Below are 288,358 nucleotides of genomic sequence, written 5' to 3'. Positions count from 1 at the left end.
TGAATTTTCACAGAAGGAGGGAAGAAGTTGACTGAGGTAAGACTGTGTGATAAATTAACGAGCGGAAAAGAGAGGGATTTCAACATATAGGGCTTAAGTTTTGGCCCTTTTCCACTACCCTTTTTCAGCTCACTTCAGCTCGCTTCAGCTCACTTCAGCCCGACACGGCTCGCGTTTCGACTACCAAAAACCAGCACGACTCAGCTCGTTTCAGCCCTGCTTAGCCCCTAAAACTCGCACCGTTTTGGAGTGGGGCTGAAGCGAGCCAAACCGTGCCGACTGAGGTTGGGGGCGTGAGCAGACACTCCCCTGTGCACTGATTGGTGAGGAGGAGTGTCCTCACATGCCCACACGCCCCGCGAGCGCGCTGGGATCTGTAAACACCGCAAACCCGGAAGAAGAAGAATTATGAATTACGAGAATTTCTGAAGCCTTATGCGCCTCGCCTCATCTATACGCTCTTGCCAGTATCTGTCCGCGTTGTCGGTGACAACAAGCCACAGCACCGAGACCAGCAACACTAACGACTCCATGTCCTCCATGTTTATTGTTTAGTATTTGGGTCGTGAGACTACCGCTTAAAAGCTCACTGAATCAGTGACATACAGAGCATCGTGCACGAGTTCGCGGAGCGCAAGGCTCGTTGTATGCCCTTCAAATAATGCGCGCAGTAGGCTATTGATGTTTTATTATGAGCCATGTACAGTATGTCGCCTAATGTTTTTTTTTGTTTCTGAGTTACATGTTCGTTTGAAGGACTTAATGTACAAAATAACATAGTTGCACCCCGTAGTGTTGAAATTGGTAAACACAGTGCATTCAGTGAGGTTTGCACCGCCCTCCTTTTATTTCTGACTCTTCATGTCACCGTTGCAACCTCTGAGCGCTCATTCGTATGCCCTTCAAATAATGTGCGCAGTATAGGCTATTGATGTTTTATTATGAGCCATGTACAGTATCCTAATGTTTTTTGTTTCTGAGTTACATGTTCGTTTGAAGGACTTGATGTACTAAATAACATAGTTGCACCCGGTAGTGTTGAAATTGGTAAACACCGCAGTTGCGGACATTTTGTAGCCTAAAATGATGTTATGATAAGCTTTAATAAAGGGCCCGGTCATTTGCCCCGCCCCCGGCCCGGCTCTGACTTGTTCCGCCACTGTCACTGATGTCACTGTTTGCGCTGCTTAACGGCATCACATGACGTCCACCCACTTTCGCTAACTCCACCCAATGTGTCCACCCACTTCCAGCCAGCACGGTTCAGCGCGGTTGTAGTCGAAATGCAACTCCAACAGCCCCGCTCAGCTCGACTCAGCTCGACTCGGCACGGCACGGCTCAGCCGCGTTTGTAGTGGAAAAGCGGCATTTGTTACCATTAAATAAGCATTGCTTGTACAGTAGCGTTATGTCGTTACAACGTTGACCCACTTTTAACGGTGTTGAGTACCGACTGTAGCCGCGAACATGCTAATTAGCTTGCTGTCAAAAGTGCAAAGACCTTAAATTGCTCTGTGTAAATTAGAAAATGGCACAACTTCCTCTGTAGCCGTCAACGGACAAGCACAGACTTGTCTTGAGTTTTGAGCCAATCACAGCAGGGCAGCACTGTGGCCTGAGGTAAAACATGATAGTTTTAGTTTGTTTAAATTACAAAAATGAGTAACCCAATGACTGTCTCATATACTCTTCATATACTCATACTGTTTAAGTAATGCAATAAAACTAATCTTTAAAAGTGGAATTTACTCAAACTGTTTGCACAGAATGAACTTTGGGGTTAACAGTGTAATAGTGTCGCAGTGTTCTGCAAATCTGCAATTTAATATTTCAGATCTTGAGACATGAAAGTGCTATTTTAAAAAAATAAAAGGTCAGAAATGTTTTCTTTGTCGTCTCTTTAGTTCATTTTATTTCCTCAATAATTTTCCTTGATTGAGAAATCGGTCTGGGCTCTTATGGGTTAATCAGTAGCCTGCATGCTAGTATATGTTCCATTTACAGTCAAACATTTTGATGAACTCCAGGCTCAATTTTGATGAATCAAAAATCTGTGTAGTAGTACAGTCTGAAGATGCTCTTGCACATTCGGTGTCAATTGAACAAAAATTATGGGAGGATATAGGTTTAATAAGTTTTACAATTTTTGAAGTGAGTGATGGATTGATAAGTTTAGATGTGTTCAATATTTTCTTATCTTCAGACATAATATTGTAGATGTTTCTTTACCTGCTTGATAGTTTTGACCGGGACTCCAATCTTCCTCAGAAGAGTCATTAGTCCTTAAATTAAATTCATTATAGACATGAACTTAAAATCATTGTTTTATTTTATGGCCTCAGTGCCCTGGCTTTTGGCCTTCGTGCCCTCGGCATCAGCAGAGAGTTTGTTTTCCACACTTCGTCGACTGAAATCATACCTCCGATCCACAATGACACAAAAGAGACTGAATGACTTGATGAACTGCCATATTCACCGTGACATTCTGGAACAAACTGACATGACAGCCATCGCAAAGGAGTTCGTGCAGGCCAGTCAGTGCATTTACATGCACATCCAAATCAAGCTACTGTCGGTAATCGAGCTAAGGGTCCCAGCAGGGGTGCCAGAGAAATCCAATCCTACATGCACACAAGGAAATCGAGCTATTGTGTGAGGTACATTGTGCACCCGAGCCACAGGTGGCGCGACATGCCCCATCGTGTTGGTACACTTCCGGTTGTCGTCATGAAGAAGAGCTATTCAAGAGTATAAACAAAGTTATCAGCAGTGTTGCCAGATACTGCTGATGTTTTCCAGCCCAAAACATGTTCAAGTCTGCCAAAATGCACTTAAAACCGCCCAATCTGGCAACACTGGCAGTTCTGTGTTCACAAGTTCCGTGCTCAAGCTGTTAGGCTTGCTCTAATAGACTGTATGGCTACAAACTGTCCTGCGCAGACCACTGTTTTGTAAGACAACTTATTTTGCACAATTGTATATTTTTCTAAAGCCCATTTTTTGCTTACAAAAATATTTTTTTTGCTTACAATTTAACTTATGTCTTAATAAAGACACAAAGTTCAATTGTTTTGTTTTTATTGACATTCTTCAGATGTTGGACATTATATATACACACACAAATACAGTGACTTGTTTATGTACACAATTCACAGCTATGCAACAGCTGTACAGATGTATTTGGTGATACAGTAACTGAGCTAAATTTTAACAGTGCAAACAATGCCACAAAAAGAAAAGATTCATGCCGTTGTCATGATTCGTTGTCATGCCGACCGAGGCTGTCGTGTTTCCCGCTTGTGATCTCGTCACTCGTCACTTCCGGAAGGGGCAGTGCTGAAGTAAGTAGCTCGACTACGTAGCTCAATAGGGTTTACATGCACTAAGTAGCTTGGCAGAAATCGCATAATCTAGGTCGTGTAGCTCGATTCCGAGAAATCAAGTTCGGTTCAATTTCAGCCGAATTAAGGTGTATACATGGCATTTTGAACTTCGATTTCAGTCGAGCAACGGCAGAAATTCTATTCTCTCTATGTGCATGTAAACGCACTGAGTGACAGACACAGGCAGGCCTTTGGGAAGTTTTAAGGGTAAGTCATTGGTTACTTCTATTAGCACCGCCGAGTGCACTGCTTCCTCTGTTTTCAATGTTTCTATACTGCATTGGTACTGATACAAGCAAGTTGTTTAAGTTGAGTTAGCCTACTACCGAGGTGCTTTTGTTGTGTGCTGTTGGCTGTTTTAGCATTTTATTCTGCGCACTTCTGTGCTGGCATATTGTGGACTAAAGTCATAACTGATGCTGGGGTTATTAGTGTTGGCTGTTTTGGCATTTTATTCTGCGCAGTTATGTGCTGGCATATTGTGGAAACGCTCACACACACACAGATGTGCACTCGCGGACACACACGCAGCTCTGACAAAACTGCAGGCATATTCCCATACTTTCCTCTGACCGAGCACCGCCGAGTGCACTTCTCTGTGTTCAGTGTTTCTCTCTATAGTGCTTTAGTACTGGTACAAGTAAGCAGTTTAAGTTGAGTTACCACCGACCACCGAGGTGCTTTTCTTGTGCATTTTAATCTTCGCAGTTCTGTGCTGGCTGTCATGACTGATAGCATTACGTGCATGTCCGTGTATAATGTAGCCTACAGTATATGCATCATGTCTAACCTAACATTTCGGTGACACCCTCTTGCGATTGTGGCCCCCCCTTGTTCAAATGCGTTCCGCGGTCTATGCCATAACGTTAGACAAAAAACAGCCACGCAACGGACTCAAAACAGTTTTTCTCACCCGACCAATCAGCAGTTGCGTGAATATAATAGCCAGTTTGCGTAGCGTGCCGAAAGCGCTCAATAATACAGTATCTGTCTGCAGAGCTGCAGAGCCAACACCAGTTTTACTGCTCCTGATTCACCGTTCCAGGTTTGACGTCGCATGCGGTGCTTACTGTGCCTGGCTCTGCAGACAGACCCTTCTCAAAGCGCTTGCGATGCCGTCGTTCAAACAGTTGTCCCAGGTACCATGCCCTAAAAGATTGTGTTAAAGGGCTGAGGACACGTTTTTGACATCTTTGGCGATGTTTTATAACATAAAAAGTAATTCCCGATGATCCATATATTAATTCACGAAGGCGCCTATTTTACAAGTTATGATAAAAAACGCGGCTATTTGGGCAAATTTGACAGGGCTGCAGCACCCAGGAGACAAATGAGGAGGAGGGGCTATATGACGTCAGCGAAAGAATCTTCCTCCTTACTTACCAGTTTGTTGTTGATGCGAGAGGTGTTCAGTTTATCATTATTAGTATTATTATTATACTATATATATATATATATATATATATATATATATATATATATATATATATATATTAGTTATTATGCCTTCACGTTGTGTTGCCGGCTTTTGCTCCAAAACCCACAAGGATGGGGTAAGTTTATTCAAGTTTCCCAGAGATCCCGAGGTGCATGCGAAGTGGATGAAGCAAGTCAGGCGCACTTGTGACAAGTGGGAGCCCTCACCAACATCCGTCCTGTGCATCCGTATTTGCTTGTGAAAGCTTGTTTCTCAAAGCAAACACTGAGGGAAAGCTAACTTAGCCAGACAAGTAGTGTAACGGCCAAAGTAGAATTCATATAGATGTGAATTACAATTTATGTTACATGGTATATATAATTTCATTTGAGTAGTTTATTTCATGATTAAGATGATGAATAATATGTGGCAAGGTTAAAAGAATTAGAATTAGAATCAGAATTCATATGTTAAGAATTAGAACTGTCTCACGCTTCTTAAGAATTCATATGTGAAGAATTAGAACAAGAATTAGAACTGTCTCACACTTCTCAAGAATTAGAATTCATTCAGCTATATAAGAACGGTCTCGCACTTCTCAGGGAGATCTCGAGAAGCCGTGGAAGCGAACAGTTTTTCTTACCTGACTCTCCGACTCTCTGTATCTTAGAACCTTTGTAATTGTTAAACGAGGATTAAAGTTCAACTTTCAAGACGTTTCAAGTGGATTTATTACAAGGCACACGGACACAGAGTGGAAACAGTTACTTTGGGACAGAGACTTCGTCAGCGTAAGCTATAGCACTTTTCTCAAGGTCTCACTATGAACGAGCCTCTACAATAGTAAGAAAAACTCGCTTGACATCGGATTACAAAACGTTGGAGAGGTTCGCTGAAACTGGAAAGAAGATTCATCGAGGGATTTACCGAGGGACTTCTGAACTAGCGCGATCACGCGCTACACTCGTCGCTGGTGACTGACAAGTGGACGTGGCTGCAACGTGCCTGTTGCAAGTGGAATCGGAACAAAAAACCGGACCGACGTTCAATGCAACCATGACAGATGAAGAAGAAAAGACGGTAAGCCTTCCGAGGGAAAAAACGTCAGCGTAAACCAACACAACGGTCATTGGAAAATAGTCTGCAGACAAGAATTGACTCCAGAAGAGCAAAGCTAGGAAAACTGACTGAGAAAAAAAACGAATTGCATGAGTTAATGGATGATGCAAACGTGGAAATTATAACAAAGGAATTGTTAACCAAGTATGAAGAGCTGATAGAAGAATTCAGTAAGATAAATGCCGATGTCAAAGACCTGTACAGTCAACTTGGATGCACAAAGAATATGAATACAGATCAAAGTAAATAGTTTCAGCCAAGATATGATGAGCAATGCAATTTTGTGCGAGAGGTTAGATCATGGATACAGGATGCAACGCATCGCATAGAAGAGTCTGAAAGAGTGAACAATGAGGTAAATCCTGAAGATAGCATTTCAGTTACATCCAGAAAGAGTAAAAAAGCCAAGTCTGTCTCTTCTGCTTCTGTAGTATCATCGGTTCGCTCTGAGCGCTTAAAAGTTGAAATGGAGAAAGCTGCTTTGTTAACCAAGACAGCCACATTGAAACAGAAAAGGGCTTTGGAAGAGCAGGAGCTATGGCTCAAAGCTAAAAAAGAAGAGTTGGAGTTACAAGCAGAGCTCGCTGCATCAGATGCAAGATTAGCTGTGTTAAGAAAATATGAAGACTCGGATGTGTCAAGTGGCTCTAAAGGCAGTAGAGTGGATTCACTGACGGCTACTCAGAGACAACATGTCAGCCACAATAGGAGCAGTGGGGCTAGTAATGTATCTCAGCATAGCCATAATAGTGGAATAGCTGCCGATGCAACGCCTGTTGTGCGACAAGAGCCTGTCACTTCGAAGGGCAATTCTGCAAACACAGACAACCTGGCTTCTGTCATGCAACGCCAAAATGAGATAACTGAGAGTCTAATAAAGCAACAAAAGCTATCTACATTGCCATCGCCGAATATTCCAGTTTTTAAAGGAGATCCAATGGAATACCATCTATTCATGAGAGCTTTCGAGCATTGCATAGAAAGCAAGACTGAACACAGCAAAGACTGGCTTTATTATTTGGAACAGCACACAAGTGGTCAGCCTAATAGCTTAGTGCGCAGCTGTCTTCATATGGACCCCGAACGGGGCTACCCTGAAGCCAAGAAATTATTAAAGGAGCGCTTTGGTGACAAATATAAGATCTCAATGGCATACCTGGACAAGGCTTTAAATTGGCCTACTATCAAGTCGGACGACACTAAGGCACTTGAAGCATATGCTCTGTTTCTGATCAACTGTAACAATGCAATGTCGGATCTAGAGTACTTGGATGAGATGGAGAATGCTGCGAACATGCTCACAGTCATCTCCAAGCTCCCATACAGGCTGAGGGAGAAATTCAGGAGCGTCGCCATTGACATTCAGAAGAAAGATCGGCGAACAAAGTTCCAAGACGTGGTGTCATTTGTAACCAAACAGGCTGAAATGGCAACACACCCTGTGTTTGGTGAAATCTCAGGTCAAACAAAGCGCCAACCTGAAAAATCAGCTGGCAAGAAAACAATCATAACGCTAGCCACTGAAGCTAAAGAGCAGAAAGTAGTGAAAGATGTTGCTGGTGCCAAGAACAAGAAAGCTAAAGAGAAGAAACCAAACATGAACATGGCTTTCATGAAACCATGCATCTTCTGTCAGGGAGAGCATACCATGGAACAGTGCAAGAAACTTCAAAAAAGGCTGCACAAAGAAAAATTGGAATTCCTTAAGAGTAAAGGACTCTGCTACAGCTGTCTTATAGGAGGACACATGAGCAGTGCCTGTGAAGAAAAGAAGAGCTGTGAGATGTGTTCAGCTAAACACCCTACACTGTTACACATAAAGCAGACCCCTAAAGACATAACAAAAGAAGACACTTCAAGGGAGGAACCAAAAAAGGAGTCTTTACAGGAAGAACAAACTGTGGTCAGTGGATTCGTGGATGCAGGGAAAACTTGCTCTCAGATGGGGGCCGGGGGTGCAGGAACCGTCCTCGCCATCGTTCCGGTGAGAGTGAAGGCAAAGACAGGCAACAAGGTGCTGACCTGTTATGCGTTCCTGGATCCAGGGAGCAACGCCTCCTTTTGCACTAACAAACTAGCCAACAACCTTAACCTGCAAGGAAAAAATGTGAACATCCTACTTACTACTATGGGAGACCAAAGGACCGTCTCGTGCAAGGTGTTGCCAGACCTAGAAGTCAGCAGTCTGGAGGGGGATGACGTTGTCGGGCTCACTGGTGTGTTTACGCAAAGGGCCATACCTGCTAGTCAGGAGAATATCCCAACCCAAGAGGATGTGGATAGGTGGCCACACTTACGAGGTGTACGAATTCCATTGATCAAGGCGGATATCGATCTTCTAATTGGGACTGATGTCGCAAAGGCTTTAGAGCCAAAAGAGGTAATCTGCAGCGTGAAAGATGGGCCGTATGCAGTACGTACAGTCTTGGGATGGACAGTGAACGGGCCGCTGCGTGAGAACATCGGAAGCTGGTCAAAGGACGGATACCCACAGATCCAAATGAATCGGATATCGGTGGCTCGACTTGAATTGTGGACCCAGCAATTCAAATATGATTTTCCCGAGAATGCTCAAGGAGAGCAGCTTGAGATGTCAAAGGAAGATCAACTGTTTATGGACAGAGTCACCACATCCACAAAACTGGTTGACGGTCACTACTCTATTGGATTGCCATTGAAGAACAAAGATGTGAAAATGCCTAACAATAGAGCAATGACGGAGCAACGAGCGCTCAACATGAAAAAGAAGCTTCAGAGAAACCAGACGTTCCGAGAGGAATACGTCAGCTTCATGAACCAGGTCATAGCCAAGGGATACGCCGTCAAGGTCCCAGACAAAGAGCTTAACAGGAGTGATGGAAAGGTGTGGTTTATTCCACATCATGCTGTCTACCACCCCAAGAAGCATAAACTTCGAGTGGTATTCGACTGCGGTGCTTCATATCAGGGAACCACACTTAATGAGCAACTACTGCAAGGGCCTGACATGACAAGCAGTCTGGTTGGAGTCTTAACACGATTTCATCAGGAGCCAATCGCAGTTATGGCAGATGTGGAGGCCATGTTCCACCAGGTCAAGGTCCCATCTGAAGACGCAGACCTTCTCAGGTTTTTATGGTGGCCTGACGGGGATATCTCAAAGGAGCTGCAGGAGTACAGAATGGAGGTACACTTGTTTGGAGCCACCTCTTCACCCAGCTGTGCGAACTATGCGCTGAGAAGATGTGCCAAGGACAACAGGAGTACCTTTGATGCAGCAGCTGTGGAGACAGTGTTGAACAATTTTTACGTCGACGATTGTCTAAAGTCAGTTAACTCAGAACAGGAAGCGATCAAGCTACTCCACGACTTGACGGCCATCTGTCAAACAGGAGGCTTTAGACTGACAAAATGGACAACCAACAGTCGAAACGTGTTGTTAACCATTCCGCTTGAGAACCAAGCAACAGAAGTCAAAGATCTTGATCTCGACCAGGACTCACTCGCCATCAAGAGAGCCTTGGGAGTACAATGGTGCATCCAGTCAGATCAGTTCAAGTTTCAGGTGAACATCAAGCAGAAGCCTCTCACCAGGAGAGGAATCCTGTCTACAATGAGCTCAGTCCATGATCCGCTAGGAATGTTGTCACCAGACATACTACCTGCCAGAAACATCTTACAAGAATTGTGTAGACTAAGAACAGCCTGGGATGACACTGTGCCAGAACACCTCGCACAACAATGGACCAAGTGGACCGAAGAACCCCAACAGCTCACTGGCTTTGGAGTAACTCGATGCTTTAAGCCACCTGAATTTGGCAAAACTTCGCCGACGAATCAGCCCCCAGAGGATCATGGCTGATGGGAAGAATCGTAAAGACTGTGGAGGACGAACATGGAGTCATCCGCAAGGTTCGAGTCAAGACGAAGATGAATGAACTTGAGCGGCCGACCACCAAACTCTGCCTGCTTCAAGAAGCAGAATGAAAAGGACTCTTAAGTACATTCAATGTTGTAATTGTTTCTAGGATAGAAAGCAATTAGGGGCCGGGTATGTAATGGCCAAAGTAGAATTCATATAGATGTGAATTACAATTACATGGTATATATAATTTCATTTGAGTAGTTTATTTCATGATTAAGATGATGAATAATATGTGGCAAGGTTAAAAGAATTAGAATTAGAATCAGAATTCATATGTTAAGAATTAGAACTGTCTCACGCTTCTTAAGAATTCATATGTGAAGAATTAGAACAAGAATTAGAACTGTCTCACACTTCTCAAGAATTAGAATTCATTCAGCTATATAAGAACGGTCTCGCACTTCTCAGGGAGATCTCGAGAAGCCATGGAAGCGAACAGTTTTTCTTACCTGACTCTCTGACTCACCGACTCTCTGTATCTTAGAACCTTTGTAATTGTTAAACGAGGATTAAAGTTCAACTTTCAAGACGTTTCAAGTGGATTTATTACAAGGAACACGGACACAGAGTGGAAACAGTTACTTTGGGACAGAGACTTCGTCAGCGTAAGCTATAGCACTTTTCTCAAGGTCTCACTATGAACGAGCCTCTACAAGTAGGCTACAGATTGTCATTTGCTTACGCTGATGTAGGTCATCAAATATTTTGCTTCATTCAAGGATAAAACTAAGAAGCCATAAACTAGAAGACGTGCCTGCCAATATTATCCTAAATGTATCACGGATCAGGCATAGTCATAAGCTTATTATGTTAGCCGTTTGCATTCTCCATTAGGAACTATGTATTCAGTGTAGCATACAGCTTACATGATATAAGCAGTGTTTACACATGCAAGACAACAATACACAATATTAAAATATTGATTCCGTAACATTTTGAACAAATACGGGTTGACCTACCAATCCTTGTTATCCAACCTTGTGGTGTTCAATGCTGGGCTGTCTGCCTGTCCGCTGTCCATCTCGGGGTTGGAGTCGCTCTCAGATTGCACAGTAACAGATTCAAACCTGTACGGTTGGATGCACCCGTGTTCGTCATCACTTGATTCTTCCGATCTATCCCACTCACAACACAATTCTAGACTCCCAGAAGAGGAAGAGCTAGAGAGTTCACCGGCGTTTTCATGCGCCATTTCCATTGAGTAGACAGCCAGTGAACCGCAGCATGTTCTTCCGCTGACGTCACAACATGGCCGCGAGCCACGGACCCAGTTTTCTTGCGCTGTGCAATTAAAAGTTGGATATTCGTGTAACAACAGCTTCTTTTCACGTAATTATAACAGAAATCTAATGTTTGCCATGTTGTATAGTTTATTTAAGAAATTACATAGAGTCATGTTTGTGTCATCAGACCTTTTAATTGAGATTTAAAGGCATTTCAAATCGAATGAATGTTCAGTAATTGTTGTACAGTAATGTTATTTGGCCATTAAGTGTTTGTTGTATGTGTAGTCTATTGCATCATTTTCAAATTTTATGCGTTAAACCTGATGTAATGCATGATGCAAACAAGTTTTGTACACGAGTTTGAATAATTAAAGACATTAAAAGCAGGAACTGCCCTGTCTTATTTGAATGCTATACTAAAGAGGTCCTTCCAGGATGCTGCGCTTCTCCAACATGAACTGATTAGCCATGCCTTCTGCTCACACAAAGTGATCCCAGTCCAAACTGTTATGCATGATGGTGTATGATCTATACACTGTGTATGACTTCTTGGGCTATGTGAAGTTTTTGGTTTTGTTTATATCAGTGTATACCAGTGTAGGCAACAATACTGACATCTCTGTTATAGAACAGTATCCTGTTACCTAGAATTATCACTCAATACTTTTTGCCTTCACTTACTGAATAATTACATAGCCCTGGCAGTAACAACACCAAAACCCAACATGATAGATCTCTGCATGAAATGCAGAACTTGGCTGGAGTCGACTGGATTTATAGGCTTTCTGCTGTCCTCCCTTTCATTTGCATCCATGGACCATGGGTATGAAAAAGTTCCATATATCGGTCATTGACAGTACGTCAGTGTACACGCCGGGCGTGTATGTATATAGCCATAAACCGATTTCTAACGATATGGCTTCCCCATTCCAGAACACCCCCACTTTTGGAAAGCTTGATACGCCCCTGCAAAGACCATCATAAAAATTGTACCTACTGCCATCTGGCAAGGCTGCAATACAGATGTGAGTGGGGAGTCAAATTCTCACGGTTACCAGAGAACCAGTCCCCCAGTGTAACCCTAGCTATATAATAAGTGAGAGGCCGAGGGCTACAGAAACGGAGATCAGCGCTGCCCAGTGCACCTCAAAAGACTGGTTAGTACTGGGACAGGAGACTGCCTGGGAAGACCAGGTCCTGGAGTGGGAGGGACTTTGACACAATTCAATGTGTCATATGCTAATATTATTATTCTACTGAGATTGATTTTGTGCCCTTGCAAATATTTTGCTCATAAACTCATCAGGAGCTCCACTTTTATGCAGCACATACATATATATATATATATATATATATATATATATATATATAAATAAAATTTTTCTCGCATATTTGCAGATATTTCATGCGACAAAAAAATTACTTCAGCATCATTGTCAACAACATGCCCTCCTCTGACTAGCTGAAAATAGGTTGGTGGTCCATCCGCTTCCACGACGTAGTCAAGATGGTGACCACTGAGGATGAGAAGTGTCCAGGGTTCCACACTCAACATTGTGACTGTTTTGAGTCCACCATCCAGGTCTCACAGCATGTTGCAGTGTGAACACACTCAAAATATCAAGTGTAAGTAGAGGAGTGTGCCAACTGAGACACCTCAGCCCTAATGTGACCAGACGTCCCGGTTTAACCGGGACAGTCCCGATTTTGAGTTGCGTGTCCCCAGTCCCGACAAAGGTCCATCAGGATGCTGAAATGTCCCGGTTTACACCAAACACGAACAAACTGTCCCGGTTACAGCGATTATATATAGCCAACAAGATGTCAATAAAGCTTCTAGCAATTCAGCATCAATGAGCGTGTGTGCGCAGTCAACTTTACAATGTATCTATTTGTACAATCTTGCAATGTAGAGGCCGCGTTATAACGGTTTCTTTCGCTAGTGGCAATGCCAAACGGATGAGCGCTGGGCGGAGATGTTCGTGCACTTCAAGAGTAGGGAGATTCCTTACAGCAATGTCAGCCAGCTTTGCCAGTTTGCCATGTACCTACCTGGCACCAATGCTCCAGTTGAGCGAATATTTTCACTCATGAGTAACACCTGGACTGATGAGAGGAATCGCATGACCGTGCCTACTCTCAAAGCCTTGCTCATTACCCGGGCCAATTTCGACGATACTTGCTCGCAGTTTCACAGCAGGCTCTCGGGCAATAAAGCGCTACTGGAGTAAATTCACTCATCATGTAAATATATGCAATAAAATGGCATCTTCTTTAGGGTGGGTGGGTTGGGTGGCTGTGTTTCTGAAACATTTTTTGTTGTCTTTCATCTGTCTTTAATCTGTATCACAGATTGTCTTGACTTATTTGATGCTGTTGTCAACTCAGGGTTCATCTCATCTCATTATCTCTAGCCGCTTTATCCTGTTCTACAGGGTCGCAGGCAAGCTGGAGCCTATCCCAGCTGACTACGGGCGAAAGGCGGGGTACACCCTGGACAAGTCGCCAGGTCATCACAGGGCTGACACATAGACACAGACAACCATTCACACTCACATTCACACCTACGGTCAATTTAGAGTCACCAGTTAACCTAACCTGCATGTCTTTGGACTGTGGGGGAAACCGGAGCACCCGGAGGAAACCCACGCGGACACGGGGAGAACATGCAAACTCCGCACAGAAAGGCCCTCGCTGGCCACGGGGCTCGAACCCAGACCTTCTTGCTGTGAGGTGACAGCGCTAACCACTACACCACCGTGCCGCCCACTCAGGGTTCACGTTTTCAAAATAGTTAATAGCCGACACTGGTTAAGATTAAACAGAGGCATTTTGGGTAAAGGTTCGGAGGTGACAATGATTAGGCTCATGCGCTTGTTCCTGTTACAATGCATAGCCTATTGTTTAAAAAAAAAAGTTCATCGCATAAAATATTGATGTTAATATGCAAGCGATGCATTTTCTTGGCGTTTTCACAAAGGTGGAATAAATCAGTTGAAATTTATGCTATTGGCCTATTCCCCATCATCACATCTGTTGTCTGATTTTCTTACTTTAACTGAATTGTGATAGAAGCACATGTAGATAACAAGAAAATACTTGCTTATTCTCTGAAATGTTGATAAAAGTGAGCTTCTACAAAATGATAAAAGCACCTGTCTGAGCCATGGTTTGAGCCGGCGCATGTTTACATCAAAACGCGTGTGCGTGCACGAGTGTCCCGGTTTTAGACTCGAGAAATATGGTCACCCTACTCAGCCCCTATACAGTTCTGTTATTTGAAACACATCAGTGAGCCGGTGTCTTGTTGGTATTCAGAACTGGAAATTCTCATCTCATCTCATTATCTGTAGCCACTTTATCCTGTTCTACAGGGTCGCAGGCAAGCTGGAGCCTATCCCAGCTGACTACGGGCGAAAGGCGGGGTACACCCTGGACAAGTCGCCAGGTCATCACAGGGCTGACACATAGACACAGACAACCATTCACACTCACATTCACACCCAGTGGTGGATTTAGCAAATTGGGGGCCCCAGGCGAAGGTATGTATGGGGCCCCCCTCATCCGATCCGAAACAAAAAAAAAAAAAAAAAAAATGTACCGACTGCATGGTGGATAGGCAGGTAAAGCTAATCTATAGGGAAGTAAAGGTTGGAGAGGAGAAAAAAAATATTCCCCTTTAAACCCTGCATACACTTCTTTACTCCAAAATGAAGATGGAAAGCAGAGAACACAAAAAGTGTAGCACTACACAAACTAATAGTCATGATGGAACCCAACAGAGAATAAGATTTCAGATAACATCTGTCTTTGCCAAAATGCCAGGAAAACCAGCACTGTTTATTTTTTTTTAAAGATCAGAACATTTCAAACATTCTATAAATAAAACTATGTACATGGTTGTGTGAGAGTGTGTGTGTGTGTGTGTGTGTGTGTGTGTGTGAGAGAGTGAGTTAGTGTTTGAGAGAGTGTGTGTGAGAGAGTGAGTTAGTGTTTGTGAGAGTGTGTGTGTGTGTGTGTGTGTGTGTGTGTGTGTGTGAGAGAGAGTTAGTGTGTGTGTGAATGTGTGAGTTAGTGTTTGTGAGAATGTGTGAGTTAGTGTTTGTGAGAGTGTGAGTGTGTGAGTGAGTTAGTGTGTGTGTAGTGTTTGTGAGTGAGTTAGTGTGTGTGTGTGTATAGTGTTTGTGAGTATGTGTGAGTGAGTTAGTGTGTGTGTGTGTATAGTGTTTGTGAGTGTATGTGTGAGTGTGTGAGTGAGTTAGTGTGTGTGTGTAGTGTTTGTGAGTGTATGAGTGAGTGAGTGAGTGAGTGAGTGAGTTAGTTAGTGTGTGTGTGTGTTTGTGAGTGTGTGTGAGTGTGTGTGTGTGTGTATAGTGTTTGTGAGTGTATGTGTGAGTGTGTGTGAGTGAGTTAGTGTGTGTGTTTGTGAGTGTATGTGTGAGTGAGTTAGTGTGTGTGTGTGTGTGTGTGTATGTGTGAGTGTGTGTGAGTGAGTTAGTGTGTGCGTGTGTATAGTGTTTGTGAGTGTATGTGTGAGTGTGTGTGAGTTAGTGTTTGTGAGTGTGTGTGTGTGAGTGAGTTCGTGTTTGTGTGAATGTGTGTGTATAGTGTTTGTGAGTGTATGTGTGAGTGTGTGTGAGTGAGTTAGTGTGTGTGTGTATAGTGTTTGTGAGTGTGAGAGACTTTTTTTGACTTTCAAACTTCATTTAATACAAATTGCTTATACAGGTCCTTCTCAAAAAATTAGCATATTGTGATAAAGTTCATTATTTTCTGTAATGTACTCATAAACATTAGACTTTAATATATTTTAGATTCATTACACACAACTGAAGTAGTTCAAGCCTTTTATTGTTTTAACATTACTTTTTTGCCAAAATCATCAAAGGAAAACCAAAAATCCCTATCTCAAAAAATTAGCATATTTCATCTGACCAATAAAAAAAGTGTTTTTAATACAAAAAAAGTCAACCTTCAAATAATTATGTTCAGTTATGCACTCAATACTTGGTCGGGAATCCTTTGGCAGAAATGACTGCTTCAATGCGACGTGGCATGGAGGCGATCAGCCTGTGGCACTGCTGAGGTGTTATGGAGGCCCAGGATGCTTCGATAGCGGCCTTAAGCTCATCCACAGTGTTGGGTCTGGTGTCTCTCAACTTCCTCTTCACAATACCCCACAGATTCTCGATGGGGTTGAGGTCAGGAGAGTTGGCAGGCCAATTGAGCACAGTAATACCATGGTCAGTAAACCATTTACCAGTGGTTTTGGCACTGTGAGCAGGTGCCAGGTCGTGCTGAAAAATGAAATCTTCATCTCCATAAAGCTTTTCAGCAGATGGAAGCATGAAGTGCTCCAAAATCTCCTGATAGCTAGCTGCATTGACCCTGCCTTTGATAAAACACAGTGGACCAACACCAGCAGCTGACATGGCACCCCAGACCATCACTGACTGTGGGTACTTGACATTGGACTTCAGGCATTTTGGCATTTCCTTCTCCCCAGTCTTCCTCCAGACTCTGGCACCTTGATTTCCGAATGACATGCAAAATTTGCTTTCATCCGAAAAAAGTACTTTGGACCACTGAGCAACAGTCCAGTGCTGCTTCTCTGTAGCCCATTTCCTGCACACGCCTGTGCACGGTGGCTCTGGATGTTTCTACTCCAGACTCAGTCCACTGCTTCCACAGGTCCCCCAAGGTCTGGAATCGGCCATTCTCCACAATCTTCCTCAGGGTCCGGTCACCTCTTCTGGTTGTGCAGCGTTTTCTGCCACACTTTTTCCTTCCCACAGACGTCCCACTGAGGTGCCTTGATACAGCACTCTGGGAACAGCCTATTCGCTCAGAGATTTCTTTCTGTGTCTTACCCTCTTGCTTGAGGGTGTCAATGATGACCTTCTGGACAGCAGTCAGGTCGGCAGTCTTACCCATGATTGCGGTTTTGAGTAATGACCCAGACTGGGAGTTTTTAAAAGCCTCAGGAATCTTTTGCAGGTGTTTAGAGTTAAGTCGTTGATTCAGATGATTAGGTTAATAGCTCGTTTAGAGTACCTTTTCATGATATGCTAATTTTTTGAGATAGGAATTTTGGGTTTTCATGAGCTGTATGCCAAAATAATCAGTATTAAAACAATAAAAGACCTGAAATATTTCAGTTGGTGTGCAATGAATCTAAAATATATGAAAGTTTAATTTTTATCATTACATTATGGAAAATAATGAACTTTATCACAATATGCTAATTTTTTGAGAAGGACCTGTACATGCATACCATGTCCTTAAAACAAAGTCTTTACCAGTATTTAAAAGTCATTTAAAAAATAAAAGAGTAAAAATGCAGCCTAAAATAAATAAATAAATAAATGCACAACTCTGATAAAATTAACACAGTTAATCAGGCTGCAAGTCCTCTAACAGGCTGTTAAAATTAAGCGCATCATCCTCCAGATAACACACAGCATCTTTATAACACCATATCCTCTCAAAAGCCCCAAGATCATTCATTTCACTGTAAAAACGAAAATCAATTAAAATTCTTGATTTCACCAACATCATAAAAACCATTAAAATATTGTAACCTGAGTCAAACTCTATTTTATTTCGCCTACTCACATAAATAGCCATTTTGGATTGTCCAATTAAAAAGTTTAATAATTGACATTTAAACATGCGCTTCTGGCAATATTTGAACCCTAAAATAAAAGTTTCCATTAAAAAGTTTTCATTAAAACCACCAAATAACCTTTCTAAAAGGGTAAAAAGAGGTTTCAGTCTCACACGTTGCATGAAAGCATGAAAAATGGTTTCCTTCATTGTGCAAAAGGGACACTGTTCACTTACACTAGGATTTAAAACTGAAATAAAAGCATTAACCGCCACTGCCCCATGTAAAATCCTCCATTGTAAGTCCCCGCATTTCTTAGGTAATGGTGACTTGTGAAAGACCCTCCATTGTGGTTTAACCTCCTCAGTGATTTGTAAAACAGCACGCCACGGAGTGTCAATTCTTTTATCTAGGTGTTTTTTGTTCATAGCCAGAACACATAGTTTATACAATACCTTACCAGAGGCAAGGTTACAACCAAGAAAAAATATGGGCTCGTATTTAAGTAAAACACCTGAGGAGTCATCCCAATTTGCAGTTACAGTAAAGTTAGGAAATACATCAGTCTCATTTGGAGACAACAAGCCCACAGAAAAATCGGTCAACAACTTATTTTCGTCTTCTGTAAAGAACCCCTTCCACTTTCCAAGAAGATGCTTTATCATTCGTAATGACCTTACTCCTAATTGGTTAGCCACTGGATTCGCATTTTGAAACAAAGGACCTGCTAAATTGATCAAGTCATTCAGGGTGAGAACTTTAGCCTCACAGAGAACTCCATTGAGGGCAGGAAAAGACTGATCATGTGAGAGGTCTAATATGGAGCCATTGATCAAAGGTTCTTGCAGTAACCAAAAAAAGAGATGTAGAGCTCATAGTCCTCCCAATCTTGAAAAGACTCCATACTTTAAAAAGGTTCCGATAAAAAATAGGAAATTTCTTCAAGTTCAAACGTTTAGGGTCCATCCAGAAAAGCGTCTTATCGAGCCCCAGCCCCTCAAAAGTGCGCAGAATGACACAAGTCACAGCTTCCCAGCTGCTCTTCGCAGTCCCACTAAGCAGTCTCTGTATGAACTGTAGACGAAAGGCAGCCGTCCTGCTCTGTAAATGAACCAACCCGTGTCCCCCTTCTTCTCTGGGTAAAAACAAAACACTTTGTGGCACCCAGTGTAGGTTGTCCCAGAAAAAATTAACCAAAACAGATTGAATTTTTGACAGCACAATGACAGGAGGGTCTATACAGGCCAGCCGGTGCCAGAGGGATGAAGCAACCAGGTTGTTTATTATAAGCGCTCTGCCTCTATAAGACAATTTATTAATTAAAAAGTCCCATCTACCAAGACGGCCTTTCACTTTCTCTAAAACACCTTCAAAGTTTTTCAGCATAAAATCATTATTCCCGATAAACACCCCCAGGTATTTAAAACCTTCTCTGCACCAATGTAGGTCCTCAGGTAAACTGGGTGGACCATTCTTCCAGTCCCTCATCAACAAAGCCACACTCTTTCCCCAATTTACTTTAGTAGAGGATAGCAATTTAAAATCATTAAGTAATCCCAACATGGCATTCACATCCCTCTGGCTCTTAACAAGAATAGCCACATCGTCAGCATAAGCTGATAATTTAAACTTAAAAGTGCAATTTGGAAGCATTACACCTTCAACCTCATTTCTCAGTTTAATCAAAAGTGGCTCTATCGCCAAGGAATATAACATCCCAGACAAGGGACAGCCTTGTCTAATACCTCTAAACACTTTAAAAGGAGCACACAAGTCACCATTAACCTTTAGTATGCTTTCAAATGTCACGATATAAGACTTTTATATATTTAATAAAATCAGAATTAAAACCAAATGCGGCCAAGACATTCCATAAATAGTTATGCTCAATTCTATCAAAAGCTTTCTGATTGTCTATTGAGATAAGTCCAAAATCTAAATTTAGACGCATTCCAACATCCACAATATCCCTAATGAACCAAATGTCATAAATCAACCTTCCAGGCACACAGTAAGTCTGGTCAGGATGGATGACCTCTCCTACCACTTTTCTAAGCCTATTGGCCAGAACCTTTGAGAGCACTTTATATTCCACACATAGGACAGAGACAGGCCTCCATGACCTTACGTCATTTAGATCCCCTTTTTTTGGCAACAGCGTCACCACAGCTCTTCGGCAACTTTGTGGCAGCCACCCATTGGTTAAACTGTCACTAAGCACCTCCAGCAAATCTGTGCCTACTTCAGGCCAGAAAGCTTTGTAAAATACAACCGGTAGACCATCAATCCCCGGAGCCTTTCCACTCTCCATACTTTGGAGGGCTGTAAACACTTCCTCCAGGGTTATCACCCCTCCGAGGATTGCATTTGCCGAGCTGGACATCTGGGGTAAATTGTTCAAAAAGACATTCTCTGGAGCCTGCTCATAGGAGATCTCACTCTTGTAAAGGTTTTCAAAAAAAGCCCGTGCTCTTTTACGAATGTCAGTGTGAGCATACAGAATAGTGCCATCTTCTGACGACAAAGATTGCATTAGCTTTTTTTGACCGTTTTTCTTTTCCAAATTAAAAAAGAATTTGGTAGGCGCATCCATGAGTTCAATAGACTGAAAACGTGACCTGACCAGAGCTCCTTGAGCCTTAACCCCTAATAACTCGGCCAGTAAGTTCTTTTTAATTTTCAATTTTTCCGTTACATTGCCCGTTGTGTCCCCTTGAAGATTCAAAATCTCAATCTCTAAGGCAGTCATACGATTGGAGATGTCCCTCGTGACATTGAAGCTATAATGTTGGGACAATATTTTTATCTGGACCTTAGCAAAATCCCACCACTGCTGTATTGACCTAAAAACAGGCTTTGTACTCTTACACTGATCCCAAAAAAAATTAAAAACATCCCTAAAATGCTTGTCTTGCAATAAACTGGAATTAAAATGCCAGTAAGCACTCTTTGGTTTAAAAGTACTAATAAATATGTTGCATGTTACCATGCAGTGATCGGAAAACCCAACTGGTACAATGTTACAACTCCTAATGAAATTAGACTGGTGTTTGAACCCATAAAATCTATCTAGCCTTGCCAAGGACAGCATGTTGTTATATGCGTGGACCCATGTATACTGCCTCTGATTTAAATGGAAACTTCTCCAAACATCTACAAGATTGTGAACCTTTACAATTTCAACTAACTTTTTACGAGATGGCATGTGAGGCTCTATATGATTGCGATCTATGCCATTCTCCGTGCAATTAAAATCTCCCCCAACAAGCAAGATGTCTTCACAATCAAGTTTTTAGAACGTCATCCAGTGTTTGTAGAAAAAGTATGCGCTCTAACGCATCGGTAGGTGCATAAACACAAACAAACACAAAGGTTTTACCATCATATTTGGCTCTTACTTTTAAAAGCCTACCTTTAATTTCATAGGAGCATGGAATAAAATTGGAGCTAAAAAGAATACCAACACCCCCACTATTTGAGGTGTTATGACTCAAAACTGATACACCCGCAAATTCACTCGCCCAGTCATCACTATTCCTTATATCTGTGTGAGTTTCTTGAACAAACGCAACATCAATCTTCTTTTGTTTAAAAGTTTCAAACACAATAGCTCTCTTATTTCGTTCCCTTGCTCCATTTAAATTCAACGAAGCAATTTGAAATTCACACATAAGGAAATATAAAATATAGAATTTAAGATACATAATGATCATAAAGAAAAATTACAATTGATTTTTAACATCACTATCATTTAACTTGCCCAATATCTTTTTTAAACGGAAGCCCTCTTGATCGGTAAATCCCCCTTCTGACAGACAGTCTGGTCTTTGCAATAAACTGATCAACATCTGCAAAGTGATCATCAATCCTTACATTCCTTGCATGTTTGGTTTTGGTTAAAAACGCTTTCATATCTTCGACACTGTAAATTTGTTGAGAAAAGCCGCTTGTGCGTAGACTGCAGGTAACACTACAGTCAGACGCATAATCGCTCTCACTATCAGGCACATCAACTGTCAGACTCTTCTTTGCCTCTAGAGCCTGGATGACCCCTTTTCTTGGACGGCATTTTAAAAACATTTTCAGTTTCTATAAGAGGGTTATGTTCGTTAATAACTTCATTAACAATTTGTTCCACTAGATCTGTGTAACTACCCTGCGAAGCAGCGGGCATTTCAGATTCCGAAACGAGATCCATTGAGTCACCATCTTCTGGTGTCTCAGCCGGAGGGGCTACCTCTCCTTCACCATTCCCATCACCCGCACCTTCACCCTCCTCACCCGTAGGTGCCTCATCATTCTCAGTGTTGGGTGTTTCCTGAGATCTTTCATCACTGGGGATACCCTCTTTTAAATTCACATTATTCGATCTCACCTTATCTGGACAATTTCGCGCCAGGTGCCCCAGCTGTCCACATCCAAAACATTTCATCGTATTTGTGGTCACATAAATCGTGTAATTAAAATCATCCACCTTAATATTCAGAGAGACTTCAAGTTCTCCCTTGTCTTTCAAAATTATATAAGCAAACCTTCTAAACGAGACAACATGCTTTAAAAGTGGAGATTTGGTTGCCATCGGTATCATTTTTGGGGGAGATACTACTTTTCCGTAACGAGATAAGACCTCTGTAAGCACATCGTTGCTAATAAAGGGGGCACATTAGAAAGCATTACTTTTCTTGAAGGGCTCGACAAAGGTAAAACGGGGAGAAAGACCTCTTCAACCACTACCCCCGTCTCCACCATTTCGTTTACCAAATCAACAGAAGCAAGGAATAAAACCACTGCCCTGTTCATGCGAGACGCAGACAAAACATTGTCATGACCAATTAAAGCTCCCACAGCCAAACTGATCTCCTCCACTGAAAGAGGTGAATCTATTTTAATCCCATGCTTCCTCGTTAGAAAGCCAAAACGCTGCTCAGGTGCACTTCGCGCTGCCAGACTTCCAAAAGGAAGCAGACGCCTGACGCGTGCACTTTTAACAAAATTCAAACAACAATAAACTAACAACCGTATACAAAAAAAAAAAAAAAGAAATAGAAAGATAGAAAAAAAGATAGAAAAGGGACAAAAGTTTATGGCACGGCGGCCAAACTTTCAGCACGCACTCACTCACACGCTCCACTCCACCCACTCGCACCGCACATGCGCAGAAAGAGAGAGAGAGTGAGTGAGGGGAGGTAAGGTGTGGACTGAGGAGAGATGAGGTGGCATTTGGCTCTAAGCAACTCCATATCCATGTGAGTGTATGTGTCAGTGAGTGAGAGAGAATGAGACAGTGTGAGAGAGAGAGAGAGAGAGAGAGTGTTGTGTGTGTGTGAGACAGAGAGGGTGAGTGAATGAATGAGAGTCATTTTCTTCGTGGTGGTCAACAGAAACGGGACACGCACTCACCACCTCCGCTATGTTTTTTTCAGAATGATTATTCTGCTGCTCGTCTGCTGTGTTGGAGCTCGATGCCGCTCGCTCCCCTCCTGAATCCACAGCAGCTCCTCCTGCTCCGCTACAACATCCGAGTCAACCGACGCTGTTGACACATTAAAGAAAGCTGTAAGCTTGGGAAGTGCATCATTCTTTGATTTCGCCTCATCCCGCTTCCTCCTTTTCGTAGCACCACTTGGAAAGTGGCGCTTCATTTCGCTGATCACAAGTTCAAAACAATTCAGCACAGTCGCTATTAGCAGTTCTCTGAATTCACTCACTCAGGTTCAGCTCACGCTCGTCTTTCGCGCGATCATTGCATGGAATAGTCCATTTCAACACAAGGGGGGGGGTACAAATACTTCATTCCTTTGTATTTTAGTTTTTTGTCTTTGTTTCCGATTTAAACATACAAAATTACAATTTACAAACACAATGGCTTAGGAATGGATCGCTGTCCAAAGGCCCCCAAATCCCCAGCTGATTCGGGAAGGGGCAGCTGGTCTGGGGCCCCTGCCGAATGGGAAAGTTGAAGGGGCCCAAGGCAATTGCCTACTTCGCCTCTATTGTAAGACCGCCTCTGATTGTGGCCAACACGAGTGTTAAGTTCCCTAAAAGATCGCGTGAAGTTGGCTGCTATCTACTTTGCGTTCGTTCTCATTTTCCTCCATCATTTCATAGGCCAGAAACAGATGTTTTGATGTAATTTAATTTAGTAGGCTATGATTATTATTTAACTGTAGTCTTCTAGACATTTTGACTGTTTGGGGCATTGAACGCTGGTGTATGATTTTCAGGGAATAAAGTTTAGCGCATGTCGGAACATCATTGCGCTCGCAGCCTCCAACTCCTCAAACGTCCTTTAAATTGTGATATAACGTAGGCTATAAGGCACGGTTCTAACATCCCTTACACACTGGCCTAACGAAAATAATAATTGTTGGGGCGTCTGCTGATTTGTTAGCTATAAATTTAGGTCTAATTACTTCTGACAGTCTGCAAGCATTGCACCGTCAGGTCTTCAAGTCTGGCTGAAGCAGAGGAGCGGGCTTTCCGGGGTTTATTTTTTCAGGTTTTTTTAACATGCTCTATTTCTATATGTCCAGGTTTGAACTGAGTCATTTTGGCAAGATTTAATTTAATACAAAACAGAAATGGTCAGACACAAGCACGCCAAGTACATGGGAATGTATTTTGCCAATTTTGACAGCGCATGTTTTTTTTAATGCCGCACCGTAGACAGCGAACGTTTAAACATGATCAAACATAGGAAATGAGCGACACAAAGCATGGCTCAAAAACAAAAAAGTTAAATAAACCCTGCTGATAGTTGATGGTGTTGCAACACATCAGTGTTATAATCAAATCTCTACCCAACCACCCGTCATTTTAATTCTCCTCGGATCAGCACCGACCTCACATTTGGCCTTGGGAGAGTTCAGTTGACGGAAATCCGTCACACGACGGAAAACTTTAATCCATGCTACTGCAATAGCATAGGCAGGGAAACGCAGCTGTCAGACGTCTGGGGAACGATCAAACAAATGAGTGGTATAAGAAGAAGGTATGAAATACCAGTGTTAAACCAAAATAATAAAATAGCAGTTACAAACAGACAAAGCAGAGCTATTGGCACAAACGTTTGTTAAAATTCATAGCCTAGAGAATCTGTCAAATACAGCTAGACAATCTAGAGATAATACACTGACATTAAATTCAGGTGTTGAGGTGAAGAAAACTACATTAGGTGATCGTCTGGACTTACCCTTAAGTCTATTTGAGTTAAATAGAGCTATCATGAAGGTCAAGCAAACTTCCCCAGGGAAAGATGGTATTAACTATAGCATGCTGGAACATATGGATAATAGTTCACTTAGTGTAGTGTTGAGACTATTTAACATGGTCTGGGAAACTGGAATAATTCCAACAACCTGGAAGCAGTCAATCATTGTGCCAATTTTAAAGCCTGGAAAAGACCCTTCAAACTACAGACCAATAGCATTAACATCACAGTTCGGTAAAACAATGGAGCGGATGATAACGGAGAGGATTACTTCATAGAAAGTAAACACCTTTTCGCACCTTATCAAAGTGGATTCCGTAAAGGAAAAAACACATTGGACTCTGTCTTATGCTTGGAATCAGAAATCTGTCTTATGCTTGGAATCAGAAATCAGGAAAGCCCAGACTAATAAAGAAATAGTTGTAGTTGTCTTGTTTGATATAGAAAAAGCATATGATACTGTGGCAGCGGGGGCGTGGTCAAGCGCCGGTCTGTGACAGGAGGGCGGAGTTGGGGAAGGTAAGTGGCAGAATCGCTTCACCTGAGTGTAATTAACCTGTGTTTGTGTGTGTTCTCCCCAGTAAACCGCGCCCTATTTAAGGAGGGAGAGTGAGAGCGGAGGGGAGCTCGCGAGAGGAGATTCACGAGTGTGTGTGTGAGAGAGAGAGAATCTCAGAGTGTGTTTTGTGTGTGCCCGACTGAAAAGTGCGGCAATAAAAGTGCAATATTTAATCCTGATCTCTGTCCTGCCGTCTTCTGTGCTCCACCCACACGTTAAACCTGCTACAGTGGTGCCGAAACCTGGGACGGTGGAGCACCTGTCCTGCAGCCCCATGGAATCCTCCCCGTTCGCGGACTTGGTCCACGCCCTCGCCACGGCTCAGCAGAGCCAGCAACAGGCACTCGTCACGCTCCGGAAGGAGCAGGAGCGCCGCTTTGAAGCCCTGGTGCTGGCTCAACAGGAAGACCGAGAGGCGTTCCGGCGCCTCCTCGCGTCGGCGGGGTCCACCAGCGCCCCGGCCGTGGGCCCATCTCCCCTCACCTTGACCAAGATGGGCCCGCAGGACGACCCCGAGGCTTTCATCGCGTTGTTCGAGCAGGTCGCCGAAGCCTCGGGGTGGCCAATGGAGCAGCGCGCGGCGCGCCTCCTCCCCCTCCTGATGGGAGAGGTGCAGTTAGCCGCACTACAGCTCCCCGCCGACCGCCGGCTGGCCTACACCGACCTTCGCCGGGCTGTCCTCCAGCGCGTGGGGTGAACGCCGGAGCAGCAGCGCCAGCGCTTCTGCGCACTGCGAATGGAGGAAGTCGGCAGCCCGTTCGCGTTTGGCCAGCAGCTCCGGGACGCCTGCTGGTGGTGGCTGAGGGCCGAAGATCGCGACGCCGAGGGAATCATCGACCAGGTGGCGCTGGAACAGTTCATCGCCCGCCTGCCTGCCGGAACCGTGGAGTGGGTCCAGTGCCACCGCCCGGCGTCGCTGGATCAGGCCGTGGGACTGGCGGAGGATCATCTGGCGGCTGTCCTGGCGGCCGGACAACGGATGACGTCATCTTCTCTCTCCTCTCTCTCTCTCTCTCTCTCTCTCTCTCTCTCTCTTCCCCCTCCTCCCGTGTCCCGCCCTCACCCCATTCCCCCACCATGGAGGCGGGGGCCGGCTCCACCCCAGCCGGCCCGCCGTACCTGTGGTGCCCTCCCGTTTCTCCCTTCTGTGTCTGTCTCTCCCCCCCCCCTCAGGTGAGTGACCCTCAAAACACAGCTGCAGAGGGGAGGCCCGGGCTGGTTTGCTGGCGCTGCGGGGAACCGGGCCACCTGCAGCATCAGTGTGCAGCGATGGAGGTGGGGGCGGTGGTGCGGATCCCCGACGCGCCAGAGGCTGCCCTCGATCGGGCCGGAGCATATCGCATACCGGTAAGTGTACAAGGGGCGACATATCAGGCGTTGGTGGATTCGGGTTGCAATCAGACCTCGATCCGCCAAAGCCTGGTGCAAGATGAGGCATTGGGGGGAGCACAAGGGGTGAAGGTGTTGTGTGTGTGCACGGGGATATTCACAGCTACCCGTTGGTGTCGGTCCACATACATTTCAGAGGGGAAAAATCGATAGTGAAGGCGGCGGTTAATCCTCGCCTTACCCACTCTTTGATCTTGGGGACTGATTGGCCAGGATTTCGGGGGTTGATGGCACGCCTAGTAAAGAGTGGGTCCTGCCGGTTGTCAGGGGAGGGTCCCGGTGTCGCTTTGGCTGGAGCTGCGGTCGCAGAGCCGTCTACGTCATCTCCACGACAGAGTGAGGAGCCCCCGGCCCCTTCTCTTTCTATTGGGGAATCCCTCACGGATTTCCCACTGGAACAATCGCGAGACGAGACTCTGCGACACGCGTTTGACCAAGTGAGAGTAATCGATGGTCAAACGCTCCAGCCGAACGCCACCCCGTCCTTCCCCTATTTTTCCATTTTGAAGGATAGGTTATACCGAGTGACGCAGGACACTCAGATGAAAGAGCGAGTCACCCAGGTTGTTAATTCCAAAGAGCCGCCGGGAATTGGTATTCCAGGCGGCTCACTTTAATCCCATGGCGGGACACCTCGGGCAGGATAAGACACTCGCCCGGATAATGGCCCGATTCTATTGGCCGGGGATTCGCGGCGACGTCCGTAAGTGGTGTACGGCGTGCCGCGAATGCCAATTAGTAAATCCAGCGGCCATTCCAAAAGCGCCCTTGCGCCCCCTACCATTAATCGAGACCCCGTTTGAAAGAATTGGGATGGATCTCGTTGGGCCATTAGATCGGTCAACACGAGGGTACCGCTTTATATCGGTTCTGGTGGACTATGCAACGCAATACCCGGAAGCGGTGCCTCTCCGCAATATCTCCGCACGTAGTATTGCAGAGGCCCTCTTCCACGTCATCTCCCGGGTCGGAATCCCGAAAGAGATTCTGACTGACCAAGGCACCTCGTTTATGTCACGAACACTGAGCAAACTGTATGGGCTATTGGGTATTAAGCCGATCTGCACCAGCGTGTATCACCCACAGACGGACGGTTTAGTTGAACGGTTCAATCGCACCCTCAAGAATATTATCAAAAAATTCGTAAGTGAGGACGCAAGTAACTGGGATAAATGGCTCGAACCCTTGTTGTTTGCAGTGCGAGAGGTCCCCCAAGCCTCCACGGGGTTCTCCCCATTTGAATTATTGTATGGGCGTAAGCCGCGCGGCATCTTAGATGTACTGCGGGAAAATTGGGAGGAGGGACCTTCACAGAGCAAAAATGAAATTCAGTACGTTATGGATCTGCACGCAAAACTCCACACGCTCACCCACCTAACTCAGGAGAATTTGCGGCAGGCCCAGGAACGGCAAACCCGCCTGTACAACAAGGGCACGAGCCTTAGAGAGTTCACTCTGGGAGATAAGGTACTCGTCCTGTTGCCCACGTCGAGCTCCAAATTAGTCGCCAAGTGGCAAGGGCCCTTTGAGGTCACACGGCGGGTCGGGGACGTCGACTATGAGGTTAGGCGAACGGACAGGGAGGGGGCGCTACAGATCTACCACCTCAATCTGCTGAAACTCTGGAACAAGGAGGTCCCCGTGGCGTTGGTGTCGGTAGTTCCGGAGAAGGCGGAGCTGGGGCCGGAGGTCCAAAAAGGGTCATTGGCATCTCGCACCTCTCCGGTCCCCTGTGGAGACCACCTCTCTCCGACCCAACTCACGGAGGTCGCCCAGTTGCAGACCGAGTTTTCGGATGTGTTCTCGCCCCTGCCCGGTCGCACCAACCTCATAGAACACCACATAGAGACGCCCCCGGGGGTGCTAGTGCGTAGCCGTCCTTATAGATTACCCGAACACAAAAAAAAGGTGGTTCGGGAAGAACTTCAGGCCATGCTCGAAATGGGCATCGTCGAGGAGTCCCACAGTGACTGGAGCAGCCCGGTGGTCTTGGGTCCCAAGGCCGACGGCTCGGTCCGGTTCTGTGTGGACTATAGAAAAGTCAACGCGGTGTCTAAATTCGACGCGTACCCAATGCCTCGTATTGATGAGCTGCTCGATCGACTAGGCACGGCTCGCTTTTACTCGACACTGGATTTGACGAAGGGATATTGGCAGATCCCCTTGACTCCATTATCCCGGGAAAAAACGGCCTTCTCCACACCGTTCGGCTTACACCAGTTCGTCACACTTCCGTTTGGGGCGCCCGCTACGTTTCAGTGGCTGATGGACCGGGTCCTCCGGCCCCACGCCACCTATGCGGCCGCTTACTTAGATGACATCATCATTTATAGTAATGACTGGCAGCGGCACCTGCAACATCTGAGGGCCGTCCTTAGGTCGCTGAGGTGGGCGGGGCTCACAGCCAACCCGAAGAAGTGTGCGATTGGGCGAGTGGAAGTACGGTATCTGGGCTTCCACTTGGGTAACGGGCAGGTGCGTCCCCAAATTAATAAGACAGCAGCGATTGCGGCCTGCCTGAGGCCCAAGACCAAAAAGGGGTTGAGACAGTTCCTGGGGCTGGCTGGCTATTATCGTAGGTTTATACCTAATTATTCGGACATCACCAGCCCGCTGACTGACCTCACTAAAAAGGGGGCGCCAGATCCGGTCCAGTGGACGGAGCAGTGCCAGCGGGCTTTCTCTGAGGTAAAGGCTGCACTGTGTGGGGGGGCCACTTTTGCACTCCCCTGACTTCTCTCTCTCTTTTTTGTTACAGATGGATGCGTCGGACAGAGGGCTGGGGGCGTTTTGTCCCAGCAGGTGGGGGGAGAGGACCGCCCAGTGTTATACATCAGCCAAAAGCTGTCAGTGCGTGAGAGGCGCTACAGCACCATCGATAAAGAGTGCCTGGCGATCAAGTGGGCGGTCCTCGCCCTCCGGTACTACCTGCTGGGGCGCTCTTTCACCCTCTGTTCAGACCATGCGCCCCTCCAGTGGCTCCACCGCATGAAGGATGCCAACGCGCGGATCACCCGTTGGTATCTGGCGCTCCAACCTTTCAACTTCAAGGTGGTCCACAGGCGGGGGGGGCGCAGATGGTCGTGGCGGACTTCCTCTCCCGTAAAGGGGGGGGGAGTCGGCTGCGGGCCGGACGGGCGCCCGGCCTGAGTCGGGCGGTGGGGGTATGTGGCAGCAGGGGCGTGGTCAAGCGCCGGTCTGTGACAGGAGGGCGGAGTTGGGGAAGGTAAGTGGCAGAATCGCTTCACCTGAGTGTAATTAACCTGTGTTTGTGTGTGTTCTCCCCAGTAAACCGCGCCCTATTTAAGGAGGGAGAGTGAGAGTGGAGGGGAGCTCGCGAGAGGAGATTCACGAGTGTGTGTGTGAATCTCAGAGTGTGTTTTGTGTGTGCCCGACTGAAAAGTGCGGCAATAAAAGTGCAATATTTAATCCTGATCTCTGTCCTGCCGTCTTCTGTGTTCCACCCACACGTTAAACCCCCTACAGATACGTTGTGGAAAGAAGGACTTCTTATTAAGTTGAATAAATTAGGTGGTAGGTTATACATGTAGGTATCATGCCGCCATCTTGTGTCAGAACTACAATTCCCAGGCAACTTCCGCGTGACCTACGTCACGCGTGGGCGGGATCATCTACGTCAGTCCGCCATGCACGCATAAGTCCAAGCGGAAGCTCCGCCATTTTTGTCTCTCGCGTCCGTTTTTCAAGGAAGCTAGACGCACAAAAGAGGTGCTCTCCATCAAAAAGACGTCTTCTTTCTTGCAAGATCCATCACTCAGCGCGATTTTCTTTCTTACCCTTGGCAAAGGTAAACTCTAGAGTTGCGCGATCTTTAAACTCAACCTGAGTTACAACCGGTTTACTCGTATTAGAAGTGACGTCACGACTGCAGCCCAGGCAGTTAAAAGTTAAGAAGCGATTGAATCCCTTTTAACTCAAAAGCGCTCTGCATCTTGTTCTGATCAGAGACTTTTCCTCTCGAACGCTGAGGTTCAGACCAAGAATCCTCTGCTTTCTACGGGAACCACCCAAGTGCTCCGCTGGACCCGAAAGTTTTCTACGCCTCCATCACGAGTGGCTCACGTGCTCCCACGGCAAGGCCCAAAACTACAACGGCGAACATCTTCATATCTTGCTAAAGGCAGGATTAAGTAAGATTTTGGCATTTGGGCATAATTAAGATAGTCTTAGGAATTTGCTTTTATTGAAATAGTGTGAATTTAAACCCAGGTTTATCTGTTACACTGTTAAAACACGCAGCGTGTTGATTTATTTTGGTTCTATGTTCTCTCAATTGTTTAATAGATAGGCTGTGCATGCTTTTCTCTCTGACTAACTTTAATGTCCTTATCATACATTTGACCTTATCAAGGTTTCAGTGAGTTTGGTAATGTTATGAGTGTGGAATCTTTTTTGTTACTGAGAACACGTACTCAACAGGCCTGACCAGGCCTGATGCACTTTAGATAGCTTCCCTTTGTCTTTAGCAACACGTGCTCAGTAGGCCTCACCAGGCCTAACAGACACACTTTAGCTAGGCCATAGGGCCTTTCACAAACACACTAGCAACACAAGGCTAATCTAGGCCTCCACCACGTGTAGTTAGCTACACGAGGCTAAACACATGGTCAAGTCCCTCACACACACCCAAGCACACGTTAGCAACAGAGCTAATCCTTTGTTCTATTTAGATAACATTGCTTTGTTTTAGCTAGCAACAAGCTAGGTCATACACACACACACCACACATGTATATACACACCTCACTGCTTGTATATATTGATTTATTATTTTTCTTTGTTATAATAAATTCATTTATTAAACAAACTGTTTATTTGTGTGAACGATATATGAAGTCCCCAGTCTTCTCAAAGAATTCAAAAGGTGCATATATGTCACTGCCATTTATTCATCCAGTTCAGAGTGGAACACAAGAGGGCAGACTGTCTCTATCTCGGTCTCTGATTTCACACAAAAGAACATCGAACATTCACATAATGTAGTCAGTATCATGGTGGAGCCTATTCTGGGAACACTGGGTTCAAGGTGGGGGGAAGGATTCCATCTATCACATGGCACCAAGTACACACACACACTGACAAATAGGATCAGTTTAGCATACCCAAACTGCCTAGCTGCATGTTTTTGGACACCGGGAGGAAACCAGAAAACCCAGAAGAAACACACATACAGTGTCTTGCAAAAGTATTCATCCCCCTTGGTGTTTGACCCGTTTTGTCGTATTACAAGCTAGAATGAAAATGGATTTTTGGGAGGTTAGCACCATTTGATTTACACAGTATGCGTACAACTTTAAAGGTGCAATTTTTTTTTTAAATTGTGACACAAACAATAATTAAGCTAAAAAAAACCCCCAGAAATCTGGAGTGTGCATGGGTATTCACCCCCTTTCGTATGAAACCCCTCAATAAGAGCTGGTCCAGCCAATTAACTTCATAAGTCACATTAGTTGATTAAGATCCACTTGTGTGCAATCAAAGTGTCACATGATCTGTCACATGATGTCTGTATAAATCACCCTGTTCTGGAAGGACCCTGACTCTGCAACACTACTAAGCAAGCAACATGAAACCCAAGGAGCCTCCAAACAGGTCAGAGACAAAGTTGTGGAGAAGTATAGATCACAATTGAGTTATAAAAAATATTCCAAACTTTGAATATCCCAGGAAGCTCCATTAAATCCATTATAGCAAAATGGAAAGAACATGGCACCACTACAAATCTGACAAGAGAAGGCCACCCACCAAAACTCACAGACTGGGCAAGGAGATCATTAATCAGAGATGCAACAAAGACACCAAAGATAACACTGAAGGAGCTGCAAAGATCCACAGCAGAGTTGTACACTCCACAGAGCAGGCTTTATGGAAGAGTGGTCAGAAAAAAGCCACTGCTTAAAGAAAAAAAATAAGAAAAAACACATTTAGAGTTTGCCCAACAGCATGTGGCAGACTCCTCAAAACACATGGAAGAAGATTCTCTGGTCAGAGGAGACTAAAACTGATCTTTTTGGCCATCATGGGAAACGCCATGTGTTGTGCAAAGCCAACACCCTGAGAACACCATTCCTACAGTGATTGAGAATCTGTGGCATAACTTGAAGATTGCTGTACACCAACACAACCCATCTAACTTGAAGGAGTTGGAGCAGTTTTGCCTTGGGGAATAGGCAAAAATCCCAGTGGCTAGATGTGCTAAGCTAATAGAGACATACCCCAAGAGACTTGCAGCTGTAATTGCAGCAAAAGGTGGCTTTACAAAAGTATTGACTTTGGGGGGGTGAAGACCTATGCCCACTCCATATTTCTGTTTTTTCATCTTAATTATTGTTTTTGTGTCACAGTTTAAAAAAAATTGCACTTTTAAATTGGTAGGCATGTTGTGTAAATCAAATGGTGCTAACCCCCCAAAAATTCATTTTAATTCCAGCTTGTAATGCAACAAAACAGGACAAACACCAGGGGTGTTTGAATACTTTTGCAAAACATAGTAGATACAGGAAGAAAATGGGACTCTACCACAGTGAGGAGACATTGTTACCCACTGTACCACCATGTCACCTAGAAATGCCTTTTTACATCTTCTAAATGGCTCTTTATTTGTGTTTTCACACTTAGTATATTTCAATGCTCCAAGAGGTCTCCGATTGATGACTGAGCATTTTTTGTGCATATATGAAGACAACAAAAGAACAAAACAAAAAGGTCTTTTACTGCTGCACATGAAGAAACAGAAAGGCCATCTAGAGTGCCTATGCAATGAGAACCTACTTCTAGCTACATGTGGTTCAAGTACTTCTGTCTTGTCAGAATTAAGTCAAAGGAAGTTTATAAGCATCCAGTGTCTAATGTCCTTTACACATTCCTCAGTTTATTCAAGCTGGTGTCTGTCATCTGGCTTTGCTGAAACATACAACTGTGTGTCATCAGCATAACCGTGGAAGCGAATACGATGCTGGCAAATAATATTACCCAGATCTAACATACATTAAAAAAAGCAGTGGGCCGAAGAGAGAACCTTGTGGAACACCAAACTTTACCTTATTATGCATAGAAAAATCACCATTTACATCAACAAACTGATAGCAATCAGTTAAATAAGACCTGAGCCAGGAGAGGGCCATTGCCTTAACTCCCACATTTTCTAGTCTATCCAGGAGAATGAAATGATCAGTGGTGTCAAATGCTGCACTAAGGTCAAGCAATACAAGCAGCGAGACACAGCCCTGATCAGAGGCCAACAGTAGGTCATTTACTACTTTAACCAGTGCTGTGTCTGTGCGAAGATGAGGTCTAAATCCTGACTGATACAGGGCTGCCTTTATATTTTTGATTAAAAAACCTAACCTGGACCCCAGTCAGCTGTCCAACTATAAGCCAACATCATACTTCCCCTTTATCTCCAAGATCCTAGAAAAAGCTGTGGCACAGCAGTTATGTTCATACCTACATAGGAATAACACAGAAAGAGACAGAAAACACAGGTTGTTGGGTATGCCCAATGTCACCTGATGAGTAGGAACAGTATACATTTTGCACTGAGTACAAGCAGGGACTCCAGCAAAACTAACTATGACAGCATAACTAAAACGGGAGAGCCAGAAGGTAAACACGGGCATGAGAGGGCCCCGAGACTTAAAGCATCAGGCACTACACCGTCAACAAACTCGAGTGAGCAAGTGAGTGGGGGACTGACAGCATCCATACATCCCAGTTTACTAAACACTCTGTCTGAGGACCCTCCAGATCTAATCCTTTACCTAATAAAATAAAAAAAGGCTTGACTAAACAAATATGTTTTCAGCCTAGACTTAAATGCTGAGACTGTGTCCGAGTCCCGAACACTATTTGGAAGGCTGTATAAATGGGGGGCTTTGTAAGAAAAGGCTCCACCCTCTGATGTAGCCTTCACTATACGAGGTACCAGCAGATAGCCTGCACCTTTTGATGTAAGTAGGCATGGCAGGTCATAAAGGACCAGAAGTTCTCTCAGGTATTGTGGTGTGAGACCATTCAGTGCTTTAAAGGTCAATAGTAATATTTTATCATATTTTACAATATGAAATATGGGGGGACTTCCGGATGCAGCGGAGGAGTGCAGACATGTATTCATGAGCTCTCGGTGGTAGGCCCTAGCACCTGCTTTTATCCTAATTTAACTTCTCATAACTTTGGTTTGTATGCAAAAGGTGAAGTCATTAAGAACACTTTTGTATGGCAAGCTACAATTTTCAACATACAAAGTGAAAGAAAAATACAATTCAAACTTCACTGCACTTGCACGCTTTAACTACAAGAAACATGGCGGACGGGGAAAAAGAAACATCCTTCAACAAGCTTCTCGATGCTATTCGAGAAACTAAAGAAGACCTCACAAAACATATTGACAAAAAAACAGCCAACATACAAACAACTTTAACGAAGATCGAATCCTCACTCTCTACCCTGTCAGAACAGGTCCAGGAGATAGAGAATGAGTGAGTGCAAATGAAGACGATGTTAAGGATGCACGCGACCATGTTGAAAAACTGGAGAAACTGATAATGCACCTCCAAGACAAAAATGATGACTTAGAAAACCACAGCAGGAGGTCTAACATTAGGATACTGAATGTGCCGGAATAGGCAGAAGGTCGTGATGCTGTAGGATTTTTGGAAAAGTTTATACCGCAAATCCTGGGTAACGGCAACATCACCTCACCGGTCACCCTGGAAAGAGCGCACCATATCGGGAAGAAGTCGGACAGACCGCGGCCCTTTATCGCCAAGTTCCTGAACTTCAGAGAGAAAGAGAAAGTCCTTCGGCTGGTCAGAAGCAAAGGAGAGATGACATACGAGAATAAAAAGATATTGTTCTATCCAGATTACAGTGCAGACCTGCAGCGTAGGAGAGACGAGTTCCTTGACGTGAAGCGGATGCTATGAGAGAAGGAGGTGGAATACCCAGCCCGGCTTCGCATCAAACATCTGGGATCCGTCAAGTTTTTCTCTATTCCAGCCGAAGCGCAACATTTTCTGAAAGAACTCCCAAGTGAGTAAGCTGACCAAAGTGACTGCAGTACTCAGTCTAAAATTTAAAACTTTGCCATGTACAAACTGTTATGAGTGGCCAGTTTTAACTCCAGAAGTTGCTGGAGCCACCACTGTTATTTAAGGGAGTTACCTACCTAATGTGGTTTTGTTACAGGGGTTTTACAAGGCAGGTTTTTACTTTAATGTTTTGGGGTTATGTATGGTCTCTCACTAACATTCGAACTTCTACTTACACATATGTCCAGATTATTCTCATGTCCAGGTTGTGTCTTATCGGTATACCTAGGTTAATTGTTTTTACCACCTCTAACTGATATTATGGGTAAATTAACATGTATATCTTGGAATATGGGGCGGCACGGTGGTGTAGTGGTTAGCACTGTCGCCTCACAGCAAGAAGGTCCAGGTTCGAGCCCCGTGGCCAGCGAGGGCCTTTCTGTGCGGAGTTTGCATGTTCTCCCCGTGTCCGCGTGGGTTTCCTCCGGGTGCTCCGGTTTCCCCCACAGTCCAAAGACATGCAGGTTAGGTTAACTGTTGACTCTAAATTGACCGTAGGTGTGAACGTGAGTGTGAATGGTTGTCTGTGTCTATGTGTCAGCCCTGTGATGACCTGGCGACTTGTCCAGGGTGTACCCCGCCTCTCGCCCGTAGTCAGCTGGGATAGGCTCCAGCTTGCCTGTGACCCTGTAGAACAGGATAAAGCGGCTAGAGATAATGAGATGAGATGAGATCTTGGAATATTAGAGAGGTCAACTCTCCAATTAAGAGGAAGAAAATGTTGACATATTTGAAGAGGCAGAATGTAGATATTGCCTTTATCCAAGAGAGCCACCTCACTGACACTGAACATTTAAAACTGTGTAGAGACTGAGTGGGTAATGTTTTCTACTCTTCCTACTCCTCAAAAGCAAGAGGTGTTGCCCGGCTCATTAATAAACACCTGAATTTTAAATTAAATTCAGTTGAAAAGGATAAAAACGGCAGATTTTTGCTTGTAGACTGTGAAATAAATAGAAACAAGATATTTTTGGTGAATATATATGGGCCTAACTACGATGACCCATTGTTCTTTAGCAATCTGATTATGAAACTGGCTACAATTGGGGGTCAATGTATTGTGGGTGGAGACTTTAATTTGGTCTTAAACCCTCTTTTGGATCGATCATCACCAAAAACAACTTCACTATCAAAGGCGGCAACAGCACTAAACCAAGGTATGAAAGACATAGGCATAATTGATGTGTGACCAAATCTTTATCCAAATCAGAGGGATTTTTTTTCTTTTCACCAACACATAATACACACTCTAGAATTGACATGTTCTTGGTGCCACAAGATATGATGGCCATGGTGATAGAATGCTCCTATTTAGCAGCTACCTTCTCAGATCATCATCCCATCAAACTCTCCTGGATGATTGATACTCCACAGCCCACAACCCGTAGGTGGAGATTTAAAAATTACATGTTAAAAGACCCTGAATTTATTTCATATATGTCCACTAACATTGAAATATTTCTTGATGTCAATTTAAATTCCTCTTCTCACACCAACATTTGGGAGGCTCTTAAAGCCTATATGAGAGGTCAGATTTTATCATACAGTGGCCATAAGGTGAAAAAAAAAATTAGAGAGAGACTAACTAGATTAGAAAGTGATATTAAAAAGCAGGAACAGGACTACATTGCCACCAGAAAGGAAGAACACCTTAATACACTAATAAAAACAAGGATGCAGTATAATAATCTATGTACCAACAAAGAGGAAGCAGCTATGGCCAGAACTAGGTATCACTATTATGAATTTGCGAACAAGACAAGTAAACTCTTGGCTTGGCAAATTAGAAAGGAAACATCCGATAAGTTTATACACTCAATATTAACAGAGGATGGCAGACTCCTTGACGATTCACCATCCATAAATGCAGAATTCAAACAATTTTACAAAGATTTATATAAAACTGGGCAGGACGCTGATAATATCGGAGCAAAAAGGTTTATGGATGGAATAACCCTTCCTAAATTACAAGATGAGGATAGAGAACTGCTTGATGCAGATATATCAGAAATGGAGGTACTCTAAGCCATTAATTCTTTACAAAATAACAAGACTCCCGGGCCAGACGGTTTCCCTGTCGAGTATTGTAAGGCCTTTTCAAAAAAAATTATTGACCCCCCTCACGAACATGTTTAAAGAAGCTCTAGAAAATAAAAAAATACCAGACTCATTGGAAATCGCAACAATCACACTGCTTCCAAAACCGGGGACAAACAGAAATGTGACTCATGCAGACCCCTCAGCCTTCTAAATGCAGATTATAAAATACTGTCCAAACTAATTGCTCTCAGACTGGAAGATATTATACCAAAGATAATACACGCTGACCAAACAGGCTTCGTTAAAAACAGGCACGGAGCAGATAATGTGCGGCGACTGCTCCACATACTGAACATCTTTCAAAAAAATCAAAATCCTATGCTAATAATATCTATGGATGCAAACAAAGCATTTGACAGGATTGAACCAAGCTTTCTCTTTCTGACTCTAGAGGCTATGGGCTTTGGAGAGAAATTCACTTGGTATATTAAAACAATTTTTAATGCTCCCAAAGCTAATATTTTAACAAATGATGTTCTGTCTGACACTTTCTCCTTATCAAGAGGCTGCAGGCAAGGCTGTCCAAGCTCCCCCCTGCTCTTCGCACTTGTGATCGAACCATTAGCTGTCGCCATCCGCTCCAACACCTCCATAGCTGGAATTAAATTTGGTACAAGTGAACATAAACTTTCTCTGTATGCAGATGATCTCCTTTTATATCTAACCGATCCACACACATCAGTCCCCCCTCTATTGGAATGCCTCAAAGAATATAGTGCAGTTTCAGGGTATGAATTAAATTACACTAAAAGCGAGATTCTACCACTAAATATACTGGACAAAAATATCAGAGCTCTCACTGACCCATTGAAGTGGTGAATGGTTTCAAATATTTGGGTATAAAAATTGTCAAATCGGATGGGCATATATTTAAACAGAACTAGATGACATTATTGGAACAAACCAAACTCAACCTTCAAAGATGGATGGATCTCCCATTGTCTCTCATAGGCAGAATTAACACTATTAAAATGAACATTTTGCCTAAGTTTATTTACCTATTTCAATGTCTTTCTGTAAATGTTCCCAAGAGTTTTTTTAAAGAGCTTAACAAAATTATAACTCCTTTCATATGGCAGAGGAAAAACCCTAGAGTCAAACTCACCTCTCTGCATGCTCCATATTCAAGGGGAGGACTTAACCTACCAAACTTTAGGAATTATTATCTTGCTTCTCAGTACCGATCAATTTGGATCTGGCTGCATGCAGAGAATAGTGAGGTTACATGGGTCCCAATAGAACAACATGAGATGAAGTCTATGCCTTTAAAGGATGTTCCATTTTTAGGTACAAAAAAATGTTTAGCCACACTCACAAAGAATTCAATAATACTGAACACATTCACTGCTTGGCAAGAATCTCACTCACTTCTAAACACAAGTATTTCTTTTCTCAGAAGTGCACCTTTGTGGGGTAATCCCAACCTCTCACACCACATCGCTGACTCAGTATTGCAGGGGTGGAAAGATAGAAAAATCCAAACAGTTGCTGATTTATACATTAATTATACTTTTGCTAACTTCCAACAACTAAATGAAAAATCCAATCTTCCTAATTATAGTCTCTTCAAATTCCTACAAATTAGAGACTGGGTTAAGGAGAAATCTAAAGAAACATTCCCAGATATTCCAAAAGAAACTCCTCTTGAAACCCACCTATGTAACAAGCTATGCAGATCAACAAAAGGAATAACATCTTCTATATATGGTATCATCAATGGAAAGTTACTTGTTTATGATAAAACATCTACAAAAGGAAAATGGGAAACAGACCTAGGCTGTGTTTATGAGGAGGCGGATTGGCATAAACTATTGGAACAGGCACAGACTGTGTTAACCTCCACAAAACACAGGCAAATTCAATTTAATATATTCCATAGGACATGCTACACTCCTTACAGGTTACATAAAATTGACAGCAACATTTCCCCCAGATGTCAGAGATGTAAAGTGGCCGAAGGTGAGCTTCTACACATGCTATGGAGTTGCCCAATGATAGAAGAATTTTGGAAGCATGCCATTGAATTAACCTCAAGGGTAATAGGAATTCAAATTGAACAGGATCCAAAACTATGGATTCTGGGGGACACAAGCTCTAATAATGTGAACTTCTATAAGAAATACTTTATTTTACTTGCGAGCACTGCAGTGAAAAAATTTATTCTGATTAACTGGAAATCTGAAAATTCACCATCAGTAAGACACTGGATTAATGAGCTTGTATCTTACTGCACACCTGAAAAGATATTATATAATGTGAGAGGGAAGCATGGAGCCTTTGGAAAAATTTGGGGCCCCTTCATAGACATTCTGCCTTTTCTGGACTTGGTTGACCTTGGTGGTGTTAACCTTTATGGACTGGCTTCAAACTAGCCCTCTGTAGGTTCTTCTTGTACTATAACTTCCTCATTGATGTATCTGCTGTGAGTAGTGTGTTGATTTATATACATTTGAATGTGTACAGATGGGTGTATGTATAGACTGGGTATACAGACTGTGTAGGTATATAAATGAAAGGAAAGTGAGAGCCATACGAGTGAGGAGGGTGGGATGGGAAAAGTTAATGTAATATATATTTTTTCTTGTTTTCTCTTCTGATGTTCAAAAATCATCCTTGTATGGTGTGTCTGTAATGTTATACATTTATGCATGTTTTTTTTTGTAAAATACGACTTTCACTGTAACAAACTGTAGAAGGTTGCTATGCACTATAAACATCCTGTAAGAGCTTCTATGAATAAAAACAAATCTTTACCAAAAAAATAATACAAAATTTGATTGGGAGCCAATGCAGTGTACTGTAGATAAGACAGGGGTGATGTGGTCGTATTTTCTAGTTCTAGTAAAGACTCTTATTGCTGCATTTTGAACTAACTGAGCTTGTTTATGCACTTATTGGAACATCCAGACAGTAAGGCATTACAGTAATCCAACCTGGAGGTAACAAGTTCAAGTTTTATTTGTCACATATAATTACAAGTAATTACAGTGAAATTCTTATGTACCATAGGTCGTTGCGAGTATAAAGGTATATAGATAAGATAAATTAAAAACAATAGAAATAAAGGGGGGGGGGGAACTCAAGCTATATTAATGAGTGGAAGCATGGCAGAGATGTGATGATTGTGCGGTTATGAGTCCTTAAAGTCCAAAGTGCAGTACTGCATAGTAGTGTACCTTGTTATCATTATGAACAGTTCAACAGTCTGATGGCCTGAGGGAAGAAGCTCCTCCTCATTCTCTCAGTGTTGGCCTTCAGCTGTCGGTAGCGTCTCCCTGAAGGCAGCAGGGAGAACAATCTATTATTTGGGTGGCTGGGGTCGCTGGCGATCTTCCTGGCTCTGTCCCTGCAGCAGTTGGAATAAATGTCCTGTAGGTTAGGGAGGGTGGTCCTGATGGTTCTCTCAGCAGAGCGAACCACCCTCCTGAGAGCCAGCTGATCTCTCCTCGTGGTGCTTCCCATCCAGTTAGTGATGCTCCTACTCAGGACACTCTCAATACTGCAGGAGTAAAAGTTCCTTAGTACCTTGAGTGGGAGTTTGAAGTCCTTCAGTCTTCAAAAGTATGAACTCGTTTTTCTGCGTCGTGTAGTGACATTAAATTTCTTATCTTAGCAATATTTCTGAGATGAAAGAAAGCTATCCGGGTAATGTTATCGATATGAGTTTCGAATGAAAGACTGGGGTCAATAATCACTCCGAGGTCTTTTACTGCTGCACGTGAAGAAACAGAAAGGCCATCCAGAGTTACTGTGGAATCAGAAAACCTACTTCTAGCTTCATGTGATCCGAGTACAAGTACTTCAGTCTTGTCAGAGCTAAGCAGAAGGAAGTTAATAAGCATCCAGTGTCTAATGTCCTTTACACATTCCTCAATTCTATTAAGCTGGTGTCTCTCATCTGGTTTTGCAGAAACATACAACTGTGTGTCATCAGCATGTAGGTACCATGCGCCATCTTGTGTCTAAGAACTACAACTCCCAGCCAACTTCCGCGTTGACCTACGTCACGCCTGGGCGGGATCACTTACATCACCTCCTCCATGATCTTCAAAAATGCTTGGAAGACTCCATTTTGTTATCTCTGGTGTCTGAACTCAGCGAGGAACAGACCATAAAGAGACGCTCACCATCGGACCGTCCGAAACCACGACTCTTTCTTGCAAGATCCACGCTTCAGCGCGTTTCCCCGTTCTGTTTACCCTTGATCACGGTAGACTCCGGAAACACGCGTGCTTTAACTCAAGCGAGTTATAAACCGGTTTTCAATTATCCTTTTAAGACGTACGCAACTGCAAGCAAAAAGGCAGTTTTCTTTGTTTTTCATCTGTTCGGGAAGCGGCTGGACCCTCCTGAACCCGTGCACGGTGCTTTTGAACAGAGCTCTCCTTCTCACGAGCCACAAAGCCTTTTCAAAGAACCTCCTCTCCTCCCTACAGAAGTTTTTCCTAAGCTCCAGGAAGACTCTGCTTTCTTCAAAAGACGAGACTTTTGAAGTAAGACTGGCATTGGGCAATAAGACTAGTTTTAGAAATTAGTTATTCACTTAGTGTGAAGTTATATGCAGGAAATGAAGTGTGCACACTGAATTTTTATTTTTATCATTTGTTATTGTTGATTTAAATTGGTTAATCAATAAGTTTTTGCATGTTCTCTCTCTCTCCTTCGTAACATCCTAATTTCACTACTCGCACATATCTTGACCTCATCAAGATTTCAGTAAGTTGAATAATACTATAGAGCTAGGGGTGAGGGGTCTGGAAGAGCTTTTGTCTCCATACTAGGCCTAAACACGTGGCAAACCCCTCCTCCTCTCCTTTGTCTCCATACTAGGCCTGTATCTCAGCTTTAGATAATATCCTGAGTCCTGATTCAATTCAACCTTTATAGCGAATTCTCCTGTGCTTACATTTAAAGCCATATATATATATATATATATATATATATATATATATATATATATATATACCACGGATGACCGTTTGAATGTATTTTAATTGTTAACTTTAATTTTAACACACACACTAGGCTTGGAAAAGCACATGCTAGCCTAGCATCCCTTTGTCCAGTTAGCCTACAAAGCTAATCACTTGGAAAGCACATGGTTAGCTAGCATTCCCTTTGTCCAGTTAGCCTACAAAGCTAAATCTGCTTACACACACACACACACACACACACACACACACACACACACACACATTCTGTTCATAGAAGATTTCATTCTGCTGCCATTCAATTATTCAAATTTCTTTTTTTTCCTTTTATTTTTACTTTTTATCTTTGTTATAATAAACTCCATTATAACTGGAATTTTGTGTGGTGTCTGTCTGCTGTTTCGATACTTTTGAAGTCGCCCACATCGCAAAAGAACTATTAAGGTGTATATGAATATTGGATGCAGCTTGGTAAGTGATCAAAATTCTGAGTTATATCAAATACTGGAATGATTCACTAAATGATTCACTAGATGATTCACTGAATGATTCATTTGAATGATTCACTTCAAACGATTCAATGAGACTGATTCCATGGTATGATTCAATTCAGATGAATCAAATTAAACGATTCAATGGGATTGATTCAATTTAATTATTAAAGATTGATCACTTAACACCAACCTACATACACATAAGCATAATTACACCTACAAGCATAACAGTGAAAACTAATACCATGCTTATGAATAATATCACCCAGAGGTAACATATATAAAGGAAAAAGCAGTGGGGCTAAGACAGAACCTTGCGGAACACCAAACTTTACCTCAGTATGTCTAGAAAAATCACCATTTACATCAACATACTGATAGCGATCAGTTAAATGAGACCTGAGCCAGGAGAGGGCCGTTCCCTTAACTCCCACAACATTTTCTAGTCTATCCAGAAGAATGGAATGATCAATGGTATCAAATGCTGCACTAAGGTCAAGCAACACACGCAGCGAGACACAGCCCTGATCAGACGCCAACAGTAGGTCATTTACTACTTTAACCAGTGCTGTCTCTGTGCTATGATGAGGTCTAAATCCTGACTGATACATTTCATGGATGTTATTCCTATGTAAATATGAGCATAACTGCTGTGCCACAACTTTTTCTAGGATCTTGGAGATAAAGGGGAGGTTTGATATTGGCCAAGAATTGGACAGCTGACAGGGATCAAGGTCAGGTTTTTTAATCAGGGTTTGATCACTGCTTGTTTAAAGGATTTGGGTACATAGCCAATTCTAAGAGAAGAATTTATTATTTTTAGAAGCGGTTCAATTACTTCAGGTATGATGTGTTTGAATAGTCGTGTAGGTAAGGGATCTAGTACACAAGATGAGGATTTTGATGCGGAGACTAATGAAAGTAGCTCAATTTGTCTAAGGGGAGTAAAACATTCTAATTGCTGATCTGAGTTATATTGTTAACTACAGGGTTACTTAAATTGTCACTTACATTGTCTGACCTTAAATTAGTAGTTTGAATTTTTTGTCCGATATTTTCAATTTTGTCATTAAAAAAATTCATGAAGTCGTTGCTACTACATGCTGCAGGTGTGCATGTGTTTATAGTGGACTTATTCCTGGTTAATTTTGCTACAGTATTAAATAGGAATCTAGGATTATTTTTGTTCTTTTATTACAGCAGCATGGTGGTGTAGTGGTTAGCACTGTCGCCTCACAGCAAGAAGGTCCGGGTTCGAGCCCCATGGCCGGTGAGGGCCTTTCTGGTCAGAGTTTGCATGTTCTCCCTGTGTCCGAGTGGGTTTCCTCTGGGTGCTCCGGTTTCCCCCACAGTCCAAAGACATGCAGGTTAGGTTAACTGGTGACTCTAAATTGACCGTAGGTGTGAATGTGAGTGTGAATGGTTGTCTGTGTCTATGTGTCAGCCCTGTGATGACCTGGCGACTTGTCCAGGGTGTACCCCGCCTTTCGCCCGTAGTCAGCTGGGATAGGCTCCAGCTTGCCTGCGACCCTGTAGAACAGGATAAAGCAGCTAGAGATAATGAGATGAGATCTTCTATTAGGGATATGTTGATCTAGCAGCACTGAGAGATTTTCTATACTTCAGGAAGCTCTCCTTCCATGCTATTTTGAATGCTACCAATTTTATTTGGCACCATTTACGTTCCAGTTTTTGAGTGGTCTGTTTTAAAGTGTGAGTGTCATCATTATACCTGGGTGCTATTTTTTCCCCCTGATCATTTTCCTTTTAAGAGGAGCTACATTATCTAAAGTATAGCGGAACGTTGACTCTAAGCATTCATTTGCCTGATTAAGTTCTGCGGGGGCTGACAGTGACCCAATCAAAGTTGATAACTCTGGGAGATCATTCATTTTAAGTAAGCTCTTCTAATATTAGGATGCACACCACTGACACTGTTCTTCATTTAGCCATCAGTGACGAGTTACTTTTGTTCTTAGTGAACCACAGAAAGATGCTCAAGTGTTGGCACGTGCACAATAAACAAATATAAATGCATATTTTGAGGTGTTCATGAAGCATTTGAGTTCGTGAGGCATTCCTTGATGTTAATCCTCTCTAATACCTCCAAAAATCACCAACAAGGAGATATTAGAGAATTTTATGGACATCCAACCTCTGTAGATGGACAGGCCTCAGTTACACCAAAGCAGTGTGAATGGCTCAGGATGACAGAAGTGGCTGGAGAGCTATTGCATCCAACCCTCGACCCGAGGATGGAACCTGACGATGATGACGACGATGACAATGAGTTCCTTCTGTTCTTAGCGAACCACAGGAAGATGCTCAAGTGTTGGCATGTGCACAATAAACTTACATAGATGCATATTTTGCGGTGTGGTCTCAATTTTTTACTGTTCCAATTTACCCCAGGTTGTGTTACAACATACCCTGGTAGTGGGGTCGGCTGTAACAATGGCACTCCTTGCATTTGACATCAAATAATGAATTCTGTGATATAGTTTGTGAAAATATTGATATTTGTAGTCGACAAATGAGGGGACTTTGTGTCAAAATTTGAGCACTTTATCACAAAAATTCTGCAAGTTCTAGGAATAATGTTTTTGTATAATGTTTTTGCTAAGACAAAAAGTGTTACACTCATCCCCGGTCTCCCCTACACCAGTTGTTGCCGGCACGCGCATGCCTAATGGCCGTGAATGGCCCTGCGTTTTCTGCCGTGTTGCGGACAGAGATTATTTCTAATGCAGAGCGAAAACAGAGATTGTTTTTACTTTAACGCCGTTTTAAAACTAAAACGTATGAGTGTGGACGTAGCCTATGTTTATATAAAGGAGAGAGAGAGAGAGAGAGAGAGAGAGAGAGACTGTGACTCCACCCTCTGAAACCCCGCCTTTTCTCCTCCGGATCTCAGGTGAAAGTGAAAGTGTTTTCAGGTGTTTTTCAGGTGAAGGTCAGCAGGAGGTTTTTTTTTTTTGTGATCAGAAAAACGTGGCTCTTTAGGAGGAAAAAAAATCATCAGAGTGAGTACAGGAATATAAAGCTGTAATATGTGAATGTTTGGATTATTTTCTAAATGAAGAATATTTCTGTCTTAACTGACACAGTTGACTTTATTCTTAATTTGATAATTCGGTGTTGACGCAGTAACTTAACCTGAAGGAAGGAAACCTGTGTGTCCTGCGGTGTTTCTTACATATGTGTAAAGTTTACAGCTGTTATTTGTTAGAGAGGGAAGAATATTCATATTTATTACAACAATTCCTGACATACTTCCACTATTTATTCTTCTTTTTCTCCAACAAACACAAACGCAACACCACTTCCTGGTTACACACACACACACACACACACACACACACACACACACACACACACACACAGAGCCATTTTAGATTGAAATGCTGAAATGTCATTTGGCCTCGATACCATTCGTGTCAGATCGAAATATCTCACAGCAGCAATGATTTTTATCGATTCTGTCCTGATAAAACCATTTCAATCACAAGTCGGATAAATATCTGTGTAGCCTTCACCTGCCATATAAGCAACCAGAGAACTGTGCTTCAGAAATTTAAAGCTCTTTCAATAATAAATATCAATCTCTATGAAGTAAAATAGCTTTTTAGCATCATTTAGAGTAGAGTGGGGGAAAAGCCCCCCTTAAGGAAAATTCAGTTTTTCTCCAAGTTAAAATGAACCATGTGTTTAGTTTTAATCATAGTTTTTGACAACAGTGACATGAACAATAATGCCACCTAAAGTTTGCCTAAAGTTAATACTTAATTTTTTTTTTAAACAAAAACAAACATTGTGCCAAGGGGGCCTTTTACCCCCCCCCCCCCCCCCAGTGGGGTAAAAGGCCCCCTGAGGTGGGGCAATAGGCCCCCTCACTAAAAAAAAAGCTGTTTGGATAGCAAAAGTGTTTACTTAAGCCTATAATGTGGAAGAAACAAGAAAATATCCCTGAATTAATGAATAGATGCATTATTTTATTATATTTCGCATTTTAATTTCAATATAATTTTGTGTGGATTGAACATGAATTAACAAAGAACAAGTGCATCAATAAATAATGCTAATTGAATCAATGAATTCATTACATTAACATTACAGTGAAATGTAACGCTATCTAAATAAATACCCTGCAGCTGAAAACCCCCAACTGAAACAACACACATGCCATCACACACACACACACACACACACACACACACACACACACACACACACACACACACACACACACACACAACCATATCACCATGTTATATGTAACTATAAGAATCTGAATCTGATGAGCATCAATTAGCCAAACATGATGTGACTAATCTTAGGCTACTGTTCTAGCTAGCTACATAGCTATCTAGGCTAATCTGAGGTAATATTTTTAATATTAAGTTCAAGTTACTTGCTTTGCTCAACCAGGTAAGCGAGATGTTATTAAAAACTATGTATCTGCTATTCAGAAATGTATGAAATACAGTAATTATGATAAAAGGAAACGATGCCCCCTGGGGGCCATTTACCCCGCCATTAAGGGGGCGTTTTACCCCACAGACTACACTTTTACGAAAAAGGGTCTTACTTTCAAAATGTAATTCAACTTTTTATACCTAATGTATTTTTTTTAACGTACTGACTTGTCTACTCATACCACATACACAGCTGTGATATCTGACGAAATAGCAGCTATCTAAATACAGTTTTACTGATATCTGAAAATTATATCACTTACCATGAAATTTGATTTCTCTCTGCTGCGTTGCTGATATGCGATCCACAGTGGATATTTGTATATCCCCGTTGTCAAGCCAGTCCATAGCAACAATAGAAATGTAACTTTGCGCCATCTGGTGGTTATTTTGGGTAAAACAGGCCGGGTCGTATTACCCCACGGGGGCTTTTTCCCCCACTCTACTCTAATTTATACACACTTTTTTTTGACAAAGTACTTACCCATATTAACAAAAAAATAAACCTATGTATTTGTGCTTGCGTTTATATGGAAGAGCACTGAAATATATTATTAGTTGCTCAGTGTTGTTCAACTCAAAAGGTTAAATTCTTTACACATCTCCTGGTAAGACCAGAGAGACGTAACGCTTCACAATCTTGTGCACAAAAATTACATACTTGCCAACCCACTGAGAAGGAAAAGCGGTAGATCAGATTGTGCAGCATAGTCGCACCCTTGTCTGGGGGGTGTCCTGGCTGCACTAAGGTCAAGCAATAAAAGCAGCAAGACACTGCCCTGATCAGAAGCCAACAGTAGCCTTATCACACCCTTGGCAAAGCCCTGATGGTAAGGCTGCACTCAAGGTGTGTGAAGAGGATATGAGATGGCTCTTCCAGAATCAGAAAATAAGGAAAACACAAGGTCACGATGGAGTCTCCCCCTCCTCTTTTAAAGCCTGTGCTGACCAACTGGCTCCAATCTTTACACAGATCTTCAACAGATCCCTCAAGCTATGTCAAGTTCCCTCTTACTTCAAGTGCTCCACCAAGAAACCCTCCATTACAGGACTAAATGACTACAAGGCTGTCGCTCTGACATCTGTGGTCTTGAAGTCCTTTGAACGACTAGTGCTGGCTCATCTGAAGAGCATTACAGGTCACCTGCTAGACCCCCTGCTTACAGGCCAAAGTGGTCAGTGGATGATGCAGTTAACATGGGGCTGCACTACATCCTGCAACATCATGACTGCTCAGGGACCTATGCAAGAATCCAGTTTCTAGACTTCAGCTCGCCTGCCATATGTCAGTGGATCACCAGCTTCCTGACAGGCAGGGAACAGCAAGTAAGGCAGGGGGAAGTCACTTCCGGCATGCGGTCAGTCAGAACTGGTGCTCCTCATGGATGTGTCCTCTCCCCACTGCTCTTCTCCCTTTACACCAATGACTGCACCTCCAGGAACCCAAATGTAAAACTCCTGAAATTTGCAGATGACACTTCTGCTGACTTTTTTTTTTTGCTCACCTCTTAATGATCTAGGCAAAAAAATTCCACTAATTAACTTTTGACAAGGCACGCCTGTGACGACCATACGGTCTATGGTGATGACTGCGAGTGCTCCTGGGCGTGGCTGCGCTGATTGCCTGATTGCCATCTGGCGGGATGAGCTCATCTGCGCCCTTATCTATTGGACTTCCCTCAGTTGTTAGTTACCTGTGAGCATTAGGCTTCACGTTTTGCCACTTGTTGTGTGTGTTTGGTTTTCTGTGATTGTGAACTTGCAAGTGTTTTAGTAAAAGACTCGTGGTATTTTTGAACTTGGTGTATAGTTGAACAGTTTAAATCTTCTGTGCCTGAACGTGTAGCTATCTTTATTTCTGAGCATAAAGCTAAAACTCCTGAAAAGGCGGTGGAACTGGCTGATGAATTTACATTAACGCATAAAAGTAGTTCTCATGATGTTGGTAAGCCTGGGTTAAATGCAGCCCAGGGGGCGAGTAGACTATTGCTGGGGCCTTTGACGTCGTTGCCGAGTCAGGCCACGGATTTAGTATGCAATTACTGTCGCGAAATTGGGCACTGGAAGGTGGATTGCTCCGCCTTAAAAAAATAGACTATTGCGCTCAACTTATAAATACGTTAAATCAAATGCATTAGCTAGGTCTTTGCATTCTATTGAGTCGTGTGCACAGAGCTCGGGGGGGTGACAGAGATTTTGCAAAAGATTGTTTAATGTCCTATTTGCCCTTTATTACTGATGGCTTTGTTTTTTTCCCAGGTCAGAACAGTGTTCCGGTCATAGTTCTATACCCCCCAATGAAGACCCAGTACCCCCCAAAGAGACAAAAATATAAGTTTTTGGGGGGGTCCGATATTTTTTCTGATATTGTGAAAAGGAATATATAATTCAAACCAATTCCCATTCGGCATTCTTATTGTAGGAACATTTTAATGTAAATCGATTTCAGACAGACACCCCTATTGTGGACTGTAACATTTTTAGTCACCGCAGCGCTAGAACGCGCTACAGCAGGGGTTCTCAAAGTGTGGGAGAGTCAGCCCCCTCCCCCTCCCCCCCGCAGAGAGCAAATAAACAACAGCGCCCCCCCCCCCCACACACAATTTTTGTTGTTGCTATACTTAATGTTCCATTCGTATTTAAAAAAATGGTTGTTGTACACATTTTTATTTTTTTCTTTTACACATTTTAAACATCTGTGCTTTTTGAAAACATCTTTTTTACACATTTAAAACATATGAGCTTTTTTTAAACATCTTGTTTTACACATTTTAAACATCTCATAGCATCGTTAGCTAGCACCTCTTGGCAGACAACACACTGTAGCAGTGGAGCATCTTCAGATCCAGTCCATGAAAATCCAAACTTTAAATAATCGTGGTCATACTTCCTTCTTTTTTTGCTTGGCCCAGACTCTGTCTCCTCACTCACTGTAGCTTTAGGTACTAAAAATCGATCCATTTTGTCTCTGGCAAAGGCTAGCTGAAGTTCGCTAAATGTCCGCAATAGTAACTTATTCTGGTTTATTTTTCCTCACGTTGCACCCCCCCGAAGAACTCTGGTGCCCCCTAGGGGAGGCGCGCCCCACACTTTGAAAAGCCCTGCGCTAGAAGCAACAGCTTCTAGTCCACACCGTATTCAGTTGATTCATCAGATACAGTCCATGGGTTTGCAGTAATTTATACAGTCATGTGGTTTGCAGCAGAAGACGTGCATTGGTAATGTTAGTTGCTAACCAACTTTTAGCCTGTTGAAAATGTGTTATTTTACAACTTTCATTTATTCAAGTAATTTGTTCTTTCAGCTCATGTCACATCTTTATACGTTGAATTACTTACTCACTGAGGCCAGAAGGCTACAGTGGACAGACGTTAACGTTAGTTACCAGCGTTAGTTAGCAAGATAAGCTAAGTCTCTATTTAAATCAAGCTTATTACAGTGTGGTATATAAACAATTCTCATTTCAAAGGAGAACTCCATATGTTTCCATTCTCATTTTATCATGAATAAATTGTGCCCTTCTGAAATTCATTTGGCACATAGGCCCATCCTGTGTGTGTGATTAGGCACAAGAAGTTCTGATGTAGGCCTCGCTAAGCCTATGTAAAATTACAATCAGAACCTCTGGAGGCAACATAAAAAGAGCCAGGTAGTAGGCTAGCCTAGGCAAAATAGCCTAGTACATGGATGTTTTCTATTGTTTTTACTTACATTCCTTTTGTATTATTTTTAAGATAGTCATAGTTTCATCTGAGTACCCTGTTTGAGTTTATTCACAGAGACAGTAGGCCAAACATGAGGAAAAGAAAAGGGCCAGACATCAGGCATTTTTTTGGTGCTAAAAGAGTAAGTAGTAAATATTAGCACTAAGATCTACAGACAATTACAGTACAGTGTAGGTGCAGTTAGGTTTTATACACTGTTCATGTGAATAAAGAAAATGGGTTCCCAGCAGACAGGAGAGGCACAGCAGGACGAAAGAGAGCAAGACATTCAGCAGGACTGTTCTGCATGTGTGTATATACTGTATGTGACTCATTTGTAGTGTTGATACCCAGTTTGTTCTGACAAAGAAGGTTATCAGGTTGTACTGCTGTTTTTCTTCTGTGGTAGTACTGTATGGTTTGTCATGCTTCTTAATGACATTAAAAATTATTGTTCAGAGTTATTGTGTTGAGTTACTGACACCGACTTCCATAGACGAGACGGGACAGGACCGGGGGGGGATTGATATGATAGTGGACCATGATGGTACCCCCCAATTATGGTGGGGTAATTCGCACTCTGGTTCCGGTGAAAATTCTGCGGGACACAGGCGCTGTAGATTCGTTTATTTTACAGTCGGTGCTATCTTTCTCTGAGCAGTCATATACTGGTGATAATGTTTTAATTCGTGGAATTGGTTTGAATACGGTTTCTGTTCCCCTTCACAGGATTAATATTCAGTCTGATTTTGTGCAGGGGGAAATTGTCCTCGGGGTTCGTCCGGCCCTCCCTGTGGATGGAGTCCATATTATTTTAGGCAATGCAATTGCGGGGCACCGTGTTTGGGGTGACGTTCCTTCACCTATTGCGTCTGATTCCCCTGGTGCACCTGTTTGTGCTCCTAGTAATGAGGGGGAGAGCCCAGCCTGTGCAGTGACAAGGTCGATGAGCAGCACTGGTCATCATGTGGTACCGACGGCTGTGCAGAGGGAAAGTTTGGGGTCTGTGCTGGGTGTTCCTGTTTTGTCTAACCTGCCCTTTCCTTTGTCAAGGGAGGAGTTGCGCAATGCACAGGCTGGTGATCCAGGGTTGTCTGATTTGTTTAAGAACGTGTTGTCCCCCACAGATGCATTGGGAGCAGCGAGGGGGTACTTCCTGGATAATGGGGTTCTCTTCCGAAAGTGGGTACCACAAGGGGAGGTGTTTGTGGGGGATGCCTATGTCCAGGTGGTAGTTCCTGCTCAATTTCAAAATTCTGTATTGCAGGTTGCACATGACCAGTGTGGTCATGGGGGCGTGAAAAAGATGTATGATCGAGTTCTTAGAACTTTTTTTTGGCCGCGCGTAAAAAGGGATGTGTCCGCGTATATAAAGACATGTCATACCTGTCAGACTACTAGTAAGTCAAATCAAGCGCTCAAACCTGTGCCTTTGCGCCCAATTGTAGCTGTTGGGGAACCTTTTGAGCACATTGTTATTGATTGTGTAGGCCCATTGCCTCGGTCGAAGAATGGTAGTAATTATATTTTTATGCTAATGTGCTTGAACACGTTATCCTTTCATGTTTCCTTTGCGTACTAGCTCTGCGAAAGCGGTACTACGGGCTTTAATTCAGTTTATGTCTGTTTTTGGCATTCCAAGATTTGTGCAAAGTGACCGCGGGTCTAATTTTACTCCCCGTGTGTTTGCTGATGTCCTAAAACAACTGTGCGTCGAACATCTTACATCCACAGCATATCATGCCCAGTCGCAGGGTTCCGTTGAAAGATTTCATCAGTCTATGAAATCTCTCCTCCGTGCCTACTGTGTGCAGCTGGATGCAGACTGGGAGGAGTCACTACCATGGCTCATGCTGGCTGCTCGTGAAGTTGTGCAGGAGAGCACTGGGTTCAGCCCGAATGATTTGGTGTTCGGTCACAAGGTGCGGGGACTTTTGTCAGTTTTGGGGGATGTAGGTAAACCTGTTGTACCACCCACTAATGTTGAAGGTTATGTGCTTGGGTTTAAGGACAGGTTGTCTAGGGTTTGGGATATAGCAAGAACAAATCTGGAGAGCGCACAAAAGAAAATGAAAAGCTTGTATGATCGAGCCATAGAGCGTCACTCTTTTGAAGCTGGGGATCAAGTGTTGGTGCTTCGTCAGTTAGTGGGGTTTTATAGATGTTTTTGTAAGAATTTTGCCACCGTGGTAGCACCATTGACTAATCTTTTGTGGGATGGAGAAAAATGTGTGGACTTCTGGCTGTCAAATGGCTTTTGAAAACGTCAAGTCAATTCTGTGTTCTGCTCCTGTTCTGTCTGCTCCACGTTTTGATAAGCCTTTTGTATTACAGGTTGATGCCAGCAACGTCGGAGCAGGTGCTGTTCTGATGCAGGTTGATGAGCATGGCATTTACCATCCTGTGGGTTTCTTTTCCAAAAAATTCTGTTCTTACCAGCTTCACTATTCTGTGGTTGAGAAAGAGACACTGGCGCTAATATGGGCTTTGCAACATTTTTCCGTTTATATCAATTCCGCAGTAGCTTTGACTGTTTATTCAGATCATAACCCTTTAGTCTTCTTAAATTCACTGAAGTGTCCAAATCAGCGTTTAGTGCGGTGGTTTCTGTTTCTACAGTCATACTGTTTGGACATAAGACATATTAAAGGGTCTGAAAACATCGTGGCCGATGCGTTATCCCATGCATGATCTACTGCTGTTTTTGTGCTCTCTCTCTTTCTCTCTGTCTCTCTCTGTCTCTTCTACTCATGGGATTGGGGGGGGATGACTATTGTTTTTGCTGTTTTAGGAAATTGTGGAAAAAAAAACCTACGATCCTGAGGGCTCTGCGTTTTTTGGAAAAGGGGGGGGCGTGTGATGACCATACGGTCTATGGTGACGACTGCGAGTGCTCCTGGGCATGGCTGCGCTGATTGCCTGATTGCCATCTGGCGGGATGAGCTCATCTGCGCCCTTATCTATTGGACTTCCCTCAGTTGTTAGTTACCTGTGAGCATTAGGCTTCACGTTTTTGCCACTTGTGTGTTTGGTTTTCTGTGATTGTGAACTTGCAAGTGTTTTAGTAAGAGACTCGTGGTATTTTTGAACTTGGTTTTTGGGGTTTTTTTGTGGGTTGTTACGTCTTTGAGCCGCACGTAACAACGCCTGTTAATTGAAGTGTTCCAGGTGACTACCTCAGGAAGCTGGTTAAGATAATGCCAAGTGTGTGTACAGCTGTTAACAAGGCAAACGATGGCTACTTTGAAGAATCTAAATAAAATATGAAATATATTTTTGACCATTTTTAGTTTACCACATAATTCCATATATGTTCCAGATGTTATTTCATAGTTTTGATGTCTTCAGTATTGTTCTACAATGTAGAAAATAGTCACAGTCCAGAAAAACATATGAATGAGTCGATGTGTCCAAACTTTTGACTGGTTGTGTGTGTAAATCATATTTGTTGTAATATCATTTTCCCCCTGTTGTTTTCACACCAGGACCAATCTAAGCTAATTAGACCTTCTGAAATAATGTCTGGGGAGTATGAGGAACTCAACATCTGAAATGCGTGAAGATGAGCAGCACAAGATAGATATATTTTGGAGGGTTCCCTCAGGGAAATTAAAATTCCAGCAGCATCATTACAGGATAAACAGAAAATAGAAAAAACTTCTGGATAAATTAAGTATTAACATATATATATACAGGTGTATACATATGAAAAAAGTCCAGCAGGAGAGGTATTGCACTTTATATTGCACATTGTCCAGTATTGCTTTTTGTCAGGCTAGGCTTCTGCTCCTTCCCGTCCTCTGTCCTCCTGTTCCCCCTCCTCCCCCCCAGAGAGGAGTTGTACAGTCTGATGGCGTGAGGGACAAAGGAGTTTTTGAGTCTGTTCGTCCTGCACTTGGGAAGGAGCATTCTGTCACTGAACAGGCTCCTCTGGTTGCTGATGACGGTGTGCAGAGGGTGACTGGCATCGTCCATGATGTTCAGTAGTTTGTCCATAGTCCTCTTCTCTGCCACCGTCACCAGAGAGTCCAGCTTCATGCTGACCACAGAGCCGGCCCGCCTGATCAGTTTGTCACAAGACACAAACGTAAGCACGCAGAATGCAAAAATGTGATATAACCTACTGCTCCCTATGTTCTAAATTAAAAGAAAAAAGAAATTTACATGCACTAACATAAACTTATAAAGGATTTGTTAGAAGTTCTGCATGGAGGCTCTGAATGAAATGTTGTATGGAATACATTTTTTTTTACTGTTTTTTTAAAGCAGTGTTTAAAATATTAAAAATGTGTAGTGTGAGAAGTTTACTATGACCCATAAATGGAACTAAATCTGAAAACTAGTAGTGCATTAACAACAAACTGGTAATGGTTCAGGTTTCACATATTGTTGAAATGTTCGTGAGGAAGAAGTCCTGTATTTCTAGTGGGAAAAGGGTACTTTAATGGAACACAGGCACAGGGGGAAAAGACAGGTATACTGAAAGAGCTGCTCAGAAATTCTTTGTGAACAGAACCAACAGAATCAAGACCATTAATGTTGCGTGATCGTCAGAAAAATATATTAAACAATAACAACTTGAAAAAGGAGAAAAGTGAGACAGAGACCTCTGGTGGCAGTGAGTGTTAGTCTGTCTTTTTCAACCTGGAATGGAGAAAATCTTTTTAAAGAGATCATGAAATATTGTGAAAGTTAAATTTGATTTTGTATGTTGATGTATTTACTTTTAAAACAGAAAATTTTTGTTTGTTTTTTAGAGAATTCTCTCTCACACATGTGTTTTACACACACACACACACACACCTGGGACTACGTGAACTTTGCTAAAAAGCTAATTTCTTCCTTGCCTAGCTTGAACTCGCATGATCTAATTTTAGGTGGTGATCTGAATTGTTACTGACCCAGCCTTAGACTGATCGAACCCTAAACTTAAGACTTTCTCTAAAATGGCTACGTGTGTGTGTGTGTGTGTGTGTGTGTGTGTATTCCTCTTTTCCCTCTCCACTGTAATTGTTTATTTTTCCAAAAAAATTCCAAAAAAGTTGGGACAAAGTACAAATTGTAAATAAAAACGGAATGCAATAATTTACAAATCTCAAAAACTGATATTGTATTCACAATAGAACATAGACAACATATCAAATGTCAAAAGTGAGACATTTTGAAATTTCATGCCAAATATTGGCTCATTTGAAATTTCATGACAGCAACACATCTCAAAAAAGTTGGGACAGGGGCAATAAGAGGCTGGAAAAGTTAAAGGTACAAAAAAGGAACAGCTGGAGGACCAAATTGCAACTCATTAGGTCAATTGGCAATAGGTCATTAACATGACTGGGTATAAAAAGAGCATCTTGGAGTGGCAGTGGCTCTCAGAAGTAAAGATGGGAAGAGGATCACCAATCCCCCTTATTCTGTGCCGACAAATAGTGGCGCAATATCAGAAAGGAGTTTTAACATTTTAACAGTTTAAACATTTGATATGTCATCTATGTTCTATTCTGAATAAAATATGGAATTTTGAAAATTCCACATCATTGCATTCCGTTTTTATTTACAATTTGTACTTTGTCCCAACTTTTTTGGAATCGGGGTTGTATAAAGAAATATGCAGTGGACCCAAGACAGAACCTTGTGGAACACCAAACTTTACCTCAGTACGTCTAGAAATATCACCATTTATATCAACATACTGATAGCCATCAGTTAAAGGTGGAGTATGAGATTTTTTTTCAGGAGTATTTTTTACCATATTGCTTGAAAAGCTCCTCACACCCATGTTGCAAGCAGTACAATAGAAGGTTTGACCCAAAAACGAAATATTTTAATCCAGTCTACAGTGTAAAATAAAGGAAAAACACCATCAAATCCTATCGAGGTCACCACCTCAAAATGATTGGATACTGACACGTCAATCAGACTGAAGCCCGAGCAGCCCGGCCCTTCTGTGCATAGATTTACATAGAAGACTAGATGCCTCATCCCCGTTGCCCGTCAACGAAGTCGAACATCCGCACGTGGCGGCCATCTTACCTCAGACAGCTGGCTTACCCATTACATTGTGTTGGTAGCGATATGTACTTTTCAGATGACCGTAACTTCCTCAAATTTCAATCGATATTCAAACAGTTTGGTTTGTTATATAAAAAAAAACGGAAGTATGTATTTATGATATTAATGATGAATAATCATTTTATGTTTTAAAAAAATACGCATAGCTTGGCGAAAATATTTCAGTATACCACAGACTGTAAGACAGGATGCATGCTGAAATTCCTCTGCTGTGAGAAGCCGAACACTGCATACTTATGGATAACTGCAGCCTTAGGACAAATAACCATACAATTTATTTCCAATTTTTAGTGAAAATATTTTTACATGTGATAGGGCCGTAGGGGAAGCTAAAGTTAAATAAACAGCTTACTCACTTCTGAAACTTCAGAAATACTTCATCCACCTCAAAAACCTAATGCACTCACATCATAGCATAATAACAAATGTAAACTCACATCATAGCATAATAACAAATGCAAACTCACATCATAGCATAATAACAAATGTAAACTCACATCATAGCATAATAACAAATGTAAACTCACATCATAGCATAATAACAAATGCACTGCCCTAGTAAGTAATAGTATAAAACAGTGACAGTGACTCACGGTAGTTTGTGACAAAAAAAGCATTTAATTAATCACATGTGGTTATAGTTCCAAGGATAAAAAGATATCTTTACATTTACAAAAAGAACATTCAAAGCTGATTATCATGTCAAAGTCAATATATGTTAGCACAGAAGATTGAAATTTCATTTGACTAGGCTCCAATCAGGCCCGGCGCCAGGAACAGTTTACTAAGGGGGCAATTAGAAATCGCAAGGGGGCAAATATTTTTCATATAGTGTGTAGTAGTGATGGCGGTCTGACAACGTGTTTCAAACAATTAACTGCGCCAACCACAAAACCACAGCCCTGAAGGTTGCTTTAGTACGGGAAAATCATGTGACATATTACCAGGGCAGTTGCGCTTTATCAACTCCCGTGCCCACCTGTTAACCCTCCCCTCCGATTTTCTCACAGACACGCGGTACAACCGGAAAGATGCCAAACATAAAACAACACACACAAACCTACAGGCAAGTCCTTTACATTTAAAATACATACAAATAGCTCCGCGGCATGAAAACAAAACGCCAATGCAAGTCTAAGGTACTTGGCTCGGCGGCCAAAATCATAATTTAAAAAAAATCAACAGACCCTGCGGCTGCACCAGTAATAGCCTTCCTGACTCGCACCGAGTCAACGCTAGCCACTTAATCCGCGATCCCAGTTTAGGCGTGTAGGGGACTAAACACTCTGAAGTGATGAATTTTCACCCCCGCTGCATGGGGAGGTGACGTCAACGACACATATTCTTGCGCTATTTGTGCACAAAGCGGACCATATATGAACACATACACCAACATAAACGGAGATAAACTTAGCCTACAAAGAAAGAAAATGGATTCACAATATTGTGATTGAATTCGTTTAATTCGGTGGGGGAAAGACTACTCCCGTAAACTTGACTGCATATAGACCCCTTCGCAGTAAATGTCATTCATACGTAAGCGGAAATTGCGCGCGCAGCCTGGACCCAAAAAAGACTCAGAAATGCCTAGTTGTTGTGTTGTCGGGTGTCAGAATCGTAGCAGTGATGGGGTTAAAATGTACAGAATTCCAGCAGGATCTCACCCATTCCAAAAAAATCGCCGACGTCTATGGCTACAAGCCATCAAACGTGTAGACTGGGATGAAAGCACTATCAAAAATGCGCGGGTTTGCAGCGCCCACTTCATCACAGGTAAGATCAGGCTATTTATTAAATCTTTCTTTTTTATTCTTTCTAGTCTTCATTTATTGATGTAGCAAAATACTTTGGTAACGTTTGTCTGATTAGCTGGGTCATAGTTACACAATGTAATGAATATTGTTAGCATGTTAGCTTTGCATGCAGTTTTGTTTGTAGGAGAGGTCTCGCTTGACTCAAGCAGTCCAGATTTTGTGCCGTCATTATTTGTGTATGCCGCAAATCACAATTTTAAAGCAAGGAGGGAAAGGTAAAATTGTGTGCCCTCACTCTAAATGCCAACTTACGCTGACTGCTCTAACCTAGCTCCCGCCCTGTTCAGTTTCATTTCTGCTCTCTGCCTCTCTCTTTTTACGCAGCTCTGATTTCTCTTAGCTGCACTCTTTACACTATCATTCCTTTCATGCCATTACCTCCTGCAAATTGCTGTTTAGTGTTGGTATTTGCTGTTGTAGCTAAAGCCACATTGCCATCACACCACTGGCATAATTTGATTAAAACAAAATGAATATGAATGTCTCATCTCATTATCTCTAGCCGCTTTATCCTGTTCTACAGGGTCGCAGGCAAGCTGGAGCCTATCCCAGCTGACTACAGGCAAAAGGCGGGGTACACCCTGGACAAGTCGCCAGGTCATCACAGGGCTGACACATAGACACAGACAACCATTCACACTCACATTCACACCTACGGTCAATTTAGAGTCACCAGTTAACCTAACCTGCATGTCTTTGGACTGTGGGGGAAACCGGAGCACCCGGAGGAAACCCACGCGGACACGGGGAGAACATGCAAACTCCGCACAGAAAGGCCCTCGCCGGCCATGGGGCTCGAACCCAGACCTTCTTGCTGTGAGGCGACAGCGCTAACCACTACACCACCGTGCCGCCCTTGAATATGAATGTCCCATTGTTAATCAAGTTGTACATGCCCGCACATAACATAATCATATGCGTCTAAAGACTTGTAGGCACGAAGTTTTTCGTGGGTGTACACTGAAGTCTTGCACTGTAAAAAATGTCCGTAGAATTAACAGGGAATTTATGTAAAATCATGACATAAAAAAACTGTAAATACAAAAACAATGAAGCAGTGTGTAATTTACATCAATATACTGTAAAACTCCTCACCAAATACCATTGTTAATTTAACAGTAAGAATATGTTGAATTGATCATATTTTTTTGTAGAATTTACAAATTGTTGTAGTTTAAACACAGACAAACTGTAATACTAAAACAGAATGTGATAGTTAAAATTACATAATTGCCCTGTTAAAAAAAATACAAACACGGCCACTGTCGTGGCTCAGTCGACTAAGGCGCCATACCGTGAATCTGGGGACCCGGGTTCGATTCTGACCCAAGGTCATTTCCCAGTCTCTCTCTAGCTCATTCCCTGTCTCTACACTGTCCTATTCAATAAAGGTGAAAAAAGCCCCCCCCCCAAAAAATATCTGTCTAGTAGATCATTGAAACCAGCATACAAAAATCCCGTTGTTCTTACGGAAAAAAACTGGCAGCTGGAGTCACCAGAAAAAATCCGTAAAATATACAGCAAAACGGTAATTGCTTTTACGGTACAGCTTGTACATTTTACAGTTAAATCCAGCATATAAAACACTGGACTTCTGTTATATTTGCTACTTTAAACTGTAAAATGTACATGCTGTGCTGTAAAAGCAATTACCGTTTTGCTGTATATTTTACGGATTTTTTCTGGTGACTCCAGCTGCCAGTTTTTTTTCCGTAAAAACAACGGGATTTTTTTTACAGTGTGTCAATAAGGTACGAGTATATATCTGGCCATTGTATACGAGGGAACTTACTAACATCGTCCGTCCACTCTTTATTTATTTATTTATTTATTTATTTATTTTTGATTGATTGATTGATTGATTGATTACTTTATTCTGAACAATAAAGACGATATAAAAATAAAAATTTAAATTAAAAAATACAATAATCAAAACATCATCATAAACAAACAGAATAGCGTAGCCACAAGGCAATAACATAACGTTCAGAAAGGATTAGGAAGAAGTAATAACTTATCCAATCCTAACCCTCTATACCACCGCTAATCAAATGTCACTTTCCACCATAATAAACTATATATACAAAAGAAAACAAAAGCAATAAACAAAAAAGAAAACATACCAACATACCAAAACATACCGACATGGTATAATATCGACCAAATCATATATACAGATACTTATGTTATGCATATAGACACACATACAATACATATATACAGTACATACATATACACATACCTATAACTATACACTAAATACAGGAAGACCAGTCACAGACTTACTCTCAATTTCATCATCACCTATATAGTCTGCCTGTCCTCATTCTCATATATTTTTAGTAACATGTTTTTATATAATTTTTTAAACAGTTTTATGTTGGTGCTATTTTTGAGCTCATTTTCCAGACCATTCCACAATTTCACCCCACAGACTGTTATGCACATACTTTTCATAGTTGTTCTAACATTTACTCTCTTAAAATTCATTTCCCCTCTCAGGTTATACCCACCCTGCCTTTCCATAAACGTATTTTGTACCTCACCCGGAAGAAGGTTATGTCTTGCTTTATACATAATTTGTGCAGTCTTGTGTTTAACCAGATCAGTGAATTTCAGAGTGTGTGCTTTTACGAATAATGCGTTTGTATGCTCAAGATATCCCGTATTATTGACAATTCTTATTGCTCTTTTTTGTAATGTGCATAACGGCTGCAGGTTAGATTTGTAGGTGTTACCCCATATCTCCACACAGTAGCTCAGATATGGAAGTATGAGTGCATTATACAGAGTATGTAGTGATTTATAGTCCAGAATGTGTCTTGATTTCCCCAAAATTGCAGTAATCTTTGCTATTTTTGCTTTAACATGATTAATATGCGGTTTCCAGCAGATTTTATGATCAACAATCACACCCAGAAATTTTATTTCATACACTCTTTCTATGGTTATGTTGTCAATTTTCAATTCAGCTTGAGGGTTTGACTTATATTTTCCAGATAACATAATCTTTGTTTGACTCAAATTCAATGACAATTTGTTTACATTAAACCACCTTTTTAATTTATTCATTTCGGTTGTGATTGTCTCCATAAGCTGCTGTGCATTGTCCCCGGCACAAAAGATGTTTGTATCATCGGCAAATAAAATGCATTTCATTATACTTGATACATTACATAAGTCATTAATGTACAATATAAACAGTTTAGGACCTAAGACAGACCCTTGCGGTACTCCGCATGTTATGGGCAAATAATCAGATGTGTGATCTCCAATTTTTACAAATTGCTGCCTGTTGCTTAAGTAGCTCTTCACCCAGTCCAAACCCACCCCTCTGATACCATACCTCTCTAATTTGTTGAATAGAATGTCATGATTTATTGTGTCAAATGCTTTCTTTAGATCTATGAAAATTCTCATAACATGTTTTTTATTGTCTATACCATTTGTGATTTTCTCGATAAGTTCCATTAATGCCAGGGTTGTTGATCTGTCTTTCCGGAATCCGTATTGACTGTCAGCTAGAAGTTTATATTTTTCAATGAAGTTGTCTAGTTTTGCTGTGAACAGTTTTTCGAGGATCTTGGAGAACTGAGAGAGTAAAGAAACTGGCCTGTAATTTGTGTAATGGTGTCTATCCCCACATTTATATAAAGGTATAACATTAGCTATTTTCATATTGTTTGGAAATTTACCAGATTGAAAAGACATATTACATATGTGAGTAAATGTTTCTGCAATTTCTTCAATAACCTTTTTTATTAAACTCATATCAATATCATTCCAGTCAGTGGAGGTTTTACTTTCACTTCTCCTTACAATGTCTATGACCTCTTTTATGCCAACTGCCCCAATGAATATAGATTTAGGATTTCTCTCCCATCGAGCAGCCTCCGCCCGTCCAGGTGTGTCTGTATCCTGAATCTTTTCTGCCAGATCTGGTCCCACATTTACAAAGAATCTATTAAAACCATTTACTACTTCTTCCATATTATTTATTGATCTGTCATTCTCAATATAATGATCAGGGTAGCTTGTGTTTTTGTTTTTAGCTTCATTCCTAATAATACTATTCAGTACATTCCATAGCCCCTTCATATTATTTTTATTACTATCTAATAATTTATTATAATATTCCTTCTTACATGTCCTCATAATGCTGGTTAATTTATTCTTGTATTTTTTATATTTAATTTCTGCCTCTAAGGTTCTTTTTTTTTTTATGAATTGTCTTTACAGCGTGTTCTTTTTTTTACAGGCATTTTTTAATCCTTTGGTGATCCATGGACCATTTGCTTGTTTTTGTCCATCATTGTATTTCCTTACAGGACGGGTTTTATCATATAGTGTTTTAAAGATATTTAGAAATCCACTGTATGCTTTGTCAATATCTTCTTCCTCATATACTACTCTCCAGTTCTGTTTAAGTAATTCACTCTTAAGTGTCCTTATGTTTTCTTCGGTTCTTACCCGTTTGTATTTCAACTGATTCATATCCTTAGGTTTCCAGTAATTACAGTGATGGACAATAAATACAGGCAAATGGTCACTGATGTCATTATATAAAAGCCCACTTTCTGTATTATTTTCCATACTGTTTGTAAATGTTATCTATTAATGTGACACAATGAGAAGTAATTCTACTAGGTTTGGTGATTTTGGGGTATAAACCCATACTGTACATTGTATTTATGAAATCTTCTGTCATTTTATGCTTTTTTGTATTTAACAGATCAATATTATAATCCCCACAGATAAACACAGTCTTCTGCACTGAGTTAGAAAACATGTTTTCCATCCAGTTTTCAAATATATCAATACTTGATGCTGGAGTTCTGTACAAACAGCTCACAATTATATTTTTTACTTTTTCCATACAAATTTCCACTGTGATACATTCCACCAGATTATCAACAGCTGCTGTCATACTCTCCCCCACCTTATACTTCAGTCCTTTGTCCACATATATTGCCACACCTCCTCCTCTCTTTTTCACTCTGTTTATATGATTTAGATCATTGAAGCAGATTTAGATTGAAAATAAAAAGACTCCAGATTGTTCTCTGTAATTGTTCTTTATCATGTAAAATAGGCAACTCTTGCTTTTAAAATTTTATTGCAATTATCTGTTGGTTACAGTGCCACTCTGTGGGTGAGAAGAAAGTGAAGGAAAACTGCTCATCCAAAGGAAGCATATTTACTGAAATATGTGTAGATTAAAACAAACAAACAGGCTTTAAAATATAACAAAAAAAAAGGGTGTAGAGAAGTTCGATTGTATGGCACAGGTTCCCAGTCTTGATCCTTGACTAATCCCTGACCTGCATATTTTCGTGTTTTCACTGCTCTAACACACCCAGTTCAACTCGGGACGGGATGTTAATTAGCTGATTAATTGAATCAGATCTGCTGGGAGCAGAGAAAACACTAAAATGTGCAGGACAGGGGGTTCTCCAGGGCCAGGGTTGGGAACCTTTGCTCTGTGGTATATATCCAGAAGTTAATTTAATGAGCTCAGCCATTTTACACTCTCCTAGAGAACTCCTACCAGGATTAAGAGTGAAGCAGACGTTTGACTTTCTGAGAGAATGTCGGGGGAGTGTGAAGAAATCACAACCACTGAAATGAGTCTTCCTGAGGGGAAATGCAAGAATCAAGGGTAAGCCAACCAGGTTTATTTGCTACTTACATTACAATAAATCACATTTACTGCATTAGCAGATTAGAATTCCATTTGGAAAAAAAAGAGGTGTGTATTTTGCAAACCGCCAGTTTCCCTCGTAAACATTTATATCATAACTATACAAGATGTTCGCCGATAATGTGTCTTATGTTCTCTCAACAAGAAGTCAGGAAGTTTAGCGTCTTGTAAATATAACAGGCCTCAATGTTACTTTTTGAAATCTTGCTCTGCAGGGCAAATGGCCTCAAAATATCCCCCCCCCCCCCCCCCCCCTTGAATTTCCTTTTGCTCTAAAATTTTGCGGTATTTCGGCAAGTTTTCAAGTACATGGTTCAAGGCAACACTGATATGTTTTCTAGGGGTATAATTGAGTTATTTAGACAAAAGTACATGTTTAAAAAAATATATATTTTTAAAAGCATTTATTTCTGCAACAGAAGAACAAGACAAGCCCTGAAAACATGAAACATAAATCAGTATCATATGTGTAAGACTTGCATACGGTACGAGTATGTAATACATCTTTTTAGATAGAGTTTAGGACACAAAACACTTTGTTTTGCCTAACAATGACTAGCAATATCACAAAGATGAATTATAAAACTAAAAACATGATAAAACAGGAGTCTGTACTGCAGTAGTGTCCAGTGGCGGTTCTAGACCAAAATTACCAGGGGGGCCGAGGTGGGGCCAGTGTGATTTTACAGGGGCACATATAACAGCACACTATTTCATCATATTTAATTTTTTAATTATATTTTATACACTATATTACAGCTCTTTATGAAAGTATGAAATATTATACACCGTAACACTGTATTTAACAATAACAAGTAAAACAGAAAAAAGTTCACATACAGCAAGTGGCTTGGAGAAAACAAAATCAAAGTATCATTTATATACAGTATTCATAAAATGTGTTTAAATCACACTGTCATTACTGTAGCAAGGGGGAACATAGAAAATAACAGGAAATGAATATATTGTGGGTCTCAAAATCCCATAAAGCGCATGCCTGAATCTCTACAGCAACAATATTCTCCTATTGTGACTCCTTGCAAAACAGTCAACAAAAGCATCAAGGTCCAAAGCCTTGGACCTAGTCGATTCAATACTGAGAACCCCCAGACTGCTTAGACGCTCCTCATTCATGGTGGAGCGGAGGTAGTTCTTTACTAATTTCAATGTGGAAAAACTCCTCTCACATGACGCAGAACTCACTGGGAGAGCTACTGCTATCTTACAAAGTCTAAAGAGCTCAAAAAAAACATCCTTGTATGGCTCAATGAAGCGTATTAATTCTACTGTGTCTGATGGTTTCTCAATCACACCACCCTGAACTTTCCTCTCCAGTAGTCTCTTAAATTGATGAAGCTCATGGCCCAGATCATCAATATTGGCACCATACAACTTCCCAAACTCAATCAAAGTGCTGTCCCTTAAAAATGCATCACTCTTGGGATTGAGTGATCGGAGACTGCACATCAACTCACAATTTGTCTTTGAAAAACGTCTGCTTAATTCACTGAGCATGCAATCAATGACAGGATAAAACAACGAAGTCCGAAATGTTTCTTTATCACATTCTAGCTCCCTCTGACCAACAGTGTTTAGTATGTGGTATTCACGGAGTCTAGAGCTTAGCTTCCTTGGCCGTTTAGCCACCAACTGTGTGGCAGTATCGCACTGCTTAGACACATGTAACACTTCATCCCACAAGGTGTCAAAGTATCTCTCCTGCCTAAAATCCTTCAGTGTTTGAACTAGGGCTTCAACTAAATCTACAGCCCTTGAAAGGTCAACGTTTGGTGACTGGAGCATGTCAGACAGAAGCTTTGTTTCTCCAAACAATTTCTTAAATGCAACCAGATGCATCACAAATTCCAAATCAATTTGTGCTAGAAAACCACGGGCCTCTGAAGACCGTTCTCCTCTGCTCTCCTGTGCCAATTCTTGCAGTACTTGTTTGAGTGCAGGTAACCTATCCATTATGTTCCGTATGGCTACAAATTGGCATGCCCATCTAGTTTCACTCAATTGCTGTAACTCCCTTGTGTTCCCATACATGTCTTTTTGAACAGCCAGCCATTTAGAGTGCACATTTGATGACGAGGTGAAAACATACAGAGACTGTAACAATGCAAAGAACTCTGCTGCTTCAGGGATAGTTTTAACCACATCAACTAACACTAAATTAAGACAATGTGCACTACAGTGGATGTAAAAGGCATACTTTGCTTTGTCCCTTATGCGTGCCTGCACACCTGAGTGTTTGCCACTCATTACGGCTGCACCGTCATATGCTTGGCCTATGAGGTGGTTTTTATAGTCAAGCCCGTGATGTTCCAGTAAGTGGACTATTTTGTCTGTAAGCCCTGTTGCATCAAGCTTTTCTGCACATTCAAAATGAAGGAAACTCTCCTTGATGGCTCCATTGTAATAGTAACGGAGAATGAAAGAAATCTGTTCTTTCTTTGACACATCCTTTGTTTCATCTGCCATTACACTGAAGTACTCACTGTCTTTTACTTCCTTAATGATTTCTGACCTAACCATTTCAGCCAGACAATCCAGCACCTCATTTTGAATTACTTTGCTAGTGTATTTTGCATTATGTATGCTAGTCAATCTGCGTTTCACAACTAAATCATGGTTAGCAACGAGATCAAGAATTTCCTTGAAGTTACCTTTGTTTTTGGATTCCTCAGATTCATCATGTCCTCTCTGTGCTATGTTTTGCCTGGCTGTAAGTAACAGCACTTCACCTATTGTTTTTATATACTCTCTGTTTTCTTTCACTTGTTTTGTGTGCTCCTTATTAAGGACATGTTCCAGTGTTGCATTAGTTTTGACAGCCCTATCGTAATCCTTCCATGCAATCATTGCTTGATTGTGCCTATCAGATTTGGTGTGTATTGAAAAACCTCCCTCTCTCTCAGTTGCCTTTTTCCAGTTACTAAAACCCAATGGTGAATCAAATACACTTGTTGTTGCATTTGCTGGGCTAAAGTGTCGGCATGCAAAGCAAAACACAGAGTCCACGGAAACAGAATACTCAAGCCAAGGGTGATGTTCATACCAACTGGCCTGGAAACTGCGCTTCCTGTCCCCCATTAATTTGGTAGGGAACATCTTTAGATGTGGCTGGACTGGAGTGTCATCCTTACATTTGCTGATATCTGGAGAAAGATTAAAACAGATGAATATGGTTAAAATCACAATGGAATTGAGAACAACATTAATTTATCTTTACTTTTTTAATGTCACTAGTGTTTTTAATCATTTATTATTGAAGTACATTTTCCCAAGAGTTTACACTTTACATGCACAGGTTATATGAATTGTAATTAGGCCTATACTGGTCTTTTGTGCTTTTGTGATCCAGCTTCCATCATTCATTCACCCAGCCACCACCCAGTATACTGTAGACTCCCCATCATGCACACATCACATGCATACACATTTAAGTTCATCTACACACATTTAGTGCATCTGTACTTGTTTGATAATAATAATAATAATAATAATAATAATAATAATAATAATAATAATAATAGAGTTACAGCACCCACACACAGACGAGCACATGCATACACCCCATCATCATCATCATCATCACAAACCTGATGGTGCATTGGGCCTACACATGCCTGCTGACTGACTGGCTTCTTCATGCACTTCTATCTGGCAAATGTCTTCCTCCTCACTTTCAATTGCCATCTCTCCAACCTCCATCTCTGGCTCTCTCTGCTCCTGCTCTCTCTCCTCCTGCTGTCTCTGCTCCTGCTCTCTCTGCTCCTGCTCTCTCTCCTCCTGCTGTCTCTGCTCCTGCTCTCTCTGCTCCTGCTCTCTCTCCTCCTGCTCTCTCTCCTCCTGCTCCTCACACTCAGCATTTCCCTCACTCTCTCTCTGTTTTTTGCCAACAGGGCTAAAAAAGGACATAATGTCCTTGTTCCTTTTCATGATGACAGCTTTAACCTACTAAAAAGAAAACAGAGATGATTGTAAACATCTGTGTCTAAGCCATTAAAATAAAAACATTATACAACACAAATGAAATAATGTTGATCATTACACCCCTTCCCCAAATAGATTTAGTTGAAAACTGCTATGCAACTTACTTTTAAGAGAGATGAAGGTACTTGGTTAACACAAGTGACACATATGTAGGCTACTGTCTTGTATGGCACCGCTAATCCACAAACGTCAGACCAATGCGCGATTAAACGCAATGATAACGATTATTGTAGTGATGAACAGTAACAGTGCATGCAAACAATGACGTTAGGAAACCAATTGTTTTCCTTACCTTAACCTCTTTCTGGTCCTGTAAGGGATGCAGACTGTCAACTTCTACAACAACCAAGTCGGGTTTTCAGGTCATAGGTTGGAAAGCGCGCGCGCGCGTGTGTCGCGTGTCGAGTCCGTCTAGATCACACCTCGCGCGCACTACCGAAAGTTCCGGTCTTCGAGGCATGTCGCTATAGGAAATTAATATTTTAAATTATTGGCTGTCTAGCACAGGGGCCATAGCAGGGGCCAGGGGCATTTCTACAGGGGCCCTGGCCCACCCTGGCCCCCGTGTAGAACCGCCCATGGTAGTGTCTCATCATTCAGTTTGCCGTTGCATTCAGGAGGAAATTAAACAACCTGTCCTCCTCATCTTCACATGCATGATGGGCCAATGTCAAATGGTAAATGGACTGAGATATTTATCTGTGGGATAATTCACTATGTAAATGATGTATATTTGCTGTAGAGGGTGTGGTTTACTATTTGAGACACGAAAGCATGTCTTTCCATTCACTGAATGTACTTACCACTAGCTTTAATTATTACAGAATGATTATAGCTACTATAGGACTACAGCTACAACTGGAATGTGCTGATTCTGTTAGCATTTGTAATTATTGTTCCATCCACTATTAGATAAAATTAAAATAAAATCTTACAACATTCTTTGAATGTCTAGAGCAAGATATTTGTTATTTTACAAATAACACTTCAGATGTTGTTTTAACAATAATAAGCATCACTGTATAAATGATGGAGTGCAGATAGCTCTGTAACTACATGTCACTGGGGTTGATGAGACATGGAGGGGAGGGAATACCATCCAGCCCACAGTTCAGGTTGGAGTCCTTTGAGAGTAAATGCTTTGGCTTTCACAACATTCTGTTCTCAAAAACTGATGTCAGGAGAAAGTCTTTACACAAAGAAGGTTTTCTTGCTTTTGTAATTTTTTTTAACTGTTCTTCCGTGTCAGGACTTTTCGGGAAAAAGTAGGTGTATTCCAACATGTAGTGAATGCTAACACTAGGCCACAAATCTGCACCGTCACTCCAGTCATTTCGAGGAATTTTGTATGGATCATAACCGCTAATAGACTCTATTTTCGTGTATGTCTGTCCTTCGCTTCTTTCTGACTAAGATTATCCAAGTAATCCCGTAGTAGAGCTTTTTTAGCTGTAGTTTTCTTTGGACAACAGACCCCGAACGGGTCTAACTTGCTAAACTATTTCTGCCTGAACGTCCTGGTGGGGTAAATTGGGCATTCGGGCAATGCCTGGCGTTGAGGCTTGTATAATGGGTGATTAAATTGAAGTTAAAATCTGTCGCCCTCCTCAGCTGCTCTGAGGTCAGTTGAGAACCTGCTCATCACTTCTGGTTGGCACTCGGAATGCATTTTTTCATCACAGTAGACAATGTACTGTCACCATGTTATCAGCATGTTGTTGTTGTTTCCGTATAGAATTTGAAAGGTAAAACAAAAAAAAAACCTTTCAAAACTACTGAGGGACAAAATGGGATTATATAAAGGGCAACATGTGTGAGAAGTGAATGCATGCAGAAGTAGAGGAAAATACAATAAAAACACTCAGCAGTGTGTATTGACTGTGTCCCTGGTGCTGCTGTTGATGTGACACATTTCTCTCAACTCTTTAGTGCAACAGAGAAAAGGCCAAATTCTCCTGAAGTCAGCTGTGTGTCCTTGAAGAGTGAGCGGTCAATGCCGGCCCCTATTAACTTTAAAGGTGGAACATCCTCTCAGGAAAGGTATTCATTTCTTTTCCTCTTGCTCATCATTATCTAATCTTCAGACGCATCTTTAGAAACAGTTTCTCAGAATGGAATTTTTAACCTCAGCCTAAAGGGGATTGAAAATGATCCTACGATGAACCATAACTTATTGGTACTAACATTAGTGTGTTGCTCATTTAGTTTGTAGGACACTTTTTTCTCTTTCTCGCCCAGTTTCTATTTCTGCAGCTGGAAATGCTCTCTCCTACGCTGAAGGGACTGGATCAGAACAGCAGGGGGTTTCATTTTCATCATGTAACGATTCACTCAATTCATGATTGCATTCGATTTACAATATCGGGTTCACAATTCAAATTTCCCCACAATATTTAAAAAAAATTAAATGAAGAAAATTTTATCAAAAATGCAACATTTTCCTTATTCTTTATCAGCTTCAATATTAATTGTGTTCAGTAAAAAAAAAAAAAAAAAACTTTTATTTCGTTTTCTTAATAACCAGCAAGAATTATTTGCCCACATTTGTAAAGGTTGGAGTAAAATATAATGGCCTATTAACTAAAATATTCTTTTTATTAAAAAGAAAAAAAGTTAAAAGCTAAAAGAGAGCTCTGATTTCTTGCTAAATCTATTTGTACAGTCAATCACACAACAGCTCTTTGATATTTTAGATCTGTTTTTGTGTTTTAACTGCTTTAGGGCAGGGTTACTTCCACCTACAGTGAAGTCACATGTATTCCTGCTATTTTATGCTATTACGCCCTCTGCTGTCTCAACACTGTTACAGCAATCGTCGATTCAAATAGTCATAAATTTATATCAGGATTTATCGTTGCACAATATATACATGCCAAATCATTGGGGTGTGAAACCTGTTGGTGCAGTGGGATTTTCAAACCCACACTCATCCAAGATTTTGCACATGTTACTTGTTCCTGGTGCCATTTCATATGTGTCACCCACTTCAGTATAATAAGGCAACTTCACCTTCAAATATTAACCAGTTAAACTAGTGAACAAATATATTCACTATTAACAAAACATCCATCCCAGATTGAAGTATTACTGAATGAAAGTGAAAGAGAGTGTGCCCATAGGATCAGTGATAGCTGGCTTGATTCCAGTGGGTGTGTCGGTGAGAACACAGAAGTCTAGTCAGGTTAAGTCCTTTGAATATGTTTGTTGGAGTTATATTGTGTGTGTGTGTGTGTGTGTGTGTGTGTGTGTGTGTGTGTGTGTGTGTGTGTGTGAGATGTTTATTGCTCAATTATGCACACATATATGATAACAGGTCTGACCCGTACTCGTCGTCTTCTTGCCTTTCATCCATCCGTTTTCAAAACATTTCATCCAGCCGTCATTCAGTAGTTAACAGTCTGCTGCATCGGTGAAGTCACTCTGCATTATCTTCAGAGAATGCACTTTCTAGTTTTTGATTAAAAAAATCTAAAACTACTTTCTCTTCATTCTAGTGAAATGAAGGAAAGGCCTGTCTCACCTGGACCCAGCTGTGTGTCCTTTCAGAGTGACGGCTCAATGGCGAAGCCTCTCCACTTTACAGATGGAGCATCCTCTGTGGAAAGGTATTCCTCTATCTTCCTCTCACTCAGTTCTCTGAATATCTGTAGAAATAACTCCCGACAGGGCAATTCTTGTTCGCTTCAGTATAAAATGTGTTGTGCTAAATTTTCTTGATTAAATGACTGGTATCATATTCAGAGTTCATATGAACCATTATGAACGTGTGTTCTAGTCGTATCACTACTCATAACAAGCCCATAATAATTCTACCCTAATAACTTCTGGGTAGAAAAGGAAAAGTTTTTCCAGAAGGGAATCTGCCAATGGAGCACTTGCATGTGACATCACAGCCGATCCAGATTGTGACAGACGTCATCTTGTAGGTCAAACGCCATATTCTGCCTTCTACTTCTGCTTTTACTTCTACCTTTTCTTCTGGAAAACCCTACTATATACAATTCTACTACAACGGCTGCGGCTACAAGCTCTCCCTACCTGTGCACGTTTTTTATGTTTTTTGTGTGTATTTTTGCGTGTTGTTCGTCTGTACCGGACTTCAATATCCACTACAACCGTATGGACTTACTGGACATTGGTTTCCAGCAGAAAATGACGATTTGTAGCGATTTCCATCGCATGCACAACATTCCGGACAAGATAGCGAGACCAGCAGGGTCTCCGTGGATTGTTATCGGAAGCAAAGCGAAGGAGGCGGTGTCGGGAGTGGAAGCAAAAGCGAGGCTGCAGAGCCGGCCTGTTGACTAAGCTCAGAAAACAGCCACTCAAACCTCCACTGCTAAGCCTCTACCTCTCCAATGCCAGATCCATGGTAAACAAGACGGATGATTTGGAATTACAGCTGGAAGTACCTTATTCTATTCTATAATCGGCTGGTCAGTGCTTTACTCAATACTTAAGTGACTTACCCATCCAATGAGGATTCTTGTTTACAAGATGCCACATCTGAGTCGCTGACAAATCCTGAATTTCTGTAAAGATAACTGTCCAGAGATTTATAAGCACGCAGTGCTTCACCACTGAACAGCGAGGGAAAGTTAATGAGGTAATTATACACGTCCGGGTATTCCACTGGCAGTTCAAAATCCGGTCGTGAAAACTCCGTCCGGTAAGCCATAAAGGTCACTAATCTGTAGATCATTTATTTTAGACATATATCTAGTTATCTGTTCATTAGAAAAATGAGCCGTGTAGTCCATCGGTTGAAATTGATCCATTCTGTACACGAGTGCAGCAGTATTCAGCGGTGTTTTTGACCGACAAGATGGCGGTTGTGTACTTTCCGGTCACGTGACTGCAAGATCTCTATAGCCCTTGGTAAACTCCAGGAGGGGGTGGGGGGGATGGGGTTAGTGGTCAGAGGAGTCTGATAATTTTTTTTTTAAATTGATATATCACATTTTGGAAAAAAAATTTAAATACAATTTAAAAATCAAAATCTCGATTTGTATTTTTAATGTTATTACAGCTTCTTAGTGTCATATTAAAGTTTCAAACAAAACATCATTGCTTTCATGCGACTACTTTTTTGGTAAAGAAAATACCTTTTTCTCAAAGTTCCTGACAGTGGATTTATCGCGGTTTGGAACCAAACTCTTCAAATTGTCAAAACAGGAAACACCCTTTAGGCCACCCATTTTTTTTTTTTAAGTTCACGGATTTTTTCAACATATTTCTGATAATGTCGGTCGAAATAAAAATATAAGTGTCCTTGTCTATTTTTTCTTTTTTTTCACATGGCAAAATTTCAATGTCGGATTAAGATGATAAAATAATTTAAATTCAAGAGACTCCCTTTTTATAGACAGTGCTGAGCGTAAATGAGTGCACCCCCTTTGAAAAGTAACATTTTAAACAATATCTCAGTGAACACAAACAATTTCCAAAATATTGACAAGACAAAGTTTAATATAACATCTGTTTAACTTATAATGGGAAAGTAAGGTTAATAATTTAAACATCACTTTCCATCCAGCATCCAGTCACTAAAAGAGGTCGTTGTTGAAGAATGGAAAAAGATTGATGTTGCAAAATGTCGCCAACTTGTTCATTCCATGCCTAGAAGACTTGGTGCTGTCATTAAAAATCATGGAGGCCATACAAATTACTAGATGTAGTAGTTTATGTTGTGGGGTGTACTCATTTTTGCACCACCCTAATTTGAGTAAAACTGAAAAATGTGTACTCTAAGTTATATTATTAACTTTACTTTTTCCCGTTATAAGTTAAACAGATGTTATATTAAACTTTGACTTGTCAACATTTTAGAAATTGTTTGTGTTCATTGAGATATTGTTTAAAATGTTACTTTTCAAAGGAGGTGCACTCATTTACGCTGTGTGTGCGTGTGTGTGTACAACCCTGATTCCAAAAAAGTTGGGACAAAGTACAAATTGTAAATAAAAACGGAATGCAATGATGTGGAAGTTTCAAAATTCCATATTTTATTCAGAATAGAACATAGATGACATATCAAATGTTTAAACTGAGAAAATGTATCATTTAAAGAGAAAAATTAGGTGATTTTTAAATTTCATGACAACACCTCATTCATCTCATCTCACCTCATTATCTCTAGCCGCTTTATCCTGTTCTACAGGGTCGCAGGCAAGCGGGAGCCTATCCCAGCTGACTATGGGTGAAAGGCAGGGTACACCCTGGACAAGTCGCCAGGTCATCACAGGGCTGACACATATGTCGCTTTTCCACTACAAACGCGGCTGAGCCGTGCCGTGCTGAGTCGAGCTGAGTCGAGCTGAGCGGGGCTGTTGGAGTTGCATTTCGACTACAACCGCGCTGAACCGTGCTGGCTGGAAGTGGGTGGACACATTGGGTGGAGTTAGCGAAAGTGGGTGGACGTCACGTGATGTCGTTAAGCAGCGCAAACAGTGACATCAGTGACAGTGGCGGAACAAGTCAGAGCCGGGCCGGGGGCGGGGCAAATGACCGGGCCCTTTATTAAAGCTTATCATAACATCATTTTAGGCTACAAAATGTCCGCAACTGCGGTGTTTACCAATTTCAACACTACCGGGTGCAACTATGTTATTTAGTACATCAAGTCCTTCAAACGAACATGTAACTCAGAAACAAAAAACATTAGGATACTGTACATGGCTCATAATAAAACATCAATAGCCTATACTGCGCACATTATTTGAAGGGCATACGAATGAGCGCTCAGAGGTTGCAATGGTGACAGGAAGAGTCAGAAATAAAAGGAGGGTGGTGCAAACCTCACTGAATGCACTGTGTTTACCAATTTCAACACTACGGGGTGCAACTATGTTATTTTGTACATTAAGTCCTTCAAACGAACATGTAACTCAGAAACAAAAAAACATTAGGTGACATACTGTACATGGCTCATAATAAAACATCAATAGCCTACTGCGCGCATTATTTGAAGGGCATACGACGAGCCTTGCGCTCCGCGAACTCGTCCACGATGCTCTGTATGTCACTGATTCAGTGAGCTTTTAAGCGGTAGTCTCACGACCCGAATAGTAAACAATAAACATGGAGGACATGGAGTCGTTAGTGTTGCTGGTCTTGGTGCTGTGGCTTGTTGTCACCGACAACGCCAACAGATACTGACTGGCAAGAGCGTATAGATGAGGCGAGGCGCATAAGGCTTCAGAAATTCTCGTAATTCGTAATTCTTCTTCTTCCGGGTTTGCGGTGTTTACAGATCCCAGCGCGCTCGCGGGGCGTGTGTGGGCATGTGAGGACACTCCTCCTCACCAATCAGTGCACAGGGGAGTGTCTGCTCACGCCCCCAACCTCACTCGGCACGGCTTGGCTCGCTTCAGCCCCACTCCAAAACGGTGTGAGTTTTAGGGGCTAAGCAGGGCTGAAGCGAGCTGAGTCGTGCTGGTTTTTGGTAGTCGAAAGGCGAGCCGTGTCGGGCTGAAGCGAGCTGAAGTGAGCTGAAAAAGGGTAGTGGAAAAGGGCCAATAGACACAGACAACCATTCACATTCACACCTGTGGTCAATTTAGAGTCACCAGTTAACCTAACCTGCATGTCTTTGGACTGTGGGGGAAACCCACGCGGAGAACATGCAAACTCCGCACAGAAAGGCCCTCGCCGGCCACGGGGCTCGAACCCGGACCTTCTTGCCATGAGGCGACAGCGCTAACCACTACACCACCGTGCCGCCCTCATGACAACACGTCTCAAAAAAGTTGGGACAAGGCCATGTTTACCACTGTGAGACATCCCCTTTTCTCTTTACAACAGTCTGTAAATGTCTGGGGACTGAGGAGACAAGTTGCTCAAGTTTAGGGATAGGAATGTTAACCCATTCTCATCTAATGTAGGATTCTAGTTGCTCAACTGTCTTAGGTCTTTTTTGTCGTATCTTCCGTTTTATGATGCGCCAAATGTTTTCTATGGGTGAAAGATCTGGACTGCAGGCTGGCCAGTTCAGTACCCGGACCCTTCTTCTACGCAGCCATGATGCTGTAATTGATGCAGTATGTGGTTTGGCATTGTCATGTTGGAAAATGCAAGGTCTTCCCTGAAAGAGACGTCGTCTGGATGGGAGCATATGTTGCTCTAGAACCTGGATATACCTTTCAGCATTGATAGTGTCTTTCCAGATGTGTAAGCTGCCCATGCCACACGCACTAATGCAACCCCATACCATCAGAGATGCAGGCTTCTGAACTGAGCGCTGATGACAACTTGGGTCGTCCTTCTCCTCTTTAGTCCGAATGACACGGCGTCCCTGATTTCCATAAAGAACTTCAAATTTTGATTCGTCTGACCACAGAACAGTTTTCCACTTTGCCACAGTCCATTTTAAATGAGCCTTGGCCCAGAGAAGACGTCTGCGCTTCTGGATCATGTTTAGATACGGCTGCTTCTTTGAACTATAGAGTTTTAGCTGGCAACGGCAGATGGCACGGTGAATTATGTTCACAGATAATGTTCTCCGGAAATATTCCTGAGCCCATTTTGTGATTTCCAATACAGAAGCATGCCTGTATGTGATGCAGTGCCGTCTAAGGACCCGAAGATCACGGACACCCAGTATGGTTTTCCGGCCTTGACCCTTACGCCAGTGGCGCCAGCAGAAAAAAATTCTGAGGGTGGCTAGTGGGGGCTAGGCAAATTCTTGGGGTGGCATAACTGACCAAAAAAAAAATAAATAAAATAAATAAATAAATAAATAAATAAATATTGATATACTTTATTTATATTTATATATTTAAACACTATTATTGCAATCACACTTTAATTATATTAACTTATAATATATTTAGGTTATTATTCATGACAGAATACAATGGCCAAGACATATTTGACAAGACTACTGCTAATGTTTCTTGAGGCCAGCATCAGGGTATGGAGGGTACCTTATATCACCACTAGATGGCGCCGTTACACTAATAATTAGGGCACAGTGATGTAGCAGCTTAGGATTTATAATTATAATAAATATACTATGGTGAAATTGTACCTACATTAATTTACTGACCTTTGCCTTTAAAATTACTTCACTTAGTGTAAATGAACATCAATGCATTTGAACACACCAACAGCTATGTTCAATACTCTTTTATTGTACAGTGAAGAAATTTCACCACAGGCTCAGAACCATTTCTGCACCGGCCACAAAATAAAATAAATGCAGTAAAATTTCATTTCTACTTTTAGATGGGGCGAAGGGACCCCATTGTGCTCTGTTTCTTATTCTTACTATTGCATATTATTATTGTTTTGGCTTTTGTGTTAAAAAAAAACCTTTTCACATCATTAACTTAGTGTTGTGATTTAAAATATATTTCCTAGCTCTACAGAAATCCAATGCGCCTCCTTGTGGTGGCTAAAAGGGTGGCTCAGAGTAATCTGGGGGTGGCTGCAGCCACCCCTAGCCACTACATGGGGGCGCCCCTGCCTTACGCACAGAGATTCTTCCAGATTCTCTGAATCTTTTGATGATATTATGCACTGTAGATGATATGTTCAAACTCTTTGCAATTTTACACTGTCGAACTCCTTTCTGCAGGGTTCGTACAGCCTGGAAAAACCTGGAATTTCAAAATATGCCCTAAAGGCCTGGAAAAGTTCTTGAAATTCATATTGAGTCCTTGAAAATCCTGGAAAATTGGTCTTAGGCAAGGCAAGGCAAGGCAAGTTTATTTATACACTGAGTGCAGAATTATTAGGCAAGTGAGTATTTTGACCACAACATCCTTTTAATGCATGTTGTCCCACTCCAAGCTGTTTAGGCTTGAAAGTCTACTACCAATTAAGTATATCAGGTGCTGTGCATCTGTGTAATGAGAGGGGGTGTGGTCTAATGACATCAACACGCTATATCAGGTGTGCATAATTATTAGGCAACCTCTTTTCCTCTGGCAAAATGGGTCAGAAGAGAGATCTGACAGACTTTGAAAAGTATAAAATTGTGAGATGTCTTGCAGACGGATGCAGCACTCTTGAAATTGTGAAGATGTTGAAACGTGATCACCGAACAATCAAGCGTTTCATTGCAAATAGTCAACAGGGTCGAAAGAAGCGTGTGGGGAAAAAAAAGGCGCAAAATAACTGCACATGATCTGCGGAAAATCAAGCGTGAAGCTAACAAGCAGCCATTAGCATCCAGTTCTGCCATATTCCAGAGTTGCAACATTCCTGGAGTGTCAAAGAGTACAAGGTGTGCAATACTGAGGGACATGGCCAAGGTAAGGAAGGCTGAAAAACGACCACCACTGAGTAAGGCACACAAGATAAAACGTCAAGACTGGGCCAAGAAATATCTTAAGACTGATTTTTCTAAGGTGCTGTGGTCTGATGAGATGAGAGTGACTCTTGATGGGCCAGATGGATGGGCCTGTGGCTGGATCAGTAATGGGCACAGAGCTCCACTCCGACTCAGACGCCAGCAAGGTGGAGGTGGAGTACTGCTATGGGCTGGTATCATCAAAGACGAGCTTGTTGGACCTTTTCGAGTTGAGGATGGACTCAAACTCAACTCCCAGACCTACTGCCAGTTCCTGGAAGAAACCTTCTTCAAGCAGTGGTATAGGAAAAAGTCAGCATCTTTCAAGAAGAACATGATTTTCATGCAGGATAATGCTCCATCTCATGCGTCCAAATACTCCACTGCATGGCTAGCCAGTAAAGGTCTGAAAGGTGAAAAAAATAATGACATGGCCCCCTTGTTCACCTGACCTAAACCCCATAGAGAACCTGTGGTCCATTATAAAACGTGAGGTCTACAAAGAGGGAAAACAGTACACCTCTCTGAACAGCGTCTGGGAGGCCGTGGTTGCTGCTGCACACAATGTTGGTCGTGAACAGATAAAGAAATTGACAGAATCTATGGATGGAAGGCTTTTGAGCGTCCTCATGAAGAAGGGTGGCTATATTGGTCACTGATTTGTTTTTGTTTTGTGTTTGAATGTCAGATATGTTTATTTGCAAATCTGGAGTTGTCATATCAGTGTACCTGGTGAAAATAAATAAGTGAAATGGCTACATATTTGGTTTTTATTAAGTTGCCTAATAATTCTGCACAGTGAAAGTTACCTGAACACATACATATTCTCCTAAAATGGCCAAAACTAAAAACACCCCACTCTAACTTCCATACATATTCAGCTTTGATATTTATGAGTCTTTCTGTTTGATTGAGAACATAGTTGTTGTTCAATAATAAAACTAATCCTCAAAAATACAACTTGCCTAATAATTCTGCACTCCGTGTATAGCACATTTCATACACAATGGCAGTTCAATGTGCTTTACAGAAGTAAAAACAAAAACAGTAAACAATAGAGAAATAAAATTACATAAAATAATTTTATCTTTATTCTAAAATAATTAATTAAAAGAATTAAAAGAATTAAAAGAAAATAATAAGAATTAAACAATAGTAGAAATAAAATATTAAAATGCCAAAAAGAAAAAGGAGAAAAAGAAAGAGAAAGGGAAAAAAACTAGCAGAATAAAATAGAATAAAGTTAAAGTAAATTTAAAACATGCAGAGAAAGTAAAGATTATAAAAAATGTAAAAATATTAATTATTTAACAGAAAGCATCTGAAAACAACTTGGTCTTTAACCTAGATTTGAAGCTGCCAACAGCAGGAGCATTTTTAATGTCCTCTGGCAGTTGGTTCCATAGCTGTACTGCATAGTAGCTAAAAGCTGCTTCACCACACTTTGTTTTAACAACAGGTTTTAATAGTAAATTTTTCTGTTGCGATCTGGTAGATCTGATTGGGTTAGGCCGCTGCAACATATCAGAGAGGTAATTGGGCCCTGTACCATTTAGAGATTTGTACACCAGCAGCAATGCTTTAAAGTCAATTCTGTAGCTTACTGGAAGCCAGTGAAGGGACCTTAGAATTGGAGTAATGTGCTCTGTTCTTTTTGTTTGTGTGAGAACCCTCGCCGCTGCATTTTGAACCAGCTGAAGTTGTTTGATGGTCTTTTTTGGCAGGCCTGTGAAAAGGCCATTGCAGTAATCAACCCTACTAGAGATGAAGGCATGTATCAGTTTTTCCAGATCATTTTTTGACACAAGTCCTCTTAGTTTGGAAATGTTTTTTAGGTGATAAAATGCCGTTTTAGTGATTGTTTTCATGTGACTGTCAAAGTTTAGCTCGCTGTCAATGAAAACACCAAGATTTTTAACCATTTCTTTAGTTTTAATCCCTTTTGTGTCAAGAATAGTGGTAATCCTGAGTCTTTCATCTTTTTTTCCAAATAGAATTACTTCTGTTTTATCTGTGTTCAGCTGAAGAAAATTTTGTAACATCCAGCTATTGATTTGATCGATACACTGGTAGAGACATTCAAGGGGGGCATAATCATTTGGTGATAGAGCAAAATAAATTTGGGTATCATCTGCATAGCAGTGATACAAAATTGAATTTTTATTGATAATTTGCCCAAGTGGGAGCATATAAAATGTGCTGGTCTTAAACAAATAAAATGATAAAATGCCCTTATTGTAGGTTATATCTAAAGTTTCTGTACACGCACGCGTACGCGTTTTCATAGAAAAATCATAGCGACGATCAACCATCGGTATTCAATGTTTATAGCGACACGAACGCCATCTGTTGGTAAAATAATAAGATGCAATGCTGTGATTTGACGCATGCATTATAGGTCTGTACAAAATGGCGCCACCCACAAACATCATGCGTTAGCTCATAAGCGATCAGCTTTCGGTTGTTTTAGTGTAATTTTAGTGCAGTTTTTTTTAGTTTTATATATATATATATATATATATATATATATATATATATATATATATATATATATATATAAATTGTGATGCCTGGAAATTGTTCGTTTACTGATCGATGGCTACAAAAGCCAGAATATGGGAAGTGGCTGCGGCGAGTGCCGGGAGACAGGCACAGTGCACATTATGCGTGAAGACGTTTGACATATCTAACATGGGCGAGGCTGCTATCATGAGCCACCAAAAGGGAAAGAAACACCAAGAACAGGTGGCCATGATAGCCAACTGCATGCGAATCACGGATATGTGCCCGTCGGTAAACACAACCTCATCAGCGTCGCCGTCGGTCGTCACTAACTTGACTAAGCCACGTGATGCAGTGCCGCAGCCAAGTACATCTGCCACGAGTACCGACAGTGACAACAGAACATGCAAAGGGAGATTAGACAGTTATTTTTCGCGAAACGACACATTAAAAGCGGAGATAATTTGGTGTCTGCATATCGTCACAACATCATATAAGTCATCTGAAGGCACAAATAAGCTTTTTTGTGATGTGTTTCCTGATCGTGCCATAGCAAAGTGGTTTGGGTGTGGTGAATCAAAATGTGCTCGTCTTGCTAAATGGGGGATCGCTCCTCATTTCAAGTCTCTCTTGATAAAAGCAGCGAATAGTCAGGGAAATGTTGTGCTTATGTTTGATGAGTGTTTGAGGAAACAGCTTGATGTTTATGTACGTTTTTGGGATCATGATTCGGTACGCTCCCGCTATTTTGGATCGGATTTCCTGGGTCACGGCGATGCTGATACGCTTGTGAAGAGTTTTTGCGATTGTGTCACTGATCTCCACCGAGGGAAACTGTTCTCATTCAAATAGCTTAAGAAGAACCATCACTGAAAAGAAGGCAGAATTGGATGAAACGGAGAAATGTTTAGATGGACTGTTAGTCAAATATAAAGGACAGTAATCATCAAATGAGATGGGAAATTTTTATTTTCAATATTTACTGTCAACTGAGTTTAATTCTAGTCTTATTAATATTTTTCTATATTTTTTATTTTTAATATTTATTTACTGAGTTTTATTCTAGTCTTGATCCAGCAGAGGAGTTTTTGTTTTACTGTCTAATCATAGTCTGGCATTTATCAATGTCATAAGCTATAAATACAGAAGATTAAGTGTTCATAATTATTGTATAATATTGCTTGATATGTTTTCATTTTCCAGTAGACAGTGGGTTGTTGCACATATTTATATTTTATTTTTATTTTGTTTGTTCAATGATTCATATTCCGTAATTACAGTAGATTATTTCTGTTTTATTGTTTGTTTAGTTTGATAATGTTTATGCAGATGTACAACTTTACAATTTTTATTTTTATCATTTAACATTTTTATTTTTGATTTTTTTATTTACAAATCTTATTTGTAGTACATGATATACAGATTGTTGGCTCACACACAGATGGATATATATACCACAGTATAGCAGCTGCAAAGACAATGTCCTAAATTTGATAAAATATGTATTTTCACAAGAAAAAGAAATAGTATGAATCTTTAATTTCCATAAGTCAAAGTTTTAATTGTATTTTGAATGATAATTATTGTTGATGGGCGGCACGGTGGTGTAGTGGTTAGCGCTGTCGCCTCACAGCAAGAAGGTCCTGGGTTCGAGCCCCGGGGCTGGCGAGGGCCTTTCTGTGTGGAGTTTGCATGTTCTCCCCGTGTCCGCGTGGGTTTCCTCCGGGTGCTCCGGTTTCCCCCACAGTCCAAAGACATGCAGGTTAGGATAACTGGTGACTCTAAATTGACCGTAGGTGTGAATGTGAGTGTGAATGGTTGTCTGTGTCTATGTGTCAGCCCTGTGATGACCTGGCGACTTGTCCAGGGTGTACCCCGCCTTTCGCCCGTAGTCAGCTGGGATAGGCTCCAGCTTGCCTGCGACCCTGTAGAAGGATAAAGCGGCTAGAGATAATGAGATGAATTATTGTTGATACACATGATTATTGTTGTTGATACACAGAAATGTTTCTATTTTCTTTATGTTTTTCTTGGCTAAGGTCCTGGAAAAATAAGATTGTGTCATGGAAAAGTCATGGAATTTCATTCCCTCTCAGGGTGAAGAACCCTGTTTCTGATATTGCTCCACTATTTGTCGGTGCAGAATTAGGGGGATTGGTGATCCTTTTCCCATCTTTACTTCTGAGAGCCGCTGCCACTCCAAGATGCTCTTTTTATACCCAGTCATGTTAATGACCTATTGCCAATTGACCTAATGAGTTGCAATTTGGTCCTCCAGCTGTTCCTTTTTTGTACCTTTAACTTTTCCAGCCTCTTATTGCCCCTGTCCCAACTTTTTTGAGATGTGTTGCTGTCATGAAATTTCAAATGAGCCAATATTTGGCATGAAATTTCAAAATGTCTCACTTTCGACATTTGATATGTTGTCTATGTTCTATTGTGAATACAATATCAGTTTTTGAGATTTGTAAATTATTGCATTCCGTTTTTATTTACAATTTGTGTGTGTGTGTGTGTGTGTGTGTGTAATATTTTATGGCCCTATCATTATATCAGATGTATTTGTTTGAATAAAATGTGTTCACATAATTCTATATAGAAATTTAAAAAAAATCTAAATCATCTACAGGCAAGCTTGCATGCTACCAGCACAAAATAAAAATGCTACCATCACCAATACAAGAAAAAATAAACCTACCTGGCCATATTGTCCAATTTCTGTTTTCCTACATACCTGTATCAATATTTATCATGAATAGTATATTTGTATTTTTTTTAAACGAACACCTTCAAAAAATCAGTTTCAACATTTCTTAAAATCACACAGCAAGAGATATTGTGTACCACAGATACATGCACTTGTCTGATCTCTAAAACATTGATCCACATATCAGAGCTATTTTTCTATACACCATCAATTTATACCTGTACAAGTACCATACATCTGCTCATGAGGCTATCGCTAGCCATCAGCCGCTGAAAGAAAATCTTGAAAAATATAATACACAAATTAGCCAAAAATATTTTTCTTCTTTTGATTTACTGTAGGGGCGGCACGGTGGTGTAGTGGTTAGCGCTGTCGCCTCACAGCAAGAAGGTCCTGGGTTCGAGCCCTGGGGCCGGCGAGGGCCTTTCATTGTGGAGTTTGCATGTTCTCCCCGTGTCCGCGTGGGTTTCCTCCGGGTGCTCCGGTTTCCCCCACAGTCCAAAGACATGCAGGTTAGGTTAACTGGTGACTCTAAATTGACCGTAGGTGTGAATGTGAGTGTGAATGGTTGTCTGTGTCTGTGTCAGCCCTGTGATGACCTGGCGACTTGTCCAGGGTGTACCCCGCCTTTCGCCCGTAGTCAGCTGGGATAGGATCCAGCTTGCCTGCGACCCTGTAGAAGGATAAAGCGGCTAGAGATAATGAGATGAGATGAGATGATTTACTGTAATGTGGTTAATCAATTTGAAATCCTGGTGCTAGCCTGGCATTCCCAATGACCATTCTTAAGAATGCGCAAATCCTAAGTAGGCACACAACACGTTTGTGTGTATATATAAAAAATCTCCTTCTCACCCCCGGCGGGGGGGGTGGTATCCATGTCATCCTCAAGCTCGGGTCCTCTACCAGAGGCCTGGGAGTTTGAGGGTTCTGTGCAGTATCTTCGATGTTTATATATATATATATATATATATATATATATATATATATATATGTGTGTGTGTGTATATATACAGATCATATCACTTAATTGCATATCGGTTAATCGCATAAATCGCTTATTTGCATAAGTAGAAAACCACAAACCATTCCCCATTATTCATAAACAAATTTGATCGGTTAATTGCATATCGGTTAATTGCATATATCGCTTATATGCATAAAAATTCATGGCAAAAACCTTCCAACTGATCAGTTTATCACATAACAAACAGGGTATTTTCCCATCAATCATCTTCTGGACATGCGCAGAGCACACGAGATTCCATGGAATCTCCGGTTATGACGTCAGTGTAGCGTCATCACCTACTTTCGTGAATACTGAGTGGACGACCTAATTTCCGACAAATCAGCGCATTGTTTACCCGGAAGCAGGTGCGTGAAGCAAGATGGGAAAATCACTTTAGTTTTAAGTAGTAACGATGTCAAAACAACGTAGTAGGACTGACTTGGATATTTCCAAACAATATGAAGTTATCAGTGAGTTGGACAAGGGTATTTCACAAAGCATAGTGGCTGAAAAATTCGGAATATCTCAGTCACAAGTCTCATGGATAAAAGCAAAATGAAATGATGTTATTGCAAAATTCAAATCGAACGACAATACATCACGAAAACGGAATAGAATTTCGACACGTGATAATTTGGATGCGGCGCTTATGCGATGGTAGACTCAAGCCAGAGCCATGAATTTGCCTGTGTCTGGACCTCTTCTGCTCAGTAAAACGTAGAGTCTTGCAAAAGAACTCCAGCTGGAAGGAGAAATTGTTAGGTCATGGGTCCAGAGATGGTGTAGACGGCATAAAATTCAGTTCAAAAAGGCACATGGTGAGAAACAAAGCCATGACCAAGAGGCAGCTGACCACTGGGTGAAGACCATGTGGCCTGAAATCTTTCAACATTATAGTGCTGAGGACATTTATAACTGTGATGAAACTGGGGTCTTTTTTCGAGCACTCCCCAGTAGTGGAATGGTTTATGAACATGAAAAACCTGCTGGAAATAAAATCAGTAAAGAGCGAATTACTGCATTGGTTTGCTGCAATTACACTGGGTCAGATAAAAGGAAACTGTTATTGGAAAGTCCTCGTCTCCTCGATGTTTCCGTGGTGTTCGGAAGCTTCCCGTAAAATATGCAGCAAACAAGAATTCCTGGATGACGTCTGTTTTATTTAAGGAATGGCTCCAAGAATTCAATAGAGACATGGGGAGCAAAAATAGAAAAGTATGTCTCCTGATGGATAATTGTACAGCTCACAATGTTGATGTACACTTGAACAATGTAGAAATTGTCCTCTTACCCCCAAACACAACATCGAGCATTCAACCTTTGGATCAGGGGATAATTAGAATAATGAAACATTATTATAGATCGGAGTTGCTACAGAGGACGGTGGCAGCAATTGACTCGGGTGCACTGGATAATGCCCTCAAAGTATCGAAATCAGTGACATTACTGGATGCAGTACACATGCTGGATAATGCATGGAAAAAAGTGAAACCAGAGACCATAGCAAACTGTTTCATGTCCGGCCTGACGGAGGATGTAGAAGATGACTTTGTAGGATTTTCTCCTGATGAAATTCCTCAGATGCTAAACAGGGAACAATATGAGGACTACATTGACATTGATGAGGAAGTAGAAACTGAAGGAGCATTGAGTGATGCGGATCTCTGTGATGGTCTCCGACAAAAGGAGCAAGTGCAGGAGGATGATGATGATGAGGAGGAGGAGGAGGAGGAGGAGGACAAGTCTCCACCACAACAACCTCCTTCTAATGTTGAAGTTGTTCAAGCCCTGGATATCATTAGAAGGAGGTTATATCACCATGGACTCTCAACTGAGGCTTTTCAAGAAACTGAAAAGATAATCAATAAGGACATGATAAACAATGTTAAACAGAAGACAATTAATGATTATTTTAAGTAAATTTATAATGTTAAATAAAGATTGTAACAATAATCATGTTTGTAGTTGATTATTTTAAGTAAATTTCTAATGTTACACAAACATTTATTGTATACCATGCAGAAATGTATCAAGCAAAACACATTACACGACAATGCAAATCACACAACTGGGCTTAAACTATCCTCGAAGTAGCCTGATCTCTTAATTGCATAGATCACTTAATTGCATAAAATGATCTTGCACCAAGCTTATGCAATTAAGCAATCATGTTTGTATATATATGTGTGTGTGTGTTAGGGTTTTGCTGGGATTCGAACCTGGTTTGTTGGTGTGATAATCCAGCAAACCCCCACTAGGCCACCAGGGGGATGACTCAAATTCAGAGGCGTGAGGCGGAAGTAGAAAAAGAATCAAAAGGTTTATTTATACTATATACACTATATACAGGGCAAAACAAAAGACAAAAAAAAACCAAAGAGTATAATCCAAAAGAAAAGCAAAGTGCAAAACAAAGAACACAGTACAGAGGAAACTGGAGATAAACATAACAGCACAAAGACTCCGTGACAAGAGGACTGAACTCAGGGGTATAAATACACAAACTAATTAAGGACACAGGTGAAGATAATCAGGACAAACAGGCAATTAACAAAAACACAAAACACAGGAACAGTGGCGGCCTCTAGAGGCCAAAATAAACATGACATGAAAAGGAAATAACAGCGGCCTCTAGAGGCCAAAACAGTCCTAGTCCTAACAGGACCCCCCCCCCAGGAGCGTCTCCTGACGTTCCCAGGGTGATCCGGATGGGCCGAATGGAAGTCCCGACATAGTTCTTTATCAAGGACATCCCGAGCAGGAACACAGCAGCGCTCCTCAGGACCATAGCCCTCCCAGTCCACCAGATATTGCAACCCACCGCGGACCCGGCGGGAGTCAAGCAGGCGATGCACAGTGAACACAGTCTGCCCCTGGAAGATGCGGGGGGTGGGGGGTTTCTAGGGGCAGGGGCATACGTAGACGTCAGTACGGGCCGCAACAGGGAAACATGGAAAGTGGGGTTGATCCTCAGAGTCCGGGGCAACTGGAGCCGGTAGGAGACAGGGTTCACCCTGCTCACCACCTTGAAGGGGCCAATGTAGCGAGGAGCAAGCTTGCGGTTCTCCACCCGCAGCGGAAGGTCCTTAGTGGACAGCCAAACCCGCTGCCCAGGGCGGAAAGTGTGTGCAGGTCTTCTATGGCGGTTGGCCTGAGTCTGGTTGGTTCTGGAGGTCTGTATGAGGGTCTTCCTGACCTTGCTCCAGGTCTTGCGACACCGTCTCACATATTGGTTGACCGAGGGCACCCCCACGTCCTCCTCCTGGTCCGGGAACAGAGGTGGCTGGAACCCGAATTGGCACTGGAATGGCGACAGCTTGGTGGCCGATGACTGCAGGGTGTTGTGGGCGTACTCCGCCCATGGCAGCCAGGTGCTCCACGATGTCGGGTTATCCATAGCCAGGCCTCGCAGGGTGGTTTCCAGGTCCTGGTTGAGCCTCTCCGTCTGACCATTGGACTGTGGGTGAAACCCAGAGGAGAGGCTGGCAGTGGCTCCGATGACCTTGCAGAACCCGTGCCACACTCGGGAGGAGAACTGGGGCCCTCGGTCTGAGACGATGTCCTGTGGAAGACCAAAGACTCGGAAGACATGATTGAACATAAGTTTAGCTGTTTCAAGAGCAGAGGGGAGTTTGCACAGTGGTATGAAGCGGCAGGCCTTGGAGAATCTGTCAACTATGACCAAAATAACTGTGTTACCTTGTGACTCAGGGAGACCCGTGATGAAGTCGACTGCCACGTGGCACCAGGGACGCCGGGGAATGGTCAGAGGATGCAGGAGACCCTGGGGACGCTGTCGTGGGTTCTTGGTTCTGGTGCAAACCTCACAGGACAGGACAAATGACCTTACTTCCTTCTCCATGTTAGGCCACCAGAAGCGTCTTTTCAGGAAGTCCAGGGTCCTCCGAGCTCCTGGGTGGGCGGTGAGAGGGGAAGAGTGACCCCACTGGAGAACCTTGGCCCGGGCTTGATGTGGGACATACAAGAGGCCCAGTGGCCCCATCCCAGGACCGGGGTCCTGGCGTTGGGCTCGTCGAACAGCCTCCTCAATACCCCAGCAGACAGGGGCCACAATCCGGGACACCGGGATAATAGGCCCAACTTCATTCTCCCTGTTAGTGGCAGAGAACAGCCTGGACAGTGCGTCAGGTTTGGTGTTCTTGGAGCCGGGGCGGTACGAGAGGGTGAAGTCAAACCGACTGAAAAACAGGGCCCACCTAGCCTGTCAAGGGTTCAGTCTCTTGGCTTGCTGGAGGTACTCCAGGTTCTTGTGGTCAGTCCAAACCAGGAATGGATGTTGTGCTCCCTCCAGCCAGTGCCTCCACTCCTCAAGGGCCAGTTTGACCGCTAGCAGTTCTCGATCCCCCACATCGTACCGGGACTCCGCAGGACTCAGGCGGTGGGAGAAGTAAGCGCAGGGGTGCAGCTTTCTTTCTGAACGTTGAGAGAGCACCGCGCCGACACCACTGTCCGAGGCGTTCACCTCCACGATGAATGGTTGGGAGGTGTCCGGGAGGACCAGAATGGGTGCCGTGCAGAAGCGGTCCTTGAGGTCTTTGAACGCCTTTTCCGCCTGAGGAGACCAGACATAAGATCCACCTGTCCTTTTGGTGAGGTCTGACATGGGTGCTGCTACAGAACTGAAGTTCCTGATGAACTTGCGGTAGAAGTTAGCGAATCCTAAGAACCGCTGAACCTCCTTAACGGACTTGGGAGTAGGCCAATCCCGGACGGCCAGGGTCTTGGCAGGGTCCATTTGGAGTTGGCCTGTCCGTACAATAAATCCCAGAAAGGAGACCTCGGGAACATGAAATTCGCATTTCTGGGCCTTGGCGAACAGATTGTTCTGTAGCAGCCTCTGGAGAACCTGGCGGACATGGTGGCGGTGCTCCTGCACGGTCTTGGAAAAGATAAGGATGTCGTCAAGGTAGACAAAAACGTACAGGTTAATCATGTCCCTTAAGACGTCATTGATTAGGGCCTGAAAAACAGCTGGTGCGTTGGTGAGTCCGAAGGGCATCACCTGGTATTCGTAGTGCCCAGACGGGGTGTTAAAGGCAGTCTTCCACTCATCTCCCTGTCGGATACGGATGAGGTGGTATGCGTTCCGTAGGTCCAACTTGGTGAAGACGGTGGAGCCTTGGAGCAGGTCAAAAGCAGTGGACATCAGCGGAAGGGGATATCGGTTGCGCACAGTGATCTTGTTCAGGCCCCTGTAGTCAATGCATGGTCGGAGCCCCCCATCCTTCTTGCCGACAAAGAAGAAGCCGGCTCCAGCAGGTGAGGTGGAGGGTCGAATGAACCCAGAGACCAGGGCATCTTTGAGGTATTCCTCCATGGCCTTGCGTTCTGGCTGAGAGAGGGAAAACAGTCTGCCACGAGGAGGGGTAGTCCCAGGGAGCAAGTCGATGGCACAGTCATAGGCCCGGTGTGGAGGAAGGACAGCGGCCCTGCTCTTGCTGAATACCTCCTTGAGATCCCAGTACTCTGTGGGAACTTGAGATAACTCGGTGAGATCAGGGGGCTCGGCAGGAGACACAGGAGAGCTAGAGAGCAGACAAGAGGCATGGCATGCAGGGCCCCATTCCACAACCTGGCTTGTTACCCAGTCTATGCGAGGGTTGTGGCGAGTAAGCCAAGGAAGGCCTAGAATAACTGGGAACTCAGGTGAAGGAATCAGGTGCAGGGATATTTCTTCCTTGTGACCTTGAGACTGGAGGAAGACTGGAGAAGTAATTTGGGTGACTCTTCCATCACCTAACGCTTGGCCATCGAGGGCAGACACAGACAGTGGGACTTCAAGAGGTGCAGTAGGAATATTGATGCTTTGGGCGAAGTGAATATCCATAAAGTTTCCAGCCGCCCCTGAGTCTAACAAAGCTTGACAAGAGTGGACAGACTCACCCCAAGAGATGGAGACCGGGATGTAGATTCCTTGGCCAGGGAGTCCGGGAGAGAGGGTAGGCCCCGTCACAACCCTCCCTCGGCTGGACGGGGCGGTCCTTTTCCCAAGAGTTCGGGACATGATGCTCGGAAGTGACCAGGCTTGCCACAGTAGATGCAGCACTTGTCCCTCCTTCTGCGCTCCCTCTCAGATGTGGAGAGGCGAGTACGACCCACTTGCATGGGTTCTGGACAGTCACTGAAGGAGGTAGACGGTCTCCAGGTAGAGGTAGGGAGGCTGGGGGGGCTCAAGGCTTGGTGGCATTCTCTCATCCTGTTGTCCAGACGAATAGCATGTGAGATGAGGGTTTCGAGGTCACTTGGGCATCCAAAAGAGGCCAGACCGTCCTTGATGGGGTCAGACAGACCATGGTGGAAGGCTGACACCAGGGCAGTCTCGTTCCATCCACTTACTGCTGCGAGCGTTCGGAACGAGATGGCGTAATCTGCGATGCTTCCTCCTTGCCGGATGGACATGAGCTTTCGGGCTGCGTCGGTACTGATGTCCGCCTGATCGAAGACCCGAAGCATCTCTTCAGAAAACAGCTGGAAATCAAGGCACTCAGGTCCCTGTCTTTGCCAGATAGCAGTAGCCCAGGCTCGCGCCTTACCAGCTAATAAGGTTATCACAAAGGCAATCTTGCGGCGATCCGTAGTGTAGGTGGTAGGCTGAAGCTCAAAGGTGAGTTGACACTGGGTAAGGAACTCTCGGCACTCACTGTGCTTGCCGTTGTACCTCTGTGGTGCAGGAAGGCTGGGTTCGCGAGGTGAAGAAGGCAGCATGGCAGGAGGCACAGGAGCAGGAGCGGGAGCTGGGGCTGGATCAGGAGATGCAGGCAGAGATGTCAGCTGTGCCAGGGTTTTCCCGATTTGCTGAAGCAGTTCCTCGTGGCGAGCAAGGGCCTCATGTTGGCTGGTGAGCGTACGTCCATGAGCGTCCATGGTCGCTCCGAAGCGTGTCAAAGCTGCCATAATTCCCTGAAGGTTGGCCGGGTAGACAGTTGAAGTAGGCTCTGCTGAGTCGGTCATGACGGAGTCTTTCTGTTAGGGTTTTGCTGGGATTCGAACCTGGTTCGTTGGTGTGATAATCCAGCAAACCCCCACTAGGCCACCAGGGGGATGACTCAAATGCAGAGGTGTGAGGCGGAAGTAGAAAAAGAATCAAAAGGTTTATTTATACTATATACACTATATACAGGGCAAAACAAAAGACAAAAAAAAACCAAAGAGTATAATCCAAAAGAAAAGCAAAGTGCAAAACAAAGAACACAGTACAGAGGAAACTGGAGATAAACATAACAGCACAAAGACTCCGTGACAAGAGGACTGAACTCAGGGGTATAAATACACAAACTAATTAAGGACACAGGTGAAGATAATCAGGACAAACAGGCAATTAACAAAAACACAAAACACAGGAACAGTGGCGGCCTCTAGAGGCCAAAATAAACATGACATGAAAAGGAAATAACAGCGGCCTCTAGAGGCCAAAACAGTCCTAGTCCTAACAGTGTGTGTGTGTGTGTGTGTGTGTCTGTGTTCTAATATAAAACTGGACTAGTATTCCAGTACTTACTTCTCTGAAGGTGTGTGGTCATATGACCATTGAGCTCTCATTAGCATATCGAGGGCTGATACCTTCGTGATACTCGGTTCGATAGAACTCTCTCCAGCACCTTCCTCTTCTAATTCTAGTCAGATACCTGCAGCCAAAATCTCAAACTAACGTTACTGCAGGCATGATCAGCATGGCTCTGGTTAAATCATTACCTTCTTTCTGTGAACCAAAGATCGTTTTGATCTTTTCATTGTTTATCTTCAACGCTTGAGAGACGAAATCGCCCATGTTTTCAAAAGATTTTTGTTTACCACTTGTTATGCTTACATAGAGTTGAGTCAATGGCTCGGAAGCCATGCTGTCAGCATCAGCCATGATCAGCACGAGGTTTATACTGTCGTAAAGCGGTCATAAATCACCCTGTAGACTTTACAACATTCAAATCTAACATTCAAGTGAATACGCAATATCGTAAATAGTTTCGTTTTCTGACTTGGCTGAAGTGGATATACAGTACACAACACACGTTTCATTTGTATTTACGCTTTTTCCTTTTTACTTGCGACAAATAGGATCTAGTACTGGGGATACAATGCTGTTACAAGAAAAATATGTGACCCCAAAATTTTGTCACTTCTTTTTGTAAGTTTCGGTGGTTCAAATAAAAATACACACAAACTTTTTATTTTTTCAGCGGTAGTATTTAACTGCCGTCGGTGGATCCGTGATCTGAAAAACCTAAAATGAGTCGCCTTATGTTGCCATTGGAGCCAGTTCTCCTATGATAAGAGACTCGCGTGTGGAGTTCCAGAGGTTTATATATCACAGCTGTGTGGACCAGATCTACAGGATGTGTTCTGATATTAAAATTAAAAAAGTAATTTACAATCTTTGTTTATCTACAGAACCCCAAAACAGGAACCAGAAAACAGCTGCAGAAATTGGATGGAGTCCGTATTCCAGGTGTGTTTGTATGTGTTTTGTTGTGTAATTAATATACACAATTTTAATTTGAAACGATGACAGTAATTTACAGTTAACAGTTTAGTTACAGCAGCATTATGGGTAATCGGACAAAACTGCATTTCAATCCGTTTTAAAATCAGCTTCTGACTTACAAAGTACTGATAATGGAGACTCCTTATCTACATGTGAAATAAACATCTGTTTACTGAAAACGTCACCATATTAACGATTACTCACATTTTTAATCAATTTAGTTGGAGTGTTTGCTGTACAGGTCCCTGTGAAACAGCTGTACATCAGCTATAGAAATGTATTAGAATGAGAAAATAAATCCAATTAACCCCTTCTGACCAATCAGAATCCAGAATTCAACAGCAACGTGGTGTAAAATCAGGTTATGTCCCATTTTTATTGATTTATTTTAATTTAATTTAATTTTTTTAAATCACAAGCTGGAGCACAAAGTCATCACAATGGTGAAGAATGAACTGAACAATTTAAAGAAGCTACTGAGTGCTGATTACCCAGAATGCTCTGAGAGGGAGGAGAAAGCGGAGGAGGAGGAGGATCTGGACCGTATTAGAGAGAGTGTGCTGAAGATCACACTGCGTATCCTGAAGAACCTGAAGCAGAAAGATCTCGCTCACCAACTGCAGATCAGTAAGAGCTTTAGATTATTATTCTCTCAGTTTAAAGGAAACACACTGGGCCACTGGTCGATATGATCATACTGCTGTTTATCCTAATGACTACAGTTATTTCAACAAATAAACGACTCCAAGATAATCCAAGTGTTTTGGTTCTTTTCCAGAATATTTATGTATTTATTAGGAATGTATGTCAGTTTTTTTTATCGATATTGACTTTCACACTGTGTATAGTGTTTATACATGAAAATAATGGCCATCATATTGTTCTGTTTGTTAGAGCTGGCCTCTGTATATCAGCGAAAACTCAAATCCAGACTTGGAGATAAATTTAAAAGGATAAATGAAGGAATCTCCCAGCATGGGACATCAGTACTTCTGAATCAGATCTACACAGAGCTCTACATCACAGAGGGCTGGAGTGAAGACATCAGTAATGAACATGAGGTGAGACAGATTGAGACAGTGTCCAGGAGACCAGTAACAGAGGAAAAACCAATCAAATGTCATGATCTCTTTAAAGACACGTCCATCAGAAGTGTGCTGACTAAAGGAGTTGCTGGAATTGGAAAAACTGTCTCTGTGCAGAAGTTCATTCTGGACTGGACTGAAGGGAAAGTGAATCAGGACGTCACCTTCATGTTTCCACTTCCCTTTAGAGAGCTGAATCTGATGAAGCAGCAAAACCTCAGTCTGATGAATCTTCTTCATCAGTTTTTCCCTGATATTAAGGGCCTAGAAGTAATAGACAGTGATACCTACAAAATCCTGTTGATCTTTGATGGTCTGGATGAGTGTCGACTTCCTCTAGATTTCCAGAACAATGAGAGATTGTGTGATGTGACCGAGTCGGCCTCAGTGGATGTGCTGCTGACAAACCTCATCAAGGGGAATCTGCTTCCCTCTGCTCTCCTCTGGATAACCACTCGACCAGCAGCAGCCAATCAGATCCCTCCTGAGAGTGTAGACCAGGCAACAGAGGTACGAGGGTTCAGTGATTCTCAGAAAGAGGAGTACTTCAGGAAGATCAGTGATCAGAGCCTGGCCAATAAAATCATCACACACATGAAGTCTTCAAGAAGCCTCGACATCATGTGCCACATCCCAGTCTTCTGCTGGATCTCAGCCACTGTTCTCGAAAGAATGTTGGGTGAAGCAGAGAGTGGAGAGATCCCCAAGACTCTGACTCAAATGTTCACACACTTCCTGATCTTTCAGATCAAACACAAGGGACAAAAGTACCATGGAACATATGAGCCTGATCCTCAGCAGACCAGAGAGAGTATCCTGGCACTGGGAAAACTGGCTTTCCAACAGCTGGAGAAAGGAAACCTGATCTTCTATGAGGAAGACCTGAGAGAGTGTGGCATTGGTGTTCGAGAAGTGGCAGTGTACTCAGGGGTGTGTACTCAGATCTTCAGAAAAGAATCGGGACTCCACCTGGGGAAGATGTTCAGCTTTGTGCATCTGAGCATTCAGGAGTTTTTGGCTGCGTTGTATGCATTTCTCTGCTTTCTTGACAAAAACCCTACAAAAGAACAAACTACTGCTCTGTCTGGTCTTTTCAACACATCAGAAATGCCTGACTTCCTCAAAGGTGCAGTGGACCAGGCCTTACAGAGTGACACCGGACACTTGGATCTTTTCCTCCGCTTCCTTCTGGGCCTCTCAGTGGAGTCCAATCAGAAGCTCATTCGAGATCTGCTGCCACACACAGGAAGCAGCTCTGACTGCCAGAAGGACATAGTTGAGTACATCAAGTTCAAGTTTGAACAAAATCCATCTCCAGAGAGATTAATAAACCTTTTCTACTGTCTGAATGAGTTAAATGATGATTCACTCGTGAAAGAGATCCAAAGTTACATGAGCTCAGGACGTCTCTCTGAAGCTGAACTCTCACCTGCTCAGTGGTCTGCTCTGGTCTTTGTGTTGCTGACATCAGATGAGGATCTGGAAGTGTTTCAGCTACAGAAGTTCATAAAGTCAGATGAATGCTTTAAGAGGCTGCTACCAGTCGTCCAGCAAGCCACAACAGTTCTGTAAGTAAAACCCTGTGACACTTTACGGGGTTTGGGAGACTGATGGGATGGAGACGGGCCGATTACTTTTGCTTTATTCAATGTAGATTGCCTTTTAGATTTTCAAGTGTAGGTCATGAAAAGAATTTTCCCCAACACCCAATTATTTTTGTTTAGTGACCGAAAGCTACTGAATTCAAATCACAGACTTCCAATTTTATTAGGTTTTTTAAAATAGAACAATTAATGTATTTATCTCCATGTGGCCCTAAATTCTCCGCTATTTTTTCCTGCTTCACCATGACTCAATACAAGATACTACGTCATGCATCACGTGGTGGGCTTTCCCCGTTCACGCAAGGCATTGTGGGATACAAATTTGAAACAGGAGAGAAAAACAGAGGACGTGAGTGTGCGAATGAAACGTGAAAGAGCGACTACAGTAACGGAAAGTGAGAAGAAAAGACGTTATGTTATATACGAAGGAAAGGAAATGCAGGACCAAACCAGGGCTTTGAACTGGTTCAAGGAACGAAAACGAAAAACAGGAACTTTTTCTATTTCACATGGAACAGAAACGAAACCAGAAACTTTATTATTTTTTATGTTCCGGAACAGAAACGCTTTTTAAAATTAATGGTAACCGGTTAATACCGGTTTTTATTTTGTTCCTCAAAGTTTCCGTAGCCTACAAATAAAAAAGTCATTCTTCTCCTGCGCAAGTTTCTGTGACCTGCTGGGGTTCACTTCCTGTGTGATGTTCGCTGACTGAATGGAGAGAGCAGGAGGGTGGACTTCTATCACGTTTCCACATCTTAAATAAGAGGTAAATATTGCAGTCTATCGTTATTCAAAAATGTCAATTTCAAACACGATATCAATATATTTGTCCACGTTAATGAGAGGCTCGCGAACATTAAATGACGTTAACCTCTGTTAGCCTATCAGTGCATAGGGCCTGACTAGCCTTTGGTAACACACTAAACGAATTATCTTTCATTTTTGGCACTTTTTCTGTTTGTGTAGATGGGAAGACATACTGAGAATCCAAATCGCCAACATTTGAAATAATAATTGTTTTGAATTATTTCTTGTCTTATTTAATGAAGGTTGTAATAGAATTAGCCTACATTTGGCTTAAGCTGGATTAGACAGAGACATAATTTTATAGCCATTTGTTAAACAGCTGACAGGGAACGTAATTAACCGTTCCGGGAACGAAATTTTTTTGTTCTAACCGGTTCGGGAACGTCTATTTAATGGTGGAACCCAAAACCGGAAACGTTAAAATTCCGTTTCTGTTCGGAACGAACCAATAGGAAAAAAATTCTGGTTCAAAGCCCTGGACCAAACTAATAAATATGGGCGCTCAGTGAGCACCTCGGTGTGATCAGCTGTTCGTTTAGCAACAGAATGATGGAACTGTCAGTGCACGCTCAAAGGTAAACCTGTAGATGGCAGTAATGCAACACTGTGGATGCCAGCTGCCGTAAAACCCAAAAGAAGAAGGTAAACCTGTGCATGCGCACACGGACTTCCTCTGTCTGCTTGACTGCACGAAGCGAGCGATTTCATGCACATTATTTGCTTTAATCCCCTCAAATTAAATAACTTCCCAGCCACAGAATGGCCTGATATTTTGTGAGATATTACAGAAATAAACAGATATCACAATCACCACATTTCAGAGGGAACTAAATTTCACAGAGTTTATGAAATCGAAAGGCCGTCTAGCTTTCACTTTCAACTTGCACTTTTCAGCAGCTTTATTGCTTCACAGTCTCACTCTCTCACACACACACACACACACACACACACACACACACACACACACACCACTGTTAATCAGTCCCAGGTGTCGTCCCTTTGCCGCTCACCTCCCGCACCTTCATTCTCCATTCCCAAACTGATGCTTGACCACGCCTTCGCTTCCACAAACTCAGGTTTTGGGTAGCCTGGGCCCGCCCATCCTAAGCGTGACGCAACACGAGGGCCTGTTGCGAGCTCGTAGAGCTTTGCAGTCGCGTTAGCCAGACTAGGTTTTGGGAGGGAGAGGAGCTGTTCTGATTGCATTTCACAGCAATACACCAAACTGCTTGTGATAATTTATTCATCCTAAAGGATGTATTCGGGATGCATTGTTATTGATACTGGTATTGTATATTAGAGTGACGGCTACAATTATCGACAGTCCATAATTATCAACACCTTTTCAGATTTACCAATAAAAAACAATTTTACAAAGGTGAGTTTCAGTTCCAACAGTTATTATTGGTTAATTAATCCACCGGAAGACACCCCCACCCCCCTCCCTTTGATCTTGTTGTCTGATGACAGCTCGTTACCTGAGATGGAATTTTTTTCAGCACGATCTGCATTTTGAGGAAAACCTGGATGTTATCATCGCAGGTAAGCATGGTGGAAAGATCATGGAGGCAGACTGTATGCCTTGCTCTTAATTCATCGAAATGCACAGTATTTCTGTGGTATCGGGGTGTGTATTTTGCAGATTGTTGTGTAGGGATGGTGTGGTACTTAATGTAGATTTGGCATTGATTCCTGTTTTGATGTGCCTTGCCTCCTAATAAAAATATTAAAAAAAAAAAAACTTATAAAACATAGATACCATACCCCTAGTCCCATTTTGCACTGAAATCAATTTGCCAAGGGGATGAGTGGGTAATGGTTGCTGCCATGGTACCCCATATGCTTTCATGGCTGATCTAATCTGTAAGTAAAAAAAGAAAGAGGAACCTGGCAGATTGAATGAGGTTCTAATATCCTGGAAGGAACCTAGGGCAGTGTCAATGTATAAACCCTTTAAGTACCGGATACCTCTACTGCTCCAGTGTGATGGAGAAATAGGTCTCCCTCCAATCAGTAACCCTTTGTTGTTGAACAGAGGGGAAAGTGTAGGCCATCTACAGGAAATCTTACAACCCCGATTCCAAAAAAGTTGGGACAAAGTACAAATTTTAAATAAAAACGGAATGCAATGATGTGGAAGTTTCAAAATTCCATATTTTATTCAGAATAGAACATAGATGACATATCAAATGTTTAAACTGAGAAAATGTATCATTTAAAGAGAAAAATTAGGTGATTTTAAATTTCATGACAACAACACATCTCAAAAAAGTTGGGACAAGGCCATGTTTACCACTGTGAGACATCCCCTTTTCTCTTTACAACAGTCTGTAAACGTCTGGGGACTGAGGAGACAAGTTGCTCAAATTTAGGGATAGGAATGTTAACCCATTCTTGTCTAATGTAGGATTCTAGTTGCTCAACTGTCTTAGGTCTTTTTTGTCGTATCTTCCATTTTATGATGCGCCAAATGTTTTCTATGGGTGAAAGATCTGGACTGCAGGCTGGCCAGTTCAGTACCCGGACCCTTCTTCTATGCAGCCATGATGCTGTAATTGATGCAGTACGTGGTTTGGCATTGTCATGTTGGAAAATGCAAGGTCTTCTCTGAAAGAGACATCGTCTGGATAGGAGCATATGTTGCTCTAGAACCTGGATATACCTTTCAGCATTGATGGTGTCTTTCCAGATGTGTAAGCTGCCCATGCCACATGCACTAATGCAACCCCATACCATCAGAGATGCAGGCTTCTGAACTGAGCACTGATAACAACTTGGGTCGTCCTTCTCCTCTTTAGTCCGAATGACACGGCGTCCCTGATTTCCATAAAGAACTTCAAATTTTGATTCGTCTGACCACAGAACAGTTTTCCACTTTGCCACAGTCCATTTTAAATGAGCCTTGGCCCTGAGAAGACGTCTGTGCTTCTGGATCATGTTTAGATACGGCTTCTTCTTTGAACTATAGAGTTTTAGCTGGCAACGGCGGATGGCACGGTGAATTGTGTTCACAGATAATGTTCTCTGGAAATATTCCTGAGCCCATTTTGTGATTTCCAATACAGAAGCATGCCTGTATGTGATGCAGTGCCGTCTAAGGGCCCAAAGATCACGGGCACCCAGAATGGTTTTCCGGCCTTGACCCTTACTCACAGAGATTCTTCCAGATTCTCTGAATCTTTTGATGATATTATGCACTGGAGATGATGATATGTTCAAACTCTTTGCAATTTTACACTGTCGAACTCCTTTCTGATATTGCTCCACTATTTGTCGGCGCAGAATTAGGGGGATTGGTGATCCTCTTCCCATCTTTACTTCTGAGAGTCACTGCAACTCCAAGATGCTCTTTTTATACCCAGTCATGTTAATGACCTGTTGCCAATTGACCTAATGAGTTGCAATTTGGTCCTCCAGCTGTTCCTTTTTTGTACCTTTAACTTTTCCAGCCTCTTATTGCCCCTGTCCCAACTTTTTTGAGATGTGTTGCTGTCATGAAATTTCAAATGAGCCAATATTTGGCATGAAATTTCAAAATGTCTCACTTTCGACATTTGATATGTTGTCTATGTTCTATTGTGAATACAATATCAGTTTTTGAGATTTGTAAATTATTGCATTCCGTTTTTTTTAAAATTTGTACTTTGTCCCAACTTTTTTGGAATCGGGGTTGTACATTCTTTTTCTACTAAGCGCCATGTACGAAACACATTTGAGACTAAAGGGCCAAAATGTAGCATGGTTTGTTTGTCAGAGACGTTAGAAAAGAGGACATCTTCTAAATTCTAAATACCATTTTTTCCTCCAACCCGCGCCAAGATACCGGCGTATCAGGATTAGGCCATGTAACAATACGGCAGAGCACGAAGGACCAAAAGTAATATTTAAAATTAGGTACTGCGAACCCACCATCTCCTCTACTTCTCTGTAATGTGGATAATTTAAGTCTGGGACGTTTTTTGTTCCAGATAAATTGGGAAATATCAGCATGTAATTTCTTCCAATAATCTGTGGGAGGGCAGAGTGGAATCATTGAGCTGATGAAATTAATTCTCGGTAAAATATTCATCTTAACAATAGCAATCCGGGCCTGAAGGGAGGCAGGCAGGTTAGCCCACCTATCCATATAATTTTTTACGGTTCTGTGGATTTCCAAAAAATTATGAGATGTAGTGCGATCAAGGCCGGATTAACTATATGGGCCTGCGGCACAGTGCCCAGGGGCACCAACCACTCACAGCCAGTGGGGGGGCACCACATGACAGAAACTTTAAAAATATTTTTCGTGAATGTTTGTACACTTAAAATGGTTATACACTTGACATTGTTAAATAGTCATATATAATTCATTATGAACACCAATTTCATAAGAACAACAACAATAATCATAATTCTGAGCAAGAGTGGCCTATGTGACCATTAACCCCCCTTTCTTCAACCTGTCAGTTGAGCCAGTCCACCTACGGTGAAATGTATCAATTTTTTTAAAACCGCGGTAGAAATGAAAAATGGACAGACATCAATTGAGTGGTTGTGCGAAGAGAAAATTAAAAAAAGAGAAATACTCCAGGCGTGTAGCTGCAATTAAAAATGTTCCAGTGTTAGATCGTTTTTTTTTTTTTATAAAAACATCGACAACTGCTGTCACTACCAGCGCTGAAGCCGAAGCTAGTGAAATCAGCGATGCTAGTGAGGGAGATGGTCCTGCTAGCACTAGCCGGGGAGATGCTACAACCACAGCCAGTGTTTGCCGAGGGGTCGGCGACGACGAGGATCCCCTTGAGACATACAAATATATGCTGGTCATTTTTGAATAAGACATTTCAATATGCCTACATGCATATCGTTGGTTGTTTTCAGTGAATTTGATGGGCTGATGTAGCCTACTTAATACATTTTCAATGAGGAAGAATGACATGTGTACTATTGTTTATGTACATGCTACTATTTTTGACAGCAAAGGGCAAGGTTTGTGTGTGCAGGAGGTTACTGAACGCGTGCGTGCAGTGTGTGTGTGTGGGGGGGGGGCACTTGAGGTATAGTGTCCAGGGGCACCGCATTGGCTTAATACGGCACTGAGTGCGATGCAGAGAAGGAAAAATCTTAATTCCAAGATATTTAAAGTGCTGGACAACAGGGACATTAGTGGGGAAAGGCAGTGCTTTCGCAGAGTCATTCAGAGGAAGAAGAGCAGATTTGGACCAATTGATCCTAAATCCAGAGTAAGCACCAAACTCCTCACAAACTGTTAATAGATGTAGTATTGACTGACTTGGGTTTTCCATAAAAACTAAGACATCATCCGCAAAAAGAGCTACTTTGTGTTCCGTGTTTAAAATAGAAATGGGGTTTATGGAGGGAGACTGTCGAATCATTTGCACCAGGGGTTCGAGTGAAAGGGCAAAGAGTGAAGGACTCAAGGGGCAGCCCTGTCTTGATGACCTTGTAACAGGGAATGGAACAGTGGCGGCTGGTAGTCTTCCAAACAGGGGAGGCTGGTCGGTTACGATATTTCCAGATTTTAAAAGAAAAAATAAAAAACACATCAATTTTGCCCATACTCTTGCCTCTGATCTGGCTGATTGTTGGCAGGGTCACAAACTGTGAAATAACAGGTTCTTTTGGCCCATTAGCCTACTGTCCAATATACATGATGGTGGTGTTGGGGGGGGTATATTTTAACATTTTATATTTTAAAATTGTGGCATGTTGTTTAAAAATTGATCATTATTGAAAGCAGCTCTTTGTGAGGAACCTCAGCAGTAACAGCAGAGTGTTCTGGAATAGGCACAAGCACTGACCTTGGGGAGCCAAACATAGAGCTGGGTGCCACACATTTCATTCAATGACATTTTCCCTATATTTTACTTATTTTGACTGAGAAATGTTTTACTGACAATTTTGATAACCCTTCACTTTTAATCCAGGTCTGTAGTGTGAAATATTCTCGGCTGTGTTTTTGTTTAAAAATGTTTTCCAAATTGTAGCTGTGTTTAATTCATATCCAGAGAAATATATATTCCAATATAATATACTCAGCATAAACATTTTAAATAGATTCTATATTTTTGGTTCATCCATGACATATTACTAAAGTAGCCTATTTACTGTTGTTGATGTGGGTCACTTGCTGTTAGCCAATTCACTTTCTCGTACCAGGAGAGCTGAAAGGAGCGAGTATTATTCCCTACCTTTTTCACCAAGTCAATTTGAGGCGTTGGTCTACCCTGCTCTTTAATTTTAATTTTTTCCTCAAAAGGAAGACTGGCAAATGGCTTCGCCAAAATTAAATCAGCAATGCTTGGCATCCGTGCGCAGCTTTCTTGCTAGCTGACTAGCCCCCTCAAGTTCAAGTTCAGCCACTCAAATAAACGAAATTTCTGGAACTAAGATAGCAAACCTGACAACACTATATTTACACTTTATTTACAATGAAAATATATACAAACTAAAAAAGCTGGTAGAAACCGTATGTAATGAATGAAATCGAAATGTAAGCTGATCTCTTACAATACACCATAGCACTCGCAAATCCACATGGGACTGAAGTGAAATTCACCACTGCCTGTCTATATTTGAAATGAGCTGTCAATCAAAGAAAATATCCAGCCGCTTTCACCAATCACCAGTCTCCTCACGGAAAGCTTTGCCATGTCCCTCCCATGTGAGGCTCGGAGTCCGTGGGCGGGCATTTTCGCAGTATTTGTCCAATAATCGTCTTGCATTTTGAGATTGAAAAGCGCATAGCTCCCAAATGCCATTGAAGTCCACTGAGGCTGGGCTGCATCGCGCTGTCACGAGGGGGAGAAACTCACGCACACATTAGGTGAACTGGGGAAAGTTATAACAGAATGATTTCGCGCTGTAGTTGGGTTGAGCACATATATTTCTATGATTCTGGATCTGAAATAGCAATGTTATAAGGTCGGCTTTAACATAAGCCTAGCGCAATTCATCCTACACGATGTTCGTCATTTTTAGAGGAGGCTGAGCCTCCCTTGTTGTCTTAGAGCAATCGCCCGTGGAATGGAATGGAAAATAACTGCCCAGTTAGAACCTGTGCAGAGGGGCTAGAATATAAAACCTGAATCGTGTGTATGAACCCTTTGCCAAATCCCATAATTTCTAAGACAGACCACAAAAAGGACCATTCCAGCCTATCAAAGTCCTTCATAGCATCAAGGGACAGCACAGCTAGTGGAACTTTTGTATCTTTCGCAGCATCAATAACGTGGAGAAGTCGCCTAACATTGTCAGAGGCAAGTCTGGTCTTTATAAATCCACTCTGATCACAATGAACCAAAAATGGCATAAACTTTTCAATACGCCGCGCAAGTATCTTAGCATAGATTTTCAGGTCTGCATTCAACAGACTCAAAGGTCTGTAACTAGCACAGTCTGTGGGGTCCTTTTCTTTCTTTAAGAGTAGCGAAATAAGAGCGATATTGACATCCCTTGAAAAAGCACCTATCTTAATTGATGCTGTGATCATGTCAAGAAGTAATGAACCTAATTTCTCCCAAAATAAAAGATAAACCTCTTCATTAATGGAAACTTGAGTGCAAAACTTTTCATGACAACTGCAGTCCTCAAGTTAGCAAGTCAACTGTAGTCCTCAGCCATAAAAGCATTACTGTAAGAGTCCAGAGCGTCCTCCAGGTCTGACTTTCAGCTGTACATATGAGGCCGTCCTCCACAGGAGCGATGCAATGAGACTCCAACCAGACACAGGGCACCAGGATGGATCAGGCAGGCCCGAGGAGCAGAAGAGGTTCAGCATCTCGATCTCAGGATTGACATGTAACTCAGAGGGACAGATTTGGGGGGGAGGAGAGAGAGAGAGAAAACACAGGTTGTTAGGTATGCCCAATGTCACCTGAATAAGTAGGAACAGTATACATATTGCACTGAGTACAAGCAGGGACTCCGGCAACTAACTATGACAGCATAACTAAAAGGGGAGAGCCAGAAGGTAACACAGGCATGAGGGAGCCCCGGGACATAAAGCAGCAGCCACTACACCATCAACAAACTTGAGTGAGCAAGCGAGTGGGGGACTGACAGCATCCATACATCCCAGTTTACCAAAATACTCTGTCTGAGGACCCTCCGGTTCTACACCTTTACCTCATAAACACCATTAACAAAAGGCTTGACTAAACAAATATGTTTTCAGCCTAGACTTAAATGCTGAGACTGTGTCTGATTCCCGAACATTACTTGGAAGGCTGTTCCATAACTGTGGGGCTTTGTAAGAAAAGGCTCCACCCCCTGATGTAGCCTTCACTATACGAGGTACCAGCAGATAGCCTGCACCTTTTGATCTAAGTAGGTGTGGCGGGTCATAGAGGACCAGAAGTTCACTCAGGTACTGTGGTGTGAGACCATTCAGTGCTTTAAAGGTCAATAGTAGTACTTTATAATCAATATGAAATTTGATTGGGAGCCAATGCAGTGTGGATAAGACAGGAGTGATGGCGTCATATTTTCTAGTTCTAGTAAGGACTCTTGCTGCTGCATTTTGAACTAACTGGAGCTTGTTTATGCACTTATTGGAACATCCAGACAGTAAGGCATTAGGGGAGAGTGGGGTAAGATGAGCCACTTTTTACATTTTTCATCATAACTACATGTTAAAGCCATTTTTGCTTCCAGTCTACACACCATACCAAATTTCAAAGTGTACTGTTACTATCTGAGCAAAACATAATTGATAAGCTCTTATGGTTAGAGTGATATTACCTCTTGAAAAAAAAATGTCAAGTGGCTCAACTTACCCCATGCACGGGGTAAGATGAGCCACTGTGTGGGGTAAATTGAGCCAACACAAAACATGTTAGGTTAACAAAGTAAACAACTTTTATTATTAGAAATGCAATCAATGAATCAAGTCAAGTCAATCAAGTGGGGGATAGGGCCGTTGCATAGAGAAGGGGAGATGAAGAGAGAGGTGATAGAACGAGGGATAGATAGGGATAGATAGGGAGGGATAGATAGATGGATAGAGAGAGAGATATGCGTAGATAGATAGAAAGAGGGATGGTTAGAGAGGGAATGAGAGATATACTATATTATAGAAATTACTAAAACAGTAGAACAGTGCCAAAAAAATCTTATTTCTTTCAGTAGGTTAAAACATTGCTAAAACATGCAGCAATCATTCCATCAATCATTCAATCATTTCATCATTATTCAATGTTCCAAGCGTTCAAATGGCAAGGGAACACCATTTGCCTCTCCCTCCGTGCTGTCCCCCCAACAGTAAAGGGGCGGGGCAATTTTTTCACAATATCCTGTCTTGACAGGACAGCCTCATCTTTCTCTTTGAAGACAAAGGTTGGCTTTCTTGCAGAGCCATGGCATGACCGGCTTCTTTTGAGAAATCTTGCCTCTATTTCGAAGACATCCAATTTGATTATCTGGCCAATGAAGAAATGCACTTTCTTCTTCCCCGTGAATTTTGCCACAACATAATCCCCCACATCTAACAACTGGTCTTCCTCATCTGATGTCATATATATATATATATATATATATATATATATATATATATATATATATATATATATATGTTGTTGTTGTCATATATGACCAGTAAATGTGAAAACTTAAGTGTCATCCATATTGGGTAAGCTCAGCCACCAATGGGGTAAGTTGAGCCAGTGGCTCAACTTGCCCCACATCTAATGGCTCATCTTACCCCATGGCCACCATTTTGTAGAAAAATGCTAATAAAGGGGATTAGGCTAATCAAAATTATTTTTATTAGCATTCATATCATAGCTTAGAAAGCCACTAACTTAACCCTAATGTGTCTAAATATTATTCTACTTTTGTCTTCTCTAAATCATCTTCACTGTGGACAAACATGGAATTGACTTAGAAAGCACAAAAACACATTTTTATAAATATGTCCCTCACCTAGTTTGACATGTGGTGCTCCTCTCCACAAGTGTAAGCAAATGGTCCCGGCCCCCTTTGAATGTGGTCACATGGTCACATTTGTTTACTGTTTCTTAGAAACAGGGGGTGACTCATCTTACCCCCTGGCTCATCTTACCCCGCTCTCCCCTACAATAATCCAACCTGGAGGTAACGAAAGCATGAGCTAGTTTTTCCACGCCACATAGTGACATTAAAATTTCTTATCTTAGCAGTATTTCTGAGATGAAAGAAAGCTATCCGGGTGATGTTATCAATGTGAGTTTCGAATGAAAGACTGGGGTCAATAATCACTCCGAGGTCTTTTACTGCTGCACGTGAAGAAACAGAAAGGCCATCCAGAATTACTGTGTAATCAGAAAACCTACTTCTAGCTGCATGTGGTCCAAGTACAAGTACTTTTGTCTTGTCAGAGTTAAGCAGAAGGAAGTTAATAAGCATCCAGTGTCTAATGTCCTTCACATATTCCTCAATTCTATTAAGCTGGTGTCTCTCATCAGGTTTTGCAGAAATGTACAACTGTGTGTCATCAGCATAACAGTGGAAACTAATACAATGTTTACGAATAATATCACCTAGAGGTAACATATGTAAAGAAAAAAGCAGTGGACCCAAGACAGAACCTTGTGGAACACCAAACTTTACTTCAGTATATCTAGAAAAATCACCATTTACATAAACATACTGATAGCAATCAGTTAAATAAGGCAGGCAGATAGTCAACCACCTCAGTAAAGTCAGGAACAGGGACACAGAACAATACTTCACAAATACTGAGAGTGAGAGCTGAGCTTATATGGAGAAGGTGATAGCAGGTAGATTGGAGACAGGTGATGTTGTTAGAACTCTGGTGACGAGGGTCGCTGTGGATCTTGGGAAGTGTAGTCCAGAGTGGCCATGTGTGGAGGCTGCTCTGAACTCAGGTTTTCAGCGCCGTTACTGACAGTACTCCTAAAAAGGTGTCCAGTCCCAACATCTGATACCATGTGATGTAAGTTGTAGCACTAATGAAAAGATTAACAGGAAATGACTGTTCTTGACGCACTAAAATAATGAACGCTCAAAGCAAATCAGATTGAAAACCATTAAATATCAGGAGGCGGAGCTATCACATCTTCCTACAATACAAGTAACGCAATAACATCTTTATTGTGTATTAAATAGAGAGGACGGCTGGGCTGAGCACACAGAGCAGTATTGGCAAGTAGATCATTAAAAATGAGCACAAGCTGCTGGGAATTGAACACATACAAAGATATTCTGAGTCTGGATTATTAACGTGAGCGGGCCGAATAAATACAGTGTGTGTGAATTACTAATACACTGAGTACTGAGACACACACTTCCTTTTGTCAGGGTCGATACCTTGCTAGCACGGGCGATTGCTCTAAAACAACGAGGGAGGCTCAGCCTCCTCTAAAAATGACGAACATCGTGTAGGATGAATTGCGCTAGGCTTATGTTATAGCCAGCCTTATAACATTGCTATTTCAGATCCAGAATCATAGAAATATGTGCTCAACCCACTACAGTGCGAAATCATTCCCTTATAACTTTAATGTGTGCGTGAGTTTTTCCCCCTCGTGACAGCGCGATGCAGCGCAGCCTCAGTGGACTTCAATGGCATTTGGGAGCTCTGCGCTTTTCAATCTCAAAATGCAAGATGGTTATTGGACAAATACTGCGAAAACGCCCGCCCACGGAGTCTCACGGACTCCCAGCCTCAGTGCACTTCAAAGGCATTTGGGAGCTCTGCGCTTTTCAATCTCAAAATGCAAGACGATTATTGGACAAATACTGCGAAAACGCCCACCCACAGACTCCGAGCCTCACATGGGAGGGACATGGCAGTTTCCGCGAGGAGACTGGTGATTGGTGAAAGCGGCCGGATATTTTCTTTGATTGACAGCTCATTTCAAATGTAGACAGGCAGCAGTGAATTTCAGTTCAGTCCCATGCGGATTTGCAAGTGCTGTGGTGTATTGTAAGAGATCAGCTTACATTTCGATTTCATTCATTACATATGGTTTCTACCAGCTTTTTTAGTTTGTATATATTTTCATTGTAAATAAAGTGTAAATATAGTGTTGTCAAGTTTGTTATCTTAGTTCCAGAAATTTCGTTTATTTGAGTGACTGAACTTGAACTTGAGGGGGCTAGTCAGCTAGCAAGAAAGCTGCACACGGATGCCAAACATTGCTGATTAAATTTTGGCGAAGCCATTTGCCAGTCTTCCTTTCGAGGAAAAAATTAAAATTAAAGAGCAGGGTAGACCAACGCCTCAAATTGACTTGGTGACTCGTTCCTTTCAGCTCTCCTGGTACGAGAAAGTGAATTGGCTCACAGCAAGTGACCCACATCAACAACAGTAAATAGGCTACTTTAGTAATATGTCATGGATGGACCAAAAATATAGAATCTATTTAAAATGTTTATGCTGAGTATATTATATTGGAATATATATTTTTCTGGATATGAATTAAACACAGCTACAATTTGGAAAACATTTTTAAACAAAAACACAGCCGAGAACATTTCACACTACAGACCTGGATTAAAAGTGAAGGGTTATCAAAATTGTCAATAAAACATTTCTCAGTCAAAATAAGTAAAGTATAGGGAAAGTGTCATTGAATGAAATGTGTGGCACCCAGCTCTACTGCTGAGGTTCCTGACAAAGAGCTGCTTTCAATAATGATCAATTTTTAAACAACATGCCACAGTTTTAAAATATAAAATGTTAAAATATACCCCCCCCCCCCCCAACACCACCATCATGTATATTGGACAGTAGGCTAATGGGCCAAAAGAACCTGTTATTTCACAGTTTGTGACCCTGCCAACAATCAGCCAGATCAGAGGCAAGAGTATGGGCAAAATTGATGTTTTTTTCTTTTAAAATCTGGAAATATCGTAACCGACCAGCCTCCCCTGTTTGAAAGACTACCAGCCACCACTGCTTGCTAGAGAGTCATGGTTCAGTTCTTCCTCACACTATCGATTAAATATACTGTTTAATCATCAAAACTCATCAGGAGTTCATTCTGAACAGGATATGACAGCAACCAGCACAGAGTGAAACAGTCGTGACGCTGTGGTCGTGGTAATGCCGTGAATATTCTGTGTACAGCAGTGATTTTCTGTCTTACAGCACAAACAGTTTTGTGTTTGTGTTCATGAAGGGCTCAGTGTTTTATGAGTTCCTCTGATATTTTCAGCTTTCAGGTGGGGATGGGTCAGGATTTTCAAATATTCACATCGTCATTAAAATATAAAAAATCGAATAGTTTATGCCATGATTGTCTTATCTTTCAAAATATATTTTTTAGTGCTGTCAAAAATGTCGCGTTATTATCGTGTTAACTTGACTCAATTTTAACGGTGATAATTTTTTTATCGCGAGATTAACGCTCTGTGACATGATGTAGGTTTTTCATAAGCTTTTGAAACTGCCAGGAACTTGGAACAGAGACTTTGCTTAGAAAAATGATAGCAGCTAGACTGTAATGCCACGCCCCGCACAGCCAGAGTCCTCTGCCCTCCCCCAAAGAACCAGCGCAGGCAGGGTGCACTAGCCCCGCGCCTCGGGACGAAGAGCCACGGTGCTCGGCTTAGGTTTCGTTTTCCCATCGGCGGCTCCAGCCCGACTTTGCAGTGGCTGTGACAAGACGTGTTATGCTCTGCAATAAAAAAAAAAAAATTGGTACAAAGCAAGCCCATTCACTTTTTTATGCTGATAAGAGAATTACAATGGTTTTTCATGTGACAAAAATGTGCGATTAAATTGCGATTAATCGCGAGTTAACTATGACAGTCGTGACATTAATCGCGATTAAATATTTTAATCGCTTAACAGCACTAATATTTTCCCTTGTTTTCACTGGCACCAGGTAAAGTTAACATTCAATATCTTTCTTTCTCTGTCTCTCTGTTCGTTCGCATGTTGGTAGGGTGTTGGTGGTGAATCATTCTTCAAAGAATGATCGAATAGTATTTTTGTTTGAAATGTCTCTCCCTCTTTTCAGGCTCAGTGATTGTAAGCTGACAGAGAGAAGCTGCTCAGCTTTACACACAGTTCTCAGCTCTGAATCCTCCAAGCTGACTGAGGTGGATCTGAGCAGTAACCATCTGGAGGACTCAGGAGTGAAGCAGCTTTGTGTTGGACTGGAGAGTCCAAACTGTAAACTGGAGAAACTGAGGTGAGTTCATCTCTCCTATTGGGTCGACTTCACCAGAATGGTTGCTTATAAATCTCCCTTAAACCACAAGTGAACACTGAATGAAGTGTTTGGAAAAAAGAATTTCCGGTTAATGGCGAGATACAACTTACATGTTCAAATGACAGAACACACAATATTTCACTTTAATTCTGATATGAATCCATACAATCAAAGACTGAAATAATGAGTGTATAAAAAGCTTTAATGACGCTGTATGTCAAAAGATGAAATAACTGAAGTCATAATTGTACTCAATTTAAAAAAAAAGTAGGTGCAGTTTGACAAAGTGAAAATGTGGAATGTTTGGTCAGTGATGTGCGTAATTGTGAATCAATTGTGAATCAAAGATAGAGGTGGCTTGGCATGGTTTTCTTCGAAGAATAGTTAAGGGTGGCTTTAGAAGAAAGAGGGATGACATCAATGGAGAGGGTACTGACGGTGATAGTGATCAGGGGTGGCATTTCAAGCTGTCCAATGAAGACCTTCAGCGCATCACCAAAACCACACCTATCAGGGCTGTATGTCTGCGACATCACTTAAAGTACCTGGCTCACATTTGCCGAATGGGAAATGATGACCTTAGGAAACAAGTACTATTTACAGAAGTGGGGAAAGCTGGAGAGGAAACTTGGACTATAAAGCCAACAGATTAGGAAATGGATGATGAGCAGAGAACACTTTAAGTGTCTACTAGAACTTACAGACACGTCCTCATGGGGTTAAACTCCAAGAAGAGGGAGAAAGATGATGATGATGAATTGGGTGTGAATCTGATCAAAAAGAAAATATTAGATTTTATGGTGTGATCTCCTTCATGGAGAAATAACAAAATGCTTTTGTCCTCTTAGAATTTCAGACTGCAGTATAACAGAGGAAGGATACGCTGCTCTGGCTGAAGCTCTGAAATCATCCCACCTGAGAGAGCTGGATCTCAGAGGGAACGACCCTGGAGCATCAGGAGTGAAGCTGCTCACTGATTTACTCCAGGATCCAGACTGTAAACTAACAACACTGAGGTGAGTAAATTATAAATAACAGGAATGTTTGAAAGGGAAATGTTCAGTGTTTAAATGTTTAAAGGAAACAACCAAAATGATTATTTTTATTAAGGTCCCTGATAATTTGTTTTTCTAACAAACCGATTGTAGTAATCCCCGATGTGGGTGGAGCACAGAAGCATGGCGGGCGAGAGTTCGTGTTTACACAAACGCACTTTTATTGAGCTTTTCAGCTTTCTTTCTTTCACACACTCGCTCACTCACTCATTCACACAAGTGCTGTGGTCGGGGGCCATTCTTCTCTCCTCTCCCCCTCCCTTTATACTCCATCCCTGCAACAAACACACACACACACACACACACACACACACACACACACAAATTGACATCAGGTGTAATGACCTAGCCACTTACCTTCCCTGACCCTGCCCTCCATTCACAGACTGCTGCTTGGCCACGCCCCCACTGCCACATACCCCCACCGCCCGACTCAGGCCAGGGGAGCCGTCCGGCCTGCAGCTGACTCCCCCCCCGACGGGACAGGAAGTCCGCCACCACCATCTGTGCCCCCGGCCTGTGGATCACCTTGAACTTGAATGGCTGGAGAGCGAGATACCAACGGGTGATCCACGCATTGGCATCCTTCATGTGGTGGAGCCACTGGAGGGGCGCATGGTCCGAACAGAGAGTGAAAGGGCGCCCCAGCAGGTAGTATCGGAGGGCGAGGACCGCCCACTTGATGGCAAGACACTCTTTTTCAATTGTGCTGTACTTGCTCTCGCGCATCGACAGCTTTCGGCTGATGTACAGCACTGGGCACTCCTCACCCTCCACCTCCTGGGACAAAACGGCCCCCAGCCCTCTGTCCGATGCATCAGTCTGCAAAATAAAGGGGAGAGAGAAGTCAGGGGAGTGTAAAAGTGGCCCCCCACACAGTGCAGCTTTTACCTCCGAGAAGGCCTGTTGGCATTGCTCCGTCCACTGGACCGGATCTGGAGCCCCCTTTTTAGTGAGGTCGGTTAGCGGGCTGGTGACATCCGAATAGTTAGGTATAAACCTACGATAATAGCCAGCCAGCCCCAAGAACCGCCTCACCTCCTTTTTGGTCTTGGGCCTCGGGCAGGCCGCAATCGCTGCAGTCTTGTTAATTTGGAGACGCACCTGCACGTGACCCAAGTGGAACCCCAGATACCGTACTTCCACCCGCCCAATCGCACACTTCTTCGGGTTAGCTGTGAGGCCCGCTCGCCTCAGCGACTTTTGAACAGCCCTCAGGTGTTCCAAGTGCTGCGGCCAATCATGACTGTAGATGATTATGTCATCTAGATAGGCGGCCGCGTAGGCAGCATGAGGGCGGAGGACCCTGTCCATAAGCTGCTGGAACGTAGTGGGTGCCCCAAACAACCCAAAGGGGAGCGTGACAAATTGGTGTAACCTAAACGGTGTGGAAAAGGCCGTTTTCTCTCGGGATAGAGGAGTCAAGGGGATCTGCCAATGTCCCTTGGTTAGATCCAGTGTTGAATAAAAGCGAGCAGCGCCTAACCAATCAAGCAACTCATCAATGCGAGGCATTGGGTACGCGTCAAATTTAGACACCGTGTTGACCTTTCTATAGTCCACACAGAACCGGACCGACCCATCAGACTTGGGAACCAGGACCACTGGGGTGCTCCAGTCACTGTGGGACTCCTCGATTATGTCCATTTCGAGCATGGCCTTGAGTTCATCCCGAACCACTGTTTTCTTTTGTTCGGGCAAGCGGTAAGGGCGGCTATGCACTACCACCCCCGGGGGCGTTTCGATGTGGTGTTCTATGAGGTGGGTACGGCCCGGAAGGGGCGAGAACATGTCGGAAAATTCCTTCTGCAACCTGGCTACCTCCGTGAGTTGGGTCGGCGAGAGGTGGTCTCCACAAAGGACCGGAGTGGCCTGCGATGTTATCCTTTTTACCTCCGGCCCCAGCTCCGCCTTCTCTGGGACTACCGACGCCAATGCCACAGGGACCCCCTCATTCCAGCATTTTAAAAGGTTGCGGTGGTAGACTTGCAGTGCCCCACCCCTATCCGTTCGCTTTACCTCATACTCGACGTCCCCGACTCGCCGTGTGACCTCGAAGGGCCCTTGCCACTTGGCGACTAATTTAGAACTCGACGTGGGCAATAACACGAGTACTTTTTCTCCCGGCGTGAATTCTCTACGGCGCGTGCCCCTGTCATACAGTCGGCTTTGATGTTCTTGTGCCTGTTGTAAATTCTCCTGAGTTAATTGCGTGAGGGTGTGGAGTTTTGCGCGCAGGTCAAGAACGTACTGGATTTCATTTTTACTCTGTGAAGGTCCCTCCTCCCATTTTTCCCGCAGCACATCCAGAATGCCACGTGGCTTACGCCCATATAATAATTCGAAGGGAGAAAACCCTGTGGAGGCTTGTGGGACCTCTCGTACTGCGAACAACAGTGGTTCGAGCCATTTATCCCAATTACGCGCATCTTCACTAACGAATTTCCGGATTATGTTTTTGAGTGTCTGGTTGAATCGCTCTACTAATCCATCTGTTTGTGGGTGATATACACTGGTGCGGATGGACTTAATCCCCAGTAACCCATACAGCTCGCGCAGTGTGCGTGACATAAACGAGGTGCCTTGGTCTGTCAGGATTTCTTTCGGAATCCCGACCCAGGAGATAACGCGGAAGAGCGCTTCCGCAATACTGCGTGCTGAGATATTGCGGCGAGGCACTGCCTCCAGATATCGTGTTGCATAGTCCACCAGAACTAAAATAAAGCGATATCCCCGTGTTGACCGATCTAATGGCCCGACGAGATCCATCCCAATTCGCTCAAACGGGGTCTCGATTAGAGGAAGAGGGCGCAATGGCGCTTTTGGAGTGGCCGCGGGATTTACTAATTGGCATTCATGGCACGCTGCACACCACCGACGGACATCCCCGCGAATCCCAGGCCAATAGAACCAGGCCATTATTCGGGCTAGTGTTTTGTCTTGCCCCAAGTGTCCCGCCATGGGATTAAAGTGAGCCGCATGGAATACGAGTTCCCTACGGCTCTTTGGGATTAACAACTGGGTTACTCGTTCGTTGGTTTGAGTGTCCTGCGTCACTCGGTACAATCTATCTTTAATAATGGCAAAATAGGGGAAGGTTGGTGCCGCACTTGGCTGAAGAGTTTGACCATCGATTACTCTCACTTGGTCAAACGCATGCCGCAGAGTCTCATCTCGCGACTGCTCTAACGGGAAATCCCCAAGAGAATCCCCGAGAGAGGGAGGAGGAGCGGGCTGCTCCTCACTCTGCCGCGGTGTTGACATGGACGGCTCTGCGACAGCTTCTCCAGCCAATGCCACACCAGGATCTTCCCGTGACCTACGAGGGCAGGACCCACTGCGTGTTAAATACTCCATTAATTCTTTAAATCCCAGCCAATCCGTACCCAAGATCAATGAGTGGGTAAGACGAGGATTAACCACTGCCTTCATCTTATGCGTTTGGCCCCGGAATAGAATGTGGACAGACACTAGAGGGTAATGGTGAACATCCCCGTGCACACACAACACTTTCACCGCTTGTGCTCCCCCCAATGCCTCACCTTGCACCAGGCGTTGGTGAATTGAGGTCTGATTACAACCGGAATCCACCAAAGCGTGATATGTACCCCCTTGAATACTCACCGGTACGCGATACGCTCCGGCCCGATCGGGGGCAGTTTCTGGTGTGTCGGGGATCCGGATGACAGCCCCCACCTCCCTTGTGGGACTCTGATTCGGGAGATACTCCGCTTCCCTGCCGCGCCAGCACACCGGCCCAGGCTTTCCCTCTGCACTGGTGTTATGGGTGTCACTCACCTGAGGGGGAGACAACACAGACACAGAAGAGGGAGATGGGAGGACACCACGGGTGCGACGGGCCGGCTAGGGAGGGGCCAGCCGCTGCCTTCGTGGCAGGGGAACGGGGTGGGGAGGGGGACCAGAGACAGGAGAGAGATAGGGAGAGAAAGAGGGGGAAGAGAAGCGAGGGGAGGCACCTTGTCTGCCTGCCGTCAGAGCCGCCTCCAGATGGTCCTCCGCCAGCTCGATGGCTCGTTCCAGCGACGCGGGGCGGTGACACTGGACCCACTCCGCCGTTCCTTCCGGATGTTGAGAGATAAACTGCTCCAGTGCCACCAGATCGATGATCTCCTCGGCGTCACGGTCTTCCGCCCTCAGCCACCGCCGGCAGGCGTCCCGGAGTTGCTGGCCGAATGCAAATGGCCGGCCAACTCCCTCCAGTGTCAGCGTCCGGAAGCGCTGACGGTGTTGCTCCGGGGAGCGGCCGAGCCGCTGCAGGATGGCTTTGCTCAAGTCCGCATAAACCAGCTGGCTGTCAGCAGGGAGCTGCTGCGCTGCGAGCTGCGCCTCGCCAGTTAGGAGCGGGAGGAGGCGCGCCGCGCGCTGCTCCAGCGGCCACCCCCACGCCTTGGCTGTTTGCTCGAAGAGAGCGAGGAACGCTTCCGGATCGTCCTGCGGTCCCATCTTCGTGAGGGTGGCGGCAGCGGCGGCTGGCGGCCCTGCTGACGTGAGCCGGTGCCGGAAAGCCTGGCGATCTTCCTGCTGGGCCAGCATCAAGGCTTCGAAGTGCTGCTGCTGCTCCTTCTGGAGGGTGATCAGCTCTTGATGCTGGTTCCGCTGGGCGGTAGCGAGGGCAAGGATGAGCTCTTTGAATGGGGAGGACTCCATGGAGCGGTTTCCTTCTGTGCGCATCCCGGGTTTCGGCACCACTGTAGTAATCCCCGATGTGGGTGGAGCACAGAAGCACGGGAGGCGAGAGTTCGTGTTTACACAAACGCACTTTTATTGAGTTTTTCAGCTTTCTTTCTTTCTTTCTTTCTTTCTTTCTTTCTTTCTTTCATGCACTCGCTCACTCACTCATTCACACAAGTGCTGTGGTCGGGGGCCGTTCTTCTCTCCTCTGCCCCTCCCTTTATACTCCATCCCTGCAACAAACACACATATACACACACACACACACACAAATTGACATCAGGTGTAATGACCTAGCCACTTACCTTCCCTGACCCCGCCCTCCATTCACAGACTGCTGCTTGGCCCCGCCCCCGCTGCCACACCGATTTTATAACAGTATAAGCATGTCTTCTTCTATTTAAAAAAAAAAAAATTAAACTTTTTTTTTTTTTTTAATGCAGTGTCCTGTTATGGCCAAATATATTTTCAAAGATTTCTTTTTTAAATCTCTGTTTTTGATGAATCCCGAATGCTACAGCGAGGCATATTTAAAATAATGCAGTTGATGTTGATAAGTGTTCGAATAAACTTTTCCCCTCACAGACTGTTGAAAAGTCCTGAAGCAGAAGAAGCCTGTGGTCGTCTGACTAAAGTTTTAGAGACAAACCCCTTATTGCAGACGCATCTGAACCTGAGGGGGAAAATAAAAGGAGACTCAGAAGTGAAGCAGCTCTCTGCTCTACTGAAGGATCCACACTGCAGAGCTGAGACACTCACGTGTGTACATTATTATTATTATTATTATTATTATTATTATTATTATTATAGAAACATAAATTAAGAACGACTTATCAAAAATAAAACATTGAACTTTAATTCCCTGAACGTTGATTATTTTCCATGCATTGTGTGGTTGAACTCATTGTAAAAGTGGTGGACCTTTTTCTTTTTAGACTGACTGAATGTAATCTGATGATGGAAAGCTGTAAAGCTCTGGCTGAAGTTCTCAGTTCACACCCCTGTTTTCTAACTGAGTTGGACTTGAGTAAGAGCCGCCTACAGAATTCAGGTGTCCAGCAATTATCTGAAGGACTGAAGAACCAAAGCTGTATTCTGGAGATATTAAGGTACAGTAATATCTTACTATTGGCCCTGTCACACTATAGCGTTTTGTTCGACGTTTGGTTGCGTTTTTAAAAATTTGAGAAACGCCGGGGAACGTCGACGTTCTTCAAATTAAGTTTCTAGGTCAACGATGTTGTAACGTTCTTGTAACGCTTGGGTAACGCTCAGCCAACGTTCCCTCAGTGTCAGGCGACGTTTGTGGTCGAAAATAGCAGCAAAACCTAGCGTTCTCATAGCGTCCACAGCGCTTTGATAGCGTTATCATAGCGTTTGGGTAGCGTCTGCCTTGCGTCCAGGTAACGTTCTCGACGTTTGTCCAGCGTCTAGCTGACGTTCTCGACGTTTCCACAGCGTCTGCCTAGCGTTCCTGTAGCGTTCGAGTAACACGTGGAGCGTTTGTGTGACGTTCCTGTTACGTTTCGCCAACCTGCGGCTGGACGCGCAGTATAAAAGGGGGGGCTTTTGGCCAGAGTGCATCACTTCCATTTCAACCACCATTTCAACCAGGTTGTTGTGATGCATGAGAGCAGCAACAGCATACTGGTGTTTCTCTTGGTCTGTCATTGTTCTGAAGTCTTCACTCTGTGAAAGTTCCAACAGGACTGTCGGTGGCCTCTGCAAGCCCCTTTAAATATATTTCTGGCAAGTGCCTGCCAAATGCTCCTGAACGCTACCAGTAGGTTACAGGTGCGTTACAAGGATGCTACATGGACGTTACACAGACGCTGGAAAAATTCAGAACGCTGACAGACGTTAGAAAGATGTTGAAAGAGCGTTACATGAGCGTTAAGAACGCTCGGCGAACGCTGACGAACGCTGAAAAATGTTGGCGACACGCTGGACAGACGTTCGATGGACGTTACACAGGCGTTAGGCAAGCGTTACCCAAGCGCTAGGCACGCGCTGGACACTCGACCCTGATGGGCCGGCGTCCGCCTAGCGTCCAGGGAACGTCCTGACTTTCGAGTAACGTTCGAGTAACGCCCGCAAACTTTCGTGTAACGTTCCTCTAACGTGTAAGTAGCATTTTGATAGAACGTCCTGAATTTTTGTGCACACCCAAAACTATTTTTCACCCTCAACGTTCGCCGACGTCCCTCGACGTTCCCCAACGTTTGCCGACGCTCGTCTAACTTTCTTGTAACTTTTTTCTAACGTTCTCGACGTTCCTCTGCGTTTCGCAACACGTTACTCGAACGCTGGTGAGAACGTCGTAGTGTGACAGGGCACTATATAAGCAGTGCAATAGTATTACTGGTAGTACTAATAAAAATAATATAAAATCAATGTCATAAAAATAATTTGATAAAGCCTAATAATGATTATTATGTGGATGTTACACATTGTTTTTGTTCCTGCTTTCGTAGCTTAAGAGCGATCAGTTGTTGATCGTATAGTCGGCAGATCAGATGCTCGCTCACTGTGGTGTGAAAATTGTCCATGCAGACGCTCATCCAAGTTTCCAAAACTGTCATTGCTTAACTCTTGAATATTTTCTATCGTGAATATTCTCATTAAAAATCGTATAATCTCGACTTTCCAAAGAAATGGATCTGGTTAAGATCTGTTCAGTACTTTGGGAGTAACGGCAGGTTGAAGTCGGTACAACAGAGTAAAAACTCTGCTCACAGGACGTCGGGAAACTGCCGGTGCTTTTCTTTCTGAGTCACGGGAAAGCGGTCAGGCTCTCTCTCTCTCTCTCTCTCTCTCTCTCTCTCTCTCCTGATCGGTTTCCTGCTGGATTACTCGTCAATATCAATCAGATCACTTTTATAGGGATGTTCTCTCACTGTTTCTGATGAAGGATTCAGCAAAATTTTCCCTCTGCTAGTTTTGATGTTCTGATTCACGGGAGTCTTTGAAGTGAGTTTTCACAGCTTTACCCACTTATTTTTTCAAATCAAACTGGTTCCTGTAAATAAGTAAGTATTATAGAATATGACTGTAGTTGTTTTGATGAAAAATATTGAGATCTTAGTGGTCGGAATGAGATTTTAAAAACTGGAAGTCAGAAACATGAGTGTCGATTTCAGTTCAGTTAATGTGAATTGTTTATTGGATGTGGATCAGACAGTTTTTTCAAGGTTCACCTTGAAAGCTGTGAATATTATCATTTATATTCTTTAAAATAAACACTAATCGGCCCTACTTATGAGAAACAGAAAGCCCGACAGGGCACAAAGAGGGGATTAGAAATATTCTTTTATTCCTTTTTCGCTGAGTGTACCGATTTAGCTTTTTAACCTAATTAGCATAATTAATACTAATTTGCATTCTTGGTTTTTACTAATTTTTCAAACTTTGTATTCAGTCTACAACCATCTACGTGCTGCCACTTTCTATGTAAATATCTTAAAAAATAAAAAAAAGTTATTAAGAAAAAACATTTGATCTCATTGGTTAATGAGGCCCATTTCGGACCATGTGATCCTCATACAGAATATTACGGCAGCTTTCTAAAAATTAAGCCGTTTTTTTAAATCTTTGATTTGTAATATCTCGAGAACAGATTTAAACATATTTTAATTATGTAACAAATATGTTGTTCTGCATTCACTTCTGAATTCAGTGAGAGCAGTTTCAAGCAACTTGGAATGAATTTGAATTTTTAGCTGATATGCCTACTTATAACCCAATTTGGATCCTAATACATACTGCCCTGCCAAAAAAAAAGTTGCACACACTAATATTTGGTTTTCAGTGGGGTTCAGGTGTGGAGATTGGACTGGCCATAACAGGGTCTTGATCTTGTGGTTCTCCATCCACACCTTGATTGACCTGGCTGTGTGGCATGGAGCATTGTCCTGCTGAAAACCCAATCCTCAGCGTTAGGGAACATGGTCAGAGCAGAAGGAAGCAAGTTTTCTTCCAGGATGACCTTGTACATGGCTTGATGGCTCATGCAGTGGTGCTTGAAAGTTTGTGAGCCCTTTTGAATTTTCTATATTGCTGCATAAATATGACCTAAAACAACATGAGATTTTCACACAAGTCCTAAAAGTAGATAAAGAAAACCCAGTTAAACAAATGAGACAAAAATATTATACTTGGTCATTTATTTATTGAGGAAAATGATCCAATATTACATATCTGTGAGTGCCAAAAGTATGTGAACCTTTGCTTTCAGTATCTGGTGTGACCCCCTTGTGCAGCAATAACTGCAACTAAACGTTTGCAGTAACTGTTGATCAGTCCTGCACACCGGCTTGGAGGAATTTTAGCCCATTCCTCCATACAGAACAGCTTAAATTCTGGGATGTTGGTGGGTTTCCTCACATGAACTGCTTGCTTCAGGTCCTTCCACAACATTTCAATTGGATTAAGGTCAGGACTTTGACTTGGCCATTCCAAAACATTAACTTTATTCTTCTTTAACCATTCTTTGGTAGAATGACTTGTGTGCTTAGGGTCGTTGTCTTGCTGCATAACCCACCTTCTCTTGAGATTCAGTTCATGGACAGATGTCCTGACATTTTCCTTTAGAATTCACTGGTATAATTCAGAATTCATTATTTCATCAATGATGGCAAGCTGTCCTGGCCGAGATGCAGCGAAACAGGCCCAAACCATGATACTACCACCACCATGTTTCACAGATGGGATACGGTTCTTATGCTGGAATGCAGTGTTTTCCTTTGTCCAAATATAATGCTTCTTATTTAAACCAAAAAGTTCTATTTTGGTCTCATCCATCCACAACACATTTTTCCAAATGTCTTCTGGCTTGTCCATGTGATCTTTAACAAACTGCAGATGAGTCGCAATGTTCTTTTTGGAGACCAGTGGCTTTCTCCTTGCAAACCTGCCATGCACGTCATTGTTGTTCAGTGTTCTCCTGATGGTGGACTCATGAACATTAACATTAGCCCATGTGAGAGAAGCCTTCAGTTGCTAAGAAGTTACCCTGGGGTCCTTTGTGACCTTGCTGACTATTACACACCTTGCTCTTGGAGTGATCTTTGTTGGTCGACCACTCCTGGGGAGGGTAACAATGGTCTTGAATTTCCTCCATTTGTACACAATCTGTCTGACTGTGGATTGTGTGATGTTCAGAGTATATTTGAATGTTTGGCAGTCAAACTACCCCACCTGTTGGTAGTGCGAGTAGACAGCAAGGAAGTTACGCTGGTTGTTCAGTGCAGATAGAAAGTGGGGACAATAAACAAAGTTTCTGTTCAACATGTTCTCCTGGGTCATAAATATGCAACAGAAACATTACGATGGCAACGAGGAGTAAAGGAAAATACACTCAAAGAAGCAACAAGGACACTGCTGTTTTTTTCTGAGGAGAAAAGAGGGTGAAAGACGAACAAGTGAACAAGCAGAAACAAGCTAAGTGGGCTAAGCTAACTCAAGAAACGTGGTTGTGTCAGCGCATCTTGGCAAGCATGGCAGTGAACACCGCTTCTCTCCCATCTTTTGATATTGAAACTGACCTTGGCACTGTTGGACCTCGCTGGAACAAATGGCTGCAAAGGTTTAAAAATTACACCACTGCAATGAACATTACTGGAGATGCTAGACTTAAAGCATTATTGTTGCACTTAGCAGGAGAATGAGTGCATGATATTTACGACACACTGGCAGCTGAAGATGACAAATATGCAGACACTAAGCAGAAGCTATCTGGATATTTCTCTCCCAAGAAAAACATGCAATATCAAGTGTACATCTTCAGAAAGGCTATGCAGGAACCAGGAGAAAATGTGGACAGTTATCACACCAGGCTAAGGATGTTAGCCAAGAATTGTGAGTTTGCAGATACTGAAGCAGAGATCAAAACTCAAATAATACAAAGCTGTGCATCATCCAGGCTATGCAGAAAAGCACTGAGGGAGCCTGAGCTAACCTTAGATGAGCTTCTTGACCATGGGCAAACACTCAAACTGTCTGAAATGCAAGCATCTGGCATAGAAAAGGGCACATCTGCTTCAGTCAACATGCTGGATCGAAAGACTGTGGAGAAAAACCCAAGTCACAGCAGATGGTCAGATAAGTGACGTTCAGAGAACCGCTGCAGGAACTGTGGAGGTAAATACTCTCATGATGGAGAGTGTCCTGCCAAAAATAAAAAATGCAGAGCCTGTGGCAAACTGAATCACTTTGCAAGACAGCGCCGCTCAAAACCCAGAGACATTAACACAAAGCAACTGCAAAACAAAGTTAACCAGTATCCTAAGAAGGTCCATCAAATAACAAAGACTGCACCAGGTGAGAACACAGAGCACAATTCTTCCAGCAGTGACGATGCATACCCGTATGTGTTTGTAATTGATGCTGACAAGATCTCAGAGTTACCACAGACAAACATCAAGCTAAACAGCAGCAACATGCTAGTTTTAATCGATTCGGGGGCTTCAGCAAATTGTGTCAGTGAAGCAAGTTTTGAGAAACTGATGCCACGTCCACGACTCAGCTCCACCAAGACCAAAATATACCCTTTCTGCTCCAATGTTCCTTTGCCTGTCAGTGGTGCTTTCAGGTGCAGTGTGGAAAAGGGACAGAAGAAGACAATGTGCACATTCTTTGTGATTAAAGGTGATGGATTCAATGTTCTCAGCTACAAAACATTCAAAGCACTAGGACTGATTAAGGTGGTCACTGCAGTATCATCCACACCACAGTATTGCACAGCAGCAGACGAGCTAGTGGAAAGTAATCCCGAGCTGTTCCAAGGAATTGGAAAGCTGAAAGACTTTCAGGTAAAACTTCACATAAATCCTGATGTCAAGTCTACATCCCAACCACATCGACATGTACCATTCCACATCCGCCAGAAGGTCGAGGATGAGCTTCGAAAGCTGGAGACAGATGACATCATTGAAGAGGTCACAGGCCCGACACCATGGGTTTCACCTATCGTTACACCTCCCAAACCTAAAGACCCTAATAAAGTCAGAATCTGCATCGACATGCGCCAAGCTAACACGGCCATTGAAAGAGAACGCCACATAACTCCCACCATGGATGATGTCATACACAAGCTAAATGGAGCAACAGTGTTTTCCAAACTGGATCTTAGAGCTGGATATCGCCAACTGGAACTTCACCCAGACAGCAGGTACATCACAACATTCACCACTCACCTTGGACTGAGGCAGTACAAGAGACTAAGTTTTGGCATATCTTCTGCCGCTGAGGTGTTTCAAAATGCCATATGCCAAACACTGCAAGGTCTCTCGGGTGTGAAGAACCCTAGTGATGACATTATTGTCTATGATGCCTCTCAGACTGAACATGACAGCAACCTCTGAGCACTGTTCCAGAGACTAAAAGAAAGCGGTCTCTCACTCAATCGAGAAAAATGTGAATTTAACAAATCCAGGCTTGAGTTCTTTGGTTTCATCTTTTCTGCACAGGGTGTCTCAGCAGATCCCAAGAAAGTTGCTGTGGTTCGGCACGCTACAAATCCACAAACTCCAGGTGAAATCAAGAATCTGCTGGGCATGGCCAATTACTGCTCCAGATTTATCAAAGACTTCTCCTCCATCTCTGAACCGCTGCGCAAGCTCACCAGACAGGGTACGCCCTGGGAGTGGGGACCAGAACAGCAAGCTGCATTGCAGACACTGAAAGACAGTCTGACCAGTGACACAACAATGTCATATTTTTACCCAGGCAGAGAGACTGAACTGATCGTGGATGCTAGCCCGGTCGGACTGGGTGCAATCCTCTGCCAAAAAGATGAAAAAGGGGTGAAACGCATAGTAGTGTATGCTAGTTGGTCTCTCAGCGACGTGGAGAGATGGTACTCACAGACAGAAAAGGAAGCATTGGCTATTGTGTGGAGCTGTGAGCACTTCCACTTCTACATCTATGGCCATCCTTTAACCCTAATGACTGATCACAAAGCACTGGAAATCATATGGAACAATCCTAAATCAAAACCACCCACCAGGATTGAAAGATGGGGACTAAGACTTCAGCCCTATGACTTCAAAGTGGAATATAGAAAGGGAGCTGAAAATCCAGCTGACTGCATGTCTCGTCACCCCATCCCTGCTCAGATAAGTGACAGCACATGTGCAGCAAAAGTAGCAGAGGAATATGTGAACTTCATTGCTAGTCATGCAACACCCAAAGCCATAATGCTCATGGAAATCAAAGCAGAGACACTTAAAGACCCACTCCTACAAGAGGTCAGTACTCACATAAGACACAACACTTGGCACAAAACTGACAAATCACAGCACGCAGACATATTGAAACAGTTCAGACAGGTTAGCAGCGAACTAACAACATCAGATGCATCAGACATCATACTGCATGGCACTAGAATAGTGATTCCCTCTGTTCTACAAGACAGAGTGCTCCAGCTAGCTCACGAGGGACACCAGGGCATTGTCAAAACTAAAGCCCTGCTCAGGACCAAAGTCTGGTTTCCAGATATCGATCACAAAGCAGAAGCAGCAGTACGCAACTGTATAGCATGTCAGGCAAACACACCAGTTGCACATACTGAACCACTGAAAATGTCCGTTCTACCAGAAGCTCCCTGGCATAGTGTCAGTGTAGATTTTTATGGACCACTTCCAACTGGAGAGTATCTGTTTGTCATAGTGGATGATTATACACATTACCCAGTTGTTGAGAGTGTAAGGTCAACCTCAGCGAACACAGTCATTCCAGTGATGGACAAGGTTTTCTCCATGTTTGGGATTCCCAGAGTGGTAAAAACTGATAATGGTACACCATTCAACAGTGATCAATTCTCTCAGTTCGCAGACTATCTAGGATTCCACCACTGCCGGATCACACCCTTTTGGCTGCAGGCTAATGCTACAGCTGAAAGATTCATGCGTACACTGAGCAAAGCTATACGTGTAGCCAAAACACAAGGAATTCCCTGGAAACAACAACTGAACATCTTCTTATGTGAATACCGATCTACACCTCATAGCACAACAGAAAGCTCCCCTGCTGAACTGTTGTTCCAGCGCAAGGTGTACACGAAGATTACCTCATTTGCTCACTCAGCAAGGAACAATTCAGACTCTGAAGTGAGAGCAAAAGACAACAAGGCTAAAGCCAAGATGAAATCACATGCAGACTCCCATCGTCATGCTGTACCACATGCTCTCATTCCAGGTGACACTGTGCTTCATCGTCAGCCCAAGCCCAGCAAGCTCACCACACCATACAATGCCAAGCCCTACTCTGTGACCAAAGTCAAAGGCTCTATGGTTACAGCAGCCAGAAATGGACATGTCATCGTCAGGAACACCTCTTTCTTCAAAAAGATAGCCCCGGAGCTGTTGGACATCACACAAGATCCTGGTGACAATACTGTTTGTGATAACATTAATGCCTCTACTGTCACATCACCACAAAGGTACCCTCTGAGGCAGAACAGACGTCCTCCCGCCTACCTCCAGGACTACACATAGCTTATGGACTGTTATGAACTTATAAGAGACTGGTTTGGTCAAGATTAAAAGACATGTAACTTTCATTTAACAAGAGAAAGCGTTTGCAAAGCATCTTTTAATGTGTATTTCATTTGTGAGTTTCAGTAATATGTGTTGGCTGAAAGTGAAAAGATAGTGTTTAATACTACACATTAGCTATATGTCTGAATAAGTACAATGTTCAGTACAGTCAGAATGTTTTTAAATTACTGCAGAATGTTGGTTTAAAATTCAGCAGTTAGCATTGTGTCAAAATGTGAAAACATAGTGTTGGTATTTGCTAAAAAAAAGGGACAATGTGATGTTCAGAGTATATGTGAATGTTTGGCAGTCAAACTACGCCACCTGTTGGTAGTGCGAGTACACAGCAAGGAAGTTATGCTGGTTGTTCGGTGCGGAAAGAAAGCGAGGACAATAAACAAAGTTTCTGTTTAATATGTCATTGTTCTCCTGGTTCGTAAATACGCAACAGAAACATTACAGATTGGTGGAGTCCAAACTCTTTAGGGATGGTTTTGTAACCTTTTCCAGCCTGATGAGCATCAACAACGCTTTTTCTAGGTCCTCAGAAATCTCCTTTGTTTGTGCCATGATACACTTCCCCAAACATGTTGTGAAGATCAGACTTTGATAGATCCCTGTTCTTTAAATAAAACAGGGTGCCCACTCACACCTGATTGTCATCCCATTGATTGAAAACACCTGACTCTCATTTCACCTTCAAATTAACTGCTAATCCTAGAGGTTCACATACTTTTGCCACTCACAGATATGTAATATTGGATCATTTTCCTCAAGAAATTAATGACCAATGATAATATTTTTGTCTCATTTGTTTAACTGGGTTCTCTTTATCTACTTTTAGGACTTGTGTGAAAATCTGATGATGTTTTAGGTCATATTTATGCAGAAATATAGAAAATTCTAAAGGGCTCACAAACTTTCAAGCACCACTGTATGTCCTTCACAAACAAAAATCTGCCCCATTCAAGCCTTGCTGAAGCACCTCCAGATCATCACCGATCCTCCACCAAATTTCACAATGGGTGTGAGACACTGTGGCTTGTAGGCCTCTCCAGGTCCCCATCTAACTGTTCGATGACCAGGTGATGGGAAAAGCTGAAAACTGGACTCATCAGAGAAGGGCTGACTCCAGTCCTCTACGGTCTAATCCTAATGGTCTTTAGCAAACTTCAGCCTGGCTTTTCTTTGCTTCTTATTGATGCAAGGTTCGAAGTAGACCAAAATATCAGCATAGTGGCACCAGTTATAACAGCCAGGGGAAAGTTCCTCATGGGTTCTACATGCTCAGAGATGCATTCTAGTGCATTTCCTGGCAATTGCAGGCCTCCCTGAAAGTCACTCTTTTTTGGTAATATTAATGAGAGGGTTTTTTTTTTTTCCCCAAAGTTGTTGTGATTTGTTTATGATTGAAGACTTATTATAATTAATATTCATCTACTGTATATTGGTGACCTATTTATGGATTAAGACTAAAACAACCAGTTGAGTTTTGATGTCTTCAGTTCTTTTAATATAATATAAATAGAAACGCCATGTTTCTCAGTGTGCCAAAGAGCTTCTTAACTCTATATTGCTTCCTTTGATGTTCATCCATTTTATTCTGTCTCCTCTCTGACAATATTTTACACAGACTTTCAGACTGCAGGATAACAGAGGAAGGATACGCTGCTCTGGCTGAAGCTCTGAAATCATCCCACCTGATAGAGCTGGATCTCAGAGGGAACGACCCTGGAGCATCAGGAGTGAAGCTGCTCACTGATTTACTCCAGGATCCAGACTGTAAACTGGAGAAACTGAGGTGAACAATATGTACTGGGGTTAATTACTTCATTACAAAATCCACTTTAATACTTGAACAAAACATTAATTAAATATAATTGAACACAAAATAAAATATGAGATTGCTAATAATGTAATATTTTTGTCTTTGTAATTTTGTGCCTTTCTCTCACTGCAGGTTGTTGAAAAGTGATGAAGCAGTGAAGGCCTGTGATTTTCTGACTGAGGTTCTGGATAAAAACCCTTTATTGCAGAAAGAACTGGATCTGAGTGGAAAGATCTCTTCAGTGTCAGAAGTGAAGCAGCTCTCTGCCCTACTGGAGGATTCACACTGTAGACCTGAGAAACTTACGTGTGTATTCTAATGATATTTTATAAATTGCTGTTTGCAGTTCTGATTATTATGCTTGAACTAAAATGAATCTGCCCTCTATCCTTAGGCTAAGGAAGAGTGGTGTTACAGAAGAAGGCTGTTCTGCTTTGACTTCATCTTTTCTATTCAATCCTGCACACATAAAAGAGTTGGATCTGAGTGAGAATAAAGTTGGAAACTCTGGAGTGCAGAGAGTTTGTGCTCTACTGAAACATCAGCCATGTAACCTGCAGATCCTGAGGTTGGTTTCAGGTTCCACAAACAAACACACATCTAGATCATATAATCCTTAAATGGCCTTGGCATTACATATAGTATTATATTGTATAGATATTCATCAGACTATTATAAAAATGCCATCAAATGTTCTCTCTTTAGACTTTCAGACTGCAGTATAACAGAGGAAGGATACGCTGCTCTGGCTGAAGCTCTGAGACTAAACCCATCATCACACCTGAGAGAGCTGGATCTCAGAGGGAACGACCCTGGAGCATCAGGAGTGAAGCTGCTCACTGATTTACTCCAGGATCCACACTGTAAACTAACAACACTGAGGTGAGCAAATTATAAATAACAGGAATGTTTGAAAGGGAAATGTTCAGTGTTTAAGTGTTTAAAGGAAACAACTAAAAATGATTATTTTTATGAAGGTCCCTGAAAATTTGTTATGGCCAAATATATTTTCAAAGATAAAGATTTAAAAATAATCTCTGTTTTTGATGAGTCCCGAATGCTACAGCGAGGCATATTTAAGATAATGCAGTGATATTGATAAGTGTTCGAGTAAACTTTTCCCCTCACAGACTGTTGAAAAGTCCTGAAGCAGAAAAAGCCTGTGGTCGTCTGACTAAAGTTTTAGAGACAAACCCCTTATTGCAGACGCATCTGAACCTGAGGGGGAAAATAAGAGGAGACTCCGAAGTGAAGCAGCTCTCTGCTCTACTGAAGGATCCACACTGCAGAGCTGAGAAACTCACGTGTGTACATTATTATTATTATTATTATTATTATTATTATTATTATAGAAACATAATTAAAATAAAACATAAATTTTATCAAAAATAAAACATTGAACTTTAATTCCCTGAACGTTGATTATTTTCCATGCACTGTGTGGTTGAACTCATTGTAAAAGTGGTGGACCTTTTTCTTTTTAGACTGACTGAATGTAATCTGATGATGGAAAGCTGTAAAGCTCTGGCTGAAGTTCTCAGTTCACACCCCTGTTTTCTAACTGAGTTGGACTTGAGTAAGAGCCGCCTACAGAATTCAGGTGTCCAGCAATTATCTGAAGGACTGAAGAACCAAAGCTGTATTCTGGACATATTAAGGTACAGTAATATCTCACTATATAAGCAGTGCAATAGTATTACTGGTAGTACTAATAAAAATAATATAAAATCAATGTCATGAAAATAATTTAATAAAGCCTAATAATGATTATTATGTGGATGTTACACATTGTTTTTGTTCCTGCTTTCGTAGCTTAAGAGCGATCAGTTGTTGATCGTATAGTCGGCAGATCAGATGCTCGCTCACTGTGGTGTGAAAATTGTCCATGCAGACGCTCATCCAAGTTTCCAAACCTGTCATTGCTTAACTCTTGAATATTTTCTATCATGAATATTCTCATTAAAAATCGTATAATCTCGACTTTCCAAAGAAATGGATCTGGTTAAGATCTGTTCAGTACTTTGGGAGTAACGGCAGGTTGAAGTCGGTACAACAGAGTAAAAACTCTGCTCACAGGACGTCAGGAAACTGCCGGTGCTTTTCTTTCTGAGTCACGGGAAAGCGGTCAGGCTCTCTCTCTCTCTCTTTCCCCTGATCGGTTTCCTGCTGGATTACTCGTCAATATCAATCAGATCACTTTTATAGGGATGTTCTCTCACTGTTTCTGATGAAGGATTCAGCAAAATTTTCCCTCTGCTAGTTTTGATATTCTGATTCATGGGAGACTTTGAAGTGAGTTTTCACAGCTTTACCCACTTATTTTTTCAAATCAAACTGGTTCCTGTAAATAAGTAACTATTATAGAATATGACTGTAGTTGTCTCATCTCATCTCATTATCTGTAGCCGCTTTATCCTGTTCTACAGGGTCGCAGGCAAGCTGGAGCCTATCCCAGCTGACTACGGGCGAAAGGCGGGGTACACCCTGGACAAGTCACCAGGTCATCACAGGGCTGACACATAGACACAGAGAACCATTCACACTCACACCTATGGTCAATTTAGAGTCACCAGTTAACCTAACCTGCATGCCTTAGGACTGTGGGGGAAACCGGAACACCCGGAGGAAACCCACGCGGACACGGGGAGAACATGCAAACTCCACACAGAAAGGCCCTCGCCGGCCACGGGGCTCGAACCCGGACCTTCTTGCTGTGAGGCGACAGCGCTAACCACTACACCACCGTGCCACCTGACTGTAGTTGTTTTGATGAAAAATATTGAGATCTTAGTCGTCGGAATGAGATTTTAAAAACTGGAAGTCAGAAACATGAGTGTGGAGTGTTCAGTTCAGTTCATGTGAATTGTTTATTGGATGTGGATCAGACAGTTTTTTTTCAAGGTTCGCCTTGAAAGCTGTGAATATTATCATTTATATTCTTTAAAATAAACACCAGTAGGCCCTGCTTATGAGAAACAGAAAGCCCCACAGGGCACAAAGAGGGGATTAGAAATAATCTTTTATTCCTTTTTCGCTGAGTGTACTGATTTAACTTTTTAGCCTAATTAACATAATTAATACTAATTAAATACTAATTTGCATGATTGGTTTATACTAATTTTTCAAACTTTGTGTTCAGTCTACAACCATCTACGTGCTGCCACTTTCCATGTAAATAACTTAAAAATAAAAGAAAGTTATTAAGAAAAAACATTTGATCTCATTGGTTAATGAGGCCCATTTCGGACCAAGTGATCCTCATGCAGAATATTACGGCAGTTTTCTAAAAATTAAGCCGTTTTTTAAATCTTTGATTTGTAATATCTCGAGAACAGATTTAAACATATTTTAATTATGTAACAAGTATGTTGTTCTGCATTCACTTCTGAATTCAGTGAGAGCAGTTTCAAGCAACTTGGAATGAATTTGAATTTTTAGCTGATATGCACGGGCGATTGCTCTAAGACAACGAGGGAGGCTCAGCCTCCTCTAAAAATGCCCTTATAACTTTAATGTGCGCGTGAGTTTCTCCCCCTCGTGACAGCGCGATGCAGCGCAGCCTCAGTGGACTTCAATGGCATTTGGGAGCTATACGCTTTTCAATCTCAAAATGCAAGACGATTATTGGACAAATACTGCGAAAACGCCCGCCCACGGACTCCCAGCCTCACATGGGAGGGACATGGCAGTTTCTGCGAGGAGACTGGTGATTGGTTAAAGCGGCCGGATATTTTCTTTGATTGACAGCTCGTTTCAACTATAGACAGGCAGCGATGAATTTCAGTTCAGTCGCATGCGGAATCAGAAGTGCTGTGGTGTATTGTAAGAGATCAGCTTACATTTCGATTTAATTCAGTACATACGGTTTCTACCAGCTTTTTTAGTTTGTATATATTTTCATTGTAAATAAAGTGTAAATATAGTGTTGTCAAGTTTGCTATCTTAGTTCCAGAAATTTCGTTTATTTGAGTGACTGAACTTGAACTTGAGGGGGCTAGTCAGCTAGCAAGAAAGCTGCGCACGGATGCCAAGCATTGCTGATTTAATTTTGGCGAAGCCATTTGCCAGTCTTCCTTTCGAGGAAAAAATTAAAATTAAAGAGCAGGGTAGACCAACGCCTCAAATTGACTTGGTGAAAAAGGTAGGGAATAATACTCGTTCCTTTCAGCTCTCCTGGTATGAGAAAGTGAATTGGCTAACAGCAAGTGACCCACATCAACAACAGTAAATAGGCTACTTTAGTAATATGTCATGGATGGACCAAAAATATAGAATCTATTTAAAATGTTTATGCTGAGTATATTATATTGGAATATATATTTTTCTGGATATGAATTAAACACAGCTACAGTTTGGAAAACATTTTTAAACAAAAACACAGCCGAGAACATTTCACACTACAGACCTGGATTAAAAGTGAAGGGTTATCAAAATTGTCAATAAAACATTTCTCAGTCAAAATAAGTAAAATATAGGAAAAGTGTCATTGAATGAAATGTGTGGCACCCAGCTTTACTGCTGAGGTTCCTGACAAAGAGCTGCTTTCAATAATGATCAATTTTTAAACAACATGCCACAATTTTAAAATATAAAATGTTAAAATATACCCCCCCCCCCCCCAACACCACCATCATGTATATTGGACAGTAGGCTAATGGGCCAAAAGAACCTGTTATTTCACAGTTTGTGACGCTGCCAACAATCAGCCAGATCAGAGGCAAGAGTATGGGCAAAATTGATGTTTTTTCTTTTAAAATCTGGAAATGTCGTAACCGACCAGCCTCCCCTGTTTGAAAGACTACCAGCCGCCACTGCTGATATGCCTACTTATAACCCAATTTGGATCCTAATACATACTGCCCTGCCAAAAAAAAAAGTTGCACACACTAATATTTGGTTTTCAGTGGGGTTCAGGTGTGGAGATTGGACTGGCCATAACAGGGTCTTGATCTTGTGGTTCTCCATCCACACCTTGATTGACCTGGCTGTGTGGCATGGAGTATTGTCCTGCTGAAAACCCAATCCTCAGTGTAAGGGAACATGGTCAGAGCAGAAGGAAGCAAGTTTTCTTCCAGGATGACCTTGTACATGGCTTGCTGGCTCATACAGTGGTGCTTGAAAGTTTATGAACCCTTTTGAATTTTCTATATTGCTGCATAAATATGACCTAAAACAACATGAGATTTTCACACAAGTCCTAAAAGTAGATAAAGAAAACCCAGTTAAACAAATGAGACAAAAATATTATCATTGGTCATTAATTTATTGAGGAAAATGATCCAATATTACATATCTGTGAGTGCCAAAAGTATGTGAACCTTTGCTTTCAGTATCTGGTGTGACCCCCTTGTGCAGCAATAACTGCAACTAAATGTTTGCGGTAACTGTTGATCAGTCCTGCACACTGGCTTGGAGGAATTTTAGCCCATTCCTCCATACATAACAGCTTCAACTCTGGGATGTTGGTGGGTTTCCTCACATGAACTGCTCGCTTCAGGTCCTTCCACAACATTTCCATTGGATTAAGGTCAGTACTTTGACTTGGCCATTCCAAAACATTAACTTCATTCTTCTTTAACCATTCTTTGGTAGAACGACTTGTGTGCTTAGGGTCGTTGTCTTGCGGCATGACCCACCTTCTCTTGAGATTCAGTTCATGGACAGATGTCCTGACATTTTCCTTTAGAATTCGCTGGTATAATTCAGAATTCATTGTTCCATCAACGATGGCAAGCCGTCCTGGCCCAAAACAGCAAAACAGGCCCAAACCATGATACTACTACCACCATGTTTCACAGATGGGATACGGTTCTTATGCTGGAATGCAGTGTTTTCCTTTCTCCAAACCTAGCACTTCTTATTTAAACCAAAAAGTTCTATTTTGGTCTCATCCATCCACAAAACATTTTTCCAATAGCCTTCTGGCTTGTCCACTTGATCTTTAACAAACTGCAGATGAGCAGCAATGTTCTTTTTGGAGAGCAGTGGCTTTCTCCTTGCAAACCTGCCATGCACATCATTGTTGTTCAGTGTGCTCCTGATGGTGGACTCATGAACATTAGCCAAATGTGAGAGAGGCGTTCAGTTGCTTAGAAGTTACCCCAGGGTCCTTTGTGACCTCGCCTACTATTACACGCCTTGCTCTTGGACTGATCTTTGCTGGTCGACTACTCCTGGGGAGGGTAACGATGGTCTTGAATTTCCTCCATTTGTACACAATCTGTCTGACTGTGGATTGGTGGAATCCAAACTCTTTAGGGATGGTTTTGTAACCTTTTCCAGCCTGATGAGCTGGATTTTTTTTATGATTGAAGACTTCCCATCTCATTATCTCTAGCCACTTTATCCTGTCCAACAGGGTCGCAGGCAAGCTGGAGCCTATCCCAGCTGACTACGGGCGAAAGGCGGGGTACACCCTGGACAAGTCGCCAGGTCATCACAGGGCTGACACATAGACACAGAGAACCATTCACACTCACATTCACACCTATGGTCAATTTAGAGTCACCAGTTAACCTAACCTGCATGTTTTGGACTGTAATCCCATGCGGACACGGGGAAAACATGCAAACTCCGCACAGAAAGGCCCTCGCCGGCCACGGGGCTCGAACCCGGACCTTCTTGCTGTGAGGCGACAGCGCTAACCACTACACCGCCGTGCCGCCCTGATTGAAGACTTATTATAATTTTCATCTACTGTATATTGGTGACCTATTTATGGAATAAGAATAAAACAACCAGTTGAGGTTTGATGTCTTCAGTTTTTTTAATATAATATAATTAGAAATGCCATGTTTCTCAGTGTGCCAAAGAGCTTCTTAACTCTATGTTGCTTCCTTTGATGTTCATCCATTTTATTCTGTCTCCTCTCTGATAATATTTTACACAGACTTTCAGACTGCAGGATAACAGAGGAAGGATACGCTGCTCTGGCTGAAGGTCTGAAATCATCCCACCTGATAGAGCTGGATCTCAGAGGGAACGACCCTGGAGCATCAGGAGTGAAGCTGCTCACTGATTTACTCCAGGATCCAGACTGTAAACTGGAGAAACTGAGGTGAACAATATGTACTGGGGTTAATTACTTCATTACAAAATCCACTTTAATACTTGAACAAAATATTAATTAAATATAATTGAACACAAAATAAAATATGAGATTGCTAATAATGTAATATTTTTGTCTTTGTAATTTTGTGCCTTTCTCTCACTGCAGGTTGTTGAAAAGTGATGAAGCAGTGAAGGCCTGTGATTTTCTGACTGAGGTTCTGGATAAAAACCCTTTATTGCAGAAAGAACTGGATCTGAGTGGAAAGATCTCTTCAGTGTCAGAAGTGAAGCAGCTCTCTGCCCTACTGGAGGATTCACACTGTAGACCTGAGAAACTTACGTGTGTATTCTAATGTTATTTTATAAATTGCTGTTTGCAGTTCTGATTATTATGCTTGAACTAAAATGAATCTGCCCTCTATCCTTAGGCTAAGGAAGAGTGGTGTTACAGAAGAAGGCTGTTCTGCTTTAACTTCATCTTTTCTATTCAATCCTGCACACATAAAAGAGTTGGATCTGAGTGAGAATAAAGTTGGAAACTCTGGAGTGCAGAGAGTTTGTGCTCTACTGAAATATCAGCCATGTAACCTGCAGATCCTGAGGTTGGTTTCAGGTTCCACAAACAAACACATACATCTAGATCATATAATCCTTAAATGGCCTTGGCATTACATATTATATTGTTTAGATGTTCATCAGACTATTATAAAAATGCCATCAAATGTTCTCTCTTTAGACTTTCAGACTGCAGTATAACAGAGGAAGGATACGCTGCTCTGGCTGAAGCTCTGAAATCATCCCACCTGATAGAGCTGGATCTCAGAGGGAACGACCCTGGAGCATCAGGAGTGAAGCTGCTCACTGATTTACTCCAGGATCCAGACTGTAAACTAACAACACTGAGGTGATTCTTCTATAAACTTACACAATTATATAAATATTAAACATAAAGTCGCTCGCTCATCTTCATCCGCTTTATCCGGGGCCAGGTCGCGGAGGCAGCAGTCTGAGCATGGAAGCCCAAACTTCCCTTTCCCCAGACACCTCGGCCAGCTCCTCGGGAAGAACACCGAGGAGTTCCCAGGCCAGCTGAGAGACATAGTCCCTCCAGCGTGTCCTGGGTTTTCTCCGGGGCCTCCTCCTGGGGGGACATGCCTGGAACATCTCCCCAGGGAGGCATCCAGGAGGCATCCGAAAAAGATGCCTGAGCCACCTCAGCTGATTCCTCTCAATGTGGAGGAGCAACGGCTCTACTCTTAGCTCCTCCCAAGTGACAGTGCTTCTCCCCCTATCTCTAAGGGAGCGCCCAGCCACCCTGCGAAGTAAACTCATTTCGGCCGCTTGTATCCGCGATCTTGTTCTTTCGGTCATTACCCAAAGCTCATGACCATAGGTGAGAGTCGGAACGTAGATCGACTGGTAAATCGAGAGCTTTGCCTTTTGGCTCAGCTCCTTCTTCACCACAATGGACCGGTAAAGTGACCGCATTACTGTGGAAGCTGCACCGATCCGCCTGTCGATCTCACGCTTTATCCTTCCCTCACTCGTGAACAAGATCCCGAGATACTTAAACTCCTCCACTTGAGGCAGGACTTCTCCACCAACCTGGAGAGGGCAAGCCACCCTTTTCTGGTCAAGAACCATGACCTCGGACTTGGAGGTGCTGATTCTCCTCCCAGCCGCTTCACACTCGACTGCAAACCGCCCCAGTGCATGCTGATGGTCCTGGTTTGAAGAAGCCAACAGGACAACATCATTCGCAAAAAGCAGAGATGAAATCCTGTAGTTCCCAAACAGGATTCCTTCCAGCCCCTGGCTAAGCCTAGAAACTCTGTCCATAAAAATTATGAACAGAACCGGTGACAAAGGACAGCCCTGCCGGAGTCCAACATGCACTGGGAAAAGGTCTGACTTACTGCCGGAAATGTGAACCAGACTCCTGCTCCATTCGTACAGGGACCGGACAGCCCTTAGCAAAGAGCCCCGAACCCCATACTCCCGAAGCACCCCCCAACAGAATACCACGAGGGACACAGTCGAATGCCTTCTCCAGATCCACAAAGCACATGTAGACTGGTTGGCCAAACTCCCATGAACCCTCGAGCACCCTATGAAGGGTATAGAGCTGGTCCAGTGTTCCACAACCAGGATGAAAACCCCATTGTTCCTTCTGGATCCGAGGTTCGACTATTGGCCGAATTCTCCTCTCCAGTACCCTGGAGTAAACCTTCCCGGGAAGGCTGAGACGTGTGATTCCCCTATAATTGGAGCACACTCTCCGCTCCCCTTTCTTAAAAAGAGGGACCATCACCCCAGTCTGCCACTCCAGAGGCACTGTCCCCGACTGCCACGTGATGCTGCAGAGGCGTGTCAGCCAAGACAGCCCCACAACATCCAGAGACTTGAGATACTCGGGCGGATCTCATCCACCCCCGGTGCCTTGCCACTGAGGAGCTCGAAAACCACCTCAGTGACTTCGGCTTGGGTAATGGACGAGTCCACCTCTGAGTCATCAACCTCTGCTTCCTCAATGGAAGACGTGATAGTGGGATTGAGGAGATCCTCGAAGTATTCCTTTCACCGCCCAACAATGTCCCCAGTCGAGGTCAACAGCTCCCCACCCGCACCCCCCAGCGAAGTGACATTCCATGTCCCAACAGCTAGCCACTGTGTTCGGGGATCAAGTCATCGAGGCCCCTGCCTTCGACTGCCACCTAATCCACACTGCACCAGCCCCCTATGGCTACCTCTGTGGGTGGTGAACCCATAGGAGGCTCAGCCCATGTCACCGCTTCGGGCTGAGCCTGACCGGGCCCCGTGGGCAAAGGCCCGGCCAGCAAGTGTTCGCATACGAGCCCCAACCCCGGGCCTGGCTCCAGGGTGGGGCCCCGGCTGCGCCAAACCGGGCGACATCACGGTCCTTGATTTTATTTTATCCATAAGGGTTTTGGTGAACTGCTCTTGGTCTGGCCTGTCACCAAGGACCTGTCTGCCTTGGGAGACCCTAATAGGGGCGTAATGCCCCCGACAACATAGCTCCTAGGATCATTCAAGCACACAAACCTCTCCACCACAATAAGGTGGCAGTTCTAGCAGGGGTAAACATAAAGTAATTGTAACAGTTCGCATGGGTGGAGCACAGAAAGACGGCAGGCCAGAATTATCCCAGTGCCGAAGAAGTCTCCCGTCACCAGCCTGAATGATTACCGTCCTGTGGCCCTCACCCCGGTAACTATGAAGTGCTTCGAGAAACTAGTTCTTCAGCACATCAAGGACCACCTCCCCCCAGACTTCAACCCCTACCAGTTCGCATATCGCACAAACAGATCCACAGAGGACGCCATTGCCGTAGCTCTCTACTCTGCGCTAAATCACCTGGAGCAGCAGCAGAGTTACGTCCGCATACTCTTTGTGGATTGCAGTTCAGCTTTTAATACAATAATCCCGGACATCCTTATTAGAGAACTGGACACTCTCAGCCTCCCCCCTCTCACATGTGTCTGTTTAAAGGACTTTCTTACTAACCGGCCCCAGACTGTGAGACTTGGCCCCCACTTCTCCTCCACCCGCACGTTGAGCACCGGCTCTCCACAGGGCTGTGTGCTGAGCCCCCTCCTGTACTGCCTCTACACCCACGACTGTAGTCCGACCCACAACAACAACAACCTTATCGTCAAGTTTGCTGACGACACCACAGTGGTCGGACTCATCTCAAAGGTAGACGAGGCAGCCTACAGAGAGGAGGTCCTGAAGTTGGCAGCCTGGTGTTCAGAAAATAACCTCGCTCTGAACACCAAGAAAACCAAAGAGCTCATTGTTGACTTCAGGAAGCACAGCACTGACCTAGCCCCCCTCTACATCAACAACGTGTATGTGGAGAGGGTCCACACCTTCCGGTTTTTCGGTGTCCTCATCTCCGCCGACATCTCCTGGTCAGCAAACATTACAGCAGTCATTAAGAAGGCTCAGCAGCGGCTACACTTCCTGAGAGTCCTCAGGAAGTACAACTTAAGCTCCAACCTGCTGCTGACCTTCTACCGCTCATCCATCGAGAGCATACTGACGTACTGTATTACAGTATGGTACGGCAGCTGCACTGCTGTAGACAGGGAGAGGCTCCAGAGGGTAGTTAAGGCAGCACAGAAGATCATTGGCTGCCCTCTCCCCTCCCTGATGGACATTTACACCTCCCGTTGCCTTAGCAGAGCTAAGAATATTATCAAGGACAGCTCCCACCCTGGCTTTGATCTGTTCAACCTGTTGCCCTCAGGGAGGCGCTACAGGTGCATCAGGACAAAGACAAATAGATTAAAAAACAGCTTCTTTCCAAAAGCCATAACCGCCCTGAACTCGGTTATGCTCTGACTTTATAGTCTATTTTATTTTACTATTTTACTAATTTATAAATGTGCAGTACTTTATAAGGTGACTCTCTATGCAATACTTTTATAATGTGCAATACCACACTCCATAATGTGAAACGCAACACATGCACCTCAGGATTGTGCACCTTACACACAACACATACACCTCAGGACTGGTCACCTTACACACAGCACATATACCTCAAGTCTGTGCACTTTACCTTACCTTGCAATACTTCATAATGTGTAATATTTTATCTTATAATGTGACTCTCTCGTGCAATAATTTATAATGTGACTGTCTCTGTGCAATACTTTATATGTGCAATACCTCACTCCATAATGTGTGACACAATACATACACCTCAGACTGTGCACCTTACCCCCCCTTTCCCCCCTCCTCTCTCTCTCTCTCTCTCTCTCCACGCTGTTTGCATTGTTATTGGAGATGCTTTAATCTCATTGTACATGTGTATAGTGACAATAAAGGCATTCTATTCTATTCTAATTAAGTTCCACAAACTCTTTATTTTTAGTCTTTTCAGACGTTCTACTCTCTAGTCATGCACGCGCGCGCACGCACACACACACACCAGTCATCTGGTTGGGGAGAGAGCTTCCTTCCTCTGCTCTCTCTCTCTTCATATAGGGCACGGTCACTGGGGAAGACACACAAACAGATTAACCAACATCAGGTGCAGTGATTCTGCCACTTACCTTCCCTGACTCCGCCCTCCGGTCACAGACCGACACTTGACCACGCCCCCGCTGCCACAGTAATGCTGTAAAAAGAACTTTGATAGTTTCTTTGAAAAAAAAGGATAAAGTTGATGATTGACTGTAATGTATGGTTTCTTTGACTGGTCCTAATTTTTTCACAGTGTGTGACAGACATTGGGCACTATCATTTAAATTTAAAGAGAAGTCATCAGGAAATAAGCAAAATTCTGGAAACACCAAGTACAAAAACATTTTACTTTTTGCAGTTTGTTGAAACGTCCTGCTGCACAAGAGGCCTGTACTTGGCTAAATTCAGTTTTAGATGAAAACCCTTTACTCCTAAAAGAGCTGGATCTGAGCATGAAGGAACCAGGAGACTCAGGGGTGAAGAAGCTCTCAGCTCTACTGGAAGACTCTCACTGTAAATTTCAGAAAATTCGGTAAGTATTTTTATTTATGCATCACTGTCAGCTGAGTTTTACTCACAGAATGTTTTCTAGTGGGACCTGCCATTAAGGATGACCCAAGTATGCACAAATGTATTTTTAATTATAGATTTTTTCTTTTCTATAAGTGCTGACATAATATATCCTGTGTTTCTCCAAAGAAACCTCATAGTCCTTCTAGAAACACCTGGGTTCTGTTCCATCACTGGAAAGTGTTAAGCTCCTGAAACTAGAAAGGAACAGAAGAGTAGAAATGATCGACAAGTTCGACCTTTTTAATGAAATCACTTGATTTAACCACTGAGACATAACAGACAAGACAAATTAAAAGAGGAATAAATAAAATGATGTTAAAAATAACCTCTAATGACCCCTTATGATCCAGATGAACCCAGAATATGGACTTCAGTGCACATGAAAATAAAATGTCTTGTGTTTTCCATAATATCTGCACAATGAAGTATTAATATTGAGTATAAAGCTCTGTCTACATCATATTTCATATCTAGGCTGAATAAAAGTAATCTGACTGTGGAGAGCTGTTCAGCTTTAGCCAGCGTTCTCAAATTAAAGTCCTGCAGTGTGAGAGAGCTGGACCTGAGCAACAACAGTCTGCAGGATCCAGGAGTCACTCAGCTTTCTGCTGGACTGAAGAATCCACAGTCTCCACTCAGAACACTGAGGTGAAGGAACATCTGAAATGATGTCTAATCCTTCAGTGAAGCATCAATTCAGTATTTTAATCTCTGAGTTTAAATGACTGCAGAATTATGTGTCATTAAAAAAGCAGTACATGTTCTACAGACTTTAATGCTGTTAATAAATTTCTGAGTCTCCATATTCTCTGTGTCCAAGTCTGGCAAAGAGATCAGGAAAAAAATAACTAAACTAGAACACAATATAATAAACAGCTTGTTTTGATTAAAAAATTAATAAAAAATAGATTATTAGATTTATTATTTTTAACTTAAAGGTGTTTAAGTGTGTAAAAGTTATATTCCAATGTAAACGTCTAATTGCTGTAATTTTAAGGTAACTGTTAAAGAAAAGAATGAAAATATTGCGTTCTTATTGAACAAATGAGATGCTATCTGTTCATTGTGCTCCTTCTTTCCTTCTGCAGACTGTGTAACTGCAGATTATTACAATACCAGTTTTTAATTATAACCCAGTAATTTGTACATGATCCATTCAGTGATGATCTAGGATTAAAAAATTAACAAGAAAAAAGATTAAATTGTCAATTTGTATACAATGTCACATCTTTATTCATTTATTTTATCCAATAATTGTGATATTTTTAATTTTTTCCCAGAGTAATTGACAACAATATTAAAGAGGAAGGATACGCTGCTCTGGCTGAAGCTCTGAAATCATCCCACCTGATAGAGCTGGATCTCAGAGGGAACGACCCTGGAGCATCAGGAGTGAAGCTGCTCACTGATTTACTCCAGGATCCAGACTGTAAACTAACAACACTGAGGTGAGCAAATTATAAATAACAGGAATGTTTGAAAGGGAAATGTTCAGTGTTTGTTTAAAGGAAACAGCCAAAATGATTGTTTATTAAGGTCCCTGATAATTTGTTTTTCTAACAAACAGGTTTTATAACAGTATAAGCATGTATTCTTCTATTTGAAAACACTTGAAACTTTTTTATAATGCAGTGTCCTGATATGGCGAAAGATATTTTCAAAGATAAAGATTTAAAAATAATCTCTGTTTTTGATGAGTCCCGAATGCTACAGCGAGGCATATTTAAGATAATGCAGTTGATATTGATCAGTGTTCGAGTAAACTTTTCCCCTCACAGACTGTTGAAAAGTCCTGAAGCAGAAGAAGCCTGTGGTCATCTGACTAAAGTTTTAGAGACAAACCCCTTATTGCAGACGCATCTGAACCTGAGGGGGAAAATAAAAGGAGACTCCGAAGTGAAGCAGCTCTCTGCTCTACTGAAGGATCCACACTGCAGAGCTGAGAAACTCACGTGTGTACATTATTATTATTATTATTATTATTATTATCTCATCTCATCTCATCTCATTATGTCTAGCCGCTTTATCCTTCTACAGGGTCGCAGGCAAGCTGGAGCCTATCCCAGCTGACTACGGGTGAAAGGCGGGGTACACCCTGGACAAGTCGCCAGGTCATCACAGGGCTGACACATAGACACAGACAACCATTCACACTCACATTCAGACCTACGGTCAATTTAGAGTCACCAGTTAACCTAACCTGCATGTCTTTGGACTGTGGGGGAAACCGGAGCACCCGGAGGAAACCCACGCGGACATGGGGAGAACATGCAAACTCCACACAGAAAGGCCCTCGCCGGCCACGGGGCTCGAACCCGGACCTTCTTGCTGTGAGGCGACAGCGCTAAGCACTACACCACCGTGCCGCCCTTATTATTATTATTATTATTATTATTATTCAGTCTGGGTTGAGGTCATCTCCAAGTTCTGACTTTATCATATTCACTTTATCATATTGTGGCAGCGGGGGCGTGGTCAAGCGCCGGTCTGTGACAGGAGGGCGGAGTCAGGGAAGGTAAGTGGCAAAAATCACTACACCTGAGAGCAATTAACCTGTGTTTGTGTGTCTTCCCAGTGACCGCGCCCTATATGAGGAGGGAGAGTGAGAGCAGAAGGGAGTCTCTCCCGCACCCAATGACTTGCGTGTGTGTGTATACGTGTGACTGGGAGAGTGTGTGCGAAACTGAAAAGTTGAGCAATAAACGCTATTGTGAACCTGATCTCTGTCCTGCCGTCCTTTGTGCTCCACCCACCAATAGTGAACCGCTACAGTGGTGCTGAAACCTAGGATCTGGAGCACAGCAGCCTCACAGCCCCATGGAGTCCTCCCCGTTTGCTGAACTGGTCCACGCCCTCGCCACGGCCCAGCAAAGCCAGCACCAGGTGCTACTCACCCTCCGAAAGGAGCAAGAAGAGCGGTTCGAGGCCCTGGTGTTGGCCCAACAAGAAGCTCGACAGGCGTTCCGGCATCTCCTCGCGTCAGCGGGGTCCACCAGCGCTCCTACCGCGGGCCCGTCTCCCCTCACTGTCACCAAGATGGGCCCGCAGGACGACCCCGAGGCGTTCCTCACGTTATTTGAACAGGTCGCCGAAGCCTCGGGGTGCCCGATGGAGCAGCGTGCGGCGCGCCTTCTCCCCCTGCTAACGGGAGAGGCACAGCTGGCCGTGCTACAGCTCCCCGCCGACCGCCGGCTGGCCTACGCTGACCTCCGCCGGGCCATCCTCCAGCGCGTGGGGCGCACACCGGATCAACAGCGCCAGTGCTTCCGCGCGCTGCGGTTGGAGGAAGTCGGCCGGCCGTTCGCGTTCGGCCAGCAGCTCCGGGACGCCTGCTGGTGGTGGTTGAGGGCCAACGATCGCGACGCCGAGGGAATCGTCGACCAGGTGGTACTGGAACAGTTCATCGCCCGCTTACCAGCAGGAACCGCGGAGTGGGTCCAGTGCCACCGCCCGGCGTCGCTGGATCAGGCAGTCGAGCTGGCAGAGGATCATCTGGCGGCTGTCCCGGCGGCAGGACAGCAGATGGCATCATCTCCTCTCTCCTCTTCTCTCTCTCTCTCTCCCCCTCCTCCTGTGTCCCGTCCTCGCCCCATTCCCCCACCGCGGAGGCGGGGGCCGGCTCTACCCCAGCCGGCCTGCCGCACCTGCGGTGCCCTCCCGTTTCTCCCTTCTGTGTCTGTCTCTCCCCCACCTCAGGTGAGTGAGCCCCAGATCACCGGTGCAGAGGGAAAGCCCGGGCCGGTTTGCTGGCGCTGCGGGGAGCCGGGCCACCTTCAACAGCAGTGCACAGCAATGGAAGTGGGCGCGGTGGTTCGGATCCCCGACGCGCCAGAGGCCGCCCTCGATCGGGCCGGAGTGTATCGCATACCGGTGAGTATCCAAGGGGCTACATATCAGGCGTTGGTGGATTCTGGTTGTAATCAGACCTCAATCCGCCAAAGCCTGGTTCAAAACGAGGCATTGGGGGGAGCACAAGGGGTGAAGGTGTTGTGTGTGCATGGGGATGTTCACCGCTACCCTTTGGTGTCGGTCCACATTATTTTCAGAGGGGAAAAATTTATAGTGAAGGCGGCGGTTAATCCTCACCTTACCCACTCTTTAATTTTGGGGACTGATTGGCCGGGATTTCGGGGTTTAATGACGTGCCTAGTAGAGAGTGGGTCCTGCCATCTGACAGGGGGAGGTCCCGGTGTCGCTTTGGTGGGAGCAGCTGTCACAGAGCCGTCTACGTCATCTCCGCGTCAGAGTGAGGAGCCTCCGGCTCCTCCTCTCTCTCTTGGGGAATCCCTCGCGGATTTCCCATTAGAGCAGTCGCGAGACGAGACTCTGCGGCATGCGTTTGACCAAGTGAGAGTAATCGATGGTCAAACGCTCCCGCCGAACGCCACCCCGTCCTTCCCCTACTTCGCGATTATGAAGGATAGATTATACCGAGTGACGCAGGACACTCAAACTAAGGAGCGAGTCACGCAGCTTTTAATTCCGAAGAGCCGCCGGGAATTGGTATTCCAGGCGGCTCACTTTAATCCCATGGCTGGACACTTGGGGCAGGATAAAACACTAGCCCGAATAATGGCCCGATTCTATTGGCCGGGGATTCGCGGCGATGCCCATAGGTGGTGTACGGCATGCCGCGAATGCCAGTTAGTAAACCCAGCGGCCCTTCCAAAAGTGCCTTTGCGCCCTCTACCATTAATCGAGACCCCGTTTGAGAGAATTGGGATGGATCTCGTCGGGCCATTAGATCGGTCAGCACGAGGGTACCGCTTTATATTAGTTCTGGTGGACTATGCAACGCGATACCCGGAAGCAGTGCCTCTGCGCAATATCTCAGCACGCAGTATTGCAGAGGCACTCTTCCACTTTATCTCCCGAGTTGGAATCCCGAAAGAGATTCTAACTGATCAAGGCACTACGTTTATGTCACGAACACTGCGCGAACTGTATGGGTTATTGGGGATTAAGCCGATCCGCAGCAGCGTGTATCACCCACAAACGGATGGTTTAGTGGAACGGTTCAACCGCACCCTCAAAAATATTATTAAGAAATTCGTAAGTGAGGACGCACGTAATTGGGATAAGTGGCTCGAACCCTTGCTGTTCTCAGTGCGAGAGGTCCCCCAAGCCTCCACGGGGTTCTCCCCGTTCGAATTATTATATGGGCGTAAGCCGCGCGGCATCCTGGACGTGCTGCGGGAAAATTGGGAGGAGGGACCTTCACAAAGTAAGAATGAAATTCAGTACGTTATGGACCTGCGCGCAAAACTCCACACGCTCACCCACCTAACTCAGGAGAATTTGCGGCAGGCCCAGGAACGGCAAGCCCGCCTGTACAACAAGGGTACGCGCCTTAGAGAGTTCACACCGGGAGATAAGGTACTCGTACTGTTGCCCACGTCGAGCTCCAAATTGATCGCTAAGTGGCAAGGACCCTTTGAGGTCCCACGGCGAGTTGGGGACGTCGACTATGAGGTGAGGCGAACGGACGGGGGGGGGCGCTACAGATTTACCACCTCAATCTGCTTAAACTCTGGAACGAGGAGGTCCCCGTGGCGTTGGTGTCGGTGGTTCCGGAGAAGGCGGAGCTGGGGCCGGAGGTTCAAAAGGGGACATTGGCATCACGTACCTCTCTGGTCCCCTGTGGAGACCACCTCTCCCTGACCCAACTCACGGAGGTCGCCCAGTTGCAGACCGAGTTTTCGGATGTGTTCTCGCCCCTGCCCGGTCGCACTAACCTCATAGAGCACCACATAGAAACGCCCCCGGGGGTGGTAGTGCGTAGCCGCCCTTACAGGCTACCCGAACACAAAAAAAAGGTGGTTCGGGAAGAACTTCAGACCATGCTCGAAATGGGCATCGTCGAGGAGTCCCACAGTGACTGGAGCAGCCCGGTGGTCTTGGTACCCAAGGCCGACGGGTTGGTCCGGTTCTGTGTGGACTATAGAAAAGTCAACGCGGTGTCTAAATTCGATGCGTACCCAATGCCTCGTATTGATGAGTTGCTCGATCGACTCGGCACTGCTCGCTTTTATTCGACGCTGGATTTGACGAAGGGATATTGGCAGATCCCCTTGACTCCACTATCCCGAGAAAAAACGGCCTTTTCCACACCGTTTGGTTTACACCAATTCGTCACCCTTCCGTTTGGGCTGTTTGGGGCGCCCGCTACGTTTCAGCGGCTGATGGACAGAGTCCTCCGCCCTCACGCCACTTAGGCAGCCGCGTATTTAGACGACATTATCATCTATAGTAATGACTGGCAGCGGCACCTCGAACATCTGTGGGCCGTCCTTAGGTCGCTGAGGCGAGTGGGGCTCACAGCCAACCCAAAGAAGTGTGCGATTGGGCGGGTGGAAGTACGGTATCTGGGCTTCCACTTGGGCAATGGGCAGGTGCGTCCCCAAATTAATAAGACGGCAGCAATTGCGGCCTGCCCGAGGCCCAAGACCAAAAAGGGGGTGAGACAGTTCCTGGGGCTGACTGGCTATTATCGTAGGTTTATACCTAATTATTCGGACGTCACCAGCCCGCTGACTGATCTCACTAAAAAGGGGGCACCAGATCCGGTCCAGTGGACGGAACAGTGCCAGCAGGCTTTCTCGGAGGTAAAGGCTGCACTGTGTGGGGGGCCACTTCTACACTCCCCTGACTTTTCTCTCCCCTTTATGTTACAGACCGATGCGTCGGACAGAGGGCTGGGGGCGGTTTTGTCCCAGGAGGTGGAGGGGGAGGACCGCCCTGTCCTGTATATCAGCAGGAAGCTGTCGGTGCGTGAGGGGCGCTACAGCACCATAGAGAAAGAGTGTTTGGCCATCAAGTGGGCGGTTCTCGCCCTCCGGTACTACCTGCTGGGGCGCCCTTTCACCCTCTGTTCGGACCATGCGCCCCTCCAGTGGCTCCACCGCATGAAAGATGCCAACGCGTGGATCACCCGTTGGTATCTGGCGCTCCAACCCTTTAATTTCAAGGTGGTCCACAGGCCGGGGGCGCAGATGGTCGTGGCGGACTTCCTCTCCCGTCAAGGGGGGGGGGGGGGGGGGGAGTCGGCTGCAGGCCGGACGGCCGCCCGGCCTGAGTCGGGCGGTGGGGGTATGTGCAAGCGGGGGCGTGGTCAAGCGCCGGTCTGTGACAGGAGGGCGGAGTCAGGGAAGGTAAGTGGCAAAAATCACTACACCTGAGAGCAATTAACCTGTGTTTGTGTGTCTTCCCAGTGACCGCGCCCTATATGAGGAGGGAGAGCGAGAGCAGAAGGGAGTCTCTCCCGCACCCGATGACTTGCGTGTGTGTGTATGCGTGTGACTGGGAGAGTGTGTGCGAAACTGAAAAGTTGAGCAATAAACGCTATTGTGAACCTGATCTCTGTCCTGCCGTCCTCTGTGCTCCACCCACCAATAGTGAACCGCTACACATATCATGATCACTTTTCAGCTCAGCTCAAAGCGTCTCCATCCCTGTAGCCATGATCTCACTCACCACTTCACGGATTAGGCCCAGGTTCTCATTTTCTCCACGGCTGCCATCTTGCAGCGGGACTCTGCTGACCCCAGCTTCCTTCTCCATTTCTCAGTCCACATTATTTCTTTAAAGACTTGTCAATCTTGAAAATGTGTTTTTTTGCTTAATTTTCTTTTGTTATCCCCACGCCGCCATGCGTATGTTCTACATTTAGATGTACTCCACTCCCCGTCCACGTAAGCGCCCAGTGCAAAGTTGCCCGAGTAGTTCCATGTGGAGATCGTCACTGATCATGCTAGTTCAGTTTACCTCCTTCCTTATGCTGTGTTAGCGGTAACGCGTCATGTACGTAATACGTGCTGGTCCACGGCAATTTTTTTTTCACATGGTGCATTGAATCTGTCGGATCAGGAGGGGAAGGTCTGATATGAGTTAGATCTGGAGAGTCATGGGCTGTAATTGAACAGCTGAAGCTGAAAATAAAGCTGACACTTGGTGAACATCAACTGGTTGTTTTATTCTTATTCCATAAATATATCACCAATATAATTGAAGATTAATTATAATAAATCTTCAATCAAAAACAATCACAGCAACTTTTGGCAAAAAAAAATCTCATTAATATTACCAAAAAAGAGTGACTTTCAGGGAGACCTGCAAGTGTCAGGAAATGCACTTGAATGCATCTCTGAGCATGTAGAACCCGTGAGCTTTCAGGGGCCTAAGGCGGCCCCGAACCCCCGGCCATTATGACTGGTGCCACTACACTGATATTTTGGTCTCGTTAGAACCCTGATTTTTATATACACATACACGTTTTTTTTCCCAGGTGACTACCTCATGACATTCCATGTCCCAACAGCTAGCTGCTGTGTCCAGGGATCAGGTCGTCGAGGCCCCTGCCTTCGACTGCCACCCAATCCACACTGCACCAGTCCCCTACTGCTACCTCTGTGGGTGGTGAACCCACAGGAGGTCGGGCCCACGTCACCTCTTCGGGCTGAGCCCGGCCGGGCCCCATGGGCAAAGGCCCGGCCACCAAGCGCTCGCATACAAGCCCCAACCCCGGGCCTGGCTCCAGGGTGGGGCCCCGGCTGCGCCATACCAGACGACGTCACAGTCCTTGATTGTTTCTCCATAAGGGATTTAGTGAACTGCTCTTGGTCTGGCCTGTCACCTAGGACCTGTCTGCCTTGGGAAACCCTGACAGGGGCATAATGCCCCCGACAACATAGCTCCTAGGATCATTTCAAGCACACAGACCCCTCCACCACAATAAGGTGGCAGTTCTAGGAGGGGTACTGGAGAGGAGAATTCGACCAGTAGTCGAACCTCTGATCCAGGAGGAACAATGTGGTTTTCGTCCTGGTCGCGGAACACTGGACCAGCTCTATACCCTTCATAGGGTTCTCGAGGGTTCATGGGAGTTTGCCCAACCAGTCCACATGTGCTTTGTGGATCTGGAGAAGGCATTCGACCGTGTCCCCCATGGTATTCTGTGGGGGGTGCTTTGGGAGTATGGGGTTCGGGGCTCTTTTCTAAGGGCTGTCCGGTCCCTGTACGAACGGAGCAAGAGTCTGGTTCGCATTGCCGGCAGTAAGTCAGACCTGTTCCCAGTGCATGTTGGACTCCGGCAGGGCTGCCCTTTGTCACCGGTTCTGTTCATAATTTTTATGGACAGAATTTCTCGGCGCAGCCAGGGGCCGGAAGGAATCCTGTTTGGGACCCACAGGATTTCATCTCTGCTTTTTGCGGATGATGATGTCCTGTTGGCTTCTTCAAACCAGGACCTTCAGCATGCACTGGGGTGGTTTGCAGTCGAGTGTGAAGCGGCTGGGATGAGAATCAGCACCTCCAAGTCCGAGGCCATGGTTCTTGACCGGAAAAGGGTGGCTTGCCCTCTCCAGGTTGGTGGAGAAGTCCTGCCTCAAGTGGAGGAGTTTAAGTATCTCGGGATCTTGTTCATGAGTGAGGGAAGGATGGAGCGTGAGATCGACAGGCGGATCGGTGCAGCCTCCGCAGTGATGTGGTCGCTTTACTGGTCCGTTGTGGTGAAGAAGGAGCTGAGCCAAAAGGCGAAGCTCTCAATTTACCGGTCGATCTACGTTCCGACTTTCACCTATGGTCATGAGCTTTGGGTAATGACCGAAAGAACAAGATCGTGGATACGAGCGGCCGAAATGAGTTTCCTTCGCAGGGTGGCTGGGCGCTCCCTTAGAGAGGGTGAGAAGCACAGTCACTCGGGAGGAGCTCGGAGTAGAGCCGCTGCTCCTCCACATTGAGAGGAATCAGCTGAGGTGGCTTGGGCATCTTTTTCGGATGCCTCCTGGACACCTCCCTGAGGAGGTGTTCCAGGCATGTCCCCCCAGGAGGAGGCCCTGGGGAAGACCCAGGACACGCTGGAGGGACTATGTCTTTCGGCTGGCCTGGGAACACCTCGGTGTTCTTCCCGAGGAGCTGGCCGAGGTGTCTGGGGAAAGGGAAGTTTGGGCTTCTATGCTTAGACTGCTGCCTCCGCAACCCGGTCCCGGATAAAGCGGAAGAAGACAAGACGAGACTACCTCATGAAGCTGGTTAAGATAATGCCAATAGTGTGCAAAGCATATGAAAACTACTTTGAAGAATCTAAAATATGAAACATATTTTGTTCTTTTTTTAACACTTTTTTTTGTTCATCACATAATTCCATACATGTTCCAGATTTTATTTCATCATTTTGATGTCTTCAGTATTTTAATATAATATTATAATTAGAAACGCCATGTTTCTCAGTGTGCCAAAGACCTTCTGAACTCTATATTGTTTCCTGAGATGTTCACTCAGTTAATTCTCTCCTCTTTGGCAATATTTTACACAGACTTTCAGACTGCAGGATAACAGAGGAAGGATACACTGCTCTGGCTGAAGCTCTGAAATCATCCCACCTTATAGAGCTGGATCTCAGAGGGAACGACCCTGGAGCATCAGGAGTGAAGCTGCTGACTGATTTACTCCAGGATCCAGACTGTAAACTAACAACACTGAGGTGAGTAAATTATAAATAACAGGAATGTTTGAAAGGGAAAAGTTCAGTGTTTAAGTGTTTAAAGGAAACAACCAAAATGATTATTTTTATTAAGGTCCCTGATAATTTTTTATTCTAACAAACATATTTTAGAAACTGAGGTGAACAATACATACTGGGGTTAATTACTTAATTACAAAATCCACTTTAATACTCGAACAAAACACTAATTAAATATAATTGAACACAAAATAAAATATAAGGCTAGGCTGACACTTGCACGATTCCGTGGCACGCATTGGCACGACTCGAGTCATGCCAGTGTGCAAACTAGTTGTAAACTGGCGTGAAGTGTGCGTAAACCCGTCGTGACTGCGTGCCATGTCGGGACGAGAATTTTGAAATGTTCAAAATTTTGGTCACGACAAAATTTCGCGACCGGGTCGTGAACTATGCGCAAACTGTTCGTGATCTCGTCGTGAACTCGTCGGGACGATGCGAGAGGATGCGTGCCAGTGCGTGGAAGTGCGCGCCATGCCACGACTGTCACGAACTGCCACGAATAGTTCACGAACAGCTCACGTCGAGTTCACGAGTAGTTCACGACATGTTCACGAATTGGTGCGCATCGCAGCGTGGCCGTGCCTTCCCACTGACACGGTCATGCATTGATGGCACAAGCAGTTCACGACTAGTTTACGCACTTCACGAACAGTTTGCACATGGCACGAGCAGTTCACGACGAGTTCACGAGCAGTTCACGAGCAGTTCACGACTACTGCGCGACAGTGGCGCTCGCGTCGGTGCGGGGGTATATATAGGGCTTCCCGGACACTTCTCGCCATTTGCAATTTTTTTTCTTGCTTTTTTCTTTAATGTCTTTTATTTTCTATTCCTTCATGACTTTTTTTTGGGGGGGGGGGGGGGGGGGGAGTTTCGTTTCTTTTATTTCAAAAATGGAACAACTGTGGATGCAGCTCATGAAGCTACTACCATTCTTTCTTGCCAAGGGACAGCACCAGCAGGAGACATGTAGTAATGTGACAGGTAGTCTCGCTGATCCTTTGCATCCTTCTGGGTATGATGGCCGGTTAGAGGCAGCAGCCCCTGCAGGTGTCGGTCAGTCCTCCATCCACCAGGGATCAGATCATGTGTGTCCGGATCTTCGCGGTCCACTTCTGAAATTGCGTGTGGGTATCTGATGAGGATGAGGTTGTGCATGACACAGGCGTGCCCAAGTCGGCACGACACCGTCCGAATTGCGCAAACTCGTCGTGCCAATGCGGGAAGTGCGTAAACTATGCGTGAACTCGTCGTGCCAGTTCGTGAATGTGGACGGGCACGCATTCGTGAACTCGTCGTGAACTATGCGTGAACTAGTCGTGAACAGTGCGGGAGCCTCCCAGTTCGTGCCCCAAAATGGCACGACTTGCCACGACAAAATCGTGGCCAAAAGTCGTGCAAGTGTCAGCCTAGGGTAAGATTGCTAATAATGTAATACTTTTGTCTTTGTAATTTTGTGCCTTTCTCTCACTGCAGGTTGTTGAAAAGTGATGAAGCAGTGAAGGCCTGTGATTTTCTGACTGAGGTTCTGGATAAAAACCCTTTATTGCAGAAAGAACTGGATCTGAGTGGAAAGATCTCTTCAGTGTCAGAAGTGAAGCAGCTCTCTGCCCTACTGGAGGATTCACACTGCAGACCTGAGAAACTTACGTGTGTATTCTAATGTCATTTTATAAATTGCTGTTTGCAGTTCTGATTATTATGCTTGAACTAAAATGAATCTGCCCTCTATCCTTAGGCTAAGGAAGAATGGTGTTACAGAAGAAGGCTGTTCTGCTTTGACTTCATCTTTTCTATTCAATCCTGCACACATAAAAGAGTTGGATCTGAGTGAGAATAAAGTTGGAAACTCTGGAGTGCAGAGAGTTTGTGCTCTACTGAAATATCAGTCATGTAACCTGCAGATCCTGAGGTTGGTTTCAGGTTCCACAAACAAACCCATACATCTAGATCATATAATCCTTAAATGGCCTTGGCATTACATATTATATTGTATAGATGTTCATCAGACTATTATAAAAATGCCATCAAATGTTCTCTCTTTAGACTTTCAGACTGCAGGATAACAGAGGAAGGATACGCTGCTCTGGCTGAAGCTCTGAAATCATCACACCTGATAGAGCTGGATCTCAGAGGGAACGACCCTGGAGCATCAGGAGTGAAGCTGCTCACTGATTTACTCCAGGATCCAGACTGTAAACTAACAACACTGAGGTGATTCTTCTATAAACTAATGCAATTATATAAATATTAAACAGAAAGGAATGCTGTACAAAAAACTTTGATAGTTTCTTTGAAAAAAAAAGGATAAAGTTGATAATTGACTGTAATTTATGGTTTATTCGACTGGTCCTAATTTTTTCCCAGTGTGTTACAGACATTGGGCACTATCATTTAAATTTAAAGAGAAGTCATCAGGAAATAAGCAAAAGCAGCCACACTGTTCTGGTTAATGTGGGTCTATTATTCTGGAAACACCAAGTACAAAAACATATTACTTTTTGCAGTTTGTTGAAACGTCCTGCTGCACAAGAGGCCTGTACTTGGCTAAATTCAGTTTTAGATGAAAACCCTTTACTCCTAAAAGAGCTGGATCTGAGCATGAAGGAACCAGGAGACTCAGGGGTGAAGAAGCTCTCAGCTCTACTGGAAGACTCTCACTGTAAATTTCAGAAAATTCAGTAAGTATTTTTATTTATGCATCACTGTCAGCTGAGTTTTACTCACAGAATGTTTTCTAGTGGGACCTGCCATTAAGGATGACCCAAGTATGCACAAATATATTTTTAATTATAAATATATTTTTGTTTGTTTTCTATAAGTGCTGATATAACATAATATATCCTGTGTTTCTCCAAAGAAACCTTATAGTCCTTCTAGAAACACCTGGGTTCTGTTCCATCACTGGAAAGTGTTAAGCTCCTGAAACTAGAGAGGAACAGAAGAGTAGAAATGATCAACACGTTTGACCTTTTCAATGAAATCACTTGATTTAACCACTGAGACATAACAGACAAGACAAATTAAAAGAGGAATAAATGAATAGAATGATGTTAAAAATAACCTCTAATGACCCTTTATGACCCAGATGAACCCAGAATATGGACTTCAGTGCATATGAAAATAAAATGACTTGTGTTTTCCATAATATCTGCACAATGAAGTATTAAGATTGAGTATAAAGCTCTGTCTACATCATATTTCATATCTAGGCTGAATAAAAGTAATCTGACTGTGGAGAGCTGTTCAGCTTTAGCCAGCGTTCTCAAATTAAAGTCCTGCAGTGTGAGAGAGCTGGACCTGAGCAACAACAGTCTGCAGGATCCAGGAGTCACTCAGCTTTCTGCTGGACTGAAACACCGTCACTGTAAACTGGAGATTCTGAGGTCAGTTCATTTAGGTTATGAATATTTAGTCGGGTCAGATTAAAAAAAAAATGTAAAATGTGGGTGAATTTTGGAATAAAACACGATTATTGTTCTGAATGTGTCAGTTTATTGTTGCTCTTCCTTCCTCTGGTTTCATCTTTAGGTTTAATGCATGTGCTATAACTGATGGAAGCGGTTCAGCTCTCGCTGAAGTTTTGAGCTCTGAATATTCCCAGCTGAGAGAGCTGGACCTGAGCAACAACAGTCTGCAGGATCCAGGAGTCACTCAGCTTTCTGCTGGACTGAAGAATCCACAGTCTCCACTCAGAACACTGAGGTGAAGGAACATCTGAAATGATGTCTAATCCTTCAGTGAAGCATCAATTCAGTATTTTAATCTCTGAGTTTAAATGACTGCAGAATTATGTGTCATTAAAAAAGCAGTACATGTTCTACAGACTTTAATGCTGTTAATACATTTCTGAGTCTCCATATTCTCTGTGTCCAAGTCTGGCAAAGAGATCAGGAAAAAAACAAAACAAAAAAACCCCTCACTAAACTAGAACTTGAACATAATATAATGAACAGCTTGCTTTGATTTAAAAATAAATATTACTAGATTTATTATTTTTAACTAAAAGGTGTTTAAGTGTGTAAAAGTTCTATTCCAATGTAAACGTCTAATTGGTGTAATTCTAAGGTAACTTTTAAAGAAAAGAATGAAAATATTGCGTTCTTATTGAACAAATGAGATGCGATCTGTTCATTGTGCTCCTTCTTTCCTTCTGCAGACTGTGTAACTGCAGTGTAGCAGCTGAAGGCTGTGCTGCTTTGGCTGCAGCTCTGGAAGAAAATCCCTCACAGCTCAGAGAGCTGGATCTGAGCGGGAATAAAGCAGGAGACTCAGGAATAAAGCACATCTCGAACTTCCTACAGAATTCACACTGCCTCCTGGAAACACTCAAGTATGTCAATGTCATTTCTTAAAAACATGACAAAGTGTCATGAAATGCTTTTATCCTTCAACACTATTTCTTTTACTTTTGAAGTCGTGCTCAGTCAAGCACTGAATTATTATAATATCAGTTTTTAATGACAACCCAGTAATCTGTACACAATCCATTCAGTGACCATCTAGAGTTAATAAATTAACAAGAAAAAAAAGATTAAATTCTCAATTTGTATCCAATATCACATCTTCATTAATTTATTTTGTACATAAAATAAGACAGTTGTTTTCTCTTCCTTGTTGTCTCTCTGTATCCAGGGTAAATAAGAGCAGGGTGAGAAATGAAGGCTGTGCTGCTCTGGCATCAGCTCTGTGTTTAAACCCGTCACACCTGTAATAATAAGAAGAAAAAGAATAAGTATAATACTAGTTATTATTATTATTATTATTATTATTATTATTATTATTATTATTATTAATCTCCTGCCACCAGCAGCTGGATTAAGGTTTATACTGAAACTATAATTATTACTAAAAGTAACAGAAAACCTTCTGGAAATGTTAAACACTGGTCACAAACCACCAGTTAATCTGCAGATAATAAAATCCTCCAGGTTGAAGAAGTTACAGTAACAGAGTAATGTACAGTACAGACCTGTCAGATTATTTCATGACTACAGCGAGAACTGCACTTACCACCGTCAAGAATTCTTAAACACACAAGACCCACAGTGAGATATCGTCATACGATACCCAGACATGATCAGAGCAACAAGCAGAGACAGATCCAGAAGAGCAGAACAGGAGCCTGATAGGAAGCTTCACACTCTTTAAGTAAAGTCAGTTAAGATGAGGAAGGAAAAGCACAATGAAATTAATCTGCCCCCCCTGCAGGTTGTGTCAGTGCCGTCTCTCTGAGGAAGATTGTGGTGCTATTGTATCAGCTCTGAGAACAAACCCCTCACACCTCAAGGAGCTGGACCTGAGTGAGAACACAATTGGAGACTCAGGAGTGAAGGAGCTCTCTGATCTACTGCACAACTCAAACTGCACTCTGGAGAAACTGAAGTAAATTATTTTTAGTCTGAGAAAAGTAAAAATGTTGAAAAAAGTGAATGATTAAAAAAGTAAGAAAAATAACTAATAGATTTAGAATTTGTAATTGATAAATAAAACCCTTTTGAATTTTGTTGACAAAACTGATGAAGTGGCATCATTTTACTCTGTGAATAAGGGAAAGAAATTATTAAGAGTTCATCTAAATCATTTAGTTATAAAAAGGGAACCCCTGTAGTGTAACACGCTTCATTATTTATTTTATGTTAATTAATGTAAGTAAATGAATCTCATGTGAAATGTGGCAGAACCTGTGCTTCCCTTAAATAATGGTGATAAATGTTGGCTACTGCACTGAAATTACTCTGAATTTCAAACCCCTCAGAGATATTATAGCGCCACTGTCGGGTGACTTCCTCACCTGGTATTTTTCTTTGTGTTCACATTAAATCTTTAAAGATATTAGTGTAGTGTGAACACTGTTTAGCACAATCAGTCCTGCTGCAGAATCTCCTGTGGTTCTGAGAGTGTGGGTGAACAGTCCACTGTACACGTTCTCACCACTCCGTTATAGCTCCGTTATTTCTGATACATTTCTGATACTCCATTATTTTTGATGGTTGATTGTGTGGGTTGTTTAAAGAGGTTTTTCTCAGCTGTGTTCTCTGTCTGCAGGCTGAGTAACTGCAGTATTACAGTGAGCGGCTGTGCTGATCTGATATCAGCTCTTACTTCAAACCCTTCACACCTGACAGAGCTGGACCTGAGTGAGAACACACTGGGAAATCCAGGAGTGACTCGGATCTCTACTCTACTAAAGAGCTCATCCTGCAAACTCCAGACGCTTCGGTAAGTCATTTAATATTCTGCATGACTAGATCAATGATGTTTTATTTCATTCTCAGTATATTTGTAGCGTGTAGGAACAGATTAATCAGCAACTCATTCAGGGCTGTGTTTCCCAATAACAACTCACTTTATTCAACAATCAGCGGCTGAACAAAGGACAACACATGTGAGCCTGTTTTGTGAGCGTTTCCCAAAAGCCTTCATTATCAGATATTAAGATTTAATTTACAAAATAAATTACACTGTATTGGAAGCGACTGAAAAAGTTAAATTCTAAATGGCAATGTACACAGAGAAAAAAAAACAGTGAGAGGGAAAATGATATGAAAAGCAGCTCCTGCAAACAAGATTTCTTCGAGGAAAACAACATGGAAGATTTTTTTAAAATAAAACCAACGAGAGCCCAACTGATAAATCGGCATGTCATTATGAGGTGATTGCTGATAAATTAGCATCAGCATTATAATGGCTGATAAATGACAATTAAAAATAATGTCGAGACAGAGGATGGATCATTCAAACATGTTGTGTTGGTGCATAGTTTGTCCACCAGAGGGCGAACTGCGACTTCTCTGTTGGAACACCAGAAATCACAACTATCAGCGGACCCAAGCAGAGTCGAGCAGAATCGCAACGGCGTGGAAAACAGATGAAGGGGTTCAGTGATTTAAAGAAAGTCAGTTTCAGTCGTACACATAAATTAATGGTGTATCGCGTATATATACACATTATATTTTTTGTTTTGTCTCAAATTATTTTTGTGTAGTTCCGATATAAATCAAAGAATAAAGAATCCCAAAGTGTTTCTTTGTGATATTAGCATTGCATCCATGCTATATTTGAGTGAAGATGGATTAAACATTTTATTTCTAATGAAGCTGGCTATTTCTTGAAAACACATAACTAATAAATGTGTTTGTTTCCAGATGAATAGTTATGTATAAAAGCCTCATTAAAGTAATTTTGTTGTGTACCTTATTCAAAATGTTATAAATGTACATTGAGGCCTGCTTGACTATTTTTGTACTCATCACAATGTTTTAATGCGTTCCCATTTGAATGAAGACGTTTGTCTTTTTTTTTTGAGGGGTGTGTATCAGCCGAGAATATCGATTATCATAAATCACAGTCCTTATCAGTGCCAAAAAATTCCTTATCAGGCCCTAAAATCAACACAAAATCAACAGAAAAGGCCCTAAAATCAATCAGTATCTTGTGTTTGGAAAATATGAAGGTAGATGTTGTCGTGTGCTCATTTATCATCCACCAAAGAGCCTGGACACACCACTGCTCACCGTCACCGAGATGGTCAGTGGGGTTATATTCAATCACACTGAGTTAGGGCAGAAATAAAAAAGAGATTTTTTATTTGAGTGATCAACATTTGGATTAATTAGTAAAGCTGTAATTTGGCCAAGTGGACTAACTGCTCTGCCTGGATAATTAACTAATTACCTGAATAACATCTGTTCAGTCAAACGGAGCGGTGAGGATTTATTTGTACTGAAATTAGTGGCCTTTGCATTTTTGAGGTAGAATTACATGCAGCTCCAAATAAATTCTAAATGAATAAAAATTGTCAGGTGGATGTAATTTACAAACACGTTTGTGTAGTTCATTAGTGATGACGGGTTTGTGGAAATGAAAGAATAATGAAGTACTGAGCATTGAGAACATTTCCCCAAATCCACCCTTAACCACATGCTGAACTTTCTGCTCCTTCTCCAGACTTTCAGACTGTAATATGACAGAGAAAGGATACACTGATCTGGCTGAAGCTCTGAAGTCACAGCGCTCATCACACCTGAGAGAGCTGGATCTCAGAGGGAACGACCCTGGAGCATCAGGAATGAAGGAGTTTAGGAATTTGCTGAATGATGGAAAATGTACACTGAGGTGAGCACTTTCCCCCAGTAAATGCACACAGCTTTCATTCTGACTAATTAGTAAAGTTTTGCTGTTTGCACCACTGTATAGTGCACTGTTACTCACATTTCTCACACTTTTACAGTATTTTTATGATTGTACACAATTATTATTTTTATCTTCATATTTTTTATAAAGGAAATAAATGAAGAAATCTGAAGTCAGAATGATGCTGAAGTGAGAGTGTGAATGTTTAAAATTAGTTTTCCACCAAGGACCAAACAATTAGTGAAAAAGTAACACTGCATTGCTGTTCAGTGTAATAAATGATAAATGACTTATTATTTATCTGTTCTTTCTCTCTCTACAGGTTGTTGAAAAGTCCCAATGCACAGAAAGCTTATGATCATGTGACTAAAGTTGTGGGTATAAACCCAATCCTGCAGACGGACCTGAATCTGAGTGGGAAAATCGCAGGAGATTCAGGAGCAGAGCAACTCTCTGCTTTACTGAAGGATCCACACTGCAGAGCTGAAAAACTTCAGTACGGAACTGAATTATATATTAATCTGTAAACTTCAGTTAGTGATGTTAGTGTTGAACAGTTTGCCTTTAGGTTATCAATCATTCATCGAGTTTTCATGTCTTTTTCAGTAGTAATGAGTAGTTTGAGGAGAAAAGACCCCCTTCTGCACACAGAACTGCTGAAGAAAAACCCACAGTTAACTGTGATTTATTGTGCTTTCAGACTCCGTGAGTGTAATCTGACAGAGAAAGGATGTTCAGCTCTGCTCACAGCTCTCAGATCAGAATCCTCCACCCTGAGGGAGCTGAATCTGAGTCAGAACAGGATTCAGGATTCAGGAGTGAAGCTGCTCTCTGCAGAACTGAAGAATCCACACTGTAAACTGGAGACTGTGAGGTAACATCTAATACACACTTCATTCATCATCCAGAGGCTCTGATAGAGCCGTGAAATGCAGTAGATGTTGTCGTGTCAGTGTTGTGGTCGTGTCAGTGTTGTGGTGTCTGTAGATTTCAAACAGTGCACTGAGCAGTTTAGAAATGATCTCATTATCCACATACGGAGGGAAAAAGGGATAAGAATACAGATGACGGTCGACGTTCTGCATCTGTTTTCATATCATCATCTCTGTGTCGTCTGCAACATTTATGGAAGAAGTGTCCAGTGTCAGGAACTTTACATTTTCAGACTCTGTAAAGTCTTCACAATTGCGTGAGTGAGTGGGCGTGTTGGTGATTGCTGTGAGCATGTGAGCGTCGTGCCCTTTTGTGGCTTTTTAACTTTCTTTCTTTATGATTTTTTTCTTTTTTTATGTACATTTCACTGTTGCATTTCACCGTTGCCGAGCCTAGCCTTTAGGATGAAATGGGTGTTGATCTGGCAGCTCGTGGCGCTGCTGCTGCTGCTACTGGCGGCGACCGGCGGCCGGGCGCTGCTTTGTTTGCCCTGCGATGAGTCCAAGTACGAGGAGCCGAAGCAGTGTGTCGGCGCCGTGGTGCCTGGGATCTGCGGCTGTTGCTCCGTGTGCGCTAAGCAGAAGAACGAGAGCTGCGGCGGGGTGTATGGCCTGTACGGTACGCGCGACGCGGGGCTGCGGTGCGTGATCAGACCTCCACTCGGTGGCAGCTCCATCGAGGTCGGAGTTTGCGAAGATGAAAACTGGGATGACGACCAGCTTTTGGGATTTGAGCCATGCAACGAGAACCTGGTTACAGGCTGTAACATAATCGATGGGAGGTGTGGATGTGACAGTGTACGAACATGCAACAACCTATTTGAGTTTACTAGTGAGGAGGCTTGTCAGACAGCCCTGAAGAAGATCGAAGTGCTCCACACTTGTCGGACTGGATATTCTGCTTGCATGAGTTCATGCATAAGAGGTTGGAGTGCACCCTTGTGCTGTACTGGTGAGGCAACAATCATTTATAATGCAAGAAATCCAGCATTTCTGTTTCATCCATCGCAAAACCTAATTTGTCTAGTGAATCTGGAGAACAATGGAGTGGATTTCATCAAGAATTTTCTATTGTCAAGTAACGCCACTTGGGAACATTACTCTACTTTTGATAATGAAGTTGTTTTTGGCATGCATTGTTCCTTTGGTTGCTCCAAGATCAAGCGTAGTAAATGCCGGTGTGTGTATTATGCCAACTCGGACGCAACATTTCAATGCCCACTTCAAGGTGATCTTGTCTTTAAGTTAAATCCTGGTCCCACGGATGGTCACTCAACCATTCATACTCGTGTGTCTGTCACACGTCGCTGGGCACCATTGTCTAACAAAACAAGGAATCAGGGCTTTGAACCGGTTCAAGGAACGAAAACGAAAACCGGGAACTTTTTCTATTTCACATGGAACAGAAACGAAACCAGAAACTTTATTATTTTTTGTGTTCCGGAACAGAAACGCTTATTAAAAATGATGGTAACCGGTTAATACCGGTTTTTATTTCGTTCCTCAAAGTTTCCGTAGCCTACAAATAAAAGAGTCATTCTTCTCCTGCGCAAGTTTCTGTGACCCGCTGGGGTTCACTTCCTGTGTGATGTTCACTGACTGAATGGAGAGAGTGGGAAGGTGGACTACTATCACGTCTCCACGTGATAATAAGTGAATAAGTGCATTACTGAGTGTCTGAGCAAAGAAGAGCCTGAACGTTGCAACCTCCCTATTGGCTGTTTGTAAAAATGTATCAATTGTTGCCCTTCCCACGGGAATCATCGCGGGCTCGAGAGACGAGACCTGACGAGTTAGTTCATTGGTAGCAGAACAAAATGTCTGGACACAAATCGGGTTTTCAGAAAAGGAAAGAAAATAAACAGAGGGTCGAAAATACAAAAAAGGAGGCAGAAAATGCAAAACGAGTTTTAAGGTAGGACAAATGGTTACTTTTCTGAGGCAGCCCGCCGTGGCTGCAGGCTTTCAGTTGTCATTGAATGGTTACTTTTCTGAGGCAGCCCGCCGTGGCTGCCTGCAGGCTTATTTATTATAGCCCATTTAGTTAAAATAGTTGATATAAAATTTTTATAGTTATAGTTATGTGATGGTTGTCCTGATTTAGACTGTTTTTTTTGGGGGGGGGTTGCGCGATGTTGCACCCGGGTCCAGATTAGGGCAGAACCGGCCCTGGCTACATTTCAGGTGTAGTTTGTTTTATGAATGTATGTACTTGCATAGATGTGTACTTGGTCTTCCAATATGGCGCCTAACAAAATCTCGCGGCGCGGTGACGTCATGCGGTAGCCCTCTATAGGGCCTGAGTAGCCTTTGGTAACACACTAAACGAATTCTCTTTCATTTTTGGCACTTTTTCTGTTTGTGTAGATGGGAAGACATACTGAGAATCCAAATCGCCAACATTTGAAATAATAATTGTTTTGAATTATTTCTTGTCTTATTTAATGAAGGTTGTAATAGAATTAGCCTACATTTGGCTTAAGCTGGATGAGACAGAGACATAATTTTATAGCCATTTGTTAAACAGCTGACAGGGAACGTAATTAACCGTTCCGGGAACTAAATTTTTTTGTTCTAACCGGTTCGGGAACGTCTATTTAATGGTGGAACCCAAAACCGGAAACGTTAAAATTCCGTTTCTGTTCGGAACGAACCAATAGGAAAAAAATTCTGGTTCAAAGACCTGCAAGGAACTATTCAAATCTTTCAATTGCTAACAGATCACTTCAGACAAAACATCCTAACACTCCAGTGTTCGCGGGCTTTGTAGCTAATGAAACTACGTTCAGGATACCTGTGGTAGTATCTAGCATGCGGTTCAATCGACCAATGAACTCTAGATCTAGAAATAAAGAAAATCTAATGCCGTTATTTCGATCTACGCACGACGTTTTGCATACTACAAACTCTTCTGGCTTGAAGTTCTGTTTATTAAATGCGCAATCCCTGAATAACAAAGCGGGAGAATTGATTGATCTTGTTTGTGAGTATAAGCCGAACGTAGTTGCTCTTACAGAAACATGGTTCAATCCATTTGAGTCAGCATCACGAACATTGTGCACACCAGTTGGCTATAAACTCCTAGACCATCCACGGCTTAAGCCCTGTCCACACGGCAACGGATTCAGGTGACTCTGATACAATTGCTTATCGTTTAGGCCTGGCGTCCACATGGCACCGGCGTTTTGGGTGCCCAAAACGCAATCTTTTTGAGAACGGGTTCCAGAGTGGAAAGATCTGGCAACGTTGCCGTTGTGAAGTCGTCTGGATGAGTAGAACGGATTTGTTTACGATGACATCACAACCACATGACTGTGAGTGCTTCACGCCGGGTAGAAGTGTAACGAATATCACCAGGATATCACCAGGAAAAAGCCTTACAGAGCACTAGTGAGAGTGAAACACGAGCTTGGATATTATTATTATTATTATTATTATTATTATTATTATTATGTTCAGTGTTAGTTCACAGTAGTAATGCAAGAAGCAGAATAGTGACAGTAATAGTGAAGCAAAAACATGCAATTGTACAAACACTGCAGCTCTACAGCAAAATATTCATTTATGAAATGGTCTGATTCTTAACACCAGTAGTGCCAATGATCTCATTGCGATGCGATGCGAGTTGTCAACAAATCCTATAACTTGGTTCATGAAACGCGCTTACAAAATATTTTCACTGTGAATATTTATTGTGTAATGGTGCAAAGTGAGAGAGAGAGAGAGAGAGAGAGACTCTGCCCTTAGGGCAGAGTCAATCCCACCAGCAAAAATAGGGGGAAAAAGGAGCGATCTCACCTCTTCAGATGTTGGTTTTAGTCCTACAGTACATTCCTCAAAAAGGGCGTAGAGGAGCAAATTAATCCATCAACGTGTAATATTCAATTTATTCCGGACCATTAAAGACGCCCCCTTCCGCGTAGAATCATACGTCATCCTCGCCGCCATATTGGAAAGGTCAAAGCGGAGAATAAAGATTAGCTGCGTTTAACTGTACCAACGGGTTTGCCGTCCAAACGAGATCACATGGGATTACCTTTCACAGGTGAGACTGGAAAAATACTTTTCATTGTATTTGGTCATTATAATGTAATTTTACGAACAGATTTTCCTGACTTTGTGGCTAATATGAAGTCTCGCGCATAATAGTTTATGCGCATGCGTCCTTACTTCTTCTATTGTTCTGGTGTCTCCGAAGGGACCATCTTACAGCGCCCCTAGAGGTGTGGCATGTGTATTGCATCGTTTTCAGCAAGCGTTACGTTGCCATATGGACCTGATATTTTACTGATCGTTGCCCATTTGGACGCGATGTATTTTTAAATAACATCTCGCTGCCGTTGTCGTGTGGATGTAGCCTTAGTCGATCTGGTGGTGGGACTGGAATTTTGTTCAGGGATAATCTGACTGTGATTAACGGCGACGCAGCTGAATTAAGATCATTTGAGTACTCTGAATGGGATATTAAGACTGAAACGGATCGAATCCATCTGATAATCATCTACAGAACACCATACTCAGAAGTGCATCCTGTCACCACAAGTGTTTTCTTTGAGGAATTTTCCACGTTTCTCGAGTCTGCAGTGTTTTGCACAAATCATCTACTGATAACTGGAGATTTTAACATCCATATGGATGTGGCAGGCGATACAGATACGATCAGGATGTGTGATTTACTTGAAAGTACTGGACTAAAGCAACATGTTACCGTTCTAACCCACATTAGCGGACATACCCTTGACCTTGCTATCACAAGATTATCTGACCAGCTTGGGATTTCTACACCGTGGACTGATTGATTATTTTCTGATCATATGCCAGTCTACTGCAAGCTTCAAGTGTCTAAGCCTTTTCTTAAAAGATCGCAGGTAACATTTAGGAAAATTAAGTCTATTGACAGAGGTGTTTTACAAGAAGAGCTCTCTCGAACTGATTTCTGTAAAAACCTGCTCTCTTATGACCTAGATGGTTTGGTGAATGCCTATAATAATACACTAAAAGTGGCCCTAGACCGCCATGCACCTATCATCACTAAGACTGTTATGAAAAGACCTATTGTTCCGTGGTTCAACGATGAAGTTAAATCCGCTAAAAAAGAAAAGAGGCGCGCTGAGAGGAAATGGCGCAGAACGAAATTGCACAGCGACTTATTGGATTTTAAGGCTAAGAAAAACCTCGCAACACGTGTTACCAAGAGAGCACGCTCAATTTACTACACTGACCTCATACAAGAAAATAGTAATGACTCGTGTAAGTTATTTAGGTCTGTAAAGTCATTGTTTAATCAAGAAATTGATCTGTCCTTTCCGGGCTACAATGATAACACAAAACTGGCCAATGATATCGGGAAGTTTTTTTGTACAGAAGATAGAGCGTATTAGATCTGCACTTGATACAGCAGCTGCTTTACAACCTAGTCCAGCAACGCTAATACAACTATCTAGCACTTGTCCCGTTCAACTGGCGTCCTTTACTGCGCTCAGCGAGGAAGATGTTAAGAGGCTAATTGGGAGATCGAGCAAGAAGACCTGCAGTCTGGATCCCATGCCCATGTCTTTGGTAGTTGAATGCCTGGATGTACTCTTACCAGTTATTACTAGAATGATAAATCTTTCTCTTGATAATGGGAACTTTCCAGATGCCTGGAAATTAGCCGATGTTCAGCCTAGACTAAAGAAGACCTCTGCTGAAGCACTTTTCACCAACTTACGGCCAATTAGCAATCTTTCATTTGCTTCGAAACTTACAGAGAGGGCAGTATTTTGTGAAACCCACCATCATCTTACCACAAACAATCTGTACCCAAAAGAACAATCTGCATATCGTGAACACCACAGTACAGAAACTGCCCTGTTGCGGGTGCAAAACGACATCTTATTCAACATGAACCAACAACGTGTCACCTTGCTAGTGCTTCTCGATCTTAGTGCGGCGTTCGATACCGTAGATCACACAATACTACTTGATCGTTTGTCCTCTGACTTTAGCATATCTGGAATTGCTTACTCTTGGTTTGCATCATATCTTTATAACAGATCACAGACCATCTCCATCAATTGCAAGACATCGACGAAGTTCCAGTTGAAGTATGGTGTCCCACACGGATCCTGTCTTGGGCCCCTACTTTTTGTTCTTTATGCAAGTAGACTGTTCAAGATCATCGAACGTCACCTACTTGATGTACATACATACGCGGACGATACACAATTGTATATCTCATTTAATGCGAATTCAGATTCTGACCAATCAGCAGCAGTAAAGGCTATGCAAAACTGCATTTCAGACATCAGGAAATGGATGCTTCAAGACAGATTAAAGTTAAACGATGACAAGGCTGAGTTCATCATCATTGGCACCAGACAACAACTCACCAAAGTCAGTATAGACTCCTTGCAGGTTGGGGAGTGTACCACTACACCGTCTAATAAAGTGAAAAACCTGGGCTGCTGGTTTGACAGTCAGTTTAAGATGGATACTCACATTAACAATATCTGTAAATCGGCATTTTTTTATCTTTACAATATAAGACGGATAAGAAAATACTTAGATTATGACTCAACACAGATATTAGTTAATGCCTTTGTCACTAGTAGACTAGATTTTATAGCCTACTTTATGGGTTGCCTAGTAACCAACTGCAAAAGCTCCAGCGGGTTCAAAATGCCACCGCTCGTGTCATCCTGAAAATTAGCCGCTATGATCACATTACTCCTTTTCTATTTAGACTTCACTGGCTTCCGATTAGTTATCGCATCCAGTTTAAGATTTTACTACTAGTTTACAAAACTGTGAATGGTCTTTCTCCTTTGTATTTTCTGAACTTATAGAATTTAAGATAATTACTAGATATAATTTGAGATCTACTTCAGATACGCTTCTGCTAAAGCAACCTAGTTTTAAAAGTCTAAAAACTCTAGGTGACCGCACATTTTATAATTGCGGCACCAAAACTTTGGAACACTCTTCCAATAGAAATAAGAGCTACAGACAATCTAAATACATTTAAACGCCTCCTGAAAACCCATCTATTTAAAGAGGCGTATAACTGCTAAGCGATAGAATATTATAGAGCTTTTGTCTTCATTTAGGTTTTTAAATTATAATTAGTTATTTTTCGTTTTATCAAATATAGTGATGATTTCGTAATTTATTAGTTAGTTATTGTTCACTAAGAATGTAAGATTTATAAATATTCATAGAATGTAATTAGATTTTCATACTTGACATTTTTCCGATATTGTAATGCGCCTGTGAGCATTTTTTATGTAACAGGCGCAATATAAGTAGTTAAATTATTATTATTATTATTATTATTATTATTATTATTATTATTATTAACAAAGAAGTTCTCAGTAAAAGCCGAAGGTCTGAAAATGTTTCATATGCACTGTATAGTTTTATTAAAGCCGAGTGAATTTGAGGGGGCGTGTCAGACAGAACGGAGAAATATTTCATTTGGAAAAGACTTTATATTTCCTGCTATGATCCAGTTTTCACTCCTGACTTTATAATGTCTGTTTCTGAGTTCAGAACATTTCAGGCATCACAGATTGGTAAACTGGTGTGTGTTTCCAGAGAGGACAAAAACAGGGAAAATAATTTAGTCTCACAATGAAAGCTGCCACATTTTTTACTCTCATTGATGTTTGAGGAGATTTACAGAGATTTCCAACATAAAATCAGAGAGTTGTGTGTTTTTGTGTAGACTTTCAGACTGCAGTATAACAGAGGAAGGATACACTGCTCTGGCTGAAGCTCTGAAACTAAACCCATCATCACACCTGAGAGAGCTGGATCTCAGAGGGAACGACCCTGGAGCATCAGGAGTCCAACAACTTACTGACTGCAAAACTAACAAACTGACACTCAGGTGATTCTTCTAGAAGCAAACATCATATTAAATAAACAAACAAACAAATAAATAAATACTGTGAAAAGAACCTTTCTCTTCAAATCCCTACAGGTTGTTGAAAAGTGCTGAAGCAGAGGAAGCCTACAACCTTCTTACTCGAATGTTCAGTAAAAACCCCTTACTGCACACGGAGCTGGATCTGAGCTACAGAAAATTAACAGACGTCAGAGTGGATCAGCTCTCGGCTCTGCTGCAGGATCCACATTACAGACTGCAGAAACTTACGTAAGAAACAACTATAAACACATCGATCTCTATTTTCTGTTTTCACTCAGTTGCTGTTTTTTACAGCCAGAAGCGACTGTATCCATGCGGACTGTGCCTGTGCTGATTGGAAAGCCGCTGACAGTGAATTGTACTCACCTTACAACCTGCCGAGTCCCTGCCTCTTCGAGAAAACGCTGTTTTCATTGAAGCCCAGGCTTAAATATTCCATTTCTTACAGCTCAGTTTTGTAGATATTCACTAATTATGTCACACGGCTTTTATAGTAGGCCACAGCACTACAGCCACATTTCACCTCAACTCCTAATTATACACAACTGACTCAATTATTTTAAACATTTTACAGATTTTATATATTTACATTATTTTTCAGAAAAAATAAGAATAAACAGGTCAGTTGTCACCACTAAATGTGAATCACATGAATTTAACAGACTACTATTTCATTTATCAAGACAACATGACGTCACACATCAGAGCTGATGCGAATATCCAATGAGGGAGGTTTCTGCTGCACAGAACTATTTCTTTGTTCGCTGGGAAAGAGAGAGATTCGGCTAATCCAGTGCTAGGATTAGCTGTGCTATAATTAAGCACTAAATAAATAAACTGAAACTAAAGACATGTTGAACACCTGAAAGGCTCCCAAAACTTCATTAGATATTCTTCACGCATGTTTACAAGCAGTGGTGAACCGTTACTATTAGAGCTGGGACTTCAGACACCAAAACAGCAACAGGGTAAAGGATTCTGTAAGGGATTAGCGTCAGGCTGCCAGGTCGCTCTGTTGTGTGAAGCTGTCGATGTTGATTTTAACTCAGTAAATTCCACAGGGGAATAAATCCTTAAGTCTGAGTGAAAAATACTGTAGTGAGCGTGCAGTGTGGAAGAAGAGTCTGGAGACAGAAATCTTAGTTTCTCGGTCGTTAGCCTGTGCTACTTGCTCTCGATAGCACTGACTGCTTTATTAGCTTTCGCTAACACTACTGATGAACGCTACACCGGCTGGAAGGTGACTTCACTGCTGCGCTGACGGTGCCGATTCATGGTTAAATTCGCGTTGGCCTTCAAGAATGCAATTAAAAAGCAATTAAAGAATGAAAGAAATGAAATATAACATTTGAAATGCTGATATGCTTGGGCTTCTCTGAACGCCTGGAAGGCCCTGACGCTTCCCCTCTGTTTACAAGAGAAAACCACACGAACCGACATTGGAAAACTAGAAGAGTGTGCATGTAGAATAATAATAATAATAATAATAAAAAAATTGGCTAACTAACTTCTTTCATTGATGTTCCGCAACATTTAATGTAACTACAAATTGATTTTTTTTTTTTTTGGCAAATTGCTGTGGTATGAGAAGAATAACACTCCAAGATGTGCTGTTATAGAAAAATAATCAACTTCAGGGTGAGAACAGTAACTCCACTTCATCACACCACCCTGTCTCTCTCTCTCTCTCTCTCACACACACACACACACACACACACACACACACACACACACACACACAGTGGTTTATTCTTCAGTTATTGACCTTAATACTGTAACAGTGTTGAGTTCACTCTAATAAAGGACTAAATATCTTTTCTCTGTCTCCCTCTGCAGACTGTGGAACAGCGTCAGTGAGAAATCCTGCACTGCTTTGGCTTCAGCTCTCTGTACAAATCCATCACACATCAGAGAGCTGGATCTGAGTTGGTGTAAACTGGGAGACTCAGGAGTGGAGAAGCTCTGTGATCTACTGAAGAAACACGAGTGTAAACTGGAGACACTGCGGTGAGTAACTCAGTGATGAAACACACTAAGTTTTATAATAATGCAGAACAAGGGCGCCTGCTAGTGGGGGGACTGGTGAAGATAAACTGCCCTTTAGGTGTGAATGAGTGTGTAAAAGTGTGTGTGCATGGAGCCCTGCAATGGACGGTGTTCTGATGATTTGTGGTGTTCTACTGAAAAATGCTACCGTAGCGCTAATCGACAGCAGAGTCCATCGATTTATGCTACTTTGTCAAAAACTGCTCCCGTTGATTATCGGTATGATTTTTGTATATCTCCTAAAGATATAACTCACAACAAGTTACGTTACATATTTATTTACTTTACAAACCAGGTCACGTGTACTGTCCGAGCTTGGCTTGCATGTTTTGATTGACATTTTTAAAATAGCACATTTTGATCTACCAATATTCTCCATCAAATAATGCTCCCAGTAGATACGCATTCTATTTTACACCTCCAGTCCCTCCAAGGGCGCTGTCAGAGCATGGGGAGCATGTTTTGATACTCTATTCTCATATTCTGAAATATACATTTCAGATTCCAGCAAAGTCACTCCTGCAAGGTAGCATGAAATGATGGGCGTGGAAACGGAGCTAAAAAAATGGGTCTGCGCAAAGACGCAGGGTAGCACATCTCGATAGGTAGCACAGTTTGATCGAACAACGGTACATTAAAGAGAATCATACTGTAATTCAACACAAGTTTTCTGACAGTAACACACACTGGCTCAGCACTAGTAAACAGATGTAAACAGCTGTAAACATCTGTCAGCACTAATACTGAACAGACGGTGAAAACTTAGTTTAAAAACTGTCGCTATTTTTAACAGTTTTAAAAGAGGCTAATATTACCCAAAATAATATTTACATTTTATTTTCATTTACTTCATCATTCCATCCTTCAGGGGTGTCACTAGGCCTTTTTTACTGGGGTACGTGCCCCAGTAAAAATCAGCTGTGCCCCAGTAAGAAAATGTTGAAAGATTTTCGTAACAAACTAGTTTCTTTGGCAGATCATTTATCTACTGTAAGTTGTAGGACAGAGTGTGTTTCAAACTTCTATCGCCTCTTCTTTCTAACTAATTTTCTGATTGGTCTGGGAGATTCTCACTGTAAACATAGCGTGCATGCGGCGTGCCATGAGTCCATTTAGCCTACTGGAGAGATGAGTCTACTCTTTGGATGAGTCAGAGAACGGGCTCTGGATGAGTTAAGGTAGCGCGAAGTTTTTGCAACAAAACTAAGCAAACCATATTCTAACAAACCCATTAAACTACATTGAATTAAACGATATTAAATGACTTTTCCAGATGGATATCAGACAATTCTTCTCACGAAGCAGAGACAGGGGCAGGGAAACAGTGACAGATGAGGAGGAGGGTGAGAGAGGTCAGATTAAGGTTGTAGGCTATGTGCTAGTCAGTCATAACTAACCAGCTAAGTTTGTGAATCGTGAGAGTTGAGGTGACACGTTTAGCATCAGCATGCATTAAAAGCCCAAATGCCAACAATAAATTTTTTGGGGACTGGGATGTGTTTTCCGTCTCGTTGACCTATTCCTCGCATAACTTCATCCACGAGAGCATGATAATTATCCACTTTGCATAGGTTGGGGACAGGAACGTTACGGTGCATTGTGCAGTGCCCCTGTAAAGCTTAATTCCTAGTGACGCCCCTGCCATCCGTTACACTTCTATCTTACAAATAAAAAAAAGTTACAGCAGCTCACAAAAATACACTGAATTATCAGTCTAGTGATTGGCGTTGTTAACTTTCAGATATGTCATACACTACCGTTCAAAAGTTTGGGGTCACTTTGAAATGTCCTTATTTTTGAAAGAAAAGCACTGTTCTTTTCAATGAAAATCACTTTAAACTAATCAGAAATACACTCTATACATTGCTAATGTGGTAAATGACTATTCTAGCTGCAAATGTCTGGTTTTTGGTGCAATATCTACATAGGTGTATAGCAGTGGCGGCTGCTGGTTTTTAAAACAGGGGAAGCCCATTTTACGCATTCATCGTAAAACCTGTAGGCCGGATATCAAAGCATAGAAAGGTGTGCCCCATTAGCATAGTGAACTAGACAACCCTACCTAGTGGCAGAAAGTGTTTTTGCTTGTACATTTTATAAAAATGGGTGTCCGGTGATGGACAGGGTAAAGGACTGTATAGGAGGGACACTGGATCAGGTATACAGCGAGCTACCCAGGCTGTCCGGTTAGAACAGGAATTAATGGATGTCCACTCACGAGAAACCGTGTAAACCGTGGTTTTAATTCAAGGACGCACGGAATGCTCACAGGGCACAAATGATGGACGTTGGATCCTGACACGTCCGCGATAGAAAGATAGAAAGCAAGAAAGAAATGAAACCGAGAAAGAAAGAGAGAAACGGATCCAAATATTCACTGATGAGAAGCAGGTGTTGCATGGAGTCCCCGTCTGATGTGTGCTGTGTTTTCCTCGATGTTTGTGCGCATCTTATATAGTCCACGCAGCACAGTGTGATGGACAGTGGCGCCAGGGTGTCTGAAGTTGGCGTGTGATGGACAGTGGCGCCAGGGTGTCTGAAGTTGGCGTGTTGTAACATGCCCTGACAACTAACGAGTTGGGAGCCACTATGTCTGACAAGGGTGCCTGTTTACCACTTTTAAAGGTCAAAATAATTAAGACCTGGCACCGCAATTCTGAACAGCCGCCCCCAACTTTGTGGAACAAAGTTGTGTCCATGATGTCAGGCAGAGGTGTCCTGAGGGAGTGAAGGGAGTCTCACCAGGCGTGAGACTGGGCGTGTGTAGGTCCGGTCCTTGACCTGCACCTGTGCAGTACGTACCCTGCCATCTGCTCCAGGGATGACAGCAATGACCTTGCCCACAGGCCACAGGGCATGTGGGAGCTGAGGGTCGACAATCATCACGATGCTGTCAACGATGAGGTCCTCCCGGTCTCGTTGCCACTTGGAGCGGGTTTGAAGAGAGGGCAGGTAGTTCCTGATGAACTTAGCCCAGAATTGGTCCGCAAGGGCCTGGCACTGTCTCCACCTGCGCCTGCTCAGGATGTCGGAGTCGGTGTAGACCACTTGTGGTATGGAGGGGTCGTGCCGCCCCATCAGCAGCATGTTTGGAGTGATGGGATCTGGATCTGCGATGTCTGACGAGGTGTAACCCAAGGGCTTGGAGTTGATGATGCTTTCCACCTCGATCAGCACTGTCCTCAACACCTCCTCAGTGACTGTCTGTGCATCGAGTGTAGTGTGTAGGGCAGCTTTGATGGAACGGATCTCCCGTTCCCAGGAACCACCGAAGTGCGGGGCATGTGGAGGATTGAACTTGAAGTCAATCTGTTGACTGGCTAAGTGGGACTGTAGCTCTGGGCTGAGGGCTTTGAACGTCTCCTGCAGTTCAGACTGACCCCCTCTGAAATTGGTGCCTTGGTCGGAGAGCAGCTCATGTGGCTTCCCTCGGCGTGCGATAAAGCGCCGCAGGGCCATCAAGAAAGCATCAGTGTCCATGCTGGTGAGGAGGTCTAGATGCACTGCATGGATTGTCAGGCACTTGAAAACGATGGCCCACCGTTTCTCAGTGCGTCGGCCGATTTTGATGAGGTACGGCCCGAAACAATCCATTCCAGTGGAATAGAAGGCTGGCTTGTGCAAGCGCAGACTTGATGGTGGCAAGTCAGCCATTCTGGGGATCACTGGTGTGCCTCGCCACTTCTGACACTCTGGACAGCTGTGCTGATGTTTCTTGACAGCCGCTCTCCCACGCACGATCCAGTACCGCCGGCGCAGCTCAGCAAACACTCGCTCTGGTCCTGGGTGCGCCAGGTGGCTGTCGAAGTCTCGGATGATGAGCTGTGTGATGGGGTGCTGAGGGTCAAGCAGGATGGGGTGCAGAGTCTCCTCCTCAACCGTGTCACACCTGCGCTGACGACCTCCGACCCGGATCAGCTGTGTCTCAGCGTCGTACTCCGGGGACAATGTGAGGATCCTGCTGTCAGTGGAGACTGGCTTCCCCGCTGAGAGCAGGGTGAGGTCTTCGGGGAAGGAGTCACTCTGTGCCTTCCTGAGGAGTGCCATCTCCGCTTGCCTGTAGTCCTCAGCTGTGATGGCGGATGTGGCCGCCCCGTGACGCGCTCTGACTGTGGCCTCCAGCAGCTCTGGATATTGACTGAAGTTCCCTGCATCAGGCAACGCAGGGTCAGAGGTCACGGTGATGTGGCCACAGAACTGGGACTTCCGCAGCTCGGTGGCGTCCTGCAGCAGCTCCACTGATGGTGACGGTGCACTGATGAACAGGCACGCTGAGGTGGAAGACCGCTGCTTGACAGCCTTGGCGGGGCCTTGAAGTGTCCACCCAAGGCGTGTCTTCAGGGCAATGGGTCCACCTGGTGGGCCTATGTGCACAGGCTCGATGGGGATGAGGAGGTCTGGGTAGTCAGACCCAATGAGGAGCAGCGGACGGGCCTGAGTAACGGAGTGAAGAGGCAGCCCTCTGAGGTGGCGGTAGGTCCTTTGGAGAGCCTCAACTGGGTGTGAATGAGGGGACAGTCCCAGTTCGGGTGATGTGAAGGCCCGCTGTATCTTGTACCACTGCTGCGGTTGACTGAGGGATGACACAGAGAAGGACACTGACCTCCCCGGCACCGTTCTGATGTCATGACGGATGGTGCGGAGGGCCAGGTTCTCACTCTGTCCTTTGAGGCCAAGCTGCTGCGCTACTTGGGGGAGGAGCATGGTGCGCTCTGACCCGTCATCGAGGATGGCGTAGGTCTCCATCTTCTTGCCCCCGTGATGAAGGAGCACCTTCACCATCTTCAGCAGCACACAACTACCTCTGCGTGCTGGGTCGAGGTAGTAGGTGGATGGCTGGCTGGGTGAAGACAGTGTCGCAGTCTCCGGCCTGCTTTGTGCATTCACCTCATGCAGTACCTCGAGGTGCAGGCGATTGCACTTCGGGCACCGTGCCTTGAGGTAGCACTGAGCTGCTTGATGGTCGCGTCCACACCTCCAGCACTTCTTCCCGGTCTTGATCCACTGGAGCCTTGGTTCCAGTGACATACTCTTGAACGCAGTGCACTGGTTGAAGTAGTGCTCCGTGCTGTTGCAGAAGGGGCAGTACTTCTTTGGAGGCTCCACCTTGGCGGGTGTGCGTGGAGCTGACTTTGATGGCTGCTGAGCTGACTTGGCTGGGGGGTCTACCAGCAGGACCGTGGTGGAGCGTGTGGCTGCTGGCTGCTTGCCTCTGGTGCTCCGCTGCCGCTCTGCCTGGCTCGCTGTTGCCTTTGGCGGGTCGTTGGTCTCGTCCAGCTGCACACCAACCTCGTGCTGTAACCATGCGGCGAAGTCCAGGAGTGTGGGGACAGGCACACGGTCTGGGTCGATGTACCGCCTGAAGGCAGTACGCAGCTCGTGAGGCAGCTTGGGCAGCAACCGAGACACATGCGAACCACACCGTAGCTCAAGCTGTTCCTGGGTCCCCATCTTATCCAGCATCCCCACCAAGGACTGCACCTTCAGGGCGAAGTTCCTGAAGCCTCTCTGGTCACCGCTCCTGACAGGGGGCTCAGCCAGGACCTGGTTGATCTGCCTGAGTGCCAGTTTGCGGGGCTGCCCAAAGAGCTTCGTGAGGGCTGCCATCGTATCACTGTAGGGATAGCTGCTGTGGCAGTAAGCATCCGCTACCAGGACAGCATCCTCTAGCTTCAGGTGGTCCAGCAGGATCTGATATTTGAAGCGCTCTGTCGCGTCGGGTGGTAGGACGTTGTCGAGCGCCAGCTGCATCCTGTTGAACTGCCGTGGGTCGTCCTCGGTGAACGCTGGGATTCTCATCTTGGGCCCGCGGTAGGTCAGCTCCTGAGGGGGAAGAGATGTCAGTCGCTGTGGGACAGGTGACAGCCTGTGATGATCTGGTGCCACTGCCCTCTGACCGGCCGACACCGGTGATGACGTCCGCTGTCTCTGAGCAGACGAAGGGCGCCGTGGGCTGAATGGCGCTGAGTACTGTGGGGTGGCAGGAAAGGGTGAGGATGACGTGAATGAGTGACCCCGTGGCAGATTCATGCTCCTCAGGTGCTCTGTCAGCTCTGCCATCAGTGGTGTTGGCAGATGGGGAGCTCCTCCGTGTGGCGGTGTGGACGTCGCTGCCTCAGCTCCTGCGATGTGTGGCCGAGGTAGAGGTGACGACTGCTCTGCCACCGGGGCGCGGCGATGTCCACTGGTTGAGTCAGCAGGGCTGTATGTTCTGTCATGCTGCAGTGGTGATGATAGGACTGCTGGGTGGGTTCCAGGCGTGACGGCTGGAACCTGGATGTCCCTCGCTGGTGTGCGTAGAGGTGATGCATAGTGTTGTTGTTGCAACAGGTACTGCACATCCCGCTGCAGCTGCCGATTGTCCTCCCGTATCTGCTGAAGGGCGAGGAGGATAGCTGCTGACGTGTCCAGGGGAGTCTGCCCAGCAGGGGGAGTGTGTGATGTCTCCCGGGGCCTGCTGTCTCCCACGTGGGAAGAATCATCCTGGGTATGTGCGCCGTCCTGTGGCAGCCGTCGCTGAGCCTGGGTCACCACGTAGTCATCCAGGTGCTTGGGGTGGTGGTGCTCACGGCGAGGACGGCCACTGCGATCATGAGTGGACATCCTGACTGTGTAGAATGCTGTATCCGGCTCGAAGGACCATATAAAAATGGGTGTCCGGTGATGGACAGGGTAAAGGACTGTATAGGAGGGACACTGGATCAGGTATACAGCGAGCTACCCAGGCTGTCCGGTTAGAACAGGAATTAATGGATGTCCACTCACGAGAAACCGTGTAAACCGTGGTTTTAATTCAAGGACGCACGGAATGCTCACAGGGCACAAATGATGGACGTTGGATCCTGACACGTCCGCGATAGAAAGATAGAAAGCAAGAAAGAAATGAAACCGAGAAAGAAAGAGAGAAACGGATCCAAATATTCACTGATGAGAAGCAGGTGTTGCATGGAGTCCCCGTCTGATGTGTGCTGTGTTTTCCTCGATGTTTGTGCGCATCTTATATAGTCCACGCAGCACAGTGTGATGGACAGTGGCGCCAGGGTGTCTGAAGTTGGCGTGTGATGGACAGTGGCGCCAGGGTGTCTGAAGTTGGCGTGTTGTAACATGCCCTGACAACTAACGAGTTGGGAGCCACTATGTCTGACAAGGGTGCCTGTTTACCACTTTTAAAGGTCAAAATAATTAAGACCTGGCACCGCAATTCTGAACACATTTCATGTTATAGTCTGGCTTGCCAGGCTAGTGCCTCATATCCTTAATCAAAAATATCAAACATCCAAAAATCACTGGCTATTCAACGAAGAGCCTTGAACATCATACCCTGATATGCAACACAGAGTCTTTAACACAACACCCAGCTGTGCAACACATCCTTGAACATCTTCTGCAACACAGTCTGGAAATTCATAACCAGGTAGGCTATGCAACACACAGAACCTTGAATATTATACCCAGGTATAACCTATAACACAGAGCCCACCATTCTCTTAACATTACTGAACAATATACACACTTCAGATTCATGAACATGAACACTATTTATACACAAATTCTGCCCTCCGCTCCTTTTCCAGAAAATGGTCTGTGACCCTGTCATACCAGCTGGTTGTGCTTTCCAGAGACTTCACCAATTTCTGTTAGCAGCTAGGACTGCAGATCCCAATAAGGCTCAAGCTAGCCTACAACCAGATTGAACTACAAATGAAATAAACGAGTGAATTCACGAATGATCAAACTGATAGAATGGATGAAAGTTAACGGAGCACAACGAGTAATATTTACATTTATTTACAGAGTAATGTATAGAGACATCAATGAGAAGAAATGTTTATATGAAAAGAAATTCAGACAGCACTTTGGCACATGACTACACTTTCTCGACATCCGCTAGGGACTGATCATGCTTCCGTGTTCCTCGCCGACGCCGAAGTACAGAGCCCGCCCTCCTCATGTCTTTCAAACACTACCTCCAATAATCCTTCATCAGCCCGGCTTCTTGCCCCTCCCACTGTCACGTTAGTCCCAGAGAAGCCCGGCTTCCCTGGAAGTGACGATTTTGTTGATTTTAACCAATAACAACTAGCCGAAATTGGCTGTTCAGAGCTGTCTCATAGACTGCAACGGATACCCGGCTGCCAGTCCATAGAGCCCATTGAAATAAGAAAGGTGACAGCCAGTGTTGCCAGATTGGGCGGTTTTAAGTGCATTTTGGCAGGTTTTGAACATATTTTGGCTGGAAAACGTCAGCAGCATCTGGCAACGCTGGTTACAGCCTGGCAGCAAAGGTGATTCTCTTAGCGAACTGCAAGTTCGTCAGACATCACTCAAATAAGTTACAGGATAGTTATGAATGTAAATACAATCTTGGGCATATATTATGTTATGCAAGTTATTGTTTTAATGAGAATTCAACGTCATAGATGCTGCAGTTTGGGGAGAGAATTTTAGGGGAAGCTCGGCTTCCCTTGTTGTCTCTGAGAAATCGCCCCTGGTGTATAGAGGCCCATTTCCAGCAACTATCACTCCAGTGTTCTAATGGTACAATGTGTTTGCTCATTGCCTCAGAAGGCTAATGGATGATTAGAAAACCCTTGTACAATCATGTTAGCACAGCTGAAAACAGTTGAGCTCTTTAGAGAAGCTATAAAACTGACCTTCCTTTGAGCAGATTGAGTTTCTGGAGCATCACATTTGTGGGGTCGATTAAATGCTCAAAATGGCCAGAAAAATGTCTCGACTATATTTTCTATTCATTTTACAACTTATGGTGGTAAATAAAAGTGTGACTTTTCATGGAAAACACAAAATTGTCTGGGTGACCCCAAACTTTTGAACGGTAGTGTATGTTTTGCATGTTTATGATTTTTGTTGTATTTAATTTGCTAAAGCTTTATGTTCACATATGTTTCCTTACACTGAATGACAAAGGTGAAACTCGTATTGTGAAAGGAGTGGAAGTGGATGTGGTCGTTCGAGGGGAGGAAGATGGAGGTTGCCATTAAAACGTGTCAATAAAACTTTTGAAGAGGGTCTTATTGTCATGTAACAGGCATAAGGTCCAAATAAGTTCACAAAAGGCAGCACAATTAGTGTGTGTGTTTCTGGGGGGCAATGTAACCACTGAACAATACTCCCTTAGTGTACATGAGAACACTTGGATAAAAGGAAATCAGAATTTTTAAAATGTATTAACAATTTTCAACTCTGGTCTCTTTTCTTTTTTTCTGTCCTGATGGACTAAATGCCGTTTCCTTTCTGCAGACTGAGGAACAGCGTCAGTGAGAAATCCGGCACTGCTTTGGCTTCAGCTCTCTGTACAAATCCATCACACATCAGAGAGCTGGATCTGAGTGGGTGTAAACTGGGAGACTCAGGAGTGGAGAAGCTCTGTGATCTACTGAAGAAACACGAGTGTAAACTGGAGACACTGCGGTGAGTAACTCAGTGATGAAACACACTAAGTTTTATAATAATGCAGAACAAGGGCGCCTGCTAGTGGGGGGACTGGTGAAGATAAACTGCCCTTTAGAATAGAATAGAATGCCTTTATTGTCACTATACACATGTACAATGAGATTAAAGCATCTCCAATAACAGTGCAAACAGCGTGTAGAGAGAGAATTGAATTTTCAAAAGCTCTTTATTACAATCTTAAAAATACATCAAAATCAATTTTCCACTGTATTCAACATGTAAAAATAGTTTTAAAAAAAGTCTATTTTTTAAAGAAATGTGCAAGCTGCAGCTTATCATTTTCAACAGCACACAACGCATTGTTGCAACACCATCTCTCCTCAAATACATCAAGGCTTTTCATAGATTTATAAAAATGAAAATCAATCAAAATACGACATCTTACAAGAGTAGAAAACACCACTAAGATAAACATTTAAATCCTGTTCAAGTTTCCTTTTACGAGTTACATATATCGCCATCTTCGCTTGCCCAAGCAGGAAGTTTAAGAGTTGACATTTAAAGCGATATTTTTTTTACGTATTTGAACCCAAAAATGAAAGTCTCCAAAGAGAAGCTTTCATTTAGCTCAAAAAAAAGTGTAAACAAAATAGCAAAAAGAGGGCTCAACCGCTGACAGTGCATAAAAGCATGGAATACAGTTTCCCTTGAAGAACAAAAAGGCCACCCTTGATCCACACCTGGATCTAAAACAGAGACAAAAGCATTCACAGCTATTGCACCATGTAGAACACGCCACTGTAAATCCCCAGCTTTTTTGGTTAATGGTGACTTGTACAGAGCTCGCCATTGTGGTTTGACATTATTATCAACCTGCAAGACCTCGCGCCAGGGTGTATCCACCCTCTTGAACTAGGAACCTTTTATTGAGAGATAAAACACACAGTTTATACAATTGTTTACCTGCTGCAGTAAGAAAAACCAAACTCTCCGTATCTAGATAACAACCTGTACACCCTGCTATATCTGGGAGCAAAGTAAACCTGGGAAAAAGGTCCTGATAATCAGGACCACTCTCGCCCCAAAAAAATCCCATAGCATTTGCATCTCCTCTCCAGTTAAGAGAGACCGCCATTTCCCTAGTAACCGATCTATTATCCGAATTGACCTCACACCCAAGTGATGGGCTAATGTACAGCTATCAGTCAGATCAGGACCAACAAACTCCACTAAATCCCCAAGGGTTGTAACTCCTGAGCTGAGAAGTTTAGATGTAGGTACCAGGGAAATTTCTTGGCTTACATCAAGAACAGAGCCATAAATCAGAGGCTCATTAAGTAGCCAGAATAATGACCCTATTGGTCGTGTGCATTGTGTAGTAAAAAGGGACCAGACTTTAAACAGATTCTTATAAAAAACAGGAAACAAATTGAGATTCATTCTCTTTGGATTGAACCAGAACAAAGTTCTATCCATCCCCAGCCCTTCAGAACGTTGTAAAATACAACAGGCTGCAGCTTTCCAGCTTGAGTTCACTGATCTTGTGAGAAGACGCTGTATAAACTGCAGACGAAAAGCAGCGGTTCGGCTCTGTAGGTGAATGAGTCCATGTCCACCCTCCTCCTTGGGCAGGTATAAAACGCTCTGTGGTACCCAGTGAAGATTGTCCCAGAAAAAATCAACCAGTATTGACTGAATCTTCGCCAGCAGGTTTGATGGAGGGTCCACACAAGCCAGACGATGCCAGAGAGAGGATGCAACCAGGTTGTTAATAATTAGAACACACCCCCTGTAGGAAGTGATGTTAAGTAAAAATTTCCATTTTTCTAAATGACCTTTAACCTTTTCAACCACTCCTTCAAAATTCTTTTGGATGTACACATCATCACCTAAGAAAACTCCAAGGTATTTAAACCCACCCCTATTCCAGGATAAGCCATCAGGCAGACAAGGTTCACCATTCACCCATCTCCCAACAAGCAAGGCTAAGCTTTTTGACCAGTTCACTTTTGCTGAAGAAACAGCTTTAAACTCATCGCAAATTTTCAAAAGGGTGTCAACATCTCTCTGGCCATTAACAAGGACTGCCACATCATCAGCGTAGGCTGACAATTTAAAAACCTCCTCACAGTTTGGGATTTTCACCCCAGCAATATCCCTCCTCAACCTTACTAGGAGTGGCTCAATAGCCAGACTGTACAGCATACCTGACAGGGGACATCCTTGACGGACACCTCTGTATACTTTAAAAGGAGCACACAAGTCACCATTAACCTTGAGTATACTTTCAATGTCACAATATAATGCTTTAATCATACAGATAAAATTTGGGCTGAAACCAAAGGCTGACAAAGTATTCCACAAATAACTGTGCTCCACCCTATCAAAAGCTTTTTCTTGGTCAATTGAGACCACACCAAAATCAAGGCTACAAATATTACTAATGTGAAAAACATCCCTAATGAAGGAAATATTGTTATGAATCAGTCTGCCTGGCACGCAGTAGGTCTGGTCAGGGTGGACTACCTGGTCGAGAAACTCCCCCAGTCTATTTGCTAAAACTTTTGAGAGCAGTTTGTACTCAGAGCAGAGGACTGACACTGGCCTCCATGATCTTATGTCTGTCAGGTCTCCCTTTTTTGGCAACAAAGTAAGCACTGCTCTACGGCAGCTCACTGGCAGCTTCCCCCTGGTAAGACTGTCTTTCAGAACAGCAAGCACATCTGTGCCCAACTCTGGCCAAAAGGACTTATAAAAGTCTACTGGCAGGCCATCCACACCAGGTGCTTTGCCACTCTCCATGCTCTGGAGGGCTCTCTCCAGCTCCTCTAGGGTCAACACCCCTCCAAGGGCTGCATTTGCCTCTTCGGATACCTTAGGTAGATCGCAAAGGAACGCCTTGTCAGTCGCCTGATCTTGCGGAATCTCACATTTGTAAAGCTCCTTGTAAAAATTGACTGCCCTCTCACGTATTGCCGCAGAATCAGATAAGATATTCCCATCCTCAGACCTCAAAACATGAATGAACTTCCTCTGGCCATTCCTTATTTCCAAGTTAAAAAAGAATTTTGATGGTACATCCATCAACTCCACACTCTGAAAGCAGGACCTGACCAGAGCTCCCTGTGCCCTCAACCCTAGAAAATCAGCCAATGTTTTCTTCTTTGTTTTGAGAATTTCAGTAGACCTCTGATCACTGGTTTGCTCTGCCTGATTTTGAAGTTCAATAATTTCCTCCTCCAGCTTTCTCATTGAAAGTGTTATGCTCCTTGTGACATTGGCTGTATACTCCTGACACAATTGTTTAATTTGTACCTTGCCACAATCCCACCATTGCTGCAAAGACTTAAAACAGGATTTTGTGGTTCTGAATTCCTTCCAAAAAAAGAGGAAGACTTCTCTAAAATGACCATCAGTCAATAAATTGGTGTTAAAGTGCCAGTAGGCACTTTTTGGTTTGACAGATTCTAAAAACAAAGAACAGAAGACTAGGCTATGGTCTGAAAAGCCAATTGGAATTATGGAACATTTCTTGAATAAACTAAGCTGGTGTCTGAAACCATAAAATCTATCAAGTCTTGCCAAAGACAAGAAGTTGTTATGTGAGTGTACCCAGGTATATTGCTTCTGCCCCCCATGAAAGTTTCTCCAGATATCACTGAGGTCATTGGAGTTCACAATCTCTACAAGTCGTCTACGAGAGGGCATGTGTGGCTCCACATGATTTCTATCAATACTTTGTGCAGTGCAATTAAAATCTCCACCAAGAATAACAATATCATCAGGACAACAATTTCCTATAACATTTCCTATGGTATTCAAAAACAGCATTCTATCTGTTGCTGTTGTAGGAGCATAAATGCAGATAAACACAAAAAAGTGATTCTCAAACTGGGCTCTGACTTTTAAAAGTCTACCCTTTACAATTTCATCAATCTGATAGGTAATAGGGATAAAGGACTTTGAAAACAACACTGCAACACCACCACTATTAGATGTACCATGACTGAGAATAGATAGCCCATCAAACTCCTGAGCCCAATCAGCTACATTAGACATGTCACTGTGCGTTTCTTGCGCAAAGAAGACATCAAATTTATTCTGTCTTATTATTTCAAAAACAGCGGCTCGTTTACTTCTTTCTCTAGCACCATTTACATTTAGAGAAGCCACACGAACCTCACCCATCATTAGAAAGAAAAAATAAGAAAATAAAAATAGACCTATACAATCAGCCATCCCAAGACACATGTTGAAAGGGTGTTTAACACTAAACATCTTTAGCAAGTAGAACATTGAGTTTTGTGAGAATTTTTTTGAGAGATAGCCCTCTTGATCAGAGAAGCTTCCCTCTCGCATAAATGTTCGTGTTTTCGTCATAAATTGTTCAATATCAGGAAAATAGTCATCAACCCGGACCTTCTTAGCATGCTTTGTATCCCTAAGGAATTTCTTTATATCCTCCACTCTGTAATTGCGAGTGCGGTAGCCACTTAGTCGCAGACTGCAGGATATACTACAATCAGATAGATCGCTCTCACTCTCATTATTGCTCAAATCAATAAGAGACCGTTCGACTTTTTCACTCTTTTGAGTTGCTTTCTTTTTCCTTTTCTTTGACGGTATTTTAAAAAACTTATCACCCTCTTCCAAAACAGAAGTTTCCATGTCTTCCTCTAGAGCCTCCTCAGCAATAGTGGCATCATCATTGCTTCCCTGACACTGAGAATCAGTGATGATCTCCCCCAAAGGTGTGGAAAGACCCTCCCCATCAGTAGTTTTATCATTTGAGGTTTTCTACTTGCGCTTCAGACCCATGCGCAACATTTTGTTCCTGGGCTTCGCTCACAGGCCCAGTAGCACCAGCGGTACCCTCCCCCTCAGTAGTTGCACTAACGTTAGTGTTAACATTAATCACGCTCGACGCTCCCTCTGCCACATCACCCCTAGTTTCATTAACATTACAATTTTCTTTGTTTCCAGAATTATTAGCGTCTTCCTTTTTATCAGGACACGCACGTACGAGATGACCCGTTTGTCCACAACCAAAGCATTTCATCACGCTAGTTGTTGCATAAAACACATAATTAAAGTTATCCACAGTCACATTCATTGTCAAATCCAAATCTTCTTTGTTATCCTTAAGAACCATGTACACAAAACGCCTGAAGGACACTATATGTTTCAACAAAGGGGATTTGCTCGCAATCGGAATTTTCTTAATTGTCGAGACCAATTTACCAAAGCGCGACAGTGTTTGTCCTAGAACTTCATCAGAAATGAAGGGGGGGAACATTTGACAGAATTACTTTCTTGGATGGCTTAGAAAGAGGGACAACAGATGTAAAAACACCATCTATCACCACATCCGTCTCCGTCAGGTGACTGGCAAGCTCAATTGATTTTAGGAACAAAACAATCGCATTATTCATGCGGGAAGCTGATACGATATTCTCATAACCAACAACTTCACCAGCAGCCAAAATACAATCCTCAACACTGGCTGTCGATGCTATTTTAACAGCATGACACCAAGTAAGTTTGTCAAAATCCTCTGCCATGATTCCAGCACAAAGGCTGAAGGCAGTCACTTTAGGGGAAACCCCTGTTTATTACCAGAAAGGGACTAACCCAAGTTCGAAGTAGAAGTTCAGCAGAAAGTTACAAGGAGAAAAAAGAAAATAAGAAAAAAGTAAGAAATAGAGATTTAAACAGACCACTCATTCGCGGCCACAGCTCCACACTCACTCCCAGCGCTCAGGCTCCGCCCACTCACTCCGCATGCGCGCACACAGACAGAGAGAGAGAGAGAGAGGAAAGGAAAAAGGGGGGGGGGGGGTGTAAGGGGGTAAGGTGCACAGTCCTGAGGTGTATGTGTTGTGTTACACATTATGGAGTGAGGTATTGCTCATTGCACATATAAAGTATTGCACAGAGAGAGTCACATTATAAATTATTGCATGAGAGAGTTTCAACTCATCTCATCTCATTATCTGTAGCCGCTTTATCCTGTTCTACAGGGTCGCAGGCAAGCTGGAGCCTATCCCAGCTGACTACGGGCGAAAGGCGGGGTACACCCTGGACAAGTCACCAGGTCATCACAGGGCTGACACATAGACACAGACAACCATTCACACTCCCATTCACACCTACGCTCAATTTAGAACGAGAGAGTCACATTATAAAATAAAATATTACACATTATGAAGTATTGCAAGGTAAGGTAAGGTGCACAGTCCTGAGGTGAATGTGTTGCGTTTCACATTATGGAGTGAGGTATTGCACATTATAAAAGTATTGCACAGACAGTGAATGAGTGTGTAAAAGTGTGTGCGCATGGAGCCCTGCAATGGACGGTGTTCTGATGGTTTGTGGTGTTCTACTGAAAAATGCTAACGTAGCGCTAATCGACAGCAGAGTCCATCGATTTATGCTACTTTGTCAAAAACTGCTCCCGTTGATTATTGGTATGATTTTTGTATATCTCCTAAAGATATAACTCACAACAAGTTACGTTACATATTTATTTACTTTACAAACCAGGTCACGTGTACTGTCCGAGCTTGGCTTGCATGTTTTGATTGACGTTTTTAAAGTAGCACATTTTGATCTACCAATATTCTCCATCAAATAATGCTCCCAGTAGATACACATTCTATTTTACACCTCCAGTCCCTCCAAGGGCGCTGTCAGAGCATGGGGAGCATGTTTTGATACTCTATTCTCATATTCTGAAATATACAGTACATTTCAGATTCCACCAAAGTCACTCCTGCAAGGTAGCATGAAATGATGGGCGTGGAAATGGAGCTCAAAAAAATGGGCCTGCGCAAAGACTCAGGGTAACACATCTCAATAGATAGCACAGTTTAATAGAACGGTACATTAAAGAGAATCATACTGTAATTCAACACAAGTTTTCTGACAGTAACACACACTGGCTCAGCACTAGTAAACAGCTGTAAACATCTGTCAGCACTAATACTGAACAGACGGTGAAAACTTAGTTTAAAAACTGTCGTTATTTTGAACAGTTTTAAAAGAGGCTAATCTCATCTCATTATCTGTAGCCGCTTTATCCTGTTCTACAGGGTCGCAGGCAAGCTGGAGCCTATCCCAGCTGACTACGGGCGAAAGGCGGGGTACACCCTGGACAAGTCACCAGGTCATCACAGGGCTGACACATAGACACAAACAACCATTCACACTCACATTCACACCTACGGTCAATTTAGAGTCACCAGTTAAAGGACCCATGGCATGGTGGTTTGTTGATGCTTTAAACGGGATCGTGGAGGCTTCCGGATGTTATATCCGCAGCCTTTCTCGAAATGAACCCTCGGAACGTAGATATAGCCTCCTGGAAGAAAGCCACATTTCAGCGCTTTTCCCAGTGCGTCGTTTTGCTAATGAGAAGCATGGAGGCGGGGAAGTGTAGAGGGTGGGGGCGTGCCATGGGGGGAGGGGCTGCCGTCTGCCTCCCAAGCCGGCCGAGAGCGCTCCTCATCGGGCACGGCCAGGCGGGCGAATGCCCTGGTCCGTCCGCCCTGTCTAAAAAAAAAAATGGTACAACTCGAGCCCATGGTAAAACTGGGACTTTGTCGGTTTTTTTTCAGCCTGAGGCCCATAGTAAAACTGAGCAGTTTTACCATGGAGGAGTGGGGACTTTGCCGTTTCCTCCCCCCAACTCGCCCCTGGGAGAACCGCTGCCTCCACGGGCGGCCGGTGCCGCTGGAGGGCCGCCCGCGCGACCTCAGCTCCCGACAAAAGATTGGATCTAGGGCTGACTTTCAATGGATCGCAGTGATGGAGCTGCTCTGCCACTCACGACACCCCGGCCCAGAATCAGGGAAAAATACCGCGCGCTGACGTCATTAAGGTGCGATGCGTGGAAATAAAATAAATTCAACAAATGTTTGGGTTTTTACTGAACAAACAAATAAAATGAACGAGTGACTTAAAAAAAAAGAATGTGGGTGTCTTTATAAAAACTGTTTTGATTGGCTATTATAACAGAGGTAGCACAGAGTACCTGGCTAACTGCAGGAAGCGGTTAGCTGCACAGCTAATGTAGCCATTGCAAACGCACCGATTTTAAAACACGGCAAAATGACTTAACAGTTATACACTTACTTGTTCGGTGTTTGTGGCTGATGCGGCAGGGATGTTTGGTACGGACCCAGGCTTCAGTGACAGCTGATGTGCAAAACCTGCCCTGTACTGTCCCAAGTTGTGGAAACATTCCTCAGGAAAATGCTTCCGACAAACATACACCGTCTTAGGTAGACTCGACGGCGTATTATTGAAGTAAATAAAATTAAGCCACTGCGTCTTCAGGGGCTCTCCCGTCGGCAGTAAAAACAGACTCTTTTCTGTGTTGTCACATCCATGTACAGCGCAATTTCCATGTTTCGCTCGCTTAGGTGATGCCATGTTGCGTCCTCTATGGTCTCCTCACTACAACTGGGCGGGCAATCCATACAGTGGGTGGGAATCCAGAGGGGGGGCGTGGGGATCATCTCCCTTGCTGACGTAGTAAAGGGAAGAGCTCATCAACGCACCGTTTTGATGCGCCATTCTCAAATGTTGGGCATAGTTTGGTTTACACATTATGAAATTTCTAGCCACTGGGGTGACTTAAGAAGGTCAGAGGAACTCATTTTAACGTTAAAAAAACCTCAGAAAGTGAAAATTTCATGACATGGGACCTTTAACCTAACCTGCATGTCTTTGGACTGTGGGGGAAACCGGAGCACCCGGAGGAAACCCACGCGGACACGGGGAGAACATGCAAACTCCACACAGAAAGGCCCTCGCTGGCCATGGGGCTCAAACCCGGACCTTCTTGCTGTGAGGCGACAGCGCTAACCACTACACCACCGTGCCGCCCAAAAGAGGCTAATATTACCCAAAATAATATTTACATTTATTTACATTTACGTCATCATTCCATCCTTTACACTTCTATCTTACAAATAAGAAAAGTCACAGCAGCTCATGTGGCAGAGTGTGATTTGACAGATAGGAAAAAGACTTGATTTAGAGAAAAGACTGAACACGTCATTTATATTATAGAACTGCCACTTTATAGAAATTTCAGTGATCTAATTCACTCCTGCTGAGAATAAATTCACCAGCAGATGGCGCTCTCACATAGGAATACACATAGGAAGCTTGCAAAGAGCTGACATCAGAACGAAGTGTTGCCAATGAATGAATGTCCGTGAATGAGAGCGCTATCTGACCTGCTGCATCTTTGTGTATTCCCAACAGATGATATTTCATTAAATATGATACTCCAGACCAGTGTCACTTTTTGGGACCCGTAACACTCACAAAATACACTGAATTATCAGTCTAGTGATTGGCATAAGGTCCAAATAAGTCAGAAAAAGGCAGCATGCAGCTTCAATAAGTGTGTGTGTGTGTGTGTGTGTGTTTGTTTTCTGGGGGGCAATGTAACCACTGAACAATACTCCCTTACTGTACATGAGATAACACTTGGATAAAAGGAAATCAGAATTTAAAAAAAAATTCACCTCAGGTCTCTTTTCTTTTTTTCTGTCCTGATGGACTAAATGCCGTTTCCTTTCTGCAGACTGTGTTACAGCGTCAGTGAGAAATCCTGCACTGCTTTGGCTTCAGCTCTCTGTACAAATCCATCACACATCAGAGAGCTGGATCTGAGTTGGTGTGAACTGGGAGACTCAGGAGTGGAGAAGCTCTGTGATCTACTGAAGAAACACGAGTGTAAACTGGAGACACTGCGGTGAGTAACTCAGTGATGAAACACTAAGTTTTATAATAATGCAGAACAAGGGCGCCTGCTAGTGGGGGGACTGGTGAAGATAAACTGCCCTTTAGGTGTGAATGAGTGTGTAAAAGTGTGTGTGCATGGAGCCCTGCAATGGACGGTACATTAAAGAAAACCATCCTGTAATTCAACACAAGTTTTCTGACAGTAACACACACTGGCTCAGCACTCATAAACAGATGTAAACAGCTGTAAACAGCTGTCAGCACTAATACTGAACAGACGGTGAAAGCTTGGTTTAAAAACTGTCGTTATTTTTCACAGTTTTAAAACAGGCTAATATTACCCAAAATAATATTTACATTTACTTCATCATGGCGGCACGGTGGTGTAGTGGTTAGCGCTGTCGCCTCACAGCAAGAAGGTCCTGGGTTCGAGCCCCGGGGCCGGCGAGGGCCTTTCTGTGTGGAGTTTGCATGTTCTCCCCGTGTCCGCGTGGGTTTCCTCCGGGTGCTCCGGTTTCCCCCACAGTCCAAAGACATGCAGGTTAGGTTAACTGGTGACTCTAAATTGAGCGTAGGTGTGAATGTGAGTGTGAATGGTTGTCTGTGTCTATGTGTCAGCCCTGTGATGACCTGGCGACTTGTCCAGGGTGTACCCCGCCTTTCGCCCATAGTCAGCTGGGATAGGCTCCAGCTTGCCTGCGACCCTGTAGAAGGATAAAGCGGCTACAGATAATGAGATGAGATGAGATTTACTTCATCATTCCATCCTTTACACTTCTATCTTACAAATAAGAAAAGTCACAGCAGCTCACAAAAATACACTGAATTATCAGTCTAGTGATTGGCGTTGTTAACTTTCAGATATAAGACATACAGTTTTGCATGTTTATGATTTTTGTTGTGTTTAATTAAGAGTGATGAAAGATGGAAATGTGCTGACAAACAAAGAGAGCGTATTAAGAAGGTGGAAAGAGTACTTTGAGGATTTATGAAATGAGGAGAATCCAAGAGAGAAAAGGTCAGATTCGTTGGAGACAGCAAATCAGGAAGCAGAGTCGGTTAGTAAGGATGAGGTGAGGGCAGCCATGAAAAGAATGAAGACTGGGAAAGCAGTCGGACCAGATGGTATCCCGATTGAGGCTTGGAGATGTTTGGGTGAGACGGCTGTGGAGTTCCTAACGAGATTGTTTAATAAGATCTTGGAGAATGAGAAAATGCTGAATGAATGGAGAAAGAGTGTGCTTGTCCCAATATACAAGAATAAGGGAGATGTACAGAGCTGCAGTAATTACAGAGGGATGGCGGCGCGCACACACGCAGCGGCTCCTCTCTGTCCCGACAGAACGGTGTTTTCGTGTTGTTTGTGTTTTAAAACAGTGTGTATCTGTTCATCTTTGTCGCGTCCATTAGTTTCAAGGCGCACATACTCCCGTTAGTTTCTGCTCGACATCCGCAGAACTTTATTCACAGATATAAATCCAGCGGACGCGGAAGTGCTACGCGGCTACGGTTTGCTCCGGAGGCCTGCCCGAGCACCGACCCCCACTCCTGCATCCAGCCGGCAGTGGAAGCGCCTCAGGCGGAACATGCGGAAGCAGAAGAGAGGCAAACGCGAAGGTGTCCGAGCTAGGCTAGCGGCTAACCCTCACAGGCCGGCTATCCCTACCATCACTCTGGCCAACGTACGGTCACTGGACAAGCTGGATTATGTCCGCCTGCTCCGCTCATCTTTTAAGTCTGTGAGTGGGTGTTGTGTCCTTGTGTTTGTGGAAACATGGCTTAACGACAGCGTCCCGGACTGTGCCATTCAGCGAGCCCGGCTAACATGCTACCGGTCAGACAGAGCGCGAATCGAGGGGGGGAAGACTCGTGGTGGAGGACTCTGTGTTTACATCAGTGATGCCTGGTGCTGCGATGCTGTTGTAGTCTGCAAACACTGCTCACTGCTGGAGTTTATGATTATTAAGTGCCGGCCATTCTATCTGCCGAGGGAATTTACAGCCATACTGCTGGTAGCATTATACATCCCTCCCGGCTCCAATAGAGATCTTGCAGTCATGTGACCGGAAAGTACACAGCCGCCATCTTGTCGGTAAAAAACACAGCTGAATATTGCTGCACTCGTGTACAGAATGGATCAATTTCAACCGACGGACTACACGGCTCATTTTTCTAATGAACAGATAACTAGATATGTCTAAAATATCTTTCATTCGAAACTCACCCTGTTACTTGTTCACTTCCTGGTTTACGCACTTCCTGCTTCCTGAGTTGTTCGCACCGAGTCCTTTTTCCCGCGAGTGCCGGCGTTAATTACTAATCCTTTTTAAACTTTTTTTCTACAAATAAATTTCCAGTATCCTCTTCATTTTTATTGTACTGTCGCTTTCATTTTTGTACTTTTCACTTTCGCTTTCCTTTTTCCGGTTTTTTTCCCGGTTTTTTCTCTTTCTTTTTTCGGAAGAACGCCGAGACCGGAAGCTTTCTTTTTCTCTCCTCCTGTGTAAAGTCCACAAGCGGAGGCCGTCTGATCTGCTTTAATATCAACAGATCTTCATTTAAGGTACGTGAATCTTTTCATCATGGCACACCTTCAGCCTGTTCAGTGTGCTGAGTGCAGGATGTTTAGTCATTCTTCCTCCGTCACTAGCGATAGCTCTATTAGCTTTACTTGTGATAAGTGCAAATTAGTTAGCTCTCTGACGGAGAAGATTACAGTGCTAGAAGCGCGTGTCCAGGCTTTAGAGCAGGTTAGTGAGCGTGAGAACAGTGTAGTTTCTGTTAGGGAAAGTCTGGACGCCCTAGGTGGAGTTAGTAATCCCCCAACTCCGGCATTAGAGCCCTTACAGCAGGGCGAATGGGTGACGGCTCGGCGGCATAAGCGTAGAGCCAAAGCTACCGCTGAGGCTCGCCCACGGGAGCACCACTCCTCTCCGCGTCACGTGTCGAACAGGTTTGCTCTCCTTAGTGATGCACCCACTGAGAAACCTGAAAGAGCTCTGGTTATAGGGGACTCTATCATATGGGACGTGAAATTAGCTCAGCCTTTAGGGGCACCAGCAGCTTTAGTCAGGTGTATACCGGGAGCCAGGGCGCCGGACATAGCAGGTAATCTTAGGGTCCTAGGCAAGCACAGGTTCTCAAAGATAGTTATCCATGCAGGAGCTAATGATATACGCCTTCGTCAGTCTGAGGTTACTAAGAGTAACTTTGTAGAGGTGTTTAAATTAGCGAAGGCGATGTCCGATGCTGTAGTATGCTCTGGCCCCATCCCAATGCGGCGTGGCGATGTAGCTTACAGCAGGTTATGGTCGCTGAACTGCTGGCTGTCCAGGTGGTGCTCTGAAAACAGTGTGGGCTTTATAGATAATTGGGCTAATTTTGAGGGCACTGCTGGCCTGTTAGGGCGGGACGGTATCCATCCCACTCGGGAAGGTGCTGCTCTCATTTCCTGCAGCATAGGTCATAGTCTCAGAACAGGCCTAGTTAATTTCTGACAATCCAGAGCCAAGGCCAGGGAGCAGACGAACAGGCTAAACCGACTGTCTGCTAGCTGCACAGAGTCGTCACTCAGGGCCCACTACATCGAGACTGTGTCTGTTCCCCGAGCTCAACAAAAAGGTAGAAATTTTCAGAGAGTTTGTTCCAGTAACCTAATCAATATAAAATTAGATCAGACTGACTGTACAGCTGCTGCCAGCACCTTTGATCTAAAGGTGGGGCTATTAAATATTAGATCTCTTACATCTAAAGCGCTAATGGTTAATGAACTCATTACTGATCAGGAGTTTAATGTACTGTGTTTAACAGAAACATGGATTAAGCCAAATGAATATATAGCATTAAATGAAGCGAGTCCTCCTGGATACAGTTATATACACCAGCCTCGTCTAACTGGCAGAGGAGGAGGCGTCGCGGTTATTTATAACGATTATCTAGGTGTAACACACAAACCTGGTTATAAATTTAATACATTTGAAGTTCTTCATACTCATATAATGTATGTAGCCTCGAAAAATAAGTCTACCCAGTTAATTCCATTGCTTATTATTTACAGGCCCCCGGGGCCATATTCTGAGTTTCTTTCTGAATTTGCAGATTTTATCTCAGATCTGGTTATTTCCTTAGACAAAGCTTTAGTTGTCGGAGATTTTAATATTCACTTCGATAACCCAGAAGACCCTTTAAAAACAGCGTTTGTGTCCATCTTAGATTCAGTCGGGATTAAGCAGAATGTCATAGGACCGACCCATAATGGTGGTCACACCCTTGATCTAATACTAACATTCAGATTAAACGTAGACAATATAGTCATACTTCCACAGTCTGAAGTTATCTCAGATCATTGTCTCATCTCATTCAAAATATGTCTGAGTAATAATATATGCACCTCACCACGCTACTGTATTAAACGTACTTTCACGTCAACTACTGCACAGAGCTTTATAAATGATCTCCCAGAGTTATCAACTTTGATTGGGTCACTGTCAGCCCCTGCAGAACTTGATCAGGCAACTGAATGCTTAGAGTCAACATTCCGCCATACTTTAGATAATGTAGCTCCTCTAAAAAGGAAAATGGTCAGAGACAAAAAATTAGCACCCTGGTATAATGATGACACTCGCACATTAAAACAGACCACTCGAAAATTGGAACGTAAATGGCGTCAAACAAAATTGGTAGTGTTCAAATTAGCTTGGAAGGAGAGCTTCCTGAAGTATAGAAAAGCTCTTAGTGCTGCGAGATCAACATATTTCTCCTCCCTAATAGAAGATAACAAAAATAATCCTAGATTCCTATTTAATACTGTAGCAAAATTAACCAGGAATAAGTCCACTATCAACACATGCACACCTGCAGTATGTAGTAGCAACGACTTCATGAATTTTTTTAATGACAAAATTGAGAATATCCGACAAAAAATTCAAACTACTAATTTAAGGTTAGACAATGAAAGTGACCTTGTAGTTAACAATATAACTGTATCAGATCATCAGTTAGAATGTTTTACTCCCCTAAAAGAAACTGAATTACTTTCATTAATCTCTACATCAAAAGCCTCAACTTGCGTACTAGATCCTTTACCGACACATCTATTCAAACAGATAATGCCTGGAGTAATTGAACCGCTTCTAAAAATAATAAATTCTTCTCTTATGATTGGCTATGTACCCAAATCCTTTAAACTAGCAGTTATCAAACCCCTGATTAAAAAACCTGACCTTGATCCCTGTCAGCTGTCCAATTATCGGCCAATATCAAACCTCCCCTTTATCTCCAAGATCCTTGAAAAAGCTGTGGCACAGCAGTTATGCTCATATTTACATAGGAATAACATCCATGAAATGCATCAGTCAGGATTTAGACCTCATCATAGCACAGAGACAGCACTGGTTAAAGTAGTAAACGACCTACTGTTGGCGTCTGATCAGGGCTGTGTCTCGCTACTTGTGTTGCTTGACCTTAGTGCAGCATTTGATACCATTGATCATTCCATTCTTCTGGATAGACTAGAAAATGTTGTGGGAGTTAAGGGAATGGCCCTCTCCTGGCTCAGGTCTTATCTAACTGATCGTTATCAGTATGTTGATATAAATGGTGATATTTCTAGACGTACCGAGGTAAAGTTTGGTGTTCCACAAGGTTCTGTCTTGGGCCCACTGCTTTTTTCTCTATATATGTTACCTCTGGGCGATATTATTCGTAAACATTGTATTAGTTTCCACTGTTATGCTGATGACACACAGTTGTATGTCTCTGCAAAACCTGATGAGAGACACCAGCTTAATAGAATTGAGGAATGTGTGAAGGACATTAGACACTGGATGCTGATTAACTTCCTTCTGCTTAACTCTGACAAGACTGAAGTACTTGTGCTAGGACCACATACAGCTAGAAGTAAGTTTTCTGATTACACAGTAACTCTGGATGGCCTTTCTGTTTCTTCACGTGCAGCAGTAAAAGACCTTGGAGTGATTATTGACCCCAGTCTTTCATTCGAAACTCACATTGATAACATCACCCGGATAGCTTTCTTTCATCTCAGAAATATTGCAAAGATAAGAAATTTAATGTCATTGCATGATGCAGAAAAACTTGTCCATGCTTTCGTTACCTCCAGGTTGGATTATTGTAATGCCTTACTGTCTGGATGTTCCAATAAGTGCATAAACAAGCTCCAGTTAGTTCAAAATGCAGCAGCAAGAGTCCTTACTAGAACTAGAAAATATGACCACATCACGCCTGTCTTATCCACACTGCATTGGCTCCCAATCAAATTTCGTATTGATTATAAAATACTACTATTGACCTTTAAAGCACTAAATGGTATCGCACCACAGTACCTGAGTGAACTTCTGCTCCTCTATGACCCGCCACGCCTACTTAGATCAAAAGGTGCAGGCTATCTGCTGGTACCTCGTATAGTGAAGGCTACATCAGGGGGCAGAGCCTTTTCTTACAAAGCCCCACAGTTATGGAACAGCCTTCCAAGTAATGTTCGGGAATCAGACACAGTCTCAGCATTTAAGTCTAGGCTGAAAACATATCTGTTTAGTCAAGCCTTTTGTTAATGGTGTTTATGAGGTAAAGGAGTAGATCTGGAGGGTCCTCAGACATAGAGTGTTTTGGTAAACTGGGATGTATGGATGCTGTCAGTCCCCACTCGCTTGCTCACTCGAGTTTGTTGACAGGTGTAGTGGCTGGCTGCTTTATGTCCCGGGGCTCCCTCATGCCTGTGTTACCTTCTGGCTCTCTCCTTTTAGTTATGCTGTCATAGTTAGTTGCCGGAGTCCCTGCTTGTACTCGGTGCAATATGTATACTGTTCCTACTTATTCAGGTGACATTGGGCATACCTAACCACCTGTGTTTTCTTTCCCTCCCCCCCACCCCAAATCTGTCCCTCTGAGTTACATGGAGTCAACAGGAAATCTTTTGGTGGAGACGGTGGAGACCTCGACTGGCTATCGTAGGCTACAGGGAATCGGCCGTCAGACATTCTGTCGCATGTCCCAGACCCGGTGAAATGTAACTGAATTGTCTTGGCCAGCCCTAAGGGTCCCATCTGCATCTCATCATTGCTGAGGAGTGTGCTCCCATCACCCAATCAAGCATCCAGCCAGAGCAGGTCATGATATATTTTACCATATTAACATGCCATTGTGTGTTATGCCTGATGTAAAGACTCTCGTCTCTGCGAGCCTACCACACAGATTTAATACTTGTCATTTTTAGGGCATACCTAACAACATGTTTTCTTTCTCTCTCCCCCCCCCATCTGTCCCTCTGAGTTACATGTTGATCCTGGGATTGAGATGCTGGCCTCTTCTGCCCCTCGGACCTGCTTGATCCATCCTGGTGCCCTGTGTCTGGTCGGAGTTTTATCGCCCCACTCCTGTGAAGGACGGCCCCATGAGGACAGTTGAGGGTTATACCTGTTAAAACTGTTAATATTATAGTCAGGCTGTCTGTTGTTGCCCAAATGAGGATGGGTTCCCTTTTGAGTCTGGTTCCTCTCGAGGTTTCTTCCTCATGTCGTCTTAGGGAGTTTTTCCTTGCCACTGTCGCCACAGGCTTGCTCATTGGGGATAGATTAGGGATAAAATTAGCTCATGTTTTAAGTCGCTCAAATTCTGTAAAGCTGCTTTGCGACAATGTTTATTGTTAAAAGCGCTGTACAAATAAACTTGATTTGATTTAAAATAAATGATCTACAGATTAGTGACCCTTATGGCTTACTGGACGTAGTTTTCACGACCGTGTCAGTGGATTTTGAACTGCCAGCGGAATACCCAGATGTGTATAATTACCTCATTAACTTTCCCTCGCTGTTCAGTGGTGAAGCACTGCGTGCTTATAAATCTCTGGACAGTTATCTTTACAGAAATTCAGGATTTGTCAGCGACTCAGATGTGGCATCTTGTAAACAAGAAAATAACAATCCTCATTGGACAGGTAAGTCACTTAAGTATTGAGTATAGCACTGACCAGCCGATAATAGAATAGAATAAGGTAATTCCAGCTGTAATTCCAAATCGTCCGTCTTGTTTACCATGGATCTGGCGTTGGAGAGATAGAGGCTTAGCAGTGGAGATTTGAGTGGCTGTTTTCTGAGCTTAGTCAACAGGCCGGCTCTGCAGCCTCGCTTTTGCTTCCGCTCCCGACGCCGCCTCCTTCGCTTTGCTTCCGATAACAATCCACGGAGACCCTGCTGGTCTCGCTATCTCGTCCGGAATGTTGTGCATGCGATGGAAATCGCTACAAACCGTCATTTTCTGCTGGAAACCAATGTCCAGTAAGTCCATACGGTTGTAGTGGATATTGAAGTCCGATACAGATGAACAACACGCAAAAATGCACACAAAAAACATAAACGTGCACAGGTAGGGAGAGCTTGTAGCCGCAGCCGTTGTAGTAGAATTGTATATAGTAGGGTTTTCCAGAAGAAAAGGTAGAAGCAGAAGTAGAAGGCGGAAATATGGCGTTTAACCGACAAGATGGCGTCTGTCACAATCTGGATCGGCTGTGACGTCACATGCAAGTGCTCCATCACAACAGGAGTGAAGCACTGAATGAACTCTATCAGCACATCAGTGAGCAGCAGACAGCCCACCCAGATGCTTTCCTCATCCTGGCTGGGGATTTCAACCATGCAAACCCCAAAAGCGTATTTCCAAAACTCTATGGACATATCAACTTTCCCACACGTGGAAACAATATTCTGGACAATGTTTACACCATGCATAAAGATGCCTACAAAGCCCTACTCCTCCACCACCTTGGGGCCTCAGATCACTCCACTGTTATGCTAATGCCAACATACAGGCCGCTGGTTAAAGTCACCAAACCAGCTAAAAAGCAGATACGTGTGTGGCCAGAGGGGTCCTCAGAGGCACTCCAGGACTGTTTTTCCACCACTGACTGGAGCATGTTCAGACAGGCGGCCACCTACAACAACACCACAGATCTCCAGGAATACACGGAGACCGTCACTGCCTACATGAGGAAGTGCATGAATGACGTTACGGTCACCAGAACCGTCTCCATTTGGGCCAATCAGAAGCCATGGCTGACAGGGGAAGTCTATAGGCTCCTGTGGGCTCGGAACGCCGCCTTCAGAGCTGGGGACGAGGTGGGCCTGAGGACAGCTAGGGCCAATCTGTCACGAGGCATCAGGGTGGCCAAGAGACAGTATTCCAGGCACATTGCTGACCATTTCAACGACAGCAGAGACACCAGGAACCTGTGGCGGGGGATTCAGACCATCACAGACTACAAGCCCTCGCCACAGACCTGTGACAACTCCACGTCTCTGCTGAATCAGTTGAACGACTTCTTCGCTCGCTTTGAGGCAGACAACAGCACCACGGCACAGAAGACCCCACCACCTCCCGGCGACTAGGTGTTGACGCTGTCCCCAGACAGCGTGAGGAGAGCTCTCAGGATGACAAATGCACGAAAAGCTCTGGGTCCTGATAACATTCCTGGTCGTGTCCTGAGAGACTGTGCCAAGGAGCTCACAGATGTCTTTACAGACGACACCTTCAACATCTCGTTGAGCCAGGCTGTTGTCCCCACGTGCCTCAAAGCCACCACCATCATCCCGGTCCCGAAGAAGCAGTCTCCCTCCTGCTTCAATGACTACCGCCCTGTCGCTCGCACTCCCATCCTCATGAAGTGCTTCGAGCGGCTAGTCATGAGGCATATCAAGTCTGCCCTCCCCCCCCCCGCCCTGGATCCTTTCCAGTTTGCATATCAATCCAACCGTTCGACCGATGACGCCATCTCCACTGCCCTCCACTCAGCCCTCACCCACCTAGAGACAAAAGACTCGTATGTCAGAATGCTGTTCATAGACTTTAGCTCAGCATTCAACACAATCATTCCTCAGCAGCTCATTCACAAACTGGACCAGCTGGGACTCAACACCTCCCTGTGCAACTGGCTGCTGGACTTCCTGACAGGGAGACCACAGACTGTACGAGTCGGCAGCAACTCCTCCAGCACCATCACACTAAACACGGGGGCCCCCCAAGGATGTGTGCTGAGCCCCCTCCTCTTCACTCTGCTGACCCACGACTGCACACCAACATCCAGCTCAAATATCTTCGTTAAGTTTGCGGATGACACGACTGTGATGGGTCTCATCAGCAATGGCGATGAGGCAATCTACAGGAGTGAGGTGAGCCGCTTGGCCTTGTGGTGCAAGGACAACAATCTCCGTCTGAACGTGGAGAAGACGAAAGAGATTGTTGTGGACTTCAGGAGAGAGCACACCCAGCATGCTCCACTATCTATCGACGGTGCTGCAGTGGAGAGGGTGAGCAGCACCCAGTTTCTGGGTGTGCACATCTCTGCTCATACCTGCTATACCTCAAGTGCCCTTGACTGTTTGGTTATTTGTACCAATTTTTGTGTGTGTGTGTGAGTGAGTGTTTAGTCTAGTTAATATCTAGAGTGTTTATACTGTTTATATTGTCTGTTTTGAGTGTTTAGTCTGTCTTGTTCTTATCTAGTGTTTATACTGTTTATTTATACTGTTTATATTGTTTGAGTGTTTAGTATGTCTAGTTCCTATCTAGAGTGTTTATACTGTTTATATTGTTTGTTTTTTTTCAGTTATTCTATTTTTATTTATTGCATTGCCAATTTGCACCGTGGGTCAGAGAGGACTGATATTTCATCTGTGCTGTATGTCGAGCATGTATAGCATATTTGGCAATAAAGTTGACTTGATACTTGATAGAGGGATAAAATTGATGAGCCACACCATGAAGCTATGGGAAAGGGTATTGGAGGCGAGATTGAGAAGAAAGGTAGCAATCTGTGAACAGCAGTACGGGTTTATGCCAAGGAAGAGCACGTCAGATGCAATATTTGCTTTAAGAATGTGAATGGAGAAGTACAGGGAAGGCCAGAGAAAGCTACATTGTGTGTTTGTAGACCTGGAGAAGGCATACGATAGAGTGCCGAGAGATGAGTTATGGTATTGTATGAGAAAGTGTGGAGTGAATGAGAAGTATATCAGAGTGGTGCAAGACATGTATGAGAACAGTGAAACAGCAGTGAGGTGTGCAGTTGGAACGACTGAATGGTTCAAGGTGCAGGTGGGACTCCATCAAGGATCTGCTTTGAGTCCTTTCTTGTTTGCCAGAGTGATGGATAGCTTGACGGACGAAGTGAGGCAAGAGTCACCATGGAACATGATGTTTGGGGATGATATTGTGATATGTGGTGAAAGTAGAAAGGAGGTTGAGTTGGGTTTGGAGAGATGGAGGGATGCATTGGAACGAAGAGGAATGAAGGTGAGCAGGAGCAAAACAGAATACATGTGCATCAGTGAGAATGGGGATGAGAGTGTAGTGAAGATGCAAGGAGCAGATGTAAAGAAAGTTGGTGAATTCAAGTACCTGGGGTCAACTGTGCAGGAAAATGGGGGCTGCGATAGTGAGGTGAGAAAGAGAGTGCAGGCAGGGTGGAGCAGTTGGAGAAGGATTTCGGGAGTCATTTGTGATCGGAAAGTCCCAGCAAAAGTGAAAGGTAAGATGTATAAGACAGTAGTGAGACCAGCTGTGATGTATGGATTGGAGACCGTACCCTTAACGAAGAGACAGGAGGCAAAGTAGGACGTGGCGGAGTTGAGGATGTTAAGGTTTGCGATGGGAGTGACGAGGTTGGACAGGATAAGGAACGAGCACATCAGAGGGACAGCACATGTGGAGAGCTTGGGAATTAAGCTAAGAGAGATGAGACGGAGATGGTATGGGCACATCCTGAGAAGAGATGCAGAGCATGTGGGAAGGAGAATGTTGAGGATGGAGCTGCCAGGCAAACAAAAACGAGGAAGGCCAAAGCGAGGACATGAAAGTGGCAGGTGTGGTAGAGAAGGATGCGGAAGACAGGGAGCAATGGAGACAAAAGATCCGCTGTGGGGACCCCTAATCAGGAGCAGCCAAAAGAAGAAGAAGAAGAAGTTGTATTTAATTTACTAAAGCTGTACATGTTCACATGTTTCCTTACACTGAATGACAAAGGTGAAACTCGTATTGTGAAAGGAGCGGAAGTGGATGTGGTCGTTCGAGGGGAGGAAGATGGAGGTTGCCATTAAAACGTGTCAAATTGTCATGTAACAGGCATAAGGTCCAAATAAGTTCACAAAAGGCAGCACAATTAGTGTGTGTGTGGTCGTTCTGGGGTCAATGTAATCACTGAACAATGCTCCCTTAGTGTACATGAGAACACTTGGATAAAAGGAAATCAGAATTTTTAAAATTTATGAACAATTTTCAACTCGGGTCTCTTTTCTCTTTTTCTGTCCTGATGGACTAAATGCCGTTTCCTTTCTGCAGACTGTGGGACAGCGTCAGTGAGAAATCTTGCACTGCTTTGGCTTCAGCTCTCTGTACAAATCCATCACACATCAGAGAGCTGGATCTGAGTGGGTGTAAACTGGGAGACTCAGGAGTGGAGAAGCTCTGTGATCTACTGAAGAAACACGAGTGTAAACTGGAGACACTGCGGTGAGTAACTCAGTGATGAAACACACTAAGTTTTATAATAATGCAGAACAAGGGCGCCTGCTAGTGGGGGGACTGGTGAAGATAAACTGCCCTTTAGGTGTGAATGAGTGTGTAAAAGTGTGTGTGCATGGAGCCCTGCAATGGACGGTACATTAAAGAAAACCATCCTGTAATTCAACACAAGTTTTCTGACAGTAACACACACTGGCTCAGCACTAGTAAACGGCTGTAAACATCTGTCAGCACTAATACTGAACAGACGGTGAAAACTTACGTAGTTTAAAAACTGTCGCTATTTTTAACAGTTTTAAAAGAGGCTAATATTACCCAAAATAATATTTACATTTTATTTACATTTACTTCATCATTCCATCCTTTATACTTCTATCTTACAAATAAGAAAAGTCACAGCAGCTCACAAAATACACTGAATTATCAGTCTAGTGATTGGCATAAGGCGCGGCACGGTGGTGTAGTGCAGTGTTTCTCAGTCACCGGGCTGCAGCGCATTAGTGAGCCGCGAAGCGACATCTAGTGGGCCGTGAATTTTTTTTCAAGTTGAAGCTAATTTTTAATCTTTAGGGTACAATTGCTGGGTTGAATCTGACGTCACATCCACCTCCATTAAACTACGGTTGCACTACAGCTCGCGGTGCTTTGCGACGGGTTATTGATGAAAATGAGGCATTTTGATGGCGACATACACGCGAGCTAAAAGTTGTGGTCACACAGTCGGTGAACACTTGACTGTCACGCCTTTGTGCACTTAAGCCTGGTGCAGCTCGAGCGGCCGCGTGCACTCACGGAGCGCGTTGTGCGCGTGATTGGGACCCAGTCGTTATGGGGAACACCTGACGCTGATTTGAGTGCAATCAGCTCGCACAGATACGGAAGCTGTTTTCACAGAGGCTTTGCGAAGTATTGTCATCATCACTGTCCAATTTGTTTCTAGCCATGTTTATAACGCTGTTTAAATACCCTTTCTGTTTTGCTTTAAAAAAAAACACACAACACTTGGAAGACGCTCTGGACTCTTACAGTAATGCATTTATATCTGAGGACTTCAGTTGACTTGCTAACTTTAGGGCTGCAGATGTCATGAACAGTTTTGCACTCAAGTTTCCATCAATGAACAGTTTATAACTTCAACAACACAGACTTCCTGTTTAAACTATAATGAATTTCCTGGTTCCACAGTTATACTTTGTGACTCTATAGGACACAGTTATAGAAGCGAGTTATTTATACTCATGCTTTCTGTTATCACCCAGATGAGGATGGGTTCCCTGTTGAGTCCGGTTCCTCTCAAGGTTTCTTCCTCATGTCATCTGAGTTTTTCCTCACCACCGTCGCCACAGGCTTGATCATTGGGGATAGATTCGGGATAAAATTAGCTCATGTTTAAAGTCTTTAATTTTCTGTGAAGCTGCTTTGCGACAATGTCTGTTTGTTAAAAGCGCTATAAAAATAAACTTGACTTAAATATCACGCCTGCTAATAAACACTCTTCCTGCACTTAGATCCGTCTACCGCCGTCTATCGTGTAGTGTCCTGATCCCCAGATCTTTAACCCAGCCACATATAAAAAGTTGTTCTCCTCCAGGATCTTCCAGGTTTTCACCTGTGTGTCCGTGTAGAACGATGTCTGCAGCAGCAGGTAGTCTGAGATGTCGGGGAACTCAACGGATGGATAATTTTCCAACTCATAGGAAAAATCCTTCTTTGTTAGCGTGTAAGGATCTAATCCCATTGAGTGGGTTCTATATCCACTTCTTGGTTTTAATAACGTGCTTGTTTGCTGAACACAAACATGGCAATGAGTTCTTGTGTGAATGGACCAGACTCCACTTTTGGATCATTAATCCCTTTGGGCTGAGAATGACCTGCATGCATGGGTTTGGCTTCTGGCACATCCATACAGTTTTAAATACAAAACCTACAATTAAAAACTGTCAGTCCTGTGCGCTGTGGCGTGTGCACCTGAAGGCGCGCCTCGGGCTGTGCGAGCACCGAGTGAGCTCCAGCACACGCGCCATGAGCAAGACGCACCTGAACTCAATTAGCGAACTCTCTGTTTGGCTATTTAAGGACTGCACTGATGCAGTAGCATCGCGAAGTATTACACTACATTAAGTACGCATTACCGAGCCTTTCTTCCCGTGTTCTTGTTTTCCTGGTTTCTTGATTCTTGTGCCTTGTTCTCGGTCTCGTTGTGCCTTTGATGTACTGTTTCCGCCTCGACCGACCCTTTACCTGTTTTCATGTTTCTGATCTTGCCTGCCGTTTTGGACTGTTTGCCTTTGTGTGTGTTTTCTGCACTTTGTGTACATATTGCACTGTATTAAACTGAACACTTCTGCACATACATCCGCCTCTCTCGCGTACCTGACAGAAACAGTTTGTTTTTACTGCATTTATTGAATTCCTGAGCTCCCATCTGTAACAGGGAGTGATGTTGTGTTCCATTAATACACTTTACAGTAGATTATTAGATTCTAAGAGAATAGATGAGCCAAAATAATTGGGGATCTTTTTTTAATGGGCCCCGACTCGTTACAAATATGAATAGGTGGGCCTGAAAGTAGAAAAAGTTGAGAACCCCTGGTGTAGTGGTTAGCGCTGTCGCCTCACAGCAAGAAGGTTCTGGGTTCGAGCCCTGTGGTTGATGTGGCCTTTCTGTGTGGAGTTTGCATGTTCTCCCCGTGTCTGTTACCCCTTTTCCACCAAATCAGTTCCAGGGCTGGTTCGGGGCCAGTGCTGGTGCTGGTTCACAACTCGTTCAACTTGCGAGCCAGCTGAGAACCAGTTTGCTTTTCCATAGCTCGCGGTGCTAAGGGGAGCCACGTCATTACGTCGCTGTATATGTCAGTTACGTCGCTGCGTTTGCATAAACCTTGGCGCAAACATCGAAGCAACAACAACACAGAGAAGAAGCAGCAGCAACAACAACAATAATGGATGACTTCGCGTTTGTACAGCTGCTGCTTCTCGTCGCTTAAAAATAGTGACCTTTCGCGGTCTTGCTGTTGTTGATGGTCTTAACAACCCCCCCCCCCCCCCCCCCCGGACGACATAAGCGATTCTTTCCTCTGGCCCAGCAGAGAGTTGGCGCTAGCCTGGAACCGGTTTTTCTGGCCCCAGAGCCAGTTCTTTGTCAGTGGAAACAGAAAACCAGATTCCAAACTAAGCACTGGCCCCGAACCAGCCCTGGAACTGCTTTGGTGGAAAAGGGGCATCAGTGGGTTTCCTCCGGGTGCTCCGGTTTCCCCCACAGTCCAAAGACATGCAGGTTAGGATAACTGGTGGCTCTAAATTGACCGTAGGTGTGAATGTGAGTGTGAATGGTTGTGTGTCTCTGTGTGTCAGCCCCGCGATGATCTGGTGTCTTATCCAGGGTGAACCCCGCCTTTCGCCCGTAGTCAGCTGGGATAGACTCCAGCCCACCCGCAACCCTGCACAGGATAAGTAGTTACAGATAATGGACGGATGATTGGCATAAGGTCCAAATAAGTGAACAAAAGCAGCATGCAGCTTCAATAAGTGTGTGTGTGTGTGTGTGTGTGTGTGTGTGTGTGTTCTGGGGTCAATGTAACTATTGAACAATACTCCCTTATTGTACATGAGATGACACTTTATGCTATTTCCTTTCTGCAGACTGTGTTACAGCGTCAGTGAGAAATCCTGCACTGCTTTGGCTTCAGCTCTCTGTGCAAATCCATCACACATCAGAGAGCTGGATCTGAGTTGGTGTGAACTGGGAGACTCAGGAGTGGAGAAGCTCTGTGATCTACTGAAGAAACATGAGTGTAAACTGGAGACACTGCTGTGAGTAACTCAGTCAGTGCGTTTACATGCACATCCAAATCGGGCTGCTGTCGGTAATCGAGCTAAGGGTCCCAGCAGGGGTGCCAGAGAAATCCAATCCTACATGCACACAAGGAAATCGAGCTATTGAGTGAGGTGCATTGTGCACCCGAGCCACAGGTGGCGCTACACACCCCATCGTGTTGGTACACTTCTGGTTGTCGTCATGAAGAAGAGCTATTCAAGAGTATAAACAAAGTTATCAGTTCCGTGTTCACAAGAAGTGTTTGTATGTACGAACAGAAGTGTTCCTAATAAAATGGCCACTAAGTTGAAGTTGATCTGTAATGGTGAACATTTTAACTGTTAGCCTGCTAACATGCTAATAACTTACCAACTAATTGGAAATGGGTGCCTACATGCCCAGACACAGGTGTTCCTAATAAAGTGGCGGCTAAGGTGAAGTGTCATGCCGACCGAGGCTGTGTTTCCCACTTGTGGTCTCGTCACTTCCGGAAGGGGCAGTGCTGAAGTAAGCAGCTCGACTCCGTAGCTCGATAGGGTTTACATGCACTAAGTAGCTCGGCTACAATCGCATAATCTAGGTCGCGTAGCTCGATTACGAGAAATCCAGTTCGGTTCGATTTCAGCCGAGCTAAGGCGTTTCCATGCTATTTAGAACTTCGATTTCAGTCGAGCAACGGCAGAAATTCGCTTTTCTCTATGTGCATGTATGTATGTATGTATGTATGTATGTATGTGCTGAGTGATGAAACACACTAAGTTTTATAATAATGCAGAACAAGGGCGCCTGCTAGTGGGTTTTTTTTTTCTTTTCGTCTTTATTGTCAAAGGATAAAAATACATATCCTAAGGTACATAAGCATATAAGGAAAAAGAAAAAAAAAACTTGTACTTATACTAAGTTTAAACATTTAGCTTAAAAGTAGCCTATTTACAAAGGTATTTTTAAAACGATCAGTATTTACATTAGGCATTACATATCTTGCTCCACGGAGATTATATTTGCTTTTTTTTTGACGGGGAGATAAGGCTTAAGCGGATGATTATCAGTCGACAGTGCTTTCTTGTCTATTTTACAATCTTGTTTTGCTAAAAAAGTTTTAATACAGATAGGCTACGATATGAAGCGGCGCTTATGACATCTACCTAGAAAATTTTGAACTACATTAAGACTAGATTCATACGCACCATAAACAGGTAAGGCATATGTAAAACAAGGCAAAACGAGATAAAAATAACCAATTTCTAATTGAGTACACTGTTCCTTTCTAAGCGTTCTTAATACATGCAGACATTTGTTCGCCTTAGTCAATTTAGTCTTTGTGTGTAATGTAAATTTAAAATCACTCTGTAATGTAACTCCTAATAAAGGTAAGCTACTGCATTGTGGGATATCACTAACAGGCTGATCTACATCATTATTACATTTCTTCCGCACTATTAGTTCCTTACATTTACTAGTGTTACATGACGTCTGATTCTCATTAGACCATCTAAGAAACAAATTGACTAAATTTATAGAAGGGTCTGCTTTGTTATAAACGGGAGACACTATAGTCGAATCATCTGCGTATTTGAAAAGTATAGGATTACCGTTATAACGTATGTCAAGATCATTAAGGAAAATGTTAAAAAGGTGCGGTCCACTGACACTGCCCTGAGTAGTCCCTTTGTTTACAGACTTCCAATTGCAACTGTGATTACTAGAGAAGATTCTTTGTTGCCTACCAAAAAGAAAACTGTGATACCAATTGATTATGTATGGGCTAAGCGCTAACTGTTTGAGTTTGTTTGACAAAAGATTATGCTTAACAGTCAAAGGCCTCGCTGAAGTCCATTGTAAAAACTCTAACAGCTCTGCAGTCAATGTCATCCAGGTATTTACACACCTGATGCTGGACGGTGATCAGCGCATTGGTACAGTTGCCTCTTTGTCTGTATGCGAACTGAGAGGGGCTAAGGCTAGCTTTGACCGTTTTCCTGGCGAAGTTCTCAAACACAACCTTTTCAAAGGCCCTCGCAATAACAGGTGTTACATTAATGCCTCTGTAATCTTTGTCCTCCTTCGGGATATCCAACTTGGGTAGCGGGTTGATGTTAGCTCTCTTCCAGGACTCAGGCCATTCGTACGTTGACAGTGATAAGTTCCAAACTTTAGAAATAACAGGTGTAAATATTTCCGAAAAGTCTTTCCAGATCCAGAACGGGATCTCATCCGGGCCAGTAGCAGTTTTCTTTAATTTCCCAAGAGCATTCCAGACCATTCTCTCAGATAATTCGGGAACCTCCACATCAGCAATTTGCATGTTGATTGGTCGCATGTAGTTGTCATCACAGCAGAGTTGCCCAAAATAATCATTAAGACGGTCCATGGTATGTTCATCCAAAGCAACGTAGGTTGAGTTACGGCGCTGAGAAATAAAGTCTACGTTTTTCCACCACTCGCGGCTCCCTAAGATTGTAGAAGGGTTTCTCCGGTTCTGGCTAATTACTTCCGAAATTCTGCTATTAATCACTTTAAGGTGTTCTTCGTTGTTTGGAGAGAGAGGGATTCTTGATTTTGCTCTAAACATTGATCTTACGAGAGGAGTCATCCAAGCAGGGTCACGTGATGACATACGCACAGATCTAAAAGGCATATATTTATCCATCAGTGAGCGACTCTTTTCTTCAAGCTGACCGACTGCCTCATTTATGTTTGTTGCCTCGGTAACATCTCCCCAGTCCATATCCGCCAATGCAAGATACAGCGCTCGCTTGCGGTGTTCTCTACAGTCACGCACTAGCACTTTATGACGAATGGGCTTCAGTTTCCGACCCGCTGGCAAAACAAAGCCTTTGTGATCGGTTTTTATTAGCATGTGAATGGGATAAGCTTTTCCAAAAAGTTCTGGGCGGTTGGTTAGGCAATTGTCAAGAATAGCATCGCCCCTCGTGGGGAAATCAACCATAATGCCCCACCCTGACAAAGCCTTTAGTTCTTGCAAATCCAATCGATTGAGATTGCTGCCACATACCACGACTATTTCAGGGTGTTTTTCCAACACCGAGTCAACAAAGCCAACCAAATAGCCCATTAGATCTTCATCACGGTAATTGTACTTTGGTGGATTGTAAAGGCCACAAATTAGCATTCGATATCCAGAAGGCAATACCAGAGTCAAACAGATCAATTTGTATAGCTTAGAACGATAAACGTCCAAAACTTTTAAATTTTTCCGTACATAGACACTCCACCTTTTTTCCTTTTGTCCAAATCAGCCCAACGTCTATCACGCCTGTAGATTGCATACTCAGGAATATTCACAACTGTATCAGGCACATCGGTTGAAGGATGTGTTTCAGATACCACACACACATCGATATCCTGGTTTCTGAAGTGAGTTTCGAGAGCAACTGGTCCCCTTACATGGTTCTTTGTTTTCGCCAATCCACAAAAATTTGTGAAAAGACAGTTAGGAACAGCAAAATCCGTGGCAGGAGCAGCACAGGTCGTTGTTGTATTTACTCGGGGAATGCCAATCAGATTGCTTCGGTTAATAGGGCGACATATAGATTTTACTTTAAGGCGGCGGGTTTCAACAACAGGGATGTTCGGTTCAGCGGATTACCCGCGCCTCTCGGCGTAGGGTAGGCACATGCTGGTCCGGCCATTGTGGCGCGCGTGAAGCCCCGGACATCTCAGGGCATCACAGACCTGTTATTGCTCCATCTCGCGTGGCTGAACGCCACTTGTCCCTCTAAGAAGTTTGGGACGCCGGCCACGAGGGGCCGCGGAACTATTTAGCATGCCGGAGTCTCGTTCGTTATCGGAATTAACCAGACAAATCGCTCCACCAACTAACGGCCATGCACCACCACCCACAGAATCGAGAAAGAGCTATCAATCTGTCAATCCTTTCCGTGTCCGGGCCGGGTGAGGTTTCCCGTGTTGAGTCAAATTAAGCCGCAGGCTCTACTCCTGGTGGTGCCCTTCCATCAATTCCTTTAAGTTTCAGCTTTGCAACCATACTCCCCCCGGAACCCAAAGACTCGTGGTTTCCCGCACGCTGCCCGGCGGGTCATGGGAATAACGCCACCGGATCGCGGGTCGGCATGGTTTACGGTTGGAACTACGATGGTATCTGATCGTCTTCGAACCTCCGACTTTCGTTCTTGATTAATGAAAACATTCTTGGCAAATGCTTTCGCTTTCGTCCGTCTTGCGCCGGTCCAAGAATTTCACCTCTAGCGGCACAATACGAATGCCCCCCGGCCGTCCCTCTTAATCATGGCCCAGGTTCCGAAAAACCCACAAAATAGAACCGGAGTCCTATTCCATTATTCCTAGCTCAGGTATTCAGGCAGGTTGGGCGGCCCGCTTTGAACACTCTAATTTTTTCAAAGTAAACACTCCGGGCCCCGGCCCCCCGCCCCACACCCCGGGGAGGGGGAGGGAAGGAGGCTTTTGCGCCAGACACCCAGCCAAGGGCATCCGGGGGGCGCCGGGGAGGCAGGGTCTGGGACAGGCGGTGGCTCGCCTCGCGGCGGACCGCCAGCCCACTCCCGAGATCCAACTACGAGCTTTTTAACTGCAGCAACTTTAATATACGCTATTGGAGCTGGAATTACCGCGGCTGCTGGCACCAGACTTGCCCTCCAATGGGTCCTCGCCCATGGGTTTAGGATACGCTCATTCCGATTACAGGGCCTCGAAAGAGACCTGCATCGTTATTTTTCGTCACTACCTCCCCGTGTCGGGAATGGGTAATTTGCGCGCCTGCTGCCTTCCTTGGATGTGGTAGCCATTTCTCAGGCTCCCTCTCCGGAATCGAACCCTGATTCCCCGTCACCTGTGGTCACCATGGTAGGTGCCTATAGTACCATCGAAAGTTGATAGGGCAGACATTCGAATGAGACGTCGCTGCCGCGGGGGGCGCGCAATCGGCCCGAGGTTATCTAGAGTCACCAAAGCGGCCGGGGCGGGGGGAGCCCCGAGGACCCCCCTGTGCCCGCGGATGGGTTTTGGGTCTGATAAATGCACGCATCCCCGGCACCCCCCGGCTCTGGGGAGCAGGGGAGGAGGGTCAGCGCTTCTTTCCAGCCCCTCTTCTGCCTCTGTCTCGCAAAATGCTGTGGGTGCAATCAGTTAATTATTGAAATTAAGTGATCAATCTCGTTAAATCAGTCTCATTAAATTTTGAAGGTCAATAATTAAAATGAATCAATCCCATTGAATCGTTTACTTTGACTCGTTTGAATTGAATCATACCATAGAATCAGTCTCATTCAGTGAATCATTTAGTGAATTGTTCAATGAATCGTTTAGTGAATCATACCAATGAATCATTTAGTGAATCATACCAATGAATCATTTAGTGAATCATACCATTAATCCTGGTGCTTAATAATAAATTACCAAACAGCTAAATTATGGTACATTTCCAAATTATTACGATCACTTACCATATTATATAACATTTGCACCCTTTTGAATTCTTTGAGAAGATTGGGGACTTCAGATATTGTTCACAAATAAACACAGTTTGTTTAATAAATGAATTTATTATACAAAGAAAAATAATAAATCAATATATACAAGCAGTGAGGTGTGTGTGTGTGTGTGTAGGACTTGACCATGTGTTTAGCCTCGTGTAGCTAACTACACGTGGTGGAGGCCTAGCTTGTTGCTAGCTAAAACAAAAGAATGTTATCTAAATAGAACAAAGGATTAGCTCTGTGTTTAGCCTCGTGTAGCTAACTACACGTGGTGGAGGCCTAGATTAGCCTTGTGTTGCTAGTATGGGTTTGTGAAAGGCCCTATGGCCTAGCTAAAGTGTGTTTGTTAGGCCTTGTGAGGCCTACTGAGCACGTGTTGCTAAAGACAAAGGGAAGCTATCTAAAGGGTATCAGGCCTGGTCAGGCCTGTTGAGCACGTGTTTTCTCAGTAACAAAAGATTCCACACTCATAACGTTACCAAAAACTCACTGAAACCTTGATAAGGTCAAAATGTATGATAAGGAAATTAGTGTTAGTCAAGAGAGAGAGAGAAGCATGCGCAGCCTATTAAACAATTGAGAGAACACAGAACCAAAATAAATCAACACGCTGCGTGTCTAACAGTGTAACATAAACCTGGGTTTAAATTCACACTATTTCAAATAAAAGCAAATTCCTAAGACTATCTTAATTATGCCCAAATGCCAAAATCTTACTTAATCCTGCCTTTAGCAAGATATGAAGAACTATTCGCCGGTGTAGTTTCGGGCCTCGCCGTGGGAGCACGTGAGCCGCTCGTGATGGAGGCGCAGAAAACTTTCGGGTCCAGCGGAGCACTTGGGTGGTTCCCGTGGAAAGCAGAGGATTCTTGGTCCGAACCTCAGCGTTCGTGAGGAAAAGTCTCTGATCAGAATAAGATGCACAGCGCTTTTGAGTTAAAAAGGATTCAATCGCTTCTTAACTTTTAACTGCCTGGGCTGCAGTCGTGACGTCACTTCTAATACAAGTAAACCGGTTGTAACTCAGGTTGAGTTTAAAGATCGCGCGACTCTAGAGTTTACCTTTGCCAAGGGTAAGTAAGAAAATCGCGCTGAGTGATGGATCTTGCAAGAAAGAAGACGTCTTTTTGATGGAGAGCATCCCTTTATGCGTCCAGACTCGTCGGAAACCGGACGCGAGAGACAACATGGCGGAGCTTCCGCTTGGATTTATGCGTGCATGGCAGACTGACGTAGGTGATCCCGCCCACGCGTGACGTAGGTCACACGGAAGTTGCCTGGGAATTGTAGTTCTGACACAAGATGGCGGCATGATACCTACAATGCCTAGTGACTTAAGTTCAGACAGGACGGTCCTATCAGGCTTAAGTGCCATATGCCTGAGGGACAGGAGTTTCAAACGGTCATAAGCTGTATTCCCACTGTCTGGTCTTTTGCGAACATTTCCCATCTGCTTCCTCCCTGGAACGACAAGCTCTGAACCAGGGTGAGGCTGGACATCCATACAGATCATAATATCTAGTAAAATGGACTGTTCCGGAGCCACCAGGAAAGTCAAGCCTCGATCACTCCATAATACAATCGCCCATCGAACTCAATATTTATGCGAATAGGGAACTTGAAACCGGCTGTTTTGGAGCCATGGCGTTTCGTTTTCCTTAAATCTAGCTTTTAAAAGCTTGAAAGCAACTATCAATGTAATAAAAGTAAAGAACAAACACAGAGCTCTTACAAACGTGGTGGCTATGTTGGCGCCTGTGCAGTGTTTTTGTTTTTTTTGTTTTTGTTTTTTTTTGTGGGGGGGGGACTGGTGAAGATAAACTGCCCTTTAGGTGTGAATGAGTGTGTAAAAGTGTGTGTGCATGGAGCCCTGCAATGGACGGTACATTAAAGAAAACCATACTGTAATTCACCACAAGCTTTCTGACAGTAACACACACTGGCTCAGCACTAGTAAACAGCTGTAAACATCTGTCAGCACTAATACTGAACAGATGGTGAAAACATAAATTAAAAACTGTTATTTTTAACAGTTTTAAAAGAGGCTAATATTACCCAAAATAATATTTACATTTTATTTACATTTACTTCATCATTCCATCCTTTACACTTCTATCTTACAAATAAGAAAAGTCACAGCAGCTCACAAAAATACACTGAATTATCAGTCTAGTGATTGGCGTTGTTAACTTTCAGATATAAGACATACAGTTTTGCATGTTTATGATTTTTGTTGTATTTAATTTGCTCAAGCTTCATATGTTCACATATGTTTCCTTACACTGAATGACAAAGGTGAAACTCGTATTGTGAAAGGAGCAGAAGTGGATGTGGTCGTTCGAGGGGAGGAAGATGGAGGTTGCCATTAAAATGTGTCAATAAAACTTTTGAAGAGGGTCTTATTGTCATGGAACAGGCATAAGGTCCAAATAAGTTCACAAAAGGCAGCACAATTAGTGTGTGTGTGTGTGTTTTCTGGGGGGCAATGTAACCACAATACTCCCTTAGTGTACATGAGGTAACACTTGGATAAAAAGAAATCAGAATTAAAAAAAAAAATTCATCTCAGGTCTCTTTTCTTTTTTTCTGTCCTGATGGACGAAATGCTGTTTCCTTTCTGCAGACTGAGGAACAGCGTCAGTGAGAAATCCTGCACTGCTTTGGCTTCAGCTCTCTGTACAAATCCATCACACATCAGAGAGCTGGATCTGCGTTGGTGTAAACTGGGAGACTCAGGAGTGGAGAAGCTCTGTGATCTACTGAAGAAACACGAGTGTAAACTGGAGACACTGTGGTGAGTAACTCAGTGATGAAACACTGAACTGAGATCACAATCTTTAATAGTTTTCTGTGAATCAGAGCTTTCCAGATGCACACGAACAAAACTGACAAGCTCTTCATCTCTGTATTAACATCTGTGTTTGTGTTACATTCATGATGAGTTCATGAATCTCTTCATGTTCACACGTATGTCATTATCTTCCTGTCTGCAGGTTATCTCAGTGCAGAATAACAGAGAGAGGCGGTGCTGCTCTGACTGCAGCTCTGAGCTCAAACTCCTCACATCTGAAAGTGCTGGATCTGAGTGGGAATGAACTAAAAGATTCACTCACACAGCTCAAGGAGTTGCTGAAAAGTTCAGGAGGCGAACTAATGTAAGTGAACTTAACACACACAGGACTGAATGTATATTTCCTCTAAAATATAATGTAAGAGCAAGAATGTCATGTCTGTTCGAGTAATGTAATGGGACAAATCAACAGAATGTACCGATGATAATCGTATTGACAGAAGCCAGGGGCGCCGCTAGAAATCTTGGACCCTATGAAAGATTACAATTTAGGGCCCCCCGGTAAAATTTTCAAGCGCAAGCTACTGAATTTGAAGTCTGTTTTTGGCTGGCACTTCTACTTTACTGTGCATGTGATCAGCTACCTAGCAAGTTTAGGTGATACAATTATTTGGTATATGAACATTTTAAATGCAGAACTGTCAGAATTAGACTGAATAGACTGTTGCCTTAAAATTAAAATTCCATGATATATATGGAAGATATATATATTTTATTTTATGAGCAACTATTATTAGGCCACTCAGTAGCCTATGGAGTTCCTTCAATCCAAATGTTTGTGTTGAGAGAAACTGCATGCATCACTGTATCAGTATGGACTTATAACATTCTGTATGACATTATGGAGACTTCAGAGCCCTCCAGCAAACATCATCAATAATCAGGATTACAAAATGTATTCCTTTGTTTTCTCCATTTATTGACTTATTGTATGTGATCAAATGTACGCCTTGACGAATAACTACACTAGTTTTTTGATACAGTTACAGAGTGCACTGCAAGAAATCCACTAAGTGTTTTTGGTTTCTTTTAGGCATCACACATTTATTAGAAAACACAGCAAATGTTCAAATATTCAAGTTAAATACTTAGCAACAGTATCAATAAATCCACACATGAACAATAGCAATGATATATATGACCACAGCTAATGTGCAAAATATTCAAGTTAAATACTTAACAATATCAACAAATCCACACATGAACAATGGCAAAACATCTAGACTCAATTATACAATAAAGATACCTATGAAAAAAGGTGATTTTTTTTTTCACACAGTGTTCTCAACTTTCATGGCCTGAGGAGGGCGCTGGCTCTGAACTATCCATAATGTGCAGAATACAGAATCTGTTATAAATCCACTGAGATACTACTGAGACAGTAATGCATGCAAGTTCTCTCGACACATGAACATTTTGATTGAATGAACTCCATACTAAGTTACCTAAGAATAGTTGCTCATAAAAGAAAGAAATGTCTTTTCATTTTAATGTCAGTCTTAATAGTCTAATGCTGCTTACTGTAGCCTAGCAATTAAAATAGTTTTTAACCCTAAATCCTTTATTCATGGATTGTACTGCTCACCTCCTCCTAGGATTTGGGTTGAGGGCTGGGGTCCTATTCCTGAGGCTGAATCTGTGTATGTTGAGGGCACCTCATTAGTTTTGAAACCAGTTATTAGCACCAGTATCATGTACTGTAGGCTAGCCTAATATTTTATCTCACGTATTAGCCCAGTAGGCTAGTTTACTGCACAAGTTTAGCTAGTTCTGTGCACAGTGGCGTGCACAGACATTTTGGGGGGCAAGTGCTCTGGGGGGAAAAAAGGGCACTTTTTTGCGCATGTGGAACACCTTATTATAAAAGTCTGAGATTTAACCCTCCTCTTGTGTTCGGGTCGCCACTGACCCGTTTTAGTTTTTAAAGGTGTAAAACAACCACTTAATGTTAATTTATTACATCAAGGCTTTTTGACTTTGCCAGGAATCTCTAGTTGAACAAAATAGAAAAATAAATTTTTGTTTTCCTAAATCTGAAAATGGTCTAGCAAAAAATATAATACTTATGTGCAGTTGTTTCTGTATGCGACGGGCTACTTCACGACAAAATTACAGCTTGGGCTTAGAGGGCAAACAATACATTTTCACTCGATTCATGTGTTACCTGGCTGGTGGGGCAGGGGAAGAGCTGACTGACTCCCCGATGTGTTGTCTGCGCTACGACAAGGCCGTGGCTTCCAGGACGCTATGCTGCTGCAACCTCACATTGAATGCACTGCACGCTTGTTCACGTGACAGAGCAAGAGAGACAGAGGTCCGGTGTGTGTGTGGAGGGGGCACACATCGGGACATTATTTTCACACACGCTTTTAATGCCGCGGCTTTTCTAAAAGATCATGTCGACATTGGCCTCAGTAAACTGTAAAAAAAAAAATTCAAAAGGGCACTTTTTTGGACAGTGGGCAGAGGGGCAGGTGCTTGAGCACCACCTCGTGTCTATCTGTGCACGCCACTGTCTGTGCAGACCTTCTACATTAGTCATCTGATCTTCCATGGCAATAAACGTGAAGTATTTAAATAAAATGACACTGCACTGCTGATTGAAAAGGCAAGGCAAGTTTATTTATATAGCACATTTCATACACAGTTGCAGTTCAATGTGCTTTACAGAGGTAAAAGCAAAACAGTAAACAATAGAAAATAAAATTACATAAAATAATTTTATTTTTATTCTAATATATAATATTATAAGAATTAAACAATAGTAGAAATAAAATAATAAAATGAAGTAGAAGTTCAAATAGGGGGAGAAAAAGAAAAAAAAGAAACCAGCAGAATAAAATAGAATAAAGTTAAAGTAAATTTGAAACATGCAGAGACTTTAAAAGTAAAGATTATAAAACATGTAAAAAAGACAATATTAATTATTTAACAGAAAGCATCTGAAAACAGCTTGGTCTTTAACCTAGATTTGAAGCTGCCAACAGCAGGAGCATTTTTGATGTCCTCTGGCAGTTGGTTCCATAGCTGCACTGCATAGTAGCTAAAAGCTGCTTCACCACACTTTGTTTTAACAACAGGTTTTAAAAGTAAATTTTTCTGTTTCGATCTGGTAGATCTGATTGGGTTTGGCCGCTGCAACATATCAGAGAGGGAATTGGGCCCTGTACCATTTAGAGATTTGTACACCAGCAGCAATGCTTTAAAGTCAATTCTGTAGCTTACTGGAAGCCAGTGAAGGGACCTTAGAATTGGAGTAATGTGCTCTGTTCTTTTTGTTCGTGTGAGAACCCTAGCCGCTGCATTTTGAACCAGCTGAAGTCGTTTGATGGGTTTTTTTGGCAGGCCTGTGAAAAGGCCATTGCAGTAATCAACCCTACTAGAGATGAAGGCATGTATCAGTTTTTCCAGATCATTTTTTGACACAAGTCCTCTTAGTTTGGAAATGTTTTTTAGGTGATAAAATGCCGTTTTAGTGATTGCTTTCATGTGACTGTCAAAGTTTAGCTCGCCGTCAATGAAAACACCAAGATTTTTAACCATTTCTTTAGTTTTAATCCCTTTTGTGTCAAGAATAGTGGTAATACTGAGTCTTTCATCTTTTTTTCCAAATAGAATTACTTCTGTTTTATCTGTGTTCAGCTGAAAAAAATTTTGTGACATCCAGCTGTTGATTTGATCGATACACTGGTAGAGACATTCAAGGGGGGCATAATCATTAGGTGATAAAGCAAGATAAATTTGGGTGTCATCTGCATAGCAGTGATACAAAATTGAATTGTTATTGATAATTTGCCCAAGTGGGAGCATATAAAGGTTGAAAAGTAATGGTCCAAGAATCGACCCCTGGGGGACACCACAGGTCAAGGGCACTGACGTTGAGGAACAATTTCCCATGGTAACAAAGAAGCTTCTATCTTTTAAGTATGAATTTAACCAGTTGATAACTTTACCAGTCAATCCAACCCAGTGTTCAAGTCGATATAGCAGTATGTTGTGATCAACAGTATCAAAAGCTGCACTGAGGTCCAGTAATACCAGGACCGATGTTTTGCCTGCATCAGTATTAAGACGTATGTCATTTATAACTTTAATCAGCGCTGTTTCAGTGCTATGATTGGCACGAAATCCTGACTGAAAATTATCAAAACGGCTGTTTGATATCAAGAAGGCAGTTAATTGATTGAAGACAATTTTTTCAAGGATTTTCCCGATGAATGGTAAATTTGATATTGGCCTGTAGTTATTTAATACTGAAGGATCCAGATTATTTTTTTTAAGTAGGGGCTTTACAACGGCTTTTTTCAGGGACACAGGAACAACGCCAGTCTCCAGGGATGTATTTATAGTTTGAAGCACATCTGTAATTATAAGATGAAAAACAGACTTAAAAAAGTTGGTGGGCAGAATGTCCAATTCAGATGTTGAGGAACTGAGATTTTGTACAGTTTTTTCAAGAGTCTCATAATCAATTAAACAAAATTCTGACATTGTGTTGAAGTTATCTATCTGTGTCATTGGTGATTGCAGTTTTTCAATTTTTTGCAACTGAGATATATTATGAGCAATATTCTGCCGTATTTGATCGATTTTACCTTTGAAAAAGGATGCAAACTCATTGCATTTATTAACTGAGAGAAGTTCAGGTGCTAATTGTGGTGTGGGATTAGTTAGCTTCTCTACTGTTGAAAATAGCACATGGGCATTGTTCATATTCCTGCTGATGATGTTGGAGAAGAAAGACTGTCTTGCTTTACGAATTTCATAATTATAATTACAAAGCATCTCTTTATGGATTTGATAATGGATGTGAAGTTTAGATTTGCGCCATTTTCTTTGTCTTCCTACATTCTCTCTTTAGCAGTTTAACAGCTGGGTATTGCTTCCATGGTGCTTTCTGCTTATCATTGACTCTTTTGATTTTGAATGGAGCAATATCATCCATAATTTGGGTCATATTTAAATTAAAAATTTCCAGTAAATCATCTACAGAGTCTGACATTTTGGTTGAGTTTTGAGAGAGAGCTTGCTCAAAGAGAGCACATGTGTTGTCTTTTATGACTCTCCTACCCATAGTCGTTGAGCTGTTCTGAATGTGAGGAGATGTAGAAACATCAGAGAAAACAGAAATGATCGAATAAGGCAAGATCAACAACAGTAGTAGAAACAGTAAGACCCTTTGCGATGACGAGGTCAAGGGTATGACCACGAGAGTGGGTCGGCCCCTGTACATGTTGTACTAGGTTGAAGTTGTCAATAAGTGCAAGTAGTTCTTTGGCATAAGTGTTATCAGTATTATCTACATGCAAATTAAAATCCCCAGATATAATAAGACAATCAAACTCTAAGCAAATGACTGACAACAGTTCACCAAACTCTTCAAGAAAGACTTTGGCTGAATGTCTCGGAGGCCTATAAATAGTTAATATGTTAGGAGAGCATGTAACAAGTGCACATAAGTGTTCAAAGGATGTAAAATCACCAAGTGAGGATTGTTTACATTGAAAAGAGACTTTGAATAGATTTGCGATCCCTCCACCTTTCCCTTGTCGGGTAACATTCAAAAAATTAAAATTTGGGGGAGCTGCTTCAATAAGGGTGGTAGCACTATTTGCTTGATCCAGCCAAGTTTCAGTTAGAAGCAAAAAATCAAGATTGTGTTTGCAGATAAGATCATTAATTAAAATGACTTGTTTAAAAGTGATCTAACGTTCAGAAGAGCTAGCTTTACAGAAAGTCTAGAAGTAATATCTGCTTGTGCACTCTGATGTTGTTTTAAAACAGGAAGGAGATTAGATTGGTTTACCCCCAGGGTTAAATGTGCTCTATGTTTTCTATTTCTTATCAACACAGGAATAGAGAATGGCATAGGCACATTGGGTCCCTGCTGGTTTTCAAAACTACACCCATTTGCAGGGACCCAGAGTACATCAAACAAGACTTTCTAAATGTTCCATTTGGTTTGAGGGTGAAAGGACTGGAGATGACATGTATCTTTTGGATGGTGAAAAAGATTTGTAGCCAGCTGAAAGTCCTGGGCGAACACAATTTTGATGAACTGGGTACACTGCTTGTCGCGACAGATTTGGGCTGGAAAAAGAGAGTGTAGCCATTGGGAGCAATTTTTTCATGCTATTTGGGAAATCCATCCTGGGGGAAGATGGAGATGGCGAAATGAAGTCAGAAGAGCAAGAAATTGGTGAGTTCTTTGTAAAGCAGTTTGTCTCTGATTTTTGGCAGTCTGTCTTTGAATCTTGGCAGTCTGGCAGGTCAGATGTCTGTGTGTCCTTGATGACGACTTGCAAAGATGATTGTTTAGGCTTTGCAGAGGTATTGTTTTTTGTAACTATGTCAGTCTGCGACATCTTATCAACTGTTTTCCTCAATGCTGGCTGAGAAAAGATTGCAAGTCTGTACTGGTCTACTAAGACTTTGGCTCCAATCCAGCTGAGTTCAGTGCTATTTGGCTTGTAGAATTCTCTGCGATTCCAGAAAAGGTTAAAATTGTCTATGAAGTTCATACCAAATGAAAAACAAGCTTTTTCCAAGCCAGGTGTTAAGACTGAAGAGTCGAGAAAATGCAAAACTTCCTCTCGCTGGAAGTGGGCCGCTAATAAAAGATTGTATTCCAGTCTTATAGAGCTCAGAAAAAAGTTTTCTGAAATCATCTTGGACAAACAGCTGTTCTCTGAAAACATCATTTGCTCCCACATGCACAACAATACGTTTAATAGTTTTATGCTCGGACATGAGTTTCAAAATGCTGTCTTTGGTGTCAGAGATGGATGCATTTGGAAGGCAGCAAATAATCATCCCATGACCTTTTAATTGTCTTACAGTGGAATCACCAAGAACAAGGGTTGTGGGATCAGGTGGTGTTACGAGCTGCTTTTTGCCTCTTCCCACAGCTCTTCGATCTTGGTGCGATCTCTTTTTACGATGCGTTTGTCCGCTTGAAAAATCCTCTTCCACATCCCTGAGGCATTCAAATTTGTTCTGAAGCCTTATGGGCTGTGGATTTTCCATAGGATTGTAGATCCTATTGTAATTTGTAGAACGAGCTGGTGTTGAAGTAATTTTCTTCTGTTTTTATTTTTGGGCTTGCCACCCATCATTTGCCAGTTTTCTGTACTCACATTTTGCCCAGCTTGATTGATGATTTCAGCCACTCGATCTGCAATGCCATCAGTCTGTCGGAGTGCAATCTCTGCATTCTCAGCCACTGTTTCTGTACTCCTTTCCTGAGATATCGCTTTTAATTTGCCCGTCTTTGGCAGAGCATCAATCTTTGATTCCAGAATAGAAATCCTCTGTTCTAGTTCCATGCATTTTCTGCAGGATTTTTTGCCCCCTGGCATTTTGTTTTAAAAACTAACTTCTTATAAAGATGAAAAATAAAATGAAAAAATAGTGGAAATTAAATGAGAAAGTAAAGTATAGAAATAAAGATCAAGAAAGCAGGAGCAAAGCAAAGAAGCGTCCTACTCGCTTGAGTAGGAGGAGCAGAAAAAAACCATTCCCCACAACTGAATGAATAAAGCAAGATGATGTGTACAAAAGTGAACACTTTAATGGAAGGTGCAACAAGCTGTTCAACACAGCAATATGGCCAAACTGTCAGAATGGTATGTTAAACAGAAACAAAAAAGAGACAAGTGATTTGAGAATATATACTACGGAAGCCGTGAGAGGCCCTTCATATAATCCTTTTTTTTTTTTCACCTTGTTATCCCGAGATAACGACATAATTAATTCAGGATCTCAAGAAAACAACACAACTAATTCGAGATCTCGAGAAAAAAACGTTATTCCGAGATCTCGAGAAAACAAAACAATTATTTCATGATCTCGAGTAAACAGCTGAGAAATGGTTCATTCAGGTGCACCAAGAGACTTGTGATATGCTGACTTTGGGGCTATTTCTCATTCTGTATAGACGCAACTTTGGTCATTAGAATGTCTGGAATAATCGATCACCTAATAAGGCAATATTTTGATCAGGGGTTGACACAGGGAGAGATTGCATTAAGTCTTTTAATAAGGGATAATTTCAAAATTAGTCCGCGGCACTTCCGCAGAAGACTGGCCCGGCTTCGTCTCTACCGACGGAGATACAGTGATCCAGCTGAGATCATGAAATAATTTTGTTTTCTCGAGATCTCGGAATAACGGTTTTGTTTTCTCGAGATCTCGAATTAGTTGTTGTTTTCTCGAGATCCTGAATTCATTATGTCGTTATCTCGGGATAACAAGGTGAATAAAAAAAGATTATATGAAGGGCCTCTCACGGCTTCTGTAAATATACACTCAAACAAAACAGCAATAAAAGAGGAGAGGGGCGACAGCCCGAGGAAAGCCCCCACAGGAGCGCACAGCATTTGCAACATAGGCTACCCAACTCAGTACAAGAACAAAACACTTACAGCGTGTGCAGTAGGCTTCATGCACATTGTTCTGCATCGGAGGAAGGGGTAGGTGCCCTGTAAATCTTTGGAAAAGGTACATTTTCTTTTCGGCATAATTGCTGCGGCATTACTGCTGCTAGCTGCTAGACAAAGAACGCGCCAGTTAATGTTTATTTTATTGTTGCATGGCAACACGTTCTGTTGTCTGGAATAATGTGGCTAAATAAACACCCATGCCACAGGGCCAGGGGGCAGTAACCAGGAAAGTTTGCGATTCCTGTCAATTCATCAAAATAGTAAATGCAGACATTTCTCCGCTAATGATTCCCACGCTGCTCAGTTGCAAACATCGCGAGTGGCGAAAACCGGGACATATCCGTGTCCCGACAGACTTTTGTCGGGACTTGGGACACACAACCCCAAATCGGGACTGTCCCGCTAAAACCGGGACGTCTGGTCACCCTAGGTTAAAATGAAATCTGCTAGTCTATCATTAGCTAGCATGCTGTAATGGCATCGAGTGTCAGTGAATAATAGACTACCTTTCTTTGGGAAAAACTGAGTCACCAATTGTCGACCCTTTTTCTCCCTTTCTGCTGCTTCTCCTTCCGTTTTTGAAATCCGGACTTCATAATTTATCTCACCACCATCACACCTGCTCCTGCTTAGCAACTTCTAGAATGTTGCTCTGTTGCGCACACAGAAAAACCGGCAGCTGATCTGAGCTGCGCTAATAGCGGCGCTGTGCTAATAGCGCTGTGCACACACGGAGCTACACATTTCACTGTCCCCGCTCAGAATCAGACTGTACCATTAGTAAAAAGGGAGGAGGGGTGAAATGACAATATCATAAATAATTCAAGGATATAGCAAATCATAACCATGTATAATTTGCATATTTTAACAGATGAAATGAAATTTTATTTCAAAAACTTACACAAGGCAATACTATTAAAATAATATTAATATCCCTCACAGGCCCCCCTGTCAGTGCCAGGCCCTTAGAATCGTCCTAACTCCCCCCCAGCGCCGCCCCTGACAGAAGCGCATAGAATATCCCATCAGAACTCAATATCACAATTCAAACATAATGCTAACAATCACTGCATGCTAATTGTTAGTTGTGGCTGTAATTTGATTGGTGTACACTAAGTACACTTTGAACTGAGCTGTTACTGTTCTACACAGAAATACCGCTGCAGTTTTACTTTCATTTCAGCAGGAATAACAGCTTACACGAGTCCAACATGCTCTAAACTCACTCACTCTCACACACACACAATGATCAACTGTTCGTTTACATTTATTTTTATACTGTATTTACTGAAGTGCGAATGTGATTTAACCAAATGTGATTTATTTTAAATATTTTAATAAAGTGATAATTACAAGGGAAAACAGATATAGTTCCTGAGTAAGATAATTTATATTGATCACAATGTTGAAACCTGTCTTTTTTTCTGTTTTCATCTTACAGATGATATTAGACCACATGGGAGAAAATGAAAGCTCTTGGGTTTGCTATTACACGTTACGTCTCTGGTATTAGAAATTCTGATCAGCAGCCGACTTTAGAAAGTGAGTCGTCGACACTGCAGCATGACCAAAGAGAGGGAAAAATGGAACTCGTCCCACAGTGAGGAAGCAGTGTGGACAATGTCTCCAGCGAGCCAGACCAGGGCAGGAGGGGGAACACAACAAAAGACTGCACAGAGAAAAGTCACACCAGTAGTTCACAGAATCTACAAAATAAAGGCTACACAAGCGTTCCCACCTCCAAATCACAAAACAACATGGACTAGAAAAGAACAAAAAAACTCCCTCACCAATACAGGCTACAAACATCCTGGTGACTGATGCTCAGATTTCATTCAGTCCATTTACTGAAAAGGAAGTTTGTTCTGGTTTCTGTTCCTTTCTTCTGCAAAGGAACTTTCAGAGCTGAACACAGTGAACGGGTTTGTTTAATAAATATCACATGGACAACTTCATTTGTAATGAAAGCACCGATAACCCTCACTCTCTAATCCCACACACACTGAAACACACATTATGGGAAGAATGTTAGAAAGTCGGACTCTGCTGTCGTTCTCATTCACACACACACAGACTTTTTGTTTGTTTTTTAATGAATTAATTTTGTTACGAAAATATGCTTATAATAATTTTTTAAAATATCTGGAATATTCTTCTGTGTCTTTACACTAAGGCTACAATGAACAATTTTTTTTATTAATTTTTTTAATTAGTTGATTGCACTAATGATTTGTTTTAAATTAATCTATTGATTTTTTTTATTAGTCAATTAATCCTTTGGTGAGCTTATCAATAAATAATAACCATAACTTCTACCTTTTAATCTTTCAAACTTTTATTCAAACATTTATCCATAAAAATACTTTAACTCTTCCTGAGACACAAAAATCAGTGACATTTTCACATGAAATCTATGAATGAAGGAACCATTTCAAACTGTAACTTTTACCTCATGATATTATTCATCACAACACTTTAGATTTATGCAGTGTAGGCCTCATTAGGAAAGATGTTGTTTACTATATCATGCTATTAATTACCGTAAATAGTGTTGAGTTGGATTTATTTCAACGGCTTGTGCTGATTGTAATCAGAAATGAACTTGTATTATTTATCTGTAAAAGGTTTGTTTATACTGACTGACAGTGTAATGTTAATGGAAATTACCTGCTTACAGTGAGGATAGAGCAGATGTTCATGACTTGGATGGCGACACTGCTTTCCAGAACAAGGCTGAATTTAACTCCTTATTTGCATAATAATCTCATCTCATTATCTCTAGCCACTTTATCCTTCTACAGGTCGCAGGCAAGCTGGAGCCTATCCCAGCTGACTACGGGCGAAAGGCGGGGTACACCCTGGACAAGTCGCCAGGTCATCACAGGGCTGACACATAGACACAGACAACCATTCACACTCACATTCACACCTACGGTCAATTTAGAGTCACCAGTTAACCTAACCTGCATGTCTTTGGACTGTGGGGGAAACCGGAGCACCCGGAGGAAACCCACACGGACACGGGGAGAACATGCAAACTCCGCACAGAAAGGCCCTCGCCGGCCACGGGGCTCAAACCCGGACCTTCTTACTGTGAGGCGACAGCGCTAACCACTACACCACCGTGCCGCCCTGCATAATAATCAATAATTAAATAAACACTTACGCTGCTGTCTTTTGGTTTTGAAGTCAGAGAGCCACAGGACGTTTACTTTTGAGATATTTGTGCAGTGTTTGTGCTCCTGTAGAAGGCCATTTTAGTTTTACAAACCATGCAGAGCTCTATTTTATTCGGTCTCTGTTTAAAGAAATCCCACACTTTGGATGATCAGGTTTGAGTTTTTTGGGATAAAGTTTCATTTTCAGCATGCTCAGGGAGAAGGTCCTGGCTGCAGCCTGAAGAATGAGGTGGGGCATGTGTAGCTCCACCCCTAGCCCCTGGGGCGTGGCTATACATGTAGCCCCACCCCTAACCTTATTCCTTACCATAACCCTTGGGTGGGGCTCCACGTTCCCTGCCTTGTTCAAAATAATAAATTGCTGGGACAAATTTAAAAAATGTTATTTTTACCCAAGTTTTGGTAACAGAATCTTATGAGAAATGTATTAAAGGACTAATGCCTGAAGCTGGGGGGGGGCTCACGTGATGCAGCTGAGCTTGTAAGATGTCTGTTCCAGAGCTCCCACAGAAAACTCGGTTTTAACTTATAAATTACACCCGCTCTACCTCTAACTTCACTTGGTTGATGTAATATGGACTTGAGACCTCGAAACAAGACTCAAAGGTCGATTATTGATCACTTTTCCTCTCGGGAAGCAGCACATGAACTGAGCACCGAGTGCAACATGGCCGTGAAAGAGCAGCGTGAAGTGGAAGGAAGCCTCGCGATATTACAAGAGAGAAAACGCGGAAATGAAGCACTCTCCCATAAGCTCGACGCCAAAACAGTCGAAATTAAGCATTCTATCTCGGGGTTGAAAACGGTGATAGACGGGATGTGCTCACGCGTTACGGAGGAATGAATTAGCCCAGCCGAAGACAAGCTAACTGAACTGGATTCCCGTGTCCTCAGCCTGATAAAGGAGAAGGAGTTTCTCATGGACAAAGCAGACCAACTGGAGAATCAAAGCCCACGCAATAATGTCCGCATTGTTAACCTACAAGAGGGCGGAGAGGGAACAGATCCAGTGCGCTTTTTTACAGATTGGATCCCTCCGTGCTGGGACGACAGCACTTTCCCGAGCCACTGATTATTGAAGGAGCGCATCGATCCCCGACATCCCGCCAACCAACAGATAAACAGCCCAGACCCATCCTCATCCATCTGCTCAACTACCAGGACTGTGATAAAATTCTCCGAACAGCCACTAAGATATCCAGAGAAAAAGGTGGGCCGATCACTTTCGATGGGAACGCGGTGCTGTTTTTCCCGGATCTGAGTGCAAACCTGGTGAGGCGCAGAAAGGAAAACAACAACGTTAAGAAGGAGCTGCATGCAAAGAAGCTCCAATTCAACCTTCTACAGCCAGCGATTTTGAGAGTCGTTCTGCCTGATGGAGAGAAGAAGTTTTTCAAGCCACCCGAAGCGGCGGCATCTTTTCTCCGAGACTTCCCGGGAGGAGCTGGGTCCTGATCAACACCGGGGACTACAGGTGCAGCTCTGTAGCTCCGCTAATGCTGAGAGGAGAACGACATTTGTACAGATCCTCTCCATGAACTATCTGGTGACTTTTACAAATGCAACAATATCCCTGTCATAACTTCTTTTATTTTCTGGACATTATGGACAGAAAAGGGAACTTAGCCTACTGTTCTGAGGCTGCATCTGATAGAACTTTTATTTACTTTTAAAGCAGGTGTTAAAATGTTTGCATTTCAGTTTGCTTATATACAGAGTGATTATAAGGTTCTTTACAATTGAGCTCTGGGCCCGACAAGGTATTAGTTAGGCAAGATACATTTAGGCAGCGTCCAACGGAGGCCCCGGGAGGTGATTTTGGATGGGGCCGAGTGTTCAGGGGGTCGGCACTCAAGGGGACGGGGAGGCTTTGGTTTCATTCGTTTGTTTTTTTGTGTTTAGTTTGATCAAAAGAGAGGCATTGTCTTTAAAACTTATTGACGACAGATTACAAGGCGAGTTACTGTCATACCTCTATATTTTTCACATGAACAAGGTGGTGAAATTTGTCAGTTTTTATGTCAGTGGTCTAAATGGGCTCGTCAAGAGGAAAAGGGTGTTAACATATTTAAAAAAAAGACTGAAACGGATATAGCCTTTATCCAGGAGACCCATCTTACTGCGCAAGAGCACAACAAATTAAAGAGAGGGTGGATAGGCCAAGGCTTTTCTTCATCTTTCAGCTCTAAGGCGAGAGGAGTTGCTATTTTGATAAATAAAAAACATTCCCATCACTATTCAAGAAACGATCAGTGATCCATTAGGCCGCTATATTTTAATAAATTGCCGGATCTACTCGGGACACTGGACCTTACTAAACCTCTATGCCCCAAACTATGATGACGTTTCCTTTATTCAGGACATTTTTCTTAAAGTATCAGGAGGCCACAAACATATATTCTTATAGGAGGAGATTTTAATTTCTGTTTAGATTACATTTTAGACAAATTAGCAACCTCCATCTTTAAAACTAAGTCGGCCTCAACTACTCTATCATTCATGAAGGATTTAAACCTAACAAATGTTTGGAGGCAAATGCATCCTCAAACCTTAGGCCCTGTCCACACGGCAACGGATTCAGGTGACTCCCATACAATTGCTTATCATTTAGGCCTGGCGTCCACACGGCACCGGCGTTTTGGGTGCCCAAAACGCAATCTTTTTGAGAACGGGTTCCAGAGTGGAAAGATCTGGCAATGTTGCCGTTGTGAAGTCGTCTGGATGAGTAGAACGGATTTGTTTACAATGACGTCACAACCACATGACTGTGAGTGCTTCACGCTAGGTAGAAGTGTAACGAACTCGATGTGAGTTGTCAACAAATCCTATAACTTGGTTCATGAAACGCGCTTACAAAATATTTTCACTGTGAATATTTATTGTGTAATGGTGCAAAGTGAGAGAGAGAGAGACTCTGCCCTTGGGGCAGAGTCAATCCCGCCAGCAAAAATAGGGAAAAAAAGGAGTGATCTCACCTCTTCAGATGTTCGTTTAAATCCTACAATACATTCCTCAAAAAGGGCGTAGAAGAGCAAATTAATCCATCAACGTGTAGCATTCAATTTATTCCGGACCATTAAAGACGCCGCCTTCCGCGTAGAATCATACGTCATCCTCGTCGCCATATTGGATAGGTCAAAGCGGAGAATAAAGATTCATGTGCTGCGTTTAACTGTACCAACAGGTTTACCGTCCAAACGAGATCACATGGGATTACCTTTCACAGGTGAGAAACAACAAATTAATCCATCAACGTGTAGCATTCAATTTATTCCGCACCATTAAAGACGCTGCCTTCCGCGTAGAATCATACGTCATCCTCGCCGCTATATTGGATAGGTCAAAGCGGAGAATAAAGATTCATGTGCTGCGTTTAACTGTACCAACAGGTTTGCCGTCCAAACGAGATCACATGGGATTACCTTTCACAGGTGAGACTGGAAAAATACTTTTCATTGTATTCGGTCATTATAATGTAATTTTACGAACAGATTTTCCTGACTTTGTGGCTAATATGAAGTTTCGCGCATAATAGTTTATGCGCATGCATCCTTACTACTTCTATTGTTCTGGTGTCTCCGAAGGGACCGTCTTACAGCGTCCCTAGAGGTGTGGCATGTGTATTGCATCGTTTTCAGCAAGCGTTGCGTTGTCATATGGACCTGATATTTTACTGATCGTTGCCCATTTGGACGTGAAATATTTTTAAATAACATCTCGTTGTGGTTTGGATGTAGCCTTAGACGACTCGTAACCACGACTTGAAATGAGCCAATTAGCCAATTGTTAAGTAAACAGTTCCATAATCATCACACACACAGGCCCGGTAAGGAGGATGGGAAGCAAAACACAATGGCAACAATGTAGGAATGGGGAAAAACCCCAGTACATTTATTTCACAAAATAAACTAAATAATTCAATAACTGAATAAACCAAGATGTTTCCCCTTTATCTTTTTAAATGTTAACTTAGATTCACTTAAAATTAAATAAATAATAATAATAAAATAAATGGATCAACAGAAATGTACCACTTTGGTCACCGCTTTTCAATTCCAATGGTAACTTTCAATTCGGTATTCACATCAAAGTCATAAAAAAACAACAAAATTAAAGTGTCCACCTCTACAGTTCGTTCCTGAGGTAGTATCACAATCAGTTTCTTTATCAGTCCCCCCAGGATTCCGCGGGCCTTTTTTGTGATTGTTGTGGGCTAAAATGTCTGATGTTGCGGGGTTTTCCAAAAAATTGCGATGAAAGTTGCGGTGTTTTTTGGTTTTTTGTTGCGATTGCATTGCGGGAGGAAGTGAAAGTTGCGAGAAATTGTTGCGATTTTCTCTTTTTGTGATTAAAATTGAGTGATATATTAAAGTTATTAATGAAAAACTATTGATTAAAAAAACAAAGACACTGAGAAATGGTCCTATAAACAACTTTACCAATATAAGATTACCAGGACTACAAAAATGCAGAAAAATAGGCTTTACTTATCCAAATGCACCTGTTGGTTCAAAAGTTAAAGTGCATAGAACCTCACAGCACAGCATGAAGTTACCTTAAAATATAATATAAATGCCTCAGCTTTCATGTAAGAAAAAAAAACTATTAATACTAGTACTGTGTGCAGGCAGTCTCTCCTGAAGACTAAATTAAACAATAATTATAAACTAATAAAATAAATGGCTCAGGCTTCATAGAAGAAAAAAAAACAATTTGAACAGAATCTCACAGTATGATGCTGAAGCTGCCTAAACAATGGAAAATAAAATACCATTTTGGCAAAAATGTTGGCATCCATTAATTTCTTGTATGAAGTAAAAAAATAATGTAAAGTGCACACAGTCCTTCACTGTAAACATAACACACTTTCAGTAACAGAATTTAAGCCTACATAAACACTGACTCGCACATGCTGCTTCTCTTGAATGGAAACACGGAAGTAAGCAGTGTTTCCAGATACTGCTGATGTTTTCCAGCCCAAAATATGTTCAAAACCCGCCAAAATGCACTTGAAACTGCCCAATCTGGCAACACTGGAAGTAAGGTGGAAGGTAGTTTGTCGACATCACCTCAAGGCGACGCCAACGATTGGTCAGATTTGCGGGAAAGTTGCGGTGATTGGATATAATTGCAGCACCGCTCTGAATTCGCGGGGATTGGTTGAATTTGCGTTGAAGTTGCAAATCGCAACATCGCGAAATCCTGGAGGCTCTGGTTTTATAATCCTTCTGCATTAGATAATTAAGATAACTGTCCTTTTCTTTTCTTTTCTTTTCTTTGCAAGTGCAGTTCTGTTGAGTCAAGTTAGTCAGGGGCGCAGATACGTTTTTTGAACTGGGGGGGACAAAGCTGCCAGCAAACCAATCCCAACCCCACCCCCAACATGTGTTGTGCGAGGAATATACTCTGATGCCCTTAAAACTGCCTTCTGAGCACTGTATCTACAGGCTACCGTACCACCGAAAGAAGGAGGCTACCAGAAAGGCATCTCTACTCCGTACGATTTTACTTTCACTATGACATTACTTTGAACAGACTATCAAAAAATTGCAAGGTGATATGATAAAGTAAGGCACAGTTTACTTACAGTCGTTTTTTGAAAAAACGATGCAATCATTTTCTGCCTTTTCGGTTTGGCACCCTTCATCATGCCGTGCTGGGGTCCTGAACTAGGAGCTGTCCCCGATATTCCTGTCAAACTTGTTGTGGGTAACCATAGCAACCAAGCTCGAGCTCGCAACCTGTGCAGTCTGCACAGCTCAACCAACCGAATATCAGTCTTTGTTTTGTTTTATGTGAGTTGTTGCAACTATGTACTGCTGTGCACCTCAATAAACCGAATGGTAATTAGTAGGGCTGCACGATTATGGAAAAAATGATCTCATCTCATTATCTCTAGCCGCTTTATCCTTCTACAGGGTCGCAGGCAAGCTGGAGCCTATCCCAGCTGACTATGGGCGAAAGGCGGGGTACACCCTGGACAAGTCGCCAGGTCATCACAGGGCTGACATATAGACACAGACAACCATTCACACTCACATTCACACCTACGGTCAATTTAGAGTCACCAGTTAACCTAACCTGCATGTCTTTGGACTGTGGGGGAAACTGGAGCACCCGGAGGAAACCCACGCGGACACGGGGAGAACATGCAAACTCCACACAGAAAGGCCCTCGCCGGCCCCGGGGCTCGAACCCAGGACCTTCTTGCTGTGAGGCGACAGCGCTAACCACTACACCACCATGCCGCCTGGAAAAAATGATAATCACGATTATTTTGATCAAAATTGTAATAACGATTATTCTTGATGGTAGGGAAATCACTTAAATTTTATTTCACTATATTCAAGCAAACAATATGAACAGCTTTCAGTGCAGAATGAAATTTAAAAGAGAAATTCTGATTTCCAAATGACAAATAAATGAAATTTATCCAAGAAATTACCAAAGGATGAAGGAACTGAAAACTCAATTGCAACAATTACATAGCATTATACTGAGGCCTACAAGTTTTTAGCTAGAAGGACCAGCCTATCAACATGCTCTGGCTTTAAACATGAGCGACGGCAGGTCACAGCATTGCCTCCAGTGCTAAATAGTCTGTTGTTCCGACATAGTTAGCTTTTCTCTCTCACCTCAATCTGTTACCTACTCTCACGCCATTAGGGGGCGAACCGACGCATGTAAGGTTTCATTACTGTGACTTGGCTTGCTTGCTTATTTAGGCGGAGTAATGAAACCTTGCATGCGTCGGTTCGCCCCCTAATGGTTTGGCGGAGTACTGGTCAAAAAGTGCTTGATCAGATATGCAGCAGAGCTCGCATTTTAAATGGAAATAAATCGCGATTTTCATTTAATTTAATCGTGGCAGCCAAAATCGCGATTTTCAATTAAATTCGGTTAATTGTGCAGCCCTAGTAATTAGTCTTTTGATTTTTCCGTGAGGTTTGCCTTATGCAAAGAAAGACAGCATAGACGTTTTTTCTTCCCTATAAGTGGGGGGGACCGAACGAGGTGAATTTAAATCTGGGTGGGACGAATCCCCCGTCCCCCCCTCTATCTGCACCCGTGAAGTCAGTCAGTCAACTAGTCAGATTCAGTTTAGTTCGGGGCCCCTTTTTTTAGTCTTTTATTCTCTTTGCGCAAGCTTATCTGATTCTTTATGTGGAAATCCAACGCGTCCCAGAACATCCACACTCTCTCTCTCTCTCTCTCTCCACACATGCCACAGCAGGATCCTCGACGCACCTCCCGCTCGCTGGAAATCTTTGTCGTTCTCTTCTTCAGAAAGCGACCAACAAAAAAACCCAACCTGCACACCATATAAATTAACCTCAGTTAATATCAAATCATTTCTTAAAGTATGCAGGCTAATCTGGAAATCTTATCCTGTATCTACTCATTTTACACACTTGTTGCTGACTTACACATTCACAAAATGAATATACAAACAAAATAACCAATGAGGCAATAATGTCTGCCAGCAATACCCAGCAAACACACAACGTATATACGATGTAGTGGTTAGGCAGTGGTTTGGTAATGTCAGGGACAGACGCTCAGCTTGTGAACAGGCAAGGCAGGCAACTGTTTGGGGCCCAGTGGCCCCTGAGAGTCGGGGCCCAAGGGCTTATTTATTTTGTTTTTTATTGTTTTTATTGTTCTTTACCATTGTATTTTCACATTTGGAATTTAAAAAAACTTTGGTTTCATACATTTTTCGTTGGTGTCAGATTATTTATAACATATTGGTGATGAACACTGGTCAGAGGGGCACACTGGAAATTTTTGCTTGGGGCCACAACAGACTCTAGAATCGCCTCTGGTCAGGGAAATACGTCGTCGTTGCATAATAGGCACATCCTAATACAACGTTGTGCCAATACGTAACGACAACATAGTAGTAATACGTAACGACAACGTAGTGGTAGTATGTAATGGACATGTTATCTTGCGTCCATCCAGTGATGTATGTCCTACTATGTAGTCTACATGTGTGTATTTTCTATTTGATGATCGATGTATTAATAATTTGCTTTTGTACATTTTGTTGTATGTCTCTATGAATAACATGAACAATGTGATCTTGGTCTATTGATGAATTGATTGTATTTTAACTTTAAAATAGGGCTGAATGAGGCCATTTCAATGAAAGAGAAGTTCGTTGATTCATAATTTTGCAGTTAGGCATGTCTTATCAGTTTATCTGCATTGTAACCCTATAATAATATAACTATTAGTGGTATTTTTTTTAATCCAAAATCATGTTTGGTCCACGCAAAAATTTAACTGAAGGGGAGGACTTTCACATGATCCATGATTGCCAACAAATTATTTCTGTGACCGGTGATTTGAGCCAGTTTCTCTTCCTGTGATGTGTGATTGAGAATGTTTGTTTGTGACCCCCAGGGGTGGATCCAGGGGTGGGTTTTAAGTCAAGTCAAGTTTATTTGTATAGCACTTTTAGCAATAAACATTGCCGCAAAGCAGCTTTACACAATTTGAACGACTTAAAACAAGCTAATTTTATCCCTAATCTATCCCCAATGATGAAGCCTGTGGTGACGGTGGCAAGGAAAAACTCCCTCAGATGACATAAGGAAGAAACCTCCAGAGGAACCAGACTCAAAAGGGAACCCATCCTCATTTGGGCAACAACAGACAACATGACTATAATATTAAGAATTTTAACAAGAAGTCAGTTTCGTTGATGTTATAAACCAGGGATGCCAGGGTGAAATTGGTTAGGGGGCCAGATTTTTTTTTTAAGTGGAACCACGGGGGCCGAATTACACCTTAGGTAACTCAACACATGGATATGCTGTTTTTAAAATGATGCCAACAACACATCAAAAAGGAATTGTATTGGCACCACAATAGCCTCACAATGAGACATACAATTACATAGCAGATATTTACCCTTTGAAAATGTGACACGGACATATCCATGCAAGTAGTCCACATTTAGAAATTAGAAATGCAACAAAATAGACTAGGTGCCAATGGCAACACATTTTCTACAAATAACACAAGAGTAAACTGTAAATTATTTTGATCATATTTATTGAAGGCTTACGCATAAAAGCATTGTTAGGCCAAAATTAGGCCAATTAAAAAAGTCAAGGCCAAACACTCCTAAACAAGTCACAGAAATAAGTGCCAGAACAAAGCAATCCAAAAAATAAGCAAAGTGACTTAATATTCAGTAGAAAAACGTAAGGTTCTTGAAAAAAGCCAGATATGACCTCACATTACATTGGCTCAACAACAGATGGCACGTTTCCTTTGCCAGTCATACAACTCCAACCCACATTTTCACAAACCCATGCCTATGGCATTAGCCTACTGTACAGCATACATCAGTAAAATCCAACCCATTTTATTCCCTCCGAACCATATCACACAGGAATATGATGAATGGGAAGACAAACCTACTTCAGCTACATTTTACTTGTCGAAGCTAGACACCTTTTAACTTTCACTAGCTTGTCGACATGGGGGGACAGGTTCTGGGCCACGGCTATTTTCATAACGTCATTGAGATGTTCGTGTGTCAGGCGATTACGCAGTTTCGATTTATTAATATTCATCACAGAAAAGGCCTGCTCACATAAATATGTTGTCCCGAACATGCACAATATTTTGCCTGCAAATGCCGTCATAACTGGGTACTCTGCAGGCAAGTATTTGTAGAATGATTCGATTGCAACAGATGTGTACTTATCCTTCAACGGCGCGCAACACTGCAGTTCAATCAGTTCCATTTGCATCAGGATGTTAGTCCGTAGGCCACTTCCAGCCCACGGGCAGTAACCATGGCATCCCTGTTATAAACTCTTCATTGGTGGAAACTTGAGTGCAAAACTGTTCATGACAACTGCAGTCCTAAAGTTAGCAAGTCAACTGTAGTCCTCAACCATAAAAGCATTACTGTAAGAGACTTATTGAAGCTGCATGCTGCTTTTGTTCACTATTTGGACCTTATGCCAATCATCCATCCATTATCTGTAACTACTTATCCTGTGCAGGGTCGCGGGTGGGCTGGAGCCTATCCCAGCTGACTATGGGTGAGAGGTGGGGTTCACCCTGGACATGTCACCAGATCATTGTGGGGCTGACACACAGAGACAACCATTCACACTCACATTTACACCTACGGTCAATTTAGAGTCACCAGTTAACCTAACCTGCATGTCTTTGGACTGTGGAGGAAACCGGAGCACCTGGAGGAAACCCACGCGGACACGGGGAGAACATGCAAACTCCACACAGAAAGGCCCTCACCGGCCACAGGGCTCGAACCCGGACCTTCTTGCTGTGAGGGGACAGTGCTAACCACTACACCAGGGGTTCTCAACCTTTTCTACTTTCAGGCCCACCTATTCATATTTGTAACTGATTATATCGTTCTCAGCTCGAAGACATTTATGTGGGCAGTGTCCCATGGTGGATGCCAGACTCCCCAGGCTCCCACACCATTCCAGACTACCCCCCAACCTGACAGAGATGCGTCCGTGGTCAGAACTTTGCGGCGGTAGATTCTGTCTAGCTGCACACCATTGCACAGATTCTGTGGCATGTTCCACCACTGGAGAGCTCGTAGGCACACAGGTGATAGAGTGACAGATTTGCTCCTGTCCAACACTGGGTGGAGCATCCTGGACAGGTACCAGCTCTGCACTGGTCTCATGTGTAGAAGGCCGAGGCGCACCACCTGGGATGCTGCAGCCATTAAGCCCAATAGCCTTTGACACTGGTAAGCATGAATATTGCTCTGCCCCGAAAACTGAGACAGACATTGTTGTAGAGCTACAACTCTCTGGTCTGAGAGGCCTGCAATCATGGCAACCGAGTCCAGCTTCACTCCAAGGAAAGTGATTTGTTGTGAGGGAGTCATCTGGCTTTTGTCTGAATTGAGAGACAGGCCTAATTGCTGTAAGTGGTCTATTACTACCGCTGTGTCCCACACTGCCTGCCGACTTGATGGGGAGCATATCAGCCAGTCGTCCAGATAATTGAACACTCTGACACCCTTTTGGCGCAGCGGGCTCAAGGCTGTGTCCATGCACTTCGTGAATGTGCGTGGCGACAGAGACAGGCCAAAGGGAAGGACGTTGAACTCGAAGGCTCTGTCCTTTAGCGCAAACCGGAGAAATCGGTGATGAGCAGGGTGAACTGCGATGTGGAAATAGGCATCTCTGAGGTCTACGCTCGTGAACCAATCTCCACCTTGAACTGACTGAAAGATTTGTGTCAGTGACAGCATCTTGAAACGTAGTGGGCGTAGGTAGCGGTTGAGTGGCCTTAGGCCCAGTATTGGGCGGAATCCACTGTCTCGTTTTGGAACCAGGAAATAGCTCGAATAAAAGCCACTCAGCCGTTCGCTGTGATTTAACTCCCTTATTGCCCCTTTCCTCAACAAAGTGTTTATCTCCTCCTGTAAGGCCAGCTGCCGCTTTGGGTCTGCCTGATGAGAAACAAGAATGCTCTTGAACATGGGCGGGCGGCGCCTGAACTGCAGCAGATAACCAAACATTATTGTCGAAAGTACCCAAGAACTGGGAGAACACGTTTCCCACATCTTTAACTGAGTGTGGGAGAAAACACGAGGCAGCGCCCCTTGAACGTCAGGAAGATGGCTGTGAGGCAGCGGGAGGAGTGGCACGAGGTCCGTGGCCACCACGCTGCCGAGGCCTGGTGGGATTCGCCAGGCGGCGGCTTGCCGAGGAGGAGGCATGTACTGGCTGTCTTCGCACATTTCCCGGCATATTGGGGCGGCCTCTTGAGAAAGGCACACTGGGGTTTTCTGTGTAGCCCCAGTTCGGCCGATGCCATTTGGGTGGAGGGGGCCTTGGCATCAGCTGCTCCCACTCTTTCTTTGACTCCCTAGACTCCTTGGCTCGGCGGAGTATGTCAACAGCTCCAGGACCAAAGGTAAACCCGGGGGTAAGAGGTAATTTCATGAGCATGCCCCTGTCCTGCTCTGGAAGCTTCGACTGAGCTAGCCACAGGTGTCTCCGTGCCATCCACAGCGACGCAATGGATCTTCCACTGGAGTGTGCTGCACCCCTGGTGAGGTGCACCAGGATCTCAAAGACCTTCTTCAGCTCATCCACCACTTCCTGAGCATGGGCAGCAGCGAGGTCTTCAATGACTCCATTTGATACAATGTGAGCACAGATGCTGCGTTCATGAGGCGCGCCCCAAAGGCTGTATTGTAGAATGACTTTTTTAACCATTTATCGGTGGTGCGACACTGTTTGTTTGGGCATGAGGGGTCTTTCCCCACAAGAGCCATAGGAAGGAGAACAAGAGAAGCAATAGAGTCATCCATCGCAGGATAGTCTCCAAAACCAACCTCATCCGCTCCGTGGATGTTGGCAAACTGTGCCCACTGTCTCATAGGCAGAGTAGCTGCCTCTGGATGCTCCCAGACAGATGTCATTTCTTTGACAAAGTCAGGGAGGACAGGGAGTGAACATGGTTTGTTCACAGCCTCTCTCCTCCTATCAAAACGAGAAGGCTGGGCCTCGGCTGCTGTAGGCATATCCACACGTAGACGTTTAGTGGCCCTACACATCAGAGCAAGGAATTCTTCACCAGAGAAAGCGCTGGGAGTTTCAGGTGGAGCAGATAGCAGGGAAGAGCCATGACCTGAGCTCAGATCAGAATGGTGGGGGGAAGTTGCTAAGACATCCATATCCTCATCACCCAGGTTATCAGATGCCATCACTGATAACAGCTCCATGCCATCATCAGCGGCCTGGGGAGCTGACTGCTGGGATGGCTCTTCTACAGGCTGCCCTAATGGGGCTGTCTGGTGCACGGTGCCTGACTGGGTCACTTGACGCTCGGCAAACTGTTGCATCATCCACTGTTGGTTAGATGCTAGAGATGACACCTCTCTCACCAGAGATGCCATTGTATTGGCAAGAGTATCATAATTGTCATGCTTCCTCTTCTTGCTTTTTTTGCCTGAAGCAAGCGCGTGATCAGCACCAAGACATGTCACACACAGTGTATGGCCATCTTCCACTGGCATTTTACTGTTGCAGTTAGTGCAGTTGTGAAATCCCGGCATGGTAGGTTAATGGCTAGCACAGTTTGCCTTAATAGCCACTCAGTATTCTTTTTTTTTTTTAAATTAATTTTAATTTATTTGTTTATTTTAACCCAGTGATTATAGGCATAAATCAATAGTACTGTTAACTGGTACCAGATATGGTACCAACAGAGCTGCAAAACGATGGTACCAGAGATGATCGGTACCAGCAGAGCTGCAATGCAATGGCACCTGAGTTGGTACCAGCCAAATTACACAATGGCGCCGACTGGTGCCAGCAACAAAAAAGACAAGATGCAGCGAGAGATGTAGATTGCCTCTCCTGTCTTCCAAAAACACCAACAGCTGAAAGTAATCAAGATCACGTCCGTCAGATAAGCAACTGGATTAATAAAATAAAATCAGCCATTTCAGACCACTGTAAACGGCAAAATCATATAATGAATTGGGAAGAGGCCAGAGTCATTCGCGCTGAAGATAATAGATACCAGCGGTGGATTTTAGAGGCAGTGGAGATACGCAAGCGGGTGCAGAGGACTATGAACCGGGATGAGGGAGCGTACGCGCTGTCACACACCTGGAGCGCAGTCCTGGGGGAGCGACCTGACAGCAGGAGGCGTGGACTATCTGTCAAATTGGGCGGGACGTTCACGCCTCCGTAGTGTAACATCAGCTGATAAGGCACGTCACCACTCGACATCTGGTGACTTTTTTGAAGAAGGCGGAAGTTTATCGCCGAAACTGTCAACAACAAGGTAACATCTTAAAAAATCCTTGTCTTAAGAAACGAACTTAAAGAATAGTTTGACATAATGAACTTTCACTACATATAAGTGTTGACTAAATTTGACCTTAAGCAGAAGAGCAATTACTGACTACGCCACCAGGGGACCTTCACCCCAGGAGTATTAACCAGAAAACACTTCACAACAGGCCCGGCGTCGTGGGGGGGGCGAAAGGGGGCGTCGCCCCCTCGTGGCTCCAGCCCCGCCCCCTCAACGGAGACTCAGATCACTTGTTTTCTTATGAAAATATAATGTATTATAGACGTATTAATAATTTGCATTTTCAAATACGAAATATTAAGTGGTTGCACATTGCACAAAAATACATTTCACATAAATCACCTGTTTTAGACATAGATATGTAATGCTGACACAGCCGCGCACACACAGACTTGTGATAAGGACAGGGGGAGGGGTCGTGCGGGCGGGGGTTTTACATGTACACTTACAAGTGCACTGTCTCTGCAATATCCTGTAATATGCAGTCAGTTTACGGGAGTAGTCTTTCCCCCACTGAATTAAACGAATTCAATCACTGTAACTGGTGCTGGTAGGCCTGTCAATGTGACAACCGTGAATAACATGGACCTTTTGTTTGATTATGGGTTTGTTTTTGTTGTCTGTATTATTAATTGGTTTTGTTTTTGACTAAGTATATTTTTCTTTTGGGTTGCTTTTTGCTTAACTTTTGTATTGGTTGAATCGTGTATGTCACGTGAGTTGAACATGAACTTATGACCTGGAAGCGCTAAGGCCAGGTAAAGGATTTCAATGAGTTGGCGTGCATAGCGGTGGCTACTTGCTACGCTTTATGGACATTTTATGAACTTCTGCCGCTGGTACAAGGCGTACACGGTAATTTATCTTACTTTTATATTGTATTTTTCTTTACTTATGTTTCTGTATGTTTTGGTTAAATATTAATGTGTGGTATGTGTTGTTTGTTTTGTTGGTTGCCAGTTTTCACGGTGCTCATGATGAGCAAGGAAAATTAAGAGACCAGTCATGACATCAGTTTGAAGCGTGGACCCGGGTTTATTAGTACCAGCAGTAGCTACAGTGAAAACGTCGCCTTCTGACCGAGGATTGCTGTACTCCGTAGTGGGCCGTCCTTTGGTTTCTGCTACCCTTGTTCTCGGTGGTGGGCCGGATTGATAACTCCGGTAGCCATCACGCCAGACCGTCGTGTGCAGTTGGCTCAACTCGCGTCAACTGGGCACTTAATCGTGTGGGAGCCTTTTCGGTGGATTACGGGACAATCTTCGTTGTTTCAGTGGATCTATGGGACAATTCATCATCGTGTCTTCATCTTAGCGGACAGAAAGGACTTACCTGCTTTGTATCCTGCTTCGTCGGACTCTTTCATCTGCCGTGTCACAGGTCGTATATCTTATATATATATATAAAAAAAAATGCTACCTTGGTTAATGTGATGACGGTTCTTTAAAGTGACATAGGAAATGCAATAGACACTTTCTTTTAATATTTCCCAGCCAATGGCTTGTTTGTAGTTGTAGGTAGGTGAATTGAATTCAGTTTGCCCAAGTGTCCTGCTGTTATATGGGAAAGGTGTTTTAAAGGAAATATGGGTTTATGAGTAAAAAAAAAAAAAGTAACAATTTTTATTGCTTTGTATGCCAACCTTTTTAAGATTATAAAATGTCTGTAGTTGAAGAGCCTAGTGCTGCCATTCCACAGACAAGTGAAATTAGAAAGTCCTCCCGTGACAGGCGCTTAACTCCAAAAATGCAAGAATTGAAAGAGCAGGAACTCTCTCAGAAAGAAAAAACGTTTAAGTTGGCATATGAGAAATGGAAAGTCAAGGTCAGAGATGTAAGATCTGCGTTGAAGACATACTGCAATGAGTCAACCTTATTTGAGATGATGGATGAAATGGAGAGGCAAGAGACTGAAATGAGAAAGTTATACGATGACATGCGGCGTAACATTGCACCAAGTCAAGAAATTAGGAGGAGAATTGATGCTTGCAGCGCAGTAACTGCAGACCTGTTGAGATTGATGAATGTACGAGCAACTGAAGAGGACATTGACTTTTTGATGTAGAGGCAGAGAGGGCAAGGTTGCGTTCGCTGCTCGACAATGAATATGCACGGTCAATATATGGATCTACTGCTTCTAGAGTCACAAAACATGGCCAGCTCTCTGTCCATCCTTCTGAAGCCGGGAGTATTGCTGCTCAAAGAGTAGAGGCGGCCGCACAGTTGGCAGCAAAGGAAGCTGAAATAGAGATGGAGGATGATATAGAGGCCAAACGTCAGCAATTAAGAAAGCTTGAGCGTCACAGAGATCTTGAAGTAATGAGAGCAAGACTCAGAGTATACAAAGAGGAGGATTTAAGAGAAAAAAGTGAGCAACCTAGCCCAGCATGTGATATGAGTAATCCCAATCCAGTTCCCCCTAGTGCCGCACACCTGACAGGACAAGCTGCAAAGAATGAAACATATCTAGTGCAAGCTCTGCAGGAATCAATGGCCTTAACTCGACTTCCCGTTCCAGAACCCTCTGTATTCTCTGGGGATCCACTGCAGTTTATAGAGTGGAGTACCAGCTTCAAAGTTCTTATAGAAGGACGATGCTTCAATGCAGCAGACAAATTGTTCTATTTACAAAAGTACATTGGTGGCGAAGCAAAGTCAGTTTTGGAAGGTAGCTTCTATAGGAAAGATGAACAGGCCTATGAACAAGCATGGAAGAAGTTGCATGAGCGATATGGTCATTCCTTTGTGGTGCACCGTGCATTTAGGGAAAAACTCATCAGATGGGCAAAGATTGGCGCAAAAGAGTATATTAAGTTAAGAGAGTTTAGTGACTTTTTACAATCTTGTTGCGATGCTATGCCACATGTCAAGGGCCTTCAGGTTCTGAATGACTGTGAAGAGAACCAGAAAATGCTGACCAAACTCCCTGATTGGGTGACAAGTAGGTGGAATCGCTACGTCACAGAAGAATTGGACAAAAGCAAAGACTATCCAGGCTTTAGTGAGTTTTCTGCATTTATTGCAAAGGAGGCACGCATAGCGTGTAATCCAGTGTCATCACTGCATGCAATTAAAAATACAGCGGAGAGGACAGCTAGAGAAACAAAACAGTCACAAGCAAATACCTTTGCAACAGATGTGAGCTCCTCAGAAGCAGGTTGTTCCTTGTCCAAGTCCAAGGATGGTGACACTGAAGATTTTAATTCACTCTTGACAACAGTGGCGCCTAACTTTGGATCACTTAAATGTGCATTTTGTGGAGAAAGTCATGCCACACACAAATGTCAGAAATTGATGGGAAGCTCAGAAGGAGAGAAAAGAAAATTTGTGCTTGACAATAAGCTGTGTTTTGCATGCCTAAAAAGAGGGCATATCTCCAGAGATTGCAGGAATAGAGTCTCATGTGTGCTATGTAAGAAACGCCATCCTACATCATTGCACAAAGATCGTCCTGTAGCAAACAAGTCTTCACAAGCTGTTTTGCCTGTTGAAGAGAACACAGTCTCACTTTCATGTTCTGTTAGTGGAGAAGCAAGCAGCAGTACATCAATGATTGTGCCAGTCTGGCTCTCATCAACCAATACAGAGACAGAGATTCTTGTTTATGCCCTATTGGATACTCAGAGCAGTCATACATTCGTTGATCGAGAAGTATGTGAAAAGCTGCAAATTGAAAAGGAACCAGTAAGATTAAAGCTCTCTACAATGATGGGAGTAGGTTCGGTTGTGGAAAGCCAAAGGGTCAGTGGACTCAAAGTCCGAGGGCTTTCATCAGATTATTCCATCCTCTTACCTCCCACCTATACGAGGGATTTTATCCCTCTAGACCGAGCACACATTCCCACTCCTGAGATAGCTAAGAGGTGGAAACATCTCGCACCTATAGCAGACAAAATTCACGGTTTGATGGAATGTGAGGTTGGACTTTTGATAGGGTATGACTGCTCTAGGGCTCTGGCACCACGGCAAGTTGTTACAGGCGGTGATTATGAGCCTTATGCGATCAAGACAGACTTGGGATGGAGCATTGTGGGAAGTGTGAAGCAGAATACTAATCCTGAGAGTGTGGCGGGGTTTTGCCATCGCGTATTGGTCAAGGAAATGCCTTTAGTGACCCCAACTTCTGTCATAAGAGCCCTGGAACTTGACTTTGCTGATACTCGCATGGGAGAGAGGAGCGTATCACAGGAGGATGTTCAGTTTCTTCAGGTCTTAAAGGAAGGTGTCAGTCAAAATGAATGTGGTCACATTGAGATGCCCCTACCTTTTAAAGCACGTCCGCATCTTCCAGACAATAAGAAGCTTGCATTAATTCGTTTGAAACATCTTAAAAGGAAGTTGGAACGAGATTTTAAATTCAAGCGTGACTATGTGAGATTTATGGAAGGAGTGTTTGGAGATGGTGATGCAGAAAAGGTAAAAAACCAAGCAAAGGTTGGAAACGTGTGGTATATTCCCCATCAAGGCATCTATCACCCTAGGAAGCCAGATAAGATAAGGGTAGTTTTTGACTGTTCTGCTAAGTATGAAGGCACCGCCTTGAATGATCATTTGTTGTCTGGGCCTGATCTCACTAATGGGCTTACTGGAGTGCTCTGTCGTTTCCTTAATTACCCAATTGCCATCATGTGTGACGTAGAAAAAATGTTCCATAGATTTCATGTCCGTACAGAAGACCGGGACTATCTGCATTTCCTTTGGTGGGAGAATGGTGACATAAATGCAGAACCCACAGAATATCGTATGAAGGTCCACCTGTTCGGAGCATCATCTTCTCCAGGGTGTGCTAATTATGCTATGAAGCAGCTGGCCAGCCTGAATGAGAAGGAGTACCCATTGGCTGCCCGTTTCATTAGGAACCATTTTTATGTAGATGACGGGCTTATAAGCCTGGAGTCAGTTGATGAGGCAATAAGGTTGGTGAAGGATGCTCAAGCTGTATGTGCTAAAGGAAAATTGCATCTCCACAAATTCCTTTCTAACAACAGAAATGTACTGGAGTCAATAAGTGTGACTGATCGTGCCGCTGACGTGAAGAATGTCAATCTTAACTATGATCATCTTCCCGTACAGAATGTGCTGGGAGTGAGGTGGGATGTAGAAAATGATGTCTTCTCCTTCTCAATCTCCCCTGAGGAGAAAAGCGCTACACGCCGTGGTATCCTCTCAGTTGTGTCCTCCATTTATGATCCTTTGGGTTTCTTGGCCCCATATGTCCTTTTGGGGAAGAGGATTCTGCAGGAAATGTGCCAGAAGGGCATTAGTTGGGATGAACCACTGCCAAGTGAATTAAGGCCAAGGTGGGAGAGCTGGCTGGAGGATTTCCTAAACCTGCACAAAATACAGATCTCAAGATGTTTTATACCTCAGGACTTTGGAAAGATTGTGAGGACTGAATTACACCATTTTTCTGATGTCAGCAACCAAGGCTATGGTCAGTGCTCTTATATCAGGCTCTTGAATGATGCCAATGTTCATTGTGCCTTGATTATGGGGAAAGCTAGGGTCGCCCCTACCAAAGTTGTCACTATACCTCGCTTAGAATTGACAGCAGCAGTCATTTCCGCAGTAATGAGTAACATGCTGAAGGAAGAACTTGACCTCAAGGTTGACAGAGAATATTTTTGGACAGACTCACAAGTGGTCCTTGGGTATATCAATAACGAGGCGAGAAGATTTCATGTCTTCGTCGCAAACCGAGTACAGAGAATCCGTGAGGCCACAGACCCAAAGCAATGGCACTACATAAGCACAGAGGAAAACCCTGCTGACCATGCCTCTAGAAGCCTTAAGGTGGACGAACTGATCAATTCCAACTGGTTTACAGGACCCAGATTCCTGTGGGAAAGAGAGATAGTGGCCAGCCCAGGAACACCAGAGTTATTGGTGGGAGACCCAGAGGTTAAAGCTGTCCAAGTATTGAAAACTTATGTTGCAGAAGAAACTGATTTTTTGCAATGCCTGTCACGTTTCTCAAAGTGGACTCTGGCTGTAAATGTTGTGGCTCGAATCCAAAGGTTGGCAAAGAGGTTGAAGACACCGGCGCTCTTGAGCGTGGAGGAAAGAAGGAAGGCTGCATTGACCCTCATTCAGCTTGCACAGCGAGCAGTGTTTGGAGAAGAGATGTGTATGCTCAGCCAAGAGGGTGGGAAGGTCAGTCGTAGCAACCCACTGTACCACCTGGACCCATTCCTTCAAGATGGTGTATTGAGGGTGGGAGGAAGATTAAGGAGAGCAATGGCACCTTTTGAAGTAAGGCACCCAGTAATCCTTCCCAGAGATAGTCATGTTACACAGCTTGTACTTGCACACCACCATGAGAAAATCGAGCATCAGGGCAGAGGACAAACTCTCAATGAACTTCGAGCCAATGGTTATTGGATTGTTGGTGGTAGCAATGTGGTAGCTCACTACATAAGGAGATGTGTCCGGTGTAGAAGGGCTCGTGGGCCCCTAGAGCAGCAACGAATGGCAGATCTCCCTTCTGACCGCACAGATCCTTCCCCACCATTTACCTATTGCAGCATGGACTGTTTTGGTCCATTTTATACCAAGCAAGGTCGTAAGGTGCAAAAACGGTATGGCCTTCTATTCACCTGTCTATGCTCTAGAGCGGTTCATATAGAGATGCTGGAAGATATGACCACTGATGCGTTCATTAATGCTTTACGATGCTTTATAGCTATCCGAGGAGTTGTGAGGCATCTTCGATCAGATCAAGGAACCAACTTTGTCGGAGCAAAAAGTGAACTGGAGAAAGAATTAAAGGAAGTTAGCAAGGAGAGAGTGGCTGCCTATTTGGCAACCAAGCAGTGCGATTTTTGTCTAAATGCACCTAGTGCAAGTCATGCTGGTGGCAGTTGGGAACGCCAGATTAGGACAGTGAGTGGTGTGATGACTTCAGTTCTTACACAATGTGCTGGGCGACTAAATGATGCTTCTCTGCGAACATTCTTTTATGAAGCAATGTCAATAGTTAACAACCGCCCTCTCACAGTGGATGGCCTAAGTGATCCCACCAGCCTAGAACCACTCACTCCAAACCACCTGCTTACCATGAAGTCATCTATTCCGCTTCCTCCACCCGGCAGGTTTGAGAAAGAAGATCTTTATGCAAGGAAACGGTGGAGGCAGGTTCAATATCTGCGTGAGCAGTTTTGGTGCAGGTGGAAGAAGGAATATCTTGCCAACATCTCTCTAAGGCAACGGTGGCATTCTCCCAGGAAGAATATACAGGTCGGGGACATTGTAATCGTAAAAGATGAGGAAGTTTCTCGCAACGAATGGAAGCTGGCTAGGGTTTTGGAAGTCTGTGAGAGTGATGATGGTCTAGTATGTAAAGCTGTAATTCAAGTGGGCTCACAGAGGTTGGGAAAAAAGGGTGAGCGTGTTGTCAAGCCCTCCATTATTGAGCGGCCAATACAAAAGTTGGTCATCCTGGTAACCTCTAGAATTAAAAGCTAAGTTAAAGTTTGCCATTTTATGGTGTATGCAAGTGACTCTAAACCTTTTGACGGCAGGGTTCCCTGTTCTATTGTAGGAGTTTCAGTTAAAGGAAATGTTTGCTATGTCTGGTGTAAATGTTATGAATTTTTTCTTGAAATATTTTCTGTGTTTTAACTATTTTCTACATTGGGGGTGGAGATTTTAAATGAACAGTGCGATTATGAATTAAAGGTTTCAATTATATGCTGGGTAAAATTACCATTGACTGTGATTTTACATTTTGTGTGCGATAATTTAAGGTAATTTTGGTGGGAGTGTAACTGGTGCTGGTAGGCCTGTCAATGTGACAACCGTGAATAACATGGACCTTTTGTTTGATTATGGGTTTGTTTTTGTTGTCTGTATTATTAATTGGTTTTGTTTTTGACTAAGTATATTTTTCTTTTGGGTTGCTTTTTGCTTAACTTTTGTATTGGTTGAATCGTGTATGTCACGTGAGTTGAACATGAACTTATGACCTGGAAGCGCTAAGGCCAGGTAAAGGATTTCAATGAGTTGGCGTGCATAGCGGTGGCTACTTGCTACGCTTTATGGACATTTTATGAACTTCTGCCGCTGGTACAAGGCGTACACGGTAATTTATCTTACTTTTATATTGTATTTTTCTTTACTTATGTTTCTGTATGTTTTGGTTAAATATTAATGTGTGGTATGTGTTGTTTGTTTTGTTGGTTGCCAGTTTTCACGGTGCTCATGACGAGCAAGGAAAATTAAGAGACCAGTCATGACATCAGTTTGAAGCGTGGACCCGGGTTTATTAGTACCAGCAGTAGCTACAATCACAATATTGTGAATCCATTTTCTTTCTTTGTAGGCTAAGTTTATCTCCATTTATGTTGGTGTATGTGTTCATATATGGTCCGCTTTGTGCGCAAATAGCGTAAGAATATGTGTCGTTGACGTCACCCCCCATGCAGCAGGGGTGAAAATTCATCACTTCAGAGTGTTTTGTCCCCTACACGCCTAAACTGGGATCGGTTAGCGTTGACTCGGTGCGAGTCAGGAAGGCTATTACTGCTGCAGCCGCGGGGTCTGTTGATTTTTTTAAATTATGATTTTGGCCGCCGAGCCAAGTACCTTAGACTTGCATTGACGTTTTGTTTTCATGCCGCGGAGCTATTTGTATGTATTTTAAATTTAAAAGGACTTGCCTGTAGGTTTGTGTGTGTTGTTTTATGTTTGCCATCTTTCCGGTTGTAACGCGTGTCTGTGAGAAAATCAGAGGGGAGGGTTAACAGGTGGGCACGGGTGTTGATAAAGCGCAACTGCCCTGGTAATATGTCACATGATTTTCCCGGACTAAAGCAACCTTCGGGGCCGTGGTTTTGTGGTTGGCGCAGTTAATTGTTTGAAACACGTTGTCAGACCGCCATCACTACTACACACTATATGAAAAATATTTGCCCCTTGCGATTTCTAATTGCCCCCTTAGTAAACTGTTCCTGGCACCGGGCCTGCTTCACAATATTGACACGCAAGGTTCGTTTGACTAAAGACACCAGAGACCAAAGTTATGAAAATACAAAAAGGTTATTTTATTTTCTTACAGTGTTTACAAAAATAAAAGTTCTTTCCTTTACTTCACAAACAATCACTTTCATTCACACTCACAATCCAAAGATTTGACTGACATGCATGTGGGGCAAGGGTAAAGGAACAATGAATATTAACAGGGCTGAAGCCTACCAGCAGGGGGCAAGATACCAGGAGACGGAGAAGGGATCCAAGGAGGCACACCATGCAAGCCCACGTGTCACACTCACTACAAACCTAAATCGAAATAAATCAAATAAATCAAAAGCACAGCAAAAGGAGAATTCCATGCAGGCACACGCGAACACACACACGGAAAATAGGGGAACACCATCACCTAGAGGATCAGCTGCCACCCTGCCTTGGGCACTCAGCACCTGAAAAGTAAATAAACAGAAAGAAGGTATAAGGAGAGAAAATCAAACAAAGAAATAACATACAGCTTAATCACAACAAACTAACCAATTAAAACACACAACCACACACGATGTAAACTAAGGGAGGGGAACTACGTGGACCACTGCTGATCCACAGCTTGCAAGGGCCTCCCACCAGTACTGGCATACAGCTGGCAACAAAAGGCTGCTTGCCACAGCAGAAAAGGTTGACAGACGTGGTTGCTAGCCACACACAAATTCACATAAAGTAAGCTCTCGCGAGCATTAAACCAAATAAACGGATAAGAAATAAAGCTAAAGCAAATAAACAAGAATGCCCAATTTAACAGAAAAGAAAATATCCCTCACACCACACTCCAAGCACACATACACGCACACTGATTATAGATGAATGATGATCAGACACACACACACACACACACACAACACAGGTTAAAACTAATGTTAAAGTGCTGTGGTGGTTTCGCAGCCCTCCTCATGCAGGCAGCTGCACCAATCAGAAAAAAAAAAAAGCACTCGGTAGAAACGCGTTGGCAAGAACAGCAGCGAACCCGGACCAAAACCGGCAACACCTAAAGAACACGCAAAAATACTCAATTAACGCCATGCTTAATAAACTCAGTAGTAGGAATTTAAGGGGAGGGGCACGTACCACGCGATCCAAGACTTCTCGCCTAGTCCCAGCAAGGCTCACAGAATTCCATGGGTCATCTGCACTTAGTAACAGACGCCAAGAAAATGTTCGGAAATCACCGCACACAAAATGCACAGCTGGGCAAGACCGGAAGAAAGCCAAACGATGGATGCACTGAAAAGCGACCAAAGGCGGATCAGCATTGAATTGAGAAAGGTAAACAAAAATAATAGCATGCTCGAGCAAGCATACATACCAGTCACCAGCAGACAAGAAATCACGTCGCAGGAAGGTGCACTGCTGACAAAAAAAATGGACAAAGCCAAGCGGTGGGAGCACGGCCACAGGTAAACGGGAAGGGGTGTGACAGGAAACAGCGAGGGGGGGAACGGGTCGTCGCACCTCCAGATTTCAAAATCACTCTACCATAAATAGGCTGGCGATGCACGCCACTGGTTAAAGCTGCCCCAATTGCTAAGGAGCACTTAACTCAGTGCGTCTCGCCACATTTACATCCCCCCTCAGGCGAGTGTTAATGAGGCGTTACAACACCTGGCTGACCAGATAAACAACGTGGAGAAAAAACACCCGGACTCTTTGCTCATTGTTTTTGGGGGACTTTAAAAGAGCAAACCTCAGCCACGAACTGCCAAAATATAAACAGCACATTAAGTGTCCCACCAGGGACTCTAACACTCTGGACCACTGTTACACTGTTTTAAAGGACTCCTACTGTTACATTGGTGCAGAGAGAAATACACGGCCAAGCATAAGTTGAGTTTACTCTTTTACTGAACTGTTATTAGAGGTTACATGTCTGGGCACACGCTGGTGCGCATCTGAATTTCCTCTAGCCCCCCGCATATGTCATTACGTCCCTGTAACAAAACTAATCACACAACATCCCCCTTTGTCAGAAATATCTGCAGGATATTATTTAAACTAAATTAGCAACACATCTGTGCTTAAACTCAAAATTCAGGACTCTCTTATTTAAAGTCACACAATACTTCAGAATATTCCCTTTTAAAATCACACAGTAAACTGTTTTAAACTTCAACTGTTTTAACTATATTTGTGATTCTGACTATTCAATAGAACAATAATAAAGCTCTGCATTCTGCTTTATAAATCAAGTCTCTGAGGTTTAATTACTTCTCTGCCACTCCTGGTTCTGGTGGCAGACTCTGAGTGTAGAGGTGGCTGTTGTGGTGCAGGAGGGGCCTGTTCGGGAGGTAAGTGCGGTTGAGGGGGACCCTCGGATGGGCCCTCTAGAGGTAAGAGGTCTTTTCTGTTCCTACACATAACTCCCTGTGGTCCATAGGCTCTCGGGGCTGTATGAGGTGACAGAACAGTCCCTTCAGCTTTTACATCCACCATCCACACCTCAGTGCCTGGTGAGAGTGGGCTCAGGTCACGTGCGCGATGTCTTTTGTTGAACACAGCAGCATCCTTTTGTCTCCTCTCCCTTTCTGAAGAATGCAACTGCTCTCTGTCTGGAAGCTCAGGGAGCAACGCAGAAGGAAGTTGAGGGGCAGTGGTCCTGAGCCTGCGTCCCATCAGCAACTGTGCTGGGCTGTAGCCATTGGCTAGTTGTGTTGCTCTATAAGCAAGAAGTGACAGGTAAGGGTCTTCTGCTTTTTTGAGCAGGTTTTTCACTGTTTGAACATGGCGCTCAGCTTCGCCATTACTTTGTGGATATTTTGGGCTACTAGTGATGTGCTTGAAGCCATAGTCCACTGCAAACTGAGCAAAGTGACTGGATGAAAACTGAGGCCCGTTATCAGAAACAAGGACTTCTGGGATGCCGTGCCTAGCAAACATTGATTTTAAATGCACAATTACATCCTCAGATCTTGTAGGTGTAAGTCTGGCTATTTCAACAAAATGTGAGTAGTAGTCTACAACTAACAGGTAAGTAGCAGAGTCCAGTGTAAACATATCAGCACCCAATTTTTGCCATGGAAGGTCTGGCAACTCAGACCTCATGAGTGGCTGTGCAGGATTGGTTCATTCTTTGATGCAGGTTCGGCAATGCAAAACAAGCTCGTTCAACTGTCGACTCAATCCTGGCCACCAAATAGTCTCTCTGGCTCACTCTCTGTACTTTACGACCCCCTGATGGCCCTCATGCACTTTCTCTAGGACAACATTCCGCATGGCAGAGGGTATCACCAGTCTAGTGCCTCGGAGTAGGAGACCATTTTGCACTGTGAGCATGCTCTTTCTCGCCAGTACTGTTTGAGGACTGCATTCAGTGTGGAGTACTCTGGCCATCCATTTTGACACATAGACATTACTTGCGAAGAGGTGCCGTCTGCTTGAAGCTGCTCTCTAAGTTCTGCAAGGTAAGTGTCGCTGGCAGGTAAGTTACACATGATGCTATACACATAAATGTTTGTGTCCTCCATTAAGCTATTGGCTGTGCTGCTGGCTCTGGTGCTATTGTTTACTGGTGCACGTGAAAGCGTGTTGGCTGTAAGAAGTGTCTTACCGGGTACATGGTGGACTGTGTAGGGGTAAGTCATGAGCCTCATACGAAATCTTTGAATTGGTGGCAGCAGGTCAGACAGCACTTGATTTCCCAGCAGACTGACCAGGGGTTTGTGGTCTGTCTCGAGCTGGAAATGCTGCTCGATGAGGAAGGCCCTGAATCTCTCACATCCCCACGTCAAGCCTAGGGCTTCTTTTTCCACTTGTGCGTATCGTCGTTCGGTCTCGGTCAACGATCTAGAGGCGTATGCAACTGGCCTCCATTCACCCTCTTCTTTTTGCAGAAGGACAGCCCCCAGCCCATATGAATACACATCCGCTGACAGCTTTAGCTCTTTGTTTGGGTCATACAGCGCGAGAACAGGCAGTGAAGACAGCTCCTGCTTCAGACGATCGAAGGCAGTCTGCTGAGCATGCCCCCACACCCACTCGTTTTTCTTGGAGAGCAGGTCATTCAATGGCTTGTCTCTTTCTGCTAAGTGAGGAATGAATTTCCCAAGCTGCATGACCATGCCCAGGAAACTACGTAATTCACTGACATTGGACGGCTCTCTCATGTCCTGCACAGCACTGGTTTTCTCCGGGTCAGGTCTCACTCCGTTGGCCGATATCACGTGACCTAAAAAGTTGACCTCTGATCTGTTCAGCTCGCACTTTTCCAGGTTCAGCATGAGCCCTGCTTTGTGGAGTCTTGAAAGCACATTGTGGAGCCTTTCATCGTGCTCGGCCTGTGACACCCCCCATATGAGCACGTCATCAATATGGCACACTGTGCCTGGCAGGCCCTCCAGCATGAGCGACATCTGCTGCTGGAAATGCTCAGGTGCAGATGTGATGCCAAATGGCAGTCTATTGAAATAAAAACGCCCAAATGGTGTAATGAATGTGGTGAGCTTGGCGGATTCTTCTGACAGGGGCACCTGCCAGAAGCCCATATTGGCGTCGAGCTTGCTAAAGATGCGTGCACCTGCTAATGTCCCTAGTGTGTGTTCGACTGAGGGCAGAATGAATTTCTCCCTACACACTGCTTCATTCAATTTTGTTAAGTCCACACAAATTCTCATCTTGTCATTCTTTTTAGGCACTGGCACCATACTGGCGCACCAATCCGTCGGTTCGTCCACCCTGGATATTACACCTAGTTGCTCCATGCCCTCAAGCTCTTCTTTAACTTTCCCTAGCAGGGGTATTGGAACACATCTGGGTGTAGACAGAGAGTATGGTGTAGCGTCCGGCTTCAGTTTAATCGTGTATGGCTGTTGCACCATACCAAGTCCACTGCACAGTGATGGGTAAGTCTCTTTCAGTGTCTGTGTGTCAATGGTATCGAGTCTAGCCACCAGTCCGAGTTTTGTTATGGCAGGCTGGCCTAGCAGAGGAGTATGCAGGCCAAGTACCACGTACAAATCCTCCTGAACTGTGTTCTCGCCCTTTTTGAGTGACTCATTGACTACTCCAACAACAGAAAGGCAACTGCCCCCCGGGCCGAAGAGGGGTTTGTCTGTTTGGGCCAGTGGGCATTCACCATCGGATTTCATGATCACCATGTAGGTCTGATGCGGGATGACTGACACATCTGCCCTGGTATCAATCTTAAACCTGACTTTGTGGCTGCGAATCTCTAAATCCACTGACCATGGGTTTGTCCCTGCTTCAACAGAGCCCAGGAAGAGGCCGTCAGGCTGTTCATCTGCAAAGCCTACTGCATTCACAGATGTTGCTTTCCTACAGACCTTCTGGAAGTGGCCTTTCTTCCCACATGTATGACACACTACATTTTTAGCTGGGCACTGTCCCTTGGGATGAGCTGCATTTCCACAATTGTGACAGGTTAATTTCTCTGACTGACTTTTAGGCTCAGATCCACTTTTCTTTCGCTGCATGTTTGGCTTGAACTTCCCTTGCATTTGTTTCTTATTTTTGAACATCACAGCATCCACTTCCATGGTGCTTTTCTCGGGTTGAGCATCTGCTCTTAAATCAGACTGCTGTCTTTTGATTGCTTCAGATTGTCTTGCCATTGTGACAGCTTTTTCCAGAGTCAAATTTTTGTCCAATTGCATCTTTTCAGATAATGCCGTGTCTCTCAGTCCAACTACAAGTCTATCACGAATCAGTTCCTCGTTCAGTGCACCGTAATTACAGTTTTGAGCAAGAGCATATAATGCGGTGATAAAACAATCCACAGATTCTGTTCCTGACTGCACTCTCCTATTAAGTTTCGCCCTCTCATAAATGACATTTTTCTTTGGGACAAAGTACTTGTCAAAGGCATCTCTAACGGGTTTGTACTGGTGTCTTTGATCTTCAGTCAAGTTTAGTCCTCGCAGAATGTCTCATGTCACTATCACTTTTTGTCACTTTGTCACTTTATCCGCATCTCGTCGCCATCTTATACTTATTCTGTGCAACAATATTACTATTTGGTACAATATCCTTTTCTCATCTCATCTCATCTCATTATCTTTAGCCGCTTTATCCTGTTCTACAGGGTCGCAGGCAAGCTGGAGCCTATCCCAGCTGACTACGGGCAAAAGGCGGGGTACACCCTGGACAAGTCGCCAGGTCATCACAGGGCTGACACATACCGTAGACACAGACAACCATTCACACTCACACCTACGGTCAATTTAGAGTCACCAGTTAACCTAACCTGCATGTCTTTGGACTGTGGAGGAAACCGGAGCACCCGGAGGAAACCCACGCGGACACGGGGAGAACATGCAAACTCCGCACAGAAAGGCCCTCGCCGGCCACGGGGCTCGAACCCGGACCTTCTTGCTGTGAGGCGACAGCGCTAACCACTACACCACCTTGCCACCAATATCCTTTTCATTTGCTAGTATTTTCTTATTCATGTCTCACTCTCATAATTGTTGTGTACAATTATGTCCATATGTAACCAGGTGTTTGAAAAATACCCACACAGTTAACTGAATAGACTAAAAGAAAAGAGACTTTTTATTTTCTATATCTTTATTGGTTTCACATCAGCAACTTGTTAATTATTCTATTGCAATTAAATGCACCATTCAGTTCACAGAACCACACGTAGTAGGGGTGCTTCGTCTCAGCAGCCAATCAGAAGCTACGTGGATGACGCTCAGATTTTTGCCACGGGAACGAAAAGCAAGCGCGTGCTTCTTCCGGTCTTTTCCAAGCTCAGCCGAGAAGCGAGGCAGCTGAATGCTGTGAGAAGAGAACAAAAACGGTAGAAAACGCGGAGATAACCTGTGAAAAGGGAGAATAAAGAGGGTCGGAACACATCCACTGGAGGCACGGAGCCGTGTGACTGAACAAAGGAGAAACGTTACGTCGGTAAGACGAGTCAAATATCTGAAGGAAAAAAGCTTGTTTACGTTTACCGTCGTCCTCCATGCTGATGCTAGTTCTGTACCTAACAGGCTAATCGTTTACCCTTCGTCTGGAGAGCTGCTACGAAGCATGATACCAGCATGTTCCGCCTTGATATTCACAGAGCAACGGTGAGAAACGTGCCATTTCAGTTGCTCTGGTGCTATTTACCCCCTTGTTTACTGAGTGCTGAAACAAAGTAGTGGTTATGTTAACGTTATGAGTGAACTGAAGCTGAATGATGGTGCAACGTTTCTGAACATATTTACAATGTGGTAGCTGAATTCATGCTGATGTGTACTATATGTAATTTAAAGAGAGAAGTGTTTACTCTTCCTAATGCCAATTTAAAGGGAGGAGTGTTTATTTTCCTAATGCCAATTTAAAGGGAGGAGAGAGTAATTTTATATGTTGTGATGAATATAATGTTTATTTGCACTATGCAACTGCAGTATTGAAAACTTTAATGCGACTCAGCTGAGTAGCTGTGTGTAAAGTATCTCGAGGGTAATTTTTGGTGCATTTCTCGTTCATGAATGAATAGGCCTTTACTGTAATGTAAGAGTAAATTAAGCACACTTCTGTAATACCTCCAAGTCTTAAACCAGAAGGGTACTTTTGTGTTATTTGCACATAGTTCTGTTATGGTTATGATAAATGACATTTTGAATGTTGATAACACTGAGTGTTAATGGTTACTAACACAAGTATTATTGAGGCACTGTTCACACAAACAGCAAGTAAATATGTGAGCACTTTAACACTTAGTTCTCAAAGATGATGTACAACATTCAGTCTTAAGTGCAACTATATAAGAAAGAGATATAAGATTTGAGTAGAGATAATTCATGTCAGAATTAGATGTTAACGGTGTACATCTTTTGACATTTAGATATTCCGAATAATGCATCTACGAATGAGTGGTATTGAATGTATGCTTTTTGACCTTGCTTGTAGGTCAGGTTTTTTTAGTTGAGAGCAATTCAACTGTGGTCCAGGACAACCTTCTGGCTGAAACCGATGGCAAGCCAAGTTCCCTGAAGAAAGTCAAGCACCAGGATATACACGTACCCGTTCATACTCTCATTGAACAGTTAGATTACAATACAAGGAACCTTGGAATTTGAACTGAACTGCAGTAACTCTGAAACAGAGCACCTGAAGAGAACTTTCCCTTCCATTTTATTTTTAAGGGCCCAGGGACAATATTTTATTTTTCTAGTGTGCACACTACCTTTTATTTTTCTAATTGTTTGGGGTATTTTGTACTTTGTAAACAATATAAGAGTGGCTACTCAACTTCCACTTCTGTGTCTGTCTCATTATTGTTGCTCAGCATTATGGCTCCTGTCGAATTTAGCATCTTCTGATACTGGTCTAGGTTTCATTACTATTCTAAGTCATTATTATACTGTAATTCACTTTTACATTGGTAAAATTGGTTACACATAGCCTGTGGTTTTTTGTCATGTATTGGTTACTCATAAATTTACCCACCAAAGGATGAATTTATCTTATCTTATCTTATCTTATCTTAGCTTACCCAGATTTTCAGTGCTGGCCACAGGACAGTGGGCGTCATCTCGGGTTCTCAGAACGAATGTTTGGTTCGTCTTTCAGCTGAATCACTGGAGCTTAGCAGAACAGTGTTTGTTCATATTCTGCTAATGGGCTATGTGTAAAAAAAACAGTGAGAGGAGGAGTCCTAAACTCTGTCTCGGTCAGAGTCAGTCCATATAAACCCCATCACTCATCACCAATCCGCAAAGCAGCTCATTGATTCATCTCTCCGCTCACTGGTTCATCTCTCCGCTCACTGTTCATCTTTCCGCTCATTGATTCATCTCTCCGCTCACTCTCATTGTGCAGGTGAGTAAAACTGAACCTAAAGTGCACCTGGTTTATTTATTTGAACATTTAAAGAAAAAAAACCCCAGATGTGTTGATGTATGAGCATGGCATTTTATAAAGATGACTAAAGCTGAAGAATAAAACTAGAACTGATGCATTAATTATTAAATATAAAGCCTGATATCCTCGGATCAGTTTGTACATGAATTTATAGCTTCTATAATGTAAGTAAGAACAGGAGCTTGTTTTGAACGTTCTGCAACTTTAAATCTGACTATAAACAGATGAAAGCATGAAATATTATAAATATAAGCACAAGCATTTGTGATGTTTTATTCTTTAATAATTAAAAATGGTAAACTTTGGCAAATTGCTTTGGTATAAGGGAAAGAAAGCACTTGGGGATGAGCTGTTTTAGGAAAATAATCAACTTCCAGGTGGGAACAGTAAATTTGATTTGCATCCCGCTGTCTGGATGATTTTCCTACAACAACAAACCCACTCGTGTTTTATTCCTTACGTATTAGCTGTGAGAACTAGAAATGTGGCTTTAATTATTTAGAAACTGTGAAAGTCTAAATATTAATATCTTCAGGTCAGCATGTACACAAATTCTTTTCCAATGTTCTTATTTTTTCCCATAAAAGTCACTACTTGCTTGAATCTGACACACATTTTTAATAACTGTCTTTATATTCAGAACCATGAGCAGGAACTTCTTGTCTATAAATGAAGAGCTCCAGAAAGGAGACTTCCTGTTATCCAACAACAGCGAGTTACAAAGCAATCTTTCAGGTAGAACTGAAACAGGGGAAATATATAGAGATGAAGAGTCTTCTTTGCTTTTTCTTCATTTGCTGTTTGAAAAAATTACTTCCAGTTCCTTTCACAGAAATATAAACTCACCTTCCATTCTCTGATATTGAACTCTAACGTCTTGTTTCAGGATGATGGGAACTTTGTAGTGTACGGCTGGGCGCCGCTGTGGGCTACTGACACTGGCGGCATTCCAGGCATCAGTCGCCTGGCCATGCAAAACGACTGCAACCTCGTCATATATACGCCGGATAAACCCGTGTGGGCCGCCGGCAGCTACAGCCCGGATCTCACCACATGCCGTTTAACTTTGGGTAATGACGGCATTCTGGTGATCCACAGGGACAAGCATATGGTGTGGAAGTCCACTAAGAAGAATTAAAATTAATGAAAAAAACTTCTCAAAATGCTTTGATGTTCCTTTCATCTGCAACTGTCATTAAAGTTGTCAATAAATCAGCAAAGCAGATCAGCTGGATGTCTCCGTGTCTCAGTGTTATAGCTATAGCACTGTTATTACAATCAGTCATGAGCTGAACCTCAACACCACAATTACACCAATCACTATTTCAACTGCACTGTTGATAAATAATAAATCTAAGAGATATAACGTAAGGGACATAATTCTATTTAGAGTCAAAAATAATGAGTATAATATTGATATCAGATAGATTTTGATTGGTCTGTATCGAAGAAGGTTGAATTGATAAAGTGTGAGTGATGTAGAAATATAAGTCCTCTTATAACACAAACATAATACACACACTATTATCATTAGGAATATTAGGGACAAGCCTGCGAGCTGGGGACGGAATATCAGAACGTCAATAACATCAGTGATTGTCGCTAACATTAAGTACGTTAGCTAGCAACACAACAGACTCATGAAACAAACCATTCAAATGCTAACACACACAAACAATCCAGTACTTGTCGCTGACTGAAGAGATGTTCCACTGAGATGCAAGACTGAGAAAACAGACACAGCTTGGACTGTGATGAAATTAATTTGAGACGATTGTGAGCTTTGGAGATCACGTTCCTCTGTAGCTCTGACTGTAATCACAATCTTTTACACAGATCACAAAAAAATCCTGACATGCGTACAAAAGTGTGAAGTAAAGGAAAGGTCGCCATTACTAATGCCATTTCATAGTGTCCTGTGTTTGTGTGTGTGATATGTACATATGCACAAGAAGGTACCCAGGTGTTGAAACACTGGCCCCTGGAGGTGATAAGGGGTGAAATGGAGTTTCTCCTGACACTCAGGTCATGAACGTTTCAACTTGCAAAGACGTGACTTTAAAAGATGAAACCATTTTTAAAGTTGCTCAAAAGTAAAAGTAAATTATTACAGCAAGAAACATCTCATCTCATCTTCTTCTGCTTTATCCGGGACCGGGTTGCGGAGGCAGCAGTCTAAGCATGGAAGCCCAAACTTCCCTCTCCCCAGACACCTCGGTCAGGTCCTCGGGAAGAACACCGAGGCGTTCCCAGGCCAGCCGAGAGACATAGTCCCTCCAGCGTGTCCTGGGTCTTCCCCGGGGAACATGCCTGGAACACCTCCCCAGGGAGGCGTCCAGGAGGCATCCGAAAAAGATGCCCGAGCCACCTCAGCTAGTTCTTCTCGATGTGGAGGAGCAGCGGCTCTACTCCGAGCTCCTCCCGAGTGACTGTGCTTCTCACCCTATCTCTAAGGGAGTGCCCAGCCACCCTGCGAAGGAAACTCATTTCAGCCGCTTGTATCCGTGATCTTGTTCTTTCGGTCATTACCCAAAGCTCATGACCCTAGGTGAGAGTCGGAACATAGATTGACCGGTAAATTGAGAGCTTCGCCTTTTGGCTCAGCTCCTTCTTCACCACAACGGACCGGTAAAGCGACTGCATCACTGCGGAGGCTGCACCGATCTGCCTGTCGATCTCACGCTCCATCCTTCCCTCACTCGTGAACAAGATCCCGAGATACTTAAACTCTTCCACTTGAGGCAGGACTTCTTCACCAACCTGGAGAGGGCAAGCCATCCTTTTCCGGTCGAGAACCATGGCCTCGGACTTGGAGGTGCTGATTCTCATCCCAGCCGCTTCACACTCGACTGCAAACCGCCCCAGTGCATGCTGGAGGTCCTGGTTTGAAGAAGCCAACAGGACAACATCATCCTCAAAAAGCAGAGATGAAATCCTGTGGTTCCCAAACAGGATTCCTTCCGGCCCCTGGCTGCGCCTAGAAATTCTGTCCATAAAAATTATGAACAGAACCGGTGACAAAGGGCAGCCCTGCCGGAGTCCAACATGCACTGGGAACAGGTCTGACTTACTGCCGGCAATGCGAACCAGACTCCTGCTCCGTTCGTACAGGGACCGGACAGCCCTTAGCAAAGAGCCCCGAACCCCATACTCCCGAAGCACCCCCCACAGAATACCACGGGGGACACGGTCGAATGCCTTCTCCAGATCCACAAAGCACATGTGGACTGGTTGGGCAAACTCCCATGAACCCTCGAGCACCCTATGAAGGGTATAGAGCTGGTCCAGTGTTCCGCAACCAGGAAGAAAACCGCATTGCTCCTCCTGGATCCGAGGTTCGACTATTGGTCGAATTCTCCTCTCCAGTACCCTAGAGTAAACTTTCCCCGGGAGGCTGAGAAGTGTGATTGGAGCACACTCTCCGGTCCCCTTTCTTGAAAAGAGGGACCACCACCCCAGTCTGCCACTCCAGAGGCACTGTCCCCAACCGCCACGCGATGTTGCAGAGGCGTGTCAACCAAGACAGCCCCACAACATCCAGAGACTTGAGATACTCAGGGCGGATCTCATCCACCCCCGGTGCCTTGCCACCAAGGAGCTTGCAAACCACCTCAGTGACTTCGGCTTGGGTAATGGACGAGTTCACCTCTGAGTCATCAGCCTCAGTCTCCTCAGTGGAAGACATGACGGTGGGATTGAGGAGATCCTCAAAGTGTTCCTTTCACCACCCGACAATGTCCCCAGTCGAGGTCAACAGCTCCCCACCCGCACTGTAAACAGTGTTGGCAGAGTATTGCTTCCCCCTCCTGAAGCGCCGGACAGTTTGCCAGAATTTCTTCGAGGCCGACCGATAGTCCTTCTCCATGGCCTCCCCGAACTCCTCCCAGTTCCGAGTTTTTGCCTCCGCAACTGCCCGAGCTGCAGCACGCCTGGCATGCCGATACCCGTCAGCTGCCTCAGGGGTCCCAGAGGTCAACATGGCCCAATAGGACTCCTTCTTCAGCTAGACAGCATCACTTACTTCCGGTGTCCACCACCGGATTCGGGGATTGCCGCCACGACAGGCACCGGAGACCTTGCGGCCGCAGCTCCGAACAGCTGCATCCACAATGGAGGTAGAGAACATGGTCCACTCAGACTCAATGTCCCCCACCTCCCTCGGAAGCTGGGAAAAGCTCTCCCGGAGGTGGGAGTTAAAGACCTCCCCAACAGAGTGCTTGGCCAGACCTTCCCAGCAGACCCTCACCATACGTTTGGGCCTGCCAGGTCTGTCCAGCTTCCTCCTCTGCCAGCAGAGCCAACTCATCACCAGGTGGTGATCAGTTGACAGCTCAGCCCCTCTCTTCACCTGAGTGTCCAAGACATAGGGCCGGAGATCAGATGAAACGACAACAAAGTCGATCATCGACCTCCGACCTAAGGTGTCCTGGTGCCACGTGCACTTATGGACACCCCATGCTCGAACATGGTGTTCATTATGGACAAACCGTGACTAGCACAGAAGTCCAATAACAAAACACCACTTGGGTTCAGATCGGGGAGGCCGTTCCTCCCAGCCATGCCCCTCCAGGTGTCACTGTCGTCGCCCACGTGAGCATTGAAGTCCCCCAGTAACACAATGGAGTCCCCAGTCTGAGCACCCCTCAGTACCTCTCCCAGGGACTCCAAGAAGGCCGGATACTCTATACTGCTATTCGGCCCGTAGGCACAAACAACAGCAAGAGCCCTCTCCCCAATCCGAATTCGCAGAAAGGCGACCCTCTCGTTCACTGGGGTAAACTCCAACACATGGTGGCTGAGCTGGGGAGCTATAAGCAAGCCCACACCAGCCCGCCGCCGCTCACCATGGACGACTCCAGAGAAGTGGAGAGTCCAGCCCCTCTCGAGGAGCTGGGTTCCAGAGCCCAAGCTGTGCATGGAGGTGAGCCTGACTATCTCTAGCCGGTACCTCTCAACCTCCCGCACAAGCTCAGGCTCTTTCCCCCCCAGCGAAGTGACATTCCATCTCCCAACAGCTAGCCACTGTGTCCAGGGATCAGGTCGTCGAGGCCCCTGCCTTCGACTGCCACCCAATCCACACTGCACCAGTCCCCTACTGCTACCTCTGTGGGTGGTGAACCCACAGGAGGTCGGGCCCACGTCACCTCTTCGGGCTGAGCCCAGCCGGGCACCATGGGCAAAGGCCTGGCCACCAAGCGCTTGCATACGAGCCCCAACCCCAGGCCTGGCTCCAGGGTGGGGCCCCGGCTGCGCCATACCGGGCAACGTCACGGTCCTTGATGGTTTCTCCATAAGGGTTTTGGTGAACTGCTCTTGGTCTGGCCTGTCACCTAGGACCTGTCTGCCTTGGGAAACCCCGACAGGGGCATAATGCCCCCAACAACATAGCTCCTAGGATCATTCAGGCACACAAACCCCTCCACCACAATAAGGTGGCAGTTCTAGGAGGGGGCAAGAAACATACAAGGGACTTTTTTTTAAAACCACTGTTTACTAAACATGAGGACCTGAGCATTCTGGGGGGAAAAAAAAAATCGATAAAAATAGACTGAACAGACAGAATCTTATTGAAAATAACAAACAAACTGAAGGCAGTGATACTTTTAGGGGCTACGCTACAATTTCTAACTGCACTAACAGCTGCAGAGAAAATCCAGCCTCTGTCTGAGGATGATGATGGTGATGATGTTGTTGTTGTTGATGATGATGATGATGATGATGATCCTGCTGAGGGAAAATGCTGGCATTATTTAGAAGAAAGAAGAAACTCTTATTTGTCACATGCACACTTCAAGCACAGTCAGATTCATCATCTGCATTTAACCCTTCCTCTGCATTTAACCTGCCCGGGGAGCAGTCAGGGGTTCGGTACCTTGCTCAAGGGCACTTCAGCCCAAGGCCACCCCATGTTAACCTAACTGCATGTCTTGAACTGTGGGGGAAACCGGACCACCCGGAGGAAACCCACACTGACACAAGGAGAACATGCAAACTCTATACAGAAAGACCCCACCAGCCGCTGGGCTCGGACCCAGAACTTTCTTGCTGTGAGGCGACAGTGCTAACCACTACACCAGTGGTTATGAAACCTTTTCAACTTGAGACCCAAACAATAAATTCAGAGTCTCCTCAGGACCCAAACTTACAAAAATCTACAAACCCCATTTCCATAAAAGTTGGGATATTTTCCAAAATGCAATAAAAACAAAAATGTGTGATTTGTTAATTCATGTGAATCTTTATCTAGCTGATAAAAGTACAAAGAAAAGATTTTCAATAGTTTTACTGACCAACTTAATTGTATGTTGTAAATATAAACAAAGTTAGCATTTGATTCCTGCAACACACCAAAAAAAAAAAAGTTGGGACAGAGGCATTATTACCATTGTGCTACATCAACTTTCCTTTTAATAACACTTTATAATCGTATGGGATCTGAGGAGTTGGACTTTTTGTCCATTCTTGCTTGATACAAGACTTCAACTGCTCAACAGTCTGTGGCTGCCGCTGTCTGATTGTCATCTTCACGATGCACCATGCATTCTCAGTAGGAGACAGATCTGGACTGGCAGCAGGCCAGTCAAGAACACACACTCTGTGTCTACAAAGCCATGCTGTTGTGGCCCGTGCCGAATGAGGCCTGGCATTGTCCTGCCCAAATAAGCATGGACTTCCCGGGAACATTCTCATTCTTATCTCATTATCTCTAGCCGCTTTATCCTGTTCTACAGGGTTGCAGGCAAGCTGAAGCCTATCCCAGCTGACTACGGGCGAAAGGCAGGGTACACCCTGGACAAGTCGCCAGGTCATCACAGGGCTGACACATAGACACAGACAACCATCTACACACATTGACACCTACGGTCAATTTAGAGTCACCAGTTAATCTAACCTGCATGTCTTTGGACTGTGGGGAAAACCGGAGCACCCGGAGGAAACCCACGTGGAGAACATGCAAACTCCACACAGAAAGGCCCTCGCCAACCATGGGGCTCGAACCCGGACCTTCTTGCTGTGAGGCGACAGCGCTAACCACTACACCACCGTACCGTGATGGCAACATGTGTCTCTAAAATCCCAATACTGTATATCAATGGCACACACTTCACACACATGCAACTCACCCCCGATGCCCCCCCATCCACCCACCCATCACAGATGAATCATCTCTGCCCTGATAGAAACATCAAAATAATCGCTTCCACCGCTGTTTGAAATCTTCACGTCGCTCGTGACTCCACCCTTTCTTTTCAGTCACACATGACCAAATCAACTTCCTGTGACTTCCATAATATCACCTGGCTCCGCCCCTCTCGGCTTTCAAGATGCGGTGTTGATGATGATGATGATGATGATGATGAAGAACAGCACACAGGAAATTGCTGTGATTGTCGTAACGGTGCTGAAACGTGTAGCTCTCGCACTCCGCCACCAGAGGGCAGCACGAGCGCACTGCAGTTCCAAGGAGAACCTTTCAGAGCTGAGAGCCTGAGAACTCCTGCTCCCTTTTCATCATGAGGAAAACACAACTGGCAACAAACATCATCATTCAGTTAAAAAAGGATTAAATGAAGTAAAGAAAAAAATGGAAACAATTCCAGAGAAGGAGGATAAAACAAAATATACTGTAAAATAAAACACAAAAGAGTAAATGAATAAATAAAACCGTTTTAACTGAAAGGTATACTAAACACAAATGTCAGAATAGAGGAAGAGCTTTCATTATTTGTGAAAAATATTTGCTTTTAGTGAATTAAAACTCAACAATTAAAACAGTCAGGTACTGTATTCTGCGTGTGTGTGTGTGTGTGTGTGTGTGTGTGTGTGTGTGTGTCAGTCATTAGTTTAGCATAGTGCAGTGGTTCTCAAACTTTTTTCACCAAGTACCACCTCAGAAAATACTTGGCTCTCCCAGTACCACCATAATGACCAACATTAAAATACAGTAGCGTAGTAGGCCTAAATATTCATTAAAAACAAGGCAGAAGTTTTATTTAACAAGTATATTTAATATTGTTGGCCACTGTAACATTACACACAGTACTTTGAACAGTAACACTGTGTTTAAATATAGGAAAATAAAACACTGTCCTTAAATAATGAATCAAATAAATTGTCCAAATCTGCAACATCTGTAGTCTCATCAAGCTGTATGGTAAAATATCTACTGTTCTTAATGCGCTCAATCAGTGTCTTTTTAACATCGTCAGCCATGTCGTTTATTCTCCTTGACACGGTGTCATTTGAAAGCGGCACCAAGTTTAACTCTCTGGCAGCTTTCTCTCCACACATGATACGCGTCATCTCTCCGGCTAATGGCAAACACAGCAGTTCCCCGATTGTGTGCGGCTCACCGGCTCTGGCGATCAGGAGGCTGCACGATATGAAGCTTCCTGTGCTTTGGCTACGGGTGTACCATAGGACAGAATGGTGGACTTGGACTGCTTCAGTTCATCACGTTTTCGTAAAAAAAATGCATTGGTTTGTCCTTTAGTGCTGTGTGTTTGGTTGTAAGATGCCGTTTGAGATGCGATGGTTTCATGGACTCATTGCTCAGAACGTCCCCGCATACAACACACTGCGGCCTGGGCAGCTCCTCTGTCCCGCTCCAGATTAATCCCAGTTTTATGTATTTTTCGTCAGACTTCCTCCTCACTGGTTTCTGCTGTTTGCTAGCAGTTCTGGGGCTGGTTTTGCACTGTCGTTAGCATCCGCGCTCGGCTCACACACGTCCTCTTCAGTTCTCCCTCTCTCCTGATCCACGCTCCCATTCGCGGATTTAAGCCACGACAGTAATTTTGTCGTACTCGTCATAATTAGCAAAGCCACCTCCACCTTTTCCCATCACAGCCTAGTCTACCAATGGCGGATAACCGTCTGTCAGCGGAACCGGCGGGAATGCGCACGTACGCTACGTATGGCTACCCAGAAGCACTTGCAAACTTTTTAAAATTATTAACTTAATTTGTATCTCCTTTCATTTTCTTGTCATCGGTTGATAAGATATTTTCATCCATTCGGATATTATGGATAGTATTTCACGTTTTATTTTATTTTTTAAATTTTATTGATATTTAATGAAGTGATTCTTTGGCGTACCACTAGAATGGAGCCCGCGTACCACAGTTTGAGAATCACTGGCATAGTGGATTAATGTGGGTTGCCAGAGTGGAACAATTTGGGTTGCCAGAGTGCGTTAATTTGTGTTTTTCTAAAGTGGATTCTTGTGGGTTGCCAGAGTGGATATATTTGGATTGTGAGAGTGGATCAATTTGTGTTGCCAGAAAGCCTTAATCTGGATTGTCAAAGTGGATTAATGTGGGTTGCCAGAGTGGATTATATCGGTCATGATATTACACTGTATTACTTCAGAAAGTAATGTGCACAATTGTGTACGCGGTGACTGAAGAGGTTAATGTGTGTTGCCAGAGTGGATCAATTAGGGTTGCCAGAGTGGATACATTTATGTTGCGAGAGTAGCTTCATTTAGGTTGCCAGAGTGCATTAATTTGGGTTGCCAGAGTGCATTAATTTGGGTTGCCAGAGTAGATTAATATGGGTTGCCATATTTGATTAATTTGGGTTGCGAGAGATAAATATGGGTTGCCTAGTAGATGAATTTGTGTTTTCAGAATTTTGGTTGCCAGAGTGTATTAATGTGTGTTGTCAGAATAATAGTAACATGTTAGTATCCAATACAAAAAGGATGGATGGATGGATGTAGGGTGTTTTTTCTGTCTTGGTTTTAGATTAACACAAATTTTAATTTCATAAATACAGTGAAGGACAGCAGTGCAGTCACCATTATCAGGTTAACCGAGATCATTTATATCGACACCTCTACCGCCATACGCTTCAGTGTTTAACACTGTGTTTGGAAATAAACCTCATCTCATCTCATTATCTCTAGCCGCTTTATCCTTCTACAGGGTCGCAGGCAAGCTGGAGCCTATCCCAGCTGACTATGGGCGAAAGGCGGGGTACACCCTGGACAAGTCGCCAGATCATCACAGGGCTGACACATAGACACAGACAACCATTCACACTCACATTCACACCTACGGTCAATTTAGAGTCACCAGTTAACCTAACCTGCATGTCTTTGGACTGTGGGGGAAACCGGAGCACCCGGAGGAAACCCACGCGGACACGGGGAGAACATGCAAACTCCACACAGAAAGGCCCTCGCCGGCCCCGGGGCTCGAACCCAGGACCTTCTTGCTGTGAGGCGACAGCGCTAATCACTACACCACCGTGCCGCCCTGGAAATAAACCATGATATACTATACAGGTACAGCATCTTCAGCTCACACTGCATGTGTTATTGCATACATGAAATTTCACTCAGTGTAGTTGGAGGTGCCAATAATTCTGGACATGGAAAGGTAGGAGGGGGGAAATATGACAGAAAATGTCACAATCATGATACTTGAAGATGTTTCTACAATCCATGATATGTATTGTAATATTTTTACTTTGCTAAGAAGAACAGGTAAAGCTGAATTAAAAAGAAGAACCTGGGAACAACTGAGACTGATCCATCCATCCATCCGTTATCTCTAGCCGCTTTATCCTGTTCTACAGGGTCGCAGGCAAGCTGGAGCCTATCCCAGCTGACTACGGGCGAGAGGCGGGGTACACCCTGGACAAGTCGCCTGGTCATCACAGGGCTGACACATAGACACAGACAACCATTCACACTCACATTCACACCTACGCTCAATTTAGAGTCACCAGTTAACCTAACCTGCATGTCTTTGGACTGTGGGGGAAACCGGAGCACCCGGAGGACAACATGCAAACCCCACACAGAAAGGCCCTCATCAGCCACTGGGCTTGAACCCAAGACCTTCTTGCTGTAAGGTGACAGTGCTAACCACTACACCACCATGCTGCCACTGAGACTGGTGATATTTAACATTTAATTTTGAATAAAATAAATGAAAATGGAATGAAATGAGACCAAATTTTCCATTTTATAAACTGAGTTGAAGAGAGAAAAAAGAATCAACGTCAAATCAAAGCTGCTCCAAAGGTCGATTTATTTCGTCATAATTTTTGAAACATGATAAAAGTTATAAACTATGATTTAAAAAAAGTTCTCACATTCCTATGATATCTGAATAAAGTCTATTGCAGGGAATTTTATCACGATATTAAAGTATCGTTACAGCATATAAATCACAGCTCCCCCTGGCGGCAGGACATTTTATTATACAGTGGATATTTATGAAGCTCTTTTGTGATAGAGTTAAATAGAGCAGCAGGTCACAGATCTGAGAGAGGTGAGGGGTGAGAGGGGTTTAAATAAAAATAAATAAATAAAAGCTGTATAATTTTTATTTTGTATAAATCTGGTAACCGGGGCGGCATGGTGGTGTAGAGGTTATCGCTGTCGCCTCACAGCAAGAAGGTCCGGGTTCAAGCCCCGTGGCCGGCAAGGGCCTTTCTGTGCGGAGTTTGCATGTTCTCCCCGTGTCTGCGTGGGTTTCCTCCGGGTGCTCCGGTTTTCCCCACAGTCCAAAGACATGCAGGTTAGGTTAACTGGTGACTCTAAATTGACCGTAGGCAGGGGCGTATCACCTGCGGGGAATGCGTACGTTTCATTCCCCGCACTTTTGTTGAAACACAATTTCATCCCCCGCACTTTTGTCAGATTAAAATGACATCATTATGAAAATTATACAGCTACTATAAAATGTGTAACAAGGAAGTAAACTATTGCCATAACGCATAGACCGCAGAACCGCCCGGGCCAGGGGGGCCGTGGCCCGGATAACTTTTTGAAAATTATTTAAAAAATAGGCTAAACAAATATTTTTTGATGTTGAGCGGACTCGAGCCTGGCATGAACAGCTCCGACGCGCTATAATGACACCAATCTATCACCAGCTAATCAGGAGACTTAATCAAATGCATCCCCCGCCCACCAATTTATCACCAGCCAATCAGGAGACTTAATCAAACGCATCCCCCGCCCACCAATCTATCACCAGCCAATCAGAAGACTTAATCAAACGCATCCCTCGCCCACCAATCTATCACCAGCCAATCAGAAGACTTAATCAAACGCATCCCCCGCCCACTTGTGTCCGTGTCTGAGACGCTGAATTTTCACAGAAGGAGGGAAGAAGTTGACTGAGGTAAGACTGTGATAAATTAACGAGCGAATAAGAGAGGGATTTCAACATACAGGGCTTAAGTTTGTTACCGTTAAATAAGCATTGCTTGTACAGTAGCGTTATGTCATTACAACATTGACCCACTTTTAACGTGTCGAGTACCGACTGTAGCCGCTAACATGCTAATTAGCTTGCTGTCAAAAGTGCAAAGACCTTAAATTGCTCTGTGTAAATTAGAAAATGGTGCAACTTCCTCTGTAGCCGTCAACGGACAAGCACAGACTTGTCTTGAGTTTTGAGCCGATCACAGCAGGGCAGCACTGTGGCCTGAGGTAAAACATGATAGTTTTAGTTTGTTTAAATTACAAAAATGAGTAACCCAATGACTGTCTCATATACTCTTCATATACTCATACTGTTTAAATAATGCAATAAAACTAATCTTTAAAAGTGGAATTTACTCAAACTGTTTGCACAGAATGAACTTTGGGGTTAACAGTGTAATAGTGTCGCAGTGTTCTGCAAATCTGCAATTTAATATTTCAGATCTTGAGACATGAAAGTGCTATTTTCAAAAATAAAAGGTCAGAAATGTTTTCTTTGTCGTCTATTTAGTTCATTTTATTTCCTCAATAATTTTCCTTGATTGAGAAATCGGTCTGGGCTCTTATGGGTTAATCAGTAGCCTGCATGCTAGTATATGTTCCACTTACAGTCAAACATTTTGATGAACTCCAGGCTCAGTTTTGATGAATCAAAAATCTGCGTAGTAGTACAGTCTGAAGATGCTCTTGCACATTCGGTGTCAATTGAACAAAAATTATGGGAGGATATAGGTTTAATAAGTTTTACAATTTTTGAAGTGAGTGATGGATTGATAAGTTTAGATGTGTTCAATATTTTCTTATCTTCAGACATAATATTGTAGATGTTTCTTTACCTGCTTGATAGTTTTGACCGGGACTCCAATCTTCCTCAGAAGAGTCATTAGTCCTTAAATTAAATTCATTATAGACATGAATTTAAAATCGTTTTATTTTATGGCCTCAGTGCCCTGGCTTTTGGCCTTCGTGCCCTCGGCATCAGCAGAGAGTTCGTTTTCCACACTTCGTCGACTGAAATCATACCTCCGATCCACAATGACACAAAAGAGACTGAATGACTTGATGAACTGCCATATTCACCGTGACATTCTGGAACAATCTGACATGACAGCCATCGCAAAGGAGTTCGTGCAGGCCAATCAGTGCGTTTACATGCACATCCAAATCGAGCTACTGTCGGTAATCGAGCTAAGGGTCCCAGCAGGGGTGCCAGAGAAATCCAATCCTACATGCACACAAGGAAATCGAGCTATTGTGTGAGGTACATTGTGCACCCGAGCCACAGGTGGCGCTACACGCCCCATCGTGTTGGTACACTTCCGGTTGTCGTCATGAAGAGCTATTCAAGAGTATAAACAAAGTTATCAGCAGTGTTGCCAGATACTGCTGATGTTTTCCAGCCCAAAACATGTTCAAGTCTGCCAAAATGCACTTAAAACCGCCCAATCTGGCAACACTGGCAGTTCCGTGTTCACAAGTTCCGTGCTCAAGCTGTTAGGCTTGCTCTAACAGACTGTATGGCTACAAACTGTCCTGCGCAGACCACTGTTTTGTAAGACAACTTATTTTGCACAATTGTATATTTTTCTAAAGCCCATTTTTTGCTTACAAAATTTTTTTTTTTTGCTTACAATTTAACTTATGTCTTAATAAACACACAAAAAGTTCAATTGTTTTGTTTTTATTGACATTCTTCAGATGTTGGACATTATATATACACACAAATACAGTGACTTGTTTATGTACACAATTCACAGCTATGCAACAGCTGTACAGATGTATTTGGTGATACAGTAAGTGAGCTAAATTTTAACAGTGCAAACAATGCCACAAAAAGAAAAGATTCATGCCGTTGTCATGCTGACCGAGGCTGTCGTGTTTCCCGCTTGTGGTCTCGTCACTCATCACTTCCGGAAGGGGCAGTGCTGAAGTAAGTAGCTCGACTCCGTAGCTCAATAGGGTATACATGCACTAAGTAGCTCGGCAGAAATCGCATAATCTAGGTCGTGTAGCTCGATTCCGAGAAATCAAGTTCGGTTCAATTTCAGCCGAATTAAGGTGTATACATGGCATTTTGAACTTCGATTTCAGTCGAGCAACGGCAGAAATTCGATTCTCTCTATGTGCATGTAAACGCACTGAGTGACAGACGCAGGCAGGCCTTTGGGAAGTTTTAAGCGCAAGTCATTGGTTACTTCTATTAGCACCGCCGAGTACACTGCTTCCTCTGTTTTCAATGTTTCTATACTGCATTGGTACTGATACAAGCAAGTTGTTTAAGTTGAGTTAGCCTACTACCGAGGTGCTTTTGTTGTGTACTGTTGGCTGTTTTAGGATTTTATTCTGCGCACTTCTGTGCTGGCATATTGTGGACTAAAGTCATAACTGATGCTGGGGTTATTAGTGTTGACTGTTTTGGCATTTTATTCTGCGCAGTTATGTGCTGGCGTATTGTGGAAACGCTCACACACACACACACACAGACGCGCACTTGCGGACACACGCAGCTCTGACAAAACTGCAGGCATATTCCCATACTTTCCTCTGACCGAGCACCGCCGAGTGCACTTCTCTGTGTTCAGTGTTTCTCTCTATAGTGCTTTAGTACTGGTACAAGCAAGCAGTTTAAGTTGAGTTACCACCGACCACCGAGGTGCTTTTCTTGTGCATTTTAATCTGCGCGGTTCTGTGCTGGCTGTCATGACTGATGGCATTACGTGTGTGTCCGTGTATAATGTAGCCTACAGTATATGCATCATGTCAGGGGTTAAATTGGGATTGGTTATGTGGGGGGGCTCTGCCTCGTACCCGCCCCTGCCGCCCTGCCCCAATATACTTTTTGGAAAATAACCCTCTAATTTGATAACCATATCATATTGCACAGAGATATACACCTTATCTGTGTGTGTCTTGTAGTGCCCCCCGACACATTATGGCAGTTTGAATGTAGATTGGTTGGCCAATGTAACAGATTGTACAGGTTGTTGTACATTGGTTTGAAGGAAATGATTAGTGGGGGGTCCGGGGGTCCTCCCCCAGAAGTTTTTTATTATCATACATGTTATTTGCTGAATTCTGGTGCATTTTAATAAGTTGTTAGCTGACTTTACAGAGGTAGGTTGAGCAATATCATGTTAAATCTTGTCACATGCCTACAGGTGAAAAATGTGAAGGAGAAATGTTCAGTGAGAAAATTTGAAGGCTTGCACAATCTTAAACCAAAACAGTTGATTTATTTTGGAGGATAAATGTTAAATATGCCAAAACACTGTCAGTCAAATTGTCAATCAAATATATTCATGCAGTGAATGCAACCAAATACAAACAACACTATAACATTGGAAGCATTTATTATTATTGTTATTATTATGTATTCAATTATTTATTTGGCATGTGGTGCTTTTTGTATTGTCTAGAACAAACATAAGATGAGCATATTATAGCAGCAAAATAGAAGCACAATCATTTGAATGCAGCAAAAGTTTTGCTAAACACATACTGTCTAAAAATAAAAACACATAGGGTGACCACCTGCTCATAAGCCCAAGGGGGGACAAGGGTTATGTTTTTGAGGGACAATGTGGGACGCCGCCCCCACTGCGCCGCGCCAGCCGCTGGAAGACTCACAGATAGTGGTTTACCCATTTCTAGCACATACTACCTTACATGGTATATCAATAATACCCTATTCTGCTGTTATTGGTGATGTATGGTCATGAACAGGCCACCAAATGTGTTTTTTTTTAATAAACATTCATAATATTTTGACCATTCAATGACTTGACAGACACACTTCCACTTATGATTTACTGAAGCTACTCAATTTTATTTATTTTCCATTACAATTTATTCACTTTAAATCAATCATAATATAATATTGAGTCTGAGGCTTTGCAGTGCATCAGTACAGCAGGAATAGTGACAAGTCTCCATTTAGTTTTCAGTGGATTAACAGGAATTGTAGTGGCTCAGCACAACAGAAACAGTAGAAAAAAAGTCTCTTAACTCACAACCACAGCTTTGTGCCACAATCTCCTGCCTGATATGATATTGCGTGTTGGACAGTGTGATACACACTCGTCACCTCTGCCGCAGTCACTTTGTCAGCTAGAGAGTCGTTTTTAGGTCGGAGGAAAGCATCCATTTAGACGTTTCTTTCTGTTGCACACATTTCTTGTGAGTCTCCGCGAGCCTGTGTCGTTTCACATCGTATTCCCCGCCATGTCCGACTGAGAAAGATGTTTTGCAAAGGTCACAAAAAGCCCTCTCGGTATCCCCCTCAACCCCTTTCAGCCACAAATATTAATTTTCCCACTCTTTCCTGTACACAGGCCCGGTGCCATGAGGGGGCGAAAGGGGGCGTCGCCCCCTCGTGGCTACAGCCCCGCCCCCTCAACGGAGACTCAAATCACTTAATTGTTTTCTTATGAAAATATAATGTATTATAGACGTATTAATAATTTGCATTTTCAAATACGAAATATTAAGTGGTTGCACATTGCACAAAAATACATTTCACATAAATCACTACTAAAACTGGCACGGTAGAACAAATCTGATTGGTTGTTATGATTCTTACGTTGCAATCGTAGAATTCAACTGTATTAAGGTAGGATTATTTCAAAAAGCCTGAATTTAATATTAACCCTGTTTTATACATATGTATCAATCCTAACTACTGGGGACTAGTTATTGTGGGTGTATGTGTGAAATGCTGACACAGCCGCGCACACACAGACATGTGATAAGGACAAGGGGCGGGGTCGTGCGGGCGGGCGGGCGGGGGGTTTACATGTAGTCTACACTTAAAAGTGCACTGTCTCTGCAATATCCTGTAATATGCAGTCAAGTTTACGGGAGTAGTCTTTCCCCCTCCGAATTAAACGAATTCAATCACAATATTGTGAATCCATTTTCTTTCTTTGTAGGCTAAGTTTATCTCCGTTTATGTCGGTGTATGTGTTCATATATGGTCCGCTTTGTGCGCAAATAGCGTAAGAATATGTGTCGTTGACGTCACCCCCCATGCAGCGGGGGGGAAATTCATCACTTCAGAGTGTTTAGTCCCCTACACGCCTAAACTGGGATCGCGGATTAAGTGGTTAGCGTTACTTGCATTGACGTTTTGTTTTCATGCCGCGGAGCTATTTGTATGTATTTTAAATGTAAAGGACTTGCCTGTAGGTTTGTGAGTGTTGTTTTATGTTTGGCATCTTTCCGGTTGTACCGCGCGTCTGTGAGAAAATCGGAGGGGAGGGGTAACAGGTGGGCACGGGGGTTGATAAAGCGCAACTGCCCTGGTAATGTGTCATGATTTTCCCGGACTAAAGCAACCTTCGGGGCCGTGGTTTTGTGGTTGGCGCAGTTAATTGTTTGAAACACGTTGTCAGACCGCCATCACTACTACACACTATATGAAAAATATTTGCCCCCTTGCGATTTCTAATTGCCCCCTTAGTAAACTGTTCCTGGCGCCGGGCCTGCCTGTACATACACCTTCTCTTTTTAACTGGAGGTGGCGGTGCCTCACCTGCCATCTCCCCGGTACCTTTCTCCATTTTTTAATATGAAAGCAATGCATGCGTTGCACCTGCGTCCCTCGTCACTGTCTGTGCACGTGAGTGCGGTGTCATGGCAACAACAAAAAGTTGACAACAACCAGTCAGTTGTGAGGGGTGTGTGGTTTTGTTCTACAGTCTATAGTGGCGACGGTGGTGTGCTGAAAATGTCAAGTACTCGTAATATTCGTTTGGCTGCCTGGGTGGCCCGGGGAGAGCGACAGCCCCCTCAGCAAGCATCGATTATGCGGGACACGTTCTGAATTTGCGGGACGCATAAATTCGGCTTCAAATGCTGTACGCGCACGCGCTATGCGGGACAGGCGGTCACCCTAAAAACACAACATATTTAGATCAGTATTATTTTTTCCCCTCTTCAGTATTATTTGATATTTTGTTTTTAATAATAAAAAATATGATGCTGCCCACCTTTTGAAGAAATCTGTAAGCTTCCTCCTCTTTGCTTTCCTCATTTTTAACCTTTAGCTGCTGACCTCTAAAAATCCAAGACAACAAAACAATTTATTAACCTTCTTGTATAAAAGTGAAATTGACTGTATCGACAGTTAATTAAGGCTAGAGCACAAGACGAGTGTTTTGTTTATGTTTGCCAAAGGTAGCTAACTTGAGGCAACGTTAGGCTCAACTTTTGGTCAATCTCAGTAGCTAACTTTAACTGACATCTCCCCCTTCCCCCTGGCTAATTTCTGTCGATAACTGGGGACTATGGAAATAGAACTCGCCAAATGCACAGACAGTTCGTTCAAGCACCTCTGATGGATTAGGATCGTATGCAGGTAAAAGGGGAGACGGTGTACGGAGAAAATTATAAACAAGTCACAACGCTGAAACACAAGCCCAAAAACCCGCAAACCACGACTTCTGATTTTTTTTTAAAGCGAGCTCACAAAAAAAGAAACCCCAAAGTCACTTATAAAAAGCGGAATTGGCAACCCACGCAGTGTTCCAGAAACCAGAATCTCTGATCGCAAGTTCTGTTCTAAATAGCTTTGACAGGTCGTCTTGTTATCAGGAAAACTATGATCTATCTCATAAAAGTCATGGGTTTATTGATTAATAAAACGATATTTAATTATTCAGAACTGAAAATCGTGAAAAGGGTTTGTTGCTTTTGATGTGTGCGTGATCATATGCCATCCGCTCCGAGCTTATGTGCCAGGGCTCAGCCCCAGACAGCCCCGGCCCAATTTAACCCCTGCATCATGTCTGACCTAACATTTCGGTGACACCCTCTTGCGACTGTGGCCCCCCCCCCCCCTTGTTCAAATGCGTTCCGCGGTCTATAACGTTAGACAAAAAACAGCCACGCAACGGACTCAAAACAGTTTTTCTCACCCGACCAATCAGCAGTTGCGTGAATATAATAGCCAGTTTGCATAGCGTGCCGAAAGCACTCAATAATACAGTATCTGTCTGCAGAGCTGCAGAGCCAACACCAGTTTTACCGCTCCTGATTCACCGTTCCAGGTTTGACGTCGCATGCGGTGCTTACTGTGCCTGGCTCTGCGGCTCTGCAGACAGACCCTTCTCAAAGCGCTTGCGATGCCGTCGTTCAAACAGTTGTCCCAGGTGCCATGCCCTAAAAGATTGTGTTAAAGGGCTGATGACACGTTTTTGACATCTTTGGCGATGTTTTATAACATAAAAAGTAATTCCCGATGATCCATATATTAATTCACGAAGGCGCCTATTTTACAAGTTATGATAAAAAACGCGGCTATTTGGGCAAATTTGACGGGGCTGCAGCACCCAGGAGACGAATGAGGAGGAGGGGCTATATGACGTCAGCGAAAGAATCTTCCTCCTTACTTACCAGTTTGTTGTTGATGCAAGAGGTGTTCAGTTTATCATTATTAGTATTATTATTATACATTATTATAATATATATATATTTCTTCGAGGCCGACCGATAGTCCTTCTCCATGGCCTCCCCGAACTCCTCCCAGTTCCGAGTTTTTGCCTCCGCAACTGCCCGAGCTGCAGCACGCCTGGCCTGCCGATACCCGTCGGCTGCCTCAGGAGTCCCGGAGGTCAACATGGCCCGATAGGACTCCTTCTTCAGCTTGACGGCATCCCTTACTTCCGGTGTCCACCACCGGGTTCGGGGATTGCCGCCACGACAGGCACCGGAGACCTTGCGGCCACAGCTCCGAACAGCTGTGAACTGCGCCTCAGGAGGGGGAAGCAGTACTCTGCCAACACTGTTTACAGTGCGGGTGGGGAGCTGTTGACCTCGACTGGGGACATTGTCGGGCGGTGGAAGGAATACTTTGAGGATCTCCTCAATCCCACCGTCATGTCTTCCACTGAGGAGACTGAGGCTGATGACTCAGAGGTGGACTCGTCCATTACCCAAGCCGAAGTCACTGAGGTGGTTTGCAAGCTCCACGGTGGCAAGGCACCGGGGGTGGATGAGATCCGCCCTGAGTATCTCAAGTCTCTGGATGTTGTGGGGCTGTCTTGGTTGACACGCCTCTGCAACATCGCGTGGCGGTCGGGGACAGTGCCTCTGGAGTGGCAGACTGGGGTGGTGGTCCCTCTTTTTAAGAAAGGGGACCGGAGAGTGTGCTCCAATTATAGGGGAATCACACTTCTCAGCCTCCCAGGGAAAGTTTACTCCAGGGTACTGGAGAGGAGAATTCGACCGATAGTCGAACCTCGGATCCAGGAGGAACAATGCGGTTTTCGTCCTGGTCGCGGAACACTGGACCAGCTCTATACCCTTCATAGGGTGCTCGAGGGTTCATGGGAGTTTGCCCAACCAGTCCACATGTGCTTTGTGGATCTGGAGAAGGCATTCGACCGTGTCCCCCGTGGTATTCTGTGGGGGGTGCTTCGGGAGTATGGGGTTCGGGGCTCTTTGCTAAGGGCTGTCCGGTCCCTGTACGAACGGAGCAGGAGTCTGGTTCGCATTGCCGGCAGTAAGTCAGACCTGTTCCCAGTGCATGTTGGACTCCGTCAGGGCTGCCCTTTGTCACCGGTTCTGTTCATAATTTTTATGGACAGAATTTCTAGGCGCAGCCAGGGGCCGGAAGGAATCCTGTTTGGGAACCACAGGATTTCATCTCTGCTTTTTGCGGATGATGTTGTCCTGTTGGCTTCTTCAAACCAGGACCTTCAGCATGCACTGGGGCGGTTTGCAGTCGAGTGTGAAGCGGCTGGGATGAGAATCAGCACCTCCAAGTCCGAGGCCATGGTTCTCGACCGGAAAAGGGTGGCTTGCCCTCTCCAGGTTGGTGGAGAAGTCCTGCCTCAAGTGGAGGAGTTTAAGTATCTCGGGATCTTGTTCACGAGTGAGGGAAGGATGGAGCGTGAGATCGACAGGCGGATCGGTGCAGCCTCCGCAGTGATGCGGTCGCTTCACCGGTCCGTCGTGGTGAAGAAGGAGCTGAGCCAAAAGGCGAAGCTCTCAATTTACCGGTCGATCTACGTTCCGACTCTCACCTATGGTCATGAGCTTTGGGTAATGACAGAAAGAACAAGATCGCGGATACAAGCGGCTGAAATGAGTTTCCTTCGCAGGGTGGCTGGGCGCTCCCTTAGAGATAGGGTGAGAAGCACAGTCACTCGGGAGGAGCTCGGAGTAGAGCCGCTGCTCCTCCACATCGAGAGGAACCAGCTGAGGTGGCTCGGGCATCTTTTTCGGATGCCTCCTGGACGCCTCCCTGGGGAGGTGTTCCAGGCATGTCCCCCCGGGAGGAGGCCCCGGGGAAGACCCAGGACACGCTGGAGGGACTATGTCTCTCGGCTGGCCTGGGAACGCCTCGGTGTTCTTCCCGAGGAGCTGGCCGAGGTGTCTGGGGAAAGGGAAGTTTGGGCTTCCATGCTTAGACTGCTGCCTCCGCGACCCGGTCCTGGATAAGCGGAAGAAGACGAGACGAGACGAGACGAATATATATATATGTTATTATGCCTTCACGTTGTGTTGCCGGCTTTTGCTCCAAAACCCACAAGGATGGGGTAAGTTTATTCAAGTTTCCCAGAGATCCCGAGCTGCATGCGAAGTGGGTGAAGCAAGTCAGGCGCACTCGTGACAAGTGGGAGCCCTCACCAACATCCGTCCTGTGCTCTGAACACTTCGATTTGGATTGTTTTGACACCCTTCCCAGCTTAAAGGAATCTCTTGGGTGTTCAGTTCAGCACAAACGTGTGCTGCTACCATCAGCAGTGCCTACAGTATTCCGGAGGGGGTCTACTAGTAGCTATGCTGGATCCAGCAGTCGCCTGGGACAAGGCGACTCCTCCAAAGACAGTCCAACTGTCAGAACATGTGTTGAGAAACGACATAAGATAAAGGTACGTAGAGCTATAGAGTGCTCCGACATGATGCTAAAAATAGTAACCATGCGCTCTGCACGGCCATCTTGGAAGTGACTTGCTCCAGAGCACTCATAGAGTACACATCATAGAGTACACATTCATGATAATCATAAATGTAATCATAAAGTCGGCGTGATATCAGTCATGTATTTGCTTGTGAAAGCTTGTTTCTCAAAGCAAACACTGAGGGAAAGCTAACTTAGCCAGACAAGTAGGCTACAGATTGTCATTTGCTTACGCTGATGTAGGTCATCAAATATTTTGCTTCATTCAAGGATAAAACTAAGAAGCCATAAACTAGAAGACGTGCCTGCCAATATTATCCTAAATGTATCACGGATCAGGCATAGTCATAAGCTTATTATGTTAGCCGTTTGCATTCTCCATTAGGAACTATGTATTCAGTGTAGCATACGGCTTACATGATATAAGCAGTGTTTACACATGCAAGACAACAATACACAATATTAAAATATTGATTCCGTAACATTTTGAACAAATACGGGTTGACCTACCAATCCTTGTTATCCAACCTTGTGGTGTTCAATGCTGGGCTGTCTGCCTGTCCGCTGTCCATCTCGGGGTCGGAGTCGCTCTCAGATTGCACAGTAACAGGTTCAAACCTGTACGGTTGGATGCACCCGTGTTCGTCATCACTTGATTCTTCCGATCTATCCCACTCGCAACACAATTCTAGACTCCCAGAAGAGGAAGAGCTAGAGAGTTCACCGGCGTTTTCATGCGCCATTTCCATTGAGTAGACAGCCAGTGAACCGCAGCGTGTTCTTCCGCTGACGTCACAACATGGCCGCGAGCCACGGACCCAGTTTTCTTGCGCTGTGCAATTAAAAGTTGGATATTCGCGTAACAACAGCTTCTTTACACGTAATTATAACAGAAATCTAACATGTTTGCCATGTTGTATAGTTTATTTAAGAAATTGCATAGAGTCATGTTCGTGTCATCAGACCTTTTAATTGAGATTTAAAGGCATTTCAAATCGAATGAATGTTCAATAATTGTTGTACAGTAATGTTATTTGGCCATTAAGTGTTTGTTGTATGTGTAGTCTATTGCATCATTTTCAAATTTTATGCGTTAAACCTGATGTAATGCATGATGCAAACAAGTTTTGTACACGAGTTTGAATAATTAAAGACATTAAAAGCAGGAACTGCCCCGTCTTATTTGAATGCTATACTAAAGAGGTCCTTCCAGGATGCTGCGCTTCTCCAACATGAGCTGATTAGCCATGCCTCCTGCTCACACAAAGTGATCCCAGTCCAAACTGTTATGCATGATGGTGTATGATCTATACACTGTGTATGACTTCTTGGGCTATGTGAAGTTTTTGGTTTTGTTTATATCAGTGTATACCAGTGTAGGCAACAATACTGACATCTCTGTTATAGAACAGTATCCTGTTACCTAGAATTATCACTCAATACTTTTTGCCTTCACTTACTGAATAATTACATAGCCCTGGCAGTAACAACACCAAAACCCAACATGATAGATCTCTGCATGAAATGCAGAACTTGGCTGGAGTCAACTGGATTTATAGGCTTTCTGCTGTCCTCCCTTTCATTTGCATCCATGGACCATGGGCATGAAAAAGTTCCATATCGGTCATTGACAGTACATCAGTGTACACGCCGGGCGTGTGTATAGCCATAAACCGATTTCTAATGATATGGCTTCCCCATTCCAGAACACCCCCACTTTTGGAAAGCTTGATACGCCCGTGCAAAGACCATCATAAAAATTGTACCTACTGCCATCTGGCAAGGCTGCAATACAGATGTGAGTGGGGAGTCAAACTCTCACGGTTACCAGAGAACCAGTCCCCCAGTGTAACCCTAGCTATATAATAAGAGAGAGGCCGAGGGCTACAGAAACGGAGATCAGCGCTGCCCAGTGCACCTCAAAAGACTGGTTAGTACTGGGACAGGAGACTGCCTGGGAAGACCAGGTCCTGGAGTGGGAGGGACTTTGACACAATTCAATGCGTCATATGCTAATATTATTATTCTACTGAGATTGATTTTGTGCCCTTGCAAATATTTTGCTCATAAACTCATCAGGAGCTCCACTTTTATGCAGCGCCTATATATATATATATATATATATATATATATATATATATATATATATATAAAATTTTTCTCGCTTATTTGCAGATATTTCATGCGACAGAAAAATTACTTCAGCATCATTGTCAACAACATGCCCTCCTCTGACTAGCTGAAAATAGGTTGGTGGTCCATCCGCTTCCACGACGTAGTCAAGATGGTGACCACTGAGGATGAGAAGTGTCCAGGGTTCCACACTCAACATTGTGACTGTTTTGAGTCCACCATCCAGGTCTCACAGCATGTTGTAGTGTGAACACACTCAAAATATCAAGTGTAAGTAGAGGAGTGTGCGAACTGAGACACCTCAGCCCTAATGTGACCAGACGTCCTGGTTTGACCGGGACAGTCCCGATTTTGAGTTGGGTCCCCAGTCCTGACAAAGGTCCGTCAGGATGCTGAAATGTCCCAGTTTACACCAAACACGAACAAACTGTCCCGGTTACAGCGATTATATATAGCCAACAAGATGTCAATAAAGCTTCTAGCAATTCAGCATCAATGAGCGTGTGTGCGCAGTCAACTTTACAATGTATCTATTTGTACAATCTTGCAATATAGAGGCCGCGTTATAACGGTTTCTTTCGCTAGTGGCAATGCCGAACGGATGAGCGCTGGGCGAAGATGTTCGTGCACTTCAAGAGTACGGAGATTCCTTACAGCAATGTCAGCCAGCTTTGCCAGTTTGCCATGTGCCTACCTGGCACCAATGCTCCAGTTGAGCGAATATTTTCACTCATGAGTAACACCTGGACTGATGAGAGGAATCGCATGACCGTGCCTACTCTCAAAGCCTTGCTCATTACCCGGGACAATTTCGACGATACTTGGTCGCAGTTTCACAGCAGGCTCTCGGGCAATAAAGCGCTACTGGAGTAAATTCACTCATCATGTAAATATATGCAATAAAATGGCATCTTCTTTAGGGTGGGTGGGTTGGGTGGCTGTGTTTCTGAAACATTTTTTGTTGTCTTTCATCTGTCTTTAATCTGTATCACAGATTGTCTTGACTTGTTTGATGCTCTTGTCAACTCAGGGTTCATCTCATCTCATTATCTCTAGCCGCTTTATCTTGTTCTACAGGGTCGGAGGCAAGCTGGATCCTATCCCAGCTGACTACGGGCGAAAGGCGGGGTACACCCTGGACAAGTCGCCAGGTCATCACAGGGCTGACACATAGACACAGACAACCATTCACACTCACATTCACACCTACGGTCAATTTAGAGTCACCAGTTAACCTAACCTGCATGTATTTGGACTGTGGGGGAAACCGGAGCACCCGGTGGACAACATGCAAACCCCACACAGAAAGGCATCAATATTTAACATCAATATTTTATGCGGTTAACTTTTTTTTTAAACAATAGGCTATGCACTGTAACAGGAACAAGCGCATGAGCCTAATCATTGTCACCTCCGAACCTTTACCCAAAATGCCTCTGTTTAATCTTAACCAGTGTCGGCTATTAACTATTTTGAAAACGTGAACCCTGAGTGGGCGGCACGGTGGTGTAGTGGTTAGCGCTGTTGCCTCACAGCAAGAAGGTCCGGGTTTGAGCCCCGGGGCCGGCGAGGGCCTTTCTGTGCGGAGTTTGCATGTTCTCCCCGTGTCCGCGTGGGTTTCCTCCGGGTGCTCCGGTTTCCCCCACAGTCCAAAGACATGCAGGTTAGGTTAACTGGCGACTCTAAATTGACCGTAGGTGTGAGTGTGAATGGTTGTCTGTGTCTATGTGTCAGCCCTGTGATGACCTGGCGACTTGTCCAGGGTGTACCCCGCCTTTCGCCGTAGTCAGCTGGGATAGGCTCCAGCTTGCCGGCGACCCTGTAGAACAGGATAAAGCGGCTAGAGATAATGAGATGAGATGAGATAACATCTGTCTTTGCCAAAATGCCAGGAAAACCAGCACTGTTTATTTTTTTTAAAGATCAGAACATTTCAAACAAACATTCTATAAATAAAACTATGTACATGGTTGTGTGTGTGTGTGAGAGAGAGTGAGTGTTTCTCTGTGTGTGAGTGTGTGTGAGAGTGAGTTAGTGTTTGTGTGTGAGTTAGTGTATGTGTGTGAGTTAGTGTATGTGTGTGTGAGTTAGTGTTTGTGTGTGTATGTGTGAGAGTGTGTGTGTGAGAGTGTGTGTGTGTGTGAGTGAGTTAGTGTTTGTGTGTATGCGTGAGTTGGTGTTTGTGTGTGTGAGTGAGTTAGTGTGTGTGTGTGTGTGTGTGTGAGAGAGAGAGAGAGAGAGAGAGTGAGTGAGTGAGTGAGTGGAGGTAAGAAGTGTGGACTGAGGAGAGATGAGGTGGCATTTGGCTCTAAGCAACTCCATATCCATGTGAGTGTATGTGTCAGTGAGTGAGTGAGAGAGAATGAGACAGTGTGAGAGAGAGAGAGTGTTGTGTGTGTGTGAGACAGAGAGGGTGAGTGAATGAATGAGAGAGTCATTTTCTTCGTGGTGGTCAACAGAAACGGGACACGCACTCACCACCTCCGCTATGTTTTTTTCAGAATGATTATTCTGCTGCTCGTCTGCTGTGTTGGAGCTCGATGCCGCTCGCTCCCCTCCTGAATCCACAGCAGCTCCTCCTGCTCCGCTACAACATCCGAGTCAACCGACGCTGTTGACACATTAAAGAAAGCTGTAAGCTTGGGAAGTGCATCATTCTTTGATTTCGCCTCATCCCGCTTCCTCCTTTTCGTAGCACCACTTGGAAAGTGGCGCTTCATTTCGCTGATCACAAGTTCAAAACAATTCAGCACAGTCGCTATTAGCAGTTCTCTGAATTCACTCACTCAGGTTCAGATCACGCTCGTCTTTCGCGCAATGTTCTCGGACTCGCGCGATCATTGCATGGAATAGTCCATTTCAACACAAACGGGGTGTACAAATACTTCATTCCTTTGTATTTTAGTTTTTTGTCTTTGTTTCCGATTTAAACATACAAAATTACAATTTACAAACACAATGGCTTAGGAATGGATCGCTGTCCAAAGGCCCCCAAATCCCCACCTGATTCGGGAAGGGGCAGCTGGTCTGGGGCCCCTGCCGAATGGGAAAGTTGAAGGGGCCCAAGGCAATTGCCTACTTCGCCTCTATTGTAAGACCGCCTCTGATCCTCTCCGACACCAAACATGGACCCAACCTGGGCCCTGTACTACGAACGGAGGTTAACCTACCCAGAAGTAACCCAGGGTTCCCCCGCTAAACCAGGGTTGACAAAACCTGGTTATCTTGTTTGGGGTTAAACGGAACTACGACGCCAGTTATGAAGTTGATTTGTTGAACCTGGTTTAACCTAATCAGGGTTAATGCGCGTTCACGTTAAAGGGGAGGTTATCAGCGCAAATCCCCGCTGTTCACAATGGCACGGTCGCCGTACTTCACGGAGGAAGAATGCGCTGTCATAATGCAAAGCTACGAGGAGTTCAAAACAACATTAAGAGCAAAATCTAACACAGCGGCTGCCAATAAGGAGCGGCAAGCATGTTGGCAACGAATTGCCGATCAGGTAAATGCGCAAGTACATTCTCCCTTCTACATGTTCCAGAACAGAAGTATAGGATGAGAGAAAGCTTCATGATCAATCACAAGTCACAGAAAATGGTCCTTCGACGTGGCCCCAGTCATATATAGCTTGTTTAATGTCCGAAAAATCCTGAATAAAATTTGGTATGGTAAATTCATGGAGTAGCTACTTAAACTGATATGTGCACAGAGTCACATGAATTAGGATGACTGACTGTTCAGTCCCTTTGACTAAGTTGGTGTATGTCCTGTGAACATTTCAGAGGCAACAGCAGTGCCAAACGCACCTGGCAACAGGTGAAAATGAAATATAAAAACATCATTCATAATGGTGTGTGTGTGTGTCGTTCGTTTTCTGTACTGTGTTTCAGATGAAAAAGCTTTTGCCCAAGGACAAGAAGTAGGCTAAACAGCATTTGCCTTTTATTTATTCAAGTTTTATCTGTTTGCCTAATAGTTCAAATTGTTTTGTATATAGTTTATAATGTTGTTGTGTGATATTAATGATAATATTGTGGGAAAACTACTTTGCATGGACGTTCATTTAATTTATTCTACACTGTAAAAAAAATCCGTTGTTTTTACGGAAAAACACTGGCAGCTGTGGTTGCCAGAATAATCCTGTTAAAAATACAGTGAAATGTAAACAACATTACAGAATAACTTGTACATTTCACTGGGATTCCATGTACAATTAATGATAACTAAATGCAAATTTTAGAGGTATTCAATGTACAATAATCAATACATAACTGTTAATTTTACGGATATTCATTGTACAATAAACAATGATTCAAAATGGTTACAAGCAATGATCTACTAGACAGATATTTTTTGGGGGGCTTTTTTCACCTTTATTGGATAGGACAGTGTAGAGACAAGAAATAAGCTGGAGAGAAATCAGGACATGACCTTGGGTTGGAATCGAACCCGGGTCCCCGGATTCATGGTATGGCACCTTAGTCAACTGAGCCACGATGGTGGCCATTTTTTTTTTTTTTTTAACAGGGCAATGATGTAATTTTAACTATCACATTCTGTTTTAGTATTACAGTTTGTCTGTGTTTAAACTACAACAATTTGTAAATTTTACAAAAAAATATGATCAATTCAGCATATTCTTACTGTTAAATTAACAGTGGTATTTGGTTAGGAGTTTTACAGTATATTGATGTAAATTACACACTGCTTCATTGTTTTTGTATTTGCAGTTTTTTTATGTCATGATTTTACATAAATTCACTGTTAATTCTACGGACATTTTTTACAGTGTATCGTCATTTTGTTTATTCTATTTTTGTGTATTTTATTTATTTATCTGTTTGTCTAGTTGTATCTATTTTTCTAATAATATATTTTTTGCATTAATTGTTTTTTCCTATTAAAATAATCTTGTGTTCTTGTTATAACTTTATCTATTTATCTGACTGTTTAGTTGTATCTATTTTTGTTACAATTTCAATATTTTTAATATAGAAAGTTTTTTTCCATTAAAATGTTCTTGTGTTATATTTATTGTAGTTGTATCTATTTTGTATCTCAGACTTAAATATTTTTGTAAAACAAGTGTTTTTCTATAAAATATTCTTGCGTTCTTGATAACTATGTTCTTGAGTGTTTTTTTTTTTTTTACAGAAAAGCCGTTCTGCATGGACATTCATTGAAGCCCTCATTGTTTTTTAATGGTCATTTATGAGCATTTAGGGGTTACAATAATGTAAGTCTAGGTTGCTTTATATAAAAGGTATGTCCAGAAATATTGATGTCACTGTCTAAGCAGAGGGATCTGGCTTCTTTAGACGCTGTCTTCTTAAAGCTGAATAAATATTTAAAAAGAGCCAAATGAGCCAGTCTTTTGAACGGCTCTTTTCAAAGAACGGATCACAAAGATGCAGATCCCATCAAAGGGCCATAAATCCCATCTCTAATCTACGCTCCGATATCGCACGGGTCATCCAGGTACCAAATTTTATTCAGGATTTTTCGGACATTAAACAAGCTATATATGACTGGGGCCACGTCGAAGGACCATTTTCTGTGACTTGTGATTGATCATGAAGCTTTCTCTCATCCTATACTTCTGTTCTGGAACATGTAGAAGGGAGAATGTACTTGCGCATTTACCCGATCGGCAATTCGTTTCCAACATGCTTGCCGCTCCTTATTGGCAGCCGCTGTGTTAGATTTTGCTCTTAATGTTGTTTTGAACTCCTCGTAGCTTTGCATTATGACAGCGCATTCTTCCTCCGTGAAGTACGGCGACCGTGCCATTGT

The 288,358-nt window shown here is 43.5% G+C and overlaps 1 protein-coding gene, 1 long non-coding RNA gene and 1 pseudogene across 2 annotated transcripts; all 3 read left to right on the top strand.

Moving 5' to 3' along the window:
* The first annotated feature begins 46,399 nt into the window (after positions 1 to 46,399).
* Positions 46,400 to 169,343, top strand: LOC132888449 (NACHT, LRR and PYD domains-containing protein 3-like). Its single transcript, XM_060924498.1, has 26 exons — positions 46,400 to 46,471; positions 65,051 to 65,172; positions 71,143 to 71,253; positions 72,708 to 72,818; positions 94,132 to 94,189; positions 94,645 to 94,852; positions 95,120 to 96,878; positions 111,692 to 111,865; positions 112,735 to 112,902; positions 128,803 to 128,970; positions 129,392 to 129,565; positions 129,703 to 129,879; positions 136,476 to 136,578; positions 139,440 to 139,443; positions 141,505 to 141,571; positions 151,925 to 152,092; positions 153,873 to 153,999; positions 155,474 to 155,520; positions 156,294 to 156,467; positions 157,346 to 157,519; positions 158,183 to 158,356; positions 160,085 to 160,252; positions 160,593 to 160,766; positions 160,971 to 161,144; positions 168,908 to 169,072; positions 169,166 to 169,343. Exons 2-26 carry the CDS (start codon positions 65,102 to 65,104, stop codon positions 169,341 to 169,343), a joined length of 5,076 nt encoding a protein of 1,691 aa, XP_060780481.1. The 5' UTR covers positions 46,400 to 46,471; positions 65,051 to 65,101.
* A 45,441-nt stretch (positions 169,344 to 214,784) lies between these two features.
* On the top strand, positions 214,785 to 225,681 carry LOC132888196 (uncharacterized). Its single transcript, XR_009654915.1, has 3 exons — positions 214,785 to 214,949; positions 215,149 to 215,310; positions 224,889 to 225,681. It is a non-coding gene; the product is annotated as an uncharacterized LOC132888196 (long non-coding RNA).
* Positions 225,682 to 258,946: 33,265 nt separating this feature from the next.
* On the top strand, positions 258,947 to 259,440 carry LOC132888448 (B-type lectin plumieribetin-like; annotated as a pseudogene).
* Positions 259,441 to 288,358: the final 28,918 nt, after the last annotated feature.

Source organism: Neoarius graeffei, chromosome 6, assembly GCF_027579695.1.
Source record: "Neoarius graeffei isolate fNeoGra1 chromosome 6, fNeoGra1.pri, whole genome shotgun sequence".
NCBI lineage: Eukaryota > Metazoa > Chordata > Actinopteri > Siluriformes > Ariidae > Neoarius > Neoarius graeffei.
Note: the sequence above shows the minus strand (reverse complement) of the source record. Positions and strands in the feature narration are given on the sequence as shown.

What these genes read in the sequence shown, in the direction of transcription:
- LOC132888449 (XM_060924498.1), top strand. Translation starts at nt 65,102, where the DNA reads ATGTCGGGGGAGTGTGAAGAAATCACAACCACTGAAATGAGTCTTCCT. An exon ending in TGTAACCTGCAGATCCTGAG is followed by an intron (nt 129,566 to 129,702) that starts GTTGGTTTCAGG and finishes TTCTCTCTTTAG; the next exon opens with ACTTTCAGACTGCAGTATAA. An exon ending in TGTAAACTGGAGACTGTGAG is followed by an intron (nt 161,145 to 168,907) that starts GTAACATCTAAT and finishes GTTTTTGTGTAG; the next exon opens with ACTTTCAGACTGCAGTATAA.